The sequence below is a fragment of the Dysidea avara genome, chromosome 8 (assembly GCF_963678975.1).
Source record: "Dysidea avara chromosome 8, odDysAvar1.4, whole genome shotgun sequence".
NCBI lineage: Eukaryota > Metazoa > Porifera > Demospongiae > Dictyoceratida > Dysideidae > Dysidea > Dysidea avara.
Genome location: NC_089279.1, coordinates 1,370,312 through 1,658,669, shown reverse-complemented (window position 1 = coordinate 1,658,669; position 288,358 = coordinate 1,370,312). Strand labels below are relative to the sequence as shown.

General features: G+C 38.9%; 9 protein-coding genes, 2 long non-coding RNA genes and 1 pseudogene across 11 annotated transcripts; 6 read left to right on the top strand and 6 right to left on the bottom strand.

The window, feature by feature from the left end:
• The first annotated feature begins 1,605 nt into the window (after nucleotides 1–1,605).
• LOC136264441 (uncharacterized) lies at nucleotides 1,606–4,139 on the top strand. Its single transcript, XM_066059176.1, has 2 exons — nucleotides 1,606–2,405; nucleotides 3,193–4,139. Exons 1-2 carry the CDS (start codon nucleotides 1,664–1,666, stop codon nucleotides 3,213–3,215), a joined length of 765 nt encoding a protein of 254 aa, XP_065915248.1. The 5' UTR covers nucleotides 1,606–1,663; the 3' UTR covers nucleotides 3,216–4,139.
• LOC136264440 (uncharacterized) lies at nucleotides 3,934–10,524 on the bottom strand. The gene is made up of 10 exons (XM_066059175.1): nucleotides 10,138–10,524; nucleotides 7,879–8,373; nucleotides 7,653–7,823; nucleotides 7,533–7,598; nucleotides 7,385–7,483; nucleotides 7,300–7,335; nucleotides 7,117–7,251; nucleotides 6,885–7,070; nucleotides 5,165–5,219; nucleotides 3,934–5,111 (listed from the first exon to the last, which is right to left on the bottom strand). Exons 1-10 carry the CDS (start codon nucleotides 10,522–10,524, stop codon nucleotides 4,042–4,044), a joined length of 2,700 nt encoding a protein of 899 aa, XP_065915247.1. The 3' UTR covers nucleotides 3,934–4,041.
• A 13,827-nt stretch (nucleotides 10,525–24,351) lies between these two features.
• On the top strand, nucleotides 24,352–72,789 carry LOC136264224 (uncharacterized). The gene is made up of 19 exons (XM_066058937.1): nucleotides 24,352–24,924; nucleotides 27,791–28,241; nucleotides 31,509–31,636; nucleotides 31,687–31,856; nucleotides 31,903–31,949; nucleotides 32,780–32,962; nucleotides 38,158–38,316; nucleotides 38,462–38,653; nucleotides 38,865–39,002; nucleotides 39,050–39,123; nucleotides 57,935–58,146; nucleotides 58,202–58,300; nucleotides 58,606–58,821; nucleotides 66,597–66,727; nucleotides 66,782–66,865; nucleotides 67,152–67,301; nucleotides 71,839–72,318; nucleotides 72,364–72,437; nucleotides 72,492–72,789. The coding sequence occupies exons 1-19, from the start codon at nucleotides 24,408–24,410 to the stop codon at nucleotides 72,722–72,724; spliced, it is 3,738 nt and encodes a 1,245-aa protein (XP_065915009.1). The 5' UTR covers nucleotides 24,352–24,407; the 3' UTR covers nucleotides 72,725–72,789.
• LOC136264228 (uncharacterized) lies at nucleotides 68,899–69,593 on the top strand. The gene is made up of 2 exons (XR_010705006.1): nucleotides 68,899–69,163; nucleotides 69,292–69,593. It is a non-coding gene; the product is annotated as an uncharacterized lncRNA (long non-coding RNA).
• Nucleotides 69,499–71,704, bottom strand: LOC136264225 (uncharacterized). The gene is made up of 2 exons (XM_066058938.1): nucleotides 70,948–71,704; nucleotides 69,499–70,816 (listed from the first exon to the last, which is right to left on the bottom strand). The coding sequence occupies exons 1-2, from the start codon at nucleotides 71,604–71,606 to the stop codon at nucleotides 69,595–69,597; spliced, it is 1,881 nt and encodes a 626-aa protein (XP_065915010.1). The 5' UTR covers nucleotides 71,607–71,704; the 3' UTR covers nucleotides 69,499–69,594.
• Nucleotides 72,790–81,586: 8,797 nt separating the features above from the next.
• LOC136263909 (arylsulfatase B-like) lies at nucleotides 81,587–83,612 on the bottom strand. Its single transcript, XM_066058532.1, has 2 exons — nucleotides 83,227–83,612; nucleotides 81,587–82,908 (listed from the first exon to the last, which is right to left on the bottom strand). The coding sequence occupies exons 1-2, from the start codon at nucleotides 83,583–83,585 to the stop codon at nucleotides 81,726–81,728; spliced, it is 1,542 nt and encodes a 513-aa protein (XP_065914604.1). The 5' UTR covers nucleotides 83,586–83,612; the 3' UTR covers nucleotides 81,587–81,725.
• Nucleotides 83,613–95,627: 12,015 nt separating this feature from the next.
• Nucleotides 95,628–130,989, top strand: LOC136264222 (uncharacterized). Its single transcript, XM_066058935.1, has 19 exons — nucleotides 95,628–96,189; nucleotides 99,439–99,889; nucleotides 100,923–101,050; nucleotides 101,101–101,270; nucleotides 101,317–101,363; nucleotides 102,203–102,385; nucleotides 114,350–114,508; nucleotides 114,660–114,851; nucleotides 115,132–115,269; nucleotides 115,317–115,390; nucleotides 120,118–120,329; nucleotides 120,386–120,484; nucleotides 120,800–121,018; nucleotides 128,769–128,899; nucleotides 128,954–129,037; nucleotides 129,744–129,893; nucleotides 130,058–130,537; nucleotides 130,583–130,656; nucleotides 130,711–130,989. Exons 1-19 carry the CDS (start codon nucleotides 95,661–95,663, stop codon nucleotides 130,941–130,943), a joined length of 3,753 nt encoding a protein of 1,250 aa, XP_065915007.1. The 5' UTR covers nucleotides 95,628–95,660; the 3' UTR covers nucleotides 130,944–130,989.
• Nucleotides 130,990–141,289: 10,300 nt separating this feature from the next.
• Nucleotides 141,290–141,697, bottom strand: LOC136263739 (arylsulfatase B-like). The gene has a single exon (XM_066058372.1). The coding sequence runs from the start codon at nucleotides 141,695–141,697 to the stop codon at nucleotides 141,290–141,292; it is 408 nt and encodes a 135-aa protein (XP_065914444.1).
• Nucleotides 141,698–150,100: 8,403 nt separating this feature from the next.
• LOC136263738 (uncharacterized) lies at nucleotides 150,101–151,206 on the top strand. Its single transcript, XM_066058371.1, has 4 exons — nucleotides 150,101–150,245; nucleotides 150,399–150,489; nucleotides 150,539–150,893; nucleotides 150,952–151,206. Exons 1-4 carry the CDS (start codon nucleotides 150,101–150,103, stop codon nucleotides 151,204–151,206), a joined length of 846 nt encoding a protein of 281 aa, XP_065914443.1.
• Nucleotides 151,207–153,690: 2,484 nt separating this feature from the next.
• LOC136265006 (myosin-IIIb-like) lies at nucleotides 153,691–274,133 on the top strand. Its single transcript, XM_066059767.1, has 24 exons — nucleotides 153,691–153,843; nucleotides 171,409–171,474; nucleotides 172,130–172,248; nucleotides 176,246–176,354; nucleotides 176,403–176,505; nucleotides 189,215–189,371; nucleotides 189,477–189,582; nucleotides 189,641–189,763; nucleotides 189,823–189,931; nucleotides 196,423–196,539; nucleotides 196,591–196,691; nucleotides 222,005–222,091; nucleotides 222,177–222,359; nucleotides 222,412–222,523; nucleotides 223,319–223,395; nucleotides 223,451–223,591; nucleotides 225,140–225,452; nucleotides 225,540–225,589; nucleotides 225,640–225,737; nucleotides 225,792–225,974; nucleotides 271,480–271,597; nucleotides 271,644–271,694; nucleotides 271,749–271,835; nucleotides 273,790–274,133. Exons 1-24 carry the CDS (start codon nucleotides 153,736–153,738, stop codon nucleotides 273,979–273,981), a joined length of 2,910 nt encoding a protein of 969 aa, XP_065915839.1. The 5' UTR covers nucleotides 153,691–153,735; the 3' UTR covers nucleotides 273,982–274,133.
• On the bottom strand, nucleotides 227,250–229,754 carry LOC136265010 (uncharacterized). Its single transcript, XR_010705346.1, has 3 exons — nucleotides 229,361–229,754; nucleotides 227,995–228,066; nucleotides 227,250–227,480 (listed from the first exon to the last, which is right to left on the bottom strand). It is a non-coding gene; the product is annotated as an uncharacterized lncRNA (long non-coding RNA).
• Nucleotides 274,134–275,869: 1,736 nt separating the features above from the next.
• Nucleotides 275,870–284,836, bottom strand: LOC136263737 (alpha-aminoadipic semialdehyde dehydrogenase-like; annotated as a pseudogene).
• Between the last annotated feature and the right edge of the window lie 3,522 nt (nucleotides 284,837–288,358).

Here is a 288,358-nt window from a genome sequence, read left to right as displayed (position 1 = left end):
AAGGAAACTGCTTTACAACTTAGTGTTCCATTGTGTATACTGTTTAAAAAGTCACTTAGTAGTAGCTGTCTCCCTAGTAGTTGGAAACACGCCCATGTCACACCAATTCACAAGAAGGGAAATCGTTCTGCTGCTGATAACTACCGTCCAATAAGTTTAACGTCACCTATAGTCCGAATTTTGGAGTCAATCATTAAAGATCATATCACACACCACATGCTCACTAACAGTTTTTTTCTCCAAGCCAACATGGTTTCATTGCTGGCAGGTCGTGCACAACACAGCTTCTTACAGCAATGGACTACTGGACCCAATCACTTAATGATGGCTATCCTGTTGACATTATATATTTAGATTTCCGAAAGGCATTTGATTCTGTCCCTCATAATCGACTACTGATGAAATTGAAGGCATATGGCATGGGCGGGTCTCTACTAAGATGGGTACAGAATTTTCTTTCTGGTAGAAGGCACGAGTTGTGCTTAATGGTGATCACTCTAGTTGGTCCACAGTCTCTAGTGGGGTTCCCCAAGGTTCAGTCCTTGGCCCCATGCTCTTTCTATTATATGTTAATGATATTCCGTTATCTGTGGACAGCCCAATCTTACTATTTGCTGATGATGCCAAGATCTTTCGATCAATTAGATGTGAAGCCGATTACTTACAACTTCAACGGGATATTGATATATTGTTTGAATGGTCGAGAACCTGGTTGCTTAATTTTAATATTAGCAAGTGTTATGTTTTGCATTTAGGTCTCACCCACTCCTATGGAAATTATTGTATTGATGGTAATGTTATAACATCTACTGAGTCAGTCAAAGATTTGGGAATCATCGTTGACTCTTCTCTGAAGTTTCATAACCATACTGCTATAGTAACTGCAAGAGCTAATCGTATACTAGCTGTGATTAATAAATCGTTTGAGTACTTGAACACCAACGTGTTACTCCAACTGTACAAATCCTTTGTTCGTCCCATATTAGAATATGGAAATATTATATGGGGTCCACAGTTCATACTCGATCAGCAGTCAGTTGAAAAAATTCAAAGAAGAGCTACCAAGTTAGTGAGCGAAATTAAAGACTTGCAATATGTTGACAGATTAAACCACCTAAACTTACCATCTCTCAGATATCGACGTCGTAGAGGGGACTTAATTTACACATACAGACTATTTCATAACATGCTGGACATGGATAGCTCATCTTTATTTACCCTTCGATCATCTTCTATAACAAGAGGTCATGATTTAAAGATCTATAAACCACACGCTACCTGCTTGCCACGCCGTCACTTTTATTCAGTAAGAATTATAAATGATTGGAATGGACTCCCATATGATAGCGATTCCGGGAGTATGGCACGCCGTTTGTAACAAAAATCGCCACTTATTTTCTCAGAAAATAAGCTTATTATCCCAGAAAATAAGTTATTATCCCAGAAAATAAGTTATTATCTCAGATAATAAAAATCCTTATTTTCCCCGAAAATAAACAAAACTGCTTATTTTCCAAGCATATAAAAGAATTTAAAATTGCGTGCGGACCAATCTCCTTTGCGCCAGCGGCTCTAGACATTGGATTAGTTATTAAACTGTTTGATTGTGGTTTCTTTGTAGGCAGGGCGAGATGGCCATTAAAATGAAGGCAGTGTGTTCGTAATGACAGAATCACAGATTTGGGGCTGGGAGGTACTTTTCCTGGATATTGAATCTTTCCTTCGTGCTAGTGGACACCAATTAGGATATTGCAGTGTAAACTACGGAACTCACACACTGGAAAGAATGGAATTATATATGTCCAGCCTTGTTTACCTGAAGAATCTCCTGGACGATAACATCATGCAAATGAGTGAACAGCATAGATCAGCTGTTAATGAATGTGTTGGTCAGATTACACAACTTATTAGTTGCTTGAGATCATTAGCTAAGGAATGGCACTTGTATGTTGATACAAAAGAACAACAGGCAGATTTAGTAAGATATCATGCTTCAATCCAGCAATCTGGTAGAGGACGACCTCGTTTTTTGGTGGCAAAGGAACAGCTTGAGTATCTGCACTCGTTAGGTTTCACTTGGACTGATGTTGCACACCTAATTGGAGTGTCAAGAATGACTGTGTACAGACGTCGTGAGGAATATGGTATGCTGGATGAACCCATTACAGTGATATCAGATTCTGAACTGAGACAGAAAGTGTTGCAAATTAAAACAACACTTCCAGAAGTTGGAGAATCCATTGTTATTGGCCAGCTTAGATCAATGGGTTATAAAGTTACAAGATGGCGTGTTAGGGAGATTTTAAGATCTACCGATCCAGTAAATGTTACACTACGATGGCCAGGAGGTGCTACGGCAAGAAGGCAGTATTCTGTTCCTGGTCCTAACTCATTATGGCATGTCGGTATGTATGCTTGCATGCATGCACTTACATGTGGTACCTTTTAAAATTTAATTTACACGGCTTAGAACTTCACCGATTTATGCTATTTTAAAACTGTTTAACGGAGATACTTGATTGTAAATACTTAAGTGTGTTTAAGACTAAAATTATCTGTCACTTAAGCTGTGGTGCTCACTGACAAAAATTTCAGATCAATAGCCATTACCTATGTTCACGTTGAGCTGAATCCTGAAAAACAGCTAAAAATTAAAAGTGGATTTTTTCTCAACAGAGTTAACATTTCTGCCAACCAGATGATTATTGGTAGCAGCAAAGGTGTCAACAACAGACACATGTGGTTTGGCTCCATTACAAGTTCGGGAAAGGACTCTAATGGACGCTGTACTTGTATGGCTTCTCCATAGGAAATGTATTGTGAAAATTTTGATTGGCCATAAATATTATGTCAAACATTTGGACAACAAGATTTTGAAATATTTTTAGCGGATCAAGCAGTACTGCAAATGAGCCAAATTTCAAGATCGTGTGTAATTGCATCCATGAGTTAAATGTTTTTGAGGATTCAGCTCAATGCGAATATACTATAGTTGGTAAATTGGGTGTGTGTATGTGAGAGACCACTTTTCTGGATCTAGTCATGTTGACTTCATCAAGTTTATTGGGCTGAACTACCAATGTCTTATATGGATTATTTACTAAAATAGTTAATTGGAAGTTGCTTTGCTTGAATAGTTATAATATGTTACTGATTTTATTACATAGATAGCTACTCCCATTTTTTCAATAGATGGACACCATAAGTTAATTTGATGGAAGATGGTGACTCATGCAGGAATTGATGGTTACAGCAGGATGGTTGTGTATATGAATTGTTCAAACAACAACAAAGCATCCACAGTTTACACTCACTTTTTAAAAGCAGTTGAGAAGTATGGTTTACCGTCACGTGTTAGATCTGATCAAGGCAAAGAAAATAAAAGAATTGCAAAACACATGTTACAACACAGAGGCCTAGAGAGAGGTAGCATGTTAACTGGGAGCTCTGTGCATAATCAACGCATAGAGCGCCTATGGAAAGATATGCATCAAAGTGTGACCAAACTGTTTTACCGTCTTTTTTATTACCTAGAAGAAATGAGGCTATTGGATCCATCTAATGATATTCACATTTATTCACTTCATTATATATACATTCCTAGAGTAAACCGTGCACTAACAATGTTTAAGGATGGATGGAACAAACATGGTATTAGAACTGAACATGCATCATCCCCAGAACAACTATTTGTGGCAGGAGCACTTCGATTATGCAACTCTGGCACAATAGCACTGGACTTTTTTGAGCACATTCAGACAGATTCTTATGGGATAGATGAAGAAGGATTAGCACTTGATGAGGATCCTGATGCAGTTGTTATTCCTGAAAATACATTTGTGCTGACAGATGAGCAGTATCAGCAGTTGCAGCAAAATGTCAACCCTTTAATAGAAAGTGACAATCACGGCATTGAATTATATGAACAAACAATCCAGTTTATAGTCACTAATTGCTTATGATCAAATACCTAATATACAATAATACTAAATCATAATTGAGAATCAAAAACACCAGTCTTGTTCTGCTTGCCATAATGTTCTAAATACCTTGCATCTCCCAGTTCAGTTCCAAACCTGTCAAAACGTTGTTGAACTCCTGCTCGAACTCTGGATAGGAGGTATAGGTTGTGGGTAATTCAAGAAGACATGGACAAGTGTGCCCAATCGGATGCCTAGTTAATCCAGTGGCACCATTAAAAGCTACGGTGATGCGTTCTGCAATCAGTACTGAACTCCCAGTTGTGAACCTTAAAAACCTTCGCACCTCATCATTCCTCATGTTTCCAATATATTGTTGTAGATAATTGAACACTCGCATTTCACAAGGGTTAGACTCAATCGGCTCCTCTATTATGTTCAGCACCTTCTCAGGAGTAGCACTCATGTACATGTACATTGAGTGAAGCTCATCAATTGAAAACTTCCTCCAGAATAGCTTTTCTTCAGAAGAGATGCCACTGTGCATCCCATTTATAGCAGCCATAGGTTTTGTTAGAAACTCATACTTCGCAACGTCAGACAGTTGAGCTCTCAGCTGCAATGAATTGGTTGGAGCAACCCTGGAACCATAACGACTTAAAACTGCAATAAGCTTGTTTTTGAGGTCCTTAGAAAAAGCTGTCGATGATTCTAATGCTTCTTTAACAGTAGTCGCTTCATACGAACACAAACTTTCAGCAAAGGCTTCAATAAGGAATTGTGAAGAAACATTAGTTGTAGGCCCAAGTAAAATACCTGCCAAGCTAGGGAAGGCAATACGAATTGGGATATATCCGCTGATCAGAAAACCATGTGATAAAATCTGTCCCAGCAAAGGCAGAGCTGACATATCAGTAGTTGCATGCAAACTAGGAGTAAGTAAACAAGCTCCATCAAAAAATCTTCTATACACTTCCTCCCAGAATGCACTAAACATATCCCTGCTTACTCCACCGTCATCATAAGCCACTTCATCTTTAAAATGTATACGTAAAGGATATTCTTTCTGAGCATCTTTGCTTTGGAAAAGTCCCATGACATCTCCATAGATTGCATTTCTTCTGATAAGGTGAGCAAAAACAGGCTGAACAGGACAAATGCTGTGCACAAAATCTAAGCGTCTGCCATCAACTGTAAAAAATACAAAGTAAATGCAAAATGTATATCTAATATCGTTAACTTACCAATCTGAATAAATTTTTCATCAGCTATTTTGGCACCTTTGTTATCATCAAGCTGCTAAAGTATAAATACAAAATTACTGCATGGATGGTTTTAATTGTAAACAGTAACCTTATTTAACAGCAACCCCCCCCCCAAGGCAATTTTTGAAAAATACATGCTAAAATGCTGAAATTTGGAGACATTTCCACATTAAATGCTTCAGCTTTGCTGCATGTAGATATTTTATATATTGCCCAATTGGCTCTCTGTAGCATTTGTTAATGAAAAGGTTTTGGAAGGTTCAGACAACCAAGCACATGTGCAAGATGTACCTTCTCACAAGTGTACAAAATAGGTGCATGGCATAATAATGTTGAAACTGAAAAATTTTGAAAATTGCTGGAATGATGCGAGATTGAACGTACAGCATTTTCAATGTGCACCTGAATTAAATAAAACTATGCACCTTAGCAGGAAGATTTGAAAAACATTTGAAAAATATATGGTAAAATGCAAAAATTTGGAGACATTTCCACATCAAATGCTTCAGTTATTTTATATACTGACTATATAGTTCTCTGCAGAATTTGTTAATGGAAAGGTTTTGAAAGGTTCAGACAACCAAGTGCATGTACATGATCACAATTGTACTACAACAATAGGCGCATGGTATAATAATAATGTTGAAAGTGGAAAATTTTGAAATAAGTGAGATTGAATCTGAGAGCATTTTCAATGTGCACATGAATTAAGTATAGCTATAAATAATATTAAACACTATCCATCTTTGCAGAAAGATTTGAAAAATTCCATAGCAGAACTAAACATCCACTGAATGTTCTATTAGAGTAGTTTTGTAACTGCTCTATTAGAGTATTTCGATCTTGTACACCTCCAATACTGATCCGGTCCTTTTTCCATAACTTTTAGCATAAATCCACTGATAATTCCTTGGAAAGATGTTTACAAGGTGAGTTTATAGGTCAGTATTTGTATATATAGTGGTCATATACTTATGCTAAGACAAATTATCATTACATTCTTGAGCATATTGATCAAGTAAATCCTAAAACTGAAGGGGGGGGGCTTCAGCCCCAAAAGCCCCCCTCCCCCTGAGCAGCAAAAGCTTTTCCCAGAGACAGTTACAAACATGATCAACTACATGATCACTCACAAAACCACCTCATTATCAATACCAGGAGTGCATCGAATCCTACAGACAAGGGAGCATGTAACTTTGTTATAAAGGGCAAAATTCAAACATGGCTGCCGTGTACATGTACTATAATATGTAACTGTTAAATTTTCCCAATTAGGTTATTATGCAGAGGCGCATGCTCGAATACGTCACGCTTCCACTGTGAGGAAGCGAAGCTATGGAAACGCAGTCTAATGGCATGACGAAGGAATATTAGCAGCAGGATGGTCTTTCTACAGTTGATAATCACCCAAAATTACTCCACTTGACTATTTCAAGCTTTACCTTCAACTCGATAATCTTCCTAACAAAGCAGTTTTGCGACCTTCACACTAGATGGAGTAGCATCGACCATTCGGTGTATCCCTGTTGCATGTAAGAATGATGTAACCAATTATATACATAGTAACACTGGACGCCATGTTTGAATTTTGCCCATAGTATTGGTAGTGTATGGAGTTACATGCTCCCTTATCCATAGGATTCGATGCACTCCTGTCCATACAAAGTTAATAATAACTGAAACACACCGTGCGCATTACCTGCTGAAAGTACGTCAATAAATCAATGTCTTCATCATTCGTCACAGTAAGGATGGATGGTAAAGCCACTATGGAATCTGATATAGTAGTTCTCCCACAACATGGCACCACCTCCATTGGGAGAACTGTACATATTTTAAAGCCTGAGATGCTTTCGATCACACTAAAAACAAACTCGTATAGCACCTATAAAAAGTTAATAATGTTAGTTAATGCATGTTGGTAAGTATACCTTGGTGGGATCACTGCGTAAGAAGTTGTAAGATAGTGTTTTCCCATCTGGAAACCTGAATTTGATAGCACAACCTCCTGTTGGGCCATCACCTGCATATTTGTGCTGAAAGTTTTGTCTAAGCTCTAACAATTCCTAGAATTCACATGCCATCAGTAAGACATAAATTATAGCAGGCTTTACTTCCTGTCTAAGCTTCATCCTGTCAGCTTCTTCAGACTACAATATACACAACATACTTGAGTATGCATGAAGTACTATATGTTACCTTATGCCTGTCTATCTGGAGGCTCTCCTCATATTCTCTATCTTGTTGAGCTCTGATGTTACAAAATTCTTCCAGATTTCCTCGTACTGTCTCCTGTGCCTGTGTTAAATAATGTTCATGCCTAGAAACTATAAAACAGCTACACTACTTTATCTCTACTGCTAACAGGAATTGAGTTGTCTTCTGAATCAGATATGGCAACAGCATCATGTTTCTGAAATAAAGGTTAGCATAATACCTGTATGTACATTTGTCAACACAAAGTAACCTTTGGTCTTGACGCAAAAATTGGTGCTGGGGGTAACTCTCTGATGTCAGGATCCTCCAGTGTGGCTGGAGGTAACTTGCTGATGTCAGGATCCCCCTGTGTGGCTGGGGGTAACTCGTGGTTTTCAGGATCCCCCTGTGTGGTTGGAGGCAGCTCACTGATGCTAGGATCCTGTATTAATATAGAAGTACAGTGCACATGCAGTCAAAAAATATAAGCAACTTACTTGAAGGTCTCTTTTAATATAAACAAAGCCCTTAGCTCCATAGCTAATGATTGCATCTCCATCTTTCTCCTGATCCTCAGCTTTTTGAAAATGGTGAGCACCATCAATTGACTGGTACTCAAAAGCTGACAAATTAACATGGGAGAAAGCTTTCAGGACTGCTCGTTTGACATCAGTGGCTGACATTGTTCTAACAATATCGACTTTCATTATCTGCTTGCTGTCCTTTAATGCTGTTCTGTGCTTTCCCCTTGGTATTCCTTTAACATTGCTGGCAACCAATACAAAGGAAATTTTGCTGGGTTTCAGTCTGGGATTTCCTTTTTTTTTTTGATGACGACTAAAAGCTATGCACTGGGCTGTTGGATCAAATGCAGGACTGAGCCGTGGTTGTTTTGCAGTTGATGAAGGAAACAACTCAGCCAATGCTTGTACATGCTTCTGAGATGGACTTTTGAGTGACTTCACAATGTCAGAAGCTTGTGATACCAGATGCTACAATTACAAAAATAAATATTAACAACATCATTATTGTATGCAACACTTTTCTAGTTAGGTAGTATGTGAGTGTACTATAGTTGTACTGATGATCATTATTACCTGTTTTACTAGACGTTTAACCAAAGGTTAAACTTTAAGTGACCATGGCAATGGCGAGCACAGAACTGGAGGTTGGACACTATGCATGGTATTCATTAGAAGGTGTGAGTAAACAACCAACACAAAGCTTAGGGGTGTAGCTTAGGTAAACTACCTATTCTAGATTATTCTTAACAACAACATGATAGCAGTGGTTGTATATGCAGAACTCAGAGTCATTTACCTCCCCCCCCAGGTCCCTCCCCTTCCACTAACTCATAGTTTCTATTGATGGCGGGTTAGTGTGACATGGGTCGCGCTGTAGCAATATTGGCTAGGAGAGATCATGAGGGCTTCTGGCTTTCCATGGTTGTTGGGGACCATGACCCTATCTTGGCGGGGTCACATGGTTAAGGCTACAGTGCTCTAGCCCATTCTCCCAATTTCTCAAACTTACAATGTTTGGTGTCACCTGATAACAAGTTAACATAATGGGTAAGCAGTTGTAATGGGCTGTGGCCAACAGACATCTGCACTGGAGGGCTGGTTCAGGTATGTAATTTGTTTATGGTTTGTGGCATCCACAAAGCTAACTCTTTGTAGAGAGTGATGATTGGAACCTTAATATCTTTATAGGCATTACTTTCAGTGAATTATGAGCAATTGTAACTTGTAGAACCCTACAATAGGCTGTCGGTTAACAATCGGTAAACCCGATCAAAATAATATCGGGTATCGGCTCAACTCAACAAGTGGGAATCGGTACAACACTAGAGTGTACTGTAGTGTTGTGGTTAGAGGTGAATTTGTATTGATACAATATACTAAATATAAACGCCGATACCAATCTGATATACCAATACAAGGTGCTATCCAGAAGAACTAAACAGGAAGTTTATGCTATATCCATGCTCATTCTATTAGATTTTAAAAGTTCAAAGCAGCTTGCAATACTTGTTGCCCATGGTGGTGTGGCCTCCATTAACAACTCAGACAGTAAGGCACTGACAAATACTTTGATGAATGCCCCCACTATGGCTGGTGGTTTCAATGTGTGTTTCTTCTTATCTCATGGCAGCTTTTTATAGCTCTCCAGTGATTTTTGTTGTTTGGCTGGTATAACATGGACAGTATCCACAATGATGTCATAATTAGCAAAATAGTCATGTTAGTGTGACAACTATGAAAACAGCAAGTATTGTTCATAGTGTTATAAACATGGTAACAATCACAAAGGTATAAGAAGCATAGTAGCTAAACGTGTTGTGACAATGCAAAACAGCTTCTAACCAGGAATGTAGACCAAAACTCTTAATGGGTACATTCATTTGTACTGTATTTACAGTATATTCTTTCCGCCCTATTCAACTTTAAAATGCCACCAGTTTAGCAAAACAGAATACCTCGCTGTACACTAGTTGCAACTTGTGTATTCCTATAAGGCTTCCTATAGCAAAGCGCTTTATTTTATCACCAATATGGTATACATCGAAGTAGTGGTACCATAACAATGCAGCTGAAATAATACTGGCATTCTTGTTCCAAGTCATCGTTACCATGCAGTTAAACTTATGATGTAAATACAGTTAACTATAGCTTTATCATTAATTTTCATACAGTACCTACGGTTACCATGAGCGGATGCAAATGCTTTATTTGAAAATGAAAAATGAAGCTCACCTTGCCTTTAGCTGTATCAAAATCTCTAGTATCTCTCTTTCTATCCACCGTGCTTAGTGCACTACACTGCGAGCCTGCCTGTGAGTCTTGCAGCCCGTCTTGCAGAGTGCAAATTAGGCGATCTCCATTCACCACCTGTTCAATATCCGACACATCTACATAAGTATTCCATTTAGCATCCCAACGCTGCAAAATATACACGTTTTTGCTACTATGAGGTCCTCCAGGCTCGCATGAAAAATAGGCAAGGATGCCATCTTTCCCAACTTTCCCCAACTCATTCTCCACGCTGAACACCAAGTGATCTTTATCAATTGTTAGCACCCTACGTGACTCGCCAATCTCTAAGAGAACTTCTATTCTATCCGCTTCCACTTCCAATTCCATTATCTTGATACCTGACAGTAATGCGCGCGCAGCTGCATATTAATTAGAGTCTAGACTGTGGTCGCAAATTTAAATTCTTTTTTATATGCTCGGAAAATAAGCCATTATAAAAATAAGAGCTGTTATTTTCAGGGAAAATAGGGATTTTTATTATCTGAGATAATAACTTATTTTCTGGGATAATAAGCTTATTTTCTGAGAAAATAAGTGGCGATTTTTGTTACAAACGGCGTGCCATACGGGAGAATTTTAAAATTGATGGAAACAATTTCTATTTAGCACAGGTTTGTGCAGCGCTCCCCAAGGATCTCACAAACACTTAGTTTTTAAAAATCCATCAATGGATTAAGGAGTTATAAGTAATTTTATCCTTTAAAAAATGGTAAAATTTTCTCCGCTCCTTTCCATTGAAAATGTCCCAAAAATGGCACAATTGAACAAATGTTTATAACTCAGGTTTGCAAAAACATTTCAACTTCTGTTTCCTGATATAAATACTTCAGTACATGGACTATAGTGCAACCATCATTATAAGACCCTCTCAGTAAAGGTCACCTCTGTAGAAGGCCACCTAACAGGTGCATGAACTTAGCATATTACAAATGGCAGAACAACTTAACTTTGTCTGAATGCAAACACCTTGTACTAGTCACTTTTACCCAAAATACAATGTGCATGCAAAACAAGGACTCGTACTGTTCATTTATAGCTGCTTATACAGTTATTTTACTGTTACTTTTAGCTCCTTGATAGCTACCAAAGTGACGCACCAGACAACTTGGTTATTTATGCTGCAAATTTGCTGACTTTTTGCAAACTAATAATGAAAACTACATGAACAAAAATGTTGCACTTGGTGTAACTAACATGTGTTGGGTCGTTTCTTGCAAAGACAACATTACATTGTGGTAAATATATTGAAAAATAATCTTAGAATTGGCATAAAACACCACACAAACACATTTATAGCAGGAAACTAACAGCACCATCGTGTTCCTCGTCCCCAGAAACCCTAGAAACGATCTAATTGTTTGATCAAACACTCGTACGGCAGCGAATCGATTGTGCCATCTTCCCAATGGAGGATTCACGGAGAAATTTTTATGCAGAATTTACGGAATTCCGGAATCGCTACATATGACTCAGTTAATGTTCATTCAACCAATTTGTTTAAGACACACCTAGATAGATTTTATTATGATTACCAGTATGATATTGTATAGTTACTTTTGTAGTAGTTTGATTGTTTAGATCAGGTTTTTACAGGCTTTGCCTCCTTACCTGTACCCCCAATAATAATAATAATAACTATACTGGAGATGCAAGTTGAATTACGACAAAACCCCCTAATAGAGTAGTCACCGCATTTCTGCTAATGAATTTTAAGTACTCGTGCTATGTGGAGAGGAGCAATAGGCCAGTTCCTAGGTTTAATTTATATCGTGCTGATTTTAACAAGCTCAGCCTCTCAAGTGAAAAGCTCTCAAGCATATAGTCTAAAATCTTTCAAATACCTAAATTAATCAAGTCACTCAAGTCAAAATCTCTTAAGTAGAATCTCTTAAGTATAGTAAAAAAATCTTTAAGCTCTCAAGCAGTTTAAGTAACTATAAAGTCTCTTAAGAACTTGAAAGTCTCACTATCAGTTGGAAGTGAAATATCTCGAGTTGTCCAAAACCTCTCAAGGAAACTCAATTTAAGCACTCTAGTAGTGCAAACCCTGCATGTCCAGTGAAAATCCCTCAAGTATATAGCTAAAAACTACTTGAATATGAACTTAGCGTGCATGCATGCACACAAGTATTAGCTCAATGTACACGACTGATGCTACAAGAGATATAATATGCAGTGCATGCAGCTCTTAGAATTGCACTGAATTAAGACCAACTGCTTGTCTTTATTGGTAGCACATTCTATTGTAGCTTATAGATTCACAGACAGCACATAACATGTAGCAGGGTAGATGAATCCTATTTTGTGTGCCAAGAAACAGAGAATTAACCAAATATGGAGGAGACTGAGTGTGGTGGAGTTTGAATCCTGGGGTAGGAGGGATTTTCCTTTCTTTCTAATTTGGCCCATTTTCTGTTCATCTTATTGGCTGTGTTATAAGTATGTCAAAGTCTACATGTTTTAGCTCAAAGGCTGCAGCTGCACTAGTTGCTGTCAGATCTTCATGCTGGACACTGTAAAGTAAAAGTAAAAAGTTGAATTGCTTCATCAAGAATGTAAAATGTACAATTTAAATTTAATATATTGACATAGTTATAAACAAATGTCATGCAATGACTTTCGGTTTCAGCTATACAATATAAACAAAACACCAGTAGTAGCAAGCAGTATAGCAACAGTAGCAACTGCAGTAACAGCAAGTAGGTAGTAGCTATAAAAATAGCACGAGTATATATAATCAGAATATAATAGATCTATAGCTACAGCTAGTAGCAGTAGAGGCAGTAAGCAGTGATTGCAGTGTAGTAACAGTATAGTAGCAGTAGCATGCAGCTATAGTATAGTATTGTTATTGTTATTAGCGCTTTACAGTGACCAGCACTGAAGGTCTGACAGCAACATGTGCTGCAGCCTTAGGATTACCTGACCTAATTGCGAGGACTTAGACTTAGTGACTTATAGCTGAAAAGGTGTAACAGAAAAGGGGCCAAAGTGAGGAAAAAAATCCCTCCAACTCCAGGATTCGAACTACAGGTCACCCAATGTCTAGTCGGGGCCACACTCAGTCTCCTCCAGGAGGGATGGACTTTCTTCCTTAAACCTAAAGTATTTATTGTTATTAGCGCTTGGCAGCACCAGTGGTATAATGCACTTATCAATTTCATGCCCCCAGGGGCGGATCCAGGGGGGGGGGGGGGGGGGGGGGCTGAAGGCTTTACTTGATCAATATGATTATGATTATGATTATGATTAGATACTGGAAAGACAGCACTCAGTGCTGGTTACATCCAGGAGGGGGGGGGGACCCTCAAAACAAAAAGGGGGTTAATTACAACAAATCTAGTCCAAAAATACAATTATGCTGAGTATTATAATGAAATTTTGTCTTAGCATAATTATATGATCACTAATAATACAAATACTCATAAAACCACCTTATAAACATCTTTCCAAGGTATTATCAGTGGATTTATGCTAAAGTTTATGTAACAAGGACCCGGATCAGCATTGGAGGTGTACAAGATCGAGATACTCTAATAGAGCAGTCAGCTAACTACTCTAATAGAACATTCACTGGAAACATGTAGTTGGTTCTGTCATGGAATTTTTCCAAATCTGCCTGCACCTATACATATATACAATGAAGTGCATTGGTTTGTTTAAAGGGCTTCATTCATCCACTTGTGTAGTTAATATATATGGCAATACTTAATTCAGGTACACAATTTTCATTGAAAATGCTCTTAGATTCAATCTTGTATTGTTCAAATTTCAAAATTTTCCACGTTCAACATTATATTATTCTAACATGCACGTATTCGGTGTTGTGAAATTGTGAGAGGGGTGCATCGTGTACTTGGTTGTCTGTACCTACCCAAACATTTTGATTAGCAAAATGCTTTAGAAAGCCATACCTATAATCTAAAGGCAGTATATGAAATATCTACAGGCAGAAAATATTATGAATTTTATGTGGAAATGTTTCCAAATTGCAGTATTTTAGCATCTATTTTTCAAAAATTTCCTGGGGGGGGCATGCCCCCAAACCCCCCTAGTTCCAGCATGCTTCGCATGCTGGGAAGTGTGCTTTGCACACCTCTACCCAACAGATTAGCACCTTGAGTTAGCCCCCCCCCTTTTATAAATCCTAGATCCGCCCCTGGCCCCACCCCCCCACCCCGGGCGTCCCCACACCCCAGGTGGGGATTTGACATTGCTTTTTGTCCCCACCCCTGGGGCAATTGACAGTTGTCTAATTCACTGACCGATTTTCGGTAGTTGCATTTCTAAACAATAAAATCGCACTTGCTATAATTTTACTAGCTACAGGGCAGGTTTATTACTAGTTGCATGCATGAAATATATGCGCTTGAGGTGTTGTCAAATCCCCTATTATAGGTTTGGGGATTTGACAGCCTATTTTGCACCAGTAGTGGGGAATTTGACACCACGATTTGTCAAATCCCCTGTATCCCCCCCCCCCCCCCCGGGGGTGGGGCATGAAATTGACAAGTGCATAATCGTTACAAACATTGCTTATGAGTACGGATGCCCGGGGTTCGAGCCCTCGTTTAGACAAGCTATAGCTTTGATTGTTCTATTAGAGAAGTTACTTGACTGCTCTATTAGAGTATCTCGATCGTTTTTATGCAGTGGGAGATAAAAAGTGAAGTGTTGCTGAGGGTTTACTAGCCATAGGCGGATTTAGGAGACACTGTCAGGGTGGTCCAAGGGGGGGGCAAGAAGCTTTAGTACACAACAGTGTTTATTCCACTAAGAGGATAAGAATGGAACTCTAAGTTATAATTTATTTGCATAACTTTATTCAGCATGTAGCTGGATGAATGATGGACGTACAGTTTTTAGACTGTAGTCGGAGAAAATTTCAAAAATTAGACCTCCTAGGATTGAATTGAGAGAAATTTTGATAGCACTTTAATAGCTAACAAAATGCTATCAATGCATAGTCTGGCGTAGCCGACCCGCGCGCGTAACTCGCGCTACGCGCGCGGGTCGGCTACGCCAGACTAATCAATGCATACAAACAAAGTGCTATCAATGCATACAACCAATCTTTGCAATGCATACAAAGATTGGTTAGCCTTTCTGAGATAAACCTGTTTGATGGTAAACTAAATTAAAAATCAAAATAAGGAGTAGCTAGTTTTGTTATGATTTGTAAAAATTGTAAATTGATGTATTAGAATTGCGACTGTTCTATTAGAGTAGTGACTACTCTATTAGAGTATCTCCATCTAGGCACAAAATTCAAAATTTATTGCCTCACTTTCTTAATAGTGTACAGGTGTACAGTTTAGCTATAGTCTACATTTAAACTGTTGTCTTCAAGTCTATTTGCCCATTGGCTTTCTATACTTCTGAATACAGTGTAAATGCATGATTCTAGTTTCTGGTATCAATATAGTACTGTATGTCCAAGGGGGGCAAGAGAAGGGCCAGGGGGGCACAGCACCCCTTGGCCCCCCCCTCAGATCCGCCTATGTTACTAGCTATAAATGGTGTTAGTTAAGTGCAACTGCATACATATTATGCATGTTAGTGAAATACAGTGCATGGTATGTATATAGTTGTTTGCTATGACAAATTGTCAGTACAACAATGGTTATGTATTTATACTGCCACTGACCTAAATTTAAAAGGGGGTTTCTGTCAAAACCCCAGAAACCCATCTATAGATCTGCCACTGAGCAGCCCTTTTGGGGCACTAACAAGCTCACACTCACGTCACTAAAAATAGGGATCCATGCACTTTGAGACATGCATGACAACTGTGTGGCATTATGTCTGTATGTTATAGTTGTTGTATACATGTAGCAGTAAAATACTCCGTAGTTAGCTATAGTGTTTCAGTGCCATTTTGAACTTTGTAGAAGGTTGTGAAGTATAACTGAAAGGATGTTACAAAAGCTACTGATGTTTTAAACACCATGCAGCAACATGCATGATACGAGCTGCTTACAGATGCTATTTAATTGTATTTGGTACTCAGAATGGTGTTGGGGCGACAGTTTGACTTTTATTTCAGGTGATTTTGCAGTAAAGGAAGGAGGTAATATGTCTTGTTTTAAAAACTAAAGATTGGCCTTATGACATATACAGCGGCGGAGGAAGTAGTTGATATGAGGGGGGGCTGGGCTGACCCAGACTTATTTCTATAGTTTGGTAAGGTGAGACCAAAAAAAAAAAAAAAAAAAAAGGTCACAACCAACTGACAAGAGTTTTCCACCTCACCAGCTACCATTTCTAGCTGATAAACTACATAAAAATCCTTACATAGCTCGCTACACACTGACTACTTTATTAGAGTGACTGCTCTATTAGAGTATCTCGATCTTTATCACGGTCTTCAAGAAAAATAATTTCGGTGTGATATCATTCTGAGGGGGGGCTAAGCCCCCCCTCAGCAGACCGTAGGGGGGCTTTAGCCCCCTAGCCTTCCCTTTCCGCCGCCTATGGACATATATGGCACATTTTGAAAGGAAGGGAGGAAGAGTCAGGGGCGGATCCGGAGGGGGGGCTTTGGGGGCTGAAACCCCCCCCCCCCTTCACTTTTAGGCTTTACTTGATCAATATGCTGAGTATTATAATGAAATTTTGTCTTAGCATAATTATATGATCACTAATAATACAAATACTCATAAAACCACCTTATAAACATCTTTCCAAGGTATTATCAGTGGATTTATGCTAAAGTTTATGCAACAAGGACCCGGATCAGCATTGGAGGTGTACAAGATCGAGATACTCTAATAGAGCAGTCAGCTAACTACTCTAATAGAACATTCACTGGAAGCATATAGTTGGTTCTGTTATGGAATTTTTTCCACACCTATAAATACAATGAAGTACATTGGTCTGTTTAAAGGGCTTCATTCATCTACTTGTGTAGTTGATATGTATGGCAATACCATAGATTCTTTACAATACTTAATTCAGGTACACAATTTCCATTGAAAATGCTCTCAGATTCAATCTTGTATTGTTCAAATTTCAAAATTTTCCAACATTATTATTCTAATATGCACCTATTCAGTATTGTGCAATTGTGAGAGGGAGCATCATGTACTTGGTTGTCTGTACCTACCCAAACTTTTCCATTAGCAAAATGCTTCAGAGAGCCATACCTATAATCTAAAGGCAGTAGCTATATAAAATATCTACAGGCAGAAAATATTATGAATTTTATGTGGAAATATCTCCAAATTGCAGTATTTTAGCATCAATTTTTTCAAAAATTTACTGGGGGGGGATGTCCCCAGACCCCCCTAGTTCCAGCATGTTTCGAATACTGGGAAGTGTGCTTTGCACACCTTTTACTTGTCTAGTACTTGTAGTCTCATTAACTAATTAACCATACACACGCACACAATATGGTAGCTATATTACTGTAACAGACCTCTGTAGTAACATATGTTTAATTATATTTTTGTACAATTAACACTTTGGAGGTTAAGTAGTTATGTTAAGGTTTCCTTTTGTTGTACAGCGTTACATTGGCGTAGTCGGCAGGATTGGTCATCGCCGCCACTCTGAACCCAAGGAGAGAAAGCTGTTGTACCGTGGCCACCCTTAACGGTACCTGATAAGGTGGAGTCTAATTGAACCGGGACACTGTTGTGTTGCTTAAACATTTTCAGAGCTGAGGAGCACCGCCCCACAAGCCTGACCCGAGAGGCACTGATTCTGGAATGTCTGACGAGAACCCGGTGGAGCGAGGACCAGTACGTCAAGTCAGAGATAATAAACAGTTGTTTATTATCTCTGGTCAAGTGACAACTCAAAGGCCAGTGATTCTTCCTGATGTGTTTTCTGGGGAAGGGGAATTTAGCGACTGGGTCCAGCACTTTGATAATGTAGCCATACTCAACGGGTGGGACGAGGTACAGAAGACACTTTGGTTGCACGTGCGATTGACTGGTAAAGCTCACGTGTCGCTTACTCGAATTAAGACCACAGGGTACAAACACACTATAGAGGCGCTTCGAGAACGCTTTGAGCCGTCAGTAACCAAGAATCTGTACAAAGCTGAGTTACACTCTCGTGAGAGGCAAGAGGGCGAGAGCTGGAGTGATTTTGCTGACGCACTGTCTGTGCTAGCAGACAAGGCTTATCCAGACTAGGAAGAAGCAGCTAGGGAACACATCGCGCTCAATAGATACCTCGACCAACTGGACAACTCCCAGGTGGCGTTTGGCGTGAGACAAAAACGCCGCTCAACGATGGTTGCAGCACTTGCAGCTACTCTGGAACTCGAGTCGTATTTGATACAGTGCAGCGCTCAAGGCGATGGCGCGGGTGTGCAACCCGGAACGACTCAAGGGAACGCTGTAGCATCCGTTGAACCGGACCTGACATTGATGATAGAAAATTTGTTGGAGAAGCTAAGCAGACTGGAGAAGAAAGTGGAAGATGCAGAAAGCAGTCGATATCAACCACGGAGACAAAGAAAGAGAAAGAGGCAGCCCCAAGCAATTATGTGCCATGTCTGTAAGCAACCAGGGCATTATGCTCGGGGATGTGCTAGCAGTATACCTGTGGACCCGGAAAATAAGGCAATGACTACAAGTGAGATGCAGACACAAAGGAACAAGGATGCTAACAATGCTGACCCCACAGTAGATAATGATGTCACACCCACAATTTCTATTAATAGTGTATCTAAATATTCCGTGCCTGTGCATGTGTATGGCCATCGGTATCATTTCTGATTGATACGGGAGCAGCTGTGTCCCTCATAAGTAGTGAGCTGTGGGATCGAATCAAGCCGAGTAATTCTCCCAAGTTAAACCATGCTAGTATGCGGCTGGTTGGTGTAGATGGCTCACCAATGCGAGTACAGGGATCTGTGATGGTCAATCTACAGCTGTTAGGGCAGAGTTTCCAACAGGAGGTGATTGTAGCTGATGCATTAACATCAGAGGGTACACTAGGGCTAAACTTTCTTGAGGCTCATGAATGTGTTTTGGACCTTGGTCATGGTGAGTTGCGCACTCGTACTATTAAAATACCCTTGTGTGCTCATACATTACCTGGCCCATCGGTCACACAAGTTGATGTCACCATGCAAGACACCATTACTATTGGGGCTCTTAGTGAAATTGAAGTAATGGGGATGATGCCAGTCACCTGTCAGGGGAATTGGATTGTGGAGAATAAGAAGTCTAAGAAAGCAGAAGTACTTGTTGCTAGTGCTGTTGTGATACCACGAAAAGAGTTTGTTCCTATGCGTATGCTTAACATGGAGCCCCACCCCGTCACTGTACATAAAGGGACCAAAGTTGCAGATGCCACAGCGATAGAGCCATTGGATGAGGTATCGGGGGTAACCAAATCTGATGTCCTGATGCAGCAGGGAGATTGGGAAGCTATCTTGAGCAGTATTTTGGGTGCAATGCCAAATAGTTTAACTGAACACCAGCTGAGACAATTCAGTGCACTGCTCACCTCATATGCTCACCTGTTTGCCCTGAAACCAGATGACTTGGGTAGGACAAATGTGCTTAGCCATCGAATTGAGACCACAGGAAATCCAGTCCGGCAAGCTGTGAGGAGGGTACCGCTACCTCAAAGGGATGAGATAAAGAAAATGATAGCAGAGATGCAAGAAAAGGAAATTATCGCACCATCTAAGAGTCCGTGGGCATCACCAATCATTTTAGTGCCAAAGAAAGATGGTTCTTTGCGGTTTTGTGTTGATTACCGGAAGGTTAACGAAATAACACATAAGGATGCTTACCCAATTCCAAGGATAGACGACACCCTGGATACTTTAGCTGGTTCAAAATGTTTTTCTACATTGGACTTGAAGAGTGGGTACTGGCAAGTAGAGGTAGATGAGAAGCACCGGGAGAAAACTGCCTTTTGTACCCATGAAGGTCTATTTCACTTTAATGTTATGCTGTTTGGGCTGTGTAATGCCCCAGCAACCTTTCAAAGGTTAATGGATATGGTATTGTCAGGGTTACAATGGAGCAGTTACATTGTCTATATAGATGATATTATTATTGTAGGTAAAACATTTGAGGCACATCTGAGCAACCTTAGGCAAGTCTTTGAACGATTAGACAGAGCAGGACTAAAATTACAACCCCACAAGTGCCAGTTCATGCAACCTAAAGTGAAATTCTTGGGACATGTTGTTTCGGCAGATGGGATCTTACCTGATCCAGACAAAACATGTCGTGTACGAGAATGGCCTATACCTACTACCATTAAAGAAACACAACAATTTCTAGGCTTAGCCAGCTACTATAGAAGATTTATCAAAAATTTTGCTTCAGTAGCTTCACCATTGCACAAGCTTACAGAGAAGAACTCTGAATTCAAATGGACTACCCAGTGCCAGGAAGCCTTTGATTGCTTAAAGACTCGCTTAGTTTCTGCACCTATACTTGCTTTACCAGACTGGTCACAGCCTTTCATTTTGGACACTGACGCCAGTGACATGGGCATTGGAGCAGTGTTATCCCAGATCCAAGAGGGCAGAGAGTGTGCTGTTGCATATGCCAGCAGGAGCTTGACTAAGGCTGAGCGTAATTACTGCGTGACGAGAAGAGAACTATTGGCTGTGGTGACCTTTCTTCAGCACTTCCGCCCTTACCTTCTAGGATCACATTTCACAATTCGGACTGACCATGGTGCCTTGGTGTGGTTACAGAAGTTTAAAGACCCAGAAGGCCAAGTTGCACGTTGGGTACAGAAGCTACAAGAGTATCACTTCACAGTTAAGCATAGGCCAGGTAAAAGTCACAACAATGCTGATGCCATGTCAAGAATCCCTTGTAAACAATGTGGAATCATTCCAGCTGATGAGGCTCTTGCACTAGCAGCAGTAGTCCCTACTGATCTGGCTTCACTGAGTGCTCACTCCCCAGAGGAACTTCGAACTGCCCAGATAGATGATCCCCTTATTTCATCAGTACTGGCTTCTAAGGAAACTAATCAGAAACCGGCTGTTCTGAGCAATAACAGTCCCAAGGACCACAGACTCTGGCAGTTGTGGGACCAGTTGATAGTCATCAACGGAGTGTTGTATAGGCAGTTCTCTGAACCTCAGAGGGATCAGAAGTGGCTACAGTTTGTAGTCCCTAAGAATCATCGGTCAGACATTCTGGCATCACTGCATGATGGAGTAGCAGGTGGTCACCTGGGACAGGAGAAGACCTTTGGAAGGGTTAAAGAACGTTTTTATTGGCCTGGATATTGGAATGACACTTGCAGCTGGTGTCAAACCTGTGCAAGTTGTGCTACTAGGAAATCACCTCCTGTTTCCAAACGAGCGCCACTAGGTACAATAACAGCAAGCTATCCTATGCAAGTTATGGCCATGGATATCTTGGGACCATTCCCTGAGAGCTAAGCTGGCAACAGTTACATACTGGTTGTGGCTGATTATTTTAGTAGATGGATGGAGGCTTTTGCAATCCCGAATCAAGAGGCTAAGACTGTTGCCATTCGCCTGGTAGATGAGGTGTTCATGCGTTTTGGAGTACCTAGCCAGCTTCACTCAGATCAGGGGAAACAGTTTGAGTCACAGCTGATGTCAGAGGTATGCAAGCTTTTAGGTATTCAAAAGAGTAGAACTTCCCCATACCATCCACAATGTGATGGCATGGTGGAGAGATTTAACAGGACACTACTGAGCATGTTAGCTACCCACTGCAAAGACAATCCGTGGGATTGGGAAAATCACATTCGCAAGGTATGCTTTGCTTATAACACCAGTACTCATGCCTTGACCAGTTATGCACCATTTTATTTAATGTATGGCCGTCAGGCAGTTCTACCCATAGACATCCTATATGGCACTGCAATAGATAACAAGACACAATCCATCAATGAATATGCAGCAGACCTTGAGAAGCAACTGACAGCTGCATTTGAAGTAGCAAAGAAGACTGCTGGAGTGCAGCATCAAATGCAGAAAGCATATTATGACCAGAGGGCAAATGGTTCACCGTTTAAGACTGGTGATATGGTATGGGTGTTAAACCCAAAAGTCCCAAAGAACAGTAGTAGGAAGCTTTTCTACCCTTGGACTGGACCTTTCAAAGTCATGAAAAAGCTGTCCGAGTGCACCTATAGAGTACAGTGTCAAAGGGGACAGAGGCAGCGACAGGTGGTGCATTTTAACCGATTAAAGCCATGTCCACAGGACATTCGACTAGATGGTGACTTGCCTTCCACTTCTGCCAGTAGTGATCAACCGGCCGCAGCAAGTGAGGAACATGTACCTACCCCTCGAGCTCCACCTGTGGGAACAGATTTGGAGTTGGTAGATTATGATGATGAATGCTACTCCAGTGATCAACCTACATCAAGACAACCTACAAATGTTGGAACTGATCAACCCCCAAGTGAGACAAGACGTTACCCAACCAGACAGCACCGGCCTCCTGTGAGACTGCAGGATTATGTGAGAACGTGAAGATGGGACATCTTCTTAGTGGAGGGGGATAGTGTAACAGACCTCTGTAGTAACATATGTTTAATTATATATTTTTGTACAATTAACACTTTGGATGTTAAGTAGTTATGTTAAGGTTTCCTTTTGTTGTACAGGTGAGTCTGTGTTAAGAATAATACTGGTAGTTACTGTAATGAATCTAATATTACGTAAGGCCACTCCAAATAAATTCTCTGTTTCCCGTCCTGGATTCAAGCATATTTACATGCGGGCGGGCGGTCCATTTCCATTATTTCATTATAAGATTGGCAGCTTTTCAAACCATTATTTTCCTGGCACAACCATAAAAAGCTGCATAAAGGCATGCTTAAGCTTGTTCCTTCCCTTTTAAGCTGCAAAAATAACACAAAAGGAAAACGTGAAGTTTGTGCCGACTTGATAGCACTGCTGACACGTGAGCTGACCCTGTTTTGAGATGGCTTTTACTGAGCCTGTCAGTATGCAAGAATAACCGGAAAATAATGGAAGAATACGGAATAATGGAATATTTATAGCTGACAGTAACTAGATGCGGGCGGTGGACGGGAAACAGAGAATTTATTTGGAGTGGCCTAATATTATTACTACAAGTAACGAAGTTACTAATCTCGTTAGTAATCCACTGAGTAATGCCTAGCCACAACGAAGTAATGAAGTCTACTGAATGAAGCTTATTCACCAACTTCTTACTTATAACCAATATTTGCACATTGTCCGACAACGAAATCATGTCACGTGATAAGGTGGTAGTTTCACACGTGACAGCTTAAGGCTGTGGACACAAAGTAATATAATATGTAATATTATTATAGTTACTTTATTTTATGGGTAATATGTAACTGTAACTAAATAGTTCAGTTGCAAGTAATATGTAATATGTAACTAGTTACTTTTAAAAAGTAGGCAGGTTATATAGAGCCGGCACTGGTTACAATGTTTTGCCGGCAGTATAATACTTAGAATGTTACGTGCATTAAAAAAAAAAACTTGTACAAAAAACCTAAGAAAGTGAAAAAAAACAACGTTGTCTAAGCGAGGGCTCGAACCCTGGCACTCATAAGCAATGTGTAATGATTATACCACCGGTGCTGCAGCTACTTATCTCCTTTAGTTTCTACCTTATAAACATCCGACTGAAGTGACTTCTATATATAACAAGAGTGAAGAAGAAACCAAAGCTGAACCCTAGCTTACCCCTAATGCTAAGGAACTACTTTTTGCGTCCCCTAAAGTTGAATGCTCGGGGCAACCTACTAGACGCGTGCCCTAAAGTTGAATGCTCGGGGAAACCTACTAGACGCGTGCCCTAAAGTCGAATGCTCGGGGCATATTGGTCGCGTACCAACTCTAGCTCGCCTAGACACAACTGGTTTGTTTGATAGTCCAGCAAATGATGGACTTGTGCTGATAAAATAGCCATTCACGTTCATAACCGGTGCCGGTACTATGTCCATTTTGTAAAAAGTAACTTGCCCAACACTGCTCGTGACCTATCATATGCTATTTAAAATTTGGAGATGTTACGGCTATACTAGTATAGACATTTACTTAGCTACCCCTACAAATATTGTAAAATTCAGGTTGCTAGGGGCAACTTTTGTTATTATGAAATTTATCCATAGATCTGAGATAATAATTCATCCATTATTATGTTGGTGGAGCTTTTAAGCGCTAGCCCCTTACAGGGTTTCACAAAATTGCGACACTTGCGTATTCTAAGTGTTAGTGCAGTTACCGGTACGGAATGGCGAGTGACAATCAGATGTTAAGCGCTCCTGTTGGTTACAGGAGGATGATATCCTGGGAGCTTAGCGAGGTGAAGGAACGGGTGAAGAAGAAAAAGAAGCGAAACAAGAGTCAAGTTGATGATTCTTCGTTAGATCCTGAGATAGAAACGGAAGATTTGACTAGCAGTGATGAAGGGGAGGACTCGGAAGAGTTCTACTCAGCTCCAGAATCTCCCCTCAGCTCCGATGACACATCTACCAGTGACGCCATATTGTTATCACCAACCAGCAGTTTGACTAGCAGTTTAGGGCTACCAGAGGCAGTGAGGAAGAAGGGAGGTCAGTCGAAGAAGAAGAAGAAACGAAAGGCACAGAACAGGAAAATTGCAAGAGATGAGTTCTTCAGACCAATTTGTAACCTGTTTGAAGATGAAGATAGTGTATTGGCAGTGTCTGACCTGTCTCTGACTGATTTGGGTGGAGTACTCAGTTTAACTGAACTGTGTTTGATAAAGATACAACAAGTTGTGAAAAGTGAGTAGTTGCTTACCAGTTGTGCTAATAATGAAGACACATGATCAAGACATATTATATTATAGGCATTGCATAAATCTCAAAATTTATGCTTAGCTATGTATCCTAAGTGAACTGAACAAACAATTTTGCTTGTTGACAACGGCTTTGTAGCCCAAATGTTTAATGTAAATCTTGCTGATTACAGGCTCCTCATGTGGTAGCATGTTTGTAAAGCCTAATAAGCTGATGAGACAGACAAGTGCATTAGAAAAAATCTGCACATAATTTCATGTGTCGCTCTCCAAATTGATTTTCACAGTGGAAGTCTAAGGATTCATTGGGTACTAAGCTTGAGTCCCAAGATATAGACCCTGAAGTTTTTTCTAGTGCATTTATTTTACAAGGACTCCCACAAGATCTACCATCAGCTTGCCACACACAAAAAACGTTTGAATTTCAGAGCCCTATGTAAGTTTAACAAGTGCACAAAAAAAATTGGAATTTTCAACTAGAGTAGGGACCATAGCACACTGATAAAAAGTACTGAAACAAACTGGAGTAGTGCATGATAGTAAAACAATAAGAAGTGTTATATCCCCACTGTGCATTAATATCGTGCACTACTCCAGCTTGTTCAGTGCCTTTTATCGGTGTGCTATGGTCCCTACTCTAGTTGAAAATTCCAATTTTTTTGGTGTACTTGTTTGTTATCTTCTTTTGTAAAAAATTATTATGACTGGTGAACCCATGTATACCACATAAAAAGAAAGAAATGGCACCGCGCTCTCTAGTTACCAATTTTCATCTGAAAAGTGAAGTATCCATTATGCTTCATTGTCAGCTATGTTCAACCCGTTACAGAACATTATGAATCAAGAACTGTTTGAAAAGTACCTCTGCAATCAAAGTAGCCACTATGAAAAATGCAGACAATTTCTGTTACGAAGGGAATCCATCATGTGCTACCGCCAAATCAACACCTTTGCTGTCAGCGAAGATGAATGGGGCACAAAGGAAGACACTGGTAAGTAAGTCCATGAAGAATGCATTGTACGTACTGCGGTATTCCAAAAGGCACGTGTCCAGCTAAAGCGATGTTGAACAGTAAAAAAGTAAGCCTGTAGCCTTAGCTGTTATTGAGTTACGTTTGTCTGAAGGAATCAGTCAGTCAGTTACTCAGTCAGTCACTCAGTTAGTAGAAAATTCCGTTTAATAATTAAAAAAAAAATTCATTAGCAACTTGTTGAAAGCATTTTAGGTTGATCTGAAATCTTGGTTTTACCTAACCAATACTGCCTCATCGTCGTCAGGGAAAATTGAGGCTGTTTTTTTTTTGGGTGATGCTTTTTCGTGGGCCAACCTTTCTTTCCGTATAGCAGTTTTGAGGGAGAAATATTAAATTGCTGATCCAAAATTTCAAGGGAAAAAAACATTTTGCTCCTTCAGGATGCATTATTATGCTATACAGAGTGAAAGCTATGGTTACTATTGTCAGAGATAAAACTATGTCAATAATGATGACACCTTGAGCATGGATGTAAACTACATTCATCGGCAAAAAGACATGTTCAGGTCAAAGACAAGCTTAACGTCCCTCAGAGATGGTAAATGGTGACCAATTGATCTTGTGTTTACTTTGTGTATTATACCAGACCAGTCAATCAAGCATACACATTTTGACCTAATAAGTGAACTTATCTTGAACTAGATATATAGCTCCAAGATACTATCATAGTTTGTCTTTAAAAACTGTTGTTGGCTGTATTGACAAAATTTAAAATGACATTATTTTTGACAATTGGTAAAATTTCTAGCTATAGGCTCCGGGAATTTGGTTGGAGTATGACATTATATTACTGCTAATTTGTCCTTCAGTAAAATTTTGTGTAATAGATAAAACAACCAAAGACCGGCCTGATAATGTACTCCAAGTGACTGTTCTATTAGAGTGTTGCTTGTAATACACATTGTCCAGTTTAGCTGTCATAACTGTACCCATTATTCTGTTGTTATAGTAATACTTTAACCAGTTTGTTTATTCCTCTACCATTGTTATACTTTTCACTGCAGTAAAACTGCTACTTCTAGCCAAACAGCATTTCAGTGATATACATAACTATATACACAGTACCTGAGCTAAGTTGGTCTGATAGTTTCAATATTTGAATATACTAACTTTGGGTCAAACATAAATCAATTTTACAGCAATTAAATATGACTAGGTTTATCTCAATGACAAGGTTACTTGAATAACAACCCACTTGGTTTGGTCCTGTAGGTGACCTTATTTTTGAGATTTCACTGTATAACATGATCAGTCAATAGCTTTTGCCTTGTAACTAGTCTACTTCCTTTTTGTTTGTGGTTATCCATCATTTCCACCAGGCATCTCATGTACAATTGATCATGTGATACACCCTATGACTAAGCAATCAACATTTTGATTTTATCGCTAAGACAATGATAATTCCCTGTTGGTATGATAGGGAAGTAGTGGATGGTTTTAAAGTTTCTGGCACTGAAAAGAGGATTTGTCTGAAGTATCTGAACCCCTTCCCTGGGCTGCTACTCCCTTGACATTATCTTCAGCAATCCTAGGTATCATTTTTGTATGCCTTGGGTACAACCACTTGTTGTTAAATTACAAGCATTAATGGAAGGAGACTGCTGAGCTTTTTCTAAGCTCCAGTTCAGTAGTACATATGTTTGAACTATCAGAAAACATGAAGGCTCGTTCAACAATTGGTCAATCATCCATAATTCTCACCAATTAGGTACTTATTATAGTTACATTTACTGGCACATGTTCAGACCAATAGCACATATTAAAATGTCATTTTCTTACGTTCGGAGAAGGGTATCAAAGTTGTTTTCTTCTCTACAGGTCATGACTTTGAGGACACTACCATCCCATACTTATTCCAAATGATGATCACCCAGGATAAACTGCTCAAGTCAACAACAGCTTTGCAGATGCGCTGGACAGAACGGAACTTCTCCACATTAGAACTCTACCATGACCTGCTAATTGACTATAGCCCACAGATTAATAAGAATAATGAGTTTGTCTTCTACCCTCAACGATCCTGGCTGAAATTCATTGCTATTTCAGAGCCAAGAGCTTTCGAAACATCATTGCACTGTCTCACTCCTCATCCAATATATTATAATTTTGTTGGGGGAAATTACCTTTCTGTTGCTATGGGAATTATGAGGATCCTGGTGCACTTGTGTGACTTCCTGTTTCCTTTATTTGGAGCTACTAGTGGAGGACTGGACAAAGTCACTCTACATATCCCAGCTGTGTACCGAGTGGACCATTTCTTGAAGACTAGGTGTGTGTGTGTGCATGCGTGCGTGCGTGCGTGTGTGTGTGTGTGTGTGTGTGTGTGTGTGTGTGTGTGTGTGTGTGTGTGTATGTGAAAACTAATATATGTAGTTGTGCTGTGTAAGCAGCATTGATAAAAAAAATACTAGCTAAAACAAGCATTTAATTTGCTCGGATATTCACTCAGTTGTGCAAATATTCGAATATGTACCTCAGTAAGCATTCAAATACGAAGCAATTAAACTTTTAAAACAGTATATATAGTGGGAAAATTCCTACATTGATTTGCTATAACAATGATTTTTGTTCAATGCCAATGTAGGGATTTTCCCACTGAGCTATGCTGTGATATTACATACCATCTACTTTCTATCACTTGGATCCCTTTAAATTTCTAGTTTTTTTGCTTTTTGTTTTTTTGTTATTGCATGTAGCTATACATGTGTGACTGTCCTATTAGGGTGACTTCTGTATTAAAGTATCTTGAGTCAGCCTTTCACTGCCAGGGGTGTGTCACTATTTCATTGTGCTAGCATACAGACGATTGCGTGATCTTTGCAACAAGGCTGGTTGCGTATCGCGTGACTCAGTGATGTAACTACTTTTAAACTTGGCTAGACTATTGCCCAATACTGAGCTAAATGAGTTGTGAGAGACATTGCACTGCTGTGTATAGCTCAGATATTTGCTGGAGAATTGTATATTAAGTTATTGGGTTGGAGAAAACGTGTAGAGATGTCACTACCAATTTAAATATAGACCCCTCAACTGTTCAGAGGACTGTGGATCATTTTAAGCAGACGGGAGATGTTCAGAAAAGAAGTTATCCATGTGGAGATATGAAGCTTATAGACATTGGAACATACCTTATCTTGAATTGGGTTATTGAGAAGCCAGGTATCTATCTGGGAGAGATTAAAGAAGAGTTGCTATAGGTCACTGGAATTGACATCAGTGAGAGTAGAATTTGTAGGTACTTAAGAGAGTGGGGCAGAAGATGTCACTAATGGCAATTCAAAGGAGCGATCTACTTAGAGCAGAGTACATTTAGATATGGTAGTGTTCTCTAATCACCCAGAATTTTTTGTTTTTGTTGATGAGATGGGATCGGACAAGAGAGATCAGAAGCGAAAACATGCTTACAGCTTAAGAGGTAGTACTCCTAATGTAAAACGATTTTTATACAGAGGCCAACATATTTCAGCAATAGCTGCTATGACATGCAATGGTATTCTAGATTTTTCAACTCATGTGGGGGAGGTGTAACAGCAGATGTTTTTGACAACTTATTGTCCAGTGTTTTATTACCACATTTACAGCCATTTGATGGAATTAATCCATGCAGCGTTGTGGCTATGGACAATGCTATGATACACCATGCCGGAGAGAGCAGGTTTACTAGTTTATTATCTGCCACCCTACAGTCCTGACCTCAATCCCATAGAGGAAGCTTTCAGCAAGGTTAAATCTGTTCTGAAGAGTAATGAGGAAAACTGGAATGGTTTTGATATTGAGACAGCTATTTCAGCTGCATTTAACTGTGTAACTCCAGAAGGCTGTCAAGCATGGGTTTCACATAGTGGGTATATATAAGTGTCTGCTATATTAGTTATTGAATTATACTTGCTGCTTGAGTAACCACATCTGCTACTCCTTCTGTTGCTGATTTGTTGGGTTTGCTTACTTTCCCAGTTATTAATGGAATGTTAGGGGGAGTGGTATAGTCTTTGTGGTGCCCACTTTGTATCAACTTTGCCCACAAATGAAGTTTGGGAACTTCCATTTCAGGATGTTTTTCCTTCAATTTGGTCAATACCTCTTGCAATCTTCATCAAGTTTCTCTCTTGGGGTCTGCGCTCTCTTTCTTGATGGCAGCTCTTCCCTATCGTCTTTGGGCATTGGTACCTCAGACCATAGTGTTATTCGAGAGCCAGATGGGAAATTCACATACATTTTCTGTAGATCTCTCTCGTCACATAGCCACCTTTTAGCTTGGTTAGGTGGTTCCAGGTAACCACTTTGAAAAGTGGTAGGGTTTGTGGCTGGGAACTCCTTTTGAAAAGTGTCAAGTAATTTGAACTTCAAGTATTCAATGGTCGTAAACTGTTCCTCGATACCGTGCCATTCCCGCAACGTAAATTCACTCTTCTTCTTAAGGTTCACAAACGTACCAGATACGTGTATTTACACAAAGCCGTTGGAGGAGCAGTTGGCTGAAGCTGTGGTAGAGAACCCAGAGACAGCAGAAGGTTTCCTAATCCAAGCTGTAGGTTTCCTGCTGTAGTAGTAACAGGATGATTACCTGCCACTTTCACATGTACCTACGATAGAATAGAAACATAAGGCTGATATATATGGTATCCATGCAATTCAGTTGCAAAGATCGCGCAATCGTCTGTACAGTTAGGCCAATAATAACAGGGTGTGTCATTGTGATAGATTGTTAAGAAGTGTGGTCTTGGTGCTTGATTGTTATTGATCAACGAAGATCACATTAATTAAGTAATAGGCGTGGCATTGAACCTATGGTGAAGTTACAGGTATCTACTCAGCGTAAGTGCTTCAATAAGATTGTGGCATCTATAAATATGCTGCTCAAGGAAAGTGTTGATAGGAAAAATTTCAATATGTTTTCATTGCATGGAGAACGAAGAAGACTAGCCAATTGAAGATAAAAAGAAAGACAGGGCACAGAAGGCACACACTTGTCAGAACCCCAAAGGCACATCCCACTGATGAGTTTGTTATTGTGGCGTAAAATGGTGGCCGTACACTGCTTTGTTTGGCTTCCAGCCTTGTGACTGTGGTCTGCCTGTCAGAAGACATAATCAAAAAATAATTTCATTAGAATCTAGAAGATTATTGGAAATGTTTGTGTCACTGTGAAGGCACATTTTGGCTTGACCATGCAACTATGCCAACCAGTAGAACCTGGTCTATCAGTTTTGATGTCACTATTCTGATTCTCTGCTACCATATACGTACCAAGAGCTTACAAGCACAAGTGCCACAAGGCTCCTGAATATACTTGAAGGAGTTTTGAAAGGTTTTATATGTACATGATCAAGTATGAGGAATTCAAAGCAGCTTTAACAGCTATTAATTTACAGAATGCATGCATGGCTAAATTGTTTGGAGGAAAAGTGTAATCTACAAAACGTTTCCACTTCAAAATATATGTACAAGGTACTATATGGAAGTTAGGGGATAGTATTTGATAAACAATATATCACTGTATGGTTCATTACTTTACATCACACCTCATCATATTCAGGTATCCCAAGGTTACCAAGTCACATTCTGAGTGTTTGAAGTTGTGGCCGGCTTATGTCTGCTGGGCCCGAGGGCACATGAAACAAGCTTCTGACTTCTTCATTGAAGCCATAGCAACACTGAAAGACAGTGAGTGACTATCATTATGTGTTGGTGTAATGTGTGTACTAATATATTAGAGTGTGACAAGGCGATCTGTTGGAATGAGCTGGGAAGGATGATGGTATGGTGTGGAGATCAACCACATGCATCGACATTCTTCAGAAAGAGCCTGGAGGCTGTGTTTGACATGTTAAATGACAAAGAGTTGATGAAAGAAGAACGTTTGAAAGATGTTCACCATAAACTGGTACAGTATGGTGTGAGTTAGTGTGCATTAAATGGAATACACACAGGTACAAGTGAGTACATTTGCTATGATGGCATCTGCCTGGGATGTGGGGTGAGTTGCTATGATGATATGTGTGGTGATTCCAATAATGATTCAACAAACTGATATTCAACACAAAACTAAAGCACACTCAATACTATTTACCATACCATTTGTAGAGTATGTATGTACTGTGCACCTTTCCCTTTGGCTCACAGGATCTGAACAGGTTATACAATTCTACCACTTCTCCCACAGATACATACGTAGTATCTGGATTTTTTTTTGTCAGATGCTGTTTTACAAGTGAATATCAGCAGACTCTAGTCTGATGATGCTTGTAACTTACATCTCTTATCAAAAGGGTCAAATACAGTCAACATAAACAATAGACTCTAATTAACAACGCAATTAGCAGTTTTGATTAGGAGTATTATAGGAGCTGGTAATAGTACTTCTGAATGAACTACAGCCTTGTAGCTCAGTTTTAAGCAAAACTCAAGTCAGGAACTTCTGTAGAGCTACGTAGAGAAGTAGTCCTGAGCCAATGTACCAACAACACATTTTGGTTTTCATCCACACACCTTTCACTTTGACATTGGTGATTTCAGCACCAACATGACTGCCCTGAAGATATTAAAACAGATACAATTCAACACAACAGCTAACACGTGTATGTGTAGCAATACTATACAATGTACAATTTCTAGGTACACACATTATTGGTATTCTTATTAGATGCTAATCAGTGGAGCTCCAAACAAATACTCTAATAGAACAGTCAGTGGCTATTGCATACTAACTCAAGTTCTCATGTTAATGTTGCCTATACCACACATTATTGTGTTATTGTATATGGTAACCATTAATAATATAACTAGTTTATACAACCTGTAACACAGGGTAATGGATGATGACAGTGCCAGAGGGGCAGCAAAGTCATGGCAGGCTGTGTTGAAGGAATATGATACTGTCAGTGGTGGAGGTGTGTCCACTTGGTACTTTCATCATGCTGCTATGGAGTCTCGACTGTGTTTCCACTCTGTCTGTTGTGTTGTGGGGAGTGAACCAGTGAAGAGTCAAAGGTGAGGTTGTCAAAGTTAGTCAATCAGTCTCAGCCTTACACCTGGTTCATGCAGCTTTCAATGAATAAAGCCATATGATTGCTATGTGAGCATTGGTACTATTTAGGGAAAGGGGAGATGAACTATGGACTTGTAAGGTGGCGCTGGACCGATTAATTCCAGCTGCACAAAACAATTTGTTTCAACCCACGCACTTATAATGAGCTATTTCAGGGTGGCCCAAAACTTTCTAGTGTACAACTTAATCTATAACTATTGAACCTCAAACCTTTTGTGGTTTGAAAGAAATTGAGCTGAAGACCATGAAGATGCAGCGAAAAAAACCAACAGTGTAACAATTACACGATTGAGATTAGCTAATAAAAAATGATTACTTGCCACACCTACCAGAAAATCTGCTCAGGGGAATGATTTGAAAATTGGTGTACAGATGGATTGATCATCTTAGAAAGGTCCGTCATTGGTTTAGAAGAATCAGACTTAAAGCCACAGAGTTATAACACAAAATGCAACTCGGTGTAGTAAGTGCAAGATCAAGATACTTTAATAGAGCAGTCATCCTAATAAAGCAGTCAGCTAAGAAGTACATTACTCTATTAAATCGTTCATCTATGTCTTGTAAAGAATTACCCTGTTGTAAGCCACACTGTATAAAAAAAGTCACCCTGTACAGAGATCAGCTAGAAGCAAGTCACCCTGCAAAGTGTTAAACCACATTTCAAGTCGCCGTGTAGAGCATTCAACAGAAACCAAGTCACCCTGTAGAGAGATCAGCTAGTGCTGTGTAGAGAGTTCAGCTAGAAACAGGTCACCCTGTTGAGAGATCCGCTAGAAACAAATCATCCTGTAGAGAGTTCGGTTGGAAATCAGCTAGAAAGTTACAAGTCACCCTGTAGAGAGATCAGCTAGAAAACAAGTTGATGTTGTGCTACTTCTAAAAACCAGACGCCATGCATCTAGCTAACTCATCTGGAATTAGCTATAGACAGTATATACTACTATGAATTAACCAACTATGTATTACTACTTTACAATAGGGTAGTTTTGGGTTGTGCAATAATATTATTAGCTAATTCTCGTATTTTGTAATTCATGAAATATTCGTAATTCGTTCAATTACGTTGCTATGCACTGCTATTAGGAAGCGTTTGTTAAACAAACCGCTTTTACCAACATATCACACACAAAATCATCTTCTAAACTGTTTTATAGTGTGACTAACGTGTTTTTTCCTACAAATTCTCTTGACAAAGCCGTAGCACCTCCTACTCAGCATTTATACCTCGAAGAGGCTGGAATGTGCTGTCTAACTATAACGAAGTGATGCAGGTGTACTTAATTTATTTAAAAAACAACAACAGCAAAGCTCTAAAAAAGGGTGTGACCTCCAAAAAAACCAGGGTGAAAAAAGATGTGAAATCAAGGCTGTCTTTAAAGTGTGTTAGAGGCTATTGTTGTATTGTAGATGTTTTCCTTAGTTGCTTTAGCGTTAATATTAAGACCGTAGTGATGAGCCAATTATTATATTCAGCAGGTAGGCGGCATGAAGTGATGGGGTTATGCAAATAAAAAAACTGGCTGGTGCTCATCACTACAGCCCTGCTAAATACTAAAGCAACAAAGGAAAACATCTACGCTACAGCAACAGCCTCTATCACGCTTTATCTCTACTAGTAAACGCGTATCATAAGTGTATTGTAATTATTTACGCTGTACCTAGAGTCACGGCACCGTGACTGGACATTTTGCTGCTAAAGTCACGGCGCAGTCACCCAGAATTCACATACTAGTTGTATGAAGGTAAGTTTTTGCTGAGTGTGACGCGAGCTAGGGTTGGCACGAGTCTAGTATTCCCCGAGTATTCGACTTTAGGGCACGCGCCTAGTAGTATACCCCAAGCATTCAACTTTAGGGGACGCGTCTAGTAGTATGCCCCAAGCATTTGACTTTGGGGGACGCGTCTTGTACGTTAGGTTAGGGTCAGGGTTCAGGTTTGGTTTCTTCTTTACTGGTGTTATTTATATAGGCTTCTTCGAGAATGACATATATAAGGTACAAACTAAGGGAGTAGGGTAGCTGGAACCGCAGTGATGCAGTGGTAGAGCACTGGGCTAGAATATGGGAGGTCCTGGGTTTGAGCCTCGCTTTAGCAAAAAAAATTTTTAGTTTTCTTAGATTTTGTCTAAGTTTTTATTCACGTGATTGCCATGACTCTAGGCACAGCCAATTATTCAATGCACGCGCTATCTTCATGACCTGCAAGGAAGAGCAATACCAGCAGTTGTAGCTCGGTAATGGTGTCTCCAGTGTTGCAAGAGATGGATGAAGCCTGGATTATTGTTTAAAAGCTGTTACTAGTTCAGTCCGTGCGTCTAATTCGTGAGTCCAGTCCGTAAGTCCAGTTGGCGAAGTACATTGCGCCTACCATCACAGCCATTTCTTGGCTGCCACGTTTTAAAATTAGACTCCTATTTCACATATTTTTTATCCTGGCTTTTTGGAGGCCACACCATTTTTTATAGCTTGGCTGTTTTTGATTAGATTATCACTGAATTAAATGGCGAGATTTGCTGTGCACATTGCAACTGCATGGCTTGTTTGGGAGAAACATGTACACATATTTCTTCTGTGTTATTTTATTTGGAAGCCTCAGCCAGACTGTATGGGACCAGCAAAACTTGTACAGAAGAATCTTGTAAGTGGATAATTCCATCATACCTGAAAGAAGTTCAGTATCTTCTAATCAAAGATATAGACTTTACTTCAGCCCGAGGAAAGAAACGAACTTTGGATGAGCAGATCAAGGCTGTAGATGTTGAGGAAGTAGATGTTGTGGAAGCTGGCGAATCGGAACAATCTAAAAAGATTGGATCAAAGTCTACAGAATCAGAACTCTCTTTGTTGTTTCAAAATTTGAGTACTGGTGGTACTAAACCTGGTGTGTTATCTGTTATTCTTAAGTATTCAGATGAGTACATGCCTAAATCATCAAGCAAGGAATTCCCACCACCATTAAGCACACTGAAAGATACTAAATATATGGAAATGGAGTATCACAACTTGTTGACTGAATGTAAATTATTTACAATAGATATTACAGCAAAGTCAGCTGATTCTATAGAGAAAGCAACCCGAGACCAGAGCAATTCCAAGTTGTGGTTCAAGTACCGAGCAGGGAGAATAACTGCATCCAGAATGAAAGCCGTGTGCCACACTAATTCAGACAAGCCAGCTCAGTCCCTTGTCAAAGGGATATGCTATCCAGAAGCATTTAGCTTTAAAAGTAAGGCGCTACAATTTGGGGATGCCAGCATGAACAGAAAGCTCGGAATATTTACTTCAATACTTGTAACGGTCAACATGAGAGCTTTTCTGTCAAGGACAGTGGGCTTGTAGTCAATTGTGAATGGCCTTTCATTGGAGCATCCCCGGATGGAATTATTAATTGCAGTTGTCATGGAAAGGGTGTACTTGAAATAAAATGTCCATTCTGCCATCGGGAATCCACAATACAATCTGCTGCTATGGACAAATCTTTTTGTTTAAAACAGTCAGGTGAAAAGCTGTGCTTAGACAAAAAGCATGCTTATTATTACCAGATTCAAACACAGTTGTTTGTCTGTGATGTAGACAGAACTGGCAGCTTACCAGTTCTGTCAACTGGCATGGTTGCTACAACATGCCAGTTGACAGAACTGGCATATAGTACTTTCAAAATTTTAAAATTTGGCAAACCTGTCAAAAGCACAACTTTCTCATCACTGAAAAGCATCTCATCACTGCCGAATGGTATTGACATCTGCTTGATTTGCAACGATAGCTTTTCAATTGTACAATGGCATTTAGCCAGATCATCTCGTAAGGAACTAATCGTAGCTGCATAGTTACACTTGGCTTCAGCAAATCTTACACATTCAGCTTCCATTTCTTCCTTTAAAACCTCTGCCAGATCACTTTTAACGAATTCTAAAATATATCTTTCCATGACCATAACAGTTGAATTTTCAACTAGTTGAAACTCCTCCATTGCCTCCTTAAGTATTACCATTACTTCCTCCTTTACAGTTAGGTGTAGATCCTCCTCAGAAATTACTTCAGCAGTCTTTCGAATTATCCGTTCTTTTACTAGTTGTTCCTCGTTTCGTTGTTGGGCTCTTTCATGTCTCTCTAACTGGGCCTTAGTAAGAGGCAAAGTCTTTGTATGTCCCAGCCTAATCGTAGGAAGCCAATCACAATTGGAACAGTCAGTCAAATTCGATGGTTCTCCTGAAACAAAATGATTTGAACAAATTCTATATTTCCCTAAGTCGTTCATATCCAAGTCTTCTCTGGAAATAGCAGCTAGAAAGCCATCTCTCCTTCGTATAGAAAGTTCCAGCTCTAGCTTGCCTCGGTCACGAATTATCGCTGGAATTCTGTAGAATGAAACATTATGTTCACCATCATGATTAGGACAAAGATTGCGACGAAAAGCAGGACCTCTATCAGAGCGATTATTACACTCCACAACACAACAATTCACCATTGTTACTAGTGGTTCACCAATATGGCGGACGCGTAGGCGAACAAAATGATTGCGTAACCCGGATCACGTGTTGAAAATGCTCTATAGACCATACTGCAAGGTTCACCCAAAAAGCCATTTCTTCTTCCGAACTATACGTAATTACAGTATTTTCTCTCAATAATGTATTCTATCATTCTATGTTTAGGCTATGCAAAGTTACATGTTTATGGCACGTCGTTGGGCAGCTCCTTCATTTCACATTATCGTACCATAAGGGATTGCACAATTCAATCTCCATAAAGTGACCAGACAGAGTTCTGAGGTATATAATTAAATTTTGTCCTCTTCTTTGTCTGCTAATTTCTACCTCTAATAACCATACAGGGCGACATATAACTGGAAATTTTGGACAAAATTTTTGGAAATTTTGTAACGATTCCTTCATAAAAATATAACTGTGGAATGTTTTCAGTCTCTTACCAATCTCATTTTCAGACTTTTTGTGAATAAAAGACACAAATCATATTTTGCACAGTTTTGCAAAAGTTTTATCCCTTGAAAATAACGATACTAAGATGTGTAATTGGGTTGAAAGCTTTGGCTATGGACTATTTGGGCGGCACACACTTGTCCAACCAGCTCACATCATGCCCAGCTCATGTGATCAGGTCATGTGATACTTCCACAGGAGGAGCAAAGTAATGCTACAATGGTTGAGGGATTGTGAGGAGTTTGGACTGGAGTATGCCCCAAACTATCCAGCCATCTACTATCACCTGTCTCTGGTCTATGCTCTGATGAACATGCCAGAGAAGTCACGAAGGAACTTCTTCAATTATATCAACAAGTGAGTTACGTGGTGTGATGTTAATGGCTAATTGACATTGTTTAGCAGTATTAATTGTTATAAAGATGTAGTAGTGTAGTTCATTTAACAATTATTTAGTGGTCATGCATGAAGTGCAGGCATATTCATTGAAGCTCTCTTTCAGTTTTGCAGGTTTTCAGGAGTGGCCTGTAGGTCGAACGCCTGGCAACCCACGAGGATTACCAATACCCCTAAATCAGCGGCCGTCCCCTTGGCAACCAATGATTGATTTAATGGGGGAAAACTTGAAAGCAGCGCCTGTGTTGTCGTTTAGTTGGCGGACAAGATTGCTACATCCTTTGTATCCTTATTTGGAGTATGTTGTCTGTGTGTATTTGATGTGTGACACGTATGTAGTGTGCCTGCACCCACTCAGCACCATGGTAAGCAAGATTTCCACTGAATAAGCATGGTCATGTACACTGTAGCCAAGTTTTGTTTGGTTTTTTTGTGTGTGTAATACATAACACAGGATAGACACACTAGACAGACACAATCTTATTATTCCTCTTACTGTTGTTCCCCAGTTCACAGGAGGTACACTACCTAGCTGATCATTGTTCAGACCAGATCAACCTTCACTTCACTGAAGATGGCTACCTCACTGGTGACATGTCCATGGATTTTCCACCAATGAGATGTGTCCTGTTGGATCCTCTGACAGGGTAAGGAGCTAATATACCATATTACTTGATTGTGTTCCTATTTGTAGGAAGGTATGTTTTTCACCAAGCTCAGCTCTAGCTCATTACAATGGACAGTTTTGTCATCCTGCTAATGTACCTGGTAAGAACATTGTTTAATGTTGGGTGCTATCTTAATACCAGGGGTAGTAGGAAATTACAATGTTGAACAAGCCTTACTACAACTACTGAATCCTGCGACTTTTCAAAAGTATGTCAACATCAGCTGCTACAAGGAGCAACAAGATGTTTCAGCTGAATGGATTATAAGAAATAAGTTCCCTGGCTTTTATATGGTAGTTAGGTATCAGTAGTTAATAAAGGTATGTTTCAGATACTGATGGCCAAATGCCGAATTTAATGTAGTAATATTTTTGGTGGTTTAGTGGTGGCCATACATGAAGTCAAGCCCACACAACCATGTTTACACTGCGGACAAGCTCAGACCAGTGTGTGTTGAACTTGTTCAGTTTTTACTTTTTGGGATTCTTCAATCCTTACTTTGTGATACAATTGTCATTTCATTTGTTCCTTTAAAAGATAACTTTTGCTACTAACACAGTGTGGGTATAAGTGTAAATCGTAGCTTACCCATGTTTTAAGAGTGTAAAATATAACAGGTATTTAGGTATTTGTACTAGTAATAGCATGGGTAGCAGTGAATTTGGGATAAATACCACGAGTGTTGTATTGGAAATTCACTGCTACCCATGCTATTCCCAGTTAATACCATACTCGCTGCATATAGGCATGCTGTGCATTAGCATTGTACGCAATTTGTCACTATGTATGCTAAACATACGTCAACACTAATTGGCGCTACATTGTTAACATAAATTCTAGCCAATGAAATTGCAATTACAACTTTTTCACTGCTACCAGTGAAATACGGGATAAATTTCACTGCTACTATTGAGACTTTTGTATGGGAAGTGAAACAGGTATGGTATTATTCCTAATACTGCACTGTTTTTCAAAAATGCAGTAGCCGTAAAAGACAACTGAACCCAAATCCTAACTAGATTTACTAGGTAAAGCTGGACTGAAACCCTATCTCTGGAGTGGACTGCTAGAATTATGATAGTTAGTTAGTTAGTTACATAGATGGTAGAGGGCATGTTAGCACCCAATTCTCTTTCTATATAATTCCTGTACCTCATGAGATTAGGTGAATAATTGCTTACCTTTTACCGACTAACTGAACACTAGCTCTACTGTAGGTTTTAAACACCAGCTAAATGACTTTTATTATCTAGCTGAGCACTCTAATGGAGTGACTGCATTAGAGTATCTGGACTGCGTACTGCGTTTGTTTTCGCATTACGAGTTTTAAGAACTACTGAATAGCTTTTCTAATTTATTTACATTTCAATTTTCAACTTATTCTCTTAACCTTTTAACCTGCAGCCATTTAAAAAAATACAAGCACTGAAAACTCATTATCCAGTAAACTGGATTGTATGCATACCTTTAAAACATACTCCCATAGTGCAAAAACTGTTAAAATAAATGCTATAAATATCATGTTACTCACAGTTAAATTTTGGTTTAAATGATCTCATCCGTTCAACCCAGAACTTTTTACCTTGAAAGTACAAAAGAATTATCTCTTTGTCTTCCTTCTTCACATAATGATGGATAAAAGGCCATAACTTAGCTGTGCTTCATCCTATCAACCTTCTCTTGAAATCATGTTACTTATCATGTGATGGCAATTCAGTTAATATCATAGTAGGGACCACAAAGGGGAAGGTGTGGCCCATGAAAAAACATCACCCAAAAATCAGTTCCCTGATGATAATGAGGCAGTATTGATTAGGTAAAACTAAGCCCAAACAAGCTTTCAGTTTGACCTGACAAGTTGCTACGGAACTTTTATTGTTAACCCTTAAACCTGCATAATCCAGAAAACTGTATTTGATAAAAATAAAAAAAATATTGAAAATGCACAATACTTTAGCCAATTTACAAAAGTGGTTACAAACAGGCAGATCTCATGAAGCATTTGTCCGATTGCTTAGAAAAAAAGATTTTATTAACTGGCAAAGAGTAAGCTATCAAACTGTGTATAAACTTTTAACATACAGTACAACAAGGAACTCACCCGCTACGACACGCTGAATCATTTGGTGTCCTTTCTTCTTCATATCGTCATTGTGCTCGTCCAACAATGACTTAATCACGTGATATCTATTTATCAACTGAATCGCCATCACGTGAGGAGCAACGTGATACCAAGAACAAGTTGATACAATGAAGTACAGCCAAGTTATGGCCATTTGTACATTGTTATGTGAAGAAGGAAGATGGAAGTATTGCTCTTTTGCTCTTTCAAAGTGAAACGGGAAGCTCTGGGTTGGATGAATGCGATGAAGTATGGGACTATTTAAGCCAAAATTTAACGGTGAGTAAGATGGTGTTTATTGTTTTTAGATAGCTTTAGTGGTTTCTGTGTTATGGACTTTAGTTTTACAAGGGATGCATGTGATCCAGTTTATTTAATTATGCATTTTCAGTGCTTGCATTTTATAAAACAACTGCGGGTTTAAGAGTTAAACAGAATTTTCTACTGACTTGATGCCTTCCGACAAGCATAACTTGATAACGGCTAAGGCTACGGGCATGATTTTTACACTGTTTGACGTCGCTTTGGCCTGAGAGGTGCCTTTTAGCATACCACAGTATGTGCAATGTGTTCTTCGTGGACTTACCAGTGTCCTCCTTTGTGTCCCATTCATCTTGGTCAACAGCGAATGGCATCAATTTGGCAGTAGCATGTGATGGCTTCCCTTTGTAATGGAAATCGTTCGTATTTTTCATAGTGGCTACTTTATTGCAGAGATGCTTTTCGAACAGTTCTTGATTTGTAATGCTGTGTAACGGGTTGAACATAACTGACAACGAAGTGTAATGGATACTTCATATTTCAGGCGATAATTGGTAGCTGGGGTGCACGGCACCATTTCTTTTGATGCAGTATTAGTGCTGTTCACTTTCACCAAATAACCGATTAATCGATCAAAGATTTCCAAAATTTCAATAACCGATGATAAATATTAAATAACCAATAATCGACTCCCAATCAAATACACACTAACATTTGAGTAACTTTTAAGTGCTGAACATACCAATCACTGTAATTCGATGACAAGGTCTTGATATGATGTATTTTGTTATGTATCAATAGTCACCCACTTCAGTCAATAAGAATTTAATCTCAATCACACAAGCACATGTGCACCCAGGTGCACCATATAGAAATATTTACTACTTTCTAAACAATAAACCAATTATTGTCAATTATTGGTGACCAATACACCAGTGATTAAAATTTTGTAAGTGCACAGCTCTATGCAGTATGTGTGGGTTCACCAGTCATAATTATTTTACAACAATAGTTAACAAGTATAGAAAGAAAATTTGGAATTTTCAACTAGAGTAGGGACCATAGCCAATCGATAAAAAGTACTGAAACAAGTTGGAATAGTCCACGATATTAAATCACAGTAAAACAATAGAAGTGTTATATCCCTACTGTGCTCATATCCCTACTTGCCACTCAGCTATGCAGTAGATCAAGCTAGTGGGCGTGGCACAATGCCTTGTTTTCCTACAGAGCTAGATTGTTGTCATGGTGTACTCTGATCGTTTAGGGGCGTGGCAATTATATTAAAAGCACTGTTTAGCTGCTATGCTACAAAAAGACTAGAGCATATCCCTACTGTGACCATATTAAATCACTAGCGCTAAAACGAATATCCTAAATGGAACCGAACAAATATTTTCTGTTTAGAATGAATAATCGAATATTCTAAACAGAACAGGTGTGTGCTATACTGTTATCACAACTATAATAATGTTACTTTAGTTTTGTGCCTTAATTTAATAATTTTTGTACAGTGTATATGATTGACAATTATATTAAACTAGCATTGGTACCTGCCCTACGTGCAGAACCATCTCCACATTAAACATTTTAATGCCAGGAAGAGGGACCAAGCATTAAACACCAGCATTGCTCATGTAGCAATGTAGAGTACATGGTGATGTCACATTTTTTAAAGATCATGAGATTTCCTTATGTCATTAATGATGCAAAACACTATAAAGTTTATTGTTTGTGGTTTTGACAGGAATGTAGTTCAATTATTCAATGCGTCTTCCCAACCAGTGACTTCAACGTGGCGTAAAGAACAAACACAACCTTTGTTGCTTTACATGTAGGACAACTAATGCAACAATAATTAATATAATGGGAGCCAAGCATAAATATTAGTGTCCTAAATTTGCTGTGTAGCATGCATGTTTAAAGTACATGATCCTTATGCAGTACATAATATAGTGAAATAATGAGCATGCAAGGCTAATTAGTTAAACTGCATGCGAGCTAAGGCAATTATATATACAGTATACCCTACATTACAGGTGGTGTACACATGGCACAGTTTAAGTTTCTACATGATGTTTACCTTACCGACTGCCACAAAGAGAAATGAACTTGGGCATAAAGCCAACACAGTTTGCAATTATAGACATATTGCATGGCAAGCAAAGGTTCAGAACTTGTCCTATGCTATGCATTTTCAGTTCTAATACAGGTTGTGTACACATGGTACAGTTTCAGTTTCTACATTATGATGTTTACCTTGCCGACTGTCACATGAACTTGGGCATAATTTAAAGCCAACACAATTTGCAGTTATAGTTACTGCATGGCAAGCAAAGATTCAGAACTTGTCCTATGCTATGCACTTTCAGTTCTGATGTTGCAGTGACACATGTACCTCTTGCCATACAAAAACCCAGTTTTGATACACCTGCAGTGTAATTGACCATTAAGGTAATGTACGAATCTTTAGAGTGAAGGCATGTAAGCAGGATTATAGTGAAACAGTTGTGCAAGGTCAGATGCAGTTCCTCGGTGTAAACTATGGATCTGCATGGTTCCAGTATTATCATTTTTCATATGCACAGTAGTACCTGTCCAATCATGCAAGCTGCCTATTACTACAGCAGTATTGAGGTAAGTCTGAACAAACAGTTTTTCATGTCAGTGCATACCTATGTGCTTAAAACAAAGGTGTAGATATCAGACATGGGGCCAAGTACATGAGTACTTATACTTAAGTACACTTAAGTACAGATTTGAAAGTACTTGTACTTTACTTAAATACTTTCTTAATTTCCCCAATGTACTTGTACTTATACTCAAGTACTTTGCTATGTACTTGAGTACTTAAAGTACTTTTAAGTACTTGTAAGTACTGCAAACATTGTACGTAGTTTGTACACAGTGGGTGAATGTGCAGTTTACAACTTTTTGCGATTCTTCTACTGCCTTCCCCAACCTTACTATGTACCATGTTGCCACGATTAATGATGTCATAGCATTCTGGCAAACAAAAACAATGCTGCTATTCAAGTCAGTGAATTTTAAGAGTTTAAGAGAGAAAATGGTTGACAAAAACCAACCCCCTTGGCGCACTTACATACTACAATACACTGAATACAGCATATATTTTACTACAGCAAAATGTACTTGTACTTTACTTAAGTACTCTCTTGATTGCTGCTGGTGTACTTGTACTTGTACAGTGGATCCTCAGTTATCCGAACAGCTTTGTTCTTATAGTTAGCCAAAAGTGTTCAGATAAGTGAAATTGTCCGGATAACTGAAGCCCATTGATTTATATACAGAGCTTCGTTCAACTACTCTAATAGAACAGTCATTTACTCTAATAGAGTGCACACTAGTGACAAAATACTTTAATAGAACAGTCGCATTTGGCGTTCAGATAATCGAGGTGTTCGGATAACCGAGGTTCGGATAAGCGAGGATCCACTGTACTTGGAAAATTCAAAAGTACTTGTACTTTACTTAAGTACTTTTAAATGTACTTGGCCCCATGTCTGGTAGATATTCTGGATACTGTTGAAAGAAGTTTTAACCTACTGTAATACAGCACACTGGACCAACACACAGATGGACGTGCAAATATGTTGGCAATTTGTCTGCCCTATCCCAAAAGTGCTATAAGAGTCCCTATGATGTGAGGCAGTTAAGTGCCAGTGCTGAAAAACCTTGTGAAAAACTGAGCATAAGAGTTTGTAGATGAAGACTTGCATGGAACAGATAGAACAAAAAGGAGGTCCCAAAAGTGAAAAAAAAAGTTATGCCTAGGCACACAGGTTGGTTATAATAACTTGGGGTTAAGGGAGGTGCACAAATCGCCACAGTTGTTTATCAGTGGTTTTGACAGGAATGTAGCGCAACTTTTCAGTGATCCTTCCCTACACCAGTGCCTTCATCGCCCTATAAGGAGCGAACAAAAGCACGTATTGATTTGCTACAACAGCACTCGAGTTGCCACATGATGGGCGTTTAATTTCGCTGAAGTCCCACTTCGATACGTGCTTTGCATGCCAAGATATTATGAGCTAAAAGTCTTGTTTTAAAAAGGTGTTCACAAAAAGGTACTGAGTAGAAAGAAAAAATCTGTCAACACGTGGATTCGAACCCACGACCTCTTACACGCTAGTCAGGCGTTCTACCACTTGAACAGTATGTGCTGTGGTTTTCAAAGGAATGTTGCTCAAGTCTTCTCTACACCTTGGCCTTCTACGCGCTGTAGAGAACGAACGGAAGCACGCGTGAACTCATGATAACAATCTTAGAGTAGGCGGATGATGAGCGCTTCATTATCAGCACAGATTGTGTCGATTCGCGCCAAGTCTGGTGAGTAAGAGGCGTGACGGTCAGACGGACAGACGGCTTTTCAGCTTTATGTATATATAGATAGATAGATAGATAGATAGATTACATGAAGAATAATGTTTAGACTGTTCTAGCACTTGATACCTGTGAATGGTTGCGATAGTTACATAGTTACTCTGGCTCATCTGATTCCGACCCATCTAGAAGAATCTCATCACCATACATGACCTGGCTTTGCTCTAAGCCTTCACCTAATTCTTCACTATCTGACTCATCAATTTCCAATATGAGATCAGGCATTGGATTCGAAGGACATTCTGTAGTCAACCCCAAAAAAAAAAAAACTGGAAAAGACTAGAGCATCGATCATTGCAGGAGTGAGTGCAGCACGCCTTTTATCCACCACAATACCAGCAACAGAAAGACTCTCTCTGAGGGTGTGGATGTGGCAGGAATTGCAAGATACCTCTTTGCCAAATGCTGGAGGTGAGGAAATTGGCTGCCGTTTACTCTCCACCAGCATAAAGGATCGTCTTTTCGTTTATTAGACAATGGCATGCAGCGTTTCGTTTGATGTGTGGAGGTCTCTTATTCGCGAAGAAACCTGGTATCAGGTGTCTTACTGGTAAGACACCCGACAGTTGTTTACAACCACAATGTGGCCTACAGTAATGCAATTAGCCTTTTGTGGACAATTAGTATTTCGCACATCAGTAAACACCAAGCGATTGCGAGCAGATTATTACAAAGAAATTACACTCAGGTACGCTGTTATCGTGGGTAGCTCAGCGGATTTATAGACCATCGTGGTAGCTACAAGCCATTAATTCAGTTTGTGGCCGGCTTCGCCATATTAAAGCACGCTCTGTAGACCATGCAAGACAGCCATGTTGGCACTGGCTATTCCCATTTGCTGCCATTCACACGTATCTATAATGCCTCAAACATACTTTTTATCGACTTTACAAACCTTCAGTTATTCACGCTTCATGGCTTGCGCGCGAGCTTGTACGACCTCACATCTTTTGCTCGCTAAAATACCCTAGGTGTTTACAATGGGAACTCTCTATATTAACTCACTGCTTCTACGCCATTGTCTAAAACACTTAGACACTCTCAATAGGCGTCTTCGAGGATTTAAAAACCATCGGTGACGTCAATAATTACCTCGGCTGCGCCTCGGTAAATTATTGACGTCACCTCAGGTTTTTAAATCCTCGAAGACACCTATTGCGAGTGTCTAACTATTACATAGGGCACATTTGAAAGTATGACTTTACCTCATCTTCAACACTTAGCTCATCATCTTGCTTTTCCTCACCAAGTAGTCGATCCAGTACACTTCGTTTCTTTGATGGTGGTTCCACAGTGTCAGCAGCATCATCAGTAGACCCAGCAGTACTAAATCTAATACTTTCAGCAACATTTACTAATGCTTCCATCAATTCAGATTGCTGGGACTCTGAAAGAAACAACATTTTACGAAAACGTGGGTCAAGTGCAGTTGAGAATACCATTGGTGAATCCATCTGTAGTACATTCAATTCAAATCGTGCATTTAACTGTTCAGCAGTGGCGTAGCCAGACTTTTTGCCATGCCTGGGCACTGGGCGGGCAAGCCATTCAACTCCGTGCAACACACATACACATGTCCATCTTCATATGAACATCAATAGACATTTTAAAATGTGTTGTGCATCACTACCTATGTGTATACTCTACCTATAACTGTATAATAACCTTACTAATTGCGAGCGCTAGCTAGCTATCGTCTTCTTATCACATACAATGGTGTCTTAATACCAGACTAGGAGGGAATTTGAATGAAAGCACGGACCACTTATAGTAGACTACCCACATCACGTGATGACTTTAAACTGGTAGGAAAAAGAAATAAATGCTGACTATAAACAAGGACTCAATATCATCTGAACTATCAGTCTAAGCCTCAGTATCCATACACACAGCTTTAACGGGTTCCCACATTTCATAACTCGCACCAATTCGAGTTTTTATCATGGTTTTCATCACACAGTCCACACTTCACAAACACGAAGACCCACTCCCTATCTGTATAGAAAAAATTCAGTCTTTAGTCCTTTGTCACGATGCTGATCGCGTTTTAATCATGTGATCTCATTTCTATTTATTGCTTTTCATTAGCCATTAATACCATAATTGAATAACTTACAGTAAACCCCAGGGGGAAACCCGCTTACTGCTGGCCAGCCAAAAAGAAAGCATTGGCGAAGTGGACACACAGTAAGTTGTGTTAGCTATTCTTGTATATTATAAGTAAGTGATTGTTCATCAGTGATTCAGCCCACCTCCTTAAGTACTCTGGGTAGCTGATGGTAGGGCAAAGTGACTTGATTCCCAGGCAATGCCCTGGCTTGCCCAGGTCTGGCTACGCCACTGCTGTTCAGTAAACTTTCATTTGATGGCAGACAAAGCATTGTTATCATTTCTGTCAGACTTTGCTGTGTCACGTAATCCAAACAACAAAGGCAAGCACCATGACGATGTAGAGTACCGTTCACCAGATAGTGTTGTATTAACCTGATCAACCTCAACTCAGGATGCTTTTCACTACTGACCATTGGTGATCACTGAGGTCATATGATTTTAGTTCATCTTCAGACATAGTATCTTCCAAGTACAGGCGTATTCAATTATACCAGCCTCTGCATCATATAAAAGGTACTGTTCCACCTTGTAGCTACTTCCTGTACCACATGAAGTAACTTCTTAAACCCCAATGTCTTCTGCTTCTTATTCAGGCCATCAGTTGCCAGGGTAGAATGCTTGAAGTGCCCAACTAAACGACCACTTCTCCAGTATCTTCTGCATGTTTTGCTTTTCAGCTGCATGTTTAACAGCATTTTGTAGCCGATGAGCAACACAAACAATACTTGCCCACTGAGAATTATACTTCGGAAGGCTCGGTTTCCATATCAACATGTAATTGCCATTTTTCAATTACTGACAGCAAGTTTGAATCTACAAAAAGAATTACAACATGCACACATGCCTATTACAACACCAACATGTGCACCAGTCTATAAATACAACTAACTAAATAACCTTTCGGCTTTTTTTCTTGCTGACAGCTAGTTGTGTTTCCTACGTCTTACTTCGGAAATGGCAGAAGAAGTTTCCACCGCCCAACTCCTTCAGGAGATGAAGGCACAGATGGACGCTATTCGAGATCAGATGGAGACTATACAGAGGAATCAACCAGTTACTGATGTGACGAATTCCGATGATGAGGGTGATGAAGTTTCAGGACCTAGACTGGTTACACTGAACGACACTACTCGAGCCTTTCTCGAAGCAGCCTTTTCGGGTACGATGCTGAATGAGGAGCGTAAAAAGCCCGTCGAGAACATTGGAGTACCCGACTGTAATCAAATCCGCTGCCCTAAGCTGGATGGGGTGATGAAAGCGGTTCTACCCAAGGACGCCATAAAGGCTGATGGGTATTTATCTCACCTCCAACAATTTTGGTTAGACGCGGTGGCGCCCTTAACAGCTGTTCTGGAGAGCGCGGAGGCGGGAGACTTGACGCCGGAAAAGGCGGTCTCAGCTACCCAGACGGCGCTGTACCTAATGGGTAATGCTCACCACCAAATGTCTCAGGAGAGGCGAAAGAAGTTGATCCTGAAATTAAATCCTTCGTTGAGGTTTATGGCAGATGACTGCAAGAACTTCTCCGACGCTGCGCCTATGCTGTTTGGTGAGAGTTTTGCAAAGCAAGCTACTACCACCGTGGAACAGGTCAAAGCTATCAAGAAGCTTCACATCCCCTCTGAGAAGAAAAGTTTTTCCTCTTACCACCCCCGAAGTTACCAAAACGGCCGCGGGGGTGGAGCCAGGAGTGGTCGCCCAAGATTCCACCCGTACAAAGGGAGCAGCCAAGCAATTCACTCCTTCAATCGCCCATCCCAAAACATACAAGAACACAAGAACAGTTAAATCAGTATGTTGTACCTTTTTCAAACAAAAACGTAGATTTTCACCATACTTTAAGTTTAAGTGTAGTTCTGCCCTCAGTAAAGAGGGATATCATAACAAGTTTGCATGCTGGCCGAATAAAGGAGTTCATAGAGAACTGGGCCATATTAACACAAGATCCGTGGGTCTTACAGACGGTGCAGGGCTTTCAGCTACCCTTGGTATCAACACCACTTCAAATGTCAGCTCCACCACAAATACAGCTGCTGGTGGAGCAGCAAGACCTGGTATCAATAGAGATACAGTCTATGTTGAACAAAGGGGCTGTGAGTGTAGTTCACCCCCATCAGAAGGAGTTTGTCTCCCAGATCTTTCTAGTCCCCAAGAAGGATGGTGGTTATCGACCAGTGGTGAACTTGAAAACACTGAACAAGTTCATTGTGGAGGAACACTTCAAGATGGAGGGCTTCCACATGATAAAGGACCTGGTGAAACCAGGTGACTGGCTAGCCAAACTAGACCTGAAAGGTGCTTATTTTCTGGTTCCAATACATCCCAGTCATCAGAAATATCTCCAATTTTACTGGCAGGAAACTCTGTACCAATTTCACTGCCTCCCATTCGGTCTGTCATGTGCCCCTTGCACATTCACCAAGCTGATGAAGCCAATAGTCGCATTGCTGCGAGAAAGGGGAATACGCCTGATCATTTATTTGGACGATCTCCTAATTCTATGCGACTGTCCAAAGGCTCTGAAGATCCAGGTGGCTTTAATCAAGGATTTGTTTCAATCTTTAGGCCTGCCAATCAACAAGAAGAAATCGCAGTTGATACCAACCCAGGAAATAGTCTTCCTAGGCTTGGGGGTATCTACAAGTCAGATGGAGGTGTCTCTGCCCAAGGAGAAGTTGTCTCGGATCCAGAAGGAAGCCAAACTTTTGCTTTCCAAGACAGCAACCACAGTGCAGCAAGTCGCGACCTTTGTGGGAATGACGACGGCAGCAAAACAAGCAATTTCAATTGGCCCATTGTTTCATCGTCACCTTCAAGCTCTGATAAACAGGGTGGTGCCATTGGCTGCATCACTGGAGGAAGTGAAACAGTGTTACCACGAGATGGTGGAAATCTCTACAGAGGGCAAACAAGAGCTGTTGTGGTGGAACCACCAAGCCCAAAAGTACAATGGCACCCCACTGATTCCGAGACCTCCAGACATGGTGATAGAGACGGATGCATCATCGCTGGGATGGGGTGCAACATTGAAAGGCCCAGATCTGAGAACAGGGGGATTGTGGTCAGTGGAAGAACGCCAGATGCACATCAATGGTCTGGAGCTACTGGCAGCTTCTCTGGCAATTCAAGCATTTGCCAAAGACCAAACAATATCAGTATTCTAGTGAAGACGGACAATGTATCGACCAAAGCATACATAAACCATCTCGGGGGGACTCATTCAAAAATCATGAATTCGTTAGCCACTCAGATATGGAAGTGGTGCATAGAACGGAAGATTTGTCTTACTGCGGAGCACCTTCCGGGCAAGTTGAACCAGGTGGCAGACACAGAGTCACGGACAGTCAGGGACCGCTGCGATTGGATGATCCATCCAGGCCTGTTTGCCCTGATCCAGAAAGCGGTGGGACCATTAGAGATATACTTGTTTGCTTCCCGTCTAACTCACCAGTTACCTCGATATTACAGCTGGAGGCCGGATCCAGCAGCGGAAGCAACAGACGCTTTCACTCAGAATTGGCACCATCTGCGAGGATATGCGAACCCTCCATGGTGCCTCCTCCTAGCTACACTGGCCAAGATTCGACAGGACCAGACACAAGTAGTGTTGGTGGCCCCCTTGTGGAAGACACAACCCTGGTACCCAATCCTCCTCCAACTGCTGAGCGGGTTCCCATTACTGATTCCAATACAAGACAACATAGTGATATCTCCAACTCAGGAGGAATTCATCATGCCATCAGGGGTACCACTGTTGGTTGTCTGGCCGCTATCCGGCAACATTGCAGAACAGGAAGGCTTTCAGAAGGAGCTACAACTTTATTGGACTCAGCATGGAGAGACAAGACCAAGTCCACCTATGAATCACTCTTCAAACGATGGGATAGCTGATGTAAGGAACGGGATGGGGATCCCATTAAGGGCCCTATAGCTGATATTTTGAACTTTTTGGCAGAGTTGTTTGAACAAGGATACGAGTATAGATCATTAAACTCTTACCGGTCAGCAATTTCATCAGTGCACGAGAAGGTCGATGGTGTAGATGTTGGCAAGCATCCCTTGATGACACAAATGCTGAAAGGGGCGTTCAACCAGAGACCACCTAGACCAAAATATGGGTCCATTTGGAATGTAGACCAGGTGTTGTCATTGTTTAAGAATGATGGTCCATCTGATTCTCTTTCTCTCCAATCTTTAACAATTAAGACAGTGATGCTAATGGCGTTAGCACGACCTTGTAGAGGAGCTGATTTAGCTGCACTGGATCTTAATAGTAGATCTTATGTTCTGGAAGGGGTAGTGTTTAAGTCAACTCATCTGTCAAAGCAGTCACGACCATCCCACCATCAAGCTGATTTCTTTTTTCCAAGTTTCCAAACTGATTCTTGTTTGTGTCCAGTGAAGACTCTGAAAGTTTATGAACAAAAGACATCTGCGTTTAGGACCAATTGTAAGGAGAATTTTCTGTTTCGGTCTTTTATTGGTAAGCATGGTCCGGTGACTGCTAGCACGATAGCTAGATGGATTAAATCATGCCTGCAAAAAGCAGGAATTGACACATCCAAGTTTCAAGCTCATTCTACCAGGGCGGCTGCAGCTACTAAAGCAGCCATGTCTGGTGTTACTGTAGAGGAGATTATGAAGGCAGCAGATTGGTCTGGTGAGGGAGTGTTCCAGAAGTTTTATTATAGACCATGTCATTCGGTGAAGTTCGGGACATCTGTGTTGGCGGCCAAGGCTTCAAAGTCACATGTTGATATGGAAACCAAGCCTTCCGAAGTATAATTTTCGAATGGCTCAGGTCATGTAATGGCCGCATGCTATTTGTAATTATATGAGGAAGGTGAGGTTGAAATATCAACATGTCCCTCCCACCCTTTGCCCTTGTATATCTATATTTATTATGAGTCAAAAAGCCGAAAGGTTATTTAGTTAGTTGTATTTATAGACTGGTGCACGTGTTGGTGTTGTAATAGGCACGTGTGCATGTTGTAATTCTTTTTGTAGATTCAAACTTGCTGTCAGTAATTGAAAAATGGCAATTACATGTTGATATTTCAACCTCACCTTCCTCATATAATTACGAATAGCATGCGGCCATTACATGACCTGAGCCATTCGAAAATTATCCCACAAATTTGCCTATGGGGTACAGATATGAATTAACTATTGGCACATTAGAATTAGTCACACAAATAACTACACACTAACTACAATACAATGCAACACGTTTAACCTGGTCACTGTGTAATAATAAGGTTACCTGTCTATACTGGTCAATTTAAATTTTAATTTCTCCAAATATATTTAGTGACCGGATTAGACAGGTTTCATTGTATAAAGCACAAACAATAATTAAGCTCACCAGCTAAGACAGCATTTGCAGCCTTCGCAGCCTTCTCATGTATAACTGCAGAAACATGGTCAGCAGTGACATCATATTTTGCTAATGCATCTTTAATTTTTTTGTGAAATCAATATGCTAGTGTGATGGCCAGGAAAGTAAACAGTTTCCGGAACACAGGTAGTTAGATTCCACTGCCGATCAAGGAAATGTGCATTTGTAATTGCAAAAGATTGTGTAGATCAGTAGTGAGAGAAATTGAAGTATTACCATACAGCTGCTTTTTAACTGCAGCCTGTCAGGGAACTAGTATCTGCCATTTATAGTTAGCAGCAAAAAATTGATATTTCGAATTATTAAATTAATTAGAATGAATAATAGAATACGAATTCGAATATTTGGTGCATTTGTTTTAGCCCTATTAAAATCACAATAAAACAATAAGAAGTGTTATATCCCTACTGTGTTCAAGATACGTACCATAAGAAGAGCACAATAGAGATAATACAAGTGTACTTCTTGTCAGTTAATAAAATCTGTATTTCTAAAAGACTGGATGAATGCTTCATGAGATTTGAAACCATGTATGTAAATTGGCAAAAGTATTGATTTGTGTGTCTTTAGTTCATATTTTAATCAAATCCCGGACTAATGGTTTGTCTAGTAGGCATGACAACAAATTGTTTTATTCACCAAACTAAATCACATGTTTGTTGATTTTTTTCATTAAAATGAATGGTTTCTTTCAAATTACGCACTACAATGATTATTCCATGTACAGATCTCCTTCAAGCAGGTCATTCCAAGTCAAATCAACAAGGAATTTAGGGTCACCTCTTGGATTTTGACGAAACTTGGTGTGTTTGTACTACCTGTGATGCTTATCACTCATGCAATTTTTTTATTCCATACATCCCATAGTTTCTGTTTAACGACCACAAATATTTTGGAAAAATTGATCTATCTCTAGATACAAAATTGACTGTAACTTTGCACTGTGTAAATATTTTTCAGGTGGCGGTATACTGGAAACCATTGAAATTCCGAAAATATGCATAACTTTCTAAATGGAGTTCTAGCACACAGACTCTACCGGTTACAAAAGTCATATTACAATTTAAAAAGTAATGTACCCTCTACTCCTGGCTACAAGTTCAGAGAAGTGTACAGCTTAGAAAATCATGTTGGTGCCATGCAATTACATAATACTGTTATATGACTGGTGTTTATATTGCATCACTGGAAGTAGCTTATTCTCCTGACCACAATGTGCTAGCTACATAGTATATGCCTTGCCCTGTTGTTAGTTGTCCTGTTTGTACATGTACTTGGTTGTATGTGATGCGGTCCTAGTGATAATAATGGTAATAATAAAATGGCATATTTCAGTTATTAAAAATATATACTTTTATTGGTGCCTTTTGACTTCTTATTTGCAGTGGACCTATACTTCTTCCAAATTAATTTCTAAGGCTTCTTTAGTGGTTGGGGGAGCTTCCTAAGGTGGTGTTTAGTTGTGTGTTCTATTAGGAGTTTGGCAAAACACATAGACGATCTCTATTATGAACCACATGGTTCATGATTAATTGAAGACTGTTGATCACTTTTCCAGTGATCCCTAAATTATGGGATATCGACATAATTATGGTTCAAAAGTACTTTATTGAAAACTTTAATCCTTTATATTTCGAAAAGGCTGCTTGAAAATCTTTTGTGAATAATGATTGGGTCATGGTCTATGTTGGATGAAATTTTTGTGGTGGGACCACAATGGGCTCAAGTGATATGATGAATTATGTTGTGGTATGCAGTGGAATTTTATAGCCTATTAATACTGTATGGGAGTGTACACCTCCAATAACCACTTGCAACAAGGCCCAAGTTTGTCTTACGGAGTGAAAGTGTCTAGGTATCTAGGTACAATGCAACCTGTATTAGTGACCACCTGTATTGAAACACCACCTATGTGCTGCAGTTAATTTATACTTTGTTAATTGGATATTGTATCTATAGCACTAAAGCTTTGACCCTTTCTAGCAAATCCAAAAATCCTTATTAGACAGGTTGACTTCAAATTACAGGTCTGACCACTATGTGTCCATGAACATATCATGTGAATGTTGTACCATCTCTTCAGAAATATCTTCTTTGTTAAGTTGACCCACTATAGTGAACTTACATAAGTTGTGCATGTGGCTACATAGGTACGTACAACAGAACTCCTCAAAAGGGATACCTTGACACCTTGATAACAGAGAACGTCTTTGCTCCCACTCTAGTGGTGCACATACCAAGATACTACTTCTGTGACTTCTGTTTATATATTGATATATAGGTTGCCACATTTGCTTATGTAATAACTAGTAACCGTTAAACAAACAAGTAGACTAGGCGGTTCTCCAGACGCCTCTATTGAGCACCATTGGTAGTTGCTGCATTTTTGAAGCAGCAAATAATCACCTTTTTAGTGTCTTCACTGATGAGTTTTTCTCTTTTGGCCTTTGCAAGATGGTTGTAAAGTCTTAAAGCTACGTATTTAAATGGCTCTGACTGTCTTAAACAAAGCAACACGATACTTATTTTAGAGGCGCTTAGTACACATGTACATACGAAGGTGCTGGGTGACAATTTCACAGTTAGTTTGACTTTGGTTCGCTTTGGTGGTTTCAGGTTAAATGCTAGTAAAATGTACAAATTTTCATGAATTTTATAGCTAAACTGATCTTTGACATAAAGTAAATTATTTTAACCAGAAGCATGGCTGGCTTCTCCACAGGTGAGGGGCATTTACCCTATCCTGGATCCGCCATTACAAATTAACTGCAGCACATAAGTGGTCTTTCAATACAGGTAGTCACTAATACAAGTTATACTGTATCTAGACACCTTCACTCTGTAAGACAAACTTAGCATGACCTTGTTGCGAGTGGTTATTGGAGGTGTACACTTCCCATACTTCCACTGCATACCACAATATATCTCTTGAGCTCATTGTGATCCCACCACAAAAATTTTTATCGAACGTAGACCATGACCCAATCATTATACAGTGGAACCTGTCTATAATGGTCACCTTGGGACCAGATATACCTGGCCTTTATATACAGGTGGCTGTTATAGAGAAAACCTGCATTAAGTGGTCAGCAGCATTTTAGTGGCTATGACCGTTATAAATGAGTAATTATTATTAAGAGGCTCGCGCCAACCGTAATACAGTAATATTTTACTGGTTGTTAGTGCATAAAGAGCAAGGTGAGCTTGTTATGAATGTTGGTTATAGCTACTGAATACGTTTAAGCAATGAAGCTAATAAGGTAAGTGCACCAAACTCCGGACAGTTTTTGCTTTTGGTGCTCTATCTCCGCCATGCAAGCGAATTACTTAACCCTTAAAATATGGTGATAAAGCCTATCCTATGGTGCATCAGTCCTGCAAGTTTCATCAAAATATCTCCATCCGTCGAGGAGCTGCGCTCTAAAACTCAACTATGTGTAAATTTCGTGCATGCTCCTAACTCTGGACACTTTTTATCACGCGTGATACAGCACTTCTGAAGTTGATTTCGGATTTTAAACACCGCCACATTAAACTTGCATCTATTGTCCACCTCATACTCGATTTTGAGAGTAATAGTACCTTTTGTTGCCGAGTTATGGGTATTTCAAATGTAGGTGTATTTACGCAAATATTTATGCAGTTTCAATGAGACTGGCTCTTACAAAATCATCCATAGCAAGTGTTTGGCTGATTGTTTGCAAACGAAACTTGGTACAGTGGTAAGTCATAGTTGTCCCTCTGCACTGTATTAAAATCAGCCAAATAGCTCTTTGAGTTTGGGAATAAACAGCGATTATTGGAGAATTTTTGATAATTTTGCCACACACTGCAATAAATAATCATCTCGTATAGAAAAACTAGCAGGACTTTTAAGCTGAATTTAGGATTACAGCATTATCGTATATGAGGCATTAATCACCTAAAATTTCAAGTAAATGCTATAGATAGTTTTGGAGATACGATGTCAAACATTGGAAGTGTCCGGAGTTAGGAACTGTCTGGAATTAGGTGCACTTACGTACTTTAGATTATATAGCATTCATTGAAAGGCAGGAAGTGTGATAATTGCGCATTAATTGAAATGGTGCCGCGGTGCCAGACAGTTGGCTTACAAGCCACCATAAAAGGTAGCGACCGCTTTACGAAGGATGAAGTTATGTATACAGTGCTTCATAGGCAAATTCTTGGTTGGCCGTTATACGCGTTAGACAGGTGACCGCTTAATGCAGACAACAATGCATGCATTTGTATGGGAAAATATTTGGGACCTCGTGACCATGGCCATTATGCAAAGGTGACCGCTTAATCCAGGTGACCGTAACACAGGTTCCACTGTATTCATCAAAAAATAAGATGAACCTTAAAATGCATAAGGTTGGATGGATTCTGCTCAAGTTTGGAATAAGAGGTACCCTACCTCAAGGGAGTGTTCACAGCAAAAATGGGTTGTTTTTGTTTCAGCACTAATAAATTTTAATTATGTGTTATCAGTGTTTACTTAGTTCCTATATACACTCTTGTCTGTCACTTCGGCATATCATGTGTCTTGAAGGAGGGAAAATTTGTACTGGTATTGCCATGACAGCCTGTGAATCACTGTATTTCTTGTAGCTTGCTATGCACCCCCACAACCACTGAGACTACTGGACACAGAGTGGTGTAGTGTAGAGTTGGTAGTTGGTCAAACTCATGATCACTCCTTACAAGCCATGCCACAAACACCAAGCACCAGTTGTTATCACACAATACTACACTGGTATGGTACAGATGGTAGTCATGCTAAACTGGATCTTCGGAAGCTGATCCGCAAAGCTGCTAAGGATGTCAGTGGATTAAAAGTTAGGTGGCTGAATACAATTGTCTGTTTTCATTTGACAGAATTTGATGAGTTTACTGCACACTGATCAAGGTCCCTGTGAGCATGAGATCAAGAGGCTGGAGACTATCCTTGATAAAGGATTAGTCATTAGCCTGAGGGTAAGTTTTCAGTTTGTATTCATTTCTTTATAAAGTTTAAACTAGTTTACAAGTTTGGTCTATTTAGTGTGAATCTTAATCACATTATGAAACAATTGCCTGGTAGTTAATGAGGACGGTTTTACATGTCTTTGTTGTACTGGATACTCTGCCATAACTACTCATTGTAGCTGTGTAACTATAAAGGAGTAACACAAACAATAACCATACAACAAATATTTTGGTCATCGTACAAGTACCGAATGCTAACATTATAAAGCTGTTCTATGGTAAAGCTGTTATAAAACTTTTTGTGCTAATCTTAGGGTATAAATGCTAAAGACTCATTTGATAAAGTGACTAAGTCAAAGACGACTACAACACGCAAATCTGTCAAGGAGACTCGTGAGCACAGACAGAGGAATGCTTATTCAGTTGACTTCTACCTGCACATGACACACCATTGTGTTATTGGTGATCACACTTTATTACTCACATTCCAAGTAGACAATCAAGAAGAATATTTTGATGATGTGTTTGTGGTAAGTACTGTGCTAGTATTTAGATTAACAGTGATAGGTCCAGACGTTTGGAATGGGTAGGGGTGAGCTCCCCCTCCATGTGACTCTCATACAAGTGTGGTCAGTTAGAGTCTGTATCAAGACACACAATAGTGTGTCATACGGCCCAAGTACAGCCAGTGCCATGCAACAGACAAGTGTATAATTACCGTTCTTCTTCTTTTTGCTCCACTTAGAAAATCGCTATAACTCGTGCATGCTTTAGTCGATTTTCTTCAAATTTGGAGGGCAGTAATACACATAATGCAACACATTAATTTCATAGTCCAATGTTTGTACACATCGGAAGGGAGTTATGTGCTATTTTCCATAAATGCGATAGCAATTTTTTGTCACGGCTACAGGCTAAACCGCTTGAAGAAATGACTTGAAAATCAGTTTGTACACGGAGTAACCATTGTAGTGCAAACCTTTTGTGGTTTGAAAGAAATTACATTAACAGTCATGAGTTATACCAAAAGTGCCAACCACGTGTAACAAACTCATGACCGGGTTTTGTTAATACACTTACTTGCCACAATTACCAGGTAAACTAGTTAATGGAATCAGCTGAAAATAAGTAGATAGGTAGATCAGTTATTTTAGAACAATCTTTCAGGAATCAGAATATAAACCACTGAGTGGCACGACTACAGACAACTAGGTGTAACAAGTGCACCATCAGATGCAGTCACCCTAATAGAACATTCAGTTACATAATCAAGTCACTCTATCAACTACAATCATATGCAAAATATAGTCTGTATACAAATTGGTTTCTTTGCTATTCCTGCTGTAGCTATAATTCCGAAACTATAGTCAGTAGTATTGGTGTTCACCTCAAACCCACCAAATATCAAAAGTAGGAATCCACAAAATGACTCGCGCCACCAAAAATATCGCCTTTTAAAAACCAGCTTAGAAACTTCTTACGCGATGAAAATCACCTTAATCCATCTAGCTTCAAATGTAGCATTAAAAACAACAAAACACTTACAGGTGGCCGGATATAAAATTTTAAAAAATCGCCCAAAGCTCCAATTTTAGTCTCACTGCCTCACTCACTGCCTGACCACAGTCGCAAGCCTAGGCCCAAACAAAGCAGCGCACGGTCACCATTTTACGCCACAACAACAAACTCACCGGTGGGATGTGCCTTTTGGGGTTCCGACAAGTGTACGCCCTGTGCGCCCTGTCCTTTCTTTTATCTTCAATCAGGCTGCTTGTCTTCTTCATCCAACGAAACCATATTGAGGCATTAATTTTCCATATCAACACTTTCTTTAAGCAGCATAATCGGGCATAAAAGACGCCACAAATTTATTTAAGGTTTAAGACGCTTAGACTACGCTACTGTACAGAGGTACCGGTACTCCACAATAAGTCACATCATCACGCCCATTCTTTATTCTACATATTATCAATCTATCGATCGAGATTACAATGACCACGCCCCTTTTAGCTACGCCCATTTTATGCTAGCTACGCCCCTTTTACTCTAGTCTAATACTATGAATAGATCGAAACCACGATGACCACACCCCTGGGCAAGCACACATCTTTGCAGGCTGACTCGAGATACTCTAATACAGCAGTCACCCTAATAGAACAGTCACGTATTTATAGCTATATAGCTGTATGCTTTATCAAAAAAAACTAAAAAAACTAGTACTTTTAAAAAATTATAAATTTAATAATGAAGTAGGAATCCAAGCGATAAAAAGTAGTGAAACAAGAGATGAACAATGGTAGCTATTACAGTATAGCTCAGTGGGCAATCCCTACTTTGGCATGGTATAACAATTATTTTGTGTTCAATGCCAAAGTAGGGATTTCCCACTGAGCTATACTGTAATAGCTACCATTGTTCATCTCTTGTTTCACTGCTTGGATTCCTACTTCATTTTTAAATTTATGATTTTTAATGTACTAGTAGTAATATAGAGGTGAAATGTGTTTGTTCCCAGTTGTTTTGTGCTGGAACAAACATGTTTTCATGTTGTAAACATGTTTGTGTGCCTGAATCATCTATACTAAATGTATGGGATATTTTTATAGCCTCATAACTTGCCCGTGTATCAAAGCACTTAGCACTTTTTGATAAACAGTTTGGTGTTTAAATGGCTTCCCAGTGCTACTAAATGTTTTAAGTAGCTGGCCCAAATAACAAGAGTTATTACTTATTACAGGTTTTTGCAGGCACCTTTGCAATTGACTTCATCCCGTTTGCAGTAGAGTTCATCGCCTTTGCAGTAGAATTCGTCCTGTTTGCAATTGATTTCTTTGCTTTTGCATTTGCACAAGAATCACTTCGTAACAAGATTGTCAGCTGCTGTAAACACGAAAACAAGATGTAGCAGCTCGCAAACAAACTAATTATCTTGACAAACAACTAATGGCTTCGCATATAACCAACTTCAATTACTCTCAAGTGTCTCAAGTGGTATTCTCCATGGCGAAAATGATTCACCTTGTGATGAGCGGCTGGTTTCTTGCAGTCAATGTAGTTATAGCAAATTCTTGTGATGAATTCTAATGCAAAAGTGACAATCAATTGCAAAACTGACAAATTCAATTGCAAATGGGATGAATTCTACTGCAAAAGCGATGAATTCTACTGCAAACGGGACGAACAAAGGTGACGAATTCAATAGCAAAAACCTGTAACAAGAAAGTGAGCTCAGGTGAATGCGACAGACTATACAAGGCTAAAACATTGGTAGCCCATTCCTTGGACACTACTAAGACAATAAAAAGCAATTTGGGAATTTTCTCTGGTTTTTGCTGAGATGTCACAATATATGACCATCTCAGCAGAAACCCACGTAGTTTGCACAAGCATGCCATGTAATAAAACAAAAATTCAGAAAAATACGTAGGTGGAATTACATATACTTCAAGGAAAACTATTCAAGTTTTATTCAAACCACTACTCAGGGAAGGAGGCCTCAAATCAATTGCTTGCTAGTTTTGTTCTTTAATGCTTGAGGGTATGCGTGCCACCTGCATTTATATACAATGATGTGGTAGACGTAAGTTTAACAAACTTGTCTTTTTATCATTGAAAATGCTTTCATCCTTGTGTGCACAAGTGAATACAAGGCGAAAAATATAATTTGCCAATTCACGATGAACTCCCAACTCTACAGACCAATGCAAATGAAATGTATGACTGCGAATTTAAGCACCTGTAGTTTATAATTTAGTATAATCGCTGTACAAATCCGTTTCCTTGCTCTTCCTACTGTCTAGCACTATAATTCCAAAGTTACTCACCGCAAAAGGTTGAAACTTTGGCGATCCATTCCTTGGACACTGTGGATAATGACATTTAAAAAAATTGGAAATTGTGTATCTAGCTGAGTTGTTGCTGTGATGGTCACATATAACTAAAAATTATCAGTTTAAGTAGGGTTCCAGCAACAACAAGTTGATGCCGTGTTACTTCTAAAAACCAGGCTTCCAGTTAATACTATCCCTTGAATTTAACTCTCTTTATAAATTAACACACAAAGTATGCTATTAATTTATTTCCTGCCCTGTTTTATAACAATACATTAAAATTAAACATATTTCATAATTCACCAATTATTTTGTAATTCACCAATTACATTGCTAAGGAAGCGTAACTCAAACAAACCACAAATTACGCAAAGAAGTATCTTCTTAATGTTTGTCAATTGTGTTTCCATATGCAAATTTAGGTATGCCATTCCTGGTAACTTGCAAGGCCTGTTACGTTGTTTTTCAGTCATTACGTATAATGCATGTTATAGCACGTAGGCTAGCCTCTACTAAACTGTTTCACCTGGTTTCAGTTATTCGCCACACCCCCTTCAAGTAAAGACGACGAAAATAGAAAGTTAAGCTATGTAAACAGCCTTTATTCATTGAATGAAGGTTTATTTTCTGTAGCTCAAAGCCTGTTTGCTCGCGTGGGTGTTGGACAGACATACCTACAAGCAGACATACAGTTTTACCGAAACCAACTTCAGTAAACCAGGTGCTCGCCGAAGGCTGGCTGTGAGTGCACGCCTGGTTTATAAAGTTGTGAAACAAGAGATATGAACATAGCTATGTAGGAGAATCCATTTGTTGACGTGTTACCACCATCTGTTCAATGCCAAAGTAGAGATCTTGCTGTATAGCTATGTTGTAGTAGCTACCATCATTCATATCTCTTTTTTATTTAAAACCCTTCGAAGACGGAATTAATTTTGAATATGATATAATACGTAAGTGTGTACTGTAGGCAGAGTGCCAGACTTCTATTACTGCACAACGGGATATTCTTATACATGAAATAAAACTTTATTTCAAGCACTACAAGAACATGTAAACAGTTTTACACAACACTAAAGAGTACTTTTGATACGAAGTGATGAACGGCAGACATCGTCTTCACTGGAACTGAACGGCATTTTAATTGATACGAATGTCCATTTAAAGATCATGTGATATATTGTATACCACTCGATTCAGTAGTGCACAAGGATTCTAGTGGCGCTTAGTATAAGGCCATAGCATTAGTATGGTAAAGATATGCCTTGATTAGTGAACCAGTATACACCCATGGCAGACATTTGATGAACAAGGCTCTTTTCCAAGTGGTGTGATGAATGGCGTTTTACTCAAATTCTTCAATGAATGCTTGGTGCCATTTTATTGGGAAGTTCATGGTGGCAGCTGTGGGATCTTTCTGTTGTTAATACCTGAGAATTTATTTGAGTTTGTATAGAAGCATGCGTCAAAACCTAAATATAGGCTTACAGTTGTCAAAGGGTTAAGTAATTGTATTGCTGTGACTGCTTTATTAGAGTATCTCTTAATCTTCCTGTTTGTCTTGACACAATAAATTAAGGGGCGTGGTATGCAATATCTTGTTTTATACAGCAAAACTGCACCTAATTGCAGCTAGATCATTAAGGGGCGTGGTCACCACATGCTCTGATTGTTTGGAAGCAAAAAAATGTTTAGGGGTGTGGTCAGACACGATAGCTGCTACACATACAGTAGGACCTCGATTATTTGAATCTCAATTATGTGAAAGCTTGATTATCTGAACAGTATAAGTGACTGCTCTATTAGACTATTTCGTCATTAGGTGTATGTTCTATTAGGCCAGGCAAAGTTGATTGCTAGTTTCCTGTTTCCACCCACATGCCTTAATAGAAGTGCCACAAAATTTTCATTATATGGCTATTTCCACCTCATGAATTTTCAAATATTCACAATAATTTCATTATTGTAATAGTGGATTTATCCTTCAAGGTTTTAGCCATGAATAATGACCTTTTGCCTGCATGATATTTTGATAATCTTGAAATGGGAAACTAGTGATGCCTGGCTTTAGTGTAATTCTATTAGAGTAATTGAAAAAACTCTGTATGTAGATAAATGGGCTTCATTTATTCAAACAAAATCACTTATCTGAACACTTTTATGATTTGATTGGTGCACAGGTGTTCGGATAATGGAGGTCCTACTGTATCTACTTCACTTACAATAGCTTTAGTGTTTCAAATAGTTTTGTGGTATCTAAATACACTCTAAGGAAGTCTTGATATAGAAAGTAAATGTTTGGGTATGGTTTCCTTGGATGGAGAAGAAGATGACCATGTAATTGAAAAGGCAAAGTACAGAAGGCAAACACTGATTGAAACCAGAAAAAGGCACAAATGGCAGCCATGCTGTGCATTGTTTGGACCCTAGCCTTGCGACTGCTCACAGACTAAAATCAGGCTTTGGGATCTTTTTTTTTTCAATAACTGGCCATCTGTGCATGTGTATTTTCTTGTTTTTAACACTGAAATTGATGGTAGATGCACTAAGACTACATGTACCACACAAAAACAGCCAAGTTGTGAAAAAATGGTGCGACCTTGAAAAGCTTGGGTGAAAAATTGTGCTATCATGATATAGAAAAACTCTATATCTTATATCACCAAGGTTTATGTCACGATATGAACATACGTATATCACGATATATATAGAACTAACTGTAACATTTTCATATACATACTCCTCGTTGTAAATTTAAGTTGGATGTATACCACAAGCAAAAGTTACTCTTGTTTATCAGGTTTTAAATGCATTTTACTACTGCTTTACAGTTGAGACAAGTGGCTGGCACTACATAGAAACCTTAAAACCTCCCAGTTTACTTTGGGGTTGGCTTGTTTACCACACTACACCATCAACACATAACTTAATTAAATGCCAAATACCATATGTCTGGCCTCCCCCACATCATTATATTAAGCGGCGCCACTACTGCACAACCATTGATATAACTGATTGGCTATATCATATCACCACTATATCGATACTATCGATGTATCGATATATATTGTGGCAACACTAGTGAAACAAGTTGTGAAATCAAAGGCGATGGCCAAGAAATGATGGCTGCATTAATATTAATGATAATATATTTTAACAATGCACACAGCCGTTATTAAACTTTTTATCATTAACATCACTGTACCATTTCCACCTTTGATTTCACAACTTTTTCACCCAGGCTTTTAAGGCCACACCATTTTTTCACAGCTTGGCTGTTTTTGTGTGGATTTCACTTCTTTTTGTACTTTATAAGGCCCCAAAACCAGCCTATGGCTGACTTTGAGGTTTTTTACTCACATTTCTTTTCTATGCAGATACAATGATGATTATTGAAGACAGACTTATAAATGTATTTCATTGCACAATTTAATTCAATGTTTGATAGTATTATTGTGACGGTAGATCTATGAAATTATAAATGTTAGATTATAAGCAGATTTCTGCTAGAAATTTCATTTATAAAGCAGTAATTAAGTGAGGTGGTCAGCCGAGGTAGCAGTGGTTCAGTGGTTAAGGATGCAGGTGTTAGGTATGGAGTTCCCTGGTTTGAACTCTGGCAAGATTTTTCTCGACATTTTTGTATACCTTTTTTATCCGGTGGTGACTGCTCTATTAGAGTATCTTGATCCCGCGATTTTACATTTGTTTGGTATTTGTTTTATAACTTTTTCGCTGTAACTCTATTGCTATTCAAACCACTGCTATGATGATCAGCCTATCTACACACCAATTTTCAAGTTATTCCTATTCTCAGTTTACCCTGTAGCCATGACAGATTTTTACGTGATACACTGTAGTTAGTAATAGGAGGCCTGGTGAAGCCAAGGTGTTGATACTACTATCCCTTTAAGACGAAAATCACTTTTACAGAATCAAGACACACGGCAGTGTGTCGTGTGGCCAAGTAAGCCGGCGCATCACACCGTGAGTATATTGACACGAAAAAAGAAAACGGCTTTTTCATGCGTGCATAGCTCCATGGCCCCTTCTCCAAAACACACCATTTTTTGCATCATAGCTGTCCGCCAGGTAGGTATGCCACATAGCAAATTTGATTAAATTTGCAACAGTCATTTGTGAGATATAGGGGTTCAAAGTTTCATTTTAATTTCTTCGTTTTTTTTCTTCTTATGCCGTATGGGGGCTTCGATTTTTCTTTTTGCACACTTTGCAAAAATTGCTATAAAATGCAAATGTGTAACTCGATTGCCTCGATCCTTTGCACAAATGAGGAGCGTGTAACAGTAGATTCACATACCAAGTTTGCTGTGAATCTGAGGAATATCCAAGGAGTTATGAGCGTTTATTCATGTACTCATGATGGTGTTTAGCAATAATGTATTTGCACCTTAGTTAGTGCATATTGCATAATTGTCTTGAAGATGTTACAGTGTGCTTCATATACTGTGTAGATTATCTCTTGTTCCAACTTGGATGAGTTTTTGAATCCTGTGGTACATTATTCAGTGGATGGGTTCAACATTTCATTACCTGACTTTGAAATGGCATCATGTTACCATAGCAACCATCTACCTCACATCAGGTGATCCACTAGTTGTAGCATGTCATTTATTTATGTTGGTTGTCATGACAACAGGTGTTTGTACAGCTGCAGTGTAATGAAGGAACGTCCACCATGGAAATTTCACAATAGGAGAATTAATAGTACACAAGATGTGAAGTAAGCTGACTGCTGATTGTAGTCAGAAATGTGTGACAGTGTTAGTAAACATGGCTTACCTTTTATCATTCTAGTTTTTCAGGGTCTCAGCAAACACTTCACACAGGCTCTACCAATTGCACAATATTTTAACTGTAATCCTCTAATCCAACCAAGGGGCTTCAGCCCACTAGCTTCCCCCTCCCTACTTGGTCACTGCCCTTGTTCCTCATGTTACTTATGCTATGTAATATTATCATCGTATCAAGCTGTGCTGTTTCATCATGACATGTGTGTACCATGTCAGACATGAGGTGTATGATGAGTGTGGTAAAGTGGTCTACTCAAAAAAGGAGAATGGAGCAAGAAGGATCAACAATGTAAGAGAGGACATTGAGAGACACTGGCATGTCACAGCTGGTGATAGGTTGTATAAATGGCATCAAATGGGAAATGGGTATGTTGTGGTGTGTGGGTATGTCGTGTATATAGACCTTTTCCACGTAACACGTAAATTACACGAAAAATTACAACATTTTTTTTTCCAGTAGGCAATTCTAATTTTTTCGAGTATTGTTTAGACCACAATGCCAACCACTTGTGTGGTTTATGGGTGTAATAACCAGCATTCGAAGGGTTGTGGTATTAGTTTCTATCATTTTCCACCCGACGTAGAGCGACGGAGACAATGGATAGCTTTTGTGGACCGGCGAAACCCGGATGGAACTTCATGGCAACCAGGAGATGATGACCGCCTTTGTTCGGATCACTTTATATCCAAGAAAAAGTCTGATACTCCGACAAATCCAGACTACATACCAACTATTAACACCAAAGCAAAGCGACCGACAGATCCAGAGGATTCCGTGGCACGATATGAAAGAGTTCAACGACTCAGTCAAGTTAGTAAGCAAGTCCATAGGGCTGTAGAACTGGAGCGGGAAACAAATTTAGCATGAAGGCAGGCACTATACGAAGCTTTTAAGCATGACCACGGGTTGTACTGCAAGAATAAATCTCCACCACCCCCTGGCCTAGATGACGACATGGATGAAAATAACAACTTGGCAAACAGCAACAGCAGTGCCAATCAGCGTTCGCCCAGCCCTACTGTTCCTGCTGAAGTTGGTTAGTCCTTCTTGTTCCACTGTAGCTACATGTAACTGTAGGTATTAAAGCTATGTTTGAAGTTGTACCTTGGATGCTAGGCTTTTTGAATTGGCTCACATGAAATACATTCTTTTCGAGGCTCATGTCTATAATTATATGTGTTCTATATTGTTCCAGAGTGTCAAACTGATTTGCCTTGGGATGACAAGATTCAAGTTGAAACAATAATGTTTGCTCCAAGGTCACAATTTGACATAGAGATTATTATGGATGACGACAAACTAACTCGTTATTACACTGGGATGCCAACCTTTGATTCATTCATGGCTTTGGTGGAGTACCTAGAGCCTAAAGCTAAATGTCTCATTACCTGGAATGGAAAATATACCAGTGATGTAGAGTGTTATATTCCTCGAACTAAAACATTGGATCTGAGCATTGCAAATCAACTATTTGCAGTTTTGGTGAGGTTGCGACTTGCACTACCTCTCACTGATATGTCTGTACGATTTGGGATTGCTGAATCTACATATTGTGGTTTGTTTTCAACATGGATATGTTTCTTATCAAAGGAACTAAGATTGCTATTCCCATTTCCTTCACGTCAACAAATAGATCAACATATGCCCAAAAGGTTTAAGTCAAATTTCCAAATACTAGAATAATAATAGATTGTTATGAAATTGAATGCCAACGTCCATCTAGTTTGTTAAACTCATCAACTACATACTCACAGTATAAAAGTAGAAATACATAGAAATTTCTTGTTGGATGTACACCATCTGGCCTTGTCAGTTTTCTATCTGAAGCTTGGGGTGGACGGATATCAGATAAGGAAATAACAGAAAGAAGTGGTCTCATTGACCTACTTGAAAAGGGAGACATGATTATGGCTGACCGGGGATTTGACATTCAAGAAAGTGTGGCAAGTAAAGGTACAAATACTGTATTACCTAAGGATCTATTTTTACAGCTTGGAAAATTCACACAGAGCTAGATATGTATTTACAGGAGCTTATGAGCCACTGAAGGCGGCGAAGGAGCATGAAACTCGGTTCCATCACAATCCAAATTACGTCACGTTTTTGAATAAATTGCTACGAGTGTTGCGCACAATTAGAATACGGCACCAATTAATGAGATTTTACTTTCCTTATATGGAAACTAATCGCTAATGAATTTGGATTTTGATGGCACCCAGCAGGCTACGTAAGTTTCATGCTCCTTTGCCGCCTTTGGTGGCTCATAAGCTCCTGGTATTTAAAATGCATTCCAAGCTGTTAAAATAGAGCAATTGATATAATATCACTCACTGATAGGATACTATTTTTTTGAAGGTATACTTGTAAATGTACCGCCTCGACTTGGTTCACAAAAGCAGATGTCAGCGTTTGATGTTGAAAAGACCAGGCGGATTGCTGAGTACAGGATTCACATAGAAAGAGTTATTGGCAGAGGCCGGCGATTTAAAAATCCTTAACCGTCAATTTTCTAATTGTATGTATGATATTGTTAGTGATATTAATTGTGTATGCATGTATCTTACTAACTTTGACAACCTTTAGTTGTTGGTTAATTTATTGTAACAAAACACTGTACATAGAAATGATATTTTACAAAATCATGGACATACAACAAATCTATGTAGATCCAAAGTCTTGTGTAAATATTTTTCTGGGTAGTATTTCAGGAATGATATGACAAACATAAAAGTCTTCTAACAACTGTTCCAGTTGATTCCAATATTCTAAATCAGCCAAAATGCGGTCAACCACAACAGTGTTATTGCTGTAAACAACAAAATCGCACCACTCAACTCCAAGGATGGCGATTTCACCCTGTACTTGTGCATAGTAGTGATGATTGTGTCGTAAGTGTAAACTACCATCAATATCTTGCTGCATAAAAATTTTTTGTCTAAACTTGCTGGCTATTTCAGAGGGGGTCATTTCAACGGTAATGCATTTCTCAATGCTATACGGACATTTCACTTCCACACAGCCTCGACATAAAGTATCAACATTGGAACATAGTACTAGACCATCTGAACTAGCACCAAGGTAAGACTTGGTAGGCATTAAATGCAGCCCTGAGTGGGTGACTGTCATTTCTTCACCTACACTTAAACGATCTTCAATGTAACATCTAATAGCATTCTGTTCATTTTCTCTACCCCAACAGATTTGGGGTGGCAACACTGTTAGCTGTTTGCCATATCCCATAATATCCTTGACTAATCGTCTTGAATCTGTTGTCTGCTTTCTGCTTCTGATTTCACCAAACCTGGAACTAGTCAGCCTTCCATTCCTTAGTGCATGCCATAACTTGCAATCACTTTGATCCCTTGTTGCTCCCTCTATCCTTTCAACTACATCAATATCCAACTTTGCTTTATCCAAGTACTCATAGCACTGCTGTGTTGTAGGGTCAAACAAACTGTCGCAAGTGAGAGTAGTGGCATGCTCCCGGCTGAACAAGACATGATTCCACAGTGTTGAAGACGGCACATCTAATGCAGTAGCACTAGATTTCCAAAACTGACCAAGCCCTGTACTAGGAACAGCTCTCTCTATTCTTTCAAGCAACTTCTGTACAGCCTCTTCATCTAATTTCTGATGACAAGGACGGCGAGAATCAAAAGAGGTTCGTGGGATGTGCTTTTCTTCCACTCGACCATGGCTAGGCTTCACAAATACCATGTCATTCGCACAAGTAGGTGGAATCGATTTCTTGGGTGGCTGATTCCACTTCATCGGCTGAGAAGTCTTGGACACTTCGGTTGGCAACTCGTCACTCTGTCTCAGTACATGGTGCTCCACAAAAAACAGCAGAGCTGCCACATGATTGCATGCTTGGCCCAATCTGTGAAAAGAGAAAACGTATAGCTACATGTAATACTATGGAACTATACAATTAATGAACTGGGCACTATTTATATATTTAATGGTGCTCTACATAACATAAGGATCAGGGCAATATAGTTATATTCTCACCCAGAGACACAAGAACACTGAGCACTGTAGACATCACCAGTTTCACTATTCACACTGACAAACACTTCCAGTGCTTCATCACAGGTAAATGAATGGTAAACAAAAGCTCGAAAATAAAGCACTTTCAGTGCGGACTCGGGTAAGACAGGGCACTGGTACAACCACACATTCTTTACGTATCCATCATAAAAATACTTATAGGCCTTCAGGGACTTGAAGGCTCTCAGAGAATCCATGTCAAATGTCTTATCACGACCATAGACTAAGTAAATTATAAGATTCATAAACGTGAAGTCATTTAAAACACCTCTTAAGGTCTTAGTCCAGTGAGTGACACTAGAGAATGGTGGCAATAAATTCAAGATCCTCTTCACTTCATCTGTCAAGTACGACAGAGCAACGGGAGCTGTGTCATCGCTTCTGCTTGGCTGTATTGCTCCAATTCGTGCCATTCCTAATAATCTTTCAGTTATGTCGCTCTTCCGCACCGCCCCAGTTAACCGTACTCCCAAATGCTTCAACAAATTTCTCAAGTTCTCCACCTTCATCAAGCCTAGTGACCGTTTCAACGAGTCAATTTCATCGTCTGTCAAGTATTGTCCTCGAAACAACAAAGATGCCACTTCACTATTCATTGTATTCCCGGAGACATTCGCCATTTCACTCAACACATCATAGCACCGGCCCAGCTGAGCCAGTCATTTGCCTACCGTGATACGGATTGTAAAAATTATATGGCTTCTCCGTGTTACGTGGAAGTGGTGTAGTGTGTGTGTGTGTGTGTGTGTACGTATATTAGTCACAGCTGTTTTTATATCTGTTCATCAGGTTAACCAGTGCTTGTAGTTACTACATAGTTAGTGTTGTAACTGTCGCAATGTCTTTTACTAGCAATGAATCAGTTGTACAAAGCTGGACATTGTCAACAATTAAAAAATCACCCATGGAGTCCATTATAATGCTTGGAACGCAACCACAACTCTTCTCCCTCCCTGGCTGTTTGCTAGTTCATACTACATCAGGGGTCTATCTACTGGACCCCATCTCACTAACACCAATGCTTTGTGAGCTACCATCAAGTAGCAACAGTTTTGGGAGTAAAGTAGATCCCAGTGGTATTATCAGGCCTCAGTTTGACATTGCTGGCTGTAGTGTAACTATTTTAAAAGTGTTTGACATTAACTGGGTGTCCAAGAAGGTCACTAATGTCACTGAACAACCACAAAACTTTCCAGACACACTTAGTGAAGAAGTAGCGAACACACCAGCTGGTCAGGATACAGTGAAGGATGACCAATCAGATGTCAGTAATTATTGTGTTGTTGCTATGGCAATCAATAACAGGTTGATAATAATGAAGATCACAGCTGGGTCAGTGATCACATGTTAGTCTCATGTTAGTCACATGTTGTACAGGCTGATGGTGACAGTCAGTATGGACGTTGAGCTACCAGGACTGGTAACAGAGTTCCATCACATTGGGGATATCGGTTAGTGGGCCAGCTGTGTGGTAGGTGTGTTATGTTGCTAGGTGTTGTTGGTAGGATACCTTGTGGCCAGTTCAGTGTTCCATGATAGACAACGTGAAGATGTCTACTGGTTGTCAAGGGAGGGGAAACTACTTGGAGTGATTCCTTGTCTTGGAGCTGGTCCTCGCAGTTTCTGTAGCAAGTTTCTTGATATGCCATCAGAGAATGGAGAAGATCATAGTGGAGTTTATGCCTTTTTCAATGATGGTTATGGAGGGATTGGCAGTGTTAGATTGTCACCACCATGAATAATGTTACAGTTTGTATTTTAGAAATTGATATTTTATATCTTTATGCCAGAAGGTCAAATTGATTGAAGTAACAAGGGGGGTAGGGGTACACACTCAGTAGCATACGGAGGGATGGGACTGGTCCTCCATATTACTTGTAGCACATTTATTAATGTCACTATTAATTTAGTGAATGATGTTTTGATAAGTAGGTGAAATTCTTCACTTTCATATGTTATCAAAATCCTTTTGTATTTACCATGTCTTGGCATTGCAAACACCATTGTTCTGTTAACTGAGAGATAATTGAGCTACAGTGGAACCTCAGTTATCCAGACCCCACTTATCTGGATTCTTAGTTAACCAAACTACGGAAATGATTGCTCTATTAGAGTGGTGACTGTTCTATTAGAGTAGTTGAAAATCCTGATATTTTGGATTTTTTTTTCTCTTTATGCTATTTTAAGGCTATTTATACACAGTTTCAGAGATACAGACTTATGGGCCACCTAGGGGTTCAGGTAACCAAGGTTCCACTGTATACTGTTATAATGAAGTGGTTGTAGACACGCTTTAATGACTGTCCATTAGAGCAGTAGCCATGTAACCTGGTAATATGCAGTGGTATTGTGAGTAGGCATCATTGCTTCTGATTATACCCATTTATAGAGATGCCATTTCACAATACCACTGCATGTTACAACATCAGTACAACAATTCCACCACTACCACACAATACTTCTGGTTACAGAGGTTACAACAATTCCACCACAAAATTATTACAAGGTTACAACAATACCACCACATAATAATTATTACAAGGTTATACAGAGGTAATACCACTGCATATTACAAGGTGTGTAGGTTACAACAATTCCACCCCACACAATACCACCGTGCAGTACCCCTGCATATTACAAGGTTACATATAGCGTAATTATTACTTTTAGTATAGTGTACTATATATGTGACCAGATTTGCGAAAAGGTACGTTTTTCACACACACACAATTTGACCCATTTTTTGAAGTTTCATAACTTTTTGATCATTTTATATAATTGCCTGAAATTTTCCATGAGTGTAGCTACAGCATCTGGCTGCATTTTGATACTACGAGCGAGTTAATCAGTGTAAGGAGTCAAGTATTACATCATTTTGTTTGCTGGTATGTAAAATGTGTGGAAAAGGTATCTTTTCACAAATCCAGTCAGATAGTTATACTATAATTAGTAAGTAAACCAAAACTAAAGATTTAATCTGAATTAATTTACTAAAACTCAATTTCCTTTAATTTATTTACTATAAACTTAAACTAAACACTAGCTAGTATTCAGTGGCGTAGCCAGGAATAAATTTTTACCGAGGCAAAGTTTATCCCTTGGTAGCAGGGGCGGATCTAGGATTTATAAAAGGGGGGGGGCTAACTCAAGGTACTAATCTCTTGGGTAGAGATGTGTGAAGCACACTTCCCAGCATGCTTCGCATGCTGGAACTAGGGGGGTCTGGGGGCATGCCCCCCAGGAAAATTTTTGAAAATAGATGCTAAAAATAATACTGCAATTTGGAGACATTTCCACATAAAATTCATAATATTTCCTGCCTGTAGATATTTTATATACTGCCTTTAGATTGTAGGTATGGCTCTCTGAAGCATTTTGCTAATGGAAAAGTTTGGGTAGGTTACAGACAACCAAGTACATGATGCACCCCTCTCACAATTGTACAACACTGAATGGGTGCATGTTAGAATAATAATGTTGAAAGTGGAAAATTTTGAAACTTGAACAATACAAGATTGAATCTGAGAGCATTTTCAATGGAAATTGTGTACCTGAATTAAGTATTGCCATACATACAAACTGCACAAGTAGATGAATGAAGCACTTTAAACAGACCAATGACTTCATTGTATGCATAGGTGCAGGTAGATTTGGAAAAATTCCTTAACAGAACTAACTATAGGGACCCGCCGATTATGCTCATAATTTTACCTATTATGCTATGCTGCACTGCTCAAAAATTCAGTAACCATTAGGGAAAGCACATTAGCATACCGTAAATTATCCCGTAATCTATATCACGTGATTAGTCTGGTCTTCCTGGCCACGAGGTAATGATGAAATGCCTCGTGGAATACAGTACGGATGTTCATACGACTGGTTAGTCTTTTATTTAGTCTATAGATTAGAATGGTAGTGAAGGAACACTTTCCTGAGCCTGTTTCTTCTCGAGGTTAGAGAACTGACTAGCTTTAATGTCACATCGGGTAGTAAAAGTTAGATTAGGGTTAGGGTAAGAGTTAGGCAATCTTTATAATCTGTTAGGTTAGGGTTAGGGTAAGAGTTAGGCAATCATTTATAATCTGCTAGGTTAGGGTTAGGGTAAGAGTTAGGCAATCATTTATAATCTGCTAGGTTAGGGTTAGGGTAAGAGTTAGGCAATCATTTATAATCTGCTAGGTTAGGGTTAGGGTAAGAGTTAGGCAATCATTTATAATCTGCTAGGTAAGGTTAGGGTAAGAGTGTTAGACTTTTATAGCTAAAATTAGTAAATATTATACAAGTAGTCACAGTAGCGAAGCGGTAGTGCATGAGGCTTGAAATCAAGTGGTCGAAGGTTCGATTCCCGCTGTAGTTTACTTTTTTTTCGCTCGAGACTTTTCAGTTTTTTACTAAGTTCAGTACAGTCTAAAAACGTTTTCAAAACGTTGTTTATAGATACCCACCATCGATTTCAGCTAGGAGGGGTATAAAAACGATGCACTGAAATTCACACTTGATGTAGCCTTGGAGCTGCAAGTTCGGAGTGAATGCACCCGGACGATGACGTATCACACAACGTGGGTTTGTGTGACGTCATCAGGTCACGTGAGATCACGTGAGCTTTAATTTCACGGAGTGCTAATGTGCTCTCCCTAACGCCTAGTCAAAAATTCACCTATTATGCTTAAATTAATGCTTAATATTTACCTATTATGCTCGATTATGCTCAATGTCCATGCCTTAGTTCATATGCTTTGCTACTAGTTTAACACTGTGAAAGAGAAAAAATGAGTGGCTGGAACACAAATAATAAATTATTCTTGCTGCATGCCTGCATGTAAGAGAAAAGATCGATATACTCTAATAGAACAGTCAGTTTGATGATTGTTCTATTAGAGTTACTGACTGCTCTATTAGAGTATATCGATCTTATTTTGCAATTGTCATTTTTCCAGCAAGAATTTACACTATCGTACAAATATTTAACCTATTATGCTGGCATTATGCTCAATGCTTTTAGGTACCTATTATGCTCAAAATCATGCCAGCATAATCGGCGGGTCCCTAACTAACTACATGTTTCCGGTGAATGTTCTATTAGAGTAGTTAGCTGACTGCTCTATTAGAGTATCTCGATCTTGTACACCTCCAATGCTGATCCGAGTCCTTGTTGAATAAACTTTAGCATAAATCCACTGATAATACCTTGGAAAGATGTTTATAAGGTGGTTTTATGAGTATTTGTATTATTAGTGATCATATAATTATGCTAAGACAAAGTTTCATTATAATACTAAGCATATTGATCAAGTAAAGCCTTATGAAGGGGGGGCTTCAGCCCCCAAAGCCCCCCCCCCCCCCCCCCCTGGATCCGCCCCTGGGTAGGGTCCGCAATCCGAAAAATCAACTTCTACAAATCAATCCCCCTACCATTGTGGGATGTTCATTGTAGTATCCCATTGCTTGATCCACCATGAAACCGGAGGCACGATTGTTGTCTTCACAGAAATATCATTTTCAGTATCTCACAAGATGTAAGATTTATTTTTAAAATTTCGTGCTCCACACAAAGGACCGGATGAAACTTGCTACGTAGCCAAATATCGTATCCAGAGTTGTTGTAGTTGAAAACTACGCACAGAAATAAGTAAATGGTTTGCTGGGTGCCCGGAACAGGGTTGCTTTCTTTGAAAAAACAGACAAAGAAATACGAAGTTTCGGATTCAAACTGCCCTACCACCCAGGGCAAGAGAAGCCAACTCTTCCTCATAGTGTTTCGATACGGTTGGGTGCATAGTCTGTCTATGCTGTTAGTTTGGAAAAGATCTGAGACTTCTCACCATCTGGGTGACGAGCGTCAAAATTTTTTGCAGCATCAAAGAATTGTATTTCGAATTCTACCCATTTCCAGCGCTTCTACAGCCACAACAATCATCAATTATAGACTAAAACTATGGCCAGGGCCGCCCACAGGGGGGGGGGGGCAACTGGGGCATTTTGCCCCGGGCCCCAGCCTGAAAGGGGCCCCAGGAGGCCCCACGAAGGGCCCCCTGAATACCTGTTTAAAAGATCGATATACTCTAATAGAGCAGTCAGATCTAAATACTCTAATAGAGCAATCACAGTATTCTTCAGAGGAGCAGTGTAGCAAGCTTATAGATAAGGAGATATGGTTGGTGATGGGTAGTTATTGTCATTGCCAGCAGGTTGTGACCTTTTTTTTTTTTTTTTTTTTTGGTCTTCACCTTACAACTTGGGTCAAGGGCCCCACTTTAACTCTTTGCCCTGGGCCCCTTAATTTCTCTGGGCGGCCCTGACTATGGCAAAAGATGTCCCTGAACGTTTGATAATAGCGGTTGTCAATTATTATTTCATCCACAGCCAGTGGCGTAGCCAAGGGGGGGCAAGGGGAGGCATTTGCCCCCCCCGTCACTAAATGATGTTTTTTTAAAACTTGCGTCACAAGCTTTCCAGTAACTGACACGCATCCCAAATTACTGTTTGTGCGCTACTACGCGAGTGCACACAACATTCAACTCGTTTGTGAATGTTTTTATTTTTTTTATTTTTTTGTTTTTTCCCTAAAGTTTATTTTTTATTATTATTTATTATTATTTTTTTTTATCGTTTGTGAATGGTTTTTTTTTCTCGTTTGTGAATGGTGATATTAACTATTAACACGATGACGTCTTGCGCGTTTTAAGCAATTAATAAAACGATGCGCTAAAATAAGGTATGCCCGAATCCCCTGGGGTTCCCCCGTGTAGTCACCGAACGAAAATATTAGACTATTTACCCTACACTACTCACGTGATAGTGCATTTTTCGAATCTAAGACAGATTACCCGCTCAAAGTGACTTCGCAAGAGTCGTAACTCAGAAGTGACAAGTGATATGCAATGATGCTACAAACCTACGAGGTGATAAGTGATAAATGGACAAACTTTATTTTCCCGAGTTAATCACACTGGATCTTCGTACAGTGTAGTGGCATGCCAGTTTAACTTTTTTTCACTTTGTCAGTCAGTCAGATGATCCGTCACAAGCTTACAAATTCTGCTAACAGGAAAGGTGTAGAGTTGGGATTTCGTGTCAATACATGGCGTTTGAATTTCGCCCGCGCTAAAGCGGTGAGTGAGCTCGTCATACTATGCCAGTGTGCTAGGACTGCAGCACAGACTGTGGCTGACATAAGTAAGACACAATGTATTTGTACTAAAACATTCACAATATAGTTCTACTGGATTGTGGACAAATTTGTTGGAGTACAGTTGTGGCACGTGCGATGATGCTCGACGACAATATTTCCATTGATAAGTGATAACTGGAGCAATCAGTAATGAAGTAGTTATGTAGCTAGTTACGTAAGCTGTAATATACAACACCGTATGTTGGCTAGCCCATGCATCATTGGGTCATTAGCCTTTTGTGCAATTATGAACAATGTCGAGTGTTTTGTGGAGGATGCCTGCCCCCCCACCACCGTCTGGCTAGCTACGCCCCTGGCTGATCGCTCTACAGGTTGGTTTGTTTGTAGCTGAACTCTCTACACGGTGATTTGCTTGTAGCTGAACTCCTTACATTGTTTCTAGCTGATCTCTCTACACGGTGATTTGTTTGTAGCTGATCTCTCTACAATTTGAATTGTGTGTAGCTGATCTCTCTACAGGTTGATTTGTTTGTAGCCGATCTCTCTACAAGGTAATTTATTTGTAGCTGAACTGTTTAAAAGGTGATTTGTTTGTAGCTGATCTCTCTGCAGGTTGATTTGTTTTAGCTGAACTCTCTACAGGGTGATTTATTTGTAGCTGAACTCCTTACATTGTGTGTAGTTTCTAGCTGATCTCTCTACAGGGTGATTTGTTTGTAGTTGATCTCTCTACAAGTTGATTTGTGTGTAGCTGATCTCTCTGCAGGTTGATTTGTTTGTAGCCGATCTCTCTATAGGGTAAATTGTTTGTAGCTGAACTCTCTATAAGGTGATTTGTTTGTAGCTGATCTCTCTGCAGGTTGACTTGTTTTAGCTGAACTCTCTACAGGGTGATTGCTTGTAGCTGAACTCCTTACATTGTGTCTAGTTTCTAGCTGATGTCTCTACAGGATGATTTTTTGTAGCTGAACTCTCTTCAGGGTGATTTGTTTCTAGCTGATCTCTCTACAGGTAGATTTGTGTTGATTTGTTCATTGCTGATCGCTCTAAAGGTTGATTTGTTGCAGCTGAACATCCTGCAAAGTGTTTTGTTTGTAGCTGATCACTCTAAAGGGTAATTTGTTTGTAGCTGAACTCTCTCCACAGTGACTTGTGTGTAGCTGAATTCTGTGTAACTGAATTCTCTAGAGAGTGACTTAATTGTAGCTGAATTCTCTACACAGTGCATGACTTGTTTATAGCTGAACTTTCTTCAGTGTGACTTGTAATGTTCTGAATCTCTATAGTGATATATTTGCTTAACTCTCCACATGGTGACTGTCTTCTTGCTGAACTGTATATAAGATTAACTGTTTGCAGCTGAACTCCCTACAGAATAACTTGTGATGTAATAAAATTCTATAATGGAGTAAATAAATTAGCCGAATGCTCTATTAGGGTGACTGTTCTATTAGAGTATCTCGATCTCGCATTTGCTACACGGAGTTGGCTTTCGAATCATAACTCAGTGGTTTGTAATCCGATTCTTCTGTACTACTGCAAGGACTTTCTATGAAGATTATTCCAGCTATACACCGATTTTCAGCTCATTGCTCTAAGCGGTTTGCCTAGTAGGCGTGAAAACTAATACTTTTTTATTCATAAAAATCGATCGCGTAATTGTGACACAGGTTGGGTTTTGTGTCATATCTCCGTGGTCTTTATCTCGATTCCTTTCAAACCACCAAAAGGCACTCCTACGATGGTTACTCCATCTACATAGCAATTTTCAACTCATTCCATGAAGCAGTTTACCCTGTAGGCGTGACAACAAATCGATCTTGTTTTACGCGAATAATCGGTTATAACTCCTGAACCATTCATCGGATTTGTACCAAATTTGATGCTAGGATTCGCCTTTGGACTCCCTTTCTGTGTGCCAAATTTCAAGGCGATCGGAGTACGCGTTTGCTTGTTATAGCAATTTTTGCAAGTGTGCGAAAAGACGAAGAAGAAAAAACAACGAAACTTTGGCAGCCCGTTTCTCGGAAATGGCTGGAGCGATTTCCTTCAAATTTGGAATGTAGACTCCCTTGGCTGGAGGGAAACTGTGTAGCAAATTTGGTTCCAATCAGATTAGTGATCACCGAGATACAAAGGTGTGAAAATGACGTTTTCGTTCTTCCTGTCAATATACTCACGGTGTGGCGCGCCGGCTTCTTGGGCCGCACGACACACTACCGTGTGTCTTGATATAGTAAGTGGTTTTTTTACTATATAGTTATAGTTGAATTATTCATGTATCTTCCTACAGATATGCAAAAGCTATCAAAATTCCTTCTGTTAAAATAAAATACCATACACAGCTGCATTCCTCATTGATGCTAAATGTGCCATTTGTATACACACACACGCACACATTTTATATTGTACTCCATACATGCATTATATTGAGTTCATGCAACTTTGGTGTATCTAGGGTATTCGTGGCTCACTGGTAAAAGTGACTATGCAGTTTGCACGCTGTGAAATATGAAACATGCATGAGCCTTAATAGGGGAGTCTGGGGGGCATACTGAACAATTGGCTTCCTGAGGTTGAATTTGGTAGCAATTTTGACTCTAAATAATGCAAAATGTAAATGCCATCAGTACTTAAATAAAATGAAATAGCTGTATAAGTGCAGTACCAACACATGCACATGATGAGTGCAAGTTATGTGGTTGAAGTCAGACTAGTTGTTAAATTTAACTGTGTAATTACAATATGATTCCTCTATTAGTAGTACTCTAAATAAAGGTGGCAGATATAGGTACCAGCCTTTTATGCTGGCATAGCTACCTACTTTTACAATTATGGTCTCACACACTAAAAGGAAGTAGCCGAAATTTTTAAAGGTTGTGTTTCAGTAGTTGGTGATCATGAATATGAGTTAGACTGAAGAGGAACTTTGTGTTGATATGTCTACCAAGAAGTTAAGGATATTAATCTTGTGCCAACTTTCATTGTGTGAGATCTAGAGTTTTGTTATTTTCTACAAGTAATGTTGTATAGCTACTCTACAGTTGGATCATATAACTCTACGGTTGGATATAATTGAGCAAAAGTTTGACACTTGCTGAGACCTAATGGCTTCAATGTATTTACTACTGCTGGTTTACACATTGTTATCATGTTCACATGCATACTATAGTATGCCAGTTTTGAGCTGATTTCTCAAAAGCATTAAATTACTTATGAAAGCAATTACTCATGCAACTATTGCCACCCAGCGAACGAGTACTATAAGATGCCTGTGTACCACTTGAGTCTTGTGCAAGGATGGGCAGGACTAGTAGCTAACCTGCAGGAGGTCTCCTGGAGAGAGTTTGCTGAACCTGAAATTCCACAATGACCACAACACATTACTAAGCGAGGCAAAGAAAGTTTGGCAATCCATACATCGCAGAAAACACAGATTAACAACCTAAACATGTTTAATTTTCTGGAAGCTGGTTATTGTGTACACGGACACATAGCATACAACACATGGATTAAACCAAACTATACCATTGAAACATAAAGCTGTTTAATGTAAAATAGCTAACAATCATCAGGTATATGTAGCTATAATAGAAGCTGATAGTCATTAGTCCAGCCAAGGTGTCCACACACCTCCGAACTTTGCAGGATTGGATTTAGGATCAAGGCCAGGATGTAATTGCTCAATATGTGTTGAGTTGTAAAACTCAATCCTTTCTTTCAACTGCTTTACCATCTCAGGATGTTGGTCAGCAACATTGTTCCTTTCATTAGGATCATCTTCAATATTGAACAGCCATGTAAAGGAAGGTGTGTAGGGAGGAGGCTCTATTGTTCCATTTAAGTGAATCCAACCATCAGGGCAAGCATGACCACCTGGTAGTGGTGTCATGCTACAGTTAGGTAGACCAGTAACAAGTTTCCATTGTCCAACTCGGATTGCAGCCTGTCCCCTGAATCCTTTAGTAGGTGGGTCTAGGTTTATCAACACTTCTTTACGAGGTGTCTCATCATTGTTGGTGATAGTTTTCCAAACATTGTACCCATCTAATGCCCACTTGTCTTTATCAAGTTCCAAACCAGCAATACCTTCTACTATTGTTGGTAGCCAGTCAGTTGCATGAATTAGCTGGTGATTATCATAGTTTAGTTTTGGTAGTTTAGAGCCCCACACAAATGCATTACCACGAACTCCACCTTCAAACACAGTCATCTTGTTTCCCCTCAATGGTAAGTTACTACTGCCCAGCATGGTTTGTCCTCCATTATCAGTTGTGAATATAATTATAGTATCATCTAGAAAGTTCCTTTCCTTCAGCCTTGCTGTAATATTAGCTATTCCCTCATCAGCAGCTCGCAGCATTCCACAAAGTATACGTCGGTTATCATAAGGAATATAGGAACATTCATCAATGTATTTCTGAGGAGCTTCCATTGGATAATGGATAGACTGATATGCAGCATAAATAAAGAATGGTCCTTTATCACTATTGTGGTTCATGATAATTTGCTCTACTGCTTCAGTAAACAACATGGTGCTATATGTTCCATTTTTGTCAGTGACTGGCTTGGTATTGTTTCTGAAATCTACTCCATCAAATTTGATTTTACCAACATTCCCGAAGCTGTGATCATAGTAGTCTTCAACAGCATTATAATATCCAAAGAAAGTGTCAAATCCCCTGTAGGTTGGGGTGTACTCCCACTTGTGCATACCAAGGTCCCATTTCCCTACACAGTGCGTAGAATAACCTCCTTTCTTTAGCTCGTCTGCAATTGCAGTGGCGGATCTAGGAATTTATAAAGGGGGTTTCCAGTTTAGAAGGTGGAGATATATATTGACATGAGATACGCAAACGTTTGCACTACATCGTCTGGTTTGGTAAGGTGAGACCAAAAAAAAAAAAAAAAAAAGGTCACAGCCTAGTAATAGTACATAAAATATATTAAAACTTCCTACACACTACTTTAGTAGCTACTGTGACTGCTCTAATTACAGTATCTCGATCGAGACGCACGCCGCGATAATTAAAACATTTAATTGTTACGCAATCATTTTTCAAAGGGGGTTTCCGTGGAAACCAATGAAACCCCCCTGGATCCGCCACTGAATTGTGGTTTGATTTAGTGGTAATCCAAAGGGATGACCATTTATAATCACTGCCCTAGCCAAACCCATGTGATAAGGATATCGACCAGCCAATATCGCGGATCTTGTTGGAGAGCAATATCGTTGCACGTAGTACTGCTGTAGACGAATCCCTTCAACTGCTAACGTATCGATAAAATCTGTTTTAATGTCGGATCCCTTGTAGCTGGTATCGTTCCATCCCAGGTCGTCTATTACAATCATCAGTATGTTAGGCTTCGTGGCTGCAATCGACAAGCTCCATTGTGCACTCAATGAAGCGACGACAAAAAATACAGCAACGTTAACTCTGCTCAACGCGCGTACGAGGTTCAGCATTCTTCTGAAAAGCAATTGCCTGTCATGTGACCTTGCGCACAATGCACAGTCCAAAACCACAACTGCGCGTCATGAATCCAGTCACTATGGCAACCGGATCGGTCATCGTAGATTTGCCAGTCAGAGTGTATACGATTTATACGTCTTACGGAATAAATAAATAAATAAATAAGGGGCCTAGACACCGGGGTACCAAGAAGCTATACAGCAGCTGGAGCCCTGGCAAGGCAAACACACAAGGCAAACACATTTGCAAGGCAAACACATTTGTTTCCGACAAATGTTCAAAACAAGTTAAAGAATCAGCTTACCTAACAATGGTGAGACCACAACTAGAGTATGCATCTGCTGTCTGGGATCCCTACCACGTTGGAGATATTTCAGAGTTAGAGAAAGTACAACGAAGAGCAGCGCGCTGGGTGTTGAATGACTATGGCAGATTCAGTTCAGTTTCTCTAATGTTGGATCAGCTGAAATGGCCTACATTACAAATTCGTCGGAAATTATCTAGGTTACAAATATTGCATAAGATACACTACCAACAGTTATCACTCCAAATTCCTCATTATTACTTACCAAAAACACGACCAACAAGACAATACCACCATCTTCACTATATTTTACCTACCTCATCCACCACGGCATACCAAAACAGCTATTTCTCAAGAACAATAAACGAGTGGAACATACTACCAACTGACACAATTGAAATTGCAGATACTGATCTATTTACAGCTAGACTCCAATCATATTATTGTACCTAATGTATTTGTTTATGTGATTCCTGAGCACACCAGCAGGGCTGACTGCTCAGTAAACAATAATAATAATAATAATAATAATAATAACACAAAAGAAACAAAACACACATGCATAGCTACACAAATCCCACAGCTGAGGAGAGAGCTATGAAAATATGTTCAGGGACGGATCCAGGGGAGGGGGTAGCTTTGAGAGCTGAAGCCCCCCTCAGGGGCGGATCTAGGATTTATAAAGGGGTGGGGGGGGGGGGGGGCTAACTCAAGGTACTAATCTCTTGGGTAGAGGGAACTAGGGGGTCTGGGGGCATGCCCCCCCCCCCCCCCCCCCCAGGAAAATTTTGAAAAATAGATGCTAAAATACTGCAATTTGGAGACATTTCCACATAAAATTCATATCTAGATATTTTATATACTGCCTTTAGATTATAGGTATGGCTCTCTGAAGCATTTTGCTAATGGAAAAGTTTGGGTAGGTTACAGACAACCAAGTACATGATGCACCCCTCTCACAATTGCACAACACTGAATAGGTGCTTGTTAGAATAATAATGTTGAAAGTGGAAAATTTTGAAATTTGAACAATACAAGATTGAATCTGAGAGCATTTTCAATGGAAATTGTGTACCTGAATTAAGTATTGCCATACATATTAACTACACAAGTAGATACATGAATGAAGCCCTTTAAACAGACTAATGCACTTCATTGTATGTATAAGTGCAGGCAGATTTGGAAAAATTCCATAACAGAACCAACTACATGTTTCCAGTGAATGTTCTATTAGAGTAGTTAGCTGACTGCTCTATTAGAGTATTTCGATCTTGTACACCTCCAATGCTGATCCGGGTCCTTGTTGCATAAACTTTAGCATTAATCCACTGATAATACCTTGGAAAGATGTTTATAAGGTGGTTTTATGAGTATTTGTATTATTAGTGATCATATAATTATGCTAAGACAAAATTTCATTATAATACTCAGCATATTGATCAAGTAAAGCCTAAATATGAAGGGGGGGGGGGGCTTCAGCCCCCAAAGCCCCCCCCCCCCCCCCCCCCTGGATCCGCCCCTGCCCCTTCACTTTTAGATCAAATTTTGTCTTAGCATAATATGTGTGGTAACATATATGATCACTAGCTAATACTATACAAATACTCATAGCTAAACCCACCTTATCAGTATTAAACATCTGGATGACTGTTGCTCTTGATCAAGGCAGGTATACCTGGAGACATGATTCAGTCCTACAGGTTCTCTCATTCGTGGTCTCCAACAGCACTTACCTGACAGTTTTAAACTCTATGCAGAATATCTTGCTAGTGTCTGCCCTCCCAGCACCATTCCAACCAATCTTTCCTCCACCCTTACCAGACCTGACTTGGTTTTAGTAATAATTTCATCTGTTTGTTCGAACTAACTATTCCCACCAATACCCAGCAACATCTTTTTGCTGCTTGAGGAACACTGGTATAGCTGTTTACAATATGACTTTCAGCTTTCTGCCTTATCTGTTAATCTCATTTCCATCGAGATTGGTTGTTTAGGCCATTTTATGCCAGACACAATTGCCCAAGTAGCCAATGCTTGTGAAGTGACAAGGAAAACCATAAGATCCCTGTTTGTGCAGGTTGCTTGCATTGTTGTTTCCTGCTCATACAGAATTTTTAATTCTAGAACCTCCCTGGACTGGGACCTATCGGTTTTCCTAAACTACTTTTCTGCATGTTATAATTGTTATTTTTGTATTGTAATTTAATAGTGTAAGTCTTGCCAGGGCTCCTGTACTGTTCATCCAGTGCAAGGTACCCCTGAGCAGAGGCGGATCTAGGATTTCAGAAAGGGGGGTGCTAACATAATGGTTGGTTGGCTAAGAAAAGCGACAACTGGTTATTACAACTAGCCATAGTGTGCAAAGCACACTCAGCATGCAGAGCATGCTCTATCTAGGGCGGCCTGGAGGCATGCCAAAAATTTGCAAATTTAGCCTATTCAGTATTAAAAATAATTTGATAATATTTTTGACTGAAAAATGATGCCACTTTGTTTAAGTGATTCACAATCATTGTAAAGTATTGTGCATCACCTAGCTAAGTGTAATAATGATGAAATGACACCATTATTCCAGAACAGTTGTAATACTAACTGTCATACAAAGGCGCACAGCCAGTAATTAAAAATATATTCTTTACATAAAGAACAGGAGGGGAGATTCATATCTCCCCTTCCTGTTCTTTATGTAAATAATATAATTTTTATTATCAGCTATACATGATCAATACTTGCCATTATTTTTGTGCTTGAACTACCTTAATTTAGTGGTACATTAAATTTAACAATTTAGAGTTTGGTTTTTTGCTAATTGATTACATCAATTCACGAATTAATAAAATTTATATGGTAAATTCATCAATATACAAGATCGCTAAATTTAGTGTATTGCTTGGCTTAAGATATAGCTAGTGTGCTTTACAGTCTCATGGCTCAAACTATAATGTCCAAACAGTAATGAAGAGAGGGCTTGAGAGGACAAGTATAGACTAACCAGTGTGAAGAGCATGCATGCATAGAATTTTCCAACTAGGGGGTCTGGGTCTCTGGAAATTTTTGTAATGTAGCTATCACAAGATTGAACCTGGAAGCTATTTTTAACCAAATACTCTATTATAATACTGAAAGATTGTGGGTACAAGATGGATGAGTTCAGTTGTAAGCAATTTTAGAAAACAGAACTACATTTCTAATGTTATTGGATTATAAGGCAATACATAATAGTGGATTGTCAAAGACAATATACAGGATTGGAGATCTAAAAATAACTTCAACTTTGTAGTATATATAGCCACAGACTGTTCTGTTGCTATTTCAATCTGACTTTACAACTATATGGCCCCATCACCATAATATTTTTGTACAACTAGAGTCCAAAGTCACTTACATATACAACTAGTTTTTGGCAGCAACTAACCCATTTATAGCATTACATACAGTGTAAATACTGTGGTATCATTTGAGCGTATAAAGTTAAGCGTCAAGGTGAGTGCAAACCCTGTATGACATTAAATTTTATTCAATTGATGCTAGATTCAGATAAATGCAGCATGGAACTTTGGTACTGATTTAGCAAAAACAAACAGTTCTCAGATACTACAGCCTTGTTAACCGTATACATGCTAAGAAATTAACTGTTTTACTTAAGCATGTCAACCCAAGCATCAAGTTTGTAACAACAACTGAAATACCCACTATTTAAACATTAAACTATTTGACAGACGTTGTTCTCAGAAAGTGATTAGTATATATAGCAGGATGTTTGGAGCAATGGTAAGATAGCAGTGCACACACAGGTCAAGAAAACACACTGGCAACTTCTTGAAAAAAAAATTATGATGGATGTCTATTAGAGTAATCGACTGTTCTATTAGAATATTTCGATTGTAGCAGCTTTTAGGTTTAAGTCTCACACCAAAAGTATAATCTAATCCAAAACAGCCAATCTGTAAAAAAAGTGTGCGGCCCTCAAAAAGGCTATAGTGAAAAAAAAGATGTGAAATCCAAGGTGGCGGCCAAGAAATGGCTGTGATGGTAGGTTAATGGTAAAAAATTTAATAATGACAATTCAGGTGAATTTTGGTGCCGCTTGGTCAATTGGCACAAAATTCACCTGAATTGTCATTATTAAAATTTTTACCATTAACCTACCATCACAGCCATTTCTTGGCCGCCACCTTGGATTTCACATCTTTTTTCGCCATAGCCTTTTTGAGAGCCGCACTCTTTTTTTACAGCTTGGCTGTTTTGGATTAGATTTCACTTCCTTTTGTATTTGTATACCCCAAAGTCGGTCTATGGCCGGCTTTGGGACTTTTTTAACCTATCTTTTTTTCTTTTCCACAGGAAGAAGAAAAGATGAAGCAGATGTACTTTAAATATTTCTGATTCTATCAGTAAATGTACAGATTATATATATAATACATATATTTATCACAGAACTCTCCATGGTGGTTTCTTTGTAACTGAACACTCTACAAGGTGACTTCTTCTATCTGATCTCTCTACAGGGTAAATTGTTTGTAGCTGAACGATAACTTCTTCTAGCTGATCTTTCTACAGGGTGATTTGTTTGTAGCTGAATTCTGTACAGGTGATTTGTTTGCAGCTGAGGTCTTTACAGAATGGCTTCTTTGTAGCTGAACTCTCTACAAGGTCACTTCTTCTAACTGATCTTTCTACAGAGCAATTTGTTTGTGGCTGAATTTTTTACAGGGTGATTTCTTTGCAGCTGAACTCTCTACATGGTGCATGGTTTCTTTGTAGCTGAACTCTCTACAAGGCAATTTCTTCTAGCTGATCTCTCTACAGGGTGATTTGTTTGTAGCTGAATTCTGTACAGGTGATTTGTTTGTAGCTTAGCTCTTTACAGAATGGTTTCTCTGTAGCTGAACTCTCTACAAGGTAACTCCTTCTAGCTGAACTCTGGTTTGACTCTCTACAAGGTGACTTCTTCTAGCTGATCTTTCTACAGGGTGATTTGTTTGTAGGTGAACTATCTACAAGGTAACATCTTCTAGCTGATCTCTCTACACGGTGATTTTGTTTGTAGCTGAACTATCTACAGGATAACTTCTTCTAGCTGATCTCCCTACAGGGTGATTTGTTTGTAGCTGAATTCTCTACATGGTGGTTTCTTTGTAACTGAACTATCTACAAGATAACTTCTTCTAGCTGATCTCTCTACAGGGTGATTTGTTTGTAGCTGAATTCTGTATATAGGTGATTTGTTTGCAGCTGAGCTTACTGTAGATACATGAATATACTGTAATTTACATTTTGATGATCCCATGATCTAAAAAATGACTACAACAGAACAAGAAGCCAGATACACCAGTGTTTAGAAGTACCACCAAGAGTTAATAAAATTAATTATAGTAGTGGGGTCTTGGTACCACATAATTATTAATTTTTCTTCACCATTTGCGTGATTTGTCCATTGACCATAAACTCACCCGCCAACAGTCACAACATCAGTACCACCATACAGAAAGGGATACAGTATGGTAAGGCACAGCTAACTAAAAACATGTAATCATACAGTCAGACTAACATGTCAACAAACACTTAATTCCACTATTATGATCATTGTTAAAGTGAGTAGCCATTCCCAAGATGTATTCAGCATACTGCAGCAGTTGATGACCAATTTTGGAATATATTACTTGACTTGTTTTGTAGTTCTCACCTGTTATAACAATTTTTGTTGCTAGGAGACATATAAACTAGGAGGGACTAATGGTTATAGCATAATGGACTAGGTGCATAATGGTAAACAAGTTACACAACAGCAAAGGAAATTTTAATAAACTAGCAGTGATTGGATAGTTGATAGATAAAAGCAGAAGACAATTTGTAGTTTTCCAGTCCTGATTGTTTGAGAATAAGCACATTAGCTGCTATAAGCATGAATAAAGCAAGACAGACTAAATTCCAACACAAGGTTTATGATGCAAACTCATTATGCACCTACCAATGTGTTACCCCACCACCCCCCTTGGATGTAATACCTGTAAGTGGGGCTTTACAAGGCGAATTGACATGAAACTGCTGCTTCACTATGGGGCATTTGACAATCTTTCATTAAGCACCCAAGTATTTTTTCTACGCTATGTCAAATCTCCCATGTTGCAAAACTGGAGCCAATGGTGGGGATTTGACACAATAGATTTGTCCTACCATAGGACATTTAACATTCGGTTGTGCCCACTATAGCCCTATATATGCCCGAGGGGGAGGAGGGGTTAGTAGGGAAATACATTGATACGTGCATTATATATAATATGGTGCATCTACTGGGGTAAGTAGATTAAGCTTGTACCTTGCGGGCCTAAGCATGTTTTTCTCCTGTTTTGAAAAATAATCTTTTATTGCCTGCCCCTAACTGGAGTTTGCCTGACACCTTCAACATCACAAAAAGCTATCTAAAATGGTTAATTTAGTTTTGACCATTGGCAAACTACAACACTCAACAATTATATCAGAGTATACATAACTCTATATATCTGCCCAGTTACTATATTGTAGGGTCCATGGTTGTCTCAGATCTGCTTATATTATTATCACATCAATCAATCGATGCATAGTAATTACGGCCTACTGTATTGAGCTGAGCCCTCAAAATTATAAACTCATTTGTAGTATTGACCTACCTCATTTGTAGTATTGACTTACCCGCTAATCATTCAAATGCCAGACACATTATTTATAGCCAAAGTTTTCACCATACATTATAGGAAGCCATAAAAGTATATAGCCTATTAACCTTTCCTGAACTGTTGGTGGAAGCACTTGTCAGTCTGCTCTTGACATCTTTGTTGTCATCACCAACCATCTCGGTTGGTTGAAACGTTGAGAAAATATCCTCTTTCATTTTTAGTTATTTTCTCAGGGTTCAGCTCAACTTGTTCGCGGTCTGACCCACACAGCTAGAACAAGCCAGCTACGAGGCTCTGGCCTACACAAGCATAGTATAGGGAGAATAAACGTCTTAATGATTAAGACAAAATATACATTACAAGCATACAGGGGCCTAGACACAGGGGTACCATATGCTAATGGATCAGTACAGGAGCCCTGGCAAGACTTACATTAACTAAAGGTAAATTAAATTACAATACACAAAAAAAACTAAAAACAAACTATATCTACATATATGTAATACTTAAAGTTTACCTAAGGTGGTCTGAAAGATCCCAGCCTGGGGAGGCTCTAGAATTAAAAATTCTTTAAGAACAGGACACAGCAATGCGAGCTGCCTGCTCAAACAAGGATCTTATGGTTTTCTTTGGCACTTCACAAGCAGTAGCCATTTGAGCAATTGTTTCTGACAAAAAGTGGCCTAAACAACCAATTTCAATTGGAACAAGATTGACAGTTAACCCAGAAAGCTGGAGGTCATATTGCAAGGAGCTATATCGATCTTCCTTTCTAGCTCTAGCAGCAAGAAGATGTTGCTGGGTATTAGTTGGTACTGTCAATTCGAACAAACAAATGGAATCATTAGAAACCAATACCAAGTCAGGCCTGCTGAGGGTGGAGGAAAGATTGGTTGGGATGGTACTAGGGGGGCTGGAACTAGCTAGATAACCTGGAAGGTCAGCGTAAAGTTTGAATGTTTCAGGTAAATGCTGTTGGAGCCCATGAACAAGGACCTGTAAAACTGAATCATGTCTCCAGGTATATCTGCCTTGATCTAGAGCAGCAGGACAGCCCGGCAGTCAAAATATGGTTTGTTGTGGGTTGAGGAGCTTGACAAAGAGCACATCTAGGATCAGTAATGATGTTCCATCTGGCCAGGTTCATAGGGGTTGGTAGAGTGTCACAACCAGCACGTAGCAGCTAGGAAGGACAGCTGTTTTTCAGGGAGGCCATACATCAATCTCTTCCACAGAGGGCAAGCTTGCTCCAGAGTTACAATATCTAAAAATTTATTTTGAACAGTTAATGTTTCCAGTTTTGATTTCCAATATTCAATGTGAGCAGAACGTGAGTTGTGGCGAGCATGGTTCTTGAAAGTTGCAGAGTGAATGTGAAGCCTTAGCAGCAGATAAACAGTCAAGGACAGTGGAAGAGATATCGGATCTGTTAGCTAAAATAGAATGTCGCAGCTCTATAATCAGTGGATCAACTGACCGTTCAATAGCCAGAATGTATGAAAGTTTGGCTGATTGCTTCAGGTGTGGTAAAAAGGGGAGATCCAACACATCCGGGTGGAAAACAGTTCCAGGAGTACAATTTCTGGGGAGGTTCAACCAATTTTTCATAAATTTCAATACTGATGACTGTGCTGAAATAATAGAAGACACGGTAAGCCTCTCAACAGCTAAATGAAAATGTAGAACAGAAGACACAAAGTTTTTTAAAATCCATATCTTATGATTATGATTATGATTATATACTGGGTCGAGACAGCACAGCTGATAATTGACCCAGGTAATTACAGACAAAAAACAAAAAAACAAAAAAAAAACATTTAACATATACATGCATACATAAAATTATTTATTGTGTGATGACAAGGTGGTTGGTAAAAATTTCTGTGGATTGCTCTTCAATAAAGTTGTTAGGTAAAGTGTTCCATTCTCTTAAAGTATTCGGAAAGAAGCTTTTCTGATACGATACAGTGGAACTGACTGGGATTATAAATCGATGTTGATGAAGCTGTCTAGTTGGATACTGAGTTGGTAAGAAATAAGATGGTAGCTGTACGGAAGGAGTAAGCTGATGAACGATTTTGTGAAATTGGCTTAACCTATTAATGTGTCTTCTCTCTTGTAGGGTTGGCCATTCAAGGAAGTTCAACATATCTGTCACACTACTGTACCAACTAAAATCAGAAAGGACCCATCTTGCAGCACGTCGTTGGATTTTTTCTATGTCATATATTAAGTATTCATGATAAGGGTCCCAGACACAAGCTGCATACTCTAACAATGGTCTTATGATGGTAATGTAGGCATTTTGCTTGACATTACTACTACATTTACTTATATTCTCCTCGAACAGAACACTTATCGATGGATTGTAAAAATTGTAAAATTTGTAATCCCACTAGGAAGGCGTGCATGAGGAAGCTACTATGGCATGGAAGATTCCTGTCTAAAACTACGACGGTAGTTATATAGCCGTTTACAATGACTTAGCTATACACGAACTTACCCGGCAATTTGCTGGGAGAATAGTGTGATGCATTCAGTACGTGCCGTCAGCCGGCTTCACTGATGTCCATAATTCCGAGGCAGACATTCAGCAACAACTCGCAGCTGATTCGGCTCCACCTGTCACGCACAGATTTCGACTAGACTAGTTATATCACCAACCCACTGCTTCAGCAAGAACAGTTAAGACTGTAGCCTCGACCGTTTGCCAGTTCTTATTAGCGATCGCCACAATGCAGGCCTGCCAACTCTCACGGGTTTACCGTGAGTCTCACGGTTTCACTACCCTGCTCAAGGGCAGCAGATCGAATCTCACGGTTTTTGAGGCCTGCTAACTCTCACGGTTTGTAGCGCGAATGTCACGGATTTCAAGTTTAAAAAGTCGAGACCTTTTTTTTTTTTTTTTTGGTCTCAGCATAGCATCTACCAGTTTTTTTTTTTACTACACACTGCAATACTACAATAAAAGTACAGAAATCTCAAGATTTTTTTACTTTCCAGGTTGGCAGGCCTGCCAATGTGCAAGTACCATCTTAATGACCAGCCTATTCCATCTAAATCAGTAGTTCGTTACTTGGGGATGTACATCAATTCTCATCTTAAATGGAGTGATCATGTCAAACATATAACAGCTAAAGCCTCCCATTCACTCAACTATTTAAGACACACTCTTTTTGCAAGTCCATCTACTGTTAAATCTGCTGCCTACAATTGCCTTGTTATATTTATTATTTATTTATTGTTAATCAGCAGGACCCTCCAGGGGTATAATGCTGATGTGCAATTACATGTGTACAATTTCAATTAGTTACTTAACTATATATGTTAGACCATTACTAGAATATGCCTCACTTGTATGGTATTTACACACTGCCAGAGACATTGATAGACTAGAAGCAATTCAGAGACGAGCTGCCCCGGCACGCTGGGTGTGTGGTAGCAGATGGAATCCTCATTCACATAACTGGTCCAAATCTTCTACATCTTGTTTGCAGGACCTAAGATGGCCTGCGCTCCATATTCGTCAGTCCTATTTTACTATCACTCAAGTACACGATATTTTACATGACAGAGTTTCTATCCCATTCAACTCACATTTCAAGTTTTCAAGCACCAATACTAGATCCCATTCACTTTCACTTACCACATCATCATCTACCATTAATGCATACCGTTTTTCTTTTTTTATAAATTCTCCATTTCTTTGGAACTCAATACCTGTAGAAATTTTACAAATTTCCAAAGCAATTCCTTTTCGGATGGCACTTCGTCGATTTCTGCTCAGCTAACCTGATTTTGTAATTTTCTCTTTGTTTTCTTTTTGTATAGGTATGTAGTTGTCGTGTGTCATGTTTTTGCTGTATGTTTTATTTTGTACTTGTAACTGTATGTATGTCTTTGTAAGGGGAGCACGTTTGCAGGCTTTGCCTTTTGTGTGACCCTTGTCTTTTGACAAAAATCGATAATCTAATCTAATCTAATCTTATTTACGTGAAACATCACGCGAGATATCACATGAGTCCTTGCGGGAATTTGAACATTATTTTCAGTTTGAATGAATTTTCTCTTAGCAAGTCACTTTTAGTAGCGCTTCTAAACAATGAACTTGGAAGCTTTTGCTACTAATTTAGCTAGCTAATCTGTTGCTGAAGCTGTTATTATACATGCATGCATGCAGTGTAATATAGCTAATACCTAACTGTATGTTCTCTATTCAACAAAAAGTAGTGATATCCTGTGCCAAAAACAGCCCAGCTGTAAAAAAAGGCGAGGCCAAGAATGCACAAGTACATGTTCATGGAGTAACCAAAAGACATGATATCAAAATCTGGCCAAGAAAGCATTTACAGTATAGGGACTTTTGTGCATTCATTTTCTATATGCTTCACATTATCACATCCAGCTAGCTGTACACGTGTGCTTGCAATATAAACAATACTACTGAGATGATAAAAGGTGATTACACTGAATTGTTACCAAAACTAATTTAACTAAAAATTTACAATTGGTTCTACTTGGCCAGCTTTTTGCACTGTATATTAAAATAAAAGGATGGCCAAGCAGAAACTAATTGTAAATTTTTAGTTAAATTAATTTTGGTAACAATGCAGTGTAATATCTTTTATCATCTCAGTAGTAGCTATCAATTTTATATTGCAAGCACACATGTACAGCTACTGAGTTGGATGTGATAATGTGAAGCATATAGAAAAGAATGCACAAAAGTGCCTATACTGTAAAATGTGTAAATGCTTTCTTGGCCAGATTTTGATATCATGTCTTTTGGTTACTCCATGAACATGTACTTGCGCATTCTTGGCCTTGCCTTTTTTTACAGCTGGGCTTTTTTTGGCACAGTAGTCTAATACATTTTGGGAGTGTTTGCAAATCCGAAAAAATTATTTTTAGCAGCATTGCTCAACCTCGAAATATTTGCCCCTCGAAATATTTGCCCCTCGAAATATTTAGGCTATACGGCAGGCTGGTGCCTAATGGTGGAGCATCAGTGTGGCTTTAAGCGCTAGCCGCTTATTAGCTAGCGCAGATTGTTTCACAAAATTGCGACACTTGCGTATTCCAATTGTTAGTGCAGTTACAGGTACCGAATGGCGAGCGGAGTGGCGAGTGACGATCAGATGTTAAGCGTTCCTGTTGGTTACAGGAGGATGATATCCTGGGAGCTTAGTGAAGTGAAGGAACGAGTGAAGAAGAAAAAGAAGCGAAAGAAGAGTCAAGTTGATGATTCTTCGTTAGATCCTGAGTTAGAAACGGAAGATTTGACTAGCAGTGAAGAAGGGGAAGACTCGGAAGAGTTCTACTCAGCTCCAGAATCTCCCCTCAGCTCTGATGACGCGTCTACCAATGACGCCATGTTGTTATCACCAACCAGCAGCTTGACTAGCAGTTTAGGGCTACCAGAGGCAGTGAGGAAGAAGGGAGCTCAGTCGAAGAAGAAGAAGAAACGAAAGGCACAGAACAGGAAAATTGCAAGGGATGAGTTCTTCAGACCAATTTGTAACCTGTTTGAAGATGAAGATAGTGTATTGGCAGTGTCTGACCTGTCTCTGACTGATTTGGGTGGAGTACTCAGTTTAACTGAATTGTGTTTGATAAAGATACAACAAGTTGTGAAAAGTGAGTAGTTGCTTACCAGTTGTATATAATAAAGACACATGATCAAGACATATTATATTATAGGCATTGCATAAATCTCATAATTTACACTTAGCTATGTATCCTAAGTGAACCGAAAATTAGCCACAGACCATTTTGCTTGTTGACAATAGTTTTGTAGCCCAAATGTTACTGTAGATCTTGCTGATTATTGCTTTTTACAGGCTCCTCATGTGGTAGAATGTTGTATAGCCTGATAAGCTGATGAGACAGACAAGTGCATTAGGAAAAAAAACTGTATGTAGTTTCATGTTTTGTTCACCAATTGATTTTCACAGAGTAAGTCTAAGGATCGGATCATTGGGTACTAAACTTGAGTCCCGAGATAACAGATCCTGAAGTTTTTCCTAGTGTATTTACTGTATTTTACAAGAACTCTCACAAGATCTACCATCAGCTTGAAAATTTTGCCACACACTAAAAGTGTTTGAATTTCATAGAGCTTAATGTAAGCTTATCTAATACACTAAAATAGCACAGTAGGGATATAACACTTCTTAGTGTTTTACTGTGATTTAATATCGTGCACTACTCCAGCTTGTTTCAGTACTTTTTATTAATGTGTTATGGTCCCTACTTTAGTTTAAAATTTTTTTGTGTACTTGTTTGTTAACTTCTGTTGTAAAATAGAATTATTATGACTGGTGAACCCTGCATCAAAAGAAAGAAATGGCACCACGCGCCATAGTTACCAATTTTCATCTGAAAAGTGAATTATCCATTATGCTTCGTTGTCAGCTATGTTCAACCTGTTACACAGCATTATGAATCAAGAACTGTTCAAAAGGTACCTCTGTAATCAAAGTAGCCACTATGAAAAATGAAGACAATTTCTGTAACGAAGGGAAGTCATCATGTGCTACCACCAAATTGACATTTTTTGCTGTCAGCAAAGATGAATGGGACACAAAGGAAGACACTGGTAAGTCCATGAAGAATGCATTGTACATACTGCGGTATGCCAAAGGGCACGTGTCCAGCTAAAGCGATGTCGAACAGTTAAAAAAAAGTAAGCCTGTAGCCTTAGCTGTTATTGAGTTACGCTTGACTGAAGATATCAGTCAGTCAGTCAGTAGAAATCCCGTTTAATAATTTAAAAAAAATCGTTAGCGACTTGTGTTAATAGTATTTTGGGTCAATCTGAAAGCTTGTTTGGGCTTAGTTTTGCCTAACCAATACTGCCTCATCGCCGTCAGGGAAAATTGAGGCTGGTTTTTTGGGTGATATTTTTTCGTGGGCCAACCAACGACTACATGCTACACAGTATCTGTAATGGTCAGTTCAAACTTTTTGTGAATCCAGAGTGAAAGCTATGGTTATGATTGTCAGAGATACAACTATGTCAATAATGATGGCACCTTGAGCATGGATGTAAACCACATTCATTGGCAAAAAGACATGTTCAGGTCAAAGACAAGCTAACGTTCCTCAGAGATGGTAAATGGTGACCAATTGATCTTGTGCTTACTTTGTGTATTATACTGGACCAGTCAATCAAGCATACACATTTTGACCTAATAAGTGAACTTGTCTTGCTCCAAGATACTATCATAGTTTGTCTTTAAAAACTGTTGTTGGCTGTATCGACAAAATTTAAAATAACATTATTTTGACAATTGGCTATAGGCTCCGGGAATTTGGTTGGAGTATGACATTAGATTACTGCTAATTTGTCCTTCAGTAAAATTTTGTGTAATAGATAAAATGACCAAAGACTGGAATGATAATGTACTCCAAGTGACTGTTGTATTAGAGTGTTTTGATCTTGCTGCTTGTAATAATCATTGTCTAGTTTAGTATATTAAATATTGAAACTATCAGACCAACTTTGCTGTGGACTTCAACAGGCACTGTGTATATAGTTACGTATATCACTGAAATACTGTTTGGCTAGAAGTAGCAGTTTTACTGCAGTGAAAAGTATAACGATGGTAGAGGAATATACACAAGCTGGTTAAAGTATTACTATAACAACAAGATAATAGCTACAGTTATGACAGCTAACTATGGGTCAAGCATAAACCTATTTTACAGCAATTAAATATGACTAGGTTATCTCAATGACAAAGTTACTTGAATAACAACCCACTTGGTGTGGTCCTGTAGGTGACCTTATTTATGAGATTTCACTGTATAACATGATCAGTCAATAGCTGCTACCTTGTAACTAGTCTATCTTGTTTTTGTTTGTGGGTATCCATCATTTTCATCAGGCATCACATATACTATTGATCATGTGATATGCCCTACGTCTAAGCAATCAACATTTGATTTTATTGCTAAGATACTGATAATTCCCTGTTGGTGTGATATCCTCAGTAAGATTAGTGGATGGTTTTAAGTTTATGGTACTGAAAAGAGGATTTGTCTGAAGCATCTGAACCCCTTCCCTTGGCTGCTACTCCTTTGACATTATCTTCAGCAATCCTAGGTATCATTTTGTATGCCTTGGGTTCAACCACTTGTTGTTAAATTATGAGTATTAATGGAAGGAGACTGTTCAGCTTTTTATTATTAACACTTTACAGTGACCAGCACTGAAGGTCTACAGCAACATGTGCTGCAGCCTTAGGATTACCTAACCTAACTTCAAGGACTTAGACTTAATGACTTATAGCTGGAAAGGTGTAACAGAAAAGGGGCCAAAGTAAGGAAAAAAATCCCTCCAATCCCAGGATTCGAACTGCAGGTCACCCAATGTCTAGTCGGGGCCACACTCAGTCTTCCTCCAGGAGGGATGGATTTTCTTCCTTAAACCTAAAGTATTTATTATTAACACTTTACAGTGACCAGCACTGAAGGTCTACAGCAACATGTGCTGCAGCCTTAGGATTACCTAACCTAACTTCAAGGACTTAGACTTAATGACCTATAGCTGGAAAGGTGTAACAGAAAAGGGGCCAAAGTAAGGAAAAAAATCCCTCCAACCCCAGGATTCGAACTGCAGGTCACCCAATGTCTAGTCGGGGCCACACTCAGTCTTCCTCCAGGAGGGATGGATTTTGTAAGCTTATATTACGTATGTTTGAACTACTTGAACAGTTATCAGAAAGCATAAAGGTTTGTTCAACAATTGGTCATCCTATATTTATACACTCACCAAATTAGCTGCTTATTATAGTAGCACATTATGTTCAGACCTATTGTGCATACTAAAATGTCATTTTCTTAAGTTTGGAGAAGGGTATCAAATTTTTTTCTTCTCTACAGGTCACGACTTTGAGGACACTACCATCCCATACTTATTCCAAATGATGATCACCCAGGATAAACTGCTCAAGTCAATGGCAGCTCTGCAGATGCGCTGGGCAGAACGGAACTTCTCCACATTAGAACTCTACCATGACCTGTTGTTAGACTATAGCCCACAGACTAATAAGAATAATGAATTTGTCTTCTACCCTCAACAGTCCTGGCTGGCTTCCATTGCTATTTCAGACCCAAGAGCTTACCAAACATCATTGCACTGTCTCACTCCTCATCCAATGTATTATAGTGTTGCTGGAAGGAATAACCTTTCTTCTGCTATGGGAATTATGAGGACCCTGGTGCACTTGTGCGACTTCCTGTTTCCCTTATTTGGAGCTACTAGTGGGGGACTGGATAAAGTTACTCTTCAGATGCCAGCTGTGTACCGAGTGGATCACTTCTTGAAGACTAGGTGTGTGTGTGTGTGTGTGTGTTGTGTTTGTGTGTGTGTGTGTGTTGAGTTGAGTTGAGTTCAAAATTGTGTGTGGGTACGTGGTGTAAGCTAGGGAAGCAAATGCCAACTGTAGATGTCTCACACAGTGGGTGAAGGTCCAGGTGGGACTTCGGGAGCCTACACCTTCACCTGTGGGACATGGTACAGCCTCCTGTGGGTTACTAGTCCTGCCCCAGGAAGATTTGCCTGCGCTGACTTCTAGCACCTGAGTAGCGCACAGGTGTCCCAGTGCTGGTTCACTGTGTAGGCGTGACTGTACTTTGCTTTTGTGTGTACGTGTGTATGGGTGGGTGGGAGGGAGGGAGGGAGGGAGAATTATATGTAGTTGTGCTGTGTAAGTGGCAATGATGAAACATAAACTATAGCTGAAACAAATGATCAATTTACTCGGATATTCGCTCGGTTACGCAAGTATTTGAACACACACCTCAGTATGCATTCGAATATGAAGCGACTAAACTTTAACAATAATTGCAGCATACTTTGGGTTTTTAAACCAGGCGCGCGCCTGGTTTACCGAAATTGTTTTCCGAAAAGTGTGTGTGTTTGTATGTATGTTTGTTTGTATATTTGATTGTCTTTCTGCACCAACGTTAGCAAAACTTTGTTCGCTAAAACAGCCATTGTGTGATAAATAAAGGCCATATAGAGCCTGTATTAAACTTTTGGGCAGGTAAGCCTTGGTTTAGGTCAGTTAATACATGCCGGTTTGAAATACGTGGAAACGAGTTTATAAGGATGCGGTGAAGGCTTTTCCCAATGGGCTCTACGGATGTCAAACAGAAAAACAACACAGCTGAGCAAGTACTGTATGAGGAAGTTCAAAGCAGCCTTAACAGCTATTAATTTGCACTGGAGAAAAGTATAATTTACAGAACTTCTTCACTTTGAAATGTATGTTTAAGGTATTGTTTAAAAGTTTGAGGTATAGTATTTGATTAAAAATATATCACTGTATGGTCCATTACTATACACCACATCTCATCATCAGGTATCCCAAGGTTACCAAGTCACATTCTGACTGTTTGAAGTTGTGGCCAGCTTATGTCTGCTGGGCCCGAGGGCACATGAAACAAGCTTCTGACTTCTTTGTTGAAGCCATAGCAACACTGAAAGACAGTGAGTGACTATCATTATGTGTTGGTGTAATGTGTGCACTAATATATTAGAGTGTGACAAGGCGATCTGTTGGAATGAGCTAGGAAGGATGATGGTATGGTGTGGAGATCAACTACATGCATCAACGTTCTTCAGAAAGAGCCTGGAGGCTGTGTTTGATGTGTTAGATGACAAGGACGTGATGAAAGAAGAACGTTTGAAAGATGTTCACCATAAACTGGTATAGTATGGTATGGGTTGGTGTACATTAAATGGAATACACACAGGTACAAGTGAGTACATTTGCTATGATGGCATCTGCCTGGGATGTGGGGTGAGTAGCTATGGTGATGTGTAGTGATTCCAAAAATGATTCAACAAACTGATATTCAACACAAAACTAAAGCACACTCGATACTATTTACCATACCATTTGTAGAGTATGTATGTACTGTGTACCTTTCCCTTTAGCTCACAGGATCTGAACAGGTTGTACAATTCTACCACTTCTAATATAAGGGCTCTAACTCAGGCTCCCACAGATACACATGTAGTATCTGGATTTTTCATCAGGTGCTGTTTTACGAGTGAATATTAGTGTCATCAGAGTCTAGTCTGATGATGCTTGTAACTTTCATCTTGTTTCAAAAGGGCCAAATATGGTCAACATAATCAATACCATTAGCAGGTTTGATTTGGAGTGCTATAGCACAGGAGTTGCTAGTAATACTACTGAATGAAATACAGCTCTAGCTTAGTTTTAGGCAAAGCTTAAGTCAGGAATTTCTCAAGAGCTACTTAGAGAAGTACAGTATATACCATAAAGTATATAAAGATCCTTGTTCAGATCCTTATTCATAGCTTCATAGTTAAGCTACACTGCCTCATGAACACTGTGACTGCTTTATTAGAGTATCTCAATCTTGTAAGCATTTTATTTGAAGGGGAGGGGGGCACATACCTCCCTCTGGATCCGCCACTGACACATTATTGGTATTCTCGTTAGATGCTAATCAGTGGAGCTCCAAACAAACACTCTAATAGAACAGTCAGTAAGCTATTGCATACTAACACAAGTTCTCATTGTTAATGTTGCCTATACCATAACATTATTGTGTCATTGCATATGGCTACCATTAATAATATAACTAGTTTATGCAACCTGTAACACAGGGTAATGGATGATGACAGTGCCAGAGGGGCAACAAAGTCATGGCAGGCTGTGCTGAAGGAGTGTGATACTGTCAGTGGTCGAGATGTGTCCACTTGGTACTTCCATCAAGCTGCCATGGAGTCTCGACTGTGTTTCCACTCTGTCTGTTCTGTTGTGGGGAGTGAACCAGTGAAGAGTCAGAGGTGAAGTTAATTGTCATAGTTAGTCTATCAGTTACAACCTTACACCCTGTTCATACAGCTTTCAATGAATAAGGCCATATTATTGCTATGTGAGCATTGGTACTATTTAGGGAGGGGGGAGATGAACTATGGACTTTTAAGGTAATGCCCGAGGGTTCATTTGCAACAATTACTTACTAGTCCGGCAAACAGGAGGGTGAAATTTACAAAATAGTCTGTAGTTTCTTTTAATGCAGTTTTGCATGATTCCACCTGCTGGACAGGTGTCAGCATTGAGCATTTTGCCATAGCAACAGAAGGTTAAATAGCTGCATAGCAACCCTATAAAATATATGAAATGATTACTGTGGACTTAACTTTACCCAAAAATTGCTGACCTATAAACAAATTTGAAGTAATGTAATTATTACAGTTGGTGTTAGAAATAATAAAATGTAGTGACATGATTACTCCTGAAGGCAAAGTTATCTGATAGTTATATATATCTAAGTAAGCAGTTTTGGGAAGACAAGTGGGATTTTGCTAAAGATAAATGCGTAACGTTTTGCTAGATAGCCTATTAGACAATCACTGATGACAGTAAAGTTGTGAACTGTTGTGCTTTAGCTTCAATATAAACGTTACACACCTTTATGGTTTCACTACAAAAGCTGTATGGTGAAAGATATTGGACTATACTGGTAATTGTATTCTTTAACAAGTCAAGAAGTGTTACAAATGTGCTAAATATCTGAAGCTCAATAATTCCATTAATGAGCTATTAATGTTTAATTGAGATCAGTTCAAGATGAACACACATACTACAGCATTTATATGCCGTAATAATCTTCATCACTTCCTTCCTTGACAATATACTATAGTTTATATATACTTTTGCTCTAGCAGCACAAACAATTGTTTAGTCCCTTTAAGCAAAAGTTGGAAATTCCTACTTCTTATGCCAGGATTATTACATTTTATGAAACCATGATCTATGTAATAGTTGTAACACGGGTATGAGGGCTTTGCCTGATATGTATGCTCGACTACCCGAGGGCCTGCATATCAGACAAAGCCTGAATGCCCCATGTTACAGCTAGGATGTAACACTTATCAGGCTGATAGCCCGTACATGAATCACCCAAGCCAATATGAGTGCAGCCACTGGATGTATTATATATGCATACCTAAAATTTTTGATTATGGGTCAGCAGCTAGTACTTCTGGTTATGTTCGGTTACGATGAACAGACATATCCTAGAGATATCACGGAGAATTTCAGTTACACGAGTTTATTGTTATAATCAGTGCTATTGAATTGGTTATGGAAAAAGGATGGAGTTCACTTAAGGCCTAGACAGGTAGCTTGCTTGTAGAGTGGTTACTCCGTGCAGAGTGGTAGCTTTGTGATGGGGGCGTGTCTGTATTTGAAAACATGTGGAAATGATTGATGAATAAGCTATAGTGCTAGTTTTCACCTTAGCCCAATGTTTTTTAACTCGTAGGATGGCGAGGATAACAAAACGCTCTCCGTCTGAGTGGTTTTCATGGTGAAATCCAAGTCGTGCATCCTAATCACGTCAGTATTAATCAATCCCCACAATCGATTTCGGCCTCGACGTCTATATGATCACTGCCCAGTTGTAGCATTTTGTATGTAGCCCGGCTAGCTGGGCTACATACAGAATGTAGCCCGGGCGACTCCTTTGAGGTGTGCAAGTATTGTATTGGATTCCAAAATCCATGTTTTGCAAACTGCTCGATTAAAACAACAAGATCTGAGCATAAATTGATAAGTTTACAATTTTAGATACTAAAAGAACACACACACACACACACACACACAAACACACACACCCAATACCATTTAGAAACTGGATCTGAAAGAAACTATAGAAGCACAATGAAGTTCTTCTTTTTTGTTGGTGGGAATTTTTTATGTGCTTGAGTGTATCTGTGGCGATAACAGTTTGCTTCTTTTGGGCTTTGGATAGCTAATACATTATTTTCTCTAACTAAAAGTATGCAGTTCAACCAAGTATTAGTGATACACCGATGCCAATACTATTGGCCCAGTATTGGTATCGGCCCTACATATAGTTTAGCGATATTGGACTTGTTTCAGTAAAGCTGTAAACGCCCAATACCAGCCGATACTGTAAATGATTACTTTTCAAGATGGCGGCATTAATCATGCATTGAACGGCAGGGGTGGATCCAGGGGGGGGGACAGGGGGCACGTGCCCCCCCCCCCTCCCTTAAAAAAATGTATATAAGATCGAGATACTCTAATAGAGCAGTCAATCACCAATCACTCTAATAAAGCAGTCACAGTGTTCATGGGGAAGTGTAGTTTACTTAGGAAGCTATAAATAGGATTTTATTTTACGTAACACACGTGATATAATATATTTGGTAAAGGATAACTAGCTATTATTGTTGTGACCTTTTTTTTTTTTTTTGCTCTTCAACTTTTTTCAGCAAGGTGCCCCCCCTCTTTCCAGACTCTGGATCCGCCCCTGAATGGAGTTGAGCAAAAGTTAATCTAAGCCATGAATTCTTTGAAAGGAGCCAGTTACTACATTATTAGTACAGTAATAAGCCACAAATAAGTTTCATTGAAGCCATACGCTATTGTTATCCTCATGACCAGTGTTGGGACAGTTACTTTTAAAATGTAACTCGTTACATATTACATATTATTTACAACTGAACTATTTAGTTACAGTTACATATTACCCATAAAATAAAGTAACTATAATAATATTACATTTATTATATTACTTTGTGTCATGTGTGAAACTACCACCTTATCACATGATATGATTGCATTGTTGGACAATGTGCAAATCTTGGTTATAAGCAAGAAGCTGGTGAATAAGCTTCATTCAGTAGGCTTCGTTACTTCATAGGCATTACTCAGTGGATTACTAGCGAAATATAACTTCGTTACTTAAAGTAATAATATTACGTAATATTAGACTCGTTACAGTAACTTCTTTACTTACTATAGGTAACGCGTTACATTTGCAAGTAAATAACTTGAGATATATTACTTGTTTTTACAGCATATTTCTTCGTTACCACAAAAGTAATAATTATTATGTAACGTGTTACCCCCAACACTGCTCATGACTGATGGCCGCAAAACCAGGTAATGAGATTAGCAACTGTATTTATTAAGTAGCTACTATTACTACTAGGTCTTTCTTGAGTAATGCTTGTGTGGCAAAGTATCGGTATTGGATTGGTATTAGCCATTTCTGCCTCAAATGTGTCGGTATCGGATCAGTAGTGAAGTAGTGGCATCGGTGCATCACTACCAAGTATCAGGCACATCACTACCAAGTATCAGGCACTATATAGGATGCAACAGCATGGCTGTACTCAGAAGATCTGTATAGGAGTTGACCATAACATTGGAGCTAGTTACAATTTGAGTTTCATGGTTTAAATCATTCTCTATAATAGACTCAGACAAATTCTGTATACACATTTGAGTTAGTAGCTAAGTTGATATGTAACTGTTCCACATATATTGTAACATCACAATTATATGCCTTTGAACTTTTTAGGATGAACATTATCAATTTATTTGTATGAGTCTTTCCTGCCAACTAATTTCCTTTACTAGCTTTCATAAGCTGGTTAGTCAGTCATTTTGACAGCCACCTTCCAGTTTGATTTCTCATTATCACTCTAAGTGTGGCAAACTTTTTAAACCAGGCGTGCGCCCACAGCCGGCCTTGGGTGCGCCTGGTTTACTGAAATTGTTTTTGTAAAAGTGTGTGTGTGTGTGTGCGTGTGTGTGTGTGTGTGTGTGTGTGTGTGTGTGTGTGTGTGTGTGTGTGTGTGTGTGTGTGTGTGTGTGTGTGTACTTATCTACCTATCTATGTTTGTCCATACGCACCCACGTGAGCAAAATTGTTAAATAATGGTAAAAGCAGCTTTTACGTAAGGAGTAAAAGCAAAATGAAGTCTGTATTAAACTTCTGCACAGGTAAACTTTGCTCTGAGGTGGTTTCTTTTCGGCGGTCTGAAATATGGGTGTGGCGACTCTCCTCAGACTTTGTGAATTACCTTTCCTTCGGGGTTTTACAGGTGCTAACAACTGAAAAACAATGATGCAGGCCTCGTAGACTACTAGAAATAGCCTATCCCTTCAAGTTGAAAGGAGGCGTATCCCTTATGTACGCGAACGAAAATGAAGAGCAGCTTTGAGTTTTTGTCGAGAGAATTTGTGGGAAAAAAACATGATAGTCAAACTATAAAACAGTTTAGAAGATACTTTTGTGCGTAATATGTTGGTTAAAGCGGTTTGTTTAACAAATGCTTCCTTAGTAGTGCATAGCAACGTAATTAAATGAATTACGAAAATTTATGGATTACGAAATATGAGAATTACACACTAATAATAAATGTATTATTGCACAACCAAAAACCCCTATTTGTTATGACAATAAAATAGTAATACATAGTTGGTTAATTCCAGATGAGTTATTTAGCTGCATGGCGCCTGGTTTTTAGAAGTAGCACAACATTAACTTGTTTTATAGCTTGACTATTTCGGAAATCTGGGTGTAATGTATGCCAAGACATATAGCACTGTCTTAATCCATCATACTTTATTGTGAAGTCAATGCTACATATATATTTAACGTGTGTTATGTTTCTGTTACTACATTTATTCCGTACTCTATACCATATAATTTATGTAAATGCATCATGTAATAGCTATCTAATCCAAAACAGCCAAATTGTAAAAAAACAGTGCGGCCCTCAAAAAGGCCGCACTGTTTTTTTACAGCTTGGCTGTTTTGGATTAGATTTCATTTCTTTTTACATTTGTATACCTTAAAGTCGGCCTATGGCTGGCTTTGAGACTTTTTTAACCTGTCTTTTTCTTTACCACAAGAAGAAGAAAAGATGAAGCAGATGTACTTTAAATATTTCTGATTTTATCAGTAAATGTACAAATTATATTTAAATAATACATTTATTTATTACAGAACTCTCCATGGTGGTTGAACACTCTACAAGGTGACTTCTTCTAGCTGCTCTCTCTACAGGGTGAATTGTTTGTAGCTGAACGATCTACAAGGTAACTTCTTCTAGCTGATCTCTCTACAGGGTGATTTGTTTGTAGCTGAATTCTGTGCAGGTGATTTGTTTGCTGCTGAGCTCTTTACAGAATGGTTTCTTTGTAGCTGAACTCTCTACAAGGTAACTTCTTCTAACTGATCTTTCTACAGGGCAATTTGTTTGTGGCTGAATTTTCTACAGGGTGATTTCTTTGCAGCTGAACTCTCTACATGGTGGTTTTTTTGTAGCTGAACTCTCCACAAGGTAACTTCTTCTAGCTGATCTTTCTACAGGGTGATTTGTTTGTAGCTGAACTCTCTACAAGGAAACTTCTTCTAGCTGATCTCTCTACAGGGAGATTTGTTTGTAGCTGAACTCTCTACAGGTGATTTGTTTGCAGCTGAACTCTCTACATGATGGTTTCTTTGTAGCTGAACTCTCTACAAGGTAACTGATTTCTCTACAAGGTCACTAGTTTGCAGCTGAACTCTCTACATGATGGTTTCTTTGTAACTGAGCTCTCCACAAGGTGACTTCTTCTAGCTGATCTTTCTAGAGGGTGATTTGTTTGTAGCTGAACTCTCTACAAGGAAACTTCTACAGGGAGATTTGTTTGCAGCCGAACTCTCTACAAGGTAATTTGTTTTAGCTGATCTTTCTACAGGGAGATTTGTTTGTAACTGAACTCTCTACAGGTGATTTGTTTGCAGCTGAACTCTCTACATGATGGTTTCTTTGTAACTGAACTCTCTACAAGGAAACTTCTTTTAGCTGATCTCTCTACAGGGAGATTTGTTTATAGCTGAACTCTCTACAGGTGATTTGTTAGCAGCTGAACTCTCTACATGATGGTTTCTCTGTAGCTGAACTCTCCATAAGGTAACTTCTTTTAGCTGATGTCTCTACAAGGTCACTAATTTGTAGCTGAACTCTCTACATGATGGTTTCTTTGTAACTGAACTCTCTTCAAAGTGACTTCTTCTAGCTGATTTTTCTAGAGGGTGATTTGTTTGTAGCTGAATTCTCTACAAGGAAACTTCTTCTAGCTGATCTCTCTACAGGGAGATTTGCTTGTAGCTGAACTCTCTACTGCTGATTTGTTTGCAGCTGAATTCTCTACATGATGGTTTTTTTGTGGCTGAACTCTCTACAAGGTAATTTCTTCTACTGGTCTCTCTACAGGGCAATTTGTTTGTAGCTGAACTCTCTACATGGTAGTTTCTTTGTAGCTGAACTCTACAAGGGTATTTCTTCTAGCTGAACTATCTCTTTCCATAGTTGCATGAACTCCCTACAAGGTAACGTCTTCTAGCTGATCTCTCTACAGGGTGAATTGTTTGTAGCTGATCTCTCTACAGGGTAACTAGTTTGTAGCTGATCTCTATATACAGGTTACTTGTTTCTAGCTGATCTTTTGAATTCTCTTCAGGGTGACTGCTCTATTAGGATGACTGCTCTATTAGAGTATCTCGATCTCGCACTTGCTGCACCAAGTTGGATTTCGTGTTATAACTCCGTGGCTTTAAGTCTAATTCTTCTACACCATTGAAGAGCCTTTCTAAGATGATTACTCCATCTATACAGCGATTATCAAAGCATTGCCCCAAGCGGTTTATCTGGTAGGCATGGCAAGTAGTAGTTTTTTATTAGCTAATCTCGATTGCATAATTGTTACACACTGTTGGTTTTTTCGTTGTATCTTCCAGGTTTTTAGCTTGATTTCTTTCAAACCACAAAAGGTTTGAGGTTCAATAGTTAACCTATTCACCCACCGATTTTCAGCTTCTTCCCATACGCGGTTTACCCTGTAGGCGTGACAACATATTGGTGTTATTTTGCGTGAGTAATCGCTCATAACTCTTTTCCTGTTTATCGTATTCTAGCCAAAGTTGGTACAGAGATGTGCCTTTATACCCCCCTTCAGTGTGCCAAATTTCAAGGCAATCGGATATTGCGTTCGCGTTTTATAGCAGTTTTTGTAAGTGTGCGAAAAGAGGAAGAAAAATAAGAAGAAAAAAAAAACAAAGAAACTAAGCCAATTTTTGGAGTCGCATATCTCGGGAACGCTTGAAGCGATTCCGCTCAAATTTGGAATGTGGAGTGCTGAAGGTGGAGGGAGTGTCCACAGCAAAAATCATCTTGTTTCATCAAGGCAGCACAGAGCTACGGAGGTGCGAAAATTGCGTTTTCTTTCTTCCTGTCAATATACTTAAGGGTGTTGCGTGCCGGCTTTTTGGGCCGCACGACACACTACCGTGTGTCTTGATTACTGACCCCTAATTTTAGCCAAGATTAATCAAGACACACGGTAGTATGTTGTGTGGCCCAAGAAGCCGGCACGCAACACTGTGACTATATTGAGAGGAAGAAAGAAAAGCAATTTTCACACATCCGGAGCTCTGTGCTGCCTTTATGAAACATGATGATTTTTTGCTGTGGACACACCCTCCACTGTCAGTAGTCCACGTACCAAATTTGAGCGAAACCGCTTCAAACATTCCTAAGATATGAGACTTCAAAAATTGGCTTAGTTTCTTCATTATTTTTTCCTCTCTCTTTGTTTTTATTCTTACAAAAACTTCCATAAAACATGAACGCCATATCCAATTGCCTTGAAATTTGGCACACAGAAGGGGGGTATAAAGGCACATCTTTGTAACAAGTTTGGCTGGAATACGGTAAACAGTCAAGGAGTTATGTAATAGTTGTATCATGTGCCCGAGTGATTTGCCTGATATGTACACCCAAGCTCGAGGGCCGTTAGGCCCGAGAGCGTGGGTGTACATATCAGGCAAATCACGAGGGCACGTGATACAACTGATATGTACCATGTAGGCTAATAGCTTACTGTGGTGGGCGACTAATCACCCAAGCCAATACGAGGCAACCCGCTGGATTTATTATATAGAGAGTCTTGTAAAATTCGATTATGGGTCAGCAGCAAGTAACGTTGCAGTTACGTTTGTTACCATAAACGGGAAAATCCTATGAATATCACGGAAACACTCAACTTTGCGATTTAACAAGTGTTTCAAAGTTGCTACATCGTTTAACCACTGTTTACAATGTTTTCTAAACATCCAGAGGGGTAAGCTTTGCTGTAGAGTGGTTACCTCGTGATATACGAAAAGTGGGCGTGGTACGTAATCAAACACGCGGACACGCGATTGTAAATTAACCATGACACTAGTTCTCACCTTAAACTTCCGTTTGTCAACTCATAGGGTGGTAAGGGTGTCGAATCGCCTTCGTATGAGTGCTGTAGAATGCAAAATCGGGTTCATGGTTTTCATCACGTGAGTAATAATAAACTCCCACAATCGAATACTGCCAGGATTCTTATAAAAACAAACAACGTTACCTCATCAGGTATATCAAGGCCATGGTACATTTAAATGTATCATGGCCAGCCATGGTTTATTTTAAATGTACCATAGCCAGCCATGGTTTAACTTAAATGTACCATGGCCAACCAGGGTTTATAAGATATGTACCCTGGAATTTGGCTTTGAAGTTAGGTGGTTTCATGGTACATTAGTGATTATTCACAAAAAGTAACACCAATATGTTGTCACGCCTACAGGGTAACTGCTTACCAGAAGAAGCTGAAAATTGGTATGTAGATCTTCTCTGCCACCTCTGCCATCCATACACACAGCTTGAATGTGTTCCCACATTTCATAACTTCGCATCAATTCAAGTTTTCATCAGTGTCTTTAGTCCTTTGTCACGATGCTGACCGTGCTTTAATCATGTGATCTCGTTTCTATTTATTGCTTTCATTAGCCATTAATACCACAATCGAATAACTTACAGTAAAACCCCAGGGGGAAACCCAGTTACTGCTGGCCATCCAGAAAGAAAGCATTGGCGAAGTGGACACACAGTATGTTGTGTTAGCTATTCTTGTATATTATAATTAAGTGATTGTTTATCAGTGCATGATTCAGCGCACCTACTTAATTACTCTGGGTAGCTGATGTTAGGGCAAAGTGACTTGATGTCCTGGCTTGCCCGGGTCTGGTTATGCCACTGGCGATCGAGATTAGCTAATGAAAATGATTACTTGCCACGCCTACCAGAAAAACTGCTCAGGGGAATGATTTGAAAATAGGTGTAAGATGGATTACTCATCTTAGAAAGGTTCTTCAATAGATTAGAAGAATCAGACTTAAAGCCACAGAGTTATAACACGAAATCCAACTCAGTGTAGCAAGTGCGAGATGGAGATACTCTAATAGAGCAGTCACCCTAATAAAGCAGTCAGTTAAGAAGTACTCTATTAAAGCATTCATCTATGTCTTGTAGAGAATTTAACACTGTTATAAGCCACTCTGCTCAACTGCAAAAAAAGTCACCCTGTAGAGAGAACAGCTAGAAACAAAGCACCCTGTAGAGAGTTCAGCTGGAAACAAGTCACCCTGTAGAGAGTTCAGCTCACCCTGTAGAGAGATAAGCTAGAAACAAGTCACCCTGTAGAGAGTTTAGCTGGAAACAAGTCACCCTGTAGAGAGTTCAACTACAGAGAGATCAGCTAGAAACAAGTAACTCTGTAGAGAGATCAGCTACATTACCCTTTAGAGAGATCAACTTGAAACAAATCATCCTGTAGAGAGAACAGATAGAAATAGTCACCCTGTAGAGAGTTTTACTACATTTCAAATCACCTGTAGGAGTTTAGCTAGAAACAAGTCATCCTGTAGAGAGTTCACCTACAAGAAAACTATCCTGTAGAAAGTTCAGCTACATTGCAATTCTTTCTTTAGAGAGTTTAGCTTCGTAGGTTACGAGTCACTCTGTGGAAAGTTCAACTACGAACCGTTCACTATGTAGTCTAAAAGTACAGCTGTGTTACAAGTCACCCTCATGTTATGAGTTTCTATGTTATGAGCCTCTATGAGTACAATTATGTAATTCAGTGTTGTTTATGGGTGATGTAATGTTTGCTATTGTCTTGCTTTGTGTTTGTATATGTATGTATGTTTAGTTTGTTGTTTTGTATCACTCCAATAAGGAGGAACGACATAGTGCCAATTGTTGTGAGTACCTGTATGAAATAATAAATCAAATCAAAGCAAATCAATCAGTCAAATTTCCCTGTAGAGTATTCAGCTGCAAACAATTAGCCTGTATAGCTATAGTGAGGTAATTAGATATTCAACACGATTGTAATAATTACTAAATAATATTGTTAAATGTACATGTACAGTGGCTAAACAAATCTTCTCCCTCATAATCCTCATTCCTGTAGAATAGAAAAGGACAAGTTAAAAGAATACCAAAAGCTGGCCATAGGCTGGCTTTAGGCATATATGAAATACAAAAGGAAGTGATATGTAATCAAAAAAAAACAGCCAAGCTGTAAAAAAGGGTGCAGCCTCCAAAAAAGCCAGGGTGAAAAAAGATGTGAAATCAAGATGGTGGCCAAGAAATGGCTGTGATGGTATGTTAATGGCAAAAAAGTTTAATACCAACAGTTCAGGTGAATTTGCATTGCCTCCTCCAAGTTTCACTAGAATTTAGCACCAAATTCACCTGAATTGTCGTTATTTAATTTTTTTGCTATTGACTTACCATCACAGCCATCCAGTTCTTGGCCGCCACCTTGAATTTACATCTTTTTTCACCCTGGCTTTTTTGGAGGCCGTACCCTTTTTTTATAGCTTGGCTGTGTTTTGATTAGATTTTCTTAACTGGCATGCACCTTTAATTGTAAACAGGCCTGTGAAAACTGCAAAGTACACTCCATCACATATCAGATCATATCATCAATGCATTGAATAGATATCTGCATTTTGCAACTTGTTACAGTTTCAATGCCAATTAGATCAGAACTGAAGATTTCTTGTCTACAGCATAATTGCATGAAAAACAGTGAATTATGAACGTATGCAAAATTTAGTTATCTTTCCACGTTTATGCAGGCCCATCCAAAATAATTGATTAAATTTCCCTTTGCAGCTTAGCTCAATACACTAAAATGCTGGATATTTGTCGCCCACTTATCCACTCACTGTTAGTACAGCAAATAAAGTCACCAATCTGACATCAAATTTACAAGACCTAACAGTGTACATGTTGACTCATTGCACAGCTAATGACCATTTTTGTCTTTAGATTTATTGTGCAATCACAAATACTAAAGCAGCCGTAACACAGAGCGTGATGAAAGGAGTCAAATGAAACATTTTGTCTCATACTAGACTGTTTCTGTGCCAATTTTGAGGAAGTTTAGGAAAATTTTCAAATTTTTTTATTGACTGAAATGCTAGAATTTCCTGTGTCAATATCCTAAATTGCTCAATGCTGACGGAGATCCAGCAGGTGATTTTGAGTAGTCCATAATATGGAGAACACACATTTTATATATAGCATAAAATGAACTATAGACCATACTGCAAGGTTCACCCAAAAAAGCCTTTTTTTTTCTGCTGGACTATACGTAGTTACAGTATTTTCTCTCAATAATGTATTCTATCATTCTATCAAATGATAGCACAATTCAAATTTTATCCTCTTCTTTGCCTGCTAATTTCTACCTCCAACACCATATGTATGTACACTAGTTCAAATACCATATAACTGGATATTTTAGAGGAACAAATTGTTTGCAAATTTCCTGAGTAACGATTGCTTCATAAAAATACAACCATGGAATGTTTTAGGTTTATAGATACAGCTATTTCCTCCTAAAATCATTTTCTAGACTTTGTGAATTAAAAGACATGAAAATCATATTTTACACAGTTTTGCAAAAAAAGTTTTATCCCTTGAAAATAATGGCACTAAGACATGTAATTGGGTTGAAAGCTTTGGCTATGGACTATTTGGGTGGCACACACATGTCCAACCAGCTCACATCATGCCCAGCTTATGTGATCAGGCCATGTGATACTTCCACAGAAGGAGCAAAACAATGTTACAATGGTTGAGGGATTGTGAGGAGTTTGGACTGGAGTATGCCCCAAACTATCCAGCCATCTACTATCACCTGTCTCTGGTCTATGCTTTGATGAACATGCCAGAGAAGTCACGAAGATGCTTCCTTCATTATATCAACAAGTGAGTTATAATGTGTTGTGATGAAAGTGGCTAATTTAGTGGTAGATGACTTTGTTTAGCAGCGTTAATTGTTATATGATGTAGTAGTGTAGTTCATTATTTAGTCGTCATGCATGCAGTGCAAATATATTCATTGAAGCTCCTTTTTCAGTTTTGCAGGTTTTCAAGAGTGGCCTGTAGGTCAAACGCCTGGCAACCCACGAGGATTACCAATACCCCTAAATCAGCGGCCATCTCCTTGGCAACCAATGATTGATTTAATGGGAGAGAAATTGAAAGCAGCTCCAGTGTTGTCATTTAGTTGGCGGACAAGATTGCTACATCCTTTATATCCTTATTTGGAGTATGTTTGTGTGTGTGCGTGCATGCGTGTGTGTGTGTGTGTGTGTGTGTGTGTGTGTGTGTGTGTGTGTGTGTGTGTGTGTGTGTGTATTTGATGTGTGACATGTACGTAGTGTGCCAGTACTCACTCAGCACCATGGTAAGCAAAATTTCTGCTGATCAAGCATGGTCATGTACACATAGCCAAGTACTGTTTGGTTTTTTGTGTGTGTAATACATAACACAGGATAGACACACTAGACAGACACAATCTTATTATTCCTCTTATTGTTGTTCCCCAGTTCACAGGAGGTACACTACCTAGCTGATCATTGTTCAGACCAGATCAACCTTCACTTCACTGAAGATGGCTACCTCACTGGTGACATGTCCATAGATTTCCCACCAATGAGATGTGTCCTGTTGGATCCTCTCACAGGGTAAGGAGCTAATATACCATATTACTTGATTGTGTTCCTATTTGTAGGAAGGTATGTTTTTCACCAAGCTCAGCTCTAGCTCATTACAATGGACAGTTTTGTCATCCTACAACTGTACCTGGTAAGATCAATGTTAGCCTGTGATTCATAGGGCTTTTAGGTATTAGTAGTTGATAAAGGTATTTTTCAGATACTGATGTGGTTTTCTAACAATGCCAAATGTTGAATTTAATGTAGGAATATTTTTGGTAGTTTAGTGGTGGCCAAGCCCCGGTATAATTAGCTACTAACATTTGTGACCGGATCTGCGAAAACCCGACATAATGGTGCAAGCCTAGATTTTCAGTATAGGCAATTGATTGCAATGGGTAAAATATTTGCGTAAATGAAAAAAAAAAATTCGTAAAATTTTTGAACGGTTTGTTCTTTGTGAAGAAAGGGTGTAATTAAAAACATGGATATCATCTTATTCGCCTACTCAAGAGGAGTTCGAAAATCTTTGTTTCGTAGCAGTAGCTTAAAGGATACGTGAGTTATGGGCATTTGTTTACGTCACGTCGAAGCAATCGTACGCGATCGATTTTTCTTCACTGATTTCGTCTCTGTATGTAGTGAATAAAGGTGGTAGGTGGAAAAACCTACCACATAATGAACTCCCCTATTCATGGTGAACACGATGGCGTAAGTTACAACTCTGTACTGCATTGCGTTTGTAAGTTACATTCGTTTTTGTAAGCAGCTGTAATATATTTTCCCAATACTTGCTGTACAAATCGATCTTTCTGTTGCTGCTACTTTGTAGGGCCGTAACTCTAAAAGTTGTTGCCATATGAAACTGAAACTTGGCCAGAGCATACACTCGGCTAAGTAGATTATAAATATTCAATAATAAAGGATTTGACAAATGCGCCATTATGTCGGGTTTTCGCAGATCCGGTCACATTTTATGAATCTTCTTGAATATAAACAAATTGAATCCCTAAAATACCCCTAAAATTCAATCTCATTGCACTGTTGTTTCAAAAAATTTTTGGGGGGGAGGTCATGCCCCCAGACTCCCCTAGATAGAACACGCAAAAGTGTGTACAGAATGTTTAGACTTGGGAATGACCAAACATTATATATATAATATATGTATAGGGCCCCACTTTAACTCTTTACCCTAGCTGGGCCCCTTAAATTCTCTGAGTACTGTGCCCTGTTTGTTTTATAAAATCTCAGACTGAAATCAAATAAATTAATGTTTATGTGACTATTATCACGAATCGGAGTGTTGTCACAAGAAGCACTCAGATGGAGGTGTTTTAATATCCTTGCCATTCTGTGAGTTGGGAAATGTTAGTTAACTAGCCTTATAGTGCATACACAAGTGTTTCGACATGTTTTTGAATACGGAACATACCCACATTATGCGCTACAATGAAGCTTACCCCTTTAAACCATATGTGCTGTTATTATTCTTTAAACAACTCGAAAAGCACTTGCAAATTCTAAAAACTCTACTTTTCCATGATATATTTAGGACTCATCCGTTTATTATAACAGACGTAGCTGCAACGTCACCTGTTGTCTGGTCATAATCATATCTTTCAGGTACGTAAGGTAAATCCAGTGGTTACACTCTTATTGGCATGGGTGCTTAATCACCCTGCAGGCTATTAGCCCGCAGTGGAAGTGTTACGTAATAGTTGCGAGTGGTCTGCCTGATATATCCACCTTCAGCCCTCGAGCCTGCGGCCCTCATGCTGAGGAGGACTACAACTATAAAATAAACAAGGTGCAGCCTATTAAAAGACATCTGAACCCAAACCCTAACTAACTGGATTTACTAGGTAATGCTAGACCAAAACCCTATCTTTGGACTACTAGAATTATGAAAATTGGTTACATAGATGGGAGAGGGCATGTTAGCAACCTCTACTATCTAGAACCAGTTCTCTTGTATATTGATCTTTATCTCATGAGATTAGGTGAAATAATTACTTACTTTTTTTTTGACTGGCTGAACACTAACTCTATTGTAGGTTTTAAACACCAGTTGAATGCTCTAATGACTTATTATCTAGCTGAACACTTAAATTAGTTGCAACAACACGATAATGGCTTCTTTGTTTTTGTCTCCTTAGCTGTTTAATATTACGTGTAATCCAAGGTTGGGCAAGATTATTAGATAACAGTTTAGATGGTACAAACTTATCAAGTAAGAATAACAGCTTACCACTAATGCTGGACTATAACTGGACTTTCAATACTATATGAAAGACAAAACTTAGCCATAAAACGTGACATACAATGTTTCACGTCTTCAACATTTGCTTTATTCCATAGTTAAGTTTTGTAGCTATTAGACTTTTGATATGATATTCTAGAAAGTGTAGTTACTAAGACAATGCTATGGTCACTAATACCGGCAGTGTTGAATACGAGAGGGTCTGTTTGTGAATATTACGTCCAAGGTAATATTCAATCTGGTTAGAAAGCTAACTATTTGACTAAAACCACATTCAACCATCATATGTGACCGGATTTACGAAAAGGGGTCTTCCACATACATCCAATTCTATGAATTCAGAGGACCACAACTCAGTATTCCAGACACATATGAACCTGAAACTTTCTCCATCCACTAAGCTGGGTTGGTGCTCACTACTGACCAAATTTCAAATCAATAGCCATTCGCAATCTAAAGTTATGAGCTGTCAAAATTGGTAAATTGGATGTGTGTGGAAGACCCCTTTTCGCAAATCCGGTCACATATTAAGTGTGAGGTTGTTTATAGTGTTATAGTACTTATGGCCTGAAATAGATTCATTACTTCAATCAATGTCTGGAAAGTTGAAATCGCCAGCACAATAAATAGTGGAGTTAGGATATTTAGCAGCCAGATCAGTGATATATTTACACAAGTGGTCTTGATACACTACATCTGTATTAGGTGATCTATAAACACATACTAGAATCATTTATTGGTTATTAGCTAGTTACACAGGCAGAGTAGTACATGTTTCAATGTGTGATTGTATATCAATCGAGTGGGAGGGGAGTTCTGATTTAATTCCAAGTAGTACACCTCCGTAGCCATCTGTACGATCATTATGGTATAATTTATAAGATGAAGGCAGAACTTCATTGTCATACACTGATTGATTAAGCCAAGTTTCACATCCATAAATTATGTCTGGATTATGTTGGTCAATCAGTTGCCAAAGTGATTCCCTGCTACTTAAAATACTTTGAATGTTAATCAACATAAAATTTAATTGTTGATGACCAGCATTAGATAGTCATTTCTGAGTATGGGTATTTGTATTATTAGTAGCAGGAGCTACGTTAGATATTAAGCGAGGGTTAGCAATAATAATCTTACCACTTTGAATTATAATGTTTGGGAGTTGCGTCTCCTTAGTTCTACTCTCAGCTCCTTAGCTGATTCTATTTCCTTGTCAGGAGATACATAATTGATCCGTATTGCTTTTTAGTAAAGCCTTCACAAGTGGCATGCACCCATGTGGAACATAAGTCACATTGTAACGCTTCGCTTGTAGATGAGCATTTCTTATTGCATTGTCCACAAACATCTACTTCCTTACTTAACAATTGGTCTTTTGGGTCCGGAGAATCGTTCGGGCGACCTCTTTTATGGCGAGGTGGTAACATTACTTCCATATCATCATCTACACTAGCCTACAGTCTTGACTCCAAATAAAGCACACCTGATCTCATATCAAAACAACCTGAAAATAACTGCCAGACATGCACAGCAAGAAGAAAGCTGTGAATTAGTAAACTATCAAAGGAAGTAGCTAGAAGCTAGGTTAAAAGACCTAAATTTCAATAGACTAAATAACGCGAGTCCTGGATGGTGACAACCAGGCCCCTTGCCAATTTTTTTCTTTAGTCTGTCACAAAGCTTACCAATCATACAACAAACACTCATAATGGTGGGCCTGGGGAAACAGCAATAAGATGAACCAAGAGCACAGCATAAAACAACCAGCCATCTCTACAAGACATTGAAACACGGAGTAATCTGGACTAATCTTGGCAGGGGCATGTATTAAAATATTTGTAGGTGCCTTATTGTCTGAACTGTGAATAGAGGCCACACCACCATGGGTAACCAAGCATAGCCATAGTCTCGCGTGGCCAGACCCACTCTTCATGTGGCGCTTAACAATTGATAATTTATAAATGCCTAGCTGTGAGGGGGTCTGGTATAGTTCGAATGGTAAAGTTGTTCTGATACCCTAAGGGTGATAATGAAACACCTGGTCAACTTTCATCACGCCACGTCACTTTGTAGGTTGTTAACAAATTCCTTTCTCTGTTGACAGTAAGTCACCAGTCCGCAATATGACATGGCATGATGAAAGTTGACCAGGTGTTACATTATCACCCTGAAAGAGCTCAGTGTGTCAGAACAACTTTGCTATTCGAACTATACCAGACCCACTCACAGCTAGGCGCTTATAATTATCAATCGATAAGCGCCGCACAAAGAGTGGGTCTGGCCACGCGAGAATAGCATAGCCAATGAACTTAGGCTGTCTTCAGTAGTTAAAATAAGTTGAACATGGCATATGCATTTCCTCGAATATAAATAGTTACACTTAGTTATATCGGTATATCGGATTGGTATTGTATCGGTTTTAAAATGATTGATCTCATATCAGATCAGTATCGGATTGATTTAATTTTCTTATATCGCTACACCTCTAATGTGAAGTGAGCGTTTTCTTGGTTCCTGTATAATACACACTTGTCTGTTGCTCCGGCTTATTGTGTGTCTTGAAGGAGGGAAACTGTGTATTTGTTTTGCCATTACAACCTCACTGTATTATCTTTTAGCTGGTTATGCACCCCCACAACCACTGAGATTACTGGACACAGAGTGGTGTAGTGTGGAATTGGTGGTTGGTCAAACTCATGATCACTCCTTACAAGCCTACCAGCAATCACCAATGTCCAGTTGTTACCATGCAATACTACACTGGTATGGTACAGATGGTAGTCATGCTAAACTAGACCTTCGTAAGCTGATCCGTAAAGCTGCTAAGGATGTGAGTGAAATAAAAGTCAGGCAATTGAGTACAATTGGCTTGTTTTCATTTGACAGAATTTGATGAGTTTACTGCACACTGATCAAGGTCCCTGTGAATATGAGATCAAGAGGCTGGAGGCTATCCTTGATAAAGGATTAGTCATTAGCCTGAGGGTAAGTTTTCAGTTTGTATGTGTTTATTTTATGTTAGAAGAAATTTCGTCTATTTAGTGTGAATCTTATTTGATTATTAAATTATTGCCTGGTAGTTAATGAGGACGATTTTACATGTCTTTGTTGTACTGGATACTCTTCTGTTGGGTTCATTGTATGTTGCTGTGTAACTATAAAGGAATAACACAAACCAGCTTCTCATTTAATAGAATAGCCACACAATGCTGTGTTCATCCTACAAGCACCTGATACCAACATTACTAAAGTTGTTCAGTGGCAATTAAAAGTGTTGTAACACTTTTTGTGTAATCTTAGGGTATAAATTCTAATGACTCATTTGATAAAGTGACCAAGTCAAAGACGACTACAACACGCAAATCTGTGAAGGAGACTCGTGAGTTCAGACAGAGGAATGTTTATTCAGTTGACTTCTACCTGCACATGACACACCATTGTGTTATTGGTGACTGTACACTGCTACTAACATTCCAAGTGGACAATCAGCAAGAAGATGCTTGTGATGATGTGTTTGTGGTGAGTATTGTGCTAGTATTTAGTGATAGGTACAGACGTTTAGAATGGGGAGGGATGACACACTAGTACAATTAAATAAAGTTTAAATCAATACCTAGGCTTATATCACAATAAAGATTCTTTATCATATCATGTTACAACTAATATGGGTGACTCACCTGCAAGTGTGCATGGAAACTGTAGGAATGCTTTGCGAATGTATTTATATGGGACCATGTGAATTTCGATTGTGGATAACGTTGTAAGAGCAACGACAAGGCGCTGTTGAGAGGCCAAACGTAAGTGTATCGTCACGAGCATGCAGATATCTTCGATTGTGGGTATGCAATAAAACGCAGGAAGCCCAAATACGAGCTGAACAGCTCATAATGAAGCTTAAGTACACTATAAAGTACTTACTATACTAGCCATGAATTAACTAAAGCAGTGAACGTGTTTACAGCGCTATAATGGCCTAGCCAATTAAGTGCCACGCCCAGTCACTACGGGTGTGACATCACACCAGGTGTCATAACAGCAATATAAAGTGCACTAAAGTACTTACTTTACTAGCCATGAACAAACTAAAGTAGTGAATACTATTAACACTAATGGCCAAATCAATTAAGCGCTACACCCAGTGTCTGGACATCGTCACGTGACTATTGAATGCAACATGTTTAATATAAAGTAAAAACTAACCTGTGACCTTCATCACTCAGTAAAACAGCAAACTATCTTCTTCCCCAAGTCCATGATCTATGCTTTGGCTCACTTTACAAAACTAAAACCCACTATTGATCCTGTGAAGTATCACTATATTAAAGCAGAGGAGATCACACAGTTTCATCAAAGAAATCGAATGACTTCTGAGAATGCTTGGAATGCATTAATGAGAATAGGAGGTAGTATATACAAGTTATATCCCTCCTAGGAGGGATATGTAATAGTTGTATCATGTACCCGAGTGATTTGCCTGATATGTACACCCAAGCTCGAGGGCCGTGATAGCGTGGGTGTACATATCAGGCAAATCACGAGGGCACATGATACAACTGATATGTACCATGTAGGCTAATAGTCTACTGTGGTGGGCGACTAATCACCCAAGCCAATACAAGGCAACCCGCTGGATTTATTATATAGAGAGTCTTGTAAAATTCGATTATGGGTCAGCAGCAAGTAACGTTGCAGTTACGTTTGTTAACATAAATGGGCAAATCCTATGAATATCACGGAAACACTCAATTTTGCGATTTAACAAGTGTTTCAAAGTTGCTACATCATTTAACCACTGTTTACAACGTTTTCTAAACATCCAGAGGGGTAAGCTTCGTTGTAGAGTGGTTACCTCGTGATATACGAAAAGTGGGCGTGGTGCGTAATCAAACATGCGGATGCGCGATTGTAAATTAACCATGACACTAGTTCTCACCTTAAACTTCCATATGCCAACTCATAGGGTGGTAAGAGTTTCGACTCGCCTCCGTCTGAGTGCTGTAGAATGCAAAATCGGGTTCATGGTTTTCATCACAGGGGCGGATACAGGAGGGGGAGTCAAAGGGGGCTCTTGACCCCCCCCCCCCTCCAACAAATTTTAGTATACCAAGATCGAGATACTCTAATAGAGCAGTCGCTTTAATAAGGCAGTCACAGTATTAGAACAGTGTGTAGTGAGCTATGTAAGGATTTTTATGTACTTTATCAGCTATTAGACAATGGTATGCAGCGTTTCGTTTGATGTGTGGAGGTCTCTTATTTGCGAAGAAACCTGGTATCAGGTGTCTTACTGATAAGGCACCCGACAGTTGTTTACAACCACAATGTGGCCTACAGTAATGCAATTAGCCTTTTGTGGACAATTTTTTTTTTTTTTTTTTTTTTTACAAATTAATGACATAAGATAAAACAGTACATAATAAACAAAAATATCTTACATATGGGCCTCAGCGACCTGCACAGCAATCGGTGCCTCAGCAATGGGACAGCGCAAACTGGACCTGGCACCGCGAATGCGCATAATTGCAGACCTCAACAAAGAGAAGCTCAATTTACATCTCAGCCATCCCATCACTATTCCATAGGAAAGACTGTGCTTTGCACTCAAAAGGTTGGCCAATCTCTTATAAAACTGAGTAGCAGCTTTTGTGGACAATTAGTATTTCGCACATCAGTAAACACCAAGCGATTGCAAGCAGATTATTACAAAGAAATTACACTCAGGTACGCTGTTATCGTGGGTAGCTCAGTGGATTTATAGACCATCGTGGTAGCTACAAGCCATTAATTCAGTTTGTGGCCTTCGCCATATTAAAGCACGCTCTGTAGACCATGCAAGACAGCCATGTTGGCACTGGCTATTCCCATTTGCTGCCATTCACACGTATCCATAATGCCTCAAACATACTTTTTATCGACTTTACAAACCTTCAGTTAGTCGCGCTTCATGGCTTGCGCGACCTCACATCTTTGCTCGCTGAAATACCCTAGGTGTTTACAGTGGGAACTCTCTATACTAACTCATTGCTTCTACGCCATTGTCTAAAACACTTAGACACTCACAATAGGCGTCTTCGAGGATTTAAAAACCTGAGGTGACGTCAATAATTACCGAGGCGCAGCCGAGGTAATTATTGACGTCACCGATGGTTTTTAAATCCTCGAAGACACCTATTGCGAGTGTCTAACTATTACTAAATGCGTGGTTGGTGAGGTGGGCAGCTATTGTCAGCTGGCTGTGACTTTTTTTTTTTTTTGGTCTCACCTTATCAAACCAGAGACAATGTAGTGCCTCAGTTCATTTTTGACCCCCCTGTCTATAAGTCTGGATCCGCCCCTGCATCATGTGTATAAACTCCCACAATCGAATACTGCCAGGATTCTTATAAAAACAAACAACGTTACCTCATCAGATATCAAGGCCATGGTTAACCATGGATGAGATATGTACCCTGGAATTCTCCTTTGAAGTTAGGTGGTTTCATGGTATATAACTACATCCATTTCTCGTTAATGCATTCCTGAGTACTGATAGTAGTGCTATTATACCATTTATACACCTTCTCTTCTCTTTGAAGTGAGGTATGAAAGTGGTATATATATCATATATTGCACGTCACTAGTGAACTTTGCATGAGCAAGCAAATAAGATGGTACATATATAGATTAAGATGGTACATGTATAGATTAAGATGGTACATATATAGATTAAGATGGTACATATATAGATTAAGATGGTACATATATAGATTAAGATGGTACATGTATAGATTAAGATGGTACAGATATAGATTTAAAGCCTTCTTTCCTGAGTAGTGGATTAATTAAAACTTGTATATTTTCCTTGAAATATAATTTCATCTATTTTCTGAAATTTTGTTTTATTAAACGGTATGCTTGTGCAAACTACATGAGTTTTTTGCTGAGATGGTCATATATCATGACGATCTCAGCAGAAACCAGTGAAAATTCCCAAATTACTTTTATTGTCTTGGTATTGTAAAGAGTTCATAATGAACTCTTGGTATTATCTATAGTGTCCAATGAATGGTCTACCAAAGTTTCAGCCTAGTATAATCTGTTCACGTTCACCTGAGCCCTCATTTCTTGTTAATAACTTTTGTTACATGAGCCAGCTGCCCGAACATGTAGTAACACTGTGAAGTCCTTTAAATGCTGGAATTGTTTGTCAAAAAGAGCTTTGATACGGGCAAGAACAAGTATGTTATGAGGCTTTAAAATATCCCACACATATAGTATTCTTGCACACAAACATGTTACATGCTAGTTCCAGTACAAAAAGTGAACACATGTTCACCTCTTTGATATTACTATATTTGGCAGGGTTCAGGTGAACATGTACTGTCTATAGTTTTGGAATTATAGCTATAGACAGGATTAGCAAAGAAATCAGTTTGTACACCAACTTACCTTATCTCTGAAGCATGTATAATTTCACCTTAGGAAGTCAGTAATTAGAAAGTTCCACTAAATATAATTTTGTAGAGATTATCAAAAGTATTTCATGTTGTGCTAAAGGCTTCTGTAATTGTATTTATAGCTTCAATACAATCATCCTACGAAGGCCTAAGGTATGAGATTTAACAGTGAAATTATTATGTGTTATATCACATAGTACTATAGATGAGTAAAAGTGCAAGTTTATTCTTCTTAGGTTAGAGTTAGGGTTAGGGTTCACTAGGATTCAGCACCAAATTCACCAGAATTGTTGTTATTAACATTTTTGCCATTAACCTACCATCACAGTCATTTCTTGGCTACCACCTTGGATTTCACATCTTTTTCACTGGCTTTTTGGGGGCCATACTTTTTTTTCACAGCTTGGCTATTTTGTATAGATATCATTTTTTTGTATAGTAATACTCCAAAGCAGGCCTGTGGCCAGGTGTGGAGTTTCTTTTATTTGTCTTTTTCTTTACTGAGAAAGGAGGAAGACATCAAGAGACTGTGGATGTTATTATTGTGTGAAAATTATCACTTGTCCTGTCTCGTAACTACCTTGTAGCTGAACTCTCTACAGAGTGACTTGTTTGTAGCTGAACTCTGTGACTTGTTAAATACTGAACTCTCTACAGGGTGATTTGTTTGTAGCTGAAATCTCTACAGGATGACTTGATTGTAGCTGAACGTTCTAATAGACTTTATTTCATAGCTGAATGTTCTATTAGGGTAACTGCACTATTAGAGTATAGTGGAACCTCAGTTATCCGAACCCCTTGGGACCAGGGGTGGTCCATACGTAAGTCTGAAAAGTCTGTATCTCTGAAACTGTATATAAATAGACAACCTTCATATAGCATAAAGATTTTTTTTAATATCAGTATTTCAACTACCCTAATAGAACAGTCACTACTCTAATAGAGTAGTCATTTCCGTAGTTTGGTTAACTGAGAATCCAGATAAGTGGGGTCCGGATAACTGAGGTTCCACTGTATATCGATCGCATACTTGTTACACCTAGTTGACTTTCGTAGTGTGTCACTTGGTGGCTTTTTAATCTGATTCCTTAAAATAATTAATCAACCATAGTCTACCTATTTTCAGCTGATTCTATTAACTAGTTTGCCTGGTAGGCGTGGCAAGTAATAGTTAATAAAACTCGATCGTGTGCTTGTTAAACATGGTTGGTGCTTTTGATATAACCGTATGACTACTAGTACAATTTCTTTCAGACCACAAAAGACTTGCACTATGATGATTATTCTATGTACAGACCAATTTCCAAGTCATTTCTTCAAGTGGTTTACCCTGTGGCCATGACAAAAAAAAATACTATTGCTTTTTTCAAAAATTCTGTATAGCTCCCTTGTTGTTTATCTGATGTGTTCAAATATTGGACTATAGAGCAGCTCAAGTATTTTCAACCACCATGTATTTTTGGACACAATATTTCCTAGAGGAGCAACAAGACTCGATCAATTATTACACTATTATGAAGACCTATGACTACAACCTCCTTATATAAAATATAAAATGATTTGGTGATATTGTGTGACTGCAGTGACCTTGGAAAGCCACTGTCCAAAAACGTTGATGTTCGGACAACGACATGTGCGCTTGGACGCCACCCTCTACACCCTTCCCATGCAACTTCAAAAGCTATTGTGTGTTAGTGATTGATAGAGTTAACCTTGAGCTACCCCATGATATAAGCAGATCAGATTTTTATTCACTGGTATTGTAGATAGCTGGTTTTTCCCAGAGGTGGTAACTTGATCAAACGTTGAACACAAAAAATCATTTTATTTTTGGACTTTTCAATTATTTGTAATAATTTTGGTATTTTATGACTTTCAGTAAAGCACTAGCTTAAAAGGTTTTAAATGCAGTAATTTAAACACAGGTATAGGGTGTTTTTTGATTGTGTGGTAATTGATTGATAGAACTAACCTTGAGCTACACCATGGAGGTCAGCAGTAAACTGCAACAGTGTGTGAAACCTCGCTACCGCATATATGACTGTTCTATTAGAGTAGTTTATAGTTTATATTTTGAGCGCATTTTGATGGTTAAATTTTACAGGTTTTCACCCAAAATCTATCACTTGTTCCAAAACAGATTCTAGAAATTATAGGAGCTTACAACACGAAAGTTAACAAGTGAAATGCACTCAACCTATAATAACCTACTCTAATACCATACCTGTTTCACTGCCCATACACAAGTCTCAGTAGTAGCAGTGAAATTTATCTGGTAGCAGTGAAAAAGTTGTAATTGCAATTTCATTGGCTAGAACATATGTTAACAATGTAGCGCCAATTAGTGTTGACGCATGTTTAGTACATAGTGACAAATTGTGTACATAGCAATGCTAATGCACAGCATGTGTATATGCAACGAGTATGGTATTAACTGGGAATAGCATGGGTAGCAGTGAAATTTGGGATAAATAACACTCTTGTTGTATTGAAGATGGAAATTTCACTCAGCTTCACCTCATGAAATTTTACCCATTTCCAATACAACACTCGTGGTATTTATCCCAAATTTCACTGTTACCCATGCTATTACTAGTGCTAATAGAACAGTCATATATGCGGTATTGAGGTTTCACACACTGTTGCAGTTTACTGCTGACCTCCACTACCTGAAATTGACTTTAATAATATCAAAAATGTCAGGAGTGGCCTTATTTAGCTAATTTGTATAGACGTACTATACTACAGCTATATGTAGCTTGTCTTAGAATTGACGAAAAACACTCTATGCCTGTGTTTCAATTACTGCATTTAAGTTAGTGCTTTACTGAAAGTCATAAAATACCAAAATTATCACAAATAATTGAAAAGTCCAAAAATAAATTTTTTTGCATCCGACATTTGATCAAGGTACCACTTATGGGAAAAACCGGCTATTTACAATATCAGTTAATAAAAATCTAATCTGCTTATATCATGGGGTAGATCAAGGTTAGCTCTATCAACCACTACCACACAATAACTTTTGAAGTTGCATGGGAAGGGTGTAGAGGGTGGCGTCCGAGCACACATGTCATTGTCTGAGCATCGACGTTTTTGGATAGTGGCTTTCCAAGGTCATGTAGCCACATGATATAACCAAATCATTTTATATTTTATATAAGGAGGTTATAGTCATAGGTCTTCATAATAGTGTAATAATTGATCGAGTCTTGTTGATCCTAGGAAATATATATTGTGTCCGAAAATACATGGTGGTCGAAAATACTTGAGCTGCTCTAAATGTGTTGCATTATGTTCTTACTGCCCTCCAAATTAGAAGAAATCAACTGAAGCATGCACAAGTTATAGTGACTTTTCTAAGTGGGGTGAAAAGAAGAAGTTAGATGTGCTAAAACTATTATTCTGTAAAAGTTATTCTCATCATAAAGGGATAGAGATCAGTTAAACCCCATTAGCACTATCAGGATATCTAGTTATGTATCAGCACCTTGGCTTCACCAGACCTCCTATTGCTAGCTACAGTGTACATACTCATGATGGTGTACATCCTTATGATGGTGTACATACTCATGATGGTGTACATACTCATGATGGTGTACATCCTAATGATGGTGTACATACTCATGATGGTGTACATACTCATGATGGTGTACATACTCATGATGGTGTACATACTCATGATGGTGTACATACTCATGATGGTGTACATACTCATGATGGTGTACATACTCACGATGGTGTTTAACAATAACGTATTTGCACCTTAGTTAGTTCATACTGCATAATTTGTCTTGAAGATGTTAGTACAGTGTACTTCATATACTGTGTAGATGATCCCTTGCTTTAATTTGGATGAATTTTTGAATCCTGTGGTACATTATTCAGTGGATGGGTTTACTGTTTCACTACCTGACTTCGAAATGACATCATGTTACCATAACAACCATCTACCTCACATCAGGTGATCCACTGGTTGTAACATGTCTTTTATTTATGTTGGTTGTCTCGACAACAGGTGCTTGTACAGCTACAGTGTATTGAAGGAACGTCCACCATGGAAATATCAGCATAGGGGGGTTAAGAGTACACAAGATGTGAAGTAAGCTGACTACTCAGAAATGTGTCACTTTATTAGTAAACATGGTTTCTAGTACAATTGCCTTTTGATTTTCAGGGACACAATAAACACTTCACACAGGCTCTGCCAATTGCGCAGTTTTCTGGGCCAGATCCAGGAACTGGCAAGGGAAGGGGCACAAAAAAACAAGTTCAAATTCACACCATTAAAAGGGGAATAGCCACTGAGCAGTTGTCTAGCTTGCTACCATCAGTTGTAGCTGATGTAGACACATAGCACTAAGTAATCACCCGTCAGTAGTGTTTCAATGTTGAATTGTACCATTTATACCATTGTGAAGTCTTAAAAGGTATTACAAAAGTTATGAAGGACTTAAGTACATGCCACATGATAATTATTTCTAGAAGTGTTTAGTACACACGAAGATGTGACAGTTTGTCATGTAATTGTGTGGTAAATAGAGGTGATATGTATGTCTGCCTTTTAAGCTAAAAAATAAACTGATGTTGGTCTCACTGGCATAGCTATAATTCTTCCTAAAACGAAAAGGCATGGTAGGGGCATTTTCCTGGATCCGCCATTGGTTTTAGTTTCATCTATTATTATCCCTCTAAGCCAACAAGGAGCTTCAGCTCACTGCCTTGTTCCTTATGTTGATTATGCTATGTACATGATCACATTATCATATCAAGCTATGCTATTTTATCACATGTATTTACCATGTCAGACATGAGGTGTATGATGAACGTGGTAAAATGGTCTACTCAATAAAGGAGAATAAAGCAAGAAGGATCAACAATGTAAGAGAAGACATTGAGAGACGCTGGCATGTCACAGCTGGTGATAGGTTGTATAAATGGCATCAGATGGGAAATGGGTAAGTTGTAGGTGTGTTGTTGTGTGTGTGTTGTGTACGTATAATATTATATATTATAGTCACAGCAGTTTTTATATTTGTTCATCAGGATAACCAGTTGCTTTGATCAGTTTTACTATATCACATATAGCTAGTGTTGTAACTGTTACAATGTCTTTTACTAGCAATGAATCAGTTGTACAAAGCTGGACATTGTCAGCAATTCACAAATCACCTGAGGAGTCCATTATAATGCTTGGAACAGGACCACAACTCTTCTCCCTCCCTGGCTGTTTGCTAGTTCATACTACATCAGGGGTCTATCTACTGGACCCCATCTCACTAACACCGATGCTTTGTGAGCTACCATCAAGTAGTAATGGTTCTGGGAATAGAATAGATCCCAGTGGTATTATCAGGCCTCAGTTTGACATTGCTGGCTGTAGTGTAACTATTTTAAAAGTGTTTGACGTTAACTGGGTATCCAAGAAGGTCACTAGTGTCACTGAACAACCACAACACTTTCCAGACACACTTGGTGGAGAAGTAACAAACACACCAGCTGGTCAGGATACAGTGAAGGATAACCAATCAGATGTCAATAATTGTTGTGTAGTTGCTATGGCAATCAATAACAGGCTGATAATAATGAAGATCACAGCTGGGTTAGTGATCACATGTTAGTCTCATGTTAGTCGCATGTTGTACAGGCTGATGGTGGCAGTCAGTATGGACGTTGAGCTACCAGGACTGGTAACAGAGTTCCATCACATTGGGGATATTGGTTAGTGGGCCAGCTGTGTGGTAGGTGTGTTATGTTGCTAGGTGTTGTTGGTAGGATACCTTGTGGCCAGTTCAGTGTTCCATGATAGACAACGTGAAGATGTCTACTGGTTGTCAAGGGAGGGGAAACTACTTGGAGTGATTCCTTGTCTTGGAGCTGGTCCTCGCAGTTTCTGTAGCAAGTTTCTTGATGTTCCATCAGAGAATGGAGAAGATCTTAGTGGAGTTTATGCCTTTTTCAATGATGGTTATGGAGGGATTGGCAGTGTTAGACTGTCACCACCATGAATAGTGTTATAGTTTGTATTTTAAAAATTGATATTTTATAACTTTATGCCAGAAGGTCAAATTGATGAGGAGGGTAGGGGTACACTCTCAGTAGCATATGGAGGGCTGGGACTGATCCTTTATATTTCTTGTAGCACATTTATAAATGTCTAAATCTGATCACTATTAATTTAGTGAATGATGTTTTGATAAGTAGGTGAAATTTTTCACTTTCATATGCTATCAAAATCCTTTTGTTAGTATAATCACAAACACCATTGTTCTTTTAACTGAAAGATAAATTGAGCCATTTGCAGGTATTGTGCTCCACTTCAAATGTCTTGAGTGTAACTATACACTATTATTAGCTACAGTGGAACCTCAGTTATCTGGATCCAACCTATCTGGATTCTTGGTTAACCAAACTACAGAAATGATTGTTCTATTAGAGTGGTGACTGTTCTATTAAGGTAGTTGAAAATACTGATATTTTAAATTTTTTTTAATGTTATTTTTAAGGCTGTTTATACACAGTTTCAGAGATACAGACTTATGGACCACCCCTGGTCCAAGGGGTTTGGATAACCAATGTTTCACTGTATAAAGTTATAATGAAGTGGTTGTAGACATGCTTTAATGATGGTGTCCACTAGAGCAGTAGCCATGTAGCCTGGTAACATGCAGTGGTATTACAATGTCAGTACAACAATTCCACCACTACCACACAATACTTCTGGTTACAGAAGTTACAACAATTTCACCACATAATACCACTGTATAATTTTTAGAAAGGTACAGAGGTTACAACAATACCCCTGCATATTACAAGGTCTGTAGGTTACAACGATTCCACCCCACACAATACCACTACACAGTACCCCTGCATATTACAAGATCTGTAGGTTACAACAATTCCACCCCACACAATACCACTACACAGTACCCCTGCATATTACAAGGTTACAATAGTGTAATTATTACTTTAGTGTACTACTATATTAATAAGTAGACCAAAACTAAAAGATTTAATCCGAATTAGCTAATTTACTAAAACTCAATTTCCTTTATTTACTAAACTAAATACTAGTGTTCAAGTTTACTAAACTAAAATGTCAGTATATTTTAGTATTATAAGCATAATATATCTTTTGTATATTATACTATACCACAGCAGACGGTTTTTGTCTTAACTTTACTAAAACTAAAGTGCTTTTCCTAGTACTAAAACTAAACTAAAATGTAAAACAGCACTAGTTGCAGAAATTACAATGATTCCACCATATACACAATACCACTGCATATATATAATTATTATTACAAGGTTACAGTGATTCTGCATACTACATGTACAATACCATGCGCACTGCATATTACAAGGTTATGAAGGTCACAACAATTCCAGTACACAATACCACTGCATAAAAATTATTACCAGGTTACATGCAACAATTCCACCATGCACTCATACAATACCAAAATTTATTTTAAGGTAACAGGGTTAAGTGGTCACTGTGAAAAAAGAGTGATATAAGATGGTATTTCCAGTGGCTTATTGAATACAAAAAAGCTTGGTATAACCTGTATTATACTAACAATCTCATGTAAGACTTCAGTTAATGTGTTAAATATACTGAAACCATATATGCGATGGTATAGTGTGGGCATTATATTAGATATAAGCTATTTGAGGTAATGTGGTAAATAAACTGAAACCATATATGCAATAGTATAGTATGGATTATACTAAAGTATAAAATGAGTATAATACAGGATTTATATTAAGGCTTATTTGTATTCAATAAGCCACTGGAAATACCATATTATATCCCACTTTTTGCACAGTGGGTTGTTGTGTTTTAATAATACATTTTTCTTGTAATTCAAGGTATGTATCTATGGTTTATTCTACCCTTTAAATGGCCAAGGTAATAATTTAGCTTATAATGCTGTGTTTCAGAATAATAAAATATGTGTTAAGGGTAGGGTGGTCCAGAAGGGTGATTTTCCTCACATACGAAATTAAAAGCTTTCAGATTGCAATTGGTTGTCAGTATAGCTACCACCTAATCAGAATCTCTTACTAGTACATCACTTCAGTTTTTGTAGGAGTGTTAAAATAGTTCAGATAATTAAAGGGTATAGCTAGGCTTCTCATGAATGATTCATAATAGATCAGAGATCTCTTATGTGTTTAGCCCAAATTCTAATAGAACACACACCTAAACACCTTTCCCTTGTACTTATTTGTTAATTTCTTTTATGACTGATGAACCTGTGCATACCACATCAATGTAATGAATGGCACTAGACATAATATTGAACATCTGATACATAATATGCCTCTTTAGTTCCTAATATCAAGAGTTCATAATATATATTATAAACTCTTGCTAATATCAAGACACACGGTAGTGTGTCGTGCGGCCCAAGAAGCCGGCGCGCCACACCGTGAGTATATTTACAGGAAGAAAGTAAACGCGATTTTCACACCTTTGTAGCTCCGTGATTCCTTATCCGATTGAAACAAAAGGTGCTACAGACGTGCCGGCTAGGTAGGGGAGTCCACATTCCAAATTTGAAGAAAATCGCTCCAGCCATTTCCGAGATACGAGCAGCCTTTGTCCCGTTTCACTTCAGGATATTTAGCTCTTGTCCCGTTTCACTTCAGGATATTTAGCTCAAAGATTTTCGCTCAGGCTCCTAGGCTATGGGTAAACACCTCGAACAGGCTCTGCCTTCTGTGTACACCCTCCAGTGCCTAACTGGTAAAGTAGATAATAACAACGACATTTCCTTACTTAGGTGGCCTCCCCAAAGTTGGCTCCGAGCGTGGCGCTTGGCCGGAATCTGGGTGGCCTGCGGATCAAGTCACGATGGGGTTGCCTTTTTTTTCAGCGCTTCTAGGTATTTGTCCCGTTTCACTTCAGGATATTTAGCTCAAAGATTTTCGCTTAGGCTCCTAGGCTATGGGTAAACACCTCGAACAGGCTCTGCCTTCTGTGTACACCCTCCAGTGCCTAACTGGTAAAGTAGATAATAACAATAATAACATAATAACAGCCAAAGTTAGGGGGTTTTTTCTTCGTTTTTTTTTTCTTCTACTTCTTTTCGCACACTTAGCAAAATCCGCCATAAAACACGAATGCGAGCTCCAATCGGGCTGAACTTTCCAGTTAAAGGCCATCGAGATATGACACAAAACCCAACCTGTGTCAAAATTACGCGATCGATTTTTATGAATAAAAAAACTATTAGTTTTCACGCCTACCAGGCAAACTGCTTAGAGCAGTGAGCTGAAAATCCAGGGGCGGATCCAGGAGCTGGAAAGGGGAGGGGCACAAACAGGGTAAGTTGTGGTGGTTGGGGAGAGCCATATTCTCTAGTTCAGTGCTGCATTTTTGAAGAAGCAAATAATCACCTCTTAGTAGTGTCTCACTGCTGACTTTTGCTATTTTGGCCTTTTCAGATGGTTGTGAAGTCTTAAAAAGTTGTTTAAAAAAGGCTCCGAATGTCTCAAACAACAGTAACACTATAATTATTTTAGAGGCGCTTAGTACGCATGAAGGTGCTGGATGACTATTTTACAGCTACTTCGACTTTGGTTTGCTTTGGTTTCAGGTGAATTTGTAATAAATGCTAGTAAAATGTGCATATTTTCATGAGTTGAGCCTGACAAAGTTCAGTAGCTATTTTAATCAGAAGCATGGCTGGCTCCTCCACAAGGTGGGGAGGGGGGGCATTTGCCCCAAATTCCCCATCCTGGATCCGCCATTGAAATCGATGCATAGCTAGAATAATTATCATAGAAAGTCCTTGCAGTAGTATAGAAGAATCGGATTACAAACCACTGAGTTATGATTCCAAAGCCAACTACGTGTTACGTGTAGCATACGCGAGATCGAGATACTCTAATAGAACAGTCACCCTAATAGAACATTCAGCTACGTTTATAATTTATTCCATTATAGAATTGTATTACACTAGCATTGGTACCTGCCCTACGTGCAGGGATCACTTTATAATAACAACCAAGCATTAAACATCAGTGCTTATGCCCTGCAGCATGCATGGTGGTAACATTTTTAATACCAACATCTTGCCAAAATCATGGGAAGCACACAGGTACCCCTGAACCTGCAGAATTGCAGTAGCTAAACTACTGTAGTAATGTGTATGCTTATAACACATAGGTGTGAACAATGTGGATGGTTTGTAGTACTTGTCCTATTATGCAGGCTATATAGTTACATGTAGCATCATTTGATAAAAGATTGACCACAAAAGACATTATTTATTGGTATCTATCCTATACCGTAGAAGTTGCCATATTGCACATTATATTGTGGGCATGCACATCATGTAATGGAAACCATGCATTAAAATTTATGTAACTATGTTGCATGTCACTTTTAAAGACCATTAAATACCATTAGGCCATCCTGCAAGTACACTGGAATAATGTGAGCATACAGATAATTTTAAATAGGAAAGCTGTATGTAGCTACATAAGCAAATACAACTGTAATATTGTACTACCTGTCCATACATATAATATTATGTCTACCACACAGGCGCAAACTACATTATTATGTGATATTAGTATAGTACCTGTCATGTAGGCCGTACATATGACAATTAACTTACTGACAACAAAAAGAAACTACATAATGGTAGGGTGCAGTACATGCCTACAGTGCAGGCTGCGCTTTGTATGTTAACAATACTACAATATTCCCTCCTGTTCCCTTTACTACACTACAACCTATTGTCATCACCTCTAACCTCCATGATCCCTACATTTACAGTACTGTATGAGTAAGCTACTACTGACTATTATTACCTATTGTCATCACCTTTGTGCAGTAAAATTAGCTACCACAAACTATTATCAACCAATACAGTGGTACTTGTTAATTAGGACACTTGAAAATAAGGACATCTACATAATATGGACACTTGGTAATGCTTCTAAAGTATCCCTTAGCATGTAACTGGACTGAAAATTCAGAAAACCTTGATAATCAGGGCACTTTGGTCAGTCTAATACACAGCCTTCACTGTAGAGTGAGAAAAACCTGTTACCAAAAAGGCTGCCAAAATGAAAAATAAGTTGTAGCAAAAAAGGTTGTTGAAGAAACGTTGTAACCAAAAGGTTTGAAAAAGAAAATAAAAATGATACAACTGGGATTCAAACTCCCATCCTATCAGTTTCCAGCCTAACACTCTACCACATGGACTAAATGTCACTTATGGTTACAGAGTCTTTAAAAGTTGTTTATAAAGGCATTCTTACATTGAATGGAATAGGTGTTTACTTGCGGTTTGCATGCGGTTTATTATTATTATTATTACTATTGTTAATTGGTATAAGGAAGACAAAGTCTTATAAAAACCAATCTCAAATACATCTAAATAAAATAAGATACAATTTCGTGGGGTAAGGTGTTCCAATCATTGACGATTCTCTGTGAAAAACTATGACCTCTAATAGCAGTGATGAAGCGATTTTTGTAAAGTTTGAGTCCATTTGATCGGGTGGGGTTGTTATTAACAGTAAAAAAATAGTCTTTGTCCACAGATACTAAATTGTTCAGGATTTTGTAAGTCATAATCAGATCCATTCTGGTACGACGGTAAAGTAAGCTGGGTAGATTAAGTTCTTGGAGTCTTTCAGAGTATGTCAAATTATAGAAGGAGGGTATAAGTTTTGTGGCTCTTCTTTGAACTGCTTCTAATTTACGGATGTTTTTCATAAGATGAGGGTTCCAGACAGTTGACGCATAGTCCAAAATTGGGCGAACAAGAGTAACGTATAATAATCTTATTGTGTCGGTATTCCTGGAGGCAAAGGTACGTTTAATAATTCCCAATACCCTGTTAGCTTTCATTACAATTTGATTAACATGAGATGTAAACTTCAAATCTTTATCAAATACTACACCCAGATCTTTTCCTCCACAACCATGGAGATCATATTTGCTTCATTTTCGGATGGGAAATAATACTCTGTGTTTGGTGAAGAATATCCAATTGTGCTGTAGTGACATTTAGGAAGGTTAAGGAAGGATAGCCATGTGTCACACCATTGCAAAGCGGAATCAATGCCTTCTTGCAGAATGGAGGAATCTTCAGATGAGCAGATGGGGCGATAAAGTTTTGTGTCATCAGCAAAGATACCCAAATAGCTCTGTATATAGTCAGGTAGGTCGTTGACATATATAATAAATAAGATGGGACCGAGCACACTACCCTGCAGGACACCACTAGTGACAGTAGACCACTCAGAGAGTGCTCCACGAACAACTACTCGTTGCTTCCTGTTTGATAAAAAAGCTTTAATCCAATGAAGTACCGAGCCATTAACACCATATGCTTCTAACTTAGTCAGCAAATGTCTGTGGGGAACCTTATCAAAAGCTTTTTGAAAATCTAGGTACACAACATCAACACTAGTTCCAACATCGATACACCTAGTCCAGTATTCCATAACAGTCAATAGCTGCATCTCACAAGATCTCCTGCTATGAAACCCATGTTGCTCATTGCAAAAAAAGTCATTTGCTTGGAGGTAAGACATTATCCTATTTTTAATAATTGACTCAAGCATTCTGCAAAATATTGAAGTAAGGCTGATTGGGCGATAATTGTTAGGAAGATTTGTATCACCTTTCTTTTGAATTGCAGTGACTGTTGCTAGTTTCCAACATAAAGGCAAAGAGGACTCCTGTAACGATTTAATAAATAGGAGATAGAGGGGTAAAATAAGTTCATCTTTGATTCCTTTCAACACACATGGGTGACAGTTGTCTGGGCCACAAGATTTATTTGGCTTAAGCCGGTTGAGTTCAGTTAATATATCACAGTGTGTGATGGTAATATTGCCTAAGTGGTGGCCCATAGATTTATCTGGTAAAGATGGCAGATCTGCTTCTGACTCAATAGTAAATACACTAGAGAAAAAATCATTTAAACATTGAGCTGTTTCACGATCAGAACAGGTGAATGATCCATCCCCTTTCCTTAAGGACATGATATCACAGTGCACTTTTGCATTCTCTCTAACATATTTCCAGAACTCAGATGGATTTCCTTTGACACTATCAACAAGCTTAAGTTCAAAATTGGATTTAGCCCTTTTAACAGTAGCAGTGGCAATGTTTCTCTTTGTGGTGTAGGAAAGATAATCGACATGATGGTGAGTGGCTTTATAGGTGTTCCATGCTTTATGTTTCTGTTTATTTGCTTTAAGAGTAGAAGGATTTAGCCACTTAGGTTTAGAATTAGATTCAAACGTTTGAGTAAGAACATATTTGTCAATAAGAAATAACAGTTTAGAGTGGAAAAGTAGCCACATTTTCTCAGTATTGAGCCCTTCAAAGAGTACTTCCCAGTTGGTGTTCAATAAATCTCTAGTCATTGATACATAATCTCCACGGTTATATAGGTATTTAGATACACTATGGCATTCCACTGTGCAATAACACAAAACGACAAATTCTATAACAATATGATCACTTTTTCCAAGTGGCGAAAAAGAGGTCATACTAGACACTGTATTTTCATCATTGGTTAATATAAGGTCCAGCAAGGAAGGCACTTGGTTGCTTCTAAATCTAGTGGGAAATGTGACATGTTGGATAAGATATAGGTCATCCAATAGGCTTAGAAAGGCCTCATTGTAAGTGTTAGCAGGTGTGACAGTTAGAGATGTCCAGTTTATGTAGGGCATGTTAAAATCACCGACAACAAGTAAATGAGTCACACCAGTATCAACAGCTTGTGTTAACAAGGAGCACAAGTGGTCAAAGTTTAGTGAGTCACTGTTAGGGGAATGATAAATTATACCCAAGAGTAAGCAGTCATTACCGGATAAGGGGATACGACACCAAATTGACTCGGAATATACCACAGAGCACAAAGCATCATCCTTGTAAGCACGAAGACTTGAGTTAACAAAAATACAAACTCCTCGTTTGTGAGGTTGAAAATTATTACAAAAAGTGTTATATCCTTGAATACTAAGTTCTACATTGTATTCACCAAATTTCGGGTTGATCTCTGCAAGAGCCACAATATCAGGTTTGTCAACTGAGATTCTGGTTTTAAGCTCATCTAATTTATTGGACAAAGAATCTGCATTTGTATACCAACATTTTAAAGATTTAAAAGTTGAAACTACTGGATTAGATTTGTCATGTGGAGGGTCAGAAAAGAATTGGTCAGGGTCAGAAAATCCGTTAGAGGCAGCCGGGATTGAATAGCCTAGGCTACGCATGCTGCTGGTCTGCTACTGCTTGAGTAGTTTACAGAAAGAATTCGAGTGAATTTTTGTCTGCAGTCTTGCACTAATCGCGCTGTAAATGACAAACGACGGCAGTTAGAAGTTTCATTTAAAAGCGAGGTAATTCTTAGATGATGAGCGCTTAGTTTGGCAAAAAAAACTTCCATACATGCATCAGCTGGGGAGAAAATCGTTGGAATTGTGGACGGACAGACGGCTTTTCAGCTTTATATAGATTGCAAGTTATTCTGTAGGGAGTTCATGATCAGCTACAAACAAGTCACCCTGTAGTCAGATCAGCTAGAAGAAGGTACCTAATAGAGAGTTCAGCTGCAAACAAATCACCCTGTAGAGAATTCAGCTACAAAAAAATTGCCCTGTAGAGAGATCAGCTAGAAGAAGTTACCTTGTAGAGAGTTCAGTTACAAAGAAACCATCGTGTAGAGAGTTCAGCTGCAAACACATCCCCTAGTAGAAAGTTCCACTATGAACAGATCACCCTGTAGAGAGTTCAGTTAGAAACAAGTCATCCTGTAGAGAGATCAGCTAGAAGAAGTCACCTTGTAGAGAGTTCAGCTACAAAGAAACCACCATGTAAGAGAGTTCAGTTGCAAACAAATCACCTGTAAAGAGTTCAGCTAGAAAGAAGTCACCCTGTAGAGAGATCAGCTAGAAACAAGTCACCCTGTAGAAAGATCAGCTAGAAGAAGTTACCTTGTAGAGAGTTCAGCTATAAACAAGTCATCAGGTAGAGAGATCAGCTAGAAGGATCACCTTGTAGAGAGTTCAGCTACAGAGAAATCACCCTGCTTCATCTTTTCTTCTTCCTGTGGTAAAGAAAAATTGATAGGTTAAAAAGCCCTAAAGCCGGCCTATGGCCGGCTTTGGGGTATACAAATACAAAAAGGAGTGAAATCTAATCCAAAACAGCCAAGCTGTAAAAAAAGAGTGTGGCCCTCAGAAAGGCTATGGTGAAAAAAGATATGAAATCCAAGGTGGCGGCCAAGAAATGGCTGTGATGGTAGGTTAATGGTAAAATTTTTAATAACAACAATTCAGCTGAATTCGGTGCCGCTTGTTAGATATATATATACGCACACCTCTTGTCATGTTGTTGTGTCAGTTAAAGTCATCAGAAAGAGTAAACATCTTATGCTAGCTTGTTGGCATTGGTGGAGGGGGGAGACCACATGCAAATGTAAAAAATTGCAGAAGTACTTTGAAAATATTTCATCTGGGAATAGTCTTTATACAAAAATAGAAAAAGGGAGCTGATGCCTTCATCATTCAACTCAATGATGTGACTTGATGCAAACATGACACCTTGAACAGTGATGGTCTCCCAGTGTAGCAAACTGAGAGATTTATTTGGTGTATTGCGTTGTAGATTATCGATCCTAAAGACGAGGTGAATGATCATGGCACATAAGGAGCCTCATGAAAGCAAGTAGGCTTCTACCTGCACATAGGGACCCACCGATTATGCTCATAATTTTACCCATTACAGTGGCGTGCGTAGCCAGGAAAATTTTTTTACCGAGGCAAAGTCTATTCATTGAAATAATTGAGAGGGTCAACTTCTGACTCAACTGATTCACGCACACTTTCAAGATTGGGTGCATGGTACAGCATTTGCAGGTTGACTCTCTGTTTGGATGGAAGAAATTGTTTCCGAAGACTCTGAGCATTTTCTACATGTCATAAGTACTGTTCCAGCTTAGTTAATGCTACAGTCTAGGTTTATCAACACTTCTTTACGAGGTGTCTCATCATTGTTGGTGATAGTTTTCCAAATGTTGTATCCATCTAATGCCCACTTGTCTTTATCAAGTTCCAAACCAGCAATACCTTCCACTATTGTTGGCAGCCAGTCAGTTGCATGAATTAGCTGGTGATTGTCATAGTTTAGTTTTGGTAGTTTAGAGCCCCACACAAATGCATTACCACGAACTCCACCTTCAAACACAGTCACCTTGTTTCCCCTCAATGGTAAGTTACTACTGCCCAGCATGGTTTGCCCTCCATTATCAGTTGTGAATATAATTATAGTATCGTCTAGAAGGTTCCTCTCATTTAGTAATATTAGCTATTCCCTCATCAGCTGCTCGCAGCATCCCACAAAGTGTACGTTGGTTATCATAAGGAATACAGGAGCATTCATCAATGTATTCTGAGGAGCTTCTATTGGATAATGGATAGACTGATATGCTGCATAAATAAAGAATGGTCCTTTATCACTATCGTGGTTCATGATAATTTGTTCAACTGCTTCAGTAAACAACATGGTGCTGTATGTACCATTTTTATCAGTGACTGGCTTGGTATTGTTTCTAAAATCTACTGCATTAAATTTCCTGTTATCGGCATCCCCAAAACTGTGATCATAGTAGTCTTCAACAGCATTATAATATCCAAAGAAAGTGTCAAATCCCCTGTAGGTTGGGGTGTACTCCCACTTGTGCATACCAAGGTCCCATTTCCCAACACAGTGCATAGAATAACCTCCTTTCTTCAACTCGTCTGCAATTGTGGTGGTAATCCAAAGGGATGACCATTTATAATCACTGCCCTAACTAATCTCGGCTCTAAGTGTGTTATTAGTTATAGCCAACCAGCTTGTGGTGGCACAAACCTAAGGTGGTAATGGGTGATAGTTTTGCATGCATCACGTGTAAAAGTAGCAGTATGGTGTGGGAGGTGTATTATCTGGCGTTTGAACAAAGTGAATTAGCAAGAAAATAAGCTCCCACATGAATATGTTAGTAGTGTCACGTGATGCATGGTATATAAGGATGTGTGGTGTGTATTAAATCCATTCTAGGCTACATGTGTGATCAGGTTGGCTCCCAACCCTCCCATCCCATTAGATTTTTTCTCCTTAATGATGTTGTAGATGAGTGACCTGCAGCAGCTTCAGGACTTGAATGATATTGCATGCAGCAGAGTGAGTCATTTTTTGCTTTTTCCTGAGTGGAAAAAAAAAGAATCCACCAGGTTTTCCCAAGAGCTATCCTGGGGCTGGATGGCTCTGAATTTTTTTTCAGCTTATTTTATGTTTGGCTAGCCCTCACTCGGCTCTCTTTTTTGTAAACTTTGTAGTTATGATAGTGAAGGAATTAATAGTTGTAACATGCTAATTGTGTTTTTTGTCTTTTACAAGTGTTATTAGTTAGGCCACTCCAAATAAATTCTCTGTTTCCCGTCCTGGATTCAAGCACATTTGCATGCGGGCGGGCGGTCCATTTCCATTATTTCATTATAAGATTGGCAGCTTTCAAGCCATTATTTGCCTGGAACAACCATAAAAAGTTGCTTAAAGCATGCTTAAACTTGTTTTTTCCCATTTAAGTTGCAAAAATAACACAAACGTGAAGTTTGTGCCGACTTGATAGCACTGCTGACACATGAGTTGACCCTGTTTCGAGATGGCTTTTACTCAGCCTGTCAGTATGCAAGAATAACCGGAAAATAATGGAAGAATACGGAATAATGGAATGTTTAGAGCTGACAGTAACTAGATGCGGGCGGTGGACGGGAAACAGAGAATTTATTTGGAGTGGCCTTATAGCCAACCAGCTTGTGATGGCACAGGCCTAAGGTGGTAATGGGTGATAGTTTTGCATGCATCACGTGTAAAAGTAGTAGTATGGTGTGGGAGCTACTGTGAGTTATTTACGTGTATGGTAGGTTTCGCAATATTAGCCCTAACCCAATGGATTTGTATTGGGTTACGTAATAAAATCTTTATTTGTCGTCGTTTACTTGCGACCTTGTTAAATTTTAAAATATAGCCGTATTTAGACATATTTCACTACCTTGTATTATACGTATCATCACGTTATACCAGTCATCTTACCCGTGTTTGTACCGGCCGTCTAGGCCTGACATTATCTAATTCTGGTTGGCCCTACGCGTATTTTCTCCATTCAAACCTGTAATCCCTACAATACCTTTTAAAGACGCGATGTGGACACAAGCCCTAATGTCTGACAAACAAGTTGTGAAAGCGTGCAGACCCGTAAGTTTCCTAGGGAAGGCATTTTAAGCAGAAATCTTTTATATATTACTGCTCCAGAAGCCAAGCCGCACATCTAAGGACAAGGATCACACTCTCCTATTGGAGCAGCGGCTGAAACAGTGGAAGGATGGGAATCTACTTGAACTGGTTACTGAGGGAGGAGCTATACAGGGTCGTCTCAAGAGCCATTTACCAAAACTAAGTGAGGCACAACTTGTACGTAACTTTTCTAAGCTAATGTTTGAGGGTAAAACCAAGGCTGCTTTACGATTAGTCTCAGGTTACCAACGTGGTGGAGTTCTAAACTTGGATGAGATAGCTGATTCTGCTTCTCCCGGCCATTGTGTTCGCGATGTTCTGCGGGCTAAACATCCTCCAGCTCAGCCTTTGGATCCTAAGTGTCTTCTACAGCATTGGGCTGACCCACCATCCGTACACCCTGTTATATTCTCTTCTCTTAACGCTGCTGTTATCAGGTCTGCTGCTTTGCGAACATCTGGTGCGGCTGGACCCTCTGGGATCGACGCTCGTGGTTGGCGTCGACTTTGTACCTCATTCCACTCTGCTTCAGGTGAATTGTGTGTTGCAATGTCCTCATTTGCTCGTCGTTTATGTACTGTTTTCTTCTCCCCAGATTTGCTCTCGCCTTTTTTGGTGTGTCGCCTCATTGCTTTGAATAAAAATCCTGGGGTGCGGCCTATTGGTGTGTGCGAGGTTATGAAACGTATTGTTGCTAAGGCTGTGCTGGTCATCCTGCGGGATGACATTCAGGAGGCAGCTGGTTCACACCAACTTTGTGCGGGGCAACTTTCTGGGGCGGAGGCTGCGGTTCATGCTGTCCGAAAGGTTTTTGAGGAAGGAAGCACTGAGGCTGTGTTGCTGGTGGACGCCTCCAATGCCTTTAACTCGCTGAACCGTTTGGTGGCTCTACACAACATCAGACAACTGTGCCCGCCACTTTCCACTATTCTGATCAATATTTATAGGTCTCCAGCCTCTTTGCTTGTTTCTGGGGAGGTTATTTTATCAGAGGAGGGTACTACACAGGGAGACCCACTAGCTATGCCTATGTATGCCCTTGCTACAGTGCCTTTAATCAATCAACTTCATGGGACAGTGGACCAGGTCTGGTATGCTGATGATGCTTGTGCTTGTGGCAGTATACACACTGTTAAAACTGAAGTGCTATGATAGCACCTAAAAATGCTATGGTAGCACCTAGAAGTGCTAAATTTTGACTGCTCCAGTCAAAAAATAGTACCTCAAGGTGCTACCATAGCACTTCATTTTTAACAGTGCAGGACTTGCTCATCTGGTGGAACCAGCTCTGTATTAAGGGACCTGCTTTTGGCTATTTTGTGAATGCTCCTAAAACTTGGTTAGTTTCTAAGGAAAGGTTCCATTCAATTGCTACTACTCTGTTCTCAGATACTGATGTTCAAATTACTTCTGCGGGCCGTCCCTACCTTGGGGCTGCCATTGGTTCAAACGCTTATGTCCAGGAATTTGTGAGGGACAAGGTTGTTGGTTGGTCAGCAGAGATTACACGGCTTGCCAAGTTCGCACAAGTTCAGCCGCATGCTGCTTATTCCGCTCTCACTCATGGCTTGTCAAGCCATTGGCTCTACCTTTGTCGCACTACTCCAAACATATCAGAGGCTTTACAACCCCTTGAGGACAACATCCGGCTGGTACTTATCCCTACTTTGATGGGTTGCTCTCCACCAAATGACACAATCCGTAAATTATTTGCCCTTCCACCTCGATATGGTGGTTTGGGTATCATAAACCCAACTCTTATTGCAGCTGAGGAGTATTCAGCCTCGTGTCACATTACTGAGCCTCTTTCACAATTCATTCTGGACCGGGGTATCAATTCGGCTATTGTTAAAACAGAACAGCTATCTCGCAAGTCCGCAATCCGCAATTCCAAATCTTCCAACTATTCGGATAGATCTTCCAGTTTGCGTACCCACTTAGATCCCTCCTCTCAACGCGCTTTAGATCTAGCCTCAGCCAAAGGGGCCTCCAACTGGCTTACCACCCGGCCCCTACAGGAACATGGCTTTGCACTGCATAAGTCCGCGTTTCACGATGCCGTGGCACTACGTTATAGGTGGTCTCCTCAGCGGACTCCTGCTCACTGTGCATGTGGGACTTCCTTTTCAGTGGAGCATGCTTTATCCTGTCCCAAGGGTGGCTTACCTTCTATCCGACACAATGAGATCAGAGATCTAACTGCTACCCTGTTGACTGAAGTATGCTCTCAGGTAGCTGTTGAACCAGAGCTCCAGCCGGTTTCACAGCAGGACTACCCTGCTTCTGCCAATATCCAAGATGGTGCCCGTCTTGACATCGCCATGAATGGTTTTTGGGGTGGAAGAAGTGAAAGATGTTTTGTGGATGTGCGGGTGTTCAACCCTCTGGCTGCTTCTAATGAGTCCTCATCACTGGCCTCCTGTTATCGGAGGCACGAGAACATTAAGAAACGTGCGTATGCTCAGAGAATTCGTGAGGAGGAGCATGCCTCTTTTACCCCCCTGGTAATGTCTGCCTCTGGTGGTCTGGCTCATGAGGCTTCTGTTTTTTTTATCAACGCTTGGCTCATCAACTTTCAAACAAGTGGGGCGATGATTACTCTGTTGTCATGGGGTGGTTAAGGTGCTGTCTATCTTTTTCTCTCTTGCGGTCCTCCATACAATGCATCCACGGAGCTCGCTCATCCATCGGTCACTATGTTAAGACTCCCCCAATTGTGGAGCTGATTCGGGCAGAGTCTCAGTTTGCCGTGGACTAAGAAAGTCCCGGTTTGTCCAGCACAGGCCATTTATGTGCTGGGGGTGGTAGGCAAGGGCAGTCCATCAAGCCCTGGTTAAAAAAAAAAAATTAGTGCCACGCCCCATGCGAGCGTTTATAATTGGCAGATGTCTTATAAACAAGGTGTGATACGTAACCCAATACAAATCCATTGAGAGATGTTGCGTAATCCAGGGATAATATTGCGAAACCGACCCTACACGTAAATAACTCACAGTAGTGGCCGCGTCTTTTAATTGGGCGTGCGCTTCGTAGTTTCTTGGCCGCGCGCCTCACTACCGTGAGTCTTGACTACTGATTTTTCTAGTTAGTTATTCTTGAAAATGCATTGGGTACCTGTGTATACTTAGTATTATTACACAATACACACAGTTTTATTTGTGAATCACTTGCTTTATTCATGTAATATTCTGAGTGGTCAGTTTACAAAGAAGTGGTCACTCTTGAGAGGTTTTACCTAGCTTATATGCTTTTCTCCATAAAATAGTTATGTGGTGAAAATTTCATGTCATTATTAGATTCCTATCTTGATTTATGACACTTTGAATATTGTGTTTGGTGCCATGCGACATAATAAAAAGCATTGAAAATACTGTACACAAAAATCATCACACTGTCAACTTCTTTTGCTTATATCTTTTGATAGGAACCACCAATTGGGGTGGGGTTTGCACTAAAATGACCCTGAAATAGCACAATATTTGTCATACCAATGAATACATGGAATGTTAATTATTTAATTTAGTTAGAAACAAGTCTCTACTTATAGTGCCGCTGACTGTAAATTTAAAACTGCCGAGTGCCACAAGTGTGGAAAGAAAGGGAATAATTATAGCTCGCGTATGTAGGAAGGAGCCCCGCCCAACACGTAAGGTGACTCAGCGGGCTACTCATGTTGTGACTGAGGATTCTGGAAACTACGCCATGTACAACCTTACTGGCACTTCCGTTAAATCACTGAAGGTAACCGTGAGTGTATACAACTCTGAGCTAGAGATGCCGAGAGGTGGACACTGCATGGAGGCATCTGTGTCAATCATCAGCGAGGAAACCTACAACCGTCTTTGGCCAGAACAGAAACCTACCCTGCAAGAGTCTACCGTTACCCTACGCACTTATAGTGGAGAGCAGTTGACTATTAAAGGGACAACAATGTTGATGTACAGTACAAGGCTCATCTACAGCTTGTAATCTGAACGAGGACCAAGCTTGCTGGGGAGGGATTGGCTTGCGAAAATCCGCCTGGACTGGACTGAATTGATGTTATTCTCTCTCCTTGTAGGATATCCTGGAGGCAGTATTCAGTTCAGAGCTAGGAACCTTGAAGGATACCACAGCTACAATTCAACCGGACTCCTCAGCCCAACCCAGTTTTGCAAGGCCAGAACAGTTCCTTATGCTCTGAAAGGGAAAATCAAGAAAGAACTCAACCGTTTAGTAAAACAGGGGGTCATTGAATCTATAACCTCAGACTGGGCAGCTCGAGGGGTCACCAACTGCTTCGAAATCTCGTACACCTCCAGTAAAATCCTGCCTGAAATACGAAATCTTATGTTGTTATCGTGATTCTGATTCTATACTCGTTCTGGTACCGTAGCTTACACTCAACTGCTCCTACACAAAAGTAAGAATGAAATCCGATGTTCCGCTCCGCTTCGGATTTGTATAATCAAGTTGTGGAAGCTGCACAAAACCAGGAGCTGTGGGAAAAAAAGCCGCACAAACCAGGAGAGAATGAAATCCGATGTTCCGCTCCGTTTCGGATTTATATTACTTTTGCAAGAGGCAACACCAGATCTGGGATTAACCAAAAACTGAATCATCCAAGGACATCATCAGTAACACAACATCATTTTTACTTTAACAGGATAGCCAGACTATACAATTACTTACCAGTCATTGATCTTTCACTATCTACCAGCACAATTAAATATCGTTTAACTAACTACTTATGGTCGCATTTTACTAATAACTTCAACCCTGAGAGAGCTTGTACATTTCACCTTTTGTGCCCTTGCCACCGCTGCTCTAGAGCGCCAATTTCTACCAATTTTAACAAACTCTAGCTATCTATTGTAATTATAAGTAACTAACAGTTGTAATTATTAGTTATTGCACTGTATTGTATGTATGCTTCTTTGGCAGTGGGTATCTGTTACCCACTGACCTTTAATGCAGTGCATTAAAAAGTATTAAAATAAAAATAAATAAATAAAAATATTATTAAGCGAGTTGTGGAAGCCAAACAAAACCAGGAGCTGTGAGAAAGAAGCCAAACAAAACCTGGGGAATTCATGCAAACTGCTCCTGCACAAAAGTAAGAATGGATTTACTTAGCAAACTGCAAACTTAGCAACATAAACTTAGCAAAACTTCATAAACTTAGCAACACACCAACTACAAAAGCAACTTAAGTATACACTGAGATGCTCCTGGTTTTGTGGGGTTTCACACCAGATAGAGCTTTGACAGTTGCTCCTGGTTTAGAGGGGTTTCGCACGGGATTTCCCCTGAATGATTGGCCTTTTCCTGGTTTATAGGGCTTCAGCTGCGAGTTGCTCCTGGTTTTGTAAGGTTTCATTTAATAGTTATGCCAAGGCTTTATTCCTGGTTTTATATAGCTTCACAATTCCTCTCAATTTCGTGAGGCTTTGCTCTTACATGCCTGCTGAACTTCTGTTTCTTTCTCGCACTACTTTTTGGTGATTTCAGAACTTATCACTCTACACCAACCTGTAATTTAAAATCAGATTTTGCAGCTCTCATTCGATTTTGCGAAATCTTTTGAAACCCGTGAAATCTTGAGAAATTTGTTCAAGATTTTGAAATCCGTACCCCTTTTTCGTGAGTTGGTGACCCCTCGGGGCAGCTCCAATAGTACCAAGGATGGTACTGTAAAGATTTGTGGACACAGTAAATCAGGCAGCCAAAGCTGATAGCTACCCCCTACCTAAAATTGATGATATCTTTGCATCACTGGCTGGAGGGAAGACATTTTTTTAAAGTTGATGCATATCAGCAACTTCAATTGGATGAGTACTCAAGAAAGACTGTGGAAATCAACACACACAAGGGTCTCTTTCAATGTAATCACCTACCCTTTTAATATCTGCAGCTCCATCAATTTTTCAACCGACTATGGAGACTCATTGAAGCCTGAGAAATGTTCTTTCATGTTACAAGAAGTTGAGTACTTAAGACACACAATCTCAGCTAAAGCTCTACAACCAACTACCCAAAAAGTGTGCCATTGTTGATGCCCTACAACGAAGGAATGTGTCACAGCTGAAATGATTATTGGAGATGCTAAACTATTATGGGAAATTTTTGCCAAATCTTTCAACTCATTTGGCATCATTGTACACCTTACTCCAATGAAGACATCATGAACATGGGGTAAACAGCAAGCTGACGCTTTCAGAAGGCTAAGTCAATGTTAACATCACCATGTTTGTTGACTCATTATGACCCTAGCAAACCACTCATCTTGGCATGTGATGCCAGCCCTTATGGACTTGGTGCTGTGTTATCACACCAATTTGGGAAAGATGAACACCCTATTGCTTTTGCTTCTTGTTCACTAGCACCAGCTGAGACTAGCTATTGTGTTTTGGAGTGAAGCATTTTCATCAATATTTGTTTGGTCCATCTTTCACCATCAAGTCTGACCACAAGCCACTCCAGTATTTGTTAGGGGAAAAGAAGGGATACCTCCCATGGCTTCAGCACGAGTACAACATTGGGCACTAACCCTCAGTGCTTACAACTACAAGGTTTGGTATGTGCCAGGCTGAGACAATGCTGATGTACTTAGTAGACTTCCTCTACCTGCAGACATACCAATGCCCGAGGATTTAGTGTTTCTACTTGAGAGTTTGGAGATTTTGCCAGTTAATGTCAAGCATATAAAAGCTTGGACAGACCGTGATCCTATAACCATCTACTGTTTGAAGATTCGTTAAGTATGGCTGGCCAAAATCAGTGAAACCTGAATTCCACCCATATCACTGAAGGAAGCTAGAACTGAGCGTTCAGGATGGTTGTGTATTGTGGGGAAGTTACATGGTTGCACCCAAACCAGGAAGAGAACTGCTACTCTCACTGCTACATGAGGGTAATCCTGGAATCTCAAAGATGAAAGGATTGGCATGCAGTTATGTTTGGTGGCTGAACATTGATGCTGATATTGAAACTCAAGTGAAACGATGTAACCAATGCTAACTAAACTAATCTTCTCCACCCATTGTGCCAATACACCCCTGGGAATGGCTGGAACGTCCATGGAAGCATATACACATTGATTATGCTGGGCCATTTTTGGGTAAGATGTTGTTTTTTTTGTAATTGATGCTCATTCCAGGTAGATGGAAGTTGAAGCAGTACACTCAGCAACCACTCAGATCACCATCAAACATTTGTGTTCTATGTTTGCACAATTCGGACTACCTGAGGTTATGATGACAGACAATAGTACCTGTTTCACAAGTAGTGAGTTTGCAGACAGAATCTGATTCATCATGTGAAAGTTGCTCCATATCGCCATGGGCTAGCAGGGAGAGCAGCCCAGACTTTCAAGCTGGGAATGAAGAAGCAAACTAATGGTATAGTTCAAACCAAATTGTCACGTTCCTTGTTCCACTACAGATTAACTCCTAATTCCACAACTGGAGTTGCTCCTGCAAAACTAATGTTGAGGTGTCAACCACGCTCACATTTAGACTCTATTCTGCCCAGTGTGAAAAGAAATGTTGAGCAACAGCAGCAGAAGAAGAGTCAGCATGATGCACACTCCAAGGCCCATGTGTCTTCAAGAAAGATGACTTGGTTTTGGTACAAAATTTGGGCCATACATCAGGTCCCAATGGTGGTTACCAGGAGTAATTACTGAGTGTTGTGGTAATGATTCTTATCAGATCCAGATAGATAACAACCATGTGGTTCAACGACATACTGATCATATCATCACCCGCAAAGCTGACCGTATTGTGCCAAACATGATTGATGATGATGACAACTCTCTACCATTGCCAGGTGCATCATCAGATGTTACTACTCCTCCCACTCTACGTCAATCACAAAGGAGTCGCCAACCACCAGGTCATTTCAAACTTAGGGGGAAGAGATGTGGCTCATACACAATAAACATGTTTATAGTTTGTATTTGTTAACATTGTTATTAACACTTTAGTTTTTGGTTTGTGTATGTTGGTGCAGCTTACTTGTTTTTGTAAACATACATGCATTCACACTTTTGTAAACAAGTAGATATTTATGGTTTCATGTTGTAGCATAAATATGGTGTATGTGCTCTTTGTATTCAGATGTTGTAATAATTGTGTTAGCTATAATAAGAAGAATATACTCTCTGAGAAACTGAGTATTTGAACGCTTGCACTTTGGATTCAACAGTGGCAACAAACATGACAGTTTGAAGAAGCTAGGATGAACTACTCACCTGTGACTGCCGGACTGGTTGTAAGTGGGATTCAACAGCAATCTCATGACAGACCTCAGTCAGTAAAGTAGCTGTCAAATCACGAATCTCATTGTGACGAATTGACAGAAAACCATGCACCCTTGGGACATGTAAAAGTATTTTTAATGCTCAACAGTGACTTTAGTTCCAAAGGCACAATGTTGAGGGAGCCTGGCTGGATCCCATCTATATCTGAGAGTAACAGCATCAAGGAAAGCAGTTTTGTGTAGGAAGAAATTGTGCTCCTGCAATGGAAGGACAGTTAGCCAATTTGCAGCTCCTGTTTCAGAGGCCAACTCAATTGATGTCTTCAAACCAGTAGTAGCTCCTTCTAGTAAAGTGGCTCTGTTGGAAGAAAGTACTGTTTTTCTAGTACAGGTGTAATGTTCTAGTACAGTCCTAGTTCAGTTGCCAGAAATATTTTAAGTTAGTATTAGTTCTAGTACTCATTGTTTTAAAACAATTTTAGTTAGTATTATAGTACCTGCCATTTAGTAAGTATTAGTTATAGTACAGTGCTGATGCTAAGAATATATACTTTGTCATACTTATTCATTGAAAAACTGATCACTAACTAGGTGTAATAGAATTATCATCCTGCTATATACCACTTTGAGAAGTAGAACCTATATAATCAAAGATTTAAAAAACATCCTACCTAAACAATATACTTCTTGATTGTATGTAAGAAGATCTCTCTTTCTAAGTTTTTGTCTGTCGCACAGTTTTGTTTCCCACTTGTCACCTCTCCACCAGAAGAAATTATTCTTTCCACCAGGGCAGTGGTTGCTACAATGTCACAAGCCACTCGAGATAGTAATGGAAAGTTAACTTTGTTCTTAATCATGCATCTTATATGTTAATATGTACTTCAAATTTAGGCTTTAATATTCCAGATAGTCAGTTCACCAAACAGCTGCAGGCTCCTGCTAAATCTCAAACAACAGTTGCAATAGTAGTTGCAGCACTAAACGTTTTAGTTTAGTTCCAGTATTTTAAATAGATTATGATGAAATTATAGTTTAGTTCTAGTTCCTAGAACTAAAAAGAAAAGGTGGCACTAAAATTACTTTTAGTTCTAGTTCTATTACACTAAAAAAACACTAGAAAAAATCATGGAAAGTTTCAAGTGGTAAATTTCAGCTTTTATGGACCACTTTTGGCTACTTCCCTAATGCCACTATGAGACTCACTTGTTGTCAAAGAACAGCACATGAAACATGTTCAATAGCTGTTTGCTAGTACGTACTTGTGTTAATGTAACCACTAATGGAAGGCCTAATCTTGGAGCAGCTATTGGATCTACTACTTACATTTGGATTTGGATATTGGATTTTATTACTGTGTAAGGCTGCATGATACAACAAAGGGGGGTGCAACTGCACAACCCCAAATAATAAGCACAATACATTATAAATCAAAGTTATATGATTGTCTGTAATGTTCGGTCCAGGCCGTCCAGCCGCTAGTCATACATTATCATACAAAACTACACAGTATGTTTCCAGTAAAATCACTATATACTTGGGTTCAAGAATTACAACTGTTATCATCAATTGCTGTGACCCAGCCCATACAGCTTACTCTGCCTTTACACATTTGGAGTCATCAGCAAATGGTTATTTATTGCTCATACTATACTTAATTTTTCAACCACTTGAGAAATGCAAGTTTGGCCAACACAGAGTTGGCCATAACAGAGGGGACCAGCAGCACGTTTAAGCCAGCATGTGAGTCCTGCTCATGTAAAAAAGAAAATAACTATTAGAGATAATAATTATCAAATAAAATCTAAGTTATTTACAGAGTAATATCAGGTCCAATTATACAGCTTTGGCAAAGATCAAAGCCGGTAAGCTGTTGATCTAAGGTCAAATTCTTTTAGATTTGGGTTTGATTACTGTGTAAGGCAGCCGTATATATGGCTGATACAACACAGGGGGTGCAACTGCACAACCCCAAATAATAAGCGCAACACATTGTAAATCCGAAAACTTATATGATTGTCTAAATGTTCGGTCCAGCCGCTAGTCATAAAAAAATTTAACTTAAGGTTTAATTTTGTTACCGATCGCTTACCATACGCCCGACCGCAAGCAGTCTCAGCGCCAACAACATCGCGAGGCTGTATTAGTGCGGTAGCGAGTGTCTCGCCAACGACGCGTCACAAGGCGCGGCTATATACTCTCCAAATAGACACACCCATACAAGAAAAGCAGCAATGGCCGCTCAACCTGGAAAAACAGAAGATTTAGCGTCCCTGACTAACTTAAACGAGGCCATTCTACTGAATAAGCTAAAGGCCAGATACGATGAAGATGATATTTACGTAAGCAGTTCAGCAACTTGAAGCACCGCAGCGCGTGTGCATGTATATTGTTTACAATTCACTTTGTAGTGCAGTGTTCCAGTTATGACGGTATAGCTAGCTACAACAATAGAACCATAAAAAGTAATATACATATTGTACTAAAGGTTATCTAGTGTGGAAAATGCAAAATACAGCGTGAGGGGGCCATGTGTCAATTAGGAGGCTAATATAGCTAGCACGAAGCAAAGTCGAATGCTGTGTTAGTCTTCCCCCTGAGCACTGCCAGTATTTTTGTATACACAAGCACAGACGGTGTTGTTAATTAACTAGTAGCTATTTTCGGTCGTCGTGGAAGTAACTACACTAGGGTCCCCAAACAATCGACTTTTACCAAATAATTTACTTACTACTGCAGGATACTTAGCTTGTTGTACTGATATTTGAACCACTACAAATCAGAATCTGCGAGTCTTTTAGATTGAGAAATCGGCACATCGTATTTTCGCGTATTGCGTGATTTGCAGTAAAAACATGGAATTGTAAGTGCAGCTTCCTTCAAAGGACTGAGTCGTACTTTCTTATTAACTGTATGTTATCTTATGTTGTTGCATGTGCTGTGCAAACATACATAGTAATGGGTAAATGTCTAGCTGGGTGGCTTACAATGGCTCGTTTTTGTGTCTGAGAAATCATGAAAAATGTGTTTGAGTTGTTCTGGCTCCTACCACGAGAGAAGCCAGATCTTCCTCACAGCATGGTCATGCAACTGTATGTTCCCTCAGTCTATAATGCAAGTTTGAAAAGAATCCTAAACTGTATGCTATCTGGCTGGTGACGATGAAATATTACGGTGATTTTGCGAAAAATAATGCAGCCCACTGCTTGTGCAATTGAAACTACTTTTAATTACTAATTATGGGTTAATTGCAACACTAACCACTTACACTTTAAATATATCAAACCGGATGGCACGAAGCTGCAGCCGCTTTGGTGGCAGAGATCGCCGACGTCCCAAATTGGCGATAAAATATGTGACCGGATCTGCGAAAACAGGACATAATCGCACAAGCCTAAATTTACAGTATAAAGCACTGAATACATTGGGTGAAATACTTGCATATTGTTGAAAAAAATTCGTTAATTTTTTTGAACGCCTCTTTCTTAGTGAAGGAAGGGACAAAAAAATCTGGATATGATCTTATTCGCCTGCTCAAGAGGAGGTCGAAAATCTTTATTTCGTTGCAGTAAACCGAAGGATACGTAAGTTATGAATGTTTGTTTACGTTACGCCAAAGCGATCGTAAGCGAACGATTTTTCTTCACGAATTTCGCCTTTGTATGCAGTGAAGAAGGCTGAGTAAAGGAAACACTTACGTAGTAAATGATTTCCCTGTACATGGCGAACACGATGGTGAAAATGTTAGCCCCGTACCTTAATCCGTTAGTAAGTTACAACTGTTTTTGTAAGCCCCTGTAATTACAAATATGCTATACACAATTCTATAAAATAGCTTAACTACCAAACTAAGCCCCTGTAATTTGTTTTCCCTATAGCTACTTGCTGTAAAAATCGATTTTTCTGTTGTTGCTACTTTGTAGGGCTGTAACTCCCAAAGTTAGTGGCATGTGAAGCTGAAATGTTGCCAGTGGGTACACTTGGCTAAGTACATTATAAATATTTAATAAACAGGAATTAGAAAAATATGCGATTATGTCCTGTTTTCGCAGATCCGGTCACATATTTCAATATCACCAGCCAGATATAGCATACATCCTTGGATTCCTTCCATTTTTGCAGTATAGACTAAGTAAACATCCAACTGTATTACCATGTGATGAGGAAGATCTACCTTCTCTCGTCGTAGATTATTATTATTATTAAATATACACACAGCAATGCTGGAATTACAACTAGATGTAAAAAATAAGCTATATCCCACACTTTAGCCAAAAGGTTAGGATTTTAATGTTCTGTCACAAACCGATGTAAAATATGACAGGAACTCAGTAAGACACTCTTCTGCATCTTCGGGATGAGTTTAGCATGATAAATCTGTAATGTTTGTAGTTGATCTTTTAAACCTTCAGGAACAGAGCCAAGGGAACCAATGATAACAGGAGCCACAGATGCTCTTACAGACCACATTTTCTGAATTTCAATCTTCAGGTCACTATAGCGTTGCCGTTTTTCAAAAATCTTTTGGGAAATTCTACTATCTCCTGGTATAGCAACATCAATAAAAAACAGCAGTTCATTGTGAAATCAAGGCATATTATGTCAGGCCGGTTGTGTGTCAGATGTTTATCTGTCTGAACTGTAAAGTCCCACAAGAGTTTCATTGAATTATTGTGAAGAACGGGCAATGGACAGTGCTCCCACCACTTGTCATTGATTTCAAAGCCACCTTTTTTTGCCAACTCCCAATGAACCAACTTAGCAACAGCATCATGCCGTTTCTTGTAGAAAGACTGGGCAATGACACTGCAACTTGTGAGCAAATGATCGACAGTTTCTTGCTGTGAACCACAAAGACGGACAATTAACAGACCCAGGCTGCTGAAAAATTCTAAATTAGTAGGAACCGCTTGATCTTGACAAGCAAATATAAATCCTTCAGTTTCCTTTTTAAGATTGCTGGCAGAAAGCCAGTTCCATTGAAAATTCATATCAACAGAGTCCAATGTTTCACGAAGGAATTGTCCATGTAATGGTTTGTCTTTCTACATTTCAAGGTTGTTCCTGAACACAACGGTGCTTGTAATCATCTGGGGTTTCATTAAGCTCAAACTCACTGCTAATGTAAACTTTTTGAAGCCAGGGTTCAGGGTTAGATACCAAATATTTAATCAGATTTAACTTCTCCCGGTACATCACTTCTTCCACAGCTAAAAGCCCACAGCCTCCTAATTTTCTTGGGACATACAGTCTATGGACATCATCAGTTTTACTGAAGCACTTGTACATTGTTAACAATTTCCTGGTAGACACATCCAAACTTCTCACTTCAGCCTGTGTCCACTTTACTATTCCTGCAGTATAACGCACTAATGGGATCGCCCAAGTGTTGATGGCAATGATGATGTTCTTCCCATTTAGGGCAGATTTCAGGGTTTTCCTCACTCTCTTTTTGTAGTTAGTGATGACTACTGACTTGATTTTGGAGTCCTTAATCACATTATTTTCAAACACTCGTAGGTACTTATAAGACTCAAAAACATCTAAAGCTTTTATGGTAACATCATCTGGCAGAGCAATATTGCTGCTTTCAGTAAGTTTGCCCCTTACAACAGAAGCTGTGGCACACTTGTTTAATCCAAAAGACATGCAAATGGAACTGCTGAATATATGGACAATATTCAGCAGGGATTCCAAATCAGTCTTTGTCCTTGCAAATAGTTTAAGGTCATCAAGGTATAACAAATTATTCAGCTTTAGCCCATCTTTTTCTAAAATAAACCTTTTGCCAGTGTTGTTTAATACATCAAATAATGGCATTAAGGCCAGAACAAATAACAGCGGGGACAAGCTATCTCCTTGGTAAATGCCTCTCATAATAGTAACCTCTCCATAGTACTGATCTGCACAATATAAGCTCACTTTCCAATATTTCATTACATTTTGAATGAGTTTACAAATCTTAAGGTGCACCTTGTACAGGTCCACGCAACTTATTATCCAGCTGTGGGGAACTGAGCCAAAAGCTTTTTTATAGTCTATCCAGGCCATGAAAAGATTTTTGGATCTGTGTCTGGCATTGTCCATAATCAACCTGTCCACCAACAAATTATCCTTTGTACCCCTAGACTTCTTGCGACATCCTTTTTGTTCAAAAGGCAACAGATTATGTGTATCCAGATGTGAGTATATCAATTCACTGATCATAAAAGAGAAAAGTTTCCAGTACGTTGGTAGACAAGTTATGGGTCTATAATTCGAAGGTTGTGGGCCAATCCGCTGGTTCTTCATTACTAGTGTGGTCCTTCCCTGTAGAAGCCATGGAGCAATGGTGTTCTCCTTACTGCACAATAAGTCATTAAATAGCAATGTAAATGATCATGCAGGGATGTTAGGTGTTTAATCCAGTATCCATGTAAACAGTCTAACCCTGTAGATTTCCAATTCTTAATTCTGGAGACTGCATAAGCAAACAACTCAGGAGTTATAATCAGTTCTTCCATTGTTGGAATGTCAGAAATCTTTAAAATATCTTCAAGATTTGGTAATGCAGTGGGATCATGCTCACAAGGTGAGCCCCAAAGCTGTTTCCAGAACTCTAGTGTAGCATCCACCGGAGGACAGTTTACAGTCTGAGTTTCAATATTAAGCAAATTAAAAAACTGATGCCTCCTAGAGTTAAACATGCGGTTATGATGGTTGAAACACTGCCGACTCTCATAACGTTTTAGCCTACATGAGTAGGCCTGCATTTTCTGATGGATAACTTCACATGTGGTGTTTAGATCTGTAGAGGTGTCTAAATGATACTGGTTGTGTAACCTTAATACAGTTCGATGGTTGTGTAACCGGTTGTGCTTCAGCTCATTTAATCGACTTAAATCTGCTCGTAGCTGCTTGAGCTTCAACAAAAGCCGGTGTTTCCATGGATGGGGGGGCACAGAGCCAGACTGATGTACCTCATATCCACACATTTCTGTTACTAATACAGCAGTACAATACATAAGGTGATGAAGTTGATCGATACTATTAGTTGGAATGAAAGGTAGCACTTGATTAATCTCAGATAATATTGCACGAAGTTTGTTTCTTAACACAGACTGTAATGTTGGTAATTGTAACTTGTTGGTATCCTTCAATTCCTGGCACAGTGAACTGAGTTTGTCTTTAATGGGCATAAGTTCTGAAGGCAATATGGACACAGAATCATTCACTGAAGAGCCATCCGTCATCGCCATGTCATCAGTTGGTTGAGAACAATTGAAGTCAACATCAAAAGGTGCGTGTTGATTAGTACAGTCAGCATTTCCCTTTGTCGGGGGTACGAGATGACTTGAAGGTACAGCAATTCTCTTAAATTCAGCCAATTCCAGATCTGAGAAAACATTTCTACGTAGAACAGAGTTAACCTGGCCAGCCAGTTGTTGCTCTGTACATTGTCTATCTTCTCCCAAATGGCGGTCGTTCCACAACTGCAATAAGCGTACTCTAAAACCTCTCTGAAGGATTTGCGGCGTAGTAACAGAGTAAAAGTTCTTTATTCTCTTCCCGTGTCCAGCGGTGTCTCGGACGAGTCCCAGCCATGAATGACAAAATGGTTCAATTCTAAATAACGCCCGTACTCAGAAAAGAACCAAAATAGACAGCTATCTCGGTAAAGTCTCGAAAAACTTACAAAACTCTTCGCACTTGCTGATGAATAGCATCAACGGCCACTAAATTATAGCAGCTTTAACGGAGCGTGAAATTTCACTCCAACTCGAGATTAAGCGCCTATTATTATTGTTATTATTATTATTATTATTAATGGACAAAAATTGCTTGGCAGTACAAGACTGTCAAGCTAGGCCGCAGGCCTTTGAGAGTGCCCATATCTTGTTGTTCTCCATAAATCATCAAGATTATTCTTAAACAATGCCACGGTTGGTGCAGAAATAACATCTGCTGGAAGAGAATTCCACAAATTAACTACTCTGTTGGTGAAAAAATTATGCCTCACTAGCAGCCGAGATCGAAATTTAAAGAGTTTACGGTGGTGACCTTTGGTGGTATCCGTATATTACTCAAAGTGAAAAATGAGGTAGGGTTGATGTCATAGTAACCATTCAATATCATGTAGGTCTCAATTAGATCTCCCCTTTGACGTCTACAATACAGTGAATATAAACCAAGTCTCTTTAGACGAGTTTCGTATGGTAAATCAAATAAACTAGGTAATAACTTGGTGGCACGTCTCTGTACTTTCTCTAGATCAATATCTTTTGCCAGTAAGGGCTCCAGACCTGGATGCAATACTCCAAGTGAGGTCTGACATACATTTTGTACAAAAAAGTCAACAAGTCAACAGAAAAAAGTTTGAAGGACCTTCTTAGCAAACCAAGAACTTGCATAGCTTTTGCTGCAGCCTTACGACACTGTAGAGATGGTTTCAAGTCTTCAGTGCACAAAATACCAAGATCTTTTTCTTCTTGCACTTCTGTGATTTCAAAGGGTAAGTTGGTGGAACTGTCCAGCATAGAGTAGGTGAACGGAGTAGATGGTATTGCGTTCAAAAAAATTTTTTTACTATGTTGTTTTAAAGAAAGCAACCTTGTGCAAGCAATACAGCCAGACATTTGTCAATAACTATGCACGTTTGCAGAGCATAGCAAACCTAGATAACACCTAGCAAATAAAAAAGCTCAAACCTTATATTTGACAGTAGCTAGAAACTGACCTAGGCCTTACTTGGTCAGTTTCTAGCCCCGGTTTCTAGCTACTGTCAAAGAAATAGTTATAATCTTTTTTATTTGCTTGGTGTTATCTAGGCTTGCTATGCTCTGCAAACGTGCATAGTTATTGACAAATGTCTGGCTGTATTGTTTGCACAAGGTTGCTTTCTTCAAAACAGCATCGTAAAATAAATTGTTTTGAACGCACTATCATCTACGACGAGAGAAGCCTCACCACACGGTGACACGATTGGATGCCTACTTAGTCTATACAGGAATCCTAGGATGTATATGCTATCTGGCTGGTGATATTGAAATATTTTATCGCCAATTTCGGACGTCGGCGATCTCTGCCACCAAAGCAGCTGCAGCTTCGTGCCATCCGGTTTGATATAATTTAAAGTGTAAGTGCATGGTTATTGTTGCAATTAAATTAGTAAATTGCACAAGCAGTGGGCTGCATTATTTTTCGCAAAATCACCGTAATATTTCGTCGTCACCAGCCAGATAGCATACAGTTTGGGATTCTTTTCAAACTTGCATTATAGACTGAGGGAACATCCAGTTGCATGACCATGCTGTGAGGAAGATCTGGCTTCTCTCGTGGTAGGAGCCAGAGCAACTCAAACACATTTTCATGATTTTGCAGACACAAAAAAGAGCCATTGTAAGCCATCCGGCTAGACGTTTACCCATTACTATGCATGTTTGCACAGCACAACAATTTAAGATAACATACAGCTAATAAGAAAGTTCGACTCAGTCCTTTGCAAAAAGCTGCACTTACAATTCCATGTTTTTATTGCAAATTACGCAATACGCGAAAATACGATGTGCCGATTTCTCAATCTAAAGACTCGCGGCTTCTGATTTGTAGTGGTTCAATATGAGTATAACGAGCTAAGTATCCTGCAGTAGTAAAGAAACTGTTTGGTGAAAGTCGATTTTTTCATTGGGGACCCTAACTACACTCAGACTTAAAGCACTGCCTATGTTTGTGTGTCACAGCACTCGGGGCGGTTTGACATGCACCCCCTCGTGCTGGGTAGCTACTTTTCGAGAGGTGTGTCAAGAGGAATACTGCAGGACGAGGTCTTTGCAGAGTGCTATTTCTCCCGAGACATACTGTATTTTAAAAAGTATAGGCGTAGGGTGCTTTGAGTGTCTTGCTCGGAGCGAATACCCGAACCGCTTCAGTTTAGCTATTTATTTCAGTGGGGCGAACCAGATTTATTTGGGGCGTGCTTGATTTACTTTGAGCGAGGCCTATGCGCACTGGTGTTAGGCGCAATCTGTGAATTTGCGACGCGACACACAGTTGTTGTATTGGTTGCCGACCTACTGTCGTTCCAATTGTTTTTTTTTTAATTTTTATATAGTTTTTATTTTATTTTTTATAATTTTTATTCCGGCCTTAATGGCACTCCCATCCTCCCCGATCTCTAGCTAGAAGTTAAACCTAATTTAATTTATAAATGACAAAAAGCAGAAGAAAGAAAAAGCAGCTAAACCTACAGAGCCTACACAGGCCTACAAAAACACCGCATGGACCGCCAGCATACACACAGCAAAACCCCCGGACAGGGGCCTTAACAAGAAAGCCCTGCAGACTACAGACCAAACTGCAGAGAGTGGGAGCATGAAACAGAGTTCAACTCCCACAATTGTTGGATCACGAGATTTCCTCGTGGCAATTTAGCTATACGAGTTGTGAGTTCACTATGAGTTTAGAGATACCGGCGTCGAAAGAGGGCCACAGCGAGCTATTTCGAAGGTTCTCAGTGTAGAGGAAAATATCTTGATCCCAATCACACCTCCAAAAGCAAAGCAGCAACGGAAGAGAAGATGCAGAAGATAACAGACGTTTTGAATGTAGTGGAACTGAAGAAGTAATATTTCTAGTTAGAACCCTTTCATTACTAAAGCAAGGAAGTTTGTTTTGTTAAACTACCCAAAGCTGAAGTTGGAAGATGTTCTATGTTTGCCTGCCAAACAAAAGGTAAGAAACTAAACCGGCTATGTTTGTGCCTGCCCTTTACAAACTTTTGTAATTTACAGAATGAGAATGTCAAAACTGTCTTTGGCTACCATTGTTTAGTTGCAAGAGTTGAGAAATCTTAAGACATAGTAAAGCGTGTACATTCAATTGAAAATGGACATGAAAATACTTGCAGAGGTATGGAAGTATAGTCAATTATGTATGCTATCATATTCTCAAGCATCACAGCCACTAGTCATAAGACACTGGACATTGTGGAGATGGGTGGTTAATTATATAGCAATATTCTATACTGAACAAGTAGTCCGGTTCCCAAGTTTGTAATAATGCCAAGCTGTTGTGAAGGACAAGTCAGGCTGGATTTTAGCTGATATTTTTGCAAGAGACCAAACCTTTGTGATCCCCATAGGCATAGCAACCACCTATCAATTTATGGAGCCTATACCTATCAATTTTCTAATATATTAGTTTACAAAAAGATTGAGACACTCTAATAGAATAGTTATTTGTTCTAATAGAGGAGTCAGTAAGTGATCTCACAGGAAATCTGTAGGGGCATACCTCCAGACCCCCTAGTAAGGTCATATGTGTGTTTTGCACACAGTACTCAGCTTTACAACTACCTGGAACAGACCCCCTGCTGTGGGCTTGATTTCTTCACTGTAAAACATTGTTCGGTACCTTAATTTGGCATACCACAGTACTTGTAATGCAAACATCATGGACCTATACTTGAGTTTTCCTTTGTGTATCTTTGCTGACAGTGGTAGGTATTGATTTATCGTAGCTAGCACCACATAATGGCTTCCCTACATGTGTAACAGAAGTTATCTACATTTTCCGTTACTGTAGTGACTAGTGTGAGAAATAATCAATATCATTAATAACAAATACACCAAACATGATATGCTAGTGCACTAATTAGAACAGTATCCTACAACCGGAATGATTGCAGAGGAGCTTCCCGTGCAATGATGTGTAACTGGCTGAACATAGCTGAAAGCAAAGTGTAATGGCCTAATTATTGTTGAGGACACATTCAGATGAATGCATGAATACTGGCACCTGTATCAATTAACTATTTTACTTTACTCTGTTTGTGCAGATTAGCTACCCACTGAGTGAAACTCAACTAGTCTACATAATGTATTGAAATACATTAGACTATGCCACAAAAATTATAATTGTGCACCTACTAATTGAGTTCGATAAACATCATCACATTCTGTGTACTCATTTGTACCATTAAGTAAACATATATGCATTTGTTCATGTTGCAGTAAAATGTATCTATTTCGTTCTAGTTTAAATAACCTTCTTGGTGAATAGTTGGATTTCTTGGTGAATCAGTGAATTTCTTTTCATAGTCTGTTGTATATACCGATGAGTTATGATGTGTCACATGCATTAACAGATAATGTTTGTTTATTTAGAAACATTGGATGACTATTGTCATTCTTGTGGAATGATTAGTTTGGATGATGATACGACTGACATGGTGAAGTCTAGTTATGCGAACAAATTGTGCATTAATGTTTGTGGATTCCATAGGTCAGGTGCAACAGTTGCCCATCTCAAAACGCGCAGCGCAATTTATTAACTGCGCAAATTCACAGATTGCGCCTAACACTTGTTCTGGCAAATCGCCCACGTAAATTTTGTGCCATCGACCGTACGCAAACAATTATGACCAATTACACTGGAAACTAAACAAAAATATACGATAAGACACAGAAAGCTCTTTTCTTGCGAGTCGTTTGAGAATACACGTGCACGTACTAGAATGGACAGAGAGCAATAGCAAGTCACCAAATACATGTGAACAAGAAAAGACTAAGAAGTAAAATAGAGAGTTGTATCAAAGTACGTTAGGTATTGCCAAGTCCAAAAGTGCCTTAGTTAAGTTGCTATGAAAAAGTTTTTAAAAAATCATCTAGCTACTGACTAGCCAACTAACTGCCTGCTGGATGATAATGACTAAGGCTGTACAGACTTGATTTCTTCACTGTTCGACGTCGCTTCAGCCCTACTGGCATACCGCAGTACGTATACAATGCATATTGTCCATCACTACGCAATCTCAAAATAATTATTCCTTACACAATACACGATTGCAGTACGGAATTTCCAATAGACATGAAATCCACAGTACTTAATGGACTTACCTGTGCCCTCCATTTATCTTTGCTGGCAGTGACAGGTGTTAGTCTCGCATAGCCAGACCGCTTTTTTTCTTTTGTGTGGGCGTCAGGGAAAAAAAACGTCTGGTACACCTGCATTAAGAATTCTGTATAACGTTGCACTGCAGTTAGGGTGAATGTTGATTGATGCTGATTGGTGAAGCCCTAAACTTCTTAGACCTTCTGTAGCTTTTCAAACACACCTTCTGTAGCTTTCCAAACACACCTTCTGTAGCTTTCCAAACACACCTTCTGTAGCTAAAGTCTTTGAGCAGGCTGTAGGACCAGGTGTCCTACAGACCTTCAGCACTTGTGCTGTAAAGCATTAATAAATAAACTAGTGTCCATTTAGTTCTACTTGGGGTACTTAGAGATAACGAGTTACTCTCTAGAATTCCTATGGATATAATTACATGAAAATAACAAGGATAAAACATCCTGACCACCTGGTAGACTCCTGTAAGCATTCGAGCGTAAATCGGATGGCTGAAGGTTCAAGGCTACGTAGGTCCAGTCATGGATTTTTTTCTCCTTTCACCAACTTTCAAACACACCTTCTGTAGCTAAAGTCTTTGAGCAGGCTGTAGGAGCAGGTGTCCTACAGACCTTCAGCAATTGTGTTGTAAAGCATTAATAAATAAATATACCTGTTAAAAGCGTCACGCATGCCCTTCAGCTGCAATGCAAGCAGCGATCAGGCTGCACTTTTTAACAGATCAAGAAGTTTAGGGCTTCACCAATCAGCAGCAATCAACATTCACTCTGACTGCAGTGAAACTTACACAGATTTCTTAATGCAAGTGTACTACACCCTTTTTTTCTGACACCCACACAAAAGAAAAAAAAGCGGTCTGGCTACGTGAGACTAGACAGGTATCGATTCGTGGTAGCGCCGCGTGAGGCTTCCCTACATTTGATGGAAATAGTCCGAGTTTTCCATTGTGACTGGCAGAAGTCCTTCTCCTAGTGTTCTTCATTTGGAATACTGTGTAACTGAACGGGCTGAACATACTGTGAATTTCTTGCTTGTTGAAAAATCCTGTACTACGCAACAACAAAGTTTTACATGGAAATTATTCTTTATGCAATACGTGATCGCAGAATGGAATTTCTTAACGGACATGAAATCCTCAGTAACTGAAAACGAAGTGTAATGGCCACTTTGCTATTTCAGTAATTGATAGTTGGGGCACATGTTCAGACGAAACAATAAGTCTGGCGCCATTCTTTTCGCTCTAATGCAGTATGGTTGGGTTCACGAGTCATAATAGCAAAAAGAGTATAAGGAAAAATTAAGAATTTTAAGTTTGATTAGGAGATCTCGCACAGCAAGTATAAATGCAATGTACAAATCATTCAACAAACCTAGCTATATAGCTAGTTAATTATATTATTCATTAATAAGCAGATTGTTGAACATGCACTGTAATGGATGAAGCACGGAAGATAAAGGAAGAAGACAAAGGGAAAATGCCAGAAGAAGATGCACTCATTATATTGCATTTATAAGCACTCAGCTCTCACAACACCATTTAGCTTAAATCCTTTCTTCATGCTTGCACGTACAAGTTATAGTTTGTGATGTGACATGTATAGGTAAGACATGCAGTGCTAGGATTCTTCGGTGTATATTAACAACCCAGAAGGAATGATGTAGTAATTGCCAAGGCGGAGCTGAGGTGATTACTGTGGGGTGCATGTTAGTTTACAAATCCATAAAATACCACACGACCATCAAATACTTCAAATTCATTAACAAAGTGGGCAACTGACTGGATGATGGGTTTCACAACAAGAGCACTTTTACATGCAAAATAGAACATAATTATCTTGGAATCTATCTCCACCACAAACTATCATGGGATCCTCATATCAATTACACCTGTAACAAGACAAATCAACTCCTTGGATTCTTAAAAGAAAACCTCCATAATAAACCATTAGAAATTAAAGAACTTGTCTACAAACAATTGCTCTTACAATATTATTCAGCCATCTGGACCCCTATCATCAGACAAGTATTAATGATTCAATACTGCACCACTTGCTTTGTTTTAATAAACCCATGGCATAGATCTAACCATAACTGTGATAGCATCACAGAAATGTTAAAATTATCTTAAATGGCCTACACTTCAAAATAGAACTTGAGAACAATTGCTAGGCTCGTCTTACTTTTCAAGATTGTCAAACTTAGTAGTAATACCTGATTGCTGCCTACCATTACCAACTCCAGTGTCATAGACTCATGCTCAGCATCCTCTAGCGTGTTGCCCCTGGTGGGCTTTGCTAATAATAACTGATGTAACCATAGGCAGGTACTTATTATTGTTTTCTTATCTGTATTAATATTGTAAATAATCATAAACCACAATAGTGGGTTCATAATAGTGATCACCCATGTTTTTTGCAAAAATGCTAATAGAATGCACACCTAAAAACCACCTTGAAAAGCATCCTTCAACTCAAAACAATCCTCCAGTGGTTCTTTGCAATGAGTTTTGGTCCATAAGTAAGTATCAAGTGGAAAGGAAACAGTACATGTATTTTAGACAAAATTGCCATTTGTTCATCATGAACCACGGTAGTGGTTCATAAGTAGAGATCGCAGATGTTTTTGACAAAATCCTACACATGTCACACCTAAACACCGCCTTAAGAAGTCCCTCAACCACAAAAGAAGCCTTAGAAGTTAATTTGGAAGAAGTATAGGTCCACTATCAAAAGGAACCAATTTTTTCCACAGGGTTAGGCAAAATGTGAGTACTTTTTATAAAAAGTAAACAAATTTGTGTAAAAATAATTTAAAAAATTAAAACATGGGGATAGAGATCGCTGAAAAAAGTAAAGAAGCAAGATTCAAACAAGCCAGCATGTTATAAACACAAATATCCATTGAGTCCAAATAGAGATCTCTGTATGTTTAACATGCTGGCTTGTTTGACTCTTGTTTCTTTACTTTTTCAGCAATGTCTATTCCCATGTTTTAATTTTTAAATTATTTTTGCACCAGTATTATTACTATTGTTCATTCTTTCACAGGAATAGTGAAGTTTACAAGGAGAATGCTGGGATAAAAAGTAGCAAAGCTTGCTGAATGGATCATTATGCACTTCCATGACCTATTTTTGATTTTGTAATTAACAGCCCAAAATGGGGCTGTTTCTTCTCGCCAAAACGTGGGGGTCCGCAACTCTGAAAAATCCTGTACGGGATTTCAAATCTTTGTGATTTGGCAAGATTTCAAGCAATTTATGGCAAGGTTTCACAGCATTTAAAACATTTAAAATCTTAGATATCCAGAATAGTAGCATCACATGATATGTAGTATATGGAAATGCATGGAATCCTTTCTCGAGCTTAGATTTTTGAACTTCACAAGAGTTGTGATGATGGTGGACATAGCATACACGATGCTGCAAATACAAAAATATACAGGAAATATGTGGAACTTTACAACAATTTTCAGAGATTTCAGATTTCAAAATCAGAGATTTTAATAATATTTCAAAGAGGGCTGTATGAAATTTCAAGGGGGTTATGAACCTCTCGCCAAAGCATACAAAATTGTGCACAGAGTTAGGTTTTCTGGTGTGTGCTGCTTGTTGCTAATAAAATTGCCAGGAAACTTAATCTGTGCTGAAGACTCCAGTGCAAAGTAGTTTTTTTTGCTCCATTATTATTGTACATAGGCAGATTAAATAGTCTAATAGAGCATTCTCATAAATGTTCTAATAATGCAGTCAAGTGTATATCTGATAACAACAATTCTTGCACTGAATTTGGCACCTATTAAAGGCACTAATAATGTACATTGCTCATATTAGGAGACTCTGTATGCACAATGCAATTTGATCAGCATCAATTGTGTACTGAAATGTTGACGACATTACTATGCTGAATGCAAAATTACGCTATTCACAACAGTCTTCATTATCAATAAAACAAATCCATAATCCATTACTGGATTAATGAGAAGTACATAAATTAGATAAATAAAATTGAAAATTTTAAAAGGGAGAATAGAGATTGCTAATAAAGTCATGAAATGTGAAGGTATTGCTGGGGGTGGTAATGTAAACCTCAAATCCCTATTTTGACTCATTTCAAAATGACAAAGCATGTAATGAAAGATTTATGACAGAGAGTCAAAATAGGAATTTGTGGTTTACAATACCACCCAAGTGATCCCTTCTTGTTTCATGGTTTGTTGTTTTTCAGCGATCCCTATTCTCCCTCTTAAAATTTTTCAATTTCTTATTTATCTAGTTAATATACACTTTTAAATGGTTCATAAAACTTGTTTAACCTAAAAGTTCTGGTAATCATTGAATACAGTTCTTCATAACACCAGCAATTTAAGGAGACACTTCACGGTAAACTCTATAGATCTTGTAACTTTAGACACAGTGTCTTTAGCACTGCAGCTGACAGTATGATGTAGTATAGGTGCCAATAACAACTGCTGTGCCACATCTACGTTACCACCTGACAATCCACCATAATATATACTACAATCTATAATGTTGCTATAATTATAATGGTGACCTTGTGTTCTCTTTCTAACAAGAACACCAACAGTAACACGTGCAAAAGCTTTTTTACCACATTTTGACACTTTTATTTTCATATTGCACTTGGTACAAAGTGCAATATCTTCACTGCATTCTACTTTTGCATTTCATTTTCTGCAGCTGGCATACATTTCAATGCTAATGACTGCCACCATTTCTCCCTCAACAATCTTAACTTGCCTGCTACCATCAAATACATCTTTATTCACCACATCACCCATCTAGCTACTTTCTGGATTTCACTTTTATTCCCAAGTGAGACATACTTCATACTTTTAAATGACCTAACAGTTACATTCTTTGATCTGTAGGAATTTTTCTTCTTTCAACACATTTACTTGTTCCTCCCAAGCCACACCTCTGCATAAATCAGTTTTATCTGCAAAAACTACTCTTACTTTTTACGATTAATACAGTACCCCATTTTCCTTTAACTTCTTTACAGCTAAAAATTGACTTCACCTATCCAGTAATGTTTAGCTAATTTTTTTGATTTCTTCAGCAGTAAATTTCTTCAGTGAGTATTTCAAATGCATCATCTAGCCCACTTTCACACTGCACTTGGTCACTGCAACCTCTTGTCCTTTGTAGGCTTCCTCCATTTAGACTAGGCTTAGAAATTTTGTCTTCTTCCCGTCACTAAGATTTGGTTCAAATTATTCCGTTTCTACGCACTTAAGGCTGACTTTAATAGGTGAAACATTGCCAACAACAATTCTGTGAACTGTTGCTTGCTTGCTCTCTTCAAGGCCATCTTCAAAAGCCCTTACATGTATACGTGTACCTATATACTAGGTGTGCGACAACAAAAATACCTGTTCTATGCATGTGCACATCAACTTGCTGATTTGACACTCTTTCTGTACTGCACTTTGGTACGTTATCTACAAATTACATCGTCTTGGATGTAGTAATTATTTTATTGTATCATAGAAAGCATCGCCATTGAATGTAGTTATTTCTTCTGTATTGCATGAGTACCAACTAAGAAGAGCCAGTCACACTTTTGTGGGTGCAGTATTCAATAATGAGGATTCTAGAGATGATTCCTATTTTCCAGTGATCCCAGAGAACATGATCATAACTTTGTGGATTCAGCCTGATATAATCCTTGGCATTTCACAGAGGATGATGAACATGATACACAAGCATTTTAAATCCGATGCTATCCCACTGGAATCTGCAACAGACATACCTCTTATAGCGATAATTGTAATTGCTATGTATAATTAGCTTAGTACCATTCCTCCAGCTGTACATTAATTAGAATAACACATTCTACGCATTTAAACTTAAATCCAGTGCTGTTACTAGCTAGCCTTGCTTGTTAACAGCGTACCACATATATAAAATTGCAATTAGTCAAATACTAACTCAAGCTTGCCCCATGATGCTGCTTAACATCTGTCTAGTTATGATGCAGATCGAACCTCATAGCTATAGACAGGTTGCCTTATAAAGGCGTAGTTGCCTCAACTGTAATCTTTCTGTGACACTCCCAAGTTTTGTAGGTCAAACATGTACTACAGCCTATGGTGGTGACAAACATTTTGCTTTGTTGCATGCTAGTCAGCTCTTAATATGGCAAGTATATTATAGTTTAAGGGTTGAGTTATAGCATATCTTTAACTTCACATCATCAAAATGTGAACATTGATCTAATTGTAACAAACAAATAATCACCTGTTTTATCAGACTATACCATTATTAACTGTCCTATTAATATGGTTAACTCTCTATATAGTAGATATCTTAGAGTCACAATTTTGAATAATCTCACCTTGAGTAAACTCTGTTACCACCAAACAAAGCACATTCAGTTTGAAGTGCTTTTAAAGCAATGTTCAACAGCTGTGAATCAAAGGTTATATTTGACCTATAGTTGAGTACACATCAGTTATCTGGTCCCCACATACGAGTTCTGATATAAATGCCTTCAGCAAAAAAACTACTTGATTTGTGTAACAACCATGCTTCAGGAACTGAAATGGAACTTCGGCACTAAGACAATAGAACTTAGTCCAGTTTGATCTTGATCTATAAATTTGTGGAAGGTGACTTTAACTCCTGTTTGTTCCTTCTGGAACACTAGCTAGAGGTTATCAACTAAAATTCAGACAACTACAACAAGAGTTGATTTTTTCAGTACTCTTTTTTGCACCAAACATGAAAAAAATTGACACGGCTATCTAATCAGTTAAGATGCCTATACTCACGGTTATCTATTGGATTTTTAAATACCCCATTAATGACTAAACTTCAATGCATGACATAGTCTAATGCATATCTAACCCAGAAACTTGTTTTGATTAAATGCTATCATAGTGTTTTATTTGAGTTTTAATTGTGTAGGAGTGACTGAAGCATGCAATGTGTATAGTGAAGAATCAAGTGTGTCTGATATGTATGAACTATCACATGCTGTATATACTGCTCATTGTAGACCTATGTTGGTGATATTCTTGTGGCCATTGACCCCTTCAAGCAACTATCCATCTATGACAAAAAGGTTAGTTTTATAAAAATGTATTACTATAATTGTGATGGTGTTGGGCTGCATGGAGTTCACAAGAAGGTCAGTTTGGGGATATAATTAATGATTACTCACTTGAAAGTGTCAAGTGGCCATGACCACAACTGAAATAACCCATTCAGAACAGTAGAACACATATGTGTGAAATTGAGCATGGCAGTTTGAAGGGGCTCACGTTCAACTTCTTAGTCTCCACTAGTCCTCCCTGCTATCAATCCTAATAGTTATATAACACTTGCATGCACACTGAAATAGTACTTTACCTGTTAATTAGAGCAACTAAGAAGCACAATTATTCTAGAAGGATTTTAAAAGCCATACATGCTACTTGGTGGACATATGATAGAATTTCCCAGGGTATTAAATAAAAACTTGGTGTAGAAGATTTCCAAAATGGCTGTAGGTAATAGTGTAAGTCTAGTTCTGATGTGTAATGGTTGAGAGTGGTGTACAAGTAATATTTTCCTTAGGCATACTGTGGCACCCTCTTGGCTCTGTTCTAGCTTTTACATCTTCTCCTTTGTGTATTGGGAGAGATTTTTATTTGTTATTGATTTTGGTAATGGCAAGTGTTGTTGTGTGGTCTTAAGGAATGGAGACTGATTGCCTTGTGGTGTTTTTCTGTTTATAGCACATGACCAAGTACAAGAATGTGGCAAGAAATCAGAACCCTCCACACATCTATGCCGTATCTAATGCTGCTTACTATCAGATGGTCAATTATAACAAGCACCAATGTTGTGTCATCAGGTAACTAAGGGATACATATGCATGCATGTATATGCACTACACTTGAATGCACACTACACAAACACGCACACACACACACACACTAGCACACAAACTATACTCACACGTCAGCTAGTGCACTTACAAAATGGATGTACTTAACTGGCTTTTGCTAAGGAGTCAATTTTTTACCTGCATGACACATGCTCTGTATTTGATATATGTGAGCATCACGGCAAATTAGTTTGCACAACCTCCAATTTTTTCTCAGCATTGTCTACAGTGTCCAAGGAATGGATTACCAAAGTTTTAGCTATTGTGGTGAGTAGTTCTGGAATTATAGCAATAGACAGTGGGAAGAGCAAGGAAATCAATTTGTACAGCGATTGTGCTGAAAATAAATTACAGGCCTTTACATTCATTGACAATGATTTTGTTACCACATTGTAAACCAATGCACATGACATGAATACCATTGGGGTTGCAAAAACAAAACAAAGATTTTTGAGAGCAGACAAATAAGACGTATAGTTTTAATCAAGAGTTTATAATGGTGTAGGGAGAGTGTCAAACTACACTATACCCTGTGAAAATGAGCCCTTAAAGTCCTATGGCATCATTCAAATGACTTGGTGATTTGTGTTTATTGGTGACTAAATATAAGTGCAGTGGGCGTACCATATATGTTGAGAGACTGAAGCTACAGAGTGAAAGAACAGTGTACTCGAGAAAAGTATGGCACAATGCGCTGAGGAACTTGGTACAAAGAGAAAGACACAGTCAACTAACCTGGAAAGCCATAGATATCAACCTCACATGTGACATCTTAATACAAGATTTCATCATGGTCACCATTCTCGAAACTGATAGTGAAAGTGACACGTCTAGATGGGGTTTTAGCCATAGGGATTCAATGTGGACCACCCGACCAAACTAGGAATGTGTTAAATCTGGGAAATCAACAGCAGTCAGATTTACGAGAGGACACAAAGATATGCGGGCTATTTTACGGGCTCATTTTTCATTCGGTATAGCAAAGTTCGATACTCTCCCTACACCATTATAAACTCTTGCCTTTAATCAATTTGAGTCTTTCTTCTTTGAGTAATGGCTCAATAAAAACTTGCATGCATATAATTTTTTTGTGATATGCGTAATTTTATGATTTTTTTTCTCAAGATGCATGCTTGTGCGAACTATGCTGAGATAGTTACATATCAGTATGTTATAATGTTTAATGCTGTTGTGTTGAATTGATGTAGGTATTCTTGAAATGGTGATCAATGTAATGTGCATATCACATTGGTTTAGGGAAATATGTTTGCTTTGACTGTGAATATTTATCTTATTTTATTGACACAGGGTCTAGCTTTTCTTACCTCTAGTTAATTTAGTAGGGAAGTAGTCACACAGCACAAAACTTAACACGCATAGTGTATATTTACGATCCTTTATACATACTGGTACACACTGTGCATATCACACCACTCAAGAGAGTGAATCCTTGTTATTGAGTTATGATTGCCTGACAGCATCAGTATGGATAGTGCTAAAAGCCGGAACGGAACCAATTGGGGCGCATACCTTGTAGAAAAATCATTTTTAACAGACTTTGCACCGCTTCCAACTGCCACATAGTGACTAGAATTGTACTAGAGTTAGTTTTCTTCTACTGTACTTATAGTAGAATTACTTCCTTATCATTCTAAAAGGTAAACTACTGTAGTATTTTCATGTTATAGAGCAGCTCAGGTATTATCGACCACCATGAGTTTTCGGACACGATATTTCCTGGAAGAACAATGAGAGCCGATCATTTATGACACTGTTATAAAGACCTATGATTATAACCTCCATGTATAAAATTTGAAAGGATTTGGTTATATAGTGTGGCTACAGTGACCTTCGAAAGCCACTGTCCAAAAAAATGGATGCTCGGACAAATCATGTTCGTTCAGATGCCTCCATCTCTACCCTTCCCATGCAATGTATATGCTATTGTGTGGTAGTGATTGGTAGAGCTATCCTTGAGCTATCCCGGGATATAAGCAGATTAGATTTTTATGAACTAAAATTGCAGCTATCACTTTTTCCCAGACATAGTAACTTGACAGATCGTTGGACACAAAAATGCAATTATAATTTCGGACTCAGTAACTTATTGTGATTATTTTGGAATTTTTCGAGTTTAAGTATATATAGCACTAAGTAAGAAACATTTGAAAACAGCTATTTAGGTACTTGTATAGAGTGATATTTTATCAATTCGAGATGGGAATAGTAGTTACTTCATATAGCTACAATATGTTGGGTCTACATAAAATTGCTCAAACTTAATAATTTTATATATTGAAATTATTTGAGACGTGGGAGGTCAGAAATAAACCACAACAAATGCACAGGGGGTCGCCACTGCTTAATCACCTCGGTGAATGTTCTAATAGAGTATATCCAATGCTATAAATTAAACTTCATTAATAATATTGCACCTTTATGCGTATACAGACAATGTCTATAAGGGTACCTTAATTCAACCAGTAAAACTGCATTAAATTAGTATACTCTAATAGAACAGTCACCACAGCAATTAAGCAGTGGCTACCTCCTTTGCATCGTTGTGATTTATTTATGACCTCCCACATCTCAAATAAGTTCAATATATATAAGTTTGAGCAATTTTATGTAGCTATTCTAGGCCTAATGTATTGTAGCTACAGTACGTAACTATTATTTCCATCTCGAATTTGATAAAAAGATCACTATACAGGTGCCTAAATAGCTGTTTTCAAATGTTTCTTACTTAGTGATATATTTAAACTCGAAAAATGCCAAAGTAATCACAATAAGTTGCTGAGTCCGGAATTATAATTGCATTTTTGTGTCCAACGATCCATCAAGTTACCATGTCTGGGAAAAAGACAATAGCTGCAATTGTAGTTGATAAAAATCTAATCTGCTTATATCCCGGGATAGCTCAAGGATAGCTCTACCAATCACTGCCACACAATGGCATATAAGTTGCATGGGAAGGGTAGAGATGGAGGCATCCAAAGGAACGTGACTTTGTCCAAGCATTCATTTTTTTGGATAGCGGCTTTCGAAGGTCACTGCAGCCACACGATATAACCAGATCCTTTCAAATTTTATACATGGAGGTTATAGTCATAGGTCTTCATAACAGTATCATAAATGATTGGCTCTCATTGTTCTTATAGGAAATATCGCATCTGAAAACTCATGGTGGTCGATAATACCTGAGCTGCTCTAGTTATGTCCAAGCCTTTAGTAACAGTGAAGATAGTTTTCTGAACTGAGTCTGCCAGCATTAGCAATAATGTACGAGAGTTAACCACAGTGTATGTTAGTGGCTGTGACTTATATGTTTACAAAACTTACAAAACGGACTGCCCTTGCCACCACCCCCAACACTAGGTGTTAAAGTGTTGGACAGCTGGAAATACCAGCAATCAAACTTACAAAACAATAGTTTATCAGGTAAAATGATCATTTTTCAGCATAGGTAATTGTAAAATGCGTTCTTGCTGTGGGCATTAAATAGAAACTTTGAGTGAGCAATTTCTAGCATGCCTACAAGTAGAAGAAAAATAATTGTATAGCACAGTTCTAGTTACTATGTGACAGTTGGAAACGGTGTACAACCTGCAAAAAAAACGATTTTCAACTTATAGCTTGTCCCGTTCCGTTCCAGCTTTTAGCACTACCCACATCAGACAGGCAGGTAGTTAGTTAGTCAGTTAGTAGAAAATTCTGTTAAATATATATATATATATTAAAATTCTGTAGCAACTTATCAAAAATGTTTTTGGGTTTAACCAAAACTTCCAAGGCATCATGAAGGTATTGTGACGTTGGTTTCTAGTTGATTTTTTCATGAGAAAGTGCCAACCACCACCATGCATGATCTCTAATGTGCAGTACTATACCATGCTGTATGATAAGTTGCTCCAATAGAGCACACAGTCTGTACACAGTGAGTTTTTTTGTGATCCTATTTTAGTGGGGAGTCAGGAGCTGGGAAGACAGAGTCGTGCAAGTATATCATTGCCCAGTTGGTGGAACTTAGTCAAGGCCAAACTAAGACAATGCTAGAACAGAGTATCATAAAGGTGCAAGCTCACATTGTGTTTATGACTCATACTAGTGATCTTTTATAGGTTAATCCACTATTGGAAGCTTTTGGTAATGCCCAGACCTTATTGAATGACAATTCCAGTAGATTTGGCAAGTACATTCAGCTAAAGTTCCGCAATGGTCAAAGTAAGTCTTGAGACATTGTGTACTTGCTTGGTGTCAAGGAATTTTGAAGAAGAATGCAAGTTAGGAATGAGAGTTAAGAATGAAGTATCTAGATGTTTGATTTGTAACAGATAGACTATTAACAGTCCAGTCAAACCCATTGTGGTTACTACATTACATACCATATACAGTATTATGTGTTAATTAGAATGGGCCAACACTTTTTGAAGGGTTTGATGAATGTAGTATATAGATCACAGGTCACTAACTAGTTAGTAACTCCACCGCATGTCTAGATAGTAACCTTATTAAGCCTCCAGACATCAAAAGAAATTATAAATTTTCTAATTCAAAGAAGGCTACAATAAACTTGGTGAAGTATATTGGTATGTATCACACGGTCATTTGCTGTCTGCTTATGTGTAGGTAACAAAAACAGATACATATATGTGACCAAATTTTAGAAAATCACCCTTATGGGCGCATTTGACACATTAAATATTTAGTTATGAAGCCGTTAAATTCCTACCCAATTAAAGGTAGAATAAACCATAGATACCCTGAATTACAAGAAAATTTATAAAAATGTTTGAAAAGTGCTTTCTGCTATTAACAGCACCATGCTAGTTTCAAAAATTTTAATTGTTTCAGGCGTGACCATAAGGGTGGTTTTCCAAAATTCAGTTACATATTTTACATCTACTAAGACACACGGTAGCGTGTCGTGCTGCCTAAGAAGCCGGCGCGCAACACCTGTAAGTATATTAACAGGAAGAACGAAAATGCAATTTGCGCACCTCCGTAGCTCTGTGCTGCCTTAATGAAACAAGATGATTTTTGCTGTGGACACGTCCTCCAACTTCAGCACTCCACATTCCAAACTTGAGCGAAATCGCTTCAAGCGTCCCCGAGATATGCGACTTCAAAAATTGGCTTAGTTTCTTCATTTTTTTTTCTTATTTTTCTTCCTCTTTTCACACACTTACAAAAACTACTATAAAATGCGAACGCCATATCCGATTGCCTTGAAATTTGGCACACAGAAGGGGGTATAAAGGCACATCTCTGTACCACCTTTGGCTGGAATACGATAAACAGGCAAAGTGTTATGAGCGATTATTCACGAAAAATAACACCAATATGTTGTCACGCCTACAGAGTAAACCCGCGCATGGGAAGAAGCTGAAAATCGGTGGGTGAATAGGTTAACTATTGAACCTCAAACCTTTTGTGGTTTGAAAGAAATCGAGGTAAAAACCAGGAAGATACAACGAAAAAACCAACTGTGTTAACAATTATGTAATCGAGATTAGCTAATAAAAAACGACTGCTTACCACGTCTACCAGATAAACCACTTGGGGTAATGCTTTGAACATCGTTGTAAAGATGGAGTCATCATCTTAGAAAGGCTCTTCAATGGTGTAGAAGAATCATACTTAAAGCCACGGAGTTATAACACGAAATCCAACTTGGTGTAGCAAGTGCGCGATCGAGATACTCTAATAGAGCAGTCATCCTAATAGAGCAGTCACCCTGAAGAGAATTCAAGAGATCAGATAGAAACAAGTAACTTGTATAGAGATCAGCTACAAACAAGTCACCCTGTGGAGAGATTAGCTACAAACAATTCATCCTGTAGAGATATTAGCTAGAAGAAGTTACCTTGTAGGGAGTTCATGCAACTATGGAAAGAGATAGTTCAGCTAGAAGAAATTACCTTGTAGAGTTCAGCTACAAAGAAACCACCATGTAGAGAGGTCAGCTACAAACAAATCGCCCTGTAGAGAGATTAGCTAGAAGAAGTTACCTTGTAGAGAGTTCAGCTACAAACAAATCACCTGTAGAGAGTTCAGCTGCAAACAAATCACCTGTAGAGAGTTCAGCTGCAAACAAATCACCTGTAGAGAGTTCAGCTACAAACAAATCTCCCTGTAGAGAGATCAGCTAGAAAAAAATTTCCTTTTAGAGAGTTCAGCCACAAACAAATCACCCTGTAGAAAGATTAGCTTGAAGAAGTTACCTTGTAGAGAGTTCAGTTACAAAAAAAACCACCATGTAGAGAATTCAGCTACAAACTAGTGACCCTGTAGAGGCATCAGCTAGAAGAAGTTACCTTGTAGAGAGTTCAGCTACAAAGAAACCATCATGTTAAGAGTTCAGCTGCAAACAAATCACCTATAGAGAGTTCAGCTACAAACAAATCTCCCTGTAGAGAGGTCAGCTAGAAGAAGTTTCCTTGTAGAGAGTTCAGCTACAAACAAATCACCCTGTAGAAAGATCAGCTAGAAGAAGTCACCTTGTAGAGAGTTCAGTTACAAAGAAACCACCATGTAGAGAATTCAGCTACAAACTAGTGACCCTGTAGAGATATCAGCTAGAAGAAATTACCTTGTAGAGAGTTCAGCTACAAAGAAACCATTCTGTAAAAAGCTCAGCTGCAAACAAATCACCTATACAGAATTCAGCTACAAACAAATCACCCTGTAGAGAGATCAGCTAGAAGAAGTTATCTTGTAGATAGTTCAGCTACAAACAAATCACCCTGTAGAGAGATCAGCTAGAAGAAGTTACCTTGTAGATAGTTCAGCTACAAACAAATCACCCTGCAGAAAGATTAGCTAGAAGAAGTCACCTTGTAGAGAGCAAAGAAACCACCATGTAGAGAGTTCAGCTGCAAACAAATCACCCTGTAAAAAAATCAGCTACAAATAAATCACCCTGTAGAAAGCTCAGCTAGAAGAAGTTATCTTGTAGATAGTTCAGCTACAAACAAATCACCCTGTAGAGAGATCAGCTAGAAGAAGTCACCTTGTAGAGAGTTCAGCTACAAAGAAACCACCATGTAGAGAGTTCAGCTGCAAACAATCACCCTGTAAAAAAATCAGCTACAAATAAATCACCCTGTAGAAAGATCAGCTAGAAGAAGTCACCTTGTAGAGAGTTCAGCTACAAAGAAACCACCATGTAGAGAGTTCAGCTGCAAACAAATCACCCTGTAAAAAATCAGCTACAAATAAATCACCTTGTAGAAAGATCAGCTAGAAGAAGTCACCTTGTAGAGAGTTCAGCTACAAAGAAACGACCATGTAGAGAGTTCAGATGCAAACAAATCTCCCTGTAGAAAGATCAGTTAGAAGAAGATACCTTGTAGATCATTCAGCTACAAACAATTCACCCTGTAGAGAGAGCAGCTAGAAGAAGTCACCTTGTAGAGTTTTCAGATACAAAGAAACCACCATGGAGAGTTCTGTAATAAATATATGTATTATATATATAATTTGTACATTTACTGATAAAATCAGAAATATTTAAAGTACATCTGCTTTATCTTTTCCTGTGGTAAAGAAAAAAAGATAGGTTAATAAAGTCTCAAAGCCGGCCATAGGCCGGCTTTGGGGTATACAAATACAAAAAGAAGTGAAATCTAATCCAAAACAGCCAAGCTGTAAAAAAAGAGTGCGGCCCTCAAAAATGCTATGGTGAAAAAAGATGTGAAATGGCTGTGATGGTAGGTTAATGGTAAAAATTTTAATAACAGCAATTCAGGTGAATTTTGGTGCCGTTTGGTCTTGGCACAAAATTCACCTGAATTGTCATTATTAAAATTTTTACCATTAACCTACCATCACAGCCATTTCTTGGCCGCCACTTTGGATTTCACATCTTTTTCACCATAGCCTTTTTGAGGGCTGCACTCTTTTTTTTTACAGCTTGGCTGTTTTGGATTAGATATTATTTACATACATATTTACATTACATATAATTTTATTTTAAAACAGGTACGTACTTTGCAGTTGTTGTCCTCTATTTTGTAGAGTTTCACTTTCAACCTGTCTCACTACATGATTATTAATATTCTTATCCAATCAAGTGGACCTTCTATGACCTCCAGCCACACCCACTATTGTGATGCAGCCACTCCCACTTTTGTTCTACAGCCATACCCACTAGTTTGGTAAACAATTAGTTATTCAAAATTTTCAAGGGCTTTATTAGTAAAATAAGTTGCACAGGAGCAGTTCTAGAAAATTTGCTGACTGGTTTCCAACTCAAAGGCAGAAATCAGGGGCAGGGTCCATTCTGAGACATTTTAATTACAGCTGTTTTAACTAAAATCACCCTAATAAATTGTAAATCTTACCACTCTAGGTCTTTACAGAAAGATTTAATGCATTATCAAAGAGTTGCAGAAGTCTCAATTGCTTAATCAATAATTATTTTAGAGGCACTCATGTTCAAGGCTTGGGAGAAGTAATTTCGTGCTGGAGAGAATCAGTTTACATAGTTTGATCACTAGAAGTTACTATCTTTTAGTAATACACCTCATTTTAGACTTAAATTTTGCTTACTGTTTTATTTGATTAAAAAGCTGACTGGTTTCCAAAAACCAGGAAAATCATACCTAAAGTTGCAGGTTGCCTCAATGTGGATAAAGCAAGGGTGCTAACATACATACCCTTTGTTTTATCCATTCAGCACTTGTGCTGAATGGATAAAGACCTAGACTTTCAGCACTTGTGCTGTAAAGCCTTAATAAATGAACTAATATCTATCTGGTTCCACATGGGGTACTTTAAGATAACAAGTCACTCTCTAGAGTTCCTATGGATACATATACATGAAATTGACAAGGAGAAAACACCCTGATCACCTGGCAGACTTCTGTAAATGTTTGAGCATTAATCGAATGGCTGCAGGTTTGAGGCTGCCCAGGTCCAGTCATGGATTTTTTTTCTCCTTTCTCCACCTATTTAAACACACTTTCTGTAACAACTTTAAACAGGCTGTAGGACCAGGTGTCCTACATACCTTCAGCACTTGTACTGTAAAGCCTTAATAATTAAATAAATAAATAAATAAAATGTAGCCCACATCAGCGGCGGAGGAAGTAGTTTATATGAGGGGGGGGCTGGGCTAACCCAGACTTATTTCTATAGTTTGGTAAGGTGAGACCAAAAAAAAAAAAAAAAGGTCACAACCAACTGACAAGAGCTTTCCACCTCACCAGCTACCATTTCTAGCTGATAAACTACATAAAAATCCTTACATAACTCGCTACACACTGACTACTTTATTAGAGTGATTGCTCTATTAGAGTATCTCGATCTTTATCACGGTTTTCAGCCCCACTCCAAGAAAGATAATTTCGTTGTGATATCATTCTGAGGGGGGGACTTTAGCCCCCTAGCCCCCCCCCCCCCCCCCCCTTTCCGCCGCCTATGGCCCACATCTTCCAGCTAGGATACAGAGTCAGTATCCCTTCAATAGTAGTTCTTTCTAAGTGTATATACCTCTCTATACGTACGAGTAAAAGTGGGGATAATACACATCCTTCCTGGTGTCTTCAGTTGACTTGAAAGGTGCACCATCCCTCATATTTTGGAATGGAATGGATGCATATTCTTTAGGTTCAGTTACAGTATGAGTGATTACAGTTGTTAAATGGTATTCTAAAAATTACGAGGATACTTGTTACCGAAAACTGACTCACTGGGTAAATAATGTCATGCCAAACTTACTTATGATCATTTATTTGACACAAATATAAAATAACTGGCCTAAATACAATGAGTTTAGTTCTCTCACACTTGCTCATGTACCTCTCCCCCTTCTTTAAAGATGGTATACACTAGGGCCATCTATCTTCATTTAATGAGCTGGCTTCTGGATTGTTCTCCCAGAATGGGACGTCACTGGTTGACGTCGCTGTACCACAGTCTTTTGAGAAGGATCTTCCTGCTGATGATTCTTCTGTGGTGTTGACCTCTTCTTAATCTTTACTCGACGACAAGCCTATTAGTGTGCCCTATCTAATGATAATAGCTGTCTTTGAATAATTGTCACTTGAGAGCCATGATCCAGAAGGGCTTGGGTTTTCACTCCATCAACTGTAATACACTGGACCAGATAGACAAGGTGCCTCACTTGTGGAGTTATCTTCCATAACAACTCTATGCCATAAAAGTTCTGCTGTCTCTGTTGTTTGGTTGTCATTCAGATTCCCTGATTCATGGCTCTCATTTATTGCAACTGTACCAACTGTGTGATCCTCTCAGGTGCCTGACGGGCAATACATTACAATGTGTCCTTTGTTCTGACACTTGTAACTTTTATAACATGGGTATTATCTTGGTACTCAACACATGTACAATGCGACTACTGTATCTAAAAAGTGTCTAACATTACATCATTGCTACAATACATAATAACAATTATAGTCTGTGTTACAATACTCCCCTCTCAGATATTTGCGTCCTTGCAGTTACAAAGTCAGTGAATCTGGAGGGCACTCTGTGTTTATGTTGAGGCCTTGTTGAGGTGGAAGTAGCAGTTGGCAGATCAGTACTAGGGGGAGCTGGTCTTGCAACTGATGTGGTGCTTGCAGCAGAGGTAGCAGGACAACTGGTGTCCCTTGTAGGAATTTCTGGTGAAGAGGTGGTGTAGCTGCAGCCTGTGGAACTTGGCCTTTTAGCACACCAGAATAAAGTGTAGAACTAGTGGCAAGGGTGCCTGCAGTGGCTGGAGGAGATGTTGGTGTTCCAAAACAATATTTTAGGCAATTATGGTGAACAATCAATATCTTATTGGGAACCCCCAGCAGTTAAATTTGGTAGTTTACTGGGCTCAGCTTTTCAACAACAGTGTATGGACCACATCATAAGGAGGCCAACTTCTTTGTTCGACCAGTTGTCACGGCTGGAACATAATAAAGCCATACTTGATCTCCAATTGTGAATTTCGTTAGAGTTGTGTGTTGGTCATATCTGGCTTTGTTGCGCTGATGGGCAGTTCTGATACTTACACAAATGTGGGAACACACAGTTTTCAGGGAACGATTTAAGGAACGCACAAAGTCAGACACTGTAGACTGTTTTTGTGCACTTGCAGCACCAATCATGATCTCAGCTGGTAACACTGGTGAACGACCAAACATAATGTAGAATGGCATGTAGCCAGTAGTTTCATGGATGGCAGTCCTTTTTGCAAGAAAAAAATTGGGAATATGCCTGTCCCAGTCCTGCTGGTTGTCATTAACAGTTTTGGTCAACATTGCCTCTAATGTGCAGTTAAAGTGCTCAACCTGAGCATTGCCTTGTGGATGGTAGGCTGATGTTCTAGTTTGAGTGATCCCTAAATTTTTGCATAGCAATGAGATGAGATTGCTTGTGAGATTTGCACCTTGATCACTGTGTAAAGTGGACGGCATGCCATACCTGCAGATTACCTCATCTGCTAACACCCTGTAAGAGTCTCACTGTCTGTGGTCTTAAGGGCAAATGTTTCTGTTCACTTACTGAAAATAGATCTGTCACAACCAGAATGTACCTGTTTCCTTGAGATGTCAGTGGTATAGTGGACCCAAAATGTCCCATGATATTATGTTGAATGGGTACCTTGTCTCAACTGTTCCAAGAGGTGCTTGCATAGCAGGGGTTGGTGTATTACGCTGCTGGCATTGTGAACATTCTGAAATCCAAGTCTGTACATCTCCTTCGTAGCCTGGCCAGTAGTATCGGGTAAGCTAAGATTGGTGGTGTCTGTTTTAAAATTTAAAAAACCAGCTGACATTTGTCATTCCATTGAAATAGTTGCTTGGACTTCCTCTGGATTTTATGCAATGGCTCTGCAATCTGGGCATAGTTCTTAATGAATCTCCTGCAATAATCACTCAGACCCAGGAATTGCTTCAGTTCTTTGGTATTACTAGGAAAGGGATACCCAGTAATTGCTGAGTTTTTTTCATCGTCAGGTTTAAATTCCTTCCTTACAAACATTGTGTCCTAGGTATCGTACTTGTTGAAAAGCTAGGTGGAATTTAGATGGCTTGAGCTGCAACCCTGCATCACATAAGGCTTGAAAGACCCTACTTAAATGTAGCAGATGTTCCTTAAATGTTGAACTGGAAACAATTCTATCATTGAGATAAACATTCCTCTTTAACCAAACCTGCAAGAATGCACTCCATTAGCCTCTGGAATGTGGCAGGTGCATTTGTGAGACTAAATAGCATTACATTACATTCAAAGTGGCCTTCCAGGGTTGAAAATGCTGTCTTCCCTTTATCGGTCGCTTCCACCTCCACTTGCCAATATCCAGAGGCTAAATCCAAGGTAGTTGAGAGTTGAATCAATTCAAGGGAGAGGATACGCATCACGACATATTACTGCATTTAACTTGTGGTAGTCAGTACAAAACTGCCAATTACCATCCTTCTTTTATACCATTACAATAGGCGAGCACCATGGGCTGCTACTGGGGTGGATGATATTGTTGTCTAACATATGGTGAATCTTATCAGAGACAATGCCCTTTAAAGCTTGGGGTATTCTACGGAGTGGCTGACGAATTGGAGTTGCCGAGGTAGGTATTGCATGTTTCATTACTGAAGTATGACCAGTAGGAATACGTCCCTGGGAAAACACGTGCGAATAGCTGGCTAGCAGCTTGGTCAGCTCTGTTTGTTCATCTGGTGTCAGATGAGAAAGATCAATGCCATCAGGTAGGGTGGTTGAATTCACACCAACGAGGGGGCCAGTATCAGATATTGATAAAATGTTATGCCCTGGTGTAGCAGTAGCAACCCTGTAAAAGGTTAATGAAGTAGGGCTTGTGTTCATGACTTGCTTTGACAGTGGGTAAATGAGCAAGCCAAGGAAAGGTGGGTAGGAAGCTTCGATGAGGGTTCCACCAGCACACTCCAAACTGCATTATTTACTGGGTCCATTATTCCCACAATCAATTGCACTGTATGACCAGGTATAGTAATGTTTGCTGGTGCTGTTATAATCATGTTATCATCCATCGTAGGACTGATAGGGTTCAGTTCCTGGTTAATGGGAATGGTGAATTGTTGCTGCCTATGAGTCTATTGTAGCACACAGTTTCTACAATCAACAATTGCATTGTACCTTCTTAGGAAGTCAGCATCCAGTAGACAAGATACAGTGAGGTCCTGGACGGCAGTGAACTTGTGTGTCACAGTAATCTGACCCATCAAAACTAAAAGTGTTACTTGTCCTTTAATCTCTAAGGAGTGCCAGTGGCACCAACTGTTGCTGCAGTGGGACCTCTAATTACAGTACCATTTGGTACCATCATGTGATGGATGACAGATATAGCTACACTTGAATCTAGTAAAAATTCAGCTTGCTTATTATTGATACTTCCATTAACATAGAAAGTAGCAGAGGCAACAGACATTCTCACTGTCAGAAAGTGGATGTAAGCTAAGGGCATGGCCAGCCACCCATCCTCCTGGCTGGCCTGTTGTAGTTTAAAGGACACTGCCATTTAATGTAGCCAGGTTCACCACAAAGCCAACAATGCAGTTCATTATTATCACGCTGCCTATCTTGATGACACCCACTATCAACAGATCTACCAGAATAGTATCCATAATACTGCCATGAAGGGATTTGGTGCTTCTGGGTTGTTTCTAGAGCTTCTAGTCATTTCACAGTCTGGTCTAGTGATTCCTGATACTTTTTTGGTACTGTATTGGGTGGCTCCTGAGCTGAAAGCTTGTGACCAATTACAGTAATTTCTTGAGTGGATTCAGATTCAGTAGCGAAATTAAGTGTATATTCAATATCCTCAGCGTCTTTTACAGCTTGTTCCAGTGTTTCAGATTTCCCTTTTAGTAACAGTCGACGTCAAATTGGTGGTAGCAACCCAGTCAGAAAACGCTGCAGAAGAATAGCTGAAGTAAGTTCCTAGGCCTCTTTTAATAGTGTTTTAAGGGCTGTCACAAAATCTAATACTTTCTCTCCCAGGTTCTGAGATCGTGCTATAAACAGCTGACTTGATGTCAAAGGGTCACACGCTAATCTGGATTTCGTCAATAGGAAAGTTTTTAAATTCCCACGGGTCTCATCATTTGCTTCTACATAAGATTTTACTAGTTTACTTCTCAGTAGCGTACATTGGTAGAACTAGTTTCTACCTGTCTGCATTCCACTCTCTAGCCTTTGCCACCAACTAAAAATGTGTCCATACATAATTAAAGTCTTCAACTATTATCTCTGAGATCCAATGCCACCGTTGTGTACCACCTGTGGGTTGAATCAAAATGAACACAACATGTTATTCAAGTAATGCAACTCGCCTCTCAAGGTACGACTGTATTGCCACAGTACCACAGCTTTTTTGTGATGGATTACTACAGCTATCCCACTCCTGTTACCAGTATAATGTGTGTATTATCTTGGTACTCAACACGTGTACAATATGACTACTGTCTCTAAAAAGTGCCTAACATTACATCATTACTACAATACATAATAACATATAGTCTGTGTTACAATTGCCTCTTCACTTGACTCAGACGACTGTTCTGTGATTAGCTCTGGCATGTGTAGTGGCAGTGCGACTTTGGGCGTTGCTCTCTCGACTAGTAACATTCATCGACGGGTGCTGCCTTGCAAGCATTTCATAATTATTTGCCTGCATTCTGTTACACTGTATATGCAGTTCATCCCATTCAACAGTAAGTTGCTTTAAATTTTTATTCAATGCAGCGATTCATTGATGAGCAAGTTGTAATTGATGTGCACTGGCCAGCCACTCATCATATGCACGTGCACAATAGTATTCGCACTCTACCAATCATTTCATAATGGATCCCTTCATCCAACATGTAATACATGCAAACACTAAGGACCTGGTGCAACTCCTTACTAGTTCAGCATATAACGATTCTGTGCATCTGTCACACTGCTGAATGCTCCCATTTCTCACACAAATCACGTAATAGTCCTGTCATCAATGCCAACCTATGTTCCACAGCTGTTTTCCATCACTGTCTTCAATATTACTACTTTCTCAGACTTTCACACCTCTTCAACAATCTGTGTCTCCACAAATCTCTGGTTAGAACCTCCAAGTTGTGCCAAATTTACTCATGATTATTAATTTGACACAAATATACAACAACTAGCCTAAATACAACTGCTAAAGATTGTTCAGTTCCGAGTTTAGTTCTTTCACACTTGCTCACATGCCCCTGCTCTCCTGATCCGTCCTTACATAATTCCAAACATTATGCACTGGACAGAAGATTGGTGGAAGTCTTGAGTGGAGTAAATTTTTTATCAGTAGTCAGTTTGATTGTATCCCTGCTAGAATTGACATCAATTCCATAAATAGCCGCACTGAATCAGCTGTTTACTGGCTATTGACTTAGAAGTCATACATCTGTTCAAGGACTTCACTGTTCAAAATTCTTATCCTTCAAATATTAGATTTTACCTGTTATGTGAAAATTCTGCTTTGCAATTAATGCCCTATACAGAATAATGTGAAAACCAAATATGTACAAGTATTTCAGAAAATTTGGAATTTTCAACTAGAGTAGGGACCATAGCACATTGATAAAAAGTACTGAAACAAGCTGGAGTAGTGTATGATATTAAATCACAGTAAAACAATAAGAAGTGTTATATCCCTACTGTGTTCCAAGATACCATAATGGAAATGCACAGTAGGGATATAACACTTTTTATTGTTTTACTATGGTTTAATATCATGCACTACTCCAGCTTGTTTCAGTACCTTTTATCGATGTGCTATGGTCCCTACTCTAGTTGAAAATTCCTAATTTTTGAAATACTTGTTTGTTAAATTTTTAAAATGATATTATAATGATTGGTGAACCTATGCATACTGCATTTGAAATGGTGCTGAGCACCCCAACTATATCGTCCAAAAAGTGAAGTATCCATTATGCTTTGCTGTCAGCTATGTTCAACCCGTTACACAGCAGTATGAATCAAGAACTGTTCGAAAAGACCTCTGCAACCCACGCATACTGAAAGAAAGAAAGAGTTGGTGCCGCGTGCCCCAGTTATATAAATGATTGTCCTCAAAGCGAAGTATCCATTACGCTTCATTGTTGGCTATGTTCAACCCGTTACACAGCAGTATGAATCAAAAACTGTTCGAAAAGAACCTCTGCAATCAAAGTAGCCACTATACACATATATGAAACATACGGACAATTTCAGTTTCAAAGGGAAGCCATCATGTGCTACCACCAAATCAACACTTTTCGCTGTCAGCAAACTGAGCAAAGATGAATAGGACACAAAGGAGGACACTGGTAAGTCCATGAAGAATGCATTGTACATACAATGGTATGCCAAAAGGCACCTCTCGGGCCAATGCAATGTCGAACAGTGCAAAAAATCATGCCCTTAGCCTTAGACGTTAATGAGTTATGCTTGTCTGAAGGCATCAGTCAGTCAGTCAGTACTCAGTCAGTAAAAAATTCCTTTGAATAAATTATTTTTTAAATTCCATAACAGCTTGTTGAAAGTGTTTCGGGTCAATCTGAAAGCTTGTTTGGGCTTAGTTTTACCAATACTGCCTCATCGTCTTCTGGGAAAATTGAGGCTATTTTTTGGGTGATGTTATTTCATGGGCCACGTCTACTCCTTTCGTAGTGTATGATGTAACAAATGTGTGATCACTATGCTTATAAAGCATTCCGCAAATTATAAAGTTACAAATCCAAAACTAAATGATATGGGGTGTTAATTGCCCCCTGGGAACATCAGAAATTGCCATCTGCCCCTAAATAAATAAATAAACCAAAGCTGTGCTATACAAAATTGGGGCCACACTCTTTTATCAATGATATAAATGTATTTGTATTTTTGTATAATAAGCATTTGTGTAATAAACCAAAATGTGCACTCAAAGTTGTACAAATTTTCTGTTTCTTTTATGCAGTTGTGGGGGCCAAGATCAATGAATACCTGTTGGAGAAGTCTCGAGTTGTTTACCAAAATCCTGGTGAACAAAACTTCCACATTTTCTACTGTTTGTTTGCTGGCCTTAACCAGAACATGAAAACAAAGTTGAAATTGGACAATCCAGACAAGTACCAGTAAGGGATTATCTGTTAAAGAGCGTTTGTCACAACCCCTTGTTTATCTTGTGTGCTTTATACTCTTCCCCTTTGACAATATGATAAGTTTGTCTCTCTTTTCAGGTACATGTGTGAGGGTTCTGCTGTTCTGCGGAGTAAAATGCAAGTAAAGAAGGACCAATTTGAAGAACTGCAGAATGCAATGGACTTAGTTGGCTTTGAGGCTGATGTATGTGTGTATGTATGTCATTACAACAGCCTTACCAGATTTGTCATGTATAATTTAGAATCAAGAAAACCTCTTCATTTGTCTGGCAGCTGTTCTTAACATGGGTAACATTGAATTTGGAGATGATGACAATGAGTACTCTTTTGTGAAGGACAAGAGTGGACCTCTCACTACAACCGCTGTGAGTTATTCCTGTGTGCTACATTTAAACATGTATTCCATTTTCTCTATATATGGCAGGAACTGATGGGGATAGACCCTAACTTGATGGAGGACATATTGACAGTTAGTATAACTGTTGCTAGGGGAGAGAGCATTAAGAGACACTTGAATCAGGAGAAAGCAGGAGGTAACTGTGGCCATACAATGTTTCATGTAGCATGCTTAACAAAAGTACTACCATGCATACAATGCTAAACCCTATGTATTATCAGGCCACGTCAACTGAATGAATGGTTTCGTTGGCCCAACCAACTTACCTTACTGTAATTGAAAAAATAAATTTTGATAATTAAGTAAAGATCGAGTTAAAATATCATACAGTATGGTGGTACTATACATTAGGGATCAAGGAGATTTGCACTTTCTCACAAAAAATATAGACCAGAAACCAGCCTCACAATACCTTCATGGTGCCTTGGCAGTATTGGTTAAGTATAACCAAACCCAAAAATGCCTTCAGTATGACCCAAAATGTTTCCAATAGATTGTGTTGAAATTTTTTCTTATCATGCAGTACGGTTGTCCTCCTTTGTGTCCCATTTCTTTTTGCTGATAGCCCAAGGTGTCAACTTGTGGCAGTGCATGATGGCTTCCCTACGTTTACAAACGGGAATTGTCCATGTTTTCCATGACACCTTTGATTGCAAAAGTGCTTCTCCTACTGTTCTTCATTTGTAACACACTGTGTAATGGACTGAACATAGCTGAAGGTGAAACGTAATGGTCACTTCACTTTCATTCTTCAATAGGTGGGTGGGTCACAGACAGAGCCAAGCGGCTAGAGTTAATTATGCTGTAGTATTCTTTACCTTCCTAAGTTAAATATTCAATCACATTGCAGATAGATATTTGAAGGAGATTAATGTGATTTGAATTACACCAGCTGACCTATCCTCTCCATGCTGAATCATAGGATCTTTCTCCAGGAAGCACAGTAGAATTCTTGAGCCTGTTGAGAAAGTCCTCCTGAGCTGAGGGACATCCTGATATTTGCCGTGCAGCTACCTTGAGATAGCCTTGAATCACCAATGGGTGGGCTTCTCCCTGAAGATTCAGCAGTATGTCCCAACTCTGTGGCAGTAGTTGTGGGACTCCCATTAGGATCTCCAACAACAGAGGATACCAGCTCTGTGCTGGCCATACTGGAGCAATCAGAAGTAGGGAGGACACTCTGCCTATCAGGGGAAGGAATATGGGAGAACGTTGTTCCATGGCTGTGTCAGTGCATCCATGGCCGCGCCTCTCAGGTCAGATCTTCAACTGAAGTAATGGGCAAGTTGAGTATTCTGATAGTCCACAAATAGGTTTGTTGAGAAAGGGCCAAAAAGTTTGTCAAAAACCTTGAAGACTTAAGGGAGTAACCTCCAATTGCTTGAGTCCTAATAGTGTCTGGACTTGAAGTCTGCTACCAGGTTCATCTTTTCTGGGAGGTGTACTACATGGATTGTAATCCCTCTGTCAATGCACCATTCCCACAACTCAATGGCAATTTGACACAGCTTCTTTGAGTGCCCCCTAAGTGGTTGATATAATATATGGCTACCCTGTTGTCCATGTACAGTAGTGCATGGATCTTCTTCTTGTGCTTCAGAAAACTCTATACTACCAGAAAAGCTGTGTTCAATTCCAGAAGCATCTGACTCCAGGATAAGCTCTGCCTGTGAGAGTGTCAGTGGCAACTGTGTATAGCGACATGTTGCTTATCACCACTGTTATTGTTATTATTGTTATTAGCGCTTTACAGTGACCAGCACTGAAGGTCTGACAGCAACATGTGCTGCAGCCTTAGGATTACCTAACCTAATTGCAAGGACTTACACTTAGTGACTTATAGCTGAAAAGGTGTAGCAGGAAAGGGGCCAAAGTAAGGAGAGAAAAAAATCCCTCCAACCCCAAGATTCAAACTGCAGGTCACTGTAAATCCAATATGGCTTCCTGGACCAGGTTGTTGTACTCTTTTTTATAGCCACCCAGTGCCACCACCCGAAATTGCTGCAGGGTCCTGTAGTGCTGGCTCACTAGAGTCACTGCCAGCAATATGCTGTTGAGATAAATCAGAAGACGTACCCCTTGGGATCGAAGTACTATTACAACTGGTTTTAACAGTTTTGTGAAAACCATAGGAGCTGCTAACAGGCAAAATGGTAATGTCTGGTACTCGAAGATTCTTCCCATTCAGACAAAACAAAGGAACTTCCAGTCTTGATGGTCCACTGAAATAATAGGCTGGATTTTTGAACACTGCTCAAAAGCATAATAGGCTATTTTCAAAGCATAATTGGCTCAAACCTAGTCCACGAAGACCAAGCAATTGACAGCCAAACTTCCTCACACCACAGTAGTAGTCACCCATCAACAAAGAAGTCACGTACTGAATTCTGAGCTTGCTAGCCATCTGGCCAAGCTCAGTACTGGGAAAACTTCACTCAAAATGGTCAGCACTTGCTCTCTCAACTACTAGAAAACAGAATTCTTGGTGTAAAACAACTTCAAGATCCATAAAATATAAACAGCACCAGGGTTTTAGCTGTAAAAATATACTTTGGGTTCACATGATTTTCATCGTTATGGTGATATAACACTTGATGTCTTGCCTGGTGTTTTTAACAGCCATAGCTTTTAGCCCTGGACAGTTATTGACACGATTTTGGCCTAAAATGCTATTAGTAGCCATAGCCACATGAGCTTGAAGTCATTAGTTTAAATGCCTATTAGTTTATTTTTACAGTTTCCAACAGCGAAAACCCTGGTACTAGTTATATTTTAGTTGTTTTAAGCTGAGAATTCAGATTTTGAGTAGTTGAGAGAGCAAGTGATCAGAAAAAGATGCTATTTTGGATGAATTTTTCCCAATACCAGGCTTGCCCAGATAGTTAGTAAACTCAGAATGTACCATACTTGGTATGTGAATTCTTTGTTGATGGGTGACTACTACTGTGGTGTGAGGAAGTTTTGGCTATCATTTGTTTGGTCTTTGTGGATGAGAACCTTTTTTCAGACCACAAAATTGTGTCTAAATGCTTCACCAATCAAGCTACTAATACTTTTTGGTGAAGGAGGAAGGTTGAACTGTAGTGTTGTGATAAAAATTCATCGTTTCTGGGAGGTACACCTCGTAATCTCATGATTTGCAGATATTTTGATGGATCTCCACCCCAAGAAGGCAATAGAATTTACTGCCGCTGCAGCTGTATTCAAGTGAGAGTTATTCCAATAGTTAGCAAATTATTTTGAAGATGCCAATTTTTTTGCACTGGAAACCCTAAAGTAGGGAAACAAGAGAGGTCACCTACACCTACAGATATACTAGTGGGCATTTAAGTAATAGTTGTATCATGGGTCCAAGTGATTTGCCTGATATGTACACCCAAGCTCGAGGGCTGTCAGGCCCGAGAGCATGGATTTACATATCAGGCAAATCACGAAGGTATGCGATACAACTGATATGTACCATGCCAGTGCAGGCTAAGAGCCTGCAGGTGATTAATCACCCAAACCAATATGAGACCAACCAATGACAATTAATCACCCAAACCAATATGAGACCAACCACTGAATTCATTATATAGACCAACTTGTGAAATTTGATTATTGGGCAGCAGCAACTAATGTTGTGACTGCGTTTGTTAACATGAACGGGCAAGTCCTAACAGTATCACGGAAAAGTTCAATTAAGCAATTTTACAAGTATTTTAAAGCCACTGCATCATTGTACAGACTGTTTGCAACATTTACTAAACATCTATAGTGGTAAGCTTTGCTGTAGGGTGTTTATCTCATGTTACTCTAAAAGTGGGCATGTCCATATATGAAAATGAGGTGAACCGCTTGTGAATATGCCATAGCACTAATTCTCACCTTAAACCAAAGTTTCTCAACTCATAGGATGGCAAGGGTGACAAATCGCTTCTGTCTGAGTGCTGTAGGATGCAAACTGAATGCATGGTTTTTATCATAATTATGACCAATAATAAATTCCCACAATCGATTTTGGCTTGAGTTGTTATATAAAGAAATTGGCAGTACTGCTCCCACATCAAGACCATGGTACATGTAAAATGTACCATAGCCAGCCATGGTTTAACTTTAATGTACAATGGCCGGCCAGGGTTTATAAGATATGTACCCTGAAATTTACCTTTGAAGTTAGGTGGCTTCATGGTACACTCCTAATTCAATCATGACTGAATTAGGTGTAGGTGACTTCCCTTGTTTCCCTACTGTTTCCTGTGATTTCTAATTGAATTTATACTTATTTACTATGCTGCCTAATATCATATTTGTCACATTTGGATATCAATATTATTTAAATGTTGTCCACCAGACTCCACCCCTAGTTCTAATCTTTCTTTTATAACTAGTTTAACTTTGGAGCTCTGAAAGTCAATATTTAGAAGATGCCAAAAAGAAGGCTAGCCTCTCTCTCTTCTACTACTGTTAAATTGACATTCTTAGAAGCTACTATGTGCATCCATGGAGTCAAACATTGGAAACATGTGTCTTGCTCAAAGGCAGAACAGTATCCTTTACTGACTCATGACCCTATACTTGTAAAACAGTCCTGTGCTCATTAACTTTGCCAGTGATACTTAAAGGGTTTGTTTGGAGGTGCACAGTTACTGACTTCATTTTCAACTATGTTCAGTCCATTACACAGTGTTAAAAATGAAGAACAGTACGAGAGGTATCTCTACAATCAATCCAGTCACTATGGAAAATATGACGATTCCATTATAAATGTGATAGTCAACCGGAGGAGGTTGGACACGATATAAACGCTTCTGTTTCTAATATACGACAAGGAGTCACGAGGAGTAAGTGATAGAAGAAATGTTTAGCAATATATCCATACCACATTACCTTGTGCTTCTTAAGATGAACAGCAAATTGTTATTGCAAGGCGAGTTTCTAATTCTCTGTTTGATTCTCTGTGAGGCCAAGCTAGCGGTGTCTGCTTGTCTTTTTCAATACCCTCACTACTACAAATAGCTTGAAACTCTCTAATAGTGCAATTACTAACCTGTACTTTGTTTGTACTTTGCAGCATGTCTATTCAATAGTCATAATTGAATTAGGGAGTAAATATAATAATGTCAATCTCCCTTGGTTCACTACTTAATGTTTCTGTGATCCCTAAAGGAATTGGTTTTTCCTTATACTAACGTCATTATGACTAGTGAATTTGAGCATATCACATGAAAAGAAAGAATGGCAGCAGACATATCATCAAATTAATTTTGCATGTGAATGTGAACCCTAACCAGTGGGAGGCTGTGTTAGTATGCACCTTGCTTTCGTTGACAGTTATTGTGTTAAATACACGTACATAAGGCATCCCTATAGTATTACACATCAATTCCACCTTTAAACACTTATATACACACATGATCCTTGTAGATTTCAAGAGCGATTTACGTGCCTGGAGTAGTGGGGTTGAGTGTAGGGACTAGGGATGAGCCTATTTTGCTTTTTTTCCACCTATTTTTCTTTCCAGCAATTGTTTTATTTTTTACCTATTTTGCTCAATATTTTGCTCTAAATTTTTCTATTTTGCTGAGCATCAGTAAAAATTAATTGCAGTATCTCAGCTTACAAGTATGTGTGACTGCTCTATTAGAATATTTCGTACGTAGTGACTGCTCTATTAGAGTATCTCGATCTTTAGTCACCATTTCCTATGAGCATATGTTGTCCTAATACTATGCATGACTGTTCTATTAGAGTATCTCGATCTTTATCATACAAAATGTGCCAAGTTGCCATTCCTTGGTGCCCATTTTTCCAATTTTCCACCTATTTTTCCAGCATTTTGCTCTTTGCTTTTACCAACGTAGTTTTCCAAAAATTTTGCCGGCAAAATCGGCGCATCCCTAGTTGAGTGGAGTAGACCGACTGAATAGACTTACTTCAAGTGCACTCTTGAATGGTATTTGTGAAAACTTTGGTGAGCACTTGGTTAAACTTTGAATACAAAATGTATGCGCTCATGTGTGCATGTCCAACCTCCTCTGATAGTCAACAGAGGGAAACCATAACACGCTACTGCAAATCAACACTTTGCACTGTCAACATAAAGAAATGAGACACAAAGGAGATTTAAGGTAATGTGTGTGCATTGCAAATGCAGCAGTATGCCAAAAGACACTGTTGGGCTAAAGCGACTTTTAACTTTAACAGTGAATAATCAAGCCTGTAGCCTTAGCCATTATTGAGTTACACTTATCTGAAGGTATCAGGTGGGCAGGCAGGCAGTTATATAGTCAGTCAGTAGAAAAGTCCCTTTAAACTTCATAACCACTTATCAAAAATATTTTTGGCCACTCTGAAGACATTTTTGGGCTTGATCAATACTGCCAAGGCACCATGATGGTATAGTGAAGCTGGCATATTTTTGTGAGAAAGTATAAACCTCCATGATTCCTAGTATACAGTACTAGCCACTGTACTGTGTGATGTTGTACCAGTGATATCCAAGTGTTTTTAGTGTCAAACCCAATGGTAAGTCTTGCATGTGTGTAATGAACATAATATACTAACAGAAAAATGTGTATGTTGTATTAGTACTAATACCAACATTGTGTATCATGTATGTATTATATATGCACTTGTGGTTAATAGCCTCCAGGGATGCCATTGCAAAGAGTTTATATGATCGGCTATTCCGATGGATAGTGAACCGAATCAATCAACTGCTTGCTCCGTCTGCTGAGGACATGGCTCAGGCTGTTGAAATTGGTAAGTGATATGAGTTGGAAACACAATTCACAGTGCTTATGTTACTGTTAGGTATTCTCGACATATTTGGGTTTGAGAAATGTGATACTAATAGTTTTGAGCAGCTATGTATCAACTTAGCCAGTGAACAACTTCAGTTCTTCTTCAATCAGGTATCTATGTTGATGGTGCTAAATGAAAGGGAAACCAACTTGCATGTTTATCAACTGTAGACCATTCACCTGATGGTAATGGTGGTATGCATTCAAATAAGATCAAGAGTGCCCACACAAGTGGGAAAGTGTCAATGTACACTGGAGTATTTTTAGAATAGTGCTAGTACTTACTCAGAACAAAGATACAAAGACTTTGCTTTATTAATATGACTATCGCCAGTTCTCACTACATAACCCTTATAGACTTTATTTGACTATTTGTCAAAATACTCTACTACAGTGAACATTTTTTCAACAATTTCTAATACAGCACACATAGAACAATCTAAATTAAAATTTTATTTATAAAGCAGAAATTAAGTAAGTTGACCAGCTGACAAAAGCAGATCAGGGGTGAATAGTTTGGTAAATGATGATGGAGGCCCTGGTTCAGCCCTGGATAATTTTTTTCAACATTTTGCATGCTCTTTTAATTCTCAGTGACTGTTCTATTAGAGTATTTCCATTCCACACATTTGGTTTTCTCATTGTAATCCTGTAGCTATCACTGCAATTTTTAAACCAGGCGTGTGCCCACAGCAGGCCAAAGGCTAGGTGTGGGCACGTGCCTAGTTTACTGAAATTGTTTTCGTAAAAAACGTGTGTGCGTGTGCGTGTACATGTGCATGTGTGTGTGTGTATGTGTGTGTACCTATCTATCTACCTATCCATGTTTGTCCATACGCACCCACATGAGAAAATCCTTTTAGTGGTAAAAGCAGTCAGCCTATGAAAATTAAACACTAAATGAAGGTTGTGTATTAAACTTGAGCATAGACAAGGTTTGTACTGAAGTGGATTCTTTTCGCCGGCTTGAAATATGGGTGTAGTGACTCTCTACAAACTAGGGCTGAGCGATACTGCCATTTTAGTATCACGATCGATACTAAAGCCACTATTCACGATACTGAATAGTTCACGATACTTACAAATAAGTCAATCATAGCTGGTGCTACATAGTGTATTGCTCAGCATTCCTGAAGCAAGTCCTTATAGGTGATAGCAAACTAGCCATTATCATCCTTGTTTATAGTAACAGTGATTGTAACACATGCTTTGAGGTTGTTATGGTATTCACACCTCTCTGCAGGGGAAACCAGATGGGTGGACTTTATCATTTATAAGGATTCTTAGCCAAGTACTGCATAACAAATGGACAGTAATGTACAGGCATGGTATCACGATAGTTAATAACAAAATATCGCGATATTGATACTTTCAAAATATCGCGATATATCACTAAAACGGTAGTATCGCTCAGCCCTACTACAAACTTCGTGAACTACCTTCCCATTGAGCTCTTCATGTATTTAACTACTGAAAAACATTGTAGCAGGCCTCTAATTACTAGGAAATGTGTATCACTTAAACTCAAAAAGGGGCATGTACCTACATACACGAACAAAATTGAAGGATAGCCTTGAGGTTTTGTAGAGAGGATTTGCAGGAAAATACTATAGACAAACTATAAAACAGTTGAGAAGATACTTCTGTGCATAATAAGTTGTTGAAAGCGGTGTGTTTGAAATGCCCTTCCTTAGCAATGCATAGCAACATAATTAGAGAATTATGAAATAATTCGCCAATTATGAAATCCGAAATTACAATTACTGCATTATTACAAAACAAAAGCCTTAGTTAAAACAGAGATGTATAAACCCCAGCAGTGTTGGGCCTCTACTTTTAAAAAGTAATATATTACTTATTACTCGTTACTACCACTGCAATAAAATGCGTTATAGTTATGTATTACTTTTAAACGAAGTATCTTTACATAATGTATAAAGATACTTCGTTAGGTAATTATATTACAGTAACGTGCTAGTTAAGTAATGCATTAGTACTCTGTTAGGTAATATTATTACAGTAACGCGCTAGTTAAGTAACGCGTTAGTACTCTGTTAGGTAATATTATCACAGTAACGCGCTAATTAAGTAACACGTTTGTACTTTGTTAAGTAATAATATTACAGTAACGCTCTGATTAAGTAAAGTGTTAGTACTTCGTTAGGTAATAACATTACAGTAACGAGTAGTAATGCGCTACTTTAATAATGCATTACTTATGTAAAGTAACTATCCGTTAGATATTACTAGCTTTGGAAATGTAGCACGTTATATTACTTCGTTACTGCATTAAGTAATAATATTACGTAACGCGTTATGCCCAACACTGACCCCAGGTACCTGGGGTTTATAAATCTATAAATCTATTGTTAAAAATATTTATCCAGCGTCTGGTTTTTGGAAGTAGCACAACATCAACTTGTTTAAATCACAAAAGGTTTGAGCTATGATGGTTAAGCTATACACAGAGAGATTTTTAAGTTATTCCCATACCTTACAGGCATGACAAAACATTACTCTTTTAATGCAAATAATTGTCCATAACTCTGTGAACATCCATCAGATTTGCATTGATCTTAGTACCTTAATGTGTGCTTGAAATAAACCACATTTTGAAGTGATTAAGCTACGCATTTGTCGGTTTTTGTAAAGTGTGTGATAAAAGATATATATATAAGCCCACAAAATGAAGGGATAAAAAATTAAGCCAAACTGTGAGGGCTTGTATTTCATTTAAGCAATCTTTCTCAAATTTGGTATGTAGGATGCTGAAGGTGGAGGGCATTTGTAGCATCCCTTTTGGAGGGGAGCTATGTATGTTTGAGAATTGTGGTGTGGCCAGCTTTCTTAGCTGCATGACAAACTATCATGAAATTTTCACAAACCTCTATAATAGAGCAGGCTCATGAAACCACCAGAAATCAGACTTTTTTATAAAACAGCACACAGAGGACTTTGCTAATCACCAAGCTTGGACAAACACTTTTATTGCTGAAATTTGGGAGCATTCAAAAATTGCAAATTTTACTCAAATCATACATATAATTCTCTAACAGTTTATGTTTAATTCTCTAATAATTCTCTACAATTTTCCAGCACTGTCCCATTGTTATTGCTTGGATTTCCATTGGATTGGTACCATTTTAATCTACGATTGAAACTTTAGATCCGGGTTTGGTGGCAATTTGTTAAACTATGGAAATACCCTTTAAACTTCCACTGTGACCATAGGAAGCTATAAAGCTGTCTGAATATCTCTGGACCTTCATAATATGTTGACAGCTTTTCATATGTACAATTGTTAGATTTTGCCTGCCCTGTAGTTGCCAGACTAGGGGAAAGGAAAAGTAAAACCTGAGCCAAAAAAATTTAAACAAAATCTCCTAGGTTTTCCCCCTAATCAGTTCTTATGCTTAGGATTCGAAGGATTATTTAAATGACTGAAACAATATGATACAACAGCATTGCTAAATTATATTACAATCACATGCACTTACAATACATAATGCTCTATATATAGAAAGTCCAATCTCTACACTCCCCCCCCCCTTAACAATTAAGTGCATCTGTGAGGAACTTTGTAGTTTAGCTGTTGTGGGTATCAACATTCTGTAGAATTATCAGTATCCCTGGAAGCAGCTGGCGGTGTATGGGAAGTATCATCTGTATCATTTGGTATGACCAAATCATCATCTAAAGGGGGTGAAGTGTCAGTGTTTTCTCTCTGCAACAGGTGATCAATATGTCTTCTAATTACTCTCCCATCTTCAAGCATTACTAAGTATGTCAGTGGACCAACAATGTCATTTATAACTCCTGGTATCCACTGTGGCCCAGAACAAAAATTGACGATTTGATGAAGGCCCATGGGGTCTGAAGTTAAATCGTGATTATACGAGTGAGATGAGCAAATGTAACACTGGTATTTCCCCTAAATTAGCATAAATACAGCAAGTTTGTAGCTCTACAATAAGTTCTAAATATAGAATATTGCACATGTTTCTCCCTCTGGCTTCTTCTGCCCTATAAATAGTCCCTGCACATTACATCATCACTTTGAAATTTTGCTGCCCACTAAAGGACCCACTTGGAGATGTACAACTGCCTGTAGTGAGATATAGAGCTATGTAACACATTCTGAGGAGGGAGTGCTTCAAGTTGGGCAGTGTTACATTTGCTCATCTCACTTATACAATCACAATTTAACTTTATGCCCCCTGGGCCTTCGTCAAAATCCTCAATTATATTTTGTGAGATTCACTTCATGTAACACTGGTAGTTCCAATTCCTAATGGACAGCACCAAGTGGGTCAACATGGACCCTGACTGTGCAAGGTGCTCTATTAACTTCCCAATTTAGGGGAATATTGCACCACATAAGTATATCTAATCAAAAACAGCTAAGCTGTAAAAAAAAGGTGCAGCCCCAAAAAGGCCATGGTGAAAAAAGATGTGAAATCCAAGGTGGCGGCCAAGAAATGGCTGTGATGGTAGGTTAATGGTAAAAATTTTAATAACGACAATTCAGGTGAATTTGGTCTTGGTACAAATTTCACCTGAATTGTCGTTATTAAAATTTTTACCATTAACCTACCATCACAGCCATTTCTTGGCCGCCACCTTGGATTTCACATCTTTTTTCACCATGGCCTTTTTGGGGCCACACCTTTTTTTACAGCTTAGCTGTTTTTGATTAGATTTCACTTCTTTTTGTGTTTGTATATCCCAAAGCCGGCCATAGGCCGGCTTTGGGGATTTTCTTTTCCTTACCACAGGAAGAAGAAAAGATGAAGCAGATGTTAAATACTTTAAATATTTCTGATTTTATCAGTAAATGTACAAATTATATATATATATATATATATATATATATATATATTAATACAACATCAATATCGTGTCCTGTACAAAAACTCCAATAGCAGCTTGTGGTATATTTTTGATATACTACAGCAAACTAACCAATAGAATCAGTATATCACTTGTACAATTGATATACGCATCTGATTGGCTAAAATTTTTTGATAGTGTTTAGTTGTTTTACCACTTAGGCATGTCCAACTTGACAACTGCTGGTACCATAGTAACCAATACCTGTTACCTAGCAACAACATCGTTGCCTAGCAACCGTTGCTAGGTAAGCACTACAGATTTTAGAAATGATTTTGACACCATAGCAACGGTTGCTAAGCAACCACCAAAAAGCATGTAACTAGGTCAGGTTTACATTTTTGTTGCCTAGCAACAGTTGCTATGGATTGTTGGACCGATTTTCAAGAAGATTGCAGGCTGCAACACATGTGCATACTCCTTGAGCATGCTAATCACAAGGAATTACTTACCAGTACTAACAATGGTGTAAAAACATTATAAATTGCTATTACTGCTTCCAAGTGGGAGACGAGATGTTGTATTAACATATTATACTATTCGCCTCGCACTATAACATCTTTTCTAAGTTTGTATATCTTTTGGGTATATATTTCGAATACCATGATATCTGTAGTATAACATATACATATATAATACATATATTTATTAAAGAACACTCTACACGGTGGTTTCTTTATAACTGAACACTCTACAAAGTGACTTCTTCTAGCTGATATTTCTACAGGGTGATTTGTTTGTAGCTGAACTCTCTACATGATGGTTTCTTCACAGCTGAACTCTCTACATGGTGGTTTCTTTGCAACTGAACTCTCTACAAGGTGGCTTCTTCTAGCTAATATTTCTACATGATTTGTTTGTACTGTAGCTGAACTCTCTACATGATGGTTTCTTTGCAGCTGAACTCTCTACAAGGTAACTGCTTCTAGCTGATGTCTCTACAGGGAAGCTTGTTTGTAGTTGAACTCTCTATATGATGGTTTCTTTGTAGCTGAACTCTCTATAAAGTAACTTCTTCTAGCTGATGTCTCTACAGGGTCACTAGTTTGTAGCTGAACTCTCTACATGGTGGTTTCTTTGTAACTGAACTCTCTACAAGGTGACTTCTTCTAGCTGATCTTTCTACAAGGTGATTTGTTTATAGTTGAACTCTCTACATGATGGTTTCTTTGCAGCTGAACTCTCTACAAGGTAACTTCTTTAACTAATCTCTGTACAGGGTGAATTGTTTGTAGCTGAGCTCTCTACAAGTGACCTCTTCTAGCTGATCTCTCTACAGAGTGATTTGTTTGTAGCTGAGCTCTCTACAAGTGACCTCTTCTAGCTGATCTCTCTACAGAATGATTTGTTTGTAGCTGAACTCTCTACAGGTGATTTGTTTGTAGCAGAACTCTCTACATGTTAGTTTCTTTGTAACTGAACTCTCTACCAGGTGACTTCTTCTAGCTGATCTTTCTACAGGGTGATTTCTTTGTAGCTGAACTCTCTACAAGATAACTTCTTCTAGCTGATCTCTATACAGAGTGACTTGTTTGTAGCTGAACTCTCTACATGATGGTTTCTTTGCAGCTGAATTCTCTAAAAAGTAACTTCTTCTAGCTGATCTTTCTACAGGGCAATTTGTTTATAGCTGAATTCTCCACAAGGTATTTTGGTTGCAGCTGAACTCTCTACATGGTGATTTCTTGTAGCTGAGCTCTCTACAAGGTGACTTCTTCTAGCTGAACTCTCTACAGAGTGATCTTTTCGTAGCTGAAACTCTCTACAGGGTGATTTGTTTGCAGCTGAACTCTCTACATGATGGATTCTTTGTAGCTGAACTCTCTACATGATGGTTTCTTTGTAGCTGAATTCTCTAAAAGGTAACTTCTTCTAGCTGATCTTTCTACAGGACAATTTGTTTGTAGCTGAATTCTCCACAAGGTAATTTGGTTGCAGCTGAACTCTCTACATGGTGACTTCTTGTAGCTGAGCTCTCTACAAGGTGACTTCTTCTAGCTGAACTCTCTACAAGGTGACTTCTTCTTGCTGAACTCTCTACAGGGTGAATTGTTTGTAGCTGATCTCTCTACATGATAGTTTCTTTGTAGTTGAACTCTCTACAAGGTAACTTCTTCTAGCTGATCTTTCTACAGAGCAATTTATTTGTAGCTGATTTCTCTACAGGATGATTTGTTTGCAGCTGAACTCTCTACATGGTGGTTTCTTTGTAGCTGAACTCTCTACAAGGTGACTTCTTCTAGTTGAACTCTCTACAGGGTGATATTTTTGTAGATAATGTCTCTACAGAGTGATTTGTTTGCAGCTGACCTCTCTACATGATGGTTTCTTTGTAGCTGAATTCTCTACAAGGTAACTTCTTCTAGCTGATCTCTCTACAGGGTGAACTGCTTGCAGCCGAACTCTCTGCAGGGTGATTTAAATGCTCTACAGGGTGATTTCTTTGCAGCTGAACTCTCTACATGATGGTTTATTTGTAACTGAACTCTCTACAAGGTAACTTCTTCTAGCTGATCTCTCTACAGGGTGAACTGCTTGCAGCCGAACTCTCTGCAGGGTGATTTAAACGCTCTACAGGGTGATTTCTTTGCAGCTGAACTCTCTACATGATGGTTTATTTGTAACTGAACTCTCTACAAGGTAACTTCTTCTAGCTGATCTTTCTGCAGGGCAGTTTGTTTGTAGCTGAATTCTCTACAGGGTGATTTATTTGCAGCTGAACTCTCTATAGTGTGAATTCTTCTAGCTGAACTCTCTCCAGGGTGATTTTTTCAGCTGAACTCTCTACATGATGGTTTCTTTGTAGCTAAACTCTCTACAAGGTGACTTCTTCTAGCTGATCTCTCTACAGGGTGATTTGTTTCTAGGTGAACTCTCTACAGGATGACTTGCCTGTAGCTGAATTTTCTATCAGATTAACTGGTTGTAGCTGAATTCCTTACAGAATAACTTGCATTGTAATGTAATTCTTTGATGGAGTAAGTTATAAACGTAGCCGAATGCTCTATTAGGGTGACTGTTCTGTTAGAGTATTTTGATTTCGCATTTGCAACACGTAGTTGGCTTTCAAATCATGGCTCAGTGGTTTGTAATCTGATTCTTCTGTACTACTGCAAAGACTTTCTATGATGATTATTCCAGCTACACACCAATTTTCAGCTCATTTCTCTAAGCGGTTTGCCTGGTAGGCGTGGAAACTAATAGTTTTTTTATTCATAAAAATCGATTGCATAATTGTGACACAGGTTGGGTTTTGTGTCATATCTCCATGGTCTTTATCTCGATTCTCTTCAAACCAAAAGAAGGCACTCCTACGATGGTTACTCCATCTACATAGCAATTTTCAACTCATTCCTTCAAGGGGTTTACCCTGTGGGCGTGACAGACTTTCGACCTTATTTTATGCGAATAATCGATCATATCTCCGTGAATGTCCATCGGATTCCTACCAAAGTTGGTACTGAGATCCGCCTTAATGAGCCCTTAAAGTGTGCCAAATTTCATCTTGATTGGAGCATACATTCGTATTTTAGGGCGGATTTTGCGAAGTGTGTGAAATGAAGAAGTAGAAGAAAAAAACAAAGAAATTAAAACGAAATTTTGTTCGCTTGTATCTCGGAAATGGCTGGACCGATTTTCTTCAAATTTGGTATGTAGACTTCCATAACTGGCCGGCACGTCTGTAGCAAATTTGGTTCCAATCGGATAAGGGATCACAGAGCTACATAGGTGTGAAAATTGCATTTTCTTTCTTCCAGTTAATATACTCACGGTGTGGCGCGCCGGCTTCTTGGGCCGCACGACACACTATTGTGTGTCTTGATCTAATCCAAAATAGCCAAACTGTAAAAAAAGAGTGCGGGTCTCAAAAAGGCAATGGTGAAAAATGATGTGAAATCCAAGGTGGTGGTCAAGAAATGGCTGTGATGGTAGGTTAATGTTAAAAATTTTAATAACGACAATTCAGGTGAATTTTGGTACCGCTTGGTCTTGGCACAAAACTCACCTGAATTGTTGTTATTGTAATTTTTACCATTAACCTACCATCACAGCCATTTCTTGGCCGCCACCTTGGATTTCACATCTTTTTCACCATAGCCTTTTTGAGGGCTGCACTCTTTTTTTACAGCTTGGCTGTTTTGGATTAGATTTCACTTCTTTTTGTATTTGTGTACCCCAAATAGGCTGGCTTTGGGACTTTTTTAACCTAATTTTTTCTTTACCACAGGAAGAAGACAAGATGAAGCAGATGTTAAATACTCTGATTTTATCAGTAAATGTACAAATTATATATATAATACATATATTTATTACAGAACTCTCTACATGGTGGTTTCTTTGTAACTGAATACTCTACGAGGTGACTTCTTCTAGCTGATCTCTCTACAGCGTGAATTGTTTGTAGCTGAACTATCTACAAGGTAACTTCTTCTAGCTGATCTCTCTACAGGTGATTTGTTTGTAGCTGAACTCTCTACAGGGTGATTTGTTTGCAGCTGAATTCTCTACATGATGGTTTCTTTGTAGCTGAACTTTCTACAAGGTAATTTCTTGTAACTGATGTCTCTTCAGGGTCACTTGTTTGTAGTTGAACTCTCTACATGATGGTTTCTTTGCAGCTGAACTCTCGTCAAGGTAACTTCTTCTAGCTGATGTCTCTACAGGGTCACTAGTTTGTAGCTAAACTCTCTACATGATGGTTTCTTTGTAACTGAACTCTCTACAAGGTGACCTTTCTACAGGGTGATTTGTTTGTAGCTGAACTCTCTACAAGGTAGCTTCTTCTAGTTGATCTCTGTACAGGGTGAATTGTTTGTAGATGAACTCTCTACAAGGTAACTTCTTCTAGTTGATCTCTCTACAGGGTGATTTGTTTGTAGCTGAACTCTCTACAGGTAATTTGTGACCGGATCTGCTAAAACAGGACATATTCGCATGTTTTTCGAATTCCTGTTTATTAAATACTTATAATCTACTTAATCAAGTGTACCCACTGGAAACGTTTCAGTTTCATATGCCAATAACTTTGGGAGTTACAGCCCTACAAAGTAGCAACAACAGAAAAATCGATTTGTACAGCAAATATAGGGAAAATAAATTACAGATGCTTACAAAAACGGTTGTAACTTACCACCAGATTGAGGTATAGAGCTAACATTTTCACCATTGTGTTCACCATGAACAAGGGAATCAGCTACTGGGTATGTTTGTCCTTTGCTCACCCTTCTTCACTGCATACAAAGGAAAAATCTGTGAAGAAAAATCAATCACGTACAATCGCTTCGACATGATGTAAACAAATGCTCATAACTTACGTATCCTTGGGTTTACTGCAACGAAACAAAGATTTTCCAACTCCTCTTGAGCAGGCGAATAAGATGACATCCAGGTTTTTATTGTTAGTCTCTTCCTCCACTAAGAAAGAGGGGTTAAAAAAATTTACGGAATTTTTCGATAATACACAAGTATTTCACCCAATGTATTCAATGCTCTATACTGTAAATTTAGGCTTATGCGATTATGTCCCTTTTTCCCAGATCCGGTCACATTTGTTTGCAGCTGAACTCTCTACATGATGGTTTCTTTGTAGCTGAACTCTCTACAAGGTAACTTCTTCTAGCCGATCTCTCAACAGGGCGATTTGTTTGTAGCTGAACTATCTACATGGTGGTTTCTTTGTAGCTGAACTCTCTACAAGGTGACTTCTTCTAGCTGAACTATCTTTTTCCGTAGTTGAACTCCCTACAAGGTAACTTCTTCTAGCTGATCTCTCTACAGGGTGAATTGTTTGTTACTTAACTCTCTACAGGGTGATTTGTTTGTAGCTGATCTCTATACAGGTTACTTATTTCTAGCTGATCTCTTGAAATCTCTTCAGGGTGACTGCTCTATTAGGATGACTGCTCTATTATAGAGTATCTCGATCTCGCAATTGCTACACCAAGTTGGATTTTGTGTTATATCTCCGTGGCTTTAAGTCTGATTCTTCTACACCATTGAAGAGCCTTTCTAAGATGACTACTCCATCTGTACAGCGATGTTCAAAGCATTACCCCAAGCGGTTTTTCTGGTAGGCGTTACAAGTAGTCGTTTTTTATTAGCTAATCTCGATTGCATAAGTACACACTGTTGGTTTTTTCATTGTATCTTCCTGGTTTTTAGCTGAATTTGTTTCAAAACCACAAAAAGTTTGAGGTTCAATAGTTAACCTAGTGACCCACCGATTTTCAGCTTCTTCCCGTAAGCGGTTTACCCTGTAGGCCTGACAACATATTGGTGTTATTTTTCATGAATAATTACTAATAACTATTTGCCTGTTTATCGTATTCCAGCTAACGTTGGTACAGAGATGCGTCTTTATATCCCCCTTCTGTGTGCCAAAGTTCAAGGAAATTGGATATGGCGTTCGCGTTTTATAGTAGTTTTTGTAAGTGTGCAAAAAGAGGAAGGAAAGTAAGAAGGAAAAAAAATTAAAAAACTAAGCCAATTTTTGAAGTCGCATATCTTGGGAACACTCGAAGCAATTTCGCTCAAATTTGGTATGTGGAGTATTGAAGTTGGTGGGCGTGTCCACAGCAAAATTCGTCTTGTTTCACCAAGGCAGCACAGAGCTACGGAGGTGCGACAAATGCATTTTCATTCTTCCTGTAAATATACTCACAGGTGTTGCACACCAGCTTCTTGGGCTGCACGACACACTACCGTGTGTCTTTGGTACATTACTGACAACTTATGTATATATATATGCCAGATTTATTTATATTCACATTCCATAATGCATTAATTTGAGTACAACAAACATGTTAAAACATTTAAACTGTTTTACTTAAGCAGGTTTCTCCATTAATTTGAGTACAACAAACATGTTAAAACATTTAAACTGTTTTACTTAAGCAAGTTTCTCTGTGTTACCCGGCACCTTCTCAGCAAACGAGCTATCCTGCAGCAATCGGCAGTAAAGCCTCCTGAAGGTGGACTCACGACTCCAATCAGCTGTTTCAAGGATATCTTTGATATGAAGTCCCTTCTTCAGTGCTGCTGAGGTGGATGCTCCTCTGACTGAGTGAGCCTTGAATATCTCTGTGTCCACCCCTGTCTCCTTCAGTAAGTCCTTTACCCAGTGTGCTAGTCATTGGGCTGTCACTGGCTTGTGGGGCTTCACATATGACAAAAACAGTGGGGTTGGTTTGTCAGGTTCCATTCTCCGGCTTCCCCCTGTCACTGCTTTGTACTGTTTCAAACATTGTACCACATATAATCTGTCATCTCCTGGGAAGCTGGCGAAGAAACAATCTTTCAAGGTAGCTCCTAGTTGCCTCTTCTTGGTTAGGGAAGCTAGTTTAAATAGAACCCCATTATGTTTGCAATAGCAAAACCGAAGGTCTAGTGCCTGCAGTTCTGACAACCTGTTAGCACTTGTCAATGTCATTAGAACTACTAGCTTGCCAGACAGTATCTTGAGTGAAAGTCCCTTATTTTCACCTAACTGTTTCAGGTGTTCTAACACCAAGTTTACATCCCATGTATGGGTGTAGCGAGGCTGTGGGGGCCTGGAGTTGTTCACCCCTCTCAATAGCTGTTTCACCAATGGGTGTTGTTGCCCTATTGGAATTCCCTCCAGAGGTTGATGAGTGGATGAAACTGCTGAGCGGATTGTGTTAATGGTGCGGTATTGTGATCCTTCTTGAAATAAGGATGTAATAAATTCTAGGAATGGCTGAACCCCAGCTGAAATAGGATTAATTTTCCATCCTTCACTCCAGCCACTCCACCACTTCCAACCTTATTCATATGCTGTGTTGGTCCCATTGCTCCATCCTGCAATGAGCAGTTCTGAAGTTTGCTTCGAAACTCCAGTTGAAGCATGCTGTTGCCAGATATCTTCTAAGCGGCAAACCTTAGCTGCTTTTGGTCTACTAGTGGGTGTATATGTTCCTCTGGATCTGTCAGCATGTCCTCACGCCACAGGAGGAGAAGAGGAAATTCTATTAACATTTCCAACAGTACAAAGAACCATGGTTGGATCTGTCAAGTTGGAGCTATCAGTACTATTGTACTCTGTTCCACCCTTATCTTCTGAAGGCATCTGTCTATCAAGACAAAGGGTGGAAATGCATATCCCTCTAGATTCCTCCAACTGCTCTGAAAGGCATCGATCGATGCTCTTCGCTCCTAGATCTGGCCTCCAGCTGATGTACTTGGGTGGCTGGTGGTTTAGTCGGCTGGCAAATAGATCCACCTTGCAAGGTCCCAAGGACCTGCTGACTCTTTAGGAATAGCTCCTTGTGGAGCTTCCAATCGGCTGATGTCTGTACCTTCCTTGACTCCTGGTCTACAATCATGTTGTTTCGAGTCCTGGTAAGTGGGATGTTGACAGAGTGATTCCCCACTACAGGCACCAGTCCCAGAGTGTACAAGCGACTCTCATCAGGCCTGGGGAATGAGTTCCTCCCATCCGGGAGGCATATGTCAGTGCTGAGACATTGTCCATTCTTAGATGGATGTGTCTTTGTGTGCTGGGGCCATACTTTGCAAATATCTGCACTGCTAACAGGGCTGCTGTCAGTTCTAATACATTGATGTGAAGGTCTTGCTCCTAATGGGACCATGGTTCTCCTGTCCTGACTCCCTGGCACACTGCTCCCCATCCTATGGTTGAGGCATCTGTCTTGATTACCATGTCCGGGGGTGGAGGGATGATATCCTTCCCATTCCAGATTCTCAGTTGGTCCCTCCACCATAGCAGTTCTTCTGTTGCTCTCTGATCTAGTGTCAGCAGTGTGTTGAATGACTTCAACCTTCTGAGTGACTGGATATTCAACTGTTGCAACTCACGGTAACTGTGAAAGCCTGGCCATGACAGCTGAGAGGGCGCATGAGCTTGAGGTAGTTCACTGGATTGGTTGACAGCACTTAGTTCAACATTTGAGGGCAAATAGAAGGCCCATACTGAAATTACAACAGCTTATTTATACAAAAATTCAAAGAATGTTCTGGAACAGGCCAGATACAGAAAAATTAAGTGCCACAAAATCATTAAAACAAATAACAATGTTCAGATCAGGTGATCCCTTTGGATGGCTTCTGGTGGCCTGTTAAATCATTTTTTTCTGCTCTCTCACACCCCTTCCCCCTTCTCTTTGTCCAGTATCCAGGAGAGGGCATCAGCATTAGCGTTCTCCAAGCCCATACGGTGGTGGATCTTAAACTTATATGGTTGCAGTGCGATACTCCATCTCATCAACCTACTATTCATGTTCTGGAATTTGGAGAGCCACTGTAGTGCTCGGTAGTCTGTCTGAATTGTAAACTCTCTTCCTATCAAGTACACAGCAAAAGCTTCCACTCCCAGCTTGATGGCCAAACATTCTTTCTCAATTACTGAGAATTTCTTTTCTCTAGGGAGTAACTTCCTACTAAAGTATGCCACAGGGTGGTCTAAGTTCCTTTCATCTGGCTGACTCAAAACTGCTCCTACCCCCACATCAGACACGTCAACCTGCAAGATAAAGGGGAGGGAGAAATTAACATTCCTCAAAACAGGGTAAGACATCAACACCTTCTTTAACTTATCAAATGCCCTACCACACTCTACAGTCCAATTCACCCTCTCTGGCTCAAGTTTCCTTGTCAAATTAGTCAGCGGCACAGCAATAGTAGCATAGTTGGGAATGAAGCGGAGATAGTAGCCAGCTAGCCCCAGAAATGACCGTACCTGCGTCTTAGTTTCTGGCAGCGGAAACCAGTTTATTGCTTGCAACTTGCTTGCCTCTGGCTTCACCACTCCATTACCAACTATGTGTCCTAAATAAGTATATTCTGACATACCTAGCTGACACTTCAAAGGTTTGGTCATCAACCCCACTTCCAACAATCTACCCAACACAACTCTCAAATGTGCCAGATGGTCCTCCCAGGTGGTACTAAACACAATCAGGTCATCAAGGTAGACACTAGCAAACTGGTTCATCCCTCTAATAACTTTGTCCATCATGCTCTGGAATGTTGCCGGGGCTCCACAGAGCCCAAACGGCATCATCCTGAATTGGTAGAGACCCTTGGTGGTAATGAACGCCGTCTTGTGCCGGTCCTCCTCTGCAACAGGAACCTGCCAGTACCCTTTGGCAAGATCCAAAGTGGTAATGTACTTAGCATGACCCAGGATGTCATCCACTCTTGGCATCGGGTAAGCATCCAGTTCCATCTCAGCATTCAATTTCCTATAGTCTACACACAGCCTAATTGTATTATCCTCCTTCTTGATGATCACCATGGGAGAAGCCCATTTGCTGTTAGATGGTTCAATCACATCCTCTTTCAACATCATTTCCAGTTCTCTCTCCACGGCATCTCTATACATATGAGGCATACGGTAAGGCCGCTGCCATACTGGCAGTCCTCCCTTCGTACGGATGTGATGCTGACATATGGCAGTTCTTCCACACTTTCCACTCATGACCAACTTAAACTCCAGCAGTAGTTCTGACAACAGACCCTTCTGCTGCTCAGACAACTGGGAACCTATGGTGGGAAATTTACAACTCTCACCTCTCCACGAAGGTATGACATTCTCCCCATCAGACTCATCATCCTCAGCAATCCAGTAACATGCAGCCTCTGGCAGATACCACTTCTTCAACATGTTGATGTGGAATACCGCTCTCCTCTTCCGCTTGTCTGGCATGTACACTTCATAATTCACTTCCCCTACCCTATGCAACACACGATATGGCCCTTGCCACTGAGCCAATAACTTGTTACTGATAGGGAACAACACTAACACTTCCTCATCAGGCTCTAGCTCTCTCTTTCTAGCATTTTGATCATACCATTTCTTTTGACGTTTTTGGGCCTCTTTCAAATTCTCCCTCACCAACTCTGACATTTCTTCCAACCTCTCTCTCACTAGCATAATGTGTGACAAAACACTCTGATCACTCTTCGTGCTTACTTCCCATTCTTCTCTCAAGACATCAAGTGATCCCCTCACTTCTCTACCATACAACAACTCGAACGGTGAAAACCCTGTGGAGGACTAAGGAACTTCGCGATAAGCGAACAATACATCAGGCAACATTCTATTCCAGTCTTTACCTTCCTTATTCACTAACTTTCTCAGCATTGCATTAAGAGTCTTGTTGAATCTTTCCACTAAACCGTCGGTTTGTGGATGGTATGCTGAAGTCCGAATCTGGCTAATATTCAATAAATTGTAGAGCTCCTTCAGCAACTGTGACATAAAGTTAGTGCCCTGGTCAGATAGAATCTCCCAGGGGATACCAACCAAAACAGTTGCATAAGATGTTCAGCCACTGCCCCAGCCTCAATGGAATGAAGGGGAATAGCCTCTGGGTACCTAGTTGCATAATCACATACAACCAATATGTATTGATTACCTCTCTGACTACGTGGTAATGGACCTACAATGTCCATGGTTATCTGTTTAAATGGTTCCTTCATCACTGGTAATGGGACTAGCGATATTCTAAGCTGACTCCCTCTAGCAGTTCTCTGGCACTCAGGACATCTCTGGCAGTACTCAGCTACATCACAGAATACAGTAAGCCAATAAAATCGCTGTGTGATTCTGCTGATCGTCTTGTCTCTTCCAAGGTGCCCTGCAATTGGAATAGAATGATCTATCTTACACACAACTTGATGGTAAGGTTTGGGCAAAAGCAACTGTTCCACCACATGCCCAGGCTGCTGTTTATTCCCCCACAGATGATACCACAAACCATCTTGCTCCACCACTTGGTCTGGTCTCATCTTCCTCAGATCCTGAATCAGTGAATCCTCAACTTGAAGCTTACACAACTCCTCCTTAGGAATATTCAAGTTGAGGTCACCTTCACATGCTCTCTGTACTCTAGCATGTTCATATCATCTCTCCCTTCTTTCTGACCTGGACTTCGTTGGTCCCTTGTCTTTCTCACCACCTACAAACACATCATCATCAAACCTAAACCCGTGTGACAACACATCATCCACAGCAGACAGATCCGTTCCCCCTGAATGCCTATTCTCCACCTCTGCCTCCGCAATGGCCACCTCTGCCTCTACCATGGATTCTGTGTTGACCGACTCCTCCACTACTTCACCACCATCTGAAGCTGCACCAACTGATTTCTCTACTACTTCTTCACTATCCAAAACATTCTCCACCCTATTCTGTTCAGGCTGATTCTGTTTCAGCCTGCAAGCTTGGCTCCGGGTCACAACCATAAGAGCCTTGTCATCCCTCTTCAGCAAACTCACCAGTTCTGGAACATCAGTTCTCAACAACACTAAATGTGGCAGCTTGTCTGACACCGCTGCCTCCACAGAAACTACTTTCTGATCTCCACTGTAACAACAGTGTACACCACCACATCTCCATGTGCACATTGCACAGTAACAGTCCTCTCCAAACTAGCCTCACAAGGTCACCCCTCACTAAAGTCCTTGAACAGCCAGTATCCAATACAATGTCATTAACAAACTGACCTTCAACCAATCCCTCACAGCAAAACAGCTGTCTTGCTGGTTTCTTTCTACCACAGTAGCTAATAGATTTCCTTATCTCACAGAAGAAAGCATCACTTAGACATTGTCTTGAAGTATGCCCACGACCACCACAATTATAACACACTAACGGCTTTTCATCCTTCTCTCTACCTTAACTACATCTTCTCCCTTCAAGGGAGTAGAAGAACTCACCTTCTTACCACCACCACTACTGCAGTCCTTCGCCATGTGTCCCAATTGACCACAGGAATAACAGCCCCTCTGTATTCCTCTCCTGGCACTAGTCTTCAGAGCCGGTGTCCACAACTCCATCTTACGAGCCTGTCGGTAGTCCTCTGCCAGTCTACCTGCATCTTCACTAGTTCTAGGTTTCCTTTCTTTCACCCAGACTCTTACTTCCTCTGGTAGCACTTCCACAAACTGCTCCTTCACTAATGCATCCATTACATCTCACCTGCTTGGACAGTCCTTCATCCATTTCTTTGCCAGATCTCTGGTTCTTATCACCAGTTCCACCGGTGTCTCATTCTCCAGTGGCTTCACTGTATGAAATCAACGCTGATAGGTCTCCTCATTGATATCATATTGCTGAAAAATGGCCACCTTCACCCTATCATAGTCTCTAGCGTCAGCATTAGTCATTGCTGCGTAGGCCACACGAGCTTTCCCAGTCAGTTGAGGTGCCAGAATAGCTGCACGCTTGTCTCTGTCCACCCCATGAGTCTCAACTGCTCTCTCAAAGGTCGTCAGGAAAACTTCAATATCGTCACTTTCAGTTAGCTTCATCAATTTCAGTGACTCTGGCCCTACTTCAACTCGACGTGGCCTTCCCTCTGTAAGCCCTCTAATAAGTTCTTCATACCTCATTCGGTCCTCAGCTCACTCTGGCGCATGTCGTCTCTTCTCTTCCTCTCGTTCTTCCTTCCAGGCCTTCAGCAACTCCATCACTTCACTCATCTCTGGATGATAGCGTTTTCCAGAGTGAAGCATACACCACACGGGTCTCTCCTGTCAACTGCAATGGGAGAAATATCCCACTCCTGTCACCAACTGTGAAAGCCTGGCCACGACAGCTGAGAGGGCACACGAGCTCAACGTAGTTCACTGGATAGGTTGACAACACTTAGTTCAACATTTGAGGGCAAATAGAAGGCCCATACTGAAATTACAACAGCTAATTTATACAAAAATTAAAGGAATGTTCTGGAACAGGCCAGATACAGAAAAATTAAGTGCCACAAAAATCATTAAAACAAATAACAATGTTCAGACCAGGTGACCCCTTTGGATGGCTTCTGGTGGCCTGTTAAATAATGTTTTTTTGCTCTCTCACAGTAACGTACTGGGGCTGACAGTATTGCTTGGGATGCCGCATTCAACTTGCCCAGCAACTGTGATAGCTGCCAAATTGACAACCTGCCTCGAATCAGGGTCTCTTGACAAATCTGTATTATATCCTGTACTTTCTCCTCTGGGAGGAAGAATTTCATTTACCTGGAGTCCACTTGGAACCCTAGGAACTGGATCTACTGGGATGGACTCAGCTGTGATTTCTCTCTGTTGATGGTAAAGCCCAAAGACTCCAGCAGTTGCATTGTCAATTCCACCTGGTGTAGCAAGCCTTCCCTGTACTGATGCATAATCAGAATGTTGTCCAGGTAAATGATCGATCACAGTCCCTGCCTCCGCAAGTATGCCATGACTGGATGGAGAAGCTTTGTAAATGTGTGGGGGGTACTGAAAAGTCCAAATGGAAGACAGGTGAACTCGTAAATTTTCCTGTCCCACATGAACCTCAGAAATTTTCCGTGTTCCTGGACAACTGCTACTGACAGGTATGCATCCTTCAATTCTAAGGTACATATCCAGTCTTCTGTTCGCAAAGATCCTTGATCATTCCTGACCCTTCTATTTTGAAATGGAATTTCTGGACAAAGCAGTTCAGAGGTTTCAGATTCACCACTGGTCTGAATGATCCATCTGTCTTCGCTACAAGGAACAGCGTGCTTATGAATCGATCCTGGCAAGGAGATACCATTACAACTGCTCCTTTCTGGAGCAGGTTCTGGACTTCCTCCCCCACCAGAAATGACTCTTCCCTTGACAGTACTGAAGTGACCATTGGGAAGGAGGCTTGGCCCACTCAAATTGATAGCCTTGTACCACCTGTAGAGTCCAGCGGTCCGATGTAATTCGTTTCCAGCTGTCTAGACAACTGGACACTTTCCCTGCTGGTAAAATAGAATTGAGTGGCTTGGGAGCTTGGATTGAAGGTGAGGGTATCTCTATTTCCAGTGACTGTGAGCTGGTTTGGGTTTATTGTGCTGGTAGAAGGGCTTCTTGGGGTTGGGGTTAGCATTGTACAGCTTGTACTGGCATTGTTTCCCCTTGTTGCCATACTGAGCTGGGTCACCCTGGGACAAAAAACCACGGAGGTCCTTAGGGTCATCCTCAAATGGCCTCTTCCATGAGTTAGATCCATCATGTACCACTTTAGCCAGGGCTTTGTCGGCATCAATCTTCTTCGATGCTTTCTCAAGGAAGCCTGGACCAAAGAGGTTATTCTTCCTGATATCATAGGTCTCTTCCGCCAGGGTCTTCATGTTGGGATTAATTCTTCCCCAAGCTATCTTCCTCCATTCGAATTTAATTGTATGGGAGGTGCTACCCACTTGCATCCCAATGAGAGTCTACCAGGATGGCTCGGCATTCCTTGTCTTCCAAGCAATTATTAAAGTGTTTGTTAAGAAATTTAGCCATAGAAGCAGGTGGTTCCCACAACTCCTCGTTGTTAATCTTCGGATCAAACTCTTGAAACCAGAGATGCCAAGGTTTGGTGAAGCCAGGAGTGAGACTGTGAAGTGTGTCAAGACAGTGAGAGTATGGGTATCTCACTGCAGCTGCACATGGAGTAATATTACAGAGATACAAGACCCACCAGAACATGGGATCCATATGTATGTGTGCATATATATAATACAAATCACTAAATACAAAATCTCTATTCACAGTACTCAGTTCCAGCAAGCTACAACTTTACTTGTGCATGCATGTAGTCAACAATCTAAGCTTTAGTACATGTGTCACTTAGGTCTGGAATGCTCTTTGTTATATTCCCATGTCACCTTTCCTGCTCTTTGAATAACTGAAGCTGGATGGTTATATCTATGGCAAGGCTCATCTGTTGCCAACTTAACAGAAAGCAAGCTTGGTAATGTTTAGCAGTAATGCCTGTGCTCTTCTTCATTGTCATTAACTATGAGTGCTTTCTGCCAAGCCATCTGTGAGATATCTTCATTATTCAACATTTGGTACTGAACAGATTCTTCTTCAAACTTTGATATTTGTGTGGGAGTTGAAAATGGTAAGAGGTTATGGTACCTATGATTTTCCAGTATTTATTCTCATAATTATATGCAGTATGATTTATATGTTCATAAACCTGGTCACAAAATATTCGGCTTAAATTGGATTGGACTCAAGTCTTTTTTCAAAGTTTACAAACGAGACACTCTTAAGTAATTCATCATCAAGTAGAGGATGTTCAAGACTGTATTCTACTGCTTTCTTGAAAAAGTGCCTTACAGCTGAGTAGAATTTCCTACTAGTTGTTTCAGTGATAGATCCTTCTTCAACAAGCTGTTTAACTTTCCGGTGAGTCACATATCCAATCTGCAAGCTGGAATCTATATATACACAAGCAAAGCACATGCCACATTTGGTTAGCCACACATATAGATAGGTAACAAACATACCTTCTAGCTGAGTAGTAACATTTGTATAGTTCATGTCATTCAGGCTTTTATCCTTTAAAGCCAGCACTTTCACAAATTTTGATATTAGCAGCAAAACAAATTCTTTCAGTATATAGTACAAAATGGTAAAACTAAGAATCTAGATCCTATAATCACAATTTTTGTGGCATTGTGTATAAAGCATAATGACATATGAATAACGTTCTGAAGGCTATTAGCCCATGCTATTCAAACCAGTGTCGATCATCAGATAGTGATGTACAATATAAAAGAAACAGGGTGAGTACTCTGTAGTCCTTTTATCTATCAGGTGAGTACACCTTAGAGCATATCACTTATGCCATGACTGCATTGGGTTGTGCTGATATATATATATATATATATATATATATATATATATACCCTTATCTCTTGGCCCTGTGGCCCTCGGGCTTTTGAGTGTATATTAACAGCAAAATCCCTCACAGCTGTGGTAAAACTGTTACATATGGGTCGATGACTTGATACTCACAGGACGCTTTGTACTCATACGCTGTCATGTATACAACTTGTCACAACATAGAATTGAAAAGGGTCCATAGGAACTGATGTGAGATTATAATTCTATTAGTGATACGGTAAGTACATGACAGTTTATTTCTCTCCCTACAAACAATACCCTCCCAACTACGCTGTCATGTACTGTTAGCTTATACCCTTTCCCTTCCTATAATACTCATTGTTCCAGGAAATCTGACAGCTTGAGACTTAATCCAGCTGGATGATCAGCTTATATGGTACTATTATTTACTGCTAGAATAGAAATGCAAATGTAAGAGATCAAGAGTCACTACTTGACGATCATTGTAGCCCTCATAGGCTTAAGATCATGAGGAAATTCATACAGATGCTATTGAAATTCATACAGATGCTATCAACATTGCATAGTGAGCCTGAGAATTCTTCAGGTGCTGTCTGTACACTTTTATTTTACATGAAAACCACAAAAATTAACAAATCACACCACTATATAAGAGCTATATATAAATGTTAAGTTCGCAAAAGGCTCACCCAATAGGAACACATCCTTGCCTTGCATTAGAGGCCAGCTATTGTCACATGAGCCTGATTATTAATAGCATAATGGGGGAGTGAGAGTGTCGAACTGCACTGTGAAAAATGAGCCCATGAAATCCTATGGCATCATTCAAATGACTCAGTGATTTGTGTTGATTGGTGACTAACTATATGTGCAGTGGGTGCACTTTGTGTACATGTGTATACACACCTGAAGAAACTGAAGCTAATCAGTGAAAGAACGAACAGTGTACTTGAGAAAAGTATGGCACATCATGCAAAGGAACTCGGTTCAAAGAGAAAGACACAAGCAACTAACCCGGAAAGCAAACACCACCAGGAACATTGACGTTGCCTTGGATAAATCCAGTTCCACTTTGTACATATACTGTACTCTGGGTTGTTATCATACAGTACAATAGTACTGTATAGTAGGGACCACAAAGGTTTGGGCGTGGTACATGAAAAAACATCACCCATAAACCAGCCTCACTTTCTGTGATGACGATGATGCAGTATTGGTTAGGTAAAACTAAGCCCAAACAAGCCTTCAGATCAATCCGAAATGCTTTCATCAAGTTGCTGGAATTTTTAATAGAAATTTATTAAACGGAACTTTCTAATGACTGACTTACTGACTGAGAAACTGACTGATGTCTTCAGACAAGCATAACTCAATAATGGCTAAGGCTATGGGCTTGATTTTTTAACTGTTCAACATTGCTTCAGCCGGAGTACCTTTTAGCATACTGCCGTACATACAATGCATTCTTCATGGACTTACCAGTGTCCTTCTTTGTGTCCCATTCATCTTTGCTGGCAGTGAAAGGTGTCAATTTGGCAGTAGCGCGTGATGACTTCCCTTCATAATGGTAATCGTCAGTATTTTTCATATTGGCTACTTTGATTGCAGAAGTGCTTTTCAAACAGTTCTTGCTTCGTAATTCTGTGTAACAGTAGCTGACAACAAAGCGTAATAGATACTTCACTTTTCAGATGATAATTGAAAGCTGGGGTGTGCGGCGCCATTTCTTTCTTTAGATGTGGTATGCGTAAGTTCATCATTTATTTTACAAAAAAAGTCAACAACAAGTACAAACAAAAAAATTGGAATTTTCAACTAGAGTAGGAACTATATATAACACATCGATAAAAAGTACCGAAACAAGCTGGAGTAGTGCACGATATTAAATCACAGTAAAACAATAAGAAGTGTTATATGCCTGCTGAGCATTTCCATTATGGTGTCTTGAGCACAGCAGGGATATATCACTTCTTATTTGTTTTACTGTGATTTAATATCGTGCACTACTCCAGTTTGTTTCAGTACTTTTATCAATGTGCTATATCCCTACTCTATTTGAAAATTCCAAATTTTTTGTGTACCTGTGAATGTTAACCTCGCATGTGACATCTTCATTTGAGATTTCATCAAGGTCACCATCCCCTGCCTCAACAGTTTCACTAGTGAAACTGATACGTCTAGATGGGGTTTCAGCCATTGCAATTCCACGTGATCACCCGCCTTGAACTATACACGAGCATGTTAAATCCAAGCAATCAACAACAGTCAGGTGTACGAGAGGAAACAAAGGTATGCAGGTTACTTTGCAGGTTCATTTATAGTGCAGTTCAACACTCTCCCTCCCCCATTATATACTCTAGTTAATAGTGAAGGCGCTATAAAATTTGCTAAGTATTGATAGTATTTGGGGCCATATATATACACTGTCATGTACTTATCTTATCACTAATAGTATTATGAACTCACATCAAGTCCTACAGATACTTATGAGATTTTAAAATTTGATAGACTATAACTGGAAAAGATTGTGAACACTGAACAGTAGATAATCCCTAGATTCAACCATTACAGAAGTTTTAAAAGCATTTTAGTTACACCTACATATAGATGTAGAAAGTTGTATCTGTAGCCCCAGGATAAAATTCACACAAAACAACAACTGCAGTATGCTTGTCAAACTGCCAATGGCTAATGACAATGAACAGTCATGGAACCACTTAAGCTTGATGTATATTCCATCATATGACTTCGTACTTAAAGTATTGATGGTTTAATGGGAGTAGCTAGATTTTAGTGTTTAATCTTTGCCAGTTGTAGTAAATATTATTGACTGCTCTATTAGAGTATTGAAAGGTGACTGCTCTATTAGAGTGTTTTGATAGTTTAGGGGAATAAATTCCAATAATGCTACAAAGAGGATATAATCCTACCTGTATATTAACATGCTGACCTTTGTTAGGAATTTCCCTTTAGTCGCTTCCATTTCTACTTACTGTTCCTGTTTTCCTAGAATCCATGTGTTTCTTATACTTATACTTAACTTTCTGATGTCAATGATGCATGTACAGTATTCCTGTACTAGACACAGCAGTGTGGCAAGACTGTAGCTTATTCTTTGGTTAGCTGGCAGGATGATTAGACATTGTATGCCTGAGAAGCATTCACATTCAATCAGAGCTTTACATTGTAAAGATTCATTTTGTGTGCAACAGTATGATGATCCATCAGAAGATCACATGCACATTTAGCCAAATACAGAATCTACTTTCATATGAACTGTAAACACAATTTTATGTTTATTGCACAATCTGAGATAGCTAATTGCATTAATATGCAGTACCCACAAAGATGTTCAGCTACTGTACATGTAATCTAGCGGTTTTCACGGACGTCAATCTGTAGTGATTTGACCATCTAAAATTAACCATCTTCAGTCAGTGCTGTATAGTGGCTTTTGGAAAGTAACTCATTTCTGGGCCACTTCATACATTGTCATCAAGTTTCTGTTACATTGGTCTCTAGTCTTTGACCCAATCCCACAAATTCATCTACAGTAGATGGCTTTAATGCTAAATATCAGATCTTCTATAAACGTTGCTAGCTTCTCTGTACTCATTGAAACCATAACTATAATGGCACTGAAACCAATCCATCAATGGTGGATTTAGAAAAGCAAGCAAACTATGCATATAAATGTAAAAAACTGAAAAGTTAAATGGGGAATATGAATTGTTATCCTTAATAGAACAGTCAAATTGGGTTACATTGCCACCCCAACAATCCCTTCTTGTTTTGTAGCATTTTTAGCGACCCCCCCCTCCCCCCACCTTTAATCTCCAATTTTTATTTTATTTAATTCTAGATTGTCTCCAATATTGACTAGCTGTTGCTGTTGTTGTTGTTTTTTATAGCATGTCTTCATGCTGGAGCAACAAGAGTACAAAAGTGAAGGAATTGACGTATCCAACATCAACTTCAAAGATAATAGAAATATTTTGGTAATTTATTCTGTAGTGTAATTATTAGATGGCAAGCCCTTGAAAACAAGTGCCTACATTATTGTAAATGTTTTGATGCTTTTAGGAGTTCTTCTTGGCTAAACCAATAGGAGTTCTGGCTTTGCTGGATGAAGAGTGTGCCTTTCCTAAAGCCACCGATACCACTTTTGTCCAGAAGTTACACAAACACTTTGAGAAGTTACCATTCTACAGCAAGCCGAAGACCACAGCTACTGATTACTTCACAGTCTCCCATTATGCTGGACAAGTGAGGTGTTATGATTGGTTATGATATTTAGAGAGATGGGATCTGTTTGTAGGTAGAGTATGATGGTGCTGGATTCCTTGAGAAGAACAGAGACAGTTTGCCTGGTGGAGCTAATGAGTTGATGCAAGCCAGTAAAAATCTATTAATTGAGTTGATATACAAAGGTAGCATCTATGTGCTTGTGTAGTACCATGTGTGTGTGTGTGTGTGTGTGTGTGTGTGTGTGTGTGTGTGTGTGTGTGTGTGTGTGTGTGTGTGTGTGTGTGAGTGTAGTGTGTGTGTGTAGTGTGTGTAGTGTGTGTGTGGAGGGGAGGGGAGGGGAGACTAAGTACAGTGAAACCTCTATAATCGAACGCTCATTGGGATAAGAAACTTGTATCGGATTAGCAAGGATGTTGGATCATTGAGGTAGTTTTACATAGAAAGTCTTATTGGTAAACAAAACAATATCAGATTATAGAGGTATTCTGGATTACAGAGGTATCGGAATAGAGAGGTTTCAATGTACCTGGTGTTAACTAATGCAAAATGTTGTTATTCATTTATTGTTTATTTTATTTTCTTTACAACTACACTATGTTATCTCACCTAACAGGTGAGGTCCAGGTAGGACATGTTCCCACACCTTACCCACGAGACATTGTCCCAGAGAAGGGTAGAAGCATTTTTGGTGCTACTTGAAAATATTACTTTCATTGAATAGTTTTGTTTGTAATATCACAAGAACCCCAATAGTCACCAGCAAATGGTAGGGATTACTGGGGATAGTTAGCTCTTTCAATTGCTGTGTCCTACCCCACCCACAGCATAATTTTCCTGCAGTGACGTGTTACACCTGAGTAGTGTGCAGGTGGCTCAGTTTTCTATGTGGTAGGTGTGACCATGTAAATGGCAGCCAATGGTTTTACTTTTTTGTAGTGTTTCTTTCTGTGTATGTGTATGAACTTGAAATTATGTAGGTACTATCACTCGTACTGGTAGTCTTGCTCTTGGGAGTGTCTTCAGTCATCGTACTGGTCGACTCAAGAAAAGACCAGTTAGTAGTGCACATTGTAGCACAACAGTATGTGATGGTATATGGTATCCTGTAGAGTCACCCACCCCCCTGTGTAAGTGGAGCAAAGGGGTTGACTGTTGGTGCACAGTTCAAGAATTCCCTTCAGGTTCTGATTGAGAAGATGAACCAAGCTAATCCACATTTTGTTCACTGCATCAAACCAAATCACTCCAAGGTAATGATTAATGGTGTACTAAGGAGTTGAGTGATCATATAGTACTGGATATTAAAGATCATGAGGTTTGTACTTTCTCACAAAAAAAACTGTTGATTAGAAACCAGCCTCAAATACCTTTGTTGTGCCTTGGCAGTATTGGATAGATAGATAGAAAATCAAGTCCAAAAGGGCAGCCAAAATGTTTCTGATAAGTTGCAACCAAATTTTATTTAACACAATTTTCTACTGATTGCCTTGCCTACCTGCCTGCCTACTTGATGCCTTCAGACAAGATAACAGCTAAGGCTACAGGCATGGTTCTTTTACTGTTAAATGTTTCTTCAGTCCAACAAGTTCCTTTTCCTTTTGGCATGTCTCAGCACATGCAATGTCCGCATCATGGACTTACTTCTTTGTGCCCCATTTCTTCTCACTGACAGAACAAGGTGTCGATTCATGGCAGCATGTGAGGGTTTTCTTGGATTTGTGACAGAAATCTTCTGTATATTTCATAATGACTGGACTGATTGCTTGCAATGCTCTTCAGTTGTAATGCTGTGTAACAAGCCGAACATAGCTGATTATGTAGCCTATTTTAACCACTTCACTTTTCCAGTAATTGATTGTTAGGGCAAACATTCAGATAAAAACATCTTCAATCCTTACATCATTCTTTCTTTTGATGTGGTATATGCTGGCTCAATTTTGTTCCAGAAAAGTGAACAAATAAGTATAAGAAAAAAAAGGAATCTTAAGTTCAATTGGGGATCATAGGCATAAAAGGTAGTGATACAAGAAGATCTGCTACACTTGAGATACACTAGTGAACATTTAATTCCTACTTCAGCCTATACCCATGACTGAATTAGGGATTAAATGTCCACTAGTATAATTATCTGCAGGTGTAGGAGACCTTCCTTGTTTTACTACTTTTTATGTCTATTATCCCTAATTAAGCTTAAAATTCCTAATTTTTCCTTGTGTTTGTAAATAATAGCCACAGTTGTGGCCAGTTACATGTCAGTTATTGGCTTGTCCGTTCAGACCAATGGGTGTGATGTTAGATATTTTACTGGCTTCATCCATCTTCTATAGGGTTATAGGTGTGTTTGCTTAATGGTTTAGTATTGATGATAATCACCAGCTCTCCTATGGGCTGTGTTGTTGTGTTTGTAGTTTATGTGTGTGGAATGTAACTGACACTGAAGTTACAATACCTGTGTTGTGTTGATAGGTGCCTAACAAATTTGATGACAAGTATGTAACAACACAACTTAGTTGCACTGGAATGCTTGAGACCTAATTTTTCCTTGTGTTTGTAAATAATAGCCACAGTTGTGGCCAGTTACATGTCAGTTATTGGCTTGTCCGTTCAGACCAATGGGTGTGATGTTAGATATTTTACTGGCTTCATCCATCTTCTATAGGGTTATAGGTGTGTTTGCTTAATGGTTTAGTATTGATGATAATCACCAGCTCTCCTATGGGCTGTGTTGTTGTGTTTGTAGTTTATGTGTGTGGAATGTAACTGACACTGAAGTTACAATACCTGTGTTGTGTTGATAGGTGCCTAACAAATTTGATGACAAGTATGTAACAACACAACTTAGTTGCACTGGAATGCTTGAGACGACTCGCATACGAAAAGAAGGATATGCTATTCGGCTTACATTTGAGGAGTTTGTGGAGCGTTACAAGTACTTGGCTGCTCAGGTCACAATGGCCAGTACAGCTGCCAACTGTCGCAAGATATTGATGACTACCAAGCTGGAGGGGTATCAGATAGGAAAGAGCAAGATCTTCCTTAAATACTGGCATGTTGACAGGCTGATACAACTGCTTGAAGCGGTCCACAAGGCAGCCGACATGACAGAAAAACGTAAGAGGTTCCATGAAATTTAGTGTGCTTGTTGTATTGCTTTTTTGTGACTGAATTGTGTGAGTGTTACACACCATTTTATTACAGAGACAGATTTACATACACCTCCCAAAGAGGTTACAACTGAAGAGAGCTCTGTGAGTGTGTGTGGAATGTGTAGACTGTTTGTTATGTACTGGTGACTTAGGGTGATGAACATGGTCCCAACGCTGATGAAAATGGTGATGTGTTTGTTGCTTTTAAAGGTCGCTTCAACAAGTTTGGCAAAGAAGGAACTAAACAAGCGTGAGTATCAAGTTCATGTTAGCATGTGTAGTTGTAAGTTTTGTCAATGTTTAGTTCAGTCCGTTGGTTCAAGGCTACACAAAGTGACGCTGTGAAGACAAGCACAGGACAAGTACAAATTTGGTTTCATGGTATCATCACAAGAAGACAAGCAGAACAAAGATTAGTGGATAAACCTAATGGCTCTTTCTTAATCCGTGTCAGTGAGTCTCAGTTTGGATATTCTTTGTCTTTTAGGTAAGTAAAAATCTCACACTTTAAACCCACAATTAATATTTAGATACTTTTGTATAACACTAATGGGGTGAATGTAGGTTTGTCTTTTTGCCTATTATACGTATGTACATACATACATACATACATACATACATACATACATACATACATACATACATACATACATACATACATACACACATACATACATACATACATACATACATACATACATACATGTACATACATACATACATACATCAAGACTGACGGTAGTGAGTCGCGCGGCCAGTAAAGCAGAAACGCGCGCCGCAGACAATAAATGACGCGACCACTACGTGAGGATTTTACAAGAACGAACGTTGTCAAATTCGGCCTTCCTGTAATCCACCCGTCACTTACGCTATCCCTCTGAAACTCTGGAGTTGAACTCATCGTGTCACTAGTAACTACCACACAAGCAGTGAAGCAAATCCATGCCGATTGTTTTGTGATCGAGGTTGCCGACATCAAAGGGGAAGTTTCTTTTTTTTTTATTGCATGCGGTTAGATGCAACCGCAGGTGTATGCCTTGCGTTCCTTTGTGCATTCCGAACATTGATCGCCCTGTTATCGCTTCAGTATTCACTCAATCACCTCAAGATTCACATCATCGATTTCACCATACATGATTACCCTACAGTCGTGATTTCAGCACCAAACGAAGTTTCAGTCGTCCTCAGTCGACCTAGAGGCTAAATACAAATCCCAGATTGTTGTTTTCCGCAATACTCGCTTGGCATGTAGGGCAATGTGTCTTTAAACTGTTCTGAAAGTTTCGTTCAGATTGAAACATTTGTTTTCGAGAATGGCTAGTTTGAAATTTGAATTTAGTTGCCCCCACATCATTTGCTCTCTAAGAATTTTACTCGGATTTTAAAGAATGACGCAGAGCACAACTGCGGTCACTGGGTATTGATGAACTGGCGCTCTATGTAGTTAATCAGTACATATAGCCACCAAGAAGTGTGCTGCCATAGATTATAGTCCATAGATATAATCTATGGTGCTGCATACCATCCTTCATTTTGAAATTAGTCGCCCCCACATAATTTGTCCTCTAAGGGCACGGCTTAAAGAATGACACAAGAGTACAACTGCGGTTACCAGTTGTTGACACAAGCTGTGAGTAATTAGCACATGTAGCTAGCTTAAAAGGAAGTGTGCAAAATCGCCTAATACAATTGTCACCATGCATTATTGCATTTTATAGCACCCCCACACAAAATTACACATGTAATTATAACATACAGAGGAGACACATGAATACCAAACACTTTTCACAACAATAATGTAAGAATTGTACAATAATGACTGTAATATAACTGCTATGCAAATGTTTTCCAGTGGCCCGCCATGGTAGCAAGTCTCACATGACGGCATGTATATTCATCCAAACACAATGGGAGTAACGAGTAAGTATGATGACAACAAGTTGGTATGACTCCATTTGTAGAATCCAGATGAGTGGGTGTGGCTCCAGTATGTCTAAACAGTTAACAAACATTCCTGTTATAAATACGTGCTAGAGTTGCAATATAATAGTTTAGTATTTAAATGCAATAATACATAGTCTCCATTGCATCACTATCAAACGACACTAAGTGGAGGATATTGTTGCATCTCTAGTATGTACACTCTATCAGTACAACCTATCTTAATGGCCACTAGTATAGAAAGACAACCACTCTTGAAAAGCCAATTCCAATTGAGAATTTATACACTGTTACCTGCTGAATGAGTGAAGGTGGCAATAAACAAGTTCCACCGTAATTTATCCACTTGATCTGATCCTGTATATTCTGTCAGTGGATGAGATCCACTTGGCCAGGACAAAATGTGACTCAAGTGCCCTGGATGATCCATACTCAACCAACTTATGACCCAGTGGCACAATGGAACTGACTATTTATAGAGAATACAATTATATTTATTTCTAAGATGTGTGGATGTGTGGACACATTACAACACATTACATGTACATACAAGACATGCTACGTACTGTTTTAGCATTTCAAGTCACCACATTATACACGTACCAGTAAACAATGCTTCATAGTGCCCATCAGTAAACCTGAAGAAAAGTTATGAAAAATAAAAATTCACATAAGTACAATGAAACCTCATTAATATGGCCAGCTGTGGGACCAAAAAATTTGGCCTGAATAACAAGGTGGCCTTATTAATGAGGTCATAAGTAATGCTTAGCTATATTTGGGACCTACTAGAGGTGGCCAATATAATGAGGTGGTCTTATTAAAGAGGTGGCTACTAAGTGAGGTTTCACTGTACATATAGTTCACAATATTGTGAACAATATTAATATACACTGAAACTTGCAGGTCACTTCTTGTGGAAGATTGCTCTCTACACAAAATGACACATTCAGTGATTGTATTTAGATGGATGATACAGTAACGCATTGTGACTTCGATACTCGTGATGTGTCACTGCTAGGCAGCAACCATATACACGGCACTGCCACATCGCACTTGCTCACACACACAATTTTGCTAAAGATTTTACAAATTAATAATTAAGGGGTGTGGCAACTAGCTGTTTCGCTCGCAAAACTGTGTGGCAGCTGTTTCCCTTCTGTACAAGTGGCCACCAAGACAGGTCCACTGTGGATGAAAGCCAGGCATTAGATATTTGGTATTTTATGTGTTGAAGACATTCCAGGGCTTCTGGTAGTCTCAAATCTCACCACAGTTTAACTCAGGCAGTGTTGTGGTCACCACTAAACTACTGGAATGCTGTGTTATGTTCATCTTATGCTTGGCTACTATATTGTAGAACTGAAATGGATACTCTGAAAAATATATCCTATGGATAATGACTTCATCACTTTCTTCCTCAGGAGCTTATAAGGACCAATAGTGAAACTTTTTACACTTGGGGCTGACAGTCAACTGCCTATGTCTGAAGCAGTGCTTTTGGTGCTCTAACAGATTGGCTGCCCCCTTGCTGCCAGCACTCACTGTCTCATACACTGTCATACACTAAATCCATCTCTATAGCCAGTTAGAACAGCATGCTTCTTACCTTTTTTTAAGGCCGCATAATGCAGCCACCTCTATAAAAGGCAAGGTTAGAAAATTTTGTCCCTATGGCCTGAATAATGACCAGTTTTCACTGTACTATTAGTGATTAGTGATCATGGGGGATTATTTATTAAGATACTAGGATATACAAACACTACAACCTCTAAATATAGCAGTAAATTTTTTACCCTGGTCCAATGTCTCGTAATAATCGTGACTTCGTGAGAGACTCTACTGTGACAAATACATGTTTATCATGATATGTGCTAATCGCCTTTTTACAATTAAGTTTTACAACACAAATACATGTATAGTTAAACTCACCAATTGCGACTAAATCCCTTCAACACGAAAAGACAAGTAATGAGGCAACCTTGGAGACAACAGCCACACAAGCCTATTCTGGTGCGTTTATTTAGTAGTAATATAAATTTTAAATGCGTTTATTTACAACAGGACATAATTATGCGCCCCTCTATTGTCTCTGTACATACTTGCCTTTTCTTTACTATTCTCATTTCATTTCACAAGATCTCTTGGCAGGGGCGTAGCTTCTTCACTTGAATTAGTCAATGCTTGAAGTAGATCGAGATACTCTAATAGAACAGTCACATTTCTACAAGTGCCATATTTTTATATTGTAAAGTCTGTAAGTAGCTAGTAATTTAAACTATACAATCCGATGCTAAGCAGAAGTTGTAACTATGCTAAATATTGATTGCTGTGTTACAGCTGTTTTGTGACTGCTCTAATAGAGTATTTTGATCATTTCAATGCAGTACAAGATGAAAGGCAAAGTGTTGTTAAGGGTTTACTAGTTAAAATGGGTGTTAGTTGACTGCAGTTGCATGCCACTAACAGGGCCGTCCAGAGACATTAGAGGGCCCAGGGGAAAGAGTTAAAGAGGGGCCCAGGGGCAAGGAAGGGTGTAGATCCTGACTGCTCTATTAGAGTATATCGATCTTTCTTTAAACAGGTATTCAAGTGGCCCCTTTCGGGCTGTGGTAGGGGGCAAAATACCCCAGTTACCCCCAATGTGGGCGGCCCTGGCCACTAAAATTACACACTTTAATATTCTGTCACTGTAATCTGGGGTTTCTGTCAAAACCATGGAAACTCACCTACTGTTATCAACAGTGCATTGCTTATTCTAACAAAAAGTATTGAAATCCCATCCAAAAACAGCTTATAGCTGTAAAAAAAGTGCGCGTCCAAGTAAAGCAGGGTTAACTGCTACAAAAAGTAATGATATCATAATGCGGCCATGTGCGAGGTGTGCAAGTTGTAAAATTAATATTAGCTAATCAGAGAAAGCAATGTTATTGTTAAAGTGTTAATGAGAACTATGTGATGCTGCTAGTTTTTAAGTGTGTGAGCATCTTCATAAATGCCACATAAATTTAATTCTCAATAAAGCAATGTGTATATATAGATTCTCTGATAGTAATAAATAGTTTGAGTTTGGCCGCCTTTCCTGTATACAGCAATGCTACGAACAAAGGAAAGGTGGCCAAACTCAAACTATTTATTACTATCAGAGAATCTATACACATTGCTTTATTGAGAATTAAATTTATGTGGCATTTATGAAGATGCTCACACACTTAAAAACTAGCAGCATCACATAGTTCTCATTAACACTTTAACAATAACATTGTATTATCTGATTAGCTAATATTAATTTTGCCACTTGCACACCTCGCACATGGCCGCATTATGATATCATTACTTTTTGTCGCAGTTAACTCTGCTTTACTTGGACGCGCACTTTTTTTACAGCTATAAGCTGTTTTTGGATGGGATACATACATACATACATACATGCATGCATGCATGCATACATACATACATACATACATACATACATACATGCATACATACATACATACATACATACATACATTCATACGTACATACATACATACATACCTACATACATACATACGTACGTACGTACGTACGTACGTACATACATACATACATACATACATACATACATACATACATACATACATACATACATACATACATACATACATACATACATACATGTAACACTTTCACACCTCAGATCAAAGGAGCCGCCTGGGCTACATTTCGTATGTAGCCCAGGTAGCCGGGCTACATACAAAATGTAGCTGGTCTACATCTGGGCAGTGATTACATAGACATTGATGTTGAAATTGATTGTGGGATCGATCAACACTCACTTGATTAGGATGCATGACTTGGATTTTGCTATGAAATCCACTCAGACAGAGAGCGTTTTGTTATCCTCGTCATCCTATGAGTTGAAAAACATTGGGCTAAGGTGAAAACTAGTGCTATAGCTTATTCATCAATTGTTTCCACACATTTTTTAATAAGGACACGCCCCCATTACGAAGCTACCACTCTGTATGGAGTAACCACTCTACAAGCAAGCTTACCTGTCTAGGCCTTTAGTGAACTGCGTAGTTTTTCCATAAACGATTCAATAACACTGATTAAAACATTAAACTCGCATAACGGAAATTCTCCGTGATATCTCTAGGCTATGTCTGTGTATCATAACCGAACGTAACCAGGACATACTAGCTGCTGACCCATAATCAAAATTTTAGGTATGCATACATAATACATCCAGTGGCTGCACTCGTATTGGCTTGGGTGATTGATCGCCTTATACAGGCTATCAGCCTAATAAGTGTTACATATTCGGGCTTTGCCTAATTTGTATGCCCTCATGTCCGTGTTACAACTGTATGTATGCATGTATGTATGTATGTATGTATGTATGTATGTAATAGTTGTATCATGTACCCGAGTGAACATGGTATCATGTTCACTCGGGTACATGATACAACTATTATATGTTCACCCAAGCTTTGGGTGAACATATCAGGCAAATCACAAGGGCACGTGATACAACTGATATGTACCATGTAGGCTAATAGCCTACTGTGGTGGGCGACTAATCAGTAATCACCCAAGCCAATACGAGGCAACCAGCTGGATATATAGAGAGTCTTGTAAAATTCGATTATGGGTCAGCACAAGTAACGTTGCAGTTACGTTTGTTAACATAAACGGGAAAATCCTATGAATATCACGGAAACACTCAATTTTGTGATTTAACAAGTGTTTCAAAGTTGCTACATCGTTTAACCACTGTTTACAAACATCCAGAGGGGTAAGCTTCGCTGTAGAGTGGTTACCTCGTGATATACGAAAAGTGGGCGCGGTACGTAATCAAACACGCGGACACGCAATTGTAAATTAACCATGACACTAGTTCTCACCTTAAACTTCCGTTTGTCAACTCATAGGGTGGTAACTGGTAAGGGTGTCGAATCACCTTCGTATGAGTGCTGTAGAATGCAAAATCGGGTTCATGGTTTTCATCACGTGAGTAATAATAAACTCCCACAATCAAATACTGCCAGGATTCTTATAAAAACAAACAACGTTACCTCATCAGATATATCAAGGCCATGGTACATTTAAGTGTATCAAGCCAGCCATAGTTTATTTTAAATGTACCATAGCCAGCCATGGTTTAACTTAAATGTACCATGGCCAGCCAGGGTTTATAAGATATGTATCTTGGAATTTGGCTTTGAAGTTAGGTGGTTTCATGGTACATGTAGTAGTTGTAACACGGGCATAAGGGTTTTGCCTGATATGTATATATTCCCGACTGTTGCATAACTCCTCTCAAAATGACCTTCAAGCTGTTTTAGATGATTCACATTTCAAACAGCTTATAATCAGTTCTACTATTCGTGATCAAGCACGTCTGCGTACTTTATCAAATTCTTCTGGCACCAGCAGTGGTTGGCTTAAAGCACTGCCACAGCCTGCTTTGGGTCTAGCTATTCCTCCTCACGATTTCACTATAGCTTTACGCTTGTGGCTTGGCATTCCTTTGTTCCCTTCCTAACCTCTTTGTACTTGTCTATCTGTAATTGACCAGTTTAGTGATCATCTGCTGGGGTCCTCTCATGGCCCCTTGAGGATCCAGTATCATAATGCTTTAGTGTCTATTGTGCACCATGCCTTGCTCAAAGATCACTGTTCTTAGGGAGCAAGGCATTTCATCTGACCAATCTCGTCCTGGTGACATATACCACCCTGATTTCCATCTTGGTTGTTCTGCCTATTTTGATCTCTCCGTCAGGAGTATCACTCAGTTGGCTGTCATATCTTCTGCTTCTTCTCAGGCTGGGGTGGTTGTTAGAGTTTATACACTGACAACAAAATTTACAACAACAGTTTAATCAATAGAATACACTACTAACGCACTGGGTACAGTAACAATAGAACAATACAAAAAGAACAGTTAAATTAATACTTTGCATCAGAAGATTTACAATATAAATTACTTAATGCATGAAAACCTATAAAAACAACCACAAGTACATATAATTACACCAGTGAAATAAATATTTCTACAAACACTAAATATGTGTTCCTATAAAATGTCACACTTCATGCATATTTTTATAAACACATATACTTAAAAGTGCATTCTTTAACACTCCTCCTCACTTTTAAGAATAATGTTCTGGTATTTGTTTAACTCCCATCATTTCATGTAATTTACAGAACCGTTCATGACTAAGTGCTTTTGTAAAAATATCAGCAGTCGTCTCTTCTGTAGCACAATATTTTAGAGTTACAGTACTCTTGTTTACTTGTTCACGGATTTGATGTCTATGTGCTTGGCTCTACGTATACCATGTGACTGAGGATTTTAGCCAAAGTACTAACAGTGTAAGTGATATCTGGCCTAGTGCTTACCGATAGGTAAAGCAAATCTCCAATTGCAGATTGATAACGTTGTTGATCTAGGCAATCTTCACTGTTGGAAGATTTTGTAAGCTTTGCCCCAGGATCAACAGGTGTGCTAACTGGCTTGCAATCTTGCATGCCAAACGTTTGGAGAATCTTACTAATGTAAGCTGGTTGCCCAATCCAAATTCTTTCAGAGCTCTCATCTTGGAGGATTTTTATTCCCAGGAAATGGTGTAATTTTCACATGTCCTTAAAATCAAACTTCTGCGGAAGAGCATAGTTTATTTTTTATATTCTCTTTTCATCCTTTTCAACAAGGATGATTTAATCAACATAAACACCAATAAAGAACATATCTCCTCCTGCATCTGCATATATGCAAGGATCACTCTCGGATTGACGGAAGCCCATTTGCTTAAGCTGGTAATGTAAGGCCACTTCCAGCAATGAGGAGACTGTTTAAGGTCATAAATGTTCTTCTTAAGTTTACAAAGAAGATGCTCTTTGCCATTAGCAGCAAAACCTTCTGGTTGCTTCATGTAGACCTCCTCCTCAAGCTCGCCATTCAAGAAAGCTGTGGTTACATCAACTTGATATAGCTTAAGACCACACTGGATAGCTAATGCTATCAAAACATGGACTGATTCAAGCTGAACAACTGGACAAAATGTCTTATCATAATCAGTGCCATATTTTTGTGAAAACCCATTGGCAACTAATCTCGCTTTGTATCACTTGATCATTCCATCTGCACCAGTTTTGATCTTGTACACCCATTTGCTTCCTACAGCTTTTCTGCCTTTGGATAGCTCAACTAGGTTCCACACTTTGTTATGGTCCAATGAGTTCATTTCAGCATCCATAGCTTCCATCCAGCGTGAGCTATCAGGGCTGGATAAAGTTTCCTGAAGAGTAGTGGGTTCCTTTCCATTTCGAGTACATGCATTTGCTCTCTCTCCATAAAAATCTGGAGGTCGTCTTTCTCGTTCTGACCTTCTAAGGAAAGGTTCAGCAACTGACTGGCAAGTTGGTTGCCCCTGGCTAGGTACCTCACACTCTGAGAAGTCTACAACAAAGTGATAACCAGTTTCACTATTAATTTTGTTTCTGGTTCAAGTACTCGCTCATTTTCACAAACCTTTACATCACGGCTATAAAACACTTTGAGGCAATTTGTATCATAAACCGATAGCCTTTGGTTCCTTGACCATACCCAAGAAAAATACATTTTCTTGCTTTGGAATCAAGTTTCTTCCTCTCGTCTTTCGGAATATGTGCAAATGCACCACAGCCAAAAACTTGCAAATGTTTCACCCTTGGTTTTTTATTTGTCCAAGCTTCATAAGGTGTCAGTCCTTCAAGCACTTTAGTTGGGCTCAAATTTCTCAGATAAGCTGCTATAGATAGCGCTTCACCCCAGAATTTGTGAGGAAGTTTGGAATCGATAAGCATTGAGTGAATCGTTTCTACAAGAGTTCTATTAAGCCTCTCTGCATCACCATTTTGTTCAGGTGTTTTGGGTACCGTGTGTTCATGAAGTACTCCCTCTGTTTTCAGAAACTCCTCAAATTTGTTCGAGGTATATTCTCCACCGTTATCTGTGCAATGCACTTTCAATTCTTGCCCACTCTGTTTCTCAACCAAGGCCTTCCATTCGACAAAACGATCAAATACTTCAGCTTTGTGATTTAAGGTATACACCCAAACATAACGTGTTTTGTTGTCAATAAAGGTAAGAAAATATTCAGCACTGCCAATTTATTTTGTGCTAAGTTTTCCACAAACGTCACTGTGCACCAAGCCAAGCAACTCCTTTGAATGAGTGCCACTTGAGGTAGGCATTGGACTTTTATGATGCTGACCACCAATGCAGGTTTCACAAAAATTTATCTCCTTTGACGCATCATAATCAAAACTATCAACAAGCCCCTTTTTAGCCAATTTCCTTAGACCGTTTTCTCCAAGGTGCCCATAACAGTGATGCCAAAGAGTTTCTTTATTCTCCCTTTTGTCAATGCTTACATTCATTAGCTGGTTTTGACTTTGCTTACAATTTAAATAGTAGAGGCTACCCAACTTCGTAGCTATAGCTAATGCCTTTCCCTTTTTGTTTAATATTGTACAAACATTCTTGTTAAAACAAACTGTTTTACCAGCTTCTGACGCTTTGGTAACACCTAACAAATTATAAGCAAGCTTAGGTACACACAAAACATTATTTAAGTTGCACCTTTTAATTTTTCCACTTGGTAGTCTTGATTCTAGTGTGACAATTCCCTGACCAACAGCTTCCAGAGTGTGTCCATCACCTAAAGTCACTTCTTGTGGCTTCTTCAAACTAATAAATTGTTTAAATAACTGTTGATCATTGCACATATGGCAAGTGGCTCCTGAATCAACAATCCAATTGTTTTTGGACTCTGAAGAAGTTAACAGAGCATGAGTACCAGTGCATCATTTTCACTACTTCCTTGCTTCAAAGTTACTTTGTTTGCTTTGTGTTTCTCTTCTTTCTTGGCATTAAGCCTTCCTTTCTTCTCCTTGTCAAGGGTTAGTTTATGACAGTTACGCTTGAAATGTCCTGGCTTTCCACAGTAATGATAATCGAATGGCTTTTGATTAAACTGAGTCTGAGATACCAATGCCTTGGTACGCCCATCTTCCTTTTCTCTTTTCTCTTTCAGTTTGTGCTCTTCATGTAGTAGGCGCTCTGTGGCAGTTTCCATCTTAGGTACTGTTTCATTTGTCTCTAAAGCAGTGACCAACATGTCAAAGGAATCAGGTAAGTTTGCAAGTAAGTGCACTACACGATCTTCTTCAGACACAGGATCACCAACAACAGCTAGGGCATCAAACACCTCAGTAATAGCTTTGATATTCCCTTCCTCCCTCCTTTAGGCAGAGTACATATAGTTTGTGTCGAAGTTCCAGTTTATTGGCCCAAGTCTTCTTCTGAAACTGATCAGACAATTTCTTCCATACAACAACTGGATCTTCTGTCTCCCCAATAAGATATAGCAAAGAAGGTTCAAGTGTCAAAACAATCAGTGCTAGAGCACAGTCCCTTCTTGCCACAAACTTGGCATACTTTTCAGCATCATCTTCTTCTGGAGGAGTTTCTGTTCCATTAACAATGCCCCATAGGCTGTCCTTCATGAGTGCCATTCTACATTACACTTTCCATGTGGGATAGTTTACCCCATTCAATGGAACAATTGACACAGATTTTAGTTCTGCCATGATACTTCAAAACAATCACAAGTATACAGCACAAGTTCAATAGTTTCTTACACAGAGACTGGAGAGCCTGGGCCTATAACCTGTTAGAGTTTATACACTGACAACAACACTAGCAACAACAGTTTAATCAATAGAATACACAACTAACGCACTGGGTACAGTAACAATAGAACAATACAAAAAGACTAATACTTTACGCCAGAAGACTTACAATATAAATTACCTAATGCATGAAAACCTATAAAAACAATCACAAGTGCGTATAATTACACCAATGAAATAAAGATTTCTACAAACACTAAATATGTGTTCCTATAAAATGTCACACTTCATGCATATATGTATAAACACATATACTTAAAAGTGCATTCTTTAACAGTGGCTGCGTCTGTTGGTGAAATAGCTAAGGACACTCAATATCAGGACTTTGTGAATGGTATCGGAGGAGATTTTATCCCTCGTGTATGTGAGACCTTCGGTGTTTGGTCACCATATGCCCTATCAATTTTAGGATGTATAGCTGACAGAACAACTGTTAGAAATGGTTTACCTCGAAAGTTTGCTAGGCGCCAACTTCTCCAGCAACTGTCTGTGACTTTGTGGAGGTATAATGTGAAAATGATACTCTGCCAGTATTCGCTAACTGCTGAGGACAAATTTCCTGACTTTGACATTGGTTATGTTAAGTACGTAGCTAGTAATAAGTATATAGGTAGTAGTTAGATAATAAATAGTAGTATGTTACCAGTACTTGGTTTAATGATATGTAACACTTATCAGGCTGATAGCCTGTACAGAGTGATCAATCACCCAAGCCAATGCGAGTGCAGCCACTGGATTTATTGTATATGCATACCTAAAATTTTTGATTATGGGTCAGCAGCTAGAACGTTCTGGTTACGTTAGGTTAGATGAATGGACATATCCTAGAGATATCACGGAGAATTTCAGTTACACGAGTTTAATGTTTTAATCAGTGCATAGATAATATGTGACTGGGCCTGCGAAAACAGGGCATTAGGACACAAACTACGTATACCCTATCACACTACAAGTCATATCTCAGTATTGAAACAGAATATTTGCATTCTGTAACTTGCATCATAAAGCCAAATAGATGCATGCTAAGGGCTAAAAGTTCATTGCCATAGAATAATAGTATGAAAAGTTATGAGTCAAGGATGTTTGAAAAAGTAGGCAAAAATCATGTGCCCACATGTCCTGTTTTTGCAGGCCCAGTCACATATATATCTTACCCGGGATTGGAAACTGGAGACAATTCAATTCAAAAAGAGCGAGCTGTCAGCGTTGCAATAATTAAAACCTTTTCTTTGATCAGTATGGATTTATCTGGCTAAAGAAGAACGAAGAGTAATGGCAAGTAAGCCTTCTAGAAGCAGACATGAAAAGGATTTCTTATTATGGTAAGTGTTATACTGTTGTTTTACTGGTGTAAGATCATCTAAATTTCGAGAGCAAATCTTGTAGAATGCATTTTGTGCAAAAATGACAATTTGATCGCACCCTCGAGGTTCGGGGCTCTGTGAGCACGATAGAAGCATTCTTTTTCCATGTAAAATGAAACTGATTGAAAGCTAAGACATTAGCAGATCCACTCATGTAAGACAAAACCTTTAGCTCCGTCGTTCTGTGATGAAATGGCAACATGAACTGTGAAGTAAGCATTTTTGTAGTACTACAGTTTGGGGTTTACAGGCTTACTTTCTGACATATTTCTAGTAATTCATATAATTATATATACAAACAAATGAGAGTGCCTTTAAAAGCTATTTTCCTGTGCTGTTGTAGTGAAATATTCGATTCTTTGAAGCACATGCAAGTATTTCAATTTAGCTACAACTACTTATTTTACAATGATTATTATTTCCACTCTACAAATGACAGGAGAGATCATAGAAAGCTTAGACTTAGTAGTAAAAGCACTTTCAGCCTAAACACAAGGGATTTCCAGTGTCCATCCCACTGAGAGGTGTGTCAATATATTGAAGGTGTCTGCTGCTGTCGTCTATACCGATGTCTTCCTACACTGACACTGCACCTGATATCAAGTCTTAGAAAGGTTGTACTGCAGAGTGAAGTGATATACCTGTCATCCCTTAAGATATTGTATAATGTGTATATATGCAATTATGCATATACTTTGTTTCCTACAGGGTGAATTTTGGATTGATACAATCCAAAAACTAATTTTCTATATTTGAAGTTAAGATGATGGAACATTAAGGAACACTTTTTGCGGATGTAAATTATATGCAAAACAGAAATTCTGAAACATTGTGATACATGACTAGCATTAGAAGACAAACTGTACTGGAGCTGCTCCTGCAGAAACATTCCCTTGTGTGAATATAGTTACTAGACTCAATTTTTATTTTGCACCAAGTTTATATCAATGTATTGCTGTAATCACAAAGTAATAATAGCATTGTGAACAATTACATATACGTAGATGTTTCGTATTTTTCTTACATTATACATGCTATCGTACAAGTCTCTATGTAAGCTTTTTAGTGCTGGTTGCTTAATTGTTTTGGTTGATTTCAACCCAGAAGCTTGCATATGAAAATCCACAAATTGGTATGCATAGTTGGACTATTTCTTTGAGCAGTGCTTCATGTACGTTCTCTCTCACATTCTAATTTTCTTACGTAGATGTCTACAAACATAGCCGGCAGCATAACAAAGAGCATTGCCCTCACAATGTGGTATAACTGGCTTGGCAACTTAAAATCAAAACTGTGTGAAACTTGAGCTGTTTTCAGCAGCAAAACACCAGCTGTACTAGCAAACAGGCTCTGTGTCACTTCCTTTTGCTTCTATTGCCTTTGTGGACTTGATAATAAAAGCATCATCCTTCTGAATGCAAAAGAGTCTTCTGTTTTGGCACCTGTAATGAAAAGAACCAGAGACAGTATTTCATTCCGGCAGTTATTTATCACCATACCATACAAAACACTAAATGACGGTTTACAAATGAGTATTAAGCTACCTAATACTGTATCATTCAAAATCGTCTTAAAATCATTGGACAACAATCGTGCTTCTAGTAATAATTCATTATCACAGTCCTTTGCTAAGTTGATGTTCTCAGGTACGACTGCAGCTGCTATGCAGCTGTTAGCCTCTGAACCCGGGAGAGGAGGAGTTCTGCGTTTAGATGATACCATACCTGGATCTGTTAAAGTATATGATATTCTCAAGTCAAAACATCCTGCTGCTGCCCCATTACATTATGAAGCTTTACTACCTGACAGTGTTACTACAAATCCTGTGCATCCTGTTATCTTTGATGCATTGGATGGTCCAGCTATAAAAGCTGCTGCCCTGCGAACTTCAGGTGCTGCTGGACCTTCTGGAATTGATGCTCACGGTTGGCGAAGACTATGTTCCTCCTTCCGCTCTGCTTCGGATGAACTGCGTTCTTCCATTGCTTTATTACCCCGTCGTTTGTGTACCATGTTTGTTGATCCTGTAATGATTTCCCCCCTGATGGCTTGTCGGCTGATAGCTTTAGACAAGAAACCAGGTGTCCGACCTATTGGCATTGGTGAAACAGTTAGACGTATTATTGCTAAAGCTATTTTGTGTGTGATTGATGAAGATGTTCAGTTTGCTGCTGGCTCTTTGCAACTGTGTGCAGGACAACCATCAGGAGGGGAAGCTGCTGTTCATGCTATGAGGGAAGCTTTTAATGATGATGATACTGAGGGCATGCTACTAATTGATGCTACTAATGCTTTCAACTCTCTTAACAGAGCCGTGGCTTTGTACAACATCCAGCATCTCTGTCCATCATTTTCCACCATTCTAATAAATACTTACCGACACCCTGCTTGCCTCTTTGTTGATGGTGATGTTCTCTACTCTGAGGAAGGGACAACTCAAGGTGACCCGCTTGCAATGCCATTTTATGCTCTAGCCACTGTACCTTTAATTCAGAAACTCACTGCACCTGTCACTCAGGTGTGGTATGCAGATGATGCTGCTGCCTGTGGTAAAATCTCTGCTCTTCGTATGTGGTGGGACCAAGTTTCCTCACTGGGTCCTAGCTTTGGTTACTTCCCCAATGCAAAGAAGACATGGCTTGTTACTAAGACTCAGTTTTGCTCTATTGGTAAGGAACTGTTTCATGACTCAGCTGTAAATGTTACGTCTGATGGCAGACCTCACCTTGGTGATCCAGTTGGCACCTCTGAGTATGTGCAAAGATTTACTTTTGATAAGATTAACCAGTGGGTTTCTGAAGTTAATACACTCTCCTCCATCGCTATCTCCCAACCTCATGCTGCTTATACATGTTTTACTCATGGACTATTTAGCCGTTGGCTGTATGTAACACATACAATCCCTGATACATCTTCTAGTTTCCAGTCACTTGAGAAAGCCTTATTGACAAAGTTTATTTCAGCCTTGACTGCCCTTGACCCTCCTGGTACTCTTCAACGTTCACTCTTTGCCCTTCCAACTAAATTTGGTGGTCTAGGCATTGTTGCACCTGATTCTTTATCATCTATTGAGTTTTCTGCTTCAATGTATGTCACAGCACCCTTACGATCACTCATTTTATCACAGAATTTTGGCTATACTGCCGATACTTGTTGTAGCCTGTACTCCCGTAAGCTTGAAATTAAACAATCCAAGACTATCAATTTGTCCACTCTTTCTAAGGAACCGTTCTCTAAGCTTACTCCCACTCTTCAGAGGGCTGTTACTTTAGCACCGGAAAAGGGTGTTTCTAGCTGGCTTACTGCCCTACCTGTGCAGGAACATGGTTTCTCCCTACACAAGACTGCCTTTCAAGATGCCCTTGCTTTGAGGTATGGCTGGATGCCCTCTCGTACACCTTCCCACTGTGCATGTGGTACCAACTTTTCTGTTAATTATGCCCTATCTTGTCCAAAGGGTGGATTCCCTTCAATATGCCACAACGAAGTGAGGGATATCACAGCTGAATTATTATCTGAAGTGTGCCATGATGTGGAGGTTGAGCCTCATCTGCAGCCTCTAAGTGATGGAAGGTTTCAACAGAAGACTGCCAACACTCAGGATGGCGCACGCTTGGACATTGCCATGAATGGAGTTTGGGGTGGTCGTTATGAAAAATGTTATACGGACGTCAGAGTTTTTAACCCACTTGCACCATCCAACAGCGGAACCACCCTTCAGTCATGTTACAGGAAACACGAAATAACAAAGAAGAGAGCTTATGAGTTACGAATCCGTTAAGTGGAACACAGTTCTTTTACCCCTCTAGTGTTCTCTGCTTCCGGAGGAATGGGCCATGAAGCCAGTGTATTTTACAAGAGATTGGCAAGTTTATTGTCTGACAAATGGAATGACCCTTATGCCACAGTACTAGGATGGATTAGATGTAAATTGTCATTTTGTTTGCTGCATTCAGCAATCCAGTGCATTAGAGGAACGCGGTCTTCACAAGGTCATTGCATCAAAAGTGCTCCTGTGGCCTTGGCGCTATCAGAGACTCAGTTTTTGATTTAATTGTTTAACTGTTTATTTGTATGTTCTAATCTTATTTTCTTTATATCTTCCAAAAAAATAAATAAATACTGTATAATTTGTTTAACAACGACGATGGACCGTCACCATTATTCCCACACGCTGTTTTCTTCATTCTACTGCGGGTTCTTTTTGTTCCATCTTAAATAACACGGACTAATGTAACGGAGTTATGTTACATTAAGTTAGCCCTTTGCAACGCTGAGTGAATCTGTTGATTGGTATTAATTGCCTCTGTTTCCAATCCCGGCTAAGGTATATGTTATCTATGATCAGTGCTATTGAATCATTTATGGAAAAATTACGAAGTTCACTAAAGGTCTAGACTGGTAATCTTGCTTGTAGAGTGGTCAAGTTACTCCATGCAGACTGGTAGCTTTGTGATAGGGGCGTGTCCGTATTCAAAAACGTGCATAAACGATCGGTGAATAAACTATAGCACTAGTTCTCACCTTAGCCCAATGTTTTTCAACTCGTAGGGTGGCGAGGATAACAAAACGCTCTCCGTTTGAGTGGTTTTCATAGCGAAATCCAGGTCATGCATCCTAATCACGTGAGTATTAATCGATCCCCACAATCGATTTCGGCATCAACGTCTATATAATTTTTATTTTTATTTTTATTGCTTATCCCTAAAATCCTTATATATATATTAAACAACGCTAGCAAAAACTACTATATACTACTAATTAAGGGAAAAGGGGATTGTCATCAATATCACTGCCTTGAAGGGCCCAGTACCTTAAAATCATTCTGGCATTATTCATCCACAATGTAACAGAGAGTTGCTGAAGCAGGTTCTTTCTAGCCACTTTAGGTGGGACAACTCTATATAATCACTCCCCAGTTGTAGCCTGGTGTACATTTCGTATGTAGCCCGGCTAGCTGGGCTACACCGACTAGCTGGGCTACATACAAAATGTAGCCCGGGTGGCTCCTTTGATTTTGAAAGTGTTAAATACACATATACATATCTTTAGCTATATAGGCCTACGTAACACAAATTACAAGAATAATAAAATCTGTCACTCTGCATGGTTAATCTTTTGCTCTGATAAATCTCTTTTAGCTATACTAAGATGTCTAACCAATTAATCCATACTGGGTTTAGAAATAAGTACATCCACTAAATGAATAAAAATTTCAAATGGGGAATTGGGATCGCTAAAAAAAGCCACAAAAAAGAAAGGATCGCTGGGGTGGTAATGTAAACCACAAATCCCTGTTTTTACTCTGTCACAGCAACATTTTTGCTACATTAAGTTGAAATAGAGATTTGTGGTTTACATTACCACCCCCAGCGATCCCTTCTTGTTTTGTGGCTTTTTTAGCAGTCCCTATTTCCCATTTGAAATTTGAAATTTGAAATTTTTATTCATTTAGTGTATGTACTTATTTCTAAATCCAGTATGGATTAATTGGTTAGACATCTTAGTATAGCTAACAGATTTATCAGAGCAAAAGATCAACCATGCAGAGTGACAGATTTTATTATTCTTGTAATTTGTGTTACGTAGGCCTATATAGCTAAAGATGGCACTCTGACTTGTAAAAAGCACTAAGGTAGATACCACACATGCATGCCTATAGCTATTATGCATGTGAAATTATAGTCTTGGCGCTCTCAGTTGTCATCATTACACTGGCATCCTTAGTGCTAATAGTATCTAATCCAAAACAGCCAAGCTGTAAAAAAAGAGTGCGGCCCTCAAAAAGCAATGGTGAAAAATAAGATGTGAAATCCAAGGTGGCAGCCAAGAAATGGCTGTGATGGTAGGTTAATAGCAAAATTTTTAATAATGACAATTCAGGTCCTCCAAGTTTCAGTAGGATTCAGCACCAAATTCACCTGAATTGTCATTATTAAAGTTTTTACCATTAACCTACCATCACAGCCATTTCTTGGCCGCCACCTTGGATTTCACATCTTTTCACCATAGCCTTTTTGGGGGCTGCAGTCTTTTTTTTACAGCTTGGCTGTTTTGGATTATATATCACTTCTTTTTGTATTTGTATACCCCAAAGCCAGCCTATGGCCGGCTTAGGGGCTTTTTGAACCTATCTTTTTTCTTTACCAAAGGAAAAATAAAAAACAGATTTTTAATACTTTAACTATTTTTGATTTATCAGTAAATATACAAATGACATATATATATATATTTATTTATTTATTACATGCAAATTATTCCCTACAGGATAATTGATATCTCTACATATAGGTGACTTGAAATGTAGCTGAACTCTCTACAGGGTGATTTGCATGTAGCTGAACTCTCTACAGGGATATCTGTTTGTAGTTGAACGTTTACAGGGTGATCTGTTTATAACTGAACTCTCTACAGGATGATGTTGTTTGTAGCTGAGCTCTCCACGGGGTGACTTAATTGTTTGTAGCTGAACTCTGTACAAGGTGATTTGTTTGTGGCTGAACTCTCTACAGGGTGAATTGGTTTCAAGCTGATCTCCCTACAGGGTGACTTGTAATGTTCTGAATCGCTAGAGCGATTTACCTGTAGCTGCATGGTGACTGTTCTATTAGAGTATCTTGGCAGTCGAATGCTTTATTGGGGTGACTGTTCTATTAGAGTATCTCGAATAGAGTAATCTGTACCTCATTAATGCCAACAACTCTGTTCTCCCTGATAACATAATTAAATTATTGCTAGAGTCATTAGTCATGTCTCACTTGAATTATGCACTGCCAGTATGGGGTACCTCGCTCACACAACAGAATTTTTCTAGACTCCAACGTATACAGAGTCATGCAGTCTGTCTGTTATATCATTTGAACAAATATGACCACATCACCTCTTACTACAGCCAGTTACGATGGCTAAAGTTTGAACAATTAGTAAAATTTTGCACCACTTCTATAATGTTTTATTGTTTTCATTCCATCAGAGGAATCCAGCTTGATCCACCAATTCAGTTTGGAAACCAATCATGCCATTTCATAAGGACTAAACCATACTTTGCCAATCCCACCCGATGCCATCTCAGTTTTACTCAAAAATTCTTTCGCCATCAGGCCACCAATTGGTGGAATGCAATGCCAGATGTTCTTAAAGAACAAGCTTCATTTACGGACTTTTATAAAGACTCTAAGTTACACTTTGTAAATTTTAACTAATGTTTTTGTGTTTTATTGTTTTTTGTATCATGTACCTTTGTGTTGCTTTTGTTACTGTGTACTGGTGTTGTTCTGTTTATTGCTATTTTTGTACTCCAACAAGGAAGAATGGCTACAGCCGATTGCTGTGAGTTTAAATAATCAACCGATCTCGCTTTTGCTACACATAGTTTACTTTTGAATCATAACAAAGTCATTTGTAATCCAATTCTTCTGTACTACTGCAAGAAGTTTCTATGATGATTATTGCAGCTACATACCGATTTTCAGCTCATTGCTCTAAACGGTTTGCCTGGTAAACGTGAAAACTAATAGATTTTTATCCATAAAATTCGATCGCATAATTGTGACATAGGTTGGGTTTTGTGTCATATCTCCATGGTCTTTATCTTGATTTCTTTCAAACCACAAAAAAGCACTCCTATGATGGTTTCTCCATCTACATACATAGCAATTTTCAGCTCATTCCTTCAAGGGGTTTACCCTGTGAGTGTGACAGACCTTCAACCTTATTTTATGTGAATTAATGGTCATAACTCCATGATTGTTCATCGGATTCCTACCAAACTTAGTACTGAGATCCACTGTAATAAGCCTTTTAAGTGTGCCAAATTTCAGCCCAATTGGAGCATGAATTCATGTTTTATGGTGAATTTTGCAAAGTGTGCAAAGTGAAGAAAAAAACGAAGAAATTAAAATGACATTTTGATCGCTGATATCTCGGAATTGTCTGGAGCAATGTTCTTAAAATTTGGTATGTAGACTCCCCTACCTGGCCGGCATTTCTGTAGCAAATTTAGTTCCAGTCTGATAAGGGATCACAGAGCTACATAGGTGTGAAAATCGCATTTTCATTCTTCATTTCAATATACTCACGGTGTGGCGCGCCGGCTTCTTGGGCCACACGACACACTACTGTGTGTCTTGATAAGGGTCAAACCAAGTTGTTTCCTAGATTCCCATTTCAAACATTTCCTAAACTGATGTGGGTGGACGGTCATGATTCATTTTTTGATATGGCTAAACCATAAAAATAACCCACTAACACAGAAATAAAATCATTTGAAAATCCATGTTCAAGATGGAAATAGTGATGGGAATTTTTTGGTTCTAAAGGAAATGGGAATCCAGGAATAACAACTAATGAAAACACACCAAGATGTAAGTTATGTATACTGAGCTAAGTAGCTAACTGTCAAGAGACATGGAATCCTGACTAGTAAAAGTTCAATAATCTAGTAGTACCATGCTATTTAAGAGCAGACACTACAGAATCATTAGTTCTAAGTGCATCAAATGCAAGCTGTAGTCACCAGCTGTAAGTGTGATACCCTTGCACAAACCACTGCAGACATTTGGCACCACATATAATTAGTTCATAAACTACAAGATTTCTTTGCGTAGAGGAAGGTTCAGAGACCTCAATCTAGAAAATGCACTTGGAGTGAGACCTGAGATTAGATGAGTAAGATTTGCTTACCTATGTGGGAGGTCTCGTCTTAGTAGAACAATTCCTGTAAAAATTGCAAAATTTTCAGTTTATTTGGCTATTTTCAGTTATTTCTCTCCCTTTTTAGCCATTAGAGCACTGTTTAGTGCTTTGCAAAGAGGCTTGAAGTGAAATTAACTTACATGAGAGCTTAATTTTCTGGGAATTGCAACGTGTGAGATGGAAAACTATGTGTGAGACAACAATTCAATGAGCGACCCAATACATGTGTCTCATGCTTATTGTGTGAAACTTGAGGTGTCTGAAGGTGCTAGGCTGAGGCCTGTAGTGTAACGGTGAGATCGAAGCTATGAGTGAATACTCTTATGTCTTTGTAGTCAACTTTGCCAAATGCATAAGGTCTAGTGGAGTTTATTCAAGTAACATCATAACGGTTCAATACGACCCATCCACGTATCCAATCACGGTAGGAAAACTATCTATAAACAAACCTTTTTGCACAGGATAAGCTTCCTGACTTTTAATATACCATGTGACAACAAATATTGGCAAATAGCTTAAATTAGCAGTTAGCAAAATTTCAATTTGGCGAAAGCTTGTTTCAATTTAATTTGGCAAGTTGTGGTGCGTAGTAGCTACAGTAACTCTAGCTATATCAGACAGCTCTTCGTTGCTGTACGGTGCATTGATTAAAGCGCTGATTGTTCGTAGCTAAGGGACTACATGAATTATCTCATTTCACAGCAAATCATCGATAGCTAACTATGCACTTCATCTTTAACTCACATTGTGCTCTCAGTCTTGCTACTATGGTGTATTTCTTGCACCACTGAATTTATTTCATATAAAAATAATGGAGTTACATGTGGTGGAAAGTAGTGTACGCGGCTTTCATGTGTATCAAGACATTTGGATTCCAGTTACTTGAGAGCACCTGTCATGTCAAACTGAAGACAGCAATGCATTTGATCCATACGCTGTAGCCATTAGGAAAGGTGCAGACATGATTGGTCACATACCCCATGAGATTTCTGCAGTGTGCTCCCTTTTTATTCAGAGAGCAAGTACTCTCACTTGTAAAATTACCGATTACTGCCATCAGTATTCTGCAGATTTACCACAGGGTGGTTTGCAGATACCCTGCAAGCTTGAATTCAAGTGTGACAATGCAGATCGGTTATCAATTATATAGAAACTTGTAAGATTAGCTCTGCCAATTGATTGTGAATTGAAACATCATGCGCCAGTTCCCAAATGAAAACTTAAAGCAAAGCCGGAGGAGCCTCCAGTTAAGAAGTGTAAGCAGATGAAGGAGGGAAAAGTCATTAATTTGGACCAATCCAGCCAATCTTCCCGTGACATTGCTAAAGAAGATCCATGAGCTAGCTATGGTAGATGCTACCTAACAACAGTTGATAAAAGCATCATTTTAAAAGGTATGGTATTAGTGGTTTCCATGAAGTGTAATTTTTATAAATGAATATCTGTGCAGGTGAGCAATTGATGGACAAACACATGAACTTTGTCCAAAAGTTGGTAGGTGACAAGTTCAAGGATGTGTATGGCTTGAAATCAACACTAACTCTGCATAAACCTACCAAGGTTCCAATGAGATGCACAAAGAACTTCCTGCAAATTGTACATTGCAGAACAAACCACTGGATCATTGCTTCCACAATACTCAGCTGTCCAAAGGTTACCATATACGATTCTCTGTTTGATTCTGTTGATGCGCACACTACTGCTATTTTAAAGCAGTTATTCAGACACAAAGTAGAAGTGGTGGTGAATAATGATATAAAGCAGGTTGGTGTCGAGGACTGCAGTTTATTAGCTATTGCGAATTCATCTGCTTGGCTGAAAGAAGCCTGCCAGGAAGTTATGACCCACCGAAGATGAGGTTGCATTTGGTAAAATGTATTGAAGAGTTGAATTTCACTGCATTCCCATGTATATAAATACTGGTATTCAATTGGACAGTTAGTATTATGTATTAATTCTTTCTGTAATTATAATAATTATGCTTTACAATGAATTATTAATAATACCTAGCTATAGCAAAAGAAAAAATAACAAAAATTACAAGTTAATGGCATCTAAGGTTCCTGCCTTTCTAAATCTATTTATCGCAACTTCAGCTCTTTTCTCTAATGTCTGCCAACCAGAGATTATCCAGTTAGCACTGGGGCTTTTGATGACCTCTAATCCCACATAAACTTTGACTTGGCCAAGTGGAACAGTTTTTAACTGCTTTTTTACTTCCTGGGCATACCATTGTTGGAAACTACTCTTAAGGTGGTCTTTCACTGGTTTATTTATTGAAATATCCAATGACTGCAGTTTATCTGTACAATTAGCTGGCAACTGAATTGGGGCAATGTTATAGCTTCTCAAAAGTTACAAAATGATGTCAGTTGTTTGTCCACGGAAGTTATCATAAATGGCTGCTGCAGGAGATGCTGAATCCAATTTCAACTTTTGTCGTTTCTCTGTAACAAAGGGCACAATAACTTTATCAATGTAGCGCTTCATGGTAATTTCATTGGACCAATGGTTCTTGGAGTGCCACACATCCCAATCATCTGGAAATGCAACTTGTGGGTGACACTTAGATGTCTTTCCTTGGTAGAGCAACTGTGGAGGTAAGTAATTACCAGCTGCAGTCACGGCTAAAACTGCTGTTAATTGCCTCTTGTCATCACTATGGGCAATTGGTACAGTTTGTGCACCTTTTTTCCGTTGTCCAATCTCCAGTTGGAACAATGAACAAGCCAGTCTGATCCCAGTTTATTATCAGACTTTGTGGGATACTATTGAATAGCACCTCAGCTGCTACATCAACCAAGAAGATCACTTTGCATTCATCAAATTGTGCCATTGAAATTTTCCCCTACGCTGAACACTTACTTTTATCAAATCCCATCTGTCGTAACAATGACTGTGCCCAGCTCTTTGTAATGTCATTGTGTCCGCCATTTGAAGAAAGCTTAGAAATATCACGATAAGAAATGATTCTACAGCAGCCCTCTAACAACAGTTGTATTCACCACTCCACCAGCTGCTCTAACGTTACTTATGAACTTCTTCACCAATGAATCCAGCTGTTTTCCCAGACATACTGGCCTACCTCTAGGCTTGGTTTCCAGTTCAGAAATAATGATAGGTTCTTCCTTGTGTTCCTCACTATCAAAAGTATCTTGACTTTCAGCTTGCTTTCTACACTGTTCCAAAATTGCTTCTTTGAGTTTCTCCACCTTTATCCTTCTTGCTATGGACTCGTTTATCAGGATTCCCCAAACTGCAGAGTAGTGTTTAGCCACTCTAGTGGAACCATTCTCTGCAGCATGCTTTCCGATCATTGCACGCTGCTCTTTTGAGTATGAATTGTACTGTCCACAACTCTGGGACTTCTCTGCTACCACACTGACAGCATTGACAATCAGCTTCTGAGTGGCTTCGATGTCTTTCTGGGACAAAATTGATGGATTGCAGCTCCTGCAAGGCTCTGTTTTGACATATTTTAACATTTCCATTGCAAATATAACCAACACATGTTATTCTATGTTTGAAAGTATTAGAATTTGTAATCCAGCAGTATATATGTACATGCAGCTGGGTGGTGGTTTAGAAGAGGCATCGGTTGACCAAAAAGATGGAAGATGGTATTGAAAGCTTGGGTGTCATGAGTGATATGGCATGAAAAATAATATTGGCGAAATTTAAATTTGGCAATTTGGTAATGAATCGCCAATTCACCAAATTTAGTTTACCGCCAAAATTTGTTGTCATACAGTAATGGATAACTAGCTGCATATGCATCTTCAAAACATCTCAGCACATCATTGTATGGCTTCTTGTATGGAGTGACAGCTGAGCAAGAAGAAAAAGGCCCGGTTTGGACTGTTCCTGCTCAAAAACGAAGCCAGAAATACTTCACAGACATGCACACTAATTCATTCAACAAGCCTTGCTACATTTTATCCTGGAATTCTCCTTGTATAATTCATTATGATGTCTGTAAAATAAAATTTTATGAATATGAATATGAACAAAATGGCAAATTTCAGTTTTGTCTGATATACACTTACTGTTTTCTTTTCACTTGACGCTTACTAGAGGACCTATACTCCTTCCAAAGAAGCACCAGGGGGTTGTTTTGGGTTGAAGGATGCTTTTCAAGATGGATTTTAGGTGCACGTTTTATTAGGAATTTTGCAAAAAACATGGGCGATCCCTATTATGAACCCACTATCGTGGTTCATGATACATATATATCTAATCCAAAACAGCCAAGCTGTAAAAAAAGTGTGCGGCCCTCAGAAAGGCTATGGTGAAAAAAGATGTGAAATCCAAGGTGGCGGCCAAGAAATGGCTGTGATGGTAGGTTAATGGTAAAAATTTTAATAATGATAATTCAGGTAAATTTTGTGAAGCGGCACAAAAATTCACCTGAATTGTCGTTATTAAAATTTTTACCATTAACCTACCATCACAGCCATTTCTTGGCCGCCACCTTGGATTTCACATCTTTTTTCACCATAGCCTTTCTGAGGGCTGCACACTTTTTTTACAGCTTGGCTGTTTTGGATTAGATTTCATTTCTTTTTGTATTTGTATACCCCAAAGCCAGCCTATGGCCAGCTTTGGGACTTTTTAAACCTATGTTTTTTTTCTTTACTACAGGAAGAAGAATAGATGAAGTAGATGTACGTACTTTAAATATTTTATCAGTAGATGTACAATTATATATATAATACATATGTGACCGGATTTGCGAAAAGGGGCCTTCCACACATCCAATTTGCCAACTTTGACAATTGATAACTTCAGATTGGAAAGAGCTATTGCCTTGAAATTTGGGCAGTGATGATTTCTTTGCAGCTGAACTCTCTACATGATGGTTTCTTTGTAGCTGAACTCTCTACAAGATAGCTGATGTCTTTACAGGGAGATTTGTTTGTAGCTGAACTCTCTACAAGGTAACTTCTTCTAGCTAATCTCTCTACAGGGTGATTTGTTCATAGCTGAATTCTGTACAGGTGATTTGTTTGCAGCTGAGCTCTTTACAAAATGGTTTCTTTGTAGCTGAACTCTCTACAAAGTAACTTCTTCTAACTGATCTTTCTACAGGGTGATTTGTTTGTAGCTGAACTATCTACAAGGTAATTTCTTCTAGCTGATCTCTCTACAGGGTGATTTGTTTGTAGCTGAATTCTGTACAGGTGATTTGTTTGCAGCTGAGCTCTTTACAGAATGGTTTCTTTGTAGCTGAACTCTCTACAAGGTAACTTTTCTAGCTGATGTCTCTACAAGGTGGCTAGTTTGTAGCTGAACTCTCTACATGGTGCATGGTTTCTTTGTAACTGAACTTTCTACAAGGTGACTTCTTCTAGCTGATCTTTCAATAGGGTGATTTGTTTGTAGCTTCACTCTCTACAAGGTAACTTCTTCTAGCTGATCTCTCTACAGGGAGATTTGTTTGTAGCTGAACTCTCTACAGGTGATTTGTTTGTAGCTGAATTCTGTACAGGTGATTTGTTTGCAGCTGAGCTCTTTACAGAATGGTTTCTTTGTAGCTGAACTCTCTAAAAGGTAACTTCTTCTAACTGATCTTTCTACAGGGTGATTTGTTTGTAGCTGAACTATCTACAAGGTAACATCTTCTAGCTGATCTCTGTACAGGGTGATTTGTTTGAAGCTGAATTCTGTACAGATGATTTGTTTGCAGCTGAGCTCTTTACAGAATGGTTTCTTTGTAGCTAAACTCTCTACAAGGTAATTTCTTCTAGCTGATCTCTCTACAGGGAGATTTGTTTGTAGCTGAACTCTCTACAAGGTAACTTTTCTAGCTGATGTCTCTACAGGGTGGCTAGTTTGTAGCTGAACTCTCTACATGGTGGTTTCTTTGTAGCTGAACTTTCTACAAGGTGACTTCTTCTATCTGATCCTTCAATAGGATGATTTGTTTGTAGCTTCACTCTCTACAAGGTAACTTCTTCTAGCTGATCTCTCTACAGGGAGATTTGTTTGAAGCTGAACTTTCTAAATGATGGTTTCTTTGTAGCTGAACTCTCTACAAGGTAATGTCTTCTAGCTGATCTCTCTACAGGGAGATTTGTTTGTAGCCGAACTATCTACAAGGTAACTTCTTCTAGCTGATCTCTCTACAGGGAGATTTGTTTGTAGCTGAACTCTCTACAGGTGATTTGTTTGAAGCTGAACTTTCTAAATGATGGTTTCTTTGTAGCTGAACTCTCTACAAGGTAATTTCTTCTAGCTGATCTCTCTACAGGGAGATTTGCTTGTAGCTGAACTATCTACAAGGCAACTTCTTCTAGCTGATCTCTCTACAGGATGATTTGTTCGTAGCTGAATTCTGTATAGGTGATTTGTTTGCAGCTGAGTTCTTTACAGAATGGTTTCTTTGTAGCTGAACTCTCTAAAAGGTAACTTCTTATAACTGATCTTTCTACAGGGCAATTTGTTTCTGGCAGAATTTTCTACAGGGTGATTTCTTTGCAGCTGAACTTTCTACATGGTGGTTTCTTTGTAGCTGAACTCTCTACAAGATAATTTCTTGTAGCTGATCTCTCTACAGGGAGATCTGTTTGTAGCTGAACTATCTACAAGGTAACTTCTTCTAACTGATCTTTCTACACGGCAATTTGCTTGTGGCAGAATTTTATACAGGGTGATTTCTTTGCAGCTGAACTCTCTACATGGTGGTTTCTTTGTAGTTGAACTCTCTACAAAGTAATTTCTTCTAGCTGATCTCTCTACAGGGTGATTTGTTTGTAGCTGAATTCTGTACAGGTGATTTGTTTGCAGCTGAGCTCTTTACAGAATGGTTTCTTTGTAGCTGAACTCTCTACAAGTTAACTTCTTCTAGCTGATCTCTCTACAGGGTGATTTGTTTGTAGCTGAATTCTGTACAGGTGATTTGTTTGCAGCTTAGTTCTTTACAGAATGGTTTCTTTGTAGCTGAACTTTCTACAAGGTAACTTCTTCTAACTGATCTTTCTACAGGGCAATTTGTTCGTGGCAGAATTTTATACATGGTGATTTCTTTGCAGCTGAACTCTCTACATGGTGGTTTCTTTATAGCTGAACTCTCTACAAGGTAACTTCTTCTAGCTGATCTCTCTACAGGGTGATTTGTTTGTAGCTGAACGATCTACAAGGTAACTTCTTCTAGCTGATCTCTCTACAGGGTGATTTGTTTGTAGCTGAATTCTGTACAGGTGATTTGTTTGCAGCTGAGCTCTTTACAAAATGGTTTCTTTGTAGCTGAACTCTCTACAAGGTAACTTCTTCTAGCTGATGTCTCTATAAGGTGACTAGTTTGTAGCTGAACTCTCTACATGGGGGTTTCTTTGTAACTGAACTTTCTACAAGGTGACTTCTTCTAGCTGATCTTTCTACAGGGTAATTTGTTTGTAGCTGAACTCTCTACAAGGTAACTTCTTCTAGCTGATCTCTCTACAGGGAGATTTGTTTGTAGCTGAACTCTCTACAGGTGATTTGTTTGAAGCTGAACTCTCTAAATGATGGTTTCTTTGTAGCTGAACTCTCTACAAGTAAACTTCTTCTAGCTGATCTCTCTACAGGGTGATTTGCTTGTAGCTGAACTATCTACAAGATAACTTCTTCCTGCTGATCTCTCTACATGGTGATTTGTTTGTAGCTGAATTCTGTATAGGTGATTTGTTTGCAGCTGAGCTCTTTAAATAATGGTTTCTTTGTAGCTGAACTCTCTCAAGGTAACTTCTTCTAGCTGATGTCTTTACAGGGTCACTAGTTTGTAGCTGAATTCTCTACATGGTGGTTTCTTTGTAACTGAACTCTCTACAAGGTAGCTCATCTTTCTACAGGGTGATTAATTTGTAGCTGAATTCTGTACAGGTGATTTGTTTGCAGCCGAGCTCTTTAAAGAATGGTTTCTTTGTAGCTGAACTCTCTACAAGGTAACTTCTTCTAGCTGATGTCTCTACAAAGTCACTAATTTGTAGCTGAGCTCTCTACATGGTGGTTTCTTTGTAACTGAACTCTCTACAAGGTGACCTCTTCTAGCTGATCTTTCTACAGGGTGATTTGTTTGAAGCTGAACTCTCTACAAGGTAACTTCTTCTAACTGATCTCTCTATACAGGGAGATTTGTTTGTAGCTGAACTCTCTACATGATGGTTTCTTTGTAGCTGAACTCTCTACAAGGTAACTTCTTCTAGCTAATCTCTCTACAGGGAGATTTGTTTGTACCTGAACTCTCTACATGATGGTTTCTTTGTAGCTGAACTCTCTGCAAGGTAACTTCTTCTATTGATCTCTCCACAGGGCGATTTGTTTGTAGCTGAACTCTCTACATGGTGGTTTCTTTGTAGCTGAATTCTACAAGGTGATTTTTTCTAGCTGAACTATCCCTTTCCATAGTTGCATGAACTCCCTACAAGGTAACTTCTTCTAGCTGATCTCTCTACAGGGTGACTTGTGTGTAGCTGATCTCTATACAGGTTTCTTGTTTCTAGCTGATCTCTTGAATTCTCTTCAGGGTGACTGCTCTATTAGGATGACTGCTCTATTAGAGTATCTCGATCTCGCACTTGCTGCACCAAGTTGGATTTCGTGTTATAACTCCGTGGCTTTAAGTCTGATTCTTCTACACCATTGATGAGCCTTTCTAAGATGATTATTCCATCTGTACAACGATTTTCAAAGCATTACCCCAAGCGGTTTATCTGGTAGGCGTGGCAAGTAGTCGTTTTTTTATTAGCTAATCTCGATTGCGTAATTGTTACACACTGTTGGTTTTTTCGTTGTATCTTCCTGTTTTTTAGCTCGATTTCTTTCAAACCACAAAAGGTTTGAGGTTCAATAGTTAACCTATTCACCCACCGATTTTCAGCTTCTTCCCATACGCGGTTTACCCTGTAGGCGTGACAACATATTGGTGTTATTTTTCGTGAATAATCGCTCATAACTCTTTGCCTGTTGATCGTATTCCAGCCAAAGTTGGTACCGAGATGCGCCTTTATACCCCCCTTCTGTGTGCCAAATTTCAAGGCAATCGGATATGGCGTTCGCGTTTTATAGCAGTTTTTGTAAGTGTGCGACAAGAAAAAGAAAAATAAGAAGAAAAAAAACGAAGAAACTGAGCCAATTTTTGAAGTCGCATATCTCGGGAACGCGCAAAGCGATTTCGCTCAAATTTGGAATGTGGAGTGCTGCAGTTGGAGGGAATGTGCACAGCAAAAATCGTCTTGTTTCATCAAGGAAGCACAGAGCTACGGAGGTGCGAAAATTGCGTTTTCTTTCTTCCTGTCAATATACTCACGGGTGTTACGCGCCGGCTTCTTGGGCCGCACGACACACTACCGTGTGTCTTGATATATACCACACCTGTGGTTGAGATCAAAATTACCGCGCTGTGGTATGTACCTGATATACCACGCTTTGTGGCTAGCTTACCATATATGGTGTAGCTTCACACATTCTGTGAAATTTGTATCTAAATGGTAAACAAGTCTCTAATAACAAGCGCCTAAATCAACCAACAATTTTTCACCTCAGCTACTGGAACGATTTTGAATGAACTCTTGTCTCCTTCGTGGATAACTCACTATTCGCGACTAGGTGGGTGTGGCACAGCTAAGAGTCTAAAACGTCTGATCCATCAAGAATTTCTACTGTTTTCGATCTCCAAGAGGTACTGTTTCACTATAAATTGTTATCTGTGATCGTTTCATCTACTGGGGCCGAGGGGTCTGCAACCAAGCGTAAATCTTGTACGCTACGGTAAAAATCTAAGTATAAATCTTTGTAAATCTTAAATCTTCGAATGAAAATTATCTGCAATCTTCCGTAAATTTACATAAACGCATCGCACGTGATTTATGCGTCACAATCGCAACTCATTTTCGAAGGTGTTACCACGTGCTAGCTCACACAAGTGTAAGATTGATAGAAGGTTTGTGCCTTGTGTTTTAGTAGCTTTTGTAATTACACTATGAAATGGAGAAAATTTATGTTCGAGGAAACAAGTAGCAGCATCAAGCGAGGCATCAAGTCATTGCATGAATTCAACAAGGCTATATTGTCTGCTTGATCATCTGGGGGTGAAGACATGGACAATCCGAGGGACAATTCAGTAGAAGTAGCGATCGAGGAATGGAGTGAATTGCAATGAAAGTGACACCTTGATCGAGTGACCCCACTAGTAACGCTGAGACACTCAGCCGAGCTTGCAGCAATTTCCGCACTGATGTAGCTAGCCTTGGATTTAACGGATCACAATAATTGCATGTAAATGTAAATGGAAACCACTGGATAACGGTATCTACAATTAATGGATCCAGGTTCTGACATGGTGTAACTATGTATGATTTATTACACTTTACATTGCACCAAAGCACAAAATCACTTCTAGCACAATTGATAAAAACACCGAAGAAACACATTACAGTAACATTTGCTAACACTAACAAGCAGGCTTGAGAAAATGACTGTGGTGTGTTTGCTGCTGCATACTGTGCATCGCTTGCTCATGGTGAAACTCCAGCACGTTTGTGTACGACCAAAAGGTTATGAGAAATCACTACTAAGATGTTTAGAAGATGGTGCTATCCAGCCATTCCTGTGGTAAGACAGAGGAAAATTGGAGTTCCTAATACAATCACAATAGATGTATTTTGCTGCTGTAGAAACACAGATGATGGAACCAAGATGGTATTGTGTAACAAGTGTAAAGAATGGTATCATCTGAGCTGTATTAGCAGTACAGTTAAGAGAAGAAAGAAGTGGCATTGTAGTAACTGTCAAAAGAGTTTGTAGCTTATTGTTATTATTGATGTACTTTTCAGACTTCATTAATTTAGTTGCAATTAAGTATAAAATAATTAATAGAACATGTGGTATAAATTTTCACAGTACAAGGGGTATTCATTACCCACAGTCTCGTAGAACCATTTGCAACTGGGATAAAGATTTTTGATCAGTGAAATTGATCACATGATTTTAGGGCTGAGCGATACTACCATTTTAGTATCACGATCGATACTAAAGCCACTATTCACGATACTGAATAGTTCACGATACTTACAAATAAGTCAATCATAGCTGGTGCTACATAGCATATTGCTCAGCATTCCTGCAGGAAGTCCTTATAGGTGATAGCAAACTAGCCACTATCATCATTGTTTACAGTAACAGTTATTGTAACACATGCTTTGAGGTTGTTATGGTGTTCACACCTCTCTGCAGGGGAAACCAGATGGGCGGACTTAATCATTTACAAGGATTCTTAGCCTAGTACTGCATAACAAATGGATTTTTAATGACAGCAATGTACAGGCATGGTATCACGATAGTGAATAACAAAATATCGTGATATCGATACTTTCAAAATATCGCGAGATATCGCTAAAATGGTAGTATCGCTCAGCCCTACTTGATTTCATCCGAACAGATGCCTTGATTACTTACGATTTAGCAGTCTTGTAAACTCTTGTGTACAAATTGGCTGGCTAAGGTGCTTGATCATCCAATTTTAGGAACTCTTGATTGCTTGATTTAGTGTAAATTTACCTTTTGATTGCTTGATTTAATTTTAATTGCAGCAAGGATCCTGGTCGTAAATGGTTCTACAAGACTATTTCTTACATATGAAATTATGTTATGACATAAACATGCAGCTTAAGCCTGTCAACAAAACTCTTGAAAATCTTGATAAATCTGCAGAGTAAGTCTTCATAAATCTGAGAAAATCTTGACAAATCTGTAAAATCAGTAAATCTTGAGGTAAATCTGAAAATCTTTTTAAATCTCTGTAAATCTTTATAAATCCCTGTAAATCTCAAGATTTAAAATCTTATACACGAGTTTTACCTTGTTGCTGACCCCTCAACTGGGGTGTAGAATATAGCAGTTATAACACGATTACTCGGAATATGACTAAATATACACACTCTCACTCTAGCGCTGCACACTCTTGTGAATTGTGCATATATTTTAGTCATATCCCTTGTAAGCATGTTATAACTATAAAATATAATATATATCAAGACTCACGGTAGTGAGTCATACGGCCAAGAAACTACAAAGCGCATGCCACAATTAAAACACGCTGCCACTACTGTGAGTTATTTACGTGTAGGGACGGTTTCACAATATTAACACAGAATTGTGCAATCTCTCTCACTAGATTTATACTGGGTTTCGTGATTTTAAAAAAACTTGGTTTCATCGTTTTCTTGTTGCAACCTCTAAACAAGCGTATTTAGATATAATTCACTCAATTTCTTGTCGTGTGTTTTAGCTATCGTCACACTATACCACTCAATACACTCGTGTTTCTACAGTCCATCTGGCACTAACATTATCTAGTACTGGATCGCCTCTATGTGTATTTTCTCCATTCAAACCTCTAATCTAGACAATAACTTAAAGACACAATGTGGACACAAGCCCTAATGTCTGACAAATAAGTTGTGAAAACATGCAGAGCCGTAAGTTACCTTGGGAAGGCATTTTAAGTAGAAATCTTTTTGACTCCATTCAGTGCCATGCCTCATGTGAGCATTTATAATCGGCAGATGTCTTATAAACAAGGTGTGAAAGCGTAGAGGGCGTACAAACACTGGGGAAGGTGTAAGTCATTAGTTAAGACTCCATTTAGCACCATGCACCATGCAAGAATTGTTTTGCAAGTTGTGTGGAAGGACTAAAACTCATGTACAAAGTCACAAACCACATTCCAGACAAAAAGTTTGTTGCTGTACAGTACGTATATAACGAAAGCCACGACACAAGCTCCACCTTAATTATGATTAGCGCTTTGTGGAAGTGTGAAACTGCCATGGACGTGTGAAACTGTCAGGACAGCTACAAACAAAAAGTGAGACGATTCTAATTGCAGATATATAAGATGGCTGCAAAATCCATGAATTTTTTTGCCTTATAGTAAACATAACAATGCTATTACAACACATAACAAAAATTTTATAAACATCGCATCAAATAGTTTAACACCAAAAGTGATGACTTCTTGGATGTTGCATGATGACACAAGACTATGTGAGTCCTGTAAAAAAACAAGCAGGTGCTGAATTAAATGTACAAAAAATTATGTTCAAGGCTAAGTGAATCTGGTGTACCAGAGGTAACGTAAAGGTTTGGTGCCTAAACACAGTACTGCCCAGAGGTAAAGTTACACTCGCGAGCAGTTGACAAACGTGTAGTTAATTTTTGACCCGCAATTTCTTTGGCAAGTGTGTGCTAACTAACTCACCACATGTAGCTATGACATGCGGGCTGCCTCGGGTGGCTGCTCGAGTAACCGTGTGCCATTGCACGTGATTTATTCTAGTTGTGTGTCGTATCGAGTCGTGGCCCGGATTTGAGCACTCGCAAGGGATTGTAACGTTACCTCGGGCAGTACTGTATGTAAACATGAACACAAGGAGACCTGTCAAACTATAAGCGTAACATGCAAACTGACCTGGGTATTAGTTTGTTACCATCATATGAGATAGTACAAATATTTACAATTTCACGACACCCTTTGATGTCACAATTGAGCACTATAGAGAAAGAACACACAATAAAATTCCTCTGTACGTATGTAAACTGATATGAAATTCACAATAGTAATAAGGTCCTGAGTTAAATATCATGACCACATCCACTGTTAGTGGGTGAATCACTATGACTATATAGATTGCCTGCGAAGACTGATAGGTGGGCATTAATTGCTATACACTTAAAAATTTGTTACTTTATGCAGATGACACATTAGGGGATTTTATTCATTTAAACAGTTGACCTTGTTACACAGAGACCTGAATAGATAGGTTTCACTGTACATAAATTCAGTAATTCAGACCAGTACGTGTGAATGAGTACTTTTCATACAAACATTGATATCTAACATAGATTCGCTTACTGATTTCTTCCACCTGTATCCAAAGTTCCACTTCTGATGATGTAAGTGGCAAATGATAAGAGAGCCACGGTTATTTGGTATTTGGTCTATACACCTTGTCAGCAATCCTGAAATTCAATTGATCTCAGTTGCTGTCTGTTCCCAAACTACACACCATGACCATATCCAACTGCTAACATGTAAACCAGATGGTCTGTAAAAACCGTTAGGCCGGCATTAAACTAAAATCTGGATACTATGAAAATAAGCAACATTTTAACTGACCTGGGCATTAGTTTGGTCCCATCATAACAGTACATCTGATCCCAGAAATTCAGGAAACATGAGATAATACAATATTCCTTAGTATGTAGACTGACATGACACCCTTGATGTCACTACAGTTGTGCACCACGACCACATTCAACTACTACTACTACTGCTAGTAGGTGATCCAGGAAATTCCAAAAACACCTGAGATAATAAACAACTATATTCCTTAGTATGTAGACTGACCTGGAAATTCACAATACCCTTGATGTCACTACAGTCTATGTACACTTGATTTGAGAACTACAAAAAGAACACACAAGATACTACAATTCCTCTGTATGTAAACTGACCTGCAATTCATGACACCCTGGTCCCAGGTTATGTATGTACCATGACCACATCCAACTGCTACTGCTAGTGGTGAACTGCATGCTATAACCAGATAACCTGTAAAAATCAACAGGTGGGCATTGAATACGTTACACCTCAAATATGTCACTTTTTGCACAAATGATGCATTTGGGGGTTTACAAGTTGGCTGGTTTTAACAGGTGACTACACAATAGAGACCTGATTAGACAGGTTTCACTACGTATTAATTCAGTTTAGACTAGTAGCTATGCAGTGTAAATGAGTACATACAAACATTACACATGTTACATTCGCCTACTTCTTCCACCTGCAGCCAAAGTTCCCAGACTTCTGACAATGTTAGTGGCAAGTGGTAGTTGCCTTGTCAATAATCCCACCATGAGGTATTAAATATATACCAGCATTTGCTGCTACTTAAGGAATTTTCAGTGAATTTGCACTGCACACATCTAAAAAAACCTATCACATAAATGCGGTTACTCAGTGTGTGTGGCAATGTGGCACTTTACACACTAACTTTATCTTTCCGCTTCACTCCTCGTTTCGTTCTCCTATCCTTCAAGCGGTGTGTGTCACATTACAATTAGTCTAAAGTACGCCTCACCACTGAAGTCCAGTTCAGTACCAAAAAATGCTTCTTATTAGTACTACGGCTTTACTTCTCTGTCAAGACGTCTCTGTCAAGACTTGGACCTCAACTTGGACTGCCATTTTAACATTCAATTTTAAGCAGTGAATCACGTGTTTCCGCTTGAGACGCTACAGTGACTTTTCAAGAGACTTCCCCTAAATAGACCATGTGATAATTGTCACAATGCGGTACATGTACTTTAATAATAGTATAAGCTGTCGGCAAGAATTGTTTGTGCACTGCTAAAATCATTTGTTTGATGGTTTATTGTCGGGCAAAGAACTGCAAGAAGAACTGTGATAGTCAGTAGGAGTAAATCCCACGCTAGCTATGCCTATAGGGGCATTAACTAGCTTATCTTACAGCTACTTTATGTTGCTGATACATCAGGGGCACCAGAGCAAAGTTAAAAGTGGTAGCTAAGGTCCCTACTGATATAGAGGCCAGGATAGTTGAACAAGAGGTATACTCCTTTTTTCCTCAACTCTTAAAATGTGGAACAGTTTACCAGCTACAGTTATTGAAGCAACAAATGTAGAAGATTTTAAGAAGAGAGTATTGAAATATTTTTGTATTAACCTAGCTACTGTATAAATTTTGTGTAATTGTTTGTATCTGTGCATCTACTCCATTTTGGGAGGTTTGCAGTATTTAATATAAATAAATAAACAATGATGATAAGGTGGCTCAATCCTATATAGCTATTATTCTGCTGAACGGGCCAGGGTGTCTGCATGGGGGCATGCTTCCTCAGCAAAGCATAAGTACTGCAACTTTTAGTTTTAATTGCTACATCAAGTTTGAAAGTTTGTTTAATTTAAGTGGTGATCAAGGCTGTGGTCTCATGCACTGGTTACATATACTGTACTCTGATGTTCTTTTGGGTGTGCAGTACTGTTTCCATCTCCCCAGGTCTTGATGAGTGATTATGAGTCCTCTATTCCTTTCTCTGCTACTCCAATCCTGAAGCCGTGACCGCAATGTTATAAATGGTTATATGAAAATAGCAATTAATTAATTAAGGACTCTCTAGTAATAATAAATATTATTTTAGCCGGCTATCATTCAAGTTGTGTATCCATGCAATGTATATTATTACATTTGCATGCTCGATATATGCATCCATGTACTATGAGAAATGTGCATGATAGCTAAGAATCAGAATCTCAGCATCAAATTTTCTGCACAATGATATGAGATAAGCTAATTCCCGCAGAACAAAAGCCAGGGTGAAAATTACCAGCATGATATATAGCTATGTTACATTTTGGGATGTTTAATTAGTCTAAGGGTGCATTTTGACTTTTCTTGTAAGAAATTAGACTCTTGATTTTTAACATCTATTGCTGAATTATCTGATGCCTTATATGATATTGCTTTACCTCCAGCCTCTACCTCTTCTATAATGTGACCTAGAAAATAGACAAACCTTCAGTAATTGTCAATCCAGTAACACAAAATAAGAACACCAGTAAAAGAGTGTCACAGTATATAGATCTACTCTAATAGAAAAGTCAGTATAATTATTCAATTCATAATTCTGGTGTAATAAAACAGTCAGTAGTTATGCATGCCTTTTATAACACTGTAAAACAAGATGAAAGTAATCAACAGGTGCATCCCAATTCCCAAGATAATATTATACATTTTAATTGTTCATTTCAAAATACCATTTCCTTTTTACCAATTTGTTGTTCCCTCAGTGAGCCTATCACCGACAAAATGAGTAATATCAACCCCAAAAACACCTTTGCTGTAAAAAAAAGGCACGTCCATGACTACAAGTACTTGTAAAACAGCTCAGTAATTGTAGAGAAAGACCTCATGAAAGTAAAAATAACTGGCAACTCAAAGAGCTGATATCTGGAGCGGCCAAGAATCAATCTTATCATACAACTAACTTCCATGCATTGGCTGTAAAATAGGTGCACCCATCAAAGTGAAAGTAAATGGCAACTGAAATAGCTGATACCTGAAGCAGCCAAAACTGAATGTTGACATACAATCAATTGTAATTAACAAAAATTTAACATTGAACCTTTATCATTCAGCTGTGTTTTATATTCACTGTAGCTGCATCCTAAATTAATTTCTTTTAACTCTAATTGGCTGGTAATTTGGCCACCTTTTTTGCTCTGTACACTGAAAAAGGCAGCCAAATTACCAGCCAATTAGAGTTAAAAGAGGATGCAGCTACAGTGAATATAGAACACAACTTAATGATAAAGGTTCAATGTTAAATTTTTGTTAATTGCAATCGATTGTATGTCAACATTCATTCTTGGCCACTTCAGATATCAGCTGTTTCAGTTGCCAGTTACTTTCACTTTGATGGGTGCACCTATTTTACAGCCAATGCATGGCAGTTAGTTGTATGATAAGATTTATTCTTGGCCACTCCAGATATCAGCTCTTTGAGTTGCCAGTCATTTTTACTTTCATGAGGTCTTTCTCTACAATTACTGAGCTGTTTTACAAGTACTTGTAATTTCATGGATGCACCTTTTTTTACAGCAAAGGTGTTTTTGGGGTGGGTATATACATATATGTACCAGATAAAGCACTGCCTCGAGTGCTATATGGGAAATATAGCATGAAAAGAGTGGGCAAGGGACAAATATAGCACAAGGCAAAGCCGAGTGCTATAGTTTGTCCCGAGACCACTCTTTGAGTGCTATATTTCCATACAGCACAAGCAAAGGCAGTGCTTTATCTGGTATAGAGAACTGTCAACTTCAAATATGCACAAGACACACGAAACAATTAGAAACTCACGGAATAGTGTTATCATTGGTAGAATAGGCATTGCGCCTGTGTTTTACCTGTGTTGCACTGTGCTGCGCCTGCATTAGTTGTTTTGTGAGTATAGTCTGTCTTCTCAACAACTAAAAGTTTTTTATTGTGGTACTGTAATAAGCATATTTCCGTGATATTCATAGGAGTCGTTCGTTTATGTAAACAAAACGTAGTAAGAATGTTCACTGCTGCTGACCACATCATCGAAACCTTCAAGTATGTCTATAAATTAAAACCAATGGTTCTCCTCTTACTGGCTGGCCAGCCAGCACAGTACAGGCTATTAGCCTAGACTGGCTTGGTTGACTGGTTGTACTGGCCAAAGAGTCAGTGATCACTCACTAAAAGCAGGCTATTAGCCTGCAAATAGGCCTGGCAGTTCTATAACTACCTGATATAGAACTGTGGGTCTATAAAGTGTTCTATAACTGCCAAATATAGAACACTTGTGCTTGTATGGCAGATATAGAACACTTTTTTGCTTTGATCCTCCCATGCAAAGCTCTTTATATATATGTAATAGATAAAGCATTGGTACCCGCCCTTCATGCAGGACCATTTCTCATTTTACACTAAGCACAATGACAAATCAATGCATAGGGAATGAAGCATTAAAGATCATGTCCTTAATTGTCCATGGTGATTATTTTTATTATTTAGGCAAGTGTCCAAAAAGAATTGAAGAGATGGCAGTCTAATAGAACACACAGGACTAACACACAGACAAATGGACATACACCCAATTGGCCTGCCCATGCCTTATCTATACCTATCAAGTGTGTTACTGTATACTTTAAATTTCCAACAGTCCACATGCTGTGAAGCATTACCATGCTATGAACTCTATGAGCAAAAAAAGTTAGGTTAGAAAAAGTATGTACCAAAAAGGTAGATAATTGAAAAAAAAAGTTGTGCCTATGGCTGGATTTGAACCTGCAACCTACACTGCCATTAACTGCAACAACTTCAGGGAGGATACCAGCAGAGCTGTTGGTCCTGTGGTTTGCTGTGGAATGTAACTGAAGTTTTCTCTGCATCATGACCTTCAACGTGCTGTAGCAGAATATGGAAAGCATGTAGAAGCTTGCAACAAACTTTGTGACATAGCCAGATGATGAGCATTTTATTTCACGTGTGAATCATGTCAATATGTACACAGATTGGTGAGTAAGCATTGCACGTGCACTTCCTGTGCTGATCTGTGTGTGTAAGGCTGTGTAGCAAGCAACATAACTGAAAACTCAGTGAAATCAACAAATTGACTAGGGCTCAAAGGGCCTGAAGTTGAATTTTGATATAACCCTAATATTTTGTAAATTCATCATATTCATAGCTCAATATTAAAAAAAGCAAAAGTCCCTTCTAAATATGTAGCTTCCAAATATGGATGCATCTGTTTTCCTATAGATAACCCAAACATGTGACAATGCTTGGTTTGGACCATGATGGGTCCCACTTATTGTTCTACAAACTATTTGACACCTAGTAGTTACCTGCGATTCCTAATCATGGATAAATAAGTTTGCAAAATTTGGGGTCTTACTTGTAGAGGGAACCATAGTACCAATATCTGACCCTGTATACCCAAAACTGGTGATTTGGAATGTAAAAATATATTGTTTAAACAATGCTTACTATCATTATCTACACCTTCATACAAGTGCTGCAAGAATGCCTGTGGTTGAGGGAATGGCACCAGTTAAACACTGCTATTAGAGCAGCAAAATAACTCAGTTTCTCCCCTAGAAATTTAAAGCTCTACATTGTGCACTAAGTGTACCCACGTCAGTTCTATTACAGAAGTATTCTGGCTAATAATAAGGGTCATAAAACTAGGTATAGTGTGTATATATAGGCACCTATACTGCACTGAAGGGTCCACCACTCGACTTGTGTATGAGGATTTGAAATCACTGTGATTTCTTTGAAATTGCTGTGATTTCATTGAAATCTGTGATTTCATTGAAATCACAGATTTCCATTTTGATTTCAGTGATTTTGATTGTGATTTCCGTGTTTTTAAGTCCATAATTCCCATGATTTTGCAATAGACCTTATTCATTTAGAATAGTAAGTGCCCTCTGATGTCATGCAAAGCCATACAAGGACCCCTATTTACCATGGTGATGGCTTTTCGGATGCCATTTTGAGTTCTAAAACTAGACGAGTATGACGGTTGCTATCATATTACCATAGTTATGGTACTGCAAACGGCAAATTTGGTGGAGAACTGTGATGTTATCATAGCTTTGGTACTGCAAATGGTGAATATTGGTGGACAACTCCTTCGCAATGGGTTATAAGCGCTATGAAGTGAATAATATAAGGTCTTTTACTTCTGTACAGTCAGAAGCCATGATAGCTAGTAGCCTCACAGCAGTAAATTGGACTGTGTAAAAGAAACAAGTTATAAGGTGCATATCACTGGTGTCTTTGATCTAAGCTGGTGTTTTCAATCTGGACTTCAGCCGGTTCACACACATATTTGTATAATAGCTAAGATTGTCACAGGCTGACTCTAAAATGATTGAACCATCACGCATAGTCCAATGCATTGACAGTTGCAATGTGAGAGGAATAATTTTTTAACTGCCATGTACTCAGTGCTCATTCAGGTACTTTAGTTCAAATCATAGGCATTGAAAGCAGCAATAAACTATTGCACTACTTGTGACATGCTTAACTTATATGGTTTTATGATAGTACACTTTTAAAGCCACTAAAAATTCAGAACACTTTGTTTTATTAATCTAGTACTTGTAAATAAAGTATAACTGAGTCACAGGGGTGGATGCAAGTGAGGGGTGCAAGCTAGGGTCCCACAGAATCTTCTTTTAGGACAAAGTTACGTAACACTTACTGCAAGACTTTTAGTAACAAAGCACTCTTTTACCTCTGTTTATTGCAAATCACTTTATTTCCTTGAAACTGTTAGCTACCCCCAAAACCCTCCTACATAATTAGAAGTGCAAGTGTAATTAAAGCTATTACACCTACTTTAAAAGATTTCAGTTGTATTTTCAACAGCCTAAATGGTAAGATTTAACAGTGAAACATTGCTGGAGAGTGTTGCAACTAGGTATATAGCTGCATTAAAGCTACAATTACCATGCTCAAGACCCCCGTTTTTGTGTAAGTGAAGCACAGACAATTTCATGTTTGTGAGATACCTTGTGTTGAATTTCTTTTGCTTTACTAACTATTAATGTTTATATTTACAATTGTAATTATAATTATGCTAATTTCAATGTTAAGTGGTAAATTAAAAATACTGTTCTTTACTGTAATGACATTTGAGAAGCTGTTACAAATGGTCAATGTCAGTCAACACTTTCTCATCAGCTTACAAAGGACTGAGAACTCATCATCTTACATGCAAATGGATCAGGACTAGCAAATTTCTATAGCTGTAGGAATGACTTGGCAGCTACCTCAAAAAGAATATGATTTGATGTATTATCACAAATGGCCAATCTGTGTGATACCATGCATATGTGATCATGTACAGGTAGACAACAGGAATTACTACCAAGTTATGGATATGCTAACTCATGGAGCTGTGATGGTAATGACAAGACTTAAGAATGTAGCTGCGCACACATGATAGACGCTATAATTTACATGGCTTAAGCGCTCACTTCCTCATTGATTATGATGTTTCAGTGGTATGTTTAAGTAGCCACCAGTCTCTCAGTCTGTAATGAACATTACATGTAAACATAACTGGATAGTAGTTTAGTTAACACCTTATTTGTACTCTATCACAATGCAAGGATTTCCAGAGGGTTTTCCATCGTCAATTAAGCAATGATCGTTTTGACAAGATTCTTGGCCTTGGTGATGGTTCTTGGCCTTGGTGATGGTTCTTCCCACTCTCTCTCCTAGCTTTGCTCTCCTATAGCTTCAACTAACCTGTACTGGACGTCTATACTTGGCAGAAAAAGCTTTGGCAAATTTAAAAGGCAGTTTGCCAATGTTGCATGGCAGTTTGCCAATGTTGTATAGTGCAAAAGTTTTCTACTATATAGTGCATTGTACATACACAGTGAGATTTGAAAACACAATCAGCCTAGTACAATATCATTCAATATTCTGCTTAATTGGTTCATACTAGACAATTCAGGCAGACCTAGTGATTGTTATAAAGCAAAGCATGTGTTCCTGATTGCTTAACAAAACTTGTGTGTACATATACTGTATGTAAGTCTCCATCTTTGTGAATCTCCAGTGTTTTCCCTCCAGTGCCTAACTGGTAAAGAAGACAACAAATATAGCTGTTTAGAGAGATGGAGGCCAATATACAAGCACATTATATCCCTGGTTAGATTGGTAGTTAAGCTTTGAGATGGGTCTTCATAGGTTGTTTTAAGAGCAGGTGTAGGTGGATTACTGACAGTTTTGCAATATGAAAGTTTACTATGGGCTATAATAATGTAATTATATGTGTGTGTTCTCACAGTAAGCTATCAGTGTAGGTGTGTTATTAATTTTTTTTCTTTCTCTTATAACTTCCATGTAAACCAGAGGAGTTAGTAAAACACGGAATATGGAATAAGCAAACCTTATCTTTTGCAAATTGTACAACTAGTTATGTACTCTATAGTAGTCGTACTTTATTTACCTTGTAACAGCTCTGCATGGCATGCCACGGCGATGGATAAACAGCAGCTGGGCGTGCACTATAAATAGGACGATATCATCCTAGAACGATCTACTTTTGCTAAACTTGCTTATATATACTGTTGATTCAAACCTGAAGAGTTTTGAAATCCATTTAAAGACAACACACACCACTGCACTATACTAACTCGAGAGTGTGACTCTAATAAATTTGGTCGGATGCACATGAAAGGCATCTAGTTTGAGTTAAGAATAGAACTACAGGGGTGGATCTAGGATTTCTAAAAGGGGGGGCTAACTCAAGGTACTAATCTCATGGGAGGAGGTGCTAATCTCTTGGGTGGAGGTGTGCAAAAGCATGCTGGGTCTGGGGGCATGCCCCCCCAGGAAATTTTTGAAAAATAGATGATAAAATACTGCAATTTGGAGACATTTCCATGTAAAATGCATATTTCTGCCTGCAGACCTTTTATATACTGCCTTTTGATTATTATTATTATTATTATGTTGTGTATTTGTAGCACTCATACATACAAGTATAATACAATGTTTAATTACAAATTATAATGATTATCATTCATGTAAGTGTAGTGTAACCGAATTGTTCCAGTGTGGGTGCATTAATTACTTCACTTGGGAGGGAGTTCCACTTAGGAAGTATCCTTGGGAAGAAACTGTGCTTATAGCTTTCCACTGATGTTGAGATGTTGGTAAACCTCTTGTTATGTCCTCTAGTAATAAGTGGGTTTTCAATGACACATTCTGGTAGAGATATTAGGTATGGCTTTCTGCTGCATATGTTAATGGAAAGATTTGGGTAGGTTCAGACAACCAAGCACATGATGCACCCTCTCACAATTGCACAACAATAGATGCATGTTAGAATAATAATGTTGAAAGTGGAAAATATTGAAATTTGAATGATACGAGATTCAATCTGAGAGTATTTTCAGTGGAAATTGTATATAACTACACAAGTAGATGAACCAAGCCTTTTAAACAGACCAATGCACTTCATTGTATGTATAGGTGCAGATAGATATGGATAAATTCCATAGCAGAACCAACTGTTATGTATCTGCTGAATGTTCTATTAGAGTAGTTAAGTGACTGTTCTATTAGAGTATCTCGATCTTGTACACCTCCAATGCTGATCTGGGTCCTTGTTGCATAACCTTTAGTATAAATCTAGTGGTAGCTAATGTCTTAGAAAGATGTTTATAAGGTGGGTTTATGAGTATTTGTATTATTAGTGATCATATAATTATGCTAAGACAAAATTTCATTATAATCCTCAGCATATTGATCAAGTAAAGCCTAAAAGTAAAGGGAGGCTTACGCCCCCCCCTGGATCCATCCCTGAACTAGGTTTTAGTGCTTTGTAGCAATATCAATTAGAAGTATATATAGTAAGTTTAGCGAATGTAGATCGTTCTAGGATGATTGGTTGTGTGCTCGTCCTATTTAATGCTCGCCCAGCTGCTGTTTATCCATCGCCGTGGCATGCCATGCGGAGCTGTTACAAGATACATAAAGTACGATTAATATAGAGTATATAAGTATTTGCAAAATCTGTAAAAGATACGTTTTGTTTATTCCGTTATTCCATATTCCGCATTTTACTAACTCCTGTAAACCAGTGCCCACTTCTTTTTGAAATTCTTTGATAGAACAGACCTGCTGAACATGTGTTAATTGTTTATAGGGTGGTAAGCCGTTGTAAACATTTCCTATTAAAACAAGTTAACTCTGGCAAGTATATTGTCGTGGGAGAATCACGGGTACACAAAACATTGGAAGAGTTGGTTCTCTTCTACCAGAAGGTTAGTGGGTAACATTTTTGTGTTTTAAAATGATAATTCTTTCCAGCATCCTATAAATGTTGAAGGAGATATTCTGACACTTGCATGTGCAGCTGAGGTAAAGTAAACACCTTTAACCACGCGTGCTCATTGTAATGGCTTGTTGCTGTAGGATCAGTGTGAAAATGATCATATGGGAACTTTGATGGGTCATGGCAGCAGTAGTCATGAAGATCAGCCTCCACAGCTGCCACCAAGGGTATGAGTGTACAAATATACCCTTTTGCATTTTAAAACTTGGGGGGCCACACACCTACTTTCTGAAATTGTTTTTATAGATATGTACTTATCTGTGTATGTATCTATGTTTGTCCATCCTCTCCTACTTCAGCAAGAAGTTTTATGCGCAGTTGTGTGGAAAATACAACTGCATAAAATACAATAGGCATTATATAAAACTTCTACATGTTAGCTTTGCTCTGAGTTGGCGATTCAAAATGTTGTTGTAGCAAGTTTATAAAGCATTTGCCAATAGGTTGTATTGGCATTCATCCACAATGCTGATTAACGTGTTCTGCTCATGAGCCCATAGGTGGTGGAAATGGGGGAGGGCTATGGCCTCCCTACTTCCATTGGACAATACTTGCAACTAAAAATGAGGAGACTCTAATAGCAAGAGTATATAATGGGGAGGGAGAATGTCAAACTACGCTATATGCTGTGAAAAATGAGCCCGTTAAGTCCTATGACATCATTCAAACAACTCGATGATTTGTGTTGATTGATGACTAATTATAAGTGCAGTGGGCACACTTTGTATATGTGACTACTGAGTGAAAGAACAGTGTACTTGAGAAAAGTATGGCACATCATGCAGAGGAAGTCGCCATACAAAGAAAAAGACACAAGCAGCTAACTTGGAAAACAAACATCGAGGTTTCATCATATGGTCAAGTGAGGTTGAGATTTCATTTGATATTTCATCATGGTTACCATCCCATGCCTCGCCTCAACAGTTCTACTAGCTAAAGTGACACATCTAGATGGAATTTCAGCCATTGCAATTCTATGCAGACCACCTGTAAAACATTTAAGGTGTTAAATCTGAGCAATCAACAACGGTCAGGTTTACAAGAAGAAACAAAGGTATGTGGGTTACTGTACGGGCTCATTTTCACAGCCTATAATGCAGTTCAACACTCTCCCTCCCCATTATATACTCTTGTTAATAGAATAGTCGCTGTTGCATAGAAATTGTGTAGTATCATGATTAAAGATTACAGCATACAACAATCACAGTGTACAACAATTACAAAAGTCATAAAGTAATTAAGTTATAGTTATATCACAGCAAGAGTAGAATATCTTAGTTATTGACACAAATCTGAGGCAAAGATGTATATGGCCTTATACACTACAAATGTATTTCATTGCATGATTTAATTCAATATTTGATAATATTATTGTAATACTCTAATAGAGTGCACATTTTTTGAGGACTTCTAATAGAACATACATAAAATGTTCTAGAACAATCTAGTACTTCTATTGGTAGATCTATGAAATTACAAACCTTTGATTATAAGCACATTTCAACTAGCTAGAAATTTTATTTATAAAGTGAGGTGATCAGCTAAGGTAGCAGTGGTTCAGTGGTTAAGGATGCAGGTGTTAGGTATGGAGGTCCCTGGTTCGAACTCTGATAAGAGTTTTTTTCGACATTTTTGTACACCTTTTTACCCCATGATGACTGCTCTATTAGAGTATCTCGATCCCGTGATTTTACATTTGTTTGGGTTTGCTTTATAACTTTTTTGCTGTAACTCTTGCTATTCAAACTATCAAAAGGCACTGCTACAATGGTCAGCTTATCTACACACCAATTTTCAAGTTATTCCTATACTCAGTTTACCCTGTAGCCATCACAGAAGTTTGATCTTTTTTTACGTGAATAAATGCTCATAACTCCTTGGATATTCCTCAGATTCACAACAAACTTGGTAAATAAATCCACCGTTACACGCTCTTCATTTATGCCAAAGCTTGAGGCAATCGAGTTGCACATTTGCATTGTATAGCAATTTTTGCAAAGTGTGCAAAATAATACTGTTCTAATACTGCTCTAATGTGTTTACTCACAAAGCAATTCACACCAAAATCTGATGTTTTTTCATTACCTATAATTAATCAGGCATCTTGGACTTTTCTTATAGATGTTATCAGTTTCACATGGACATGGACCTCCTCCACCAACAATGGGAAGTATTTCAGGACAACATGGCAAATTGTCCAGTTCTCCGATGACAGGAAGATCTCCAAAATTATCTACGTCACGAGGGACTAAAATGAGGGGTCCACCTGGTAGTGAGAATGGTCCACCTCTTCCACCAAGGAGTAAAAAATAACCTGTCACTCTGTAGAGAGATACAGTTAGTAGTTTTGCAAGATTGTGTAGCTACCATTGTGTTGTAGTTTGCTAGAAAACTAAACTCATATGCTTTATTATCTTAGGAAAATGCTGTGATCAATTTTGCGTATAGACAATTCTTGCTACTATTGTTGGCGAAATCATGCATGATAATTGCAGTCTCACTGCATGTTTAATATGGATTGAACACTGCAAGACTATTCACTAGCTAGTTGAATGCACAAGTGATGTCAAAAGTTGATGTGATGGAAGTAGTTCAGGTGGGGGAGGGGGGCTGACCAGATTATAAAATCTTCGGCAGAGAGAGTCTGGGTGTGCAGCCCCCTAGAAAATGTAGCTATTTTACCTTTCATGGTGTCTTAAAAAAGTTAATAATCAATTTATAGATGCAATTTGAAGCATTTCAATTAAAATATGGACTCATTTAACCATTTGCGGTCAATGAATAGCTGTTTTGGAAATTTCTATATCTGTGTAGGATTAGAAACTTGTACAGTGTTTATATAGCAATACAAAGCACCACTTTTGCATTTGGAAACAGTTGGTAGTCACACTACAATGGTAAGAGATAATAATTCTCATTGTATTGTGAGTGGTTTGGTTCACACGAAGTCCTGGGCTTTATTTATCTTTTTTTTTTTCCTTTTAGGAATACGTTTTTATGAAGAGCTTGACTGCTCTATTAGGGTATTTAACATTCTCTTGTTAGAGTATTACCAATTTTTTTTGTAATTTTCAGTCCTACTTTAATAAGAATTTCAGCAATCTTTTTCTGAGAGGAGCTCCTTGGCAGACTGAGAGCAGGATTCAGCTCCATAACTCCCTCCTGCCTATATATATGTCAACATGACTTTTCATAGACAGATTACTGTAAGGGCTGGAACCTTTTGTGGTCTTTGACACTTTTAACTTACAGGACAGAACAATTAGATATTAATTTTGTAGAATTTTTGTGTTTGATTGTACTAAAGAATTAACAAGTTCTGCCAGCTAGCCATCAACTCCAAGCTATTATATTACTATGTATAATATGTCACCAAGTGCACAAATCCAACTGCGAGAGTATTTGAATAAAAACAGAGAATTGGAAGCCATATGCAACATATTGAGTGTAACTGATCCCTACATGCACTGTGTATGAACATAGCAGTGCACTAACTGATGGGAGTACTAGCTGCTTATCAGTATTGCAGGAGTAGAATTCACACTTTTAACAGTTCAAGTTATGTTTGCCATATAAAGGGATCAAGGCTTGGCAGTATTTAATTCAGTAAGTAGCTATTACTCAAAAGTGTTTGGTAATTTAGGCAAAGAATAACACAATTTTGGTAGGAGGCAAAGCCTTTTTAAATATCAGTTTTTAACTAGCTAAAAGTCATAGCAACATATTTTACTGATTCAAAGCCATAGCCACTTCAACTTTGAAAAGCACACGAGGATGGTTACCATAATGAGGGGTTGCTTGTAAACTCACAGCATTATAAAAATTCACTGGTGAACGATGACTGACTTCACTACTCAATGTTTTGTGCTTAAGTAAATAAAATAGGTTTTTTTAGCTCAACGCAATACTAGTGCTTTATAGACAAGGCATAAGCTGCACAACACTCATTTGAGACTGGTGTTTTTGGCTAATATTTGAAGGTTATGATACAGCTACTAGTATTTAACTGGTACTAAACAATAGCTATATATGCATGGTGAATAATAACAATGATCTACATTTTCAAACTGGATGACAGCTATACTTAACTTTTTTCAGATTGATAACAGCCATCAAAGGTGGACCAATTTACTAAAACCTTTATAACAAGCATTATCCCAATACATGTACATTTAAATGGTTTCTGTTACTAATGGCATGTCTACTCAAATTTGATTCCCTGTGACAACGGTAGATCCTTGCTGTAGTTAATAGTACTGTATGAAGATAACACAGGAAGAAAAACTACATTCAGGTATTTGGAAATCTCTAGTAAATATTCTGTACATTTCCGGTGTTCATGAAATTTGCACATTTCCTTGACATTTCCTGTAGTAGTATAGGGCACAATTTCCATGACATTTCCTAATAGCAGGATTGATGGTATTTCTTGACCTTTCCTAATGCAGGATAGATGAAATTTACTGACATTTATGAAACACAGGAAAGATCAAATTTTCATAAATTTCTTTACATTTCCTGCACTCAGGATAGGTGGTTGTCAAAATGCAAATTTCCTGTCTAGGAAATGTCATGTGTCATCACATTTCCTAAACACAGTACAGATGGGGGACAGTATGGTGCCACTGTGCATTACCCTCTCCACCAGTTCAGGACACATGACATTTCATGAAATTTTCCTAAATGGCAAGAAACAGACAGCATTAAGTACATTACAACTAGCTAGTTTACCTACTTTAATAGAGTTTGCAAAATGTATAAGAAACCTATATTACCAAGGTATTATTTCATTGTGGGTTTGGGTTACCACATTTCCTGTTAATGTAGGAAATGTCCAGTAAATATGATATTTCTTGAAATTTACATGACGTGTCCTTGGCCTCTATAATGTACCATATATATTGCATTTCCAAATACACAGGTTACACAGAGACCTTATCCTAATCTGTAAAGTGTTGCAGTAGTCAGGTATGACAGCAGCTGGAGTGACAATCTTGGACTAAAATTTCACTACATGCCATGTGTCCTTGACTTCAGGAATCTCATGTAAGTTTATGAATAGTGTAGGAAATCTCACTGCATGCCATGTGTCCTTGTCTAAGGAAATCTCAGAAATTTGACATTTACATGAGATTTCCTTATTCAAGGACACATGGCATGCAATGAGATTTCCTACACTATTCATGTTCTTGACTTAGGAAACACTGTGAAAAAAGAGGGATATAAGATGGTATTTCCAGTGGCTTATTGAATACAAAAAAGCTTGGTATAACCTGTATTATACTAACAATCCCTATAAGGCTTTAGTAAATGTGTTAAACATACTGAAACCATATATGTAATAGTATAGTGTGGGCATTATATCAGATATAAGCTATTCCAAGTATTGTGGTAATTAAACTGAAACCATACATGTAATAGTATAGTATGCATTATACTAAAGTATAACATGAGTATAATACAGGGTTTATATTAAGGCTTATTTGTATTCAATAAGCCACTGGAAATACCATCTTATATCCCAACTTTTTCACAGTGAAATCTCATGTAAATGTCAAATTTCTGAATAGTGTAGGAAATGTCACTGCATGCCATGTGTCCTTGAATTAGGAAATCTCATGTAAATGTCAAATTTCTGAATAGTGTAGGAAATCTCACTGCATGCCATGAGTCCTTGGCTAGGAAATCTCATGTAAATGTCATAGTGTAGGAAATCTCACTTCATGCCATGAGTCCTTGACTTAGGAAATCTCATCAATTTCTGAATAGTGCAGGAAATCTCACTGCATGCCATGTGTCCTTGACTTAGGAATCTCATGTAAATGTCAAATTTCTGAATAGTATAGGAAATCTCACTGCATGCCACGTGTCCTTGACTTAGGGAATCTCATGTAAATGTCACATTTCTGAATATACGCAGGAAATCTAACAACACGTCAAATTTTTGGCAGAGGAAATGTCCAGACACATGAAATTTCCAATGTTTTAGGAAATGTCACAACATGTGGCATTTACGGTGTACAGATTTACTCCAGGTAAATTCAACAGTTACATTTCCTGTACATTTCCATGCTGATTTTTGGTCCGGAAATGTCACTGTATATACTTAGTTGAGAGTGCAAAATGATTGTACTTCATTTACCACGTGGATCGTCTCATGTATTGCTTCCATGAATCACTGCCTGATTCCCTACTTCCACCAGTAGCTTTCTCCCCACCTAATGGGGATGACATGTACATTGCAAATAAAAAATCACCATTATGAATTTTATTAAAACCAGTGATGAAGCCATAGCTTTGAAACGTGATATGCTTACCGAATGCTCCTCCTATCTCAGCTCCATTAGTTGGGATGTTAACATTTACTACACCACAATCAGAACCTTTGGGACTACAGTATATTGGTAACCAGTGTAGTTTCTATGTTAATCATTTACCCAAGCCATTTGAAGATTTTCTCTACATTAGCAGCGAAGATGCTACCGGAGAGACCTTGCTCCACCTCGTTATTCCTCTTGAATGCTTCAGAGATGTCCTTCATCCATAGTTAATAATATATGGTGGTTACTACACAAAATACTCACAGAAAACTTGAGTACATAGAGTACTGGAGCGAAGCTCTCCTTGAGCACTATACCATTGTCATGTTGTAAGCCAGTGATGATGGTTGGGGATACGTAATGACCAGGACATTCCAACCTCTTCGTTGAACAAGTCATGATAACTAGTTTGTGTCAGCACAACCATACCTGTCCACCATATACCACTGTACCACCCTAGAGATAACATGTGTAGTGTACTGTGTATTCTTGTAAACCAGATTAACCTGGTTCTTTGCTTCAGCTATTGCATTTTAATAGATGCCAACTGCTTGTTCATTGTGTAATGGACCATATAATACTCCATCTGATGGGACTAAGTGATGACCAGTTGGCTAGTCTAAGCATTTAGTATACTCACCTTCTAATGGATCACCAATCTTTACTTGAGCATAAGCCTTCTTGAGCCTTTCCACAACTGCGTCATGTATTTTCTCATGTAAAATCTACAATATAACATTGTACGGTAACCTCATAGCAGCAGATAAATAAGTACCTACTGCAAGATGATTAGTATAATATTGTTACAGAGAGAACTTTTAAGTTAAATTTAAAAATAATAATGTGCTAATATCTACATAAACAATTATATGATATGCCAATTAAACTGAAGGTAATCTTGGAAGTTCTCTACATTATTATATTGCTCTCTGTAACACAGTCATAACTCTAAAAACAAATACTAATACACATACCAATCTCCTTGTGGTAGTGCAATGCTGTCCAGTAGTGCCAACACAGGCAAACAAAACAGCTGGAACAACCAGGTACAAGTCAGCATCTTCGTTCACTATACAAGTCAACACCCAATCATTGGTCATACATTCAGCAGTATAACATGTTACCAATTATAGCATTGTTTCCACCTAACTCCAGTATGGATTTGCCTGCATATGACACACACATAATGTAGGGCATACGAAATGAAAGCAGTGTACCAAATCTTTCTTGTACAGTTATTCCCACTTTCCTTCCAAAATTTGTACTACCAGTGAAGGAGAGCAACTCCAGGTTTTTATCTTTGGCCATGGCTTCCCTAAAATTGTATTACTATAAGAACAAACACTGACTGAAGGAGTAGCTAACCTGACATCAGCTCCTCCACAAATTAGAGAGAACAGTTCAGAGGGGTAGCCACTAGCTTCAAAAACTGACTGTATAATCCTACAACAGCAGGTGGTAATAAAACAACAATCAGACTAGGATCTATTGTCCTTACTTTGTAGTAGCTACTGCAATAAGTGGTGTGGCTTCCTGTAAGGACACAGTGATCATCATACTGGCTATTTGTATTGTTTACCATATCACACTGTTCCCACAAACACTGGCAAGCGACTGATTCCATCCCATCACAGCAACTGGGAAATTGAATGCAGTAATGACACCAACAGACCCTAATGGATTCCATTGCTCCATTAACATGTGGCCAGGACCTACATTATGACCAAATCAAGCAGTTAAACACTGGAGTCATTGCTAACGTTCAGAAGGAATCACTCTTCCACCAAACATGCAGGACAATCCAATGACAAAATCACACATGTAAATGTACTCTTGGACCTCGCAAACACCCTCAACATAGATCTTGCCAACCTCAAGCGAAAGCTAAATGTGTTAAATAAAACACCATCGCAAATACATACATGTACTAAACTTACCAAACGAACAAGGGGTTGAAGTTTTCCCTTATGGCGACAGCAATCTGACGAACAACTTCTCCTCTTTTAGGTGCAGGCACCTTCAGAACATCATAATTACATTTACATCATGTTTACACCATATTACATTTACTGAATTGTGATAATGTTAGTAGCATACCTCTACCCACTGTTCCCAAGCTTGCCTGGAACAATGAATGATCTCATGGTAGTCCTGTACAGTGCCCTAAACACAATGACACACTGACCCCTGTATATGTCATTGGTCACAACACAACCCACCTCTTGAACATGAGCAATAGGAAGACAGAATGAAGTCACCACCTAAAAATTATCAAACATGCTGATAATGGTCTCTCAAGGTTTTATAAATTAATACTCATTATACGCTATTAAATTTCCATAATTTTAGTCCTTCCCATTTACTGCAAGAAGGTAAACTATAGACATTAATGCAATTGCACTTAATATTTAGTGAGATAGCCTTTAGTGGTACTAATTGATAAGAGATCATAGCACTCAGTCTGGCATGTGATGATATTATCCGCAGTAATACAGATTCCATTCAATTTTGCATCATCTTCTAGAGTCCTGCTTATTAATTATGTTGTTATGTGAAGCTGTCTGTTTGCAATCCTTTGCTGTCAGACTATCATCTTGCTGACTGTTACATGCATGTAAAAACGGCAATTTTTGCACAAAATGAAGTGCTAAACTACAAAGTGGATTCTAACTAATTTCGTTTGTCTCCTTCGGTTCATTGAAGGTTATCCTGTATCAAAACCTTGGGTTATGCTGCATTGCAGGGTACAGGCAGTAATTTTCAGGCTAGAGATATGGGATGTTAGGAATCACTGCACAGTATTCGAAAAACACTCTGAAGTACAAAGAATGAGCCTTCTAGAATGTCTAGGGGAATTCCCTCAGGTAAAAAAAATTTGGCCTTTGTGATTAATTTGACTAATCAGCGATGCAAGGTGCAAGTTGTAAAATGAGATTTATAGCTGACTATTCTATTAGAGTTATTGATTTTGACTGTTCTCGAAGGGTTCAATTCTGCAGGGACTTTGTCTCTGAACTTTTTTCTAAATTTTTTCTGAATTTTATAACTTGAATCTTTCATGGTATACATGTTGTTGTGGAAGTGAGTTAGGACAAGGCAGCCAATTTGAATACGTTATAGGCTTATAGCGAGCTGTCATCACACACACACACACGCACACACACACACTCACGCATGCACACATACAAACACTTCTTGACTGTCTATCCCAGATTCTTCTTTCCCTACCCCTTATGGGAGACACCCACCCACCAATTACAAACAATTTATTTAGGCCAGTTGAATGAATGGACTGCCAAGTATGCTTTAGTCACCAAGAAGTTTTTGGTCAAATGCGAAATTCGCCCTACCAGCCAGAGTAAAGCAGCTTTAGTCGCAATACTCCACAGACAATATGGGTATATAGTGATTAACAACATATTCGTCCAGTAGCTGATTCACACTAGTGGTTTTTCAGATGCTAGTAGAAATTCCATGTTTTATATATCCATAGATAGGGTCCGCAACATGAAAAATGAAGTTGCAAGAAACAAATCCCCGACTATCGTAGTATGTTACCCTTAGTGCCCCATCACTAATACCACCCTTGGTTTGGAACTGCGTTCTCTTGTTGGAGAGACACGCGGATTTTAATATCTCACATAATTGATCTTTATTTCGTGCGCTCTAAAGAAGACGTCCAGATCTCCCAGATTCTGATTGTGATTTCAAGTATTGTTGGCCTACCAAACCATGCATAGAAGTGAGTAAAAATTTGCCCGTGTTTTCCACAAAGGCTGATTTTCTGCTGATGGGTCGAGAAAAATTTTCGTTTGAGGCGCTCTACCAGCCAAGAGAAGAGAAGCCAATCCTATCACATAAGATGGTAATGAAGTTGGATGTACAAGTGTTGTACACACCAAGTTTGAAAGAGCTGTGACCTTTCTAACCATCTGGCTGGCAGACATGAAATTTTCAGTGCAATGATCTTAAATGATTTTGGCGGGTTGCCTCCTTCCTACTGTTACACACTATCTTCCTAGGAGCTTTAAATCAGGGGAAGATACAGAAGAACATCTGAGGTTTCTAAGAAGTGGTCAAATTCTTGACTTTTAAAGTTAAAAGGTCATTGGAAACTACTACTCTAATAGAACATTCAGTATTTTATTAGAATAACCTGGCGTGTAGTCACTATACACTTACCATCTGCTTTTGGTTGTGTCAATTGAACAGCTGTATAGATTGCTGGCAAGTGTGCATTTTATGGACATTTAAATCTTGATATTTTAACCTTGTGATGATGTAAGCAATGCAGTGTCCAGGATGCTGGAGAGTATAATAGTATTTGAAATCCATTCATTTGCTATGAAGTAATCATTTTATATCAGCTGGAGCACTCTATTGTAGGACCAGCTCGTAGCCTCACATTTTACATACCTGGTTTTCTATATGAAAATTAACTAAAATAATTAGCTATGTATCTTGTGCAACTGCCTAAATAAATAACAACTTAGTAATGCAATATAGCCATAATACCCTAATTCTGCTGTGTATATGTCCTATGAGTTTGTGAAATTATTGATTCATGACTAGGGTAGAGGAAAAGCTTCACAGTTTTATCTGTCAATGTGATCATTCTATTAGAGTAGTTTATCACTTTATAGGTGTAGTATATACCTACACTTTTTTTACAGTGGTCTTTTATCATGTTTTGCACGGGTAGTGAAAATAGGGCAGGGAATCACAAGGCCATGGTCCCCATTGCCAGTTTTGGTGGTCAATTCTTGTAGCAAAAGATCAACGTGCTCTTAATCATTCTAATAGAGCAATCACCAGTGTTAGTAGCTGCTTAATTTTTGAAGTGAAAATGGCCACCCAAAGTACTGTCTCAGATCCCTGGGGCATGCATCCAGATGGAATCTGTGCCTGTATGGGCTAATTAGAGTGTAACTTTTTACATTCAATTACAAGTACTTGATATTTAAGGATATGCGTATTCCTTGAACACATTAGTGCATACACCCTGTATATTGTCCAAAGAATACATTTAACCTGCATGTTGTATTGATTTCTGCTTGTCACAGGTTCATATGCATTGGACTGCTCTGTGTAACAACACCCTCATAACAACAAACTTATCTTGAAAATACTCATCAATCTGCAATGTTATCTGCTTTAATAAAGCCAAATTTCTGTTCATCTAGATTTATTAATTTTGCATCTCTGCCTATGTCATTGTTTCCCTTACAATATCAATGATTTATTGGTCCATTGATTGTTTGATTGTCAAGTGCAGCTGTAAGAAGCCATCATCAAAGTTAATAAATGCATGGCTAGGGCAGATTAAAAAGTAACATTACAAATCAGTATCAATTCAGCTAACTAGTCTGTAAAGAAATAATTTGCTATAAGCTTGTGCAATGGTATTGATGGATGAAAGATGATTGAGTTTATGTGACCTATATAATTTATTTAAGCATATGGTCATGCTATCTGTAAACTATATGTGTGTAATGTAATAGACTAATCACACAATTTGTTCTTGAAGTGACCTAGTATGCGAGTAGGTTAATGTACAAGTATATATGGTATGCCTCACTATATAGCTTAATAGGATGTGGGAAATGGATGTAGGAACTGGAATGCATCATCACAAGGTTAAAATAATTATCAAGATTTAAATGTCCATAAAATGCACACTCACCAGCAATCTATACAGCTATTCAATTGACACAATCAAAAGCAGATGGTAAGTGTAGTGACTACACGCCAGGTTATTCTAATAAAATACTGAATGTTATATTAGAGTAGTAGTTTCCAATGGCCTTTTAACTTTAAAAGTCAAGGATTTGACCACTTCTTAGAAACCTCAGATGTTCTTCTGGTTCTTTCCCTGATTTAAAGCTCCTAGGAAGACAGTGTGTAACAGTAGGAAGGAGGCAACCCACCAAAATCATCGAAGATCATTGCACTGAAAATATCATGTCTGCCAGCCAGATGGTTAGAAAGGTCGCAGCTCTTTCAAACTTGGTGTGTAGAATATTTATACATCCAACTTCATTACCATCTTATGTGATAGGATTGGCTTCTCTTCTCTTGGCTGGTAGAACGCCTCAAACGAAAATTTTTCTCGACCCATCAGCAGAAAATCAGCCTTTGTGGAAAACACGGGCAAATTTTTACTCACTTCTATGCATGGTTTGGTAGGCTAACAATACTTGAAATCACACTCAGAATCTGGAAGCTCTGGACGTCTTCTTTAGAGCGCACGAAATAAAGATCAATCACGTGAGATATTAAAATCCGCGTGTCTCTCCAACGAGGGAACGCAGTTCCAAACCATGGGTGGTATTAGTGATGGGGCACTAAGGGTAACATACTACGATAGTCGGGGATTTGTTTCTTGCAACTTCATTTTTCACGTTGCGGACCCTACCATAGAGACCTAAGTTCCATAAAACATCGCGACTATTATGTGACGTAAGTCTTTCCATAAATATATGTGTTGTCGGATTCTTCTGAAAACCCCTATAATAAATAAAGATATGTATGAGTCGTGATTGAAATGTTCTAATACAAAGCTACTTGCTATATACTGTGGATAGCATAGTCTGTCATGTATCTCCCTCCGATGCTTCTGTGACTTCCTTACAGAACTTTATGAAAGCTTATAAAGGCTGTTGATAGCCAGTCATTGCAATCAAAAACAACTTGAAAAAATCATGACACAAAAAGGTATTAGAAAACAAAGAGAAAAAGTGGCACAACCACAGCTCAAGCCCAGGCCACAAACCTCTAGGAGTATCACGTTGTACCATTGTACCACCGCTGCTTTTCTTCACGTCGAAGGAGTTTCCTTGTAGTTTCATGTATCCTGGCTATGATGGCATTAGTAGCAACAGCACCAGCAGCAGCCTTGACCACCCTTGTATTGACCCAAGACCCGAGTCAGTGACTTTAACATAGTCCTAAGCCACACTATCACGAATAAATGCAGTTGTTTATTTATTTATTTATTAATGCTTTATAGTACACACATACAAGCATGAGCTTAGGTACACACACAGATACAAGAATTGACAATACACATGGTGTACTAAAGGTCTGTAGGCTTGTGCCTACAGCCAAAAGTAGTAATTATAAAATAGTAATAAAAGAACACATGATAATTTGTCTAAAACAGTGTGTAGTTAATCGAGAAATGATCAGTAACACACCGACTACAGGGACAGTGGTAGTGCAGTGTATGGGGGTTGAGGGGGTCAAAGTTATGAATGAAATGATTCCAGAAGTGGGACTTGACTCTGTTCCTGATAGTGTCAATAGACAGATTAACGTCAATTATGGAAGCGCATTCCATAAGCGACAGATCCTTACAAAGTAAAAGTGTCATTGCTTGTTAGTGGTGGAGGGATTGTGATGTAATTTGAAGCCTCCTGATCTGGCACTGGTAGAGAAGGAAATGAAATGGTGAATGTTGAAACTACTGGTTGGATTTTTGATAGATTTGATGAAAAACATGATGTCTGAAAGTTCAAAGGTGTACATTAATGGGAGAAGCTCTAGTTTGAGAAGTCTAGTTTTATAGTCGGAAATGTAATCGTTCAAAATATACTTTGTGGCTCGTCTCTGAAGATGTTCTAGGTTACTGATGTCTTTCACTAAATATGGACGCCAGATAGGGGAGCAGTACATGAGCTGAGACCTGATTAGAGATACGTATAGCTTAACTTTAGTCAGTGGTGGTATAGATGAACTGAAGGTTCTTCGTACAAGACCCAATGTCTTATAAGCTTTACTTAAAATAATGTCATGATGAGTTTTCCATTCAAGATTATCACTTAATGTAACTCCGAGATCTTTATGTGATTGTTTAGTAATGATTATGTTACCACTAATAGTATATGATGTAGGAGACTTCCGGTTAAAAGATAAATGGCAGCTTTTAGATGAGTTAAAATGTAAATTAGAGGATGTACTCCAGCTAAAGAGGTTGTCAATGTCACGTTGTAACAGTTGTTCGCCAGGAGGTGTCCTAATGTGCCTGAAACATTTGGTGTCATCTGCAAAGAGTAAAGCCTCACTGTCAGTAATAGAATTAGGTAGATCATTCATAAACATGATTGTCATTGATGTTTCATTGGCAGGTAGTAATAGATTTAGAATTTTTGGCCATTGTGTACTCTGTTAACTCACACAAGTCGACGTACTAGAAAAATCAAACGGAAAAAGCCTATTCATAATACTCCTCCTAACAACAGTGTTGTTAAGAAGACTAAGGAAACTCAGGATGACAACCAGATCGAATGTTTAATTTGTGACAACATCATATTAGAGCCTGGAGAAAACACAGATGGTCACGACGCTGTATTCTGCGAAGGGGAATGTCAGGGGTGGATTCATAGACATTGTGCTGGCATTACTCGTCCTGTATTTGAGAAGTTACTAAGTGAGTCCGCTCCATACTTGTGTCCACACTGCACCCTTGGCAAACAATATAATGAAATCAATGCTTTAAAAGAGACCATAAAGACCCTAACTGACAAAATAAGCAAGCTAGAAGGGAACCAGACTAGCCATCCTAAAACTATTCACCAGCAGCCAATGTTGCCTAGTAACCAATTGCTTGGTCCCCCTAGCCAACCTAAAACTCCCCTCATCAATCAGCAAAGGTCATCCGACAGGAAGTGCAATGTAGTAATTTATGGTATCGCAGAATGTCCTCCAAACACATCTAAACCTGCTAGATCACAATCTGATCTTAAAAACAAACTCTCAGCTGTACCCAATATCGAAAGTTCAGCAATTAAAGATTTACACCGACTAGGGAAATTCAAACAAGTCAGCAACGCCCAAGACCACTTTTAGTACAGTTTCTCCGTGCACTAGATGCTCAAGCTGACCTGTATGATAGAAGTAAGCTTTCTCCTCCTATACTTGCCAAGCCTGACATGACCCCTGAAGAGAGAAACACTGAATCTTTACTACTTAAAGAAAGATGGAAGCTTATCCAACAAGGCTATTCTCGCAAATCTATCAAAATTCGTAATGCTCACATTTACAAGTACATGTACAGAACCATCCCGATATAATTTTAGGATCCTTCTACTGTCCTCCTCATTCTCCAATATCAATTTGGGAAGAACTATCTGAATGTATACAACAAATTCAACAAATGTTTCCTGATGCAGTACTCATTCTTGGGGGTGATTTTAACTCCCCAGGAATTGATTGGTCTTCTGGTTGTGTAACTGAATCTTATTTGCCAGCAGCATTTAGAGAATCATTAATTTTGCTATCCCAAGACTTTTTATTAGAGCAAATAGTTATCGAGCCTACTAGAGAAGAAAATATTTTAGACCTATGTTTTATATCACATCCTAGCTATGTTTGCCAATCTAGAACTGTTTCCGGCTTAAGTGATCATAATGCAGTAATTGTTGATCTGTTGAATTGTATTCCTTGTAATAGCAAACCTAGAAAGAAAATGTACTGTTTTAAAAGAGCAGACTGGGTCTCTCTCCGTGACAAAGCAAGCAGCATTTCTACAGATTATTTACGACTAAATGAAACCAACTCGAGATCTGTTGAAGAAAACTGGAATTATATACGTGAAAACCTCTTACAAGCTGCTAACACCTACATACCAACGAAATATATTTCTAGTCAGAAGAAACTTCCATGGATGACACCTTGCCTTAAAAGACTAATAAGGAAAAAGCAGAGATTTTACAATAAAGCAAAGCGAACCAGGACAGCTACTGATTGGGCACAATTTAAGAACATTCAAAAGCAAGTACACCGATCCATCCGACTACAACATAACAACTACCTTACCAACATTCTTAATTCCACAAGTAAACTGAAAGGAAACAAACCCTTTTGGAACTTCATCAAATCTCAGAACCGTGACCACACTGGAATTAGTGTACTACAAACTCCTGATGGAATAGTTACTACACCAAGCAGTAAAGCTGAAATTCTTAATAGTACATTCCAATCAGTCTTTACAGAAGAAGATCAAACTTCCTTACCTACATTACCTGGATCAATTCATCCACCCATAGAAGAGATAACCATCACAGAACCTGGTGTCTTTGCTCTCTTATCTCAGACAGATCCACACAAAGCAGGGGGCCCAGACAACATTCCAGCTCGAATACTTAAGGAACTTGCATATCAGTTAACACCAATGCTTACACACCTATTTCAACAATCTTTGACTACTGGCGATATACCACAGGAGTGGAAGTCTGCATTTGTAACTCCAATATTTAAAAAAGGCAAAAGATATGATCCATCTAACTATCATCCAGTGTCCTTAACATCAGTTGTCTGCAAAACGTTGGAACATATTTTAGTCAGTCAGATTATGAAACACCTGGAAACAA

Coding starts and splice junctions, on each gene's coding strand:
- LOC136264441 (XM_066059176.1), top strand. CDS start 1,664: ATGACAGAATCACAGATTTGGGGCTGGGAGGTACTTTTCCTGGATATT. Junction 2,406..3,192: donor TAACTCATTATGGCATGTCG/GTATGTATGCTT, acceptor TTTTTTCAATAG/ATGGACACCATAAGTTAATT.
- LOC136264440 (XM_066059175.1), bottom strand. CDS start 10,524: ATGGAATTGGAAGTGGAAGCGGATAGAATAGAAGTTCTCTTAGAGATT. Junction 8,374..10,137: donor TTGATACAGCTAAAGGCAAG/GTGAGCTTCATT, acceptor TTGTAATTGTAG/CATCTGGTATCACAAGCTTC. Junction 7,484..7,532: donor CTGTTAGCAGTAGAGATAAA/GTAGTGTAGCTG, acceptor TATTTAACACAG/GCACAGGAGACAGTACGAGG.
- LOC136264224 (XM_066058937.1), top strand. CDS start 24,408: ATGGCGAGTGACAATCAGATGTTAAGCGCTCCTGTTGGTTACAGGAGG. Junction 24,925..27,790: donor GATACAACAAGTTGTGAAAA/GTGAGTAGTTGC, acceptor TCTTCTCTACAG/GTCATGACTTTGAGGACACT. Junction 38,654..38,864: donor CCTTTGTATCCTTATTTGGA/GTATGTTGTCTG, acceptor GTTGTTCCCCAG/TTCACAGGAGGTACACTACC.
- LOC136264225 (XM_066058938.1), bottom strand. CDS start 71,606: ATGGCGAATGTCTCCGGGAATACAATGAATAGTGAAGTGGCATCTTTG. Junction 70,817..70,947: donor CAGTGTTCTTGTGTCTCTGG/GTGAGAATATAA, acceptor CTCTTTTCACAG/ATTGGGCCAAGCATGCAATC.
- LOC136263909 (XM_066058532.1), bottom strand. CDS start 83,585: ATGCTGAACCTCGTACGCGCGTTGAGCAGAGTTAACGTTGCTGTATTT. Junction 82,909..83,226: donor CTAAATCAAACCACAATTCA/GTGGCGGATCCA, acceptor ATAAATTCCTAG/ATCCGCCACTGCAATTGCAG.
- LOC136264222 (XM_066058935.1), top strand. CDS start 95,661: ATGGCGAGCGGAGTGGCGAGTGACGATCAGATGTTAAGCGTTCCTGTT. Junction 96,190..99,438: donor GATACAACAAGTTGTGAAAA/GTGAGTAGTTGC, acceptor TCTTCTCTACAG/GTCACGACTTTGAGGACACT. Junction 101,051..101,100: donor CATAGCAACACTGAAAGACA/GTGAGTGACTAT, acceptor CTAATATATTAG/AGTGTGACAAGGCGATCTGT.
- LOC136263739 (XM_066058372.1), bottom strand. CDS start 141,697: ATGCACTGTGTTGGGAAATGGGACCTTGGTATGCACAAGTGGGAGTAC.
- LOC136263738 (XM_066058371.1), top strand. CDS start 150,101: ATGGTTGCACCCAAACCAGGAAGAGAACTGCTACTCTCACTGCTACAT. Junction 150,490..150,538: donor CACAATTCGGACTACCTGAG/GTTATGATGACA, acceptor GTGAGTTTGCAG/ACAGAATCTGATTCATCATG. Junction 150,894..150,951: donor AAATTTGGGCCATACATCAG/GTCCCAATGGTG, acceptor GATTCTTATCAG/ATCCAGATAGATAACAACCA.
- LOC136265006 (XM_066059767.1), top strand. CDS start 153,736: ATGGCCGCTCAACCTGGAAAAACAGAAGATTTAGCGTCCCTGACTAAC. Junction 176,355..176,402: donor TAGAACAGAGTATCATAAAG/GTGCAAGCTCAC, acceptor GATCTTTTATAG/GTTAATCCACTATTGGAAGC. Junction 189,764..189,822: donor GACCTCTCACTACAACCGCT/GTGAGTTATTCC, acceptor TATATATGGCAG/GAACTGATGGGGATAGACCC.